At 43.1% G+C, this 283843-nt stretch overlaps 10 protein-coding genes, 1 long non-coding RNA gene and 1 other non-coding gene across 18 annotated transcripts; 7 read left to right on the forward strand and 5 right to left on the reverse strand.

Moving 5' to 3' along the window:
- Positions 1-1815: 1815 nt before the first annotated feature.
- Positions 1816-3097, forward strand: LOC123620340 (39S ribosomal protein L11, mitochondrial-like). The gene has a single exon (XM_045525498.1). It carries the CDS (start codon positions 2368-2370, stop codon positions 2944-2946), a length of 579 nt encoding a protein of 192 aa, XP_045381454.1. The 5' UTR covers positions 1816-2367; the 3' UTR covers positions 2947-3097.
- Positions 3098-7719: 4622 nt separating this feature from the next.
- LOC123620338 (protein SLFN14) lies at positions 7720-19849 on the reverse strand. 2 transcript variants are annotated; one of them, XM_045525496.1, is made up of 7 exons: positions 19238-19849; positions 17813-17965; positions 17131-17209; positions 14474-15577; positions 13087-13215; positions 11511-12225; positions 7720-8823 (listed from the first exon to the last, which is right to left on the reverse strand). In XM_045525496.1, exons 4-7 carry the CDS (start codon positions 15531-15533, stop codon positions 7989-7991), a joined length of 2739 nt encoding a protein of 912 aa, XP_045381452.1. In that variant the 5' UTR covers positions 15534-15577; positions 17131-17209; positions 17813-17965; positions 19238-19849; the 3' UTR covers positions 7720-7988. The 2 variants fall into 2 exon arrangements, with proteins under 2 accessions (XP_045381452.1, XP_045381450.1); XM_045525494.1 differs by lacking the exon at positions 19238-19849 and having other exon boundaries at positions 17813-18497.
- A 3086-nt stretch (positions 19850-22935) lies between these two features.
- Positions 22936-26224, forward strand: LOC123620341. Its single transcript, XR_006728812.1, has 4 exons — positions 22936-23022; positions 23246-23373; positions 25844-25959; positions 26107-26224. It is a non-coding gene; the product is annotated as an uncharacterized LOC123620341 (long non-coding RNA).
- On the forward strand, positions 25893-25989 carry LOC123621397. Its single transcript, XR_006729125.1, has one exon. It is a non-coding gene; the product is annotated as a Z30 small nucleolar RNA (small nucleolar RNA).
- A 294-nt stretch (positions 26225-26518) lies between the features above and the next one.
- PEX12 (peroxisomal biogenesis factor 12) lies at positions 26519-30515 on the reverse strand. 2 transcript variants are annotated; one of them, XM_045525500.1, is made up of 4 exons: positions 29775-30515; positions 28896-29449; positions 27817-28069; positions 26519-27059 (listed from the first exon to the last, which is right to left on the reverse strand). In XM_045525500.1, exons 1-4 carry the CDS (start codon positions 29898-29900, stop codon positions 27045-27047), a joined length of 948 nt encoding a protein of 315 aa, XP_045381456.1. In that variant the 5' UTR covers positions 29901-30515; the 3' UTR covers positions 26519-27044. The 2 variants fall into 2 exon arrangements, with proteins under 2 accessions (XP_045381456.1, XP_045381455.1); XM_045525499.1 differs by lacking the exon at positions 26519-27059 and having other exon boundaries at positions 27668-28069; positions 29775-30514.
- A 6550-nt stretch (positions 30516-37065) lies between these two features.
- Positions 37066-152558, forward strand: AP2B1 (adaptor related protein complex 2 subunit beta 1). Of its 5 annotated transcripts, none has more exons than XM_045525501.1 (22): positions 37066-37400; positions 42537-42596; positions 47001-47106; positions 52435-52570; positions 54272-54517; positions 67518-67708; positions 69994-70215; positions 70742-70862; positions 70995-71090; positions 75493-75608; positions 77833-77998; positions 79148-79246; positions 86827-87086; positions 90323-90515; positions 101814-101855; positions 102692-102838; positions 104751-104896; positions 112950-113079; positions 134022-134106; positions 135528-135614; positions 143334-143488; positions 149786-152558. In XM_045525501.1, exons 2-22 carry the CDS (start codon positions 42560-42562, stop codon positions 149858-149860), a joined length of 2856 nt encoding a protein of 951 aa, XP_045381457.1. In that variant the 5' UTR covers positions 37066-37400; positions 42537-42559; the 3' UTR covers positions 149861-152558. The 5 variants fall into 5 exon arrangements, with proteins under 5 accessions (XP_045381457.1, XP_045381458.1, XP_045381461.1 ...); XM_045525502.1 differs by having other exon boundaries at positions 37066-37232; XM_045525503.1 differs by lacking the exon at positions 37066-37400 and adding an exon at positions 37595-37838.
- Positions 152559-157170: 4612 nt separating this feature from the next.
- On the forward strand, positions 157171-168046 carry RASL10B (RAS like family 10 member B). Its single transcript, XM_045525506.1, has 4 exons — positions 157171-157402; positions 160177-160539; positions 164977-165101; positions 165616-168046. Exons 2-4 carry the CDS (start codon positions 160324-160326, stop codon positions 165884-165886), a joined length of 612 nt encoding a protein of 203 aa, XP_045381462.1. The 5' UTR covers positions 157171-157402; positions 160177-160323; the 3' UTR covers positions 165887-168046.
- A 703-nt stretch (positions 168047-168749) lies between these two features.
- Positions 168750-176882, reverse strand: GAS2L2 (growth arrest specific 2 like 2). Its single transcript, XM_045525508.1, has 6 exons — positions 176087-176882; positions 174459-174700; positions 173198-173305; positions 171979-172075; positions 171158-171389; positions 168750-170607 (listed from the first exon to the last, which is right to left on the reverse strand). Exons 1-6 carry the CDS (start codon positions 176469-176471, stop codon positions 169044-169046), a joined length of 2628 nt encoding a protein of 875 aa, XP_045381464.1. The 5' UTR covers positions 176472-176882; the 3' UTR covers positions 168750-169043.
- Positions 176883-185573: 8691 nt separating this feature from the next.
- On the forward strand, positions 185574-187981 carry C15H17orf50 (chromosome 15 C17orf50 homolog). The gene is made up of 3 exons (XM_045526995.1): positions 185574-185586; positions 187321-187645; positions 187747-187981. Exons 1-3 carry the CDS (start codon positions 185574-185576, stop codon positions 187979-187981), a joined length of 573 nt encoding a protein of 190 aa, XP_045382951.1.
- Positions 187982-189224: 1243 nt separating this feature from the next.
- On the reverse strand, positions 189225-212134 carry MMP28 (matrix metallopeptidase 28). The gene is made up of 8 exons (XM_045525509.1): positions 211804-212134; positions 199854-199933; positions 199494-199681; positions 195148-195372; positions 193105-193350; positions 191586-191735; positions 191107-191274; positions 189225-190218 (listed from the first exon to the last, which is right to left on the reverse strand). The coding sequence occupies exons 1-8, from the start codon at positions 211912-211914 to the stop codon at positions 189824-189826; spliced, it is 1563 nt and encodes a 520-aa protein (XP_045381465.1). The 5' UTR covers positions 211915-212134; the 3' UTR covers positions 189225-189823.
- A 9962-nt stretch (positions 212135-222096) lies between these two features.
- TAF15 (TATA-box binding protein associated factor 15) lies at positions 222097-253163 on the forward strand. Its single transcript, XM_045525510.1, has 16 exons — positions 222097-222212; positions 229517-229556; positions 231519-231570; positions 231659-231743; positions 231827-231929; positions 235047-235240; positions 236242-236362; positions 243885-243919; positions 244535-244567; positions 246097-246206; positions 247301-247430; positions 249661-249753; positions 250606-250687; positions 250807-250895; positions 251001-251541; positions 252835-253163. The coding sequence occupies exons 1-16, from the start codon at positions 222206-222208 to the stop codon at positions 252872-252874; spliced, it is 1755 nt and encodes a 584-aa protein (XP_045381466.1). The 5' UTR covers positions 222097-222205; the 3' UTR covers positions 252875-253163.
- A 15334-nt stretch (positions 253164-268497) lies between these two features.
- On the reverse strand, positions 268498-281477 carry HEATR9 (HEAT repeat containing 9). The gene is made up of 15 exons (XM_045525511.1): positions 281435-281477; positions 279827-279876; positions 277874-278058; positions 277452-277578; positions 277185-277241; positions 276934-276990; positions 276124-276181; positions 275601-275731; positions 272031-272213; positions 271566-271658; positions 271341-271460; positions 270228-270301; positions 269722-269773; positions 269203-269289; positions 268498-268963 (listed from the first exon to the last, which is right to left on the reverse strand). Exons 1-15 carry the CDS (start codon positions 281475-281477, stop codon positions 268643-268645), a joined length of 1638 nt encoding a protein of 545 aa, XP_045381467.1. The 3' UTR covers positions 268498-268642.
- Between the last annotated feature and the right edge of the window lie 2366 nt (positions 281478-283843).

Here is a 283843-nt window from a genome sequence, read left to right on the forward strand (position 1 = left end):
GTAACTCACCCAAGGTCATCCAGCCAATTGAGAATAGGGTTGGAATTCAAGGCCAGGGTCCGTCTGACTTTCGAAATCAAGCTCTTAACACTGCCTTGTCCTACCTTACATGGGGCTGTCACATAATTCAAAGGGTGGCTGGAGGTTAAAAGATATATTTTGAACAATTTGCACCATGTCTCACACATAGTAAGCACTTAATACATGTTCGTTATAACCATATATATCAGAGGAGACAAGAGTGGGGCTGTAGAGGTATTTTGATGTATTAGCCATGGACTGGTGGGGTTTATTTGTCCTACCTGGCTGGCTAGGAAGGAAGTACCTGCTTCTCTCAATGTCCCTTCCTCTACCACGTGCCTCTTCGAAGCTGCACCACTGGGCAAAGACAGCCTTCCCTGGTTGAAGAAAGGTCAAAAGACTTTAACTGCAAAAAAAAAAAAAAAAAAAAAAAAGAGTTTAACTGCACTTGGCCTGAGATAATTCTGAAGTAGTAAACAATAATAGTAAACAATACTAAGCGAACGCACATAGTGGCCATGTCTTAATTTCTCATTCTTCACTTCCATTTTAAGTCGAGAATGAAAGAAGAAACAAAATTGAAAACTGATCCCATTTATGTTAAAATCATGTTTACCTTCTGTTAATTGAATATACTGAATGAGGGCAGCTTAAGGCCCTTCCTTCCTTTTGTGGGTGAGATAGATTCAGAGGGAAAACACTGTCGCTGGAATTTTCTAAATCCCCATTTCATTTGATAACCAGCAATATTTCCAAAGGATTTGAAAGGAAGGAAGGTGGAGACGCCATATTCTAAATCACTGGGAAATGCCTCCAAGGTTGCAATGGCAGAAGCTAAGATGTAGCAGCCCTAGAGGGGACCTGGCAGTTCAAGTCGGGAGGGACTGACCTTGGGTCAGGAATATCAGCAGATCCTGGTACTTTGCTTTGCAGGCCTAGAAATTCAGAGTCCCCCCAAATTATCAAGAGGCTCTGTGAGTACTGACAGACGCTAACTATAGGAAACAGCACAGTCTAGTCGGCTGTTTTCACTTAAAGTGGAGGCTAATACTTTCTAGAGACGAGAGCTGATAGCAGACGTGAATGTTTTTGTTTACTCTGGATACTCTGAGATACTCTGGAGAGTATTTTCAGAGTATTTATAAATTCTCAGAGTTGGGACTACCAGATCAAGAATTCTATTTATATGATATATTTAACAAGCTTGGGCACTTAATAGATATGCCACTTTGAGAAAGTTCAATTGTCTATGCCTCAGTTTTATCATTTATCATCTTTTTTTATTATTTAATTTATTGTTATTTTTTTTAGAGACAGGCTCTCACTGTGTAATTACAGTGATGATAGCTCACTGTAATTCCTGGGCTAAAGCAGTCCTTGTGCCTCAGCCTCCTGACTAGCTAGGACTACAAGCAAGCATCCTACACCTGGCTAATTTTTTAAATTTTTTGCAGAGATGGGGTCTCACTACATTGCCTAGGCTGGTCTCAAACTCCTGGCCCCAAGGGATTATCCCCCCTCAGCCTTCCAAAGCTCTGGGATTACAGGTGTGAGCCATTGGGCTTGGCCTGTCTTATTATCTATAAAGTGGAGTTAATGTGTATATATTTCATAGAGTTGTGAGAATGTGTGCAAAGCATTTAGCAAATAGTAGTTGGTTGTATTAATAGTAAGATCTCAACAAATAGTAAATATGGTTATTATAAATTTTGTACCTATTTCAAATTGAAGCTTCTTGAAAATAATTTTATGTTCAGCCTGCCCAAAACCTTGGGGAAACTGAGGCAGCTCAGCTTCATAGAAGATCTATAATAGTTTACCTTTACACCTTCTTCTCTTCTCTTAAATGGGTTTCTCCATATCAGAGTTTCTCGTCACAAAAAGTCCTGTTCATGGTCAATGGTATCTTTTTTCCCCTCTCAGTTAGTACCCTACATCAGTTTCAAGTAGTCAGAGTTTTTTTCTATATAATGTCAAGATTACATAGTTCATGTTCCCATCCATAATTCTCCAAGTTAAGTTCATCCTCTGAGATTCTGGGTTAAGGCAATGAGCCCTGGTTTTACTCTCCATGCTCCCTTGCAGAGGCACCTGTTTGTGAGATATCAATGCCTCTTTTTTGTCATCAGAACCTGTTGTCAGCATTTTGTTCTCTTAGTTAACACAACAAATCTGTATGTTGTCAAGTACAGTGATGGGGGCTTTCTGTGCACTTCTCATCAGAACTAACATGAGTAAGTGGATTCTTTCATCCAGACTACCCTTTTGAACCAGTATTCCTGTCTCTGGGGATTTATAAATATGCCAGGGCTGTCCTGAGTTGAACTAAGCCCGAAGCCCCGCATCATGTCGAAGCTAAGCCAGGCCACTCGGGCCCTCAGGAAGCCCGAGCCTGGCGGCGTGATCCGGGCCATCGTGAGGGCAGGCCAGGCCATGTCTGGGCCCCCACTGGGTCCCATCCTGGGTCAGCGAGGTGTTTCCATCAACCAGTTCTGCAAAGAGTTCAACGAGAAGACGAAGGACATCAAAGAAGGCATTCCTCTGCCTACCAAGATTTTTGGGAAGCCTGACAGGACATTTGAAATCAAGATTGGACAACCCACTGTTTCTTATTTCCTGAAGGCAGCTACTGGGATTGAGAAAGGGGCCCGGGAGGCAGGGAAAGAGGTGGCAGTCCTGGTGACCGTGAAGCATGTGTATGAAATTGCCCGCATCAAAGCTCAGGATGACGACTTCGCCCTGCAGGACGTACCCCTGTCCTCTGTTGTCCGCTCCATCATCGGCTCTGCCCACTCCCTGGGCATTTGCTTGGTGAAGGACCTCAGTGCAGAAGAGCTGGCAGCCTTCCAGAGGGAGCGAGCCATGTTCCTGGCTGCTCGGAAAGAGGCAGACTTGGCAGCCCAGGCAGAGGCTTCCAAGAAGTGACCCTCTGCCCCCCATTCCAAGCTTTTGAAGGAAACCACTGGGCAGGGGGCCAGTTGGGAAGGCTCTGCCAAAGGGAGGAAGGGAGGTCACACCAACCTGATTGTTATTTTCTTGACTTTAAATGATATATTTTTACACATATGGCTGTATCAAGGAATCAAGCCTGAATAAACATCCTTTGTCATCCCCCTCAAAAATATATGCCAGAAAAACAAAAGGTTGTATGCCTAAGTATGTGCCTGGCTTAATTTTATGAGTGTAAAATTGCTAGTGACACAAATCATAAGGGAATGATTGGGGAAATTTTGTAGGATCTGGCTAAGTTGTTGTGCAAACATTAAAAATGATTTGAAGACTATGCTACAACATGGGGAAATGTCTGCATTAGTCAGCTACAACTATGAATCAAACAACCTTCACATCTCAATCATAAAATAACGAGCATTTATTTCTCATTCATACATTTTCAGGTCAGCGAGGTTTTGGTCAATCTAGTTTGGATTGATTGAACTTGGTTCCAGGCCATGGATTGAGTTCAAGTTGGCTTCACATGTTTCTCATTCCTCCATGACTGGTGGTCCATCCAGGGCATATTCTTCGTATGAGAATAGCAGAAACCCAAGAGAGCAAACTAATGCTGAAAGCATATGTACAGCCTCTGTGCACATCACAACTACATCAAAGGAGTGGGAAAATACCTCTAGCTCTAATGTTAGGAAGTCCAAAGAATATAGGTATAGGGAGGGATGAAGTACTGGGAACAGTAATACAATTTACAACAATGCCTCACAAAAAAGTTAAATAGAAGAAGAACACAGATAGGATATAAAGCTGACCACAAAAATTGCCTATTGGGTATAATGTACATTATTTGGGTGGTGGATACACTAAAAGCTCAGACTTCACCACTATACAGTACATACATGTAATGAAACTCAACTCTTGGCCCTTAAATCTAATGAAATAAAAATATAATTAAGGCTGAGAGTGGTGGCTCATGCCTGTAGTCCTAGCACTCTGGGAGGCTGAGGTGGGAGGAAACTTTGAGGTCAGGAGTTCGAGACCAGCCTGAGCAAGAGTGACCCTGTGTCTACAAAAACAGAAAAAATTATCCAGGTGTGGTAGAGCAGGCCTATAGTCCCAGCTACTCTGGAGACTGAGGCAGGAGAATCGCTTGAGCCCAGGAGTTTGAGGTTGCTGTGAGCTATGATGATGCCACTGTACTCTAGCCTGGGCCACAGAGGGAGACTCTGTCTCAAAAATATAATAATAATGGTAATTTTTTAAAAAGTTGATTGGACAACTCAATCGTAACTATGTAAAATATTTTTCATATCAATGAAGAATAGAAATAAATAAGCAAAAATGAAAAAATGTTATGTCTAGATGACAAGATGATTTAAGAACTTTTCATTTTGCCTTTCTCCATTTCTCCAACTTACATGATAATATTAATATTACCCTTCTTTTTAAAAGTAAATTTAGTAGCTTCTCACAGCAGGCAACTCTGTTAATTTATTTCATTAAATTAATTGTTTTTCCCATCACATCAAGACTCTGAAAAAAATTTGGAATTCTAAGTACAACCAAGTTAGTAAACTATTCTTAATCCCCACCAGTTCCTAATCTCAAATACAAATCTAATGAACTGTGATCATAGATCTTTAATTTTGCCTGTTGCCTACAATCAATTTAGTTCCCTTTATTCTCTTATTCTTTGGTATCGCAGTGTTGAAGATTATTCTCCACATTGGCCTCTTTGAAGGCTCTCCTATTATTCATTTTATTGACTTTCTAGAAGCATTGTCCCTAGGAGATTCCAATTTTCTACAACCTTCAAGTACAGTTCAACAAATATTCACTGAATACCTGTCATGTGTGAGGCACTGTGCTAGTTGCTTCAGGGGAAATAAATATGTATAAGTGACCATCGTAATAGGAAGAGAAATGTATACACAGTTTTTGAGGACAGAAAGAACAGACTAGGAGAAGGGTCCAGTGGTTCTCAACCCTGATGGCATATTAGAATCATCCAGACAACTTTTAATAAATGCTGATGCCCAAGCCTGTGCCCAGAGATGGGGATCACATTGGTCTGGTGTCTGGCCTGATCACTGACCATTTTTGAAGCTCCCAGGTGATTATGATGAGAAGCCGGGGTTGAGAATCACCAAGTTACAACTTCTGCTCTAACTCTGATTGAGCTGTTTGATGGAGAACTGACAGACTCTCAAATTCAATATTTAAAACAATCCTTTTACAAATCAGTTATTTTATAAAAAATTATAGACCAGGCATGGTGGCTCATGCCTGTAATCCTAGCACTTTGGGAGGCTGAGGCGGGAGGATCACTTGAGCCCAGGAGTTTGAGGTTGCAGTGAGCTCTGTTGCCAGCTTAGGCAACAGAGTGAGACCATGTCATGAAAGAAAGAAAGAAAGAAAGAAATGAAGGAAGGAAGGAAGGGAGGGAGGGAAGGAAGGAAGGAACGAAGGAAGGAAGGAGAAAAGAAAGAAAGAGAAATTCTATAATGCATGCATATAGTTTAAAAAGTCAAAGAGCATTGAGGCTTATGACTAAAATATAGCAGTTCCTTGTCCTACCCTCTCTATACCCCCAATCCCCACCCACTTTTGACTATTTTTATAGAATTCGCACATCTTCCTATATCAGAATGTTAATGCACTGGTATCTTTTGCAAAGCCAATTAATTGCTGAACTTCATTTTTTTCTACCCCCTAAAAAAGTACCCAAAAGTCCCCAGGAAAAGGTAAAACAGAGGAAGTGTCAAGTAATTAGAGCAGTGGGAGGCAGGGGTGGTAGCTGGCCACTGGGTTCTGACTGGCCCCTCTGGTGAGCCTGAGCAGTTCAGAAGGCAGCTTCTGCAAGCCTGCCTGCTCTCCCACCTCTTGGAAGGCTGAGGGGCTTTATCTGAAATTACAGCCAAAACACTAAGCCAGGCATTGTGGGTCACACCAGTAATCCTATCACTATGGGAGGCTGAGGTGGGAGGATCCCTCGAGCTGAGGAGTTTGAGGTTACAGTGAGCTATGATGACACTCTAGCCTGGGAGACAGAGTGAGACCCTCTCTCTAAAAAAAAAAAAAAAAAATCCACATGTTCTCCTGGATTCAAGTCTTCCCAATCAAGTTCTCCTAAACTTTTCTAGAAGTTAAAAACAGTCTGGAAATAGGAATATTCCCAAAGCAATTTAAAAATCCTTACAAAGGCAAGATTGTATTGACAAGCACAGCCATTTTGGGAGTTGACTAGAGAGAAGAAACTTTGATCTTATTTCTAATATATGTCACATACATTGGAAAGGAGATGGGATACGGAGACATTGCATGGATTCTGCTAGGGCAACAACTACTTCTCTGGCACAGTTTAGAAAGAGTTTGGTGCTATCATCAATATATTTTTTTAAAGTCATAGAATGGCCAGCAGAGACTAAGTTTAACTTAGGGGAGTGGTGAAAGTTTAATTGAGGAGGTGGGCATTTGAACAAGGACTTGATTGATGAGTAAAGATCTCAAAGGCAGAGAGGACAGAAAGCTAAAAAAATGGCATAGGCACAGGCCAGGAGCCAGGGATGTGTGTAGGTGGCATAGGTGTTAAAGTGGCCACCCAGTCTCCCCATAAACTCTGAGAGTTGGACTATAAAATTAATACCAAGTCATAATGGAAGAGATCAGGGATGTGCAAAGGCCCCTTAAAGACAAACTACTTTCCAGGCCAGTAGCAGAGTGTAAGGAGTATCTAGCCTAGTTGAGTGTACTCACATATGTAAAAAATGAATGTGAACAACATATATACATGTTGCAGGGAACGAGTGGAATGTTGGTGGCCAACCTGGAAACTTCAGAAACTAGGAGAGAGACCGGGCACAGTGGCTCATGCCTGTAATCCTAGCACTCTGGGAGGCCCAGGTGGGAGGATCTCTTGAGCTCAGGAGTTCGAGACCAGCCTGGGCAAGAGCAAAACACCGGGGTATGACGGAGCGAGACTCTGTCTCAAAAAAACAAAAATATAAACAACAACAAAAATTCACCTGAGGCAGAGAATATTGAACAACTAGTCATCCTTAGCATTCAAAATTTGCCCTAGCTTGTAAAACGTGACCTGTCTAGTCCTTTTGATAGAAATATCTTCATTTTAAAAATGATTGCAACCTTATTTTATAGATATAGATATTATAATAGTCTAATATAGCCTGAAGCTGTCTAAAATTTGAATCAGATTACCAGCTTCCCTTACTGCAAGGCTAAGCTCATCTAATTTGGCTTCCTATGTTACTGCTGAATGCACTGCTTAGCAAAAGCACCTGACCCACTTGTTACAGTCCTCTCTGTAAATTAACAGAGTGGCATTTTCACATATGCATTGGTTCTTTGTGAGCTTGGTTGGCATAAAGCATCCTCAGGAGACTGATCTACACTTGGTGCAAAGAGTTCTGGACCTGTGAAGCTCAAGACCCACAGCCAGCATGAGGTGCCAGTTAAGCTGCTGCCCTTGAGACACCCAGTCAAAGTAACTAGTCTGTAGGGCACACTGCCAGCACCCCAAAACAGGCCAGTGAGGCTGGAATGCATTGGAAACCCTGGGAGATGGAGGTATAATAAAGGATGTGGTTAGGAAAGTAAATCAGGTGCACCATGGAAAGGTTTGAAAATTGGTTTGGTTTGAAGGCTGTGGGGACTCACTGGAGGTACATTAGCAGGGGATTTCATAAAATCAGTTCTCTATTTGAGGAGGATCTCTCTGGTTGACAGGATGACAGCTGGATTGAGCTAGGAAAGCTGGAGTCCAGGGACCAGTTAGAAGCCTGTTGTAATTGTCAGGGAGGAGGCAGAGAGGACTAGGAAAAGGACAGTGGCACTGCAAATAGAGTGGAAGCATCAGCCCCAAGAGACATTTCCGTGGCTCCAGGCCATACTGATGTGCCTTGATTTCCTTACTTGTAACATTAAAAAAGAGTGGCTGCCACCCATCTGGGTGTATGGACTCTGCTCTGCCTGGCTTCCTGCCTTATTTGTAATAATTTTCAGAAGGCTGTCCTCCTTTCATAAAGCAGGTAGAGGTGTTTAATGGCTCTCGAGGCAAAGCAGAGCTTAGGAAATTCCTCTGACTGGGCACATTCTGGACTAATCCCAAACACGATATTCCTCTCCAGGCCTGAAAACTGCTGAATACTGTCTAGAATGATGTGACTGCCCCAAACACCAGGGGCCTGGCTGAACACCACCTCTGGTGCTCCTTGGGTCTCAATTAATTCCATTGCTTTCAGCAGTGCAAGCTTATAGCGTCCTCTGTCCTCCCCTCTCCTGCATAGAATTGCTATATCTTTGGGCAGATAGCCACCCTGGAACAGGCTGTGACATCTTTCTGCCACATAATTCGCTATTTGTTCTGTTGTCAGGTTAGTCTTTGTCTCACACACCCCAGGCAGAGCCTGGGCACACATTGCTTCCTCATAGGCAACTTCCCTGAACAACGCCAGTGTGTCTGGGGACATGTTGGAGGGAGGATTTTCTTTGATTCTCTTCATTTCTTCTTTCATGAGCTTTGCTATCTCCAGAGAACAATGGATCCCATTGGTGATTGTTTTTCGAGGAAACTGAGCAGATGGAGGGGGAAGACCACTGACATCTGCGTGATGGACTTGGAAAGGATCCAGAAAAATCCAGAGAACCCCACGGTGAAGGTTTTCACTTCCAGCCCCTCTCACCTTTGGATGGGTGATGTTCTTAGCCTTCATGTACCAGTCACCATATTTACTGCAGAAATTCTCAGTCTCATCCATCACTATGTGTTTAATCTTTAGAAACTCCCCTTGCATGAAGGTTTTCCGGGTCACAGCTTGGCAGGTGGTTTGTTGGCTGTGAGGATGAAAGTGAGAACAGGGTTTCAGGCATATTAACAGAAGGAATACCAGCATCCATTACTCTCTGGATTGGAATCAGAGGCTAATTCTCATCTGCAGGCTGATTCATTGATTCAAAAGTGTTGTGAATACCACAAAACTGACCTACTTACAAGTTACCTACTTACAAGACAGAATGCATAAGTCTACACCCTTCTCTTTGGGGTTATCTAGTTAAATCTGCATGTTGAAACTTTTTAAATGAAACCAGGTAGGAGATTTTATTATTTCTATTAATAGCACATTTCTGTTGCTTGACAATCCTTGAAGACAAGCTCTTTACATCCTAAAGGAAATCTCAAAAGTAACTTACACTTTTAATGGCTCTTGAGGCAAAGCAGAGGAAAGGAAACCTCAAAAGCATGTTACACTTTATTACTATTTTTACCTTTTGTCCTTTTTTAGAGCTGGAGAACAGTCACCAAGAGACATATCATAATTTTTATATAAAAAAGAGGTATAGGATAATTCAAATTCCTCTAAATCAAATTCTATTTCCCCACTTATATGTAGTATAAAACCTAAAGCTTCTTTAGGTTAGGTTTTGGTAGGGGAAACATTAAGAAGTTGCTGAGTTCCATGACATGTCAAGTAGGGAAAAAAATCTATAGGGCTATGTTTCTCTGGAACTACTACATTTATGTAGCACATTTTCCTAATAACATGTTTCAGCATGTATGTATTCAGTTTCTTTTTCTTGTTTTTAGAGACAGGGTCTCACTATGTTGCCCAGGGTGGTCTCAAACTCATGGCCTCAGGAGATCTTGCCACCTCGGCATCTCAAAGTGCTGGGATTATAGGCATGAGCCACCATGCCTGGGCATATATTCTTTTCTTAACAAATTTGGTTGTTTCTTGCCTCCTCTAATTTGGATCCAAGTAATTCCTAAAGATGCCCTGATTTTACGTATGTCGTTTCTGGGACTTTACTTGAATCATAACTATTTATGTTCTTCTCTTCCAGTTTGGACTGTGTGACTCTTGAAGACAAGCACTGGTTCTTAGCCATCTTTGTGTCCCCCTCACATTAGGAGTTCAGTGGATATTTGTTGAATGAGTCTTTTGGCTGGGATATTTTTTAAACTTAGCTGTAAAGCTGAATAAAGAATGTAGTCCTTAGCACAGGCCATAGGATCCTTCATAATCTGGCATCTGCCTCCTTTCCAACGTCACCAGCTGCTTGCACCCTCAGTCCCTCGCTGCTGCAGTCAGACCTACCATTCTGGTCTAGTGTCTCCATGGCTTTGGACTTGCTATGCCCTTTGGCTAGACAGCCCTCCTCATTTTATCGACTTCTCCTACTGATTTATTAGGAGTGTGCCCGAGGGTCTCCTTCACTGGGGAGTATTTACCGACCAATCTCCATTCTAAGTTAAAATAAGTGTATCTTTATTATTATGCTAATTATACAACATACTTTTTTATGGCAAGGTCTTCAATATGTTTTCTCCACTAACACTAAATGTAGCACAGTGTCTAGCTAGCACATAAACGGTGCTCAATACGATTCCTTGAAAGCCATATAAAGGACATGAGAAACCAAGAAGGGGGGAGGAAGGGTGGGTGTCAGGATAAAAATTTACCTATTGGGTACAATGAACACTATTCTGGTGATAGGCACACCAAAAGCCCTGATTTAAGCATTATACAAAATATCCGTGTCACAAAACACTTATACCCCCTTAATTAATATTTTGAAATAATTTTTTTAAAACTGTAAACAAATATTCATTGAACAAGTAAACTAAACCAAAACCAAAATGATTTTGCCCTCATTTGCTGCATTATATAATGACCAATTTATTTTACTAAATTGAAAGCTAGAGATTTAAATCAGAAGCAAATTTGCATATTTTCTAAAATTACTGATGCAGAACAAGTCAAAAAATGAAAACATTTTATAAACAAAATCAGATTGTATTTAAATTCAAGTTCCTGCTAAGTACGATGTCTAATTCACAGAAATATGCTATGACTGTAAGTATCATGCAAAAAGTATATTTAAAGCAAAATAGGTTCATTTCTACTTTTCTTAAATTTAAGGCCACAGATTATGAAAAAAAAATGTTTCTAGTTCTATAAATTTAAAGTTATGGCCAGGTGCAGTGGCTGATGTCTGTAATCCCAGCACTTTGAGAGGCTGACGCAGGAGGATTGCTTGAGTCCAGGAGTTTAAGACCAGCCTGGGCAACAGACTCTGTCTCTATAAAAAATTTAAAAATTAGCTAGGCATGGTGGTGTGTGCCTGTAGTCCCAGCTACTCAGGAGGCTGAGGTGGGAGGATCACTTGAGCCCAGGAGTTCGATATTACAGTAAGCTATGATTGCACCACTGCACTCTAGTGTGGTGCAGAGTGAGACTCTGTTCCTAAAAAAAAAAAAAAAAAAAAAAAAAAATTAAAATTAAAAAAATTAAGTTATGCATACTTGGCTTATTTATAATGAGATGTTTAAACTTAAACATTATATATTTTCTTTTGTAGTTCGACTCCTTGATGATTTGGAAATGTGTATATAGTTTGGGCTCTTGCACTTATGCACTAAGGCATTGGAAAAACTTAAACTAAAAACACAAATTACTTTTATGACACAGTTGCAAAGACTGACTAAATTGTTTTGTGTGTTTAGTTGATAAAACTCTTACATCACGAAATCCTTTAGGGAGTCACTTTCACAAACATAGAGGATTTCTTTTGGTTTGCAGTGGAACAAATCTTTAATTTTATCCATGACTTTTATGGCTAGGGCTGTCTTCCTGGTCCCTGGAAAGCAGTGGATGAACAATTCCCGCATCTCCTGGAGGCTCTCAGAAAGCAACTCGCTCTGCTCTGCTATGAGCAAGTTGAAAAATACACAGCCCAGCTGGTCACTCAGAAGAGATCTGGAGCACAGGGAGACCACCACAAGGGCCTGCAACAAGTCTTCCATTTCATCCTCATCAGCAAGCCTGTAGGACTGGGGGTAGTGCACAGGGATCTCACCAGGTCTGCACTGTGCGCTGGTCAGGTGTATCAGTTTTGGAATGATGCACACTTTTCCTTTGTAACCACCAAGAGTTTGCAGTTTCTGCTTTAACTGATGAGCAGTGTTTCGGGCATATTCAAGTCCTCCAAGCCAACTGGGGTCTATCAAGATTGTATAGAGAACCAGGGGGCTGTTAACTGCTATTAGGAGAGCATCGCACAGGATATTCTGTTCTTCCCTTAAGCCAACATCACCAGCCCAGCTTCTAGAAAATATCACAATCCCCTGAGAACAAGGATGTATCTGTGTCTTCATTAATTCCTCCAGTCCTTCATGATCTGAGAATAGCTTCTTACAGAGGGACTCTGGTTTAAACTGTACCTCTTCCTGTGTCACTGAAAATTCAAGGAATAGAAGTTACCAACACTTACAAAAGTATATGGTAAGTATTCCTGCAACATTGCAGGAAGAAATTATTCTGGCCATGGAACTATGGGTTTCCTTGTTTGCAAAGAGAGCACTCCCTCTTCACGGTCCTGGACTACAATCAGAGATTCCCATTTCTGGCAGCTGTAGTACAGGAGAAAGCTAGCAGGGAGGGGTCTTCACAGAATAGCCTTCTGGCACCCTTGCCCCAACCCCAGATGGCCTACTACTGCTAGGAAGGCAATCCTTCCTGTTAGGGGTTTTCTGTGAACCCGGTGCTTTCGGGAAACTAAGGGCTTTCCTTTAAAACAGTGGTCCTTAACTAGCAGGAATCCCCCCACTCCTCCACACTCCTGGGGACATTTGGCAATGTCTGGAGAATTTTTGATTGTCACTACTGGAAGGTTGCTACTGGCATCTAGTGGGTAGAAACCAAGAGTGCTGCTAAACATCCTACAATTCACAGGGGACTCCCCCCCCCAACAGAATTATCTGACCCAAATGTCAATAGCACCAAGGTTGAGAAAACCCACTGTAGAAGGAGTTCAGGTGACCCAATGGCTCCTTCTGCATCGAAAACTCAGCACTCTAAAATTTGGAGAACTAAAGCCATATGTGACTGGAAGCTCAAAAGCACACAAAAATATAGTGCAGATCCAATGACTATGAAACAAGATTCAGACACGTATATTATTTCAGGACTATTATGTCTGCTAAGTTCTACATTTGACCTTCTCTAAAGAGAAAGACTTGAACTAATTGCTACCAATACCTCCCCACTTAATTTTAGAAAATAAATAGTCCCCTCAGCTGAAATCAAGAGGAAATACCTGGAAATAAATGTTGTTGCAGAGCCTCCTTAAATTCCAGGACTTTTATGAGATATCCTGGGCTTCTTGGTGCAGATGGAGCTGCTGAAATCAGTTGAGAGCTGTCGTGTGTGGACAAACTGGAAGGAGCTAAACAATTACATGGAAAGTTGTTTTAGACAAAAAATAAAAAGTAAAAGAACACTGTCGTTGCTCTTCCTACCTGTGTATGCAAGGTGTCTGAGCTGCCGTGACACTTACTATGCCTCAAACAGTTCACATATGTCAGGAGAGGAAGTCTGGGAACTCCTGCAGGGGTCATGGGTGCATATTCTAAGTCACTGTGTGACTCAGCTTGGGCAAGTCATTTCACCTCTCTCTCATGCAAGAATGAGGTAATGGTCTCTATTCCAGGCTATCTCTAAGAAAAAAATGGCATCATCCAAGGTTAAGCTCAGTGTTTTATTTATATATATATATATTGTTATAGTTGTTGTTTAAGTCCCCATCCAAGGTTAGCTGGAATCAAAAGTGGCAGGATCTCTAGTCTGGTGGGGGGAGAGGGAAAGGAAGAGAGAGGAGAGAAGTGAACTCTAACAAATTTAGGGCAAGGAAAGAATGATCCAATAAAATTCTCTAATCTCTCAAGTCTTGACCCAGGCTTCTTTTATCAAATTTGGACCATAATGACCATGAAGGCAAGCTGATACGCTTAGTTCAGTCAGTATGTCCTTTGTGGATTCATTAGGAATCACCAAGGCTGATTCCAAGCAAAACTGCAAGGGAAATGAAAACACCAGACGGCTTCCTCCCTGCCCCAACATCTCCTTTTGCATCATTTTCTCCCCACTAGGTGGCGCCCAAAGCCAAGTCGTTTGGGTATTAGCTCCTAACGTTTGTCAACAGTTTCTCTTGAAACAATTAGTGGAGAGTCATTCTTAAACAATGTTTCTCTGAAATATCTTTTTTTTTTTTTTTTTGGTAGACAGAGTCTCACTCTGCTGCCTGGGCTAGAGTACACTGCAACCTGAAATTCCTGGGCTCACATGATCCTCCTGCCTTAGCCTCCCAAGTAGCTAAGCTAATTTTTCTTATTTTTTTGTAGAGACAGGGAGCAGGGGGTGGTCCTTGCCATTGCCCAGGCTGGTCTCCAACTCCTGGCCTCAAGCAATCCTCCCGCCTTGGCCTCTCAAAATAAGACTGAAATCCAAACATTTCTTGTCCTCAAAGAGTTTCTATGCTGAGTGGTCAGAAGTAAAGATATTAGAAAAGAACCCTGTAATGGGAGAACATTTGTAGGAAAAACCAAATTTCTACTGTTTAACTAAATATATGACTGAATACCCACAAAAGGCAGAGAAAGGGGCTCCTTCCTGCTGACTGGGTAAGGACGTCACTGCCTCCTTACCTGACTGAATATCCAGCATCATGACCACCCACTGCTCAGCTGTCAGCCTTGTGACAGAATTATCTTTCATGATCCAGGAATCTGGGGCCTGTGCGAACACTACACAACAGAAGGGCTCCACTTGAACCACACAGACATAACCATACAGGACATCTTTCTGGTACACATTCAAGATTTTGGTAGTGAAATTCACCTTTGGCTTCTTACGGCAGAAATGGAAAGTAGGCAATTTTTCTATGCAGTTTTCTATTTCTTTTTTTAATAAGTCAGGGTTCACTTTTTCCCCCTTACATCCAAACACTTCTTTGCTCTTATCATCCACCCCGATAATTAGGTACCCCCCTTGAGTGTTGGCAAATGCGGAAATATAATGAGGCAGCATTTCTTTAATCCGAGGTACAACCTTTTTGGTGGTGAACCTTTTAAACTCAACGTGTGTTGACTCAGTAAAGTTGAGTTTCTCCTTATACGTGAGTTTGTCTCTTTTAAAAAATTCTGAAGCAGACATCTTTATATCTTCCTCTTCCTGAATGTATTTGTGGAGAACTTGCCAACGCTGCAGCTCCTTCACCCTTGGCCTTCCTCTTTGGCCTCTAGACTCCTTCTCTCTGAGAAGCTCCAGTGCACCAGTGGCACTCAAGTTGATGGCAGAAGTGACATCTCTCTGATATATATTGGAGCGCACGCTGCAAATCCTTAGTGGGAGGCTGAAAACATCTGGTCTCCATGACTTCACAAAAATCAGGAGACTGTGCCCCTGCTGCATGTAGTCAAGGTATTTCTGTGAACCTGAAGGAAGGAGCTTTTGAAAAGAAGTTTCCAAATCCTGTCCCAGCCCATGACATCGGTAACTATAGGTTTTATCTTCGATCTCTGCTTTGATCACACCCCCTCCAGAGTTTAACAGTGCACATATAGCCTGGATGATTTTGGAGTTCTCAGATCTTTTCAAGTAGCTATTGGTCATCTTCTTCCTGTTTTCTTCTCCAAAAGTGACTCTGCCCACTTCTACTATAATCTCAGGATATGGCATTTCTGTATCAGTCTTGGGACTCTCCATCTCAGCAGCCCCTCTGTGCTCCAAACAGTAACAGAAAGGAGTTCCTATAATCAGAACAGAAATGTTGTTTCTACATTAACAAGAATTCCAGAGATTACAATATTATGTTTTCTTCAAAGCTATAAATTACTGGAGATATATTTTAACATTGGAAATCACTTTTGATAGTACTGTTTTCTAACCACTTTGGCAAATATCCTTAGCGTTTCCAGAATGAACAGACATAGGCGAATGCTTAATATTTTCCCATAATGGAAAAATTGCAAAGCTGAATTTTTCAGCCATTTTCCATTTAAGATTCTGAAATTCCAACATTGAAGCCAGGTGTGAGGGGTCACTCCTATAATCCCAGGACTCTGGGAGGCTGAGGCAGGAGAATTGCTTGAGCCCAGGAGTTGGAGATCAGACTCAGCAACATAGCAAGACCCTGTCTCTACAAAAATTAGAAAATCAGGCCAAGCATGGTGGCTCACATCTGTAATTCTAGCACTTTAGGAGGCCACGATGGGAGGATCACTTGAGGTAAGGAGTTCAAGACCAGTCTGGGCAACAGTGAGATCCCATATCTACAAAAAATAAAAAATTATCCAGGTGTGGTGGCATGTGCCTGTAGTCCCAGCTACTTGGGAGGGTGAGGTGGGATCATGTGAGCTCAGGAGTTTGAGGTTGCAGTGAGTTATGATGATGCCACTGCATTCTAGCCTGAGCAGCAGAGTAAGACCCTATCTCATAAAAAGAAAATTAAAAAATTAGCCAGGCATGGTAGTGCATGCCTGCAGTCCTAGCTACCCTGGAGGCTGAGGTGGAAGGATCGCTTGAGCCTAGGAATTCAAGTTTACAGGGAGCTATGATCATGCCACTGCACTCTAGTCTGGGTGACAGAGTGAGACCCTCTCTCTAAAAAAGAAAAAAGAAAAAAACAAAGCAAAACACTAACATTGGGCCCAGATATAAAGGGCATGGGTTGGCAAAGGAGCCAAGGTACGTTATTAGAGAATATGCAGAAGGCAGAAGATGCGCCTATTCATAATGCAAAGGGGAAAGTAAGGAAGGTACTAGACAACTAAGGAAGTATAGTTTTGTAGTATATGTCCTGTAGAAGATCTTGCTTAAAAACAAATGTAAATTTTGGTATTTTTATGTGCTATTTTAGACATTTTGAAAAGTTTCATTCTACTCCTGAAAGAATGTCAATTGATATGAAATTCATAAATCTTTTTTAATCTTCTCATGTTCTTCTAAATTTTAAAAGTACATTTTTTTATAAACAGTGTGATGTGGAAGCAGGAGTTTTCCTTCTCTCCTAATAGTTCTACCCTGTGCTGTGGGAACCTCTAAGACTTGGAAAAGAACGTGAGCTTTTGAGGCATAGTCATCAAACTATGGTCAACCCTTCTTTTGCTTCATAGATGAGAGAATAGCCTCTTAAACTGAAATTAGAGCTCTGAAGCAAATAATTCAGAAAGGATTCCCTTACCTTTGTTTAATTGCATAACAAAATATTTACTAACTCGAACCAAAATTCTTCCTCTAGAAGAGAACCCACCTCTTCTCTGTTTTGCAAAGCAAGAGCCCTGTAGGTGTTTCATATACTCACCAAGAGGGAAAAAGCAGGCATCCAGCAGGACATGCACACTCCTCTGACAATAGTTTGTTCTTGGTTGTCTTCTCACTTCCTGCAGGAAAACAAGAATTGTTTTTCAGTATATGAGCTGCTTCTAGAGGTTCATGTAAGTGTGGTATTTTATGGGAATTTTCTCATAACATTCTATTTATATCAGAGAATCACAGAAGTGTTGGAAGGGACTTTAAAGATGTTCCAGCCCAACAATCTGAATCTTAAATCGCCTCTATAATATTCCCAACTCCCCCCAAATTGCTATCTGAACCTCCAGTGATGAGCAACTCAGTATCTCTCAAGTTGTCCTTTTTATTTTCTGACAGCTCTGTTAGAAATGGCTTCCTTACTTTCAGCTGCAATTTGTCTCCTTGTAACTTCCACTCATGGGACCCACAGAACAAATCTAATTGATTTTGGACTAGCAGACCCTGTGGTCTCACTGATATTACTCGAGTGCTGATAACAACTATGCTAAATACAATATTTTCTGAGATTCTAGCTCTAGAAGAACCTCCTTTTCACACTTCCCAGAAGGTTTTACTCATTTTTCTTTACAAGTTTTTCCTTAAATACTATTTTACAAGCCCTTCATGCTCTCAGACATAAACTGTCCCTAAAATGAGATGGATGAGATTTTTTAAAAGAATTTTTTTTTTACCTATGCTCTTGTGTTTCCTCTTGCTGCTTCAGTTCCACATCTGGCTCTAGTCTGAGTGTCTGTCTTCTGTCACAGCTCCTGTTGCCCTTTGATATCGCCCTGGGAGGAGCAGGAACTCTGCCAGACTCCCCCAGTCTTCATAACATTGACCCACTGAGGAAGACTGATAAGGACTCAAGAAGTGCCTATGACAGTGCAGATTAGCAGGCCAGGGTCTGAACTCAGGGAGTGAATGAGCTAGGAATGGGAAAATACAGGGGTTTTCAAGTGAGAGGCCTAAGTTAAACTTAGCACTGCTAAGGGACGGAGCATCATTTCCATATATCATGCATGCACCTTCTGCCCTGGTTAATTGTTGGCAAAGCTCTATGTTTATTTTAAATTTGGAAGTCTGGTACATATTCATTGTGAACAATATTAACCTATTTCATTACCTTCCAAATGAGTTGTTATATTATGTTTTTATTCTTTTTCCTACTTTTCCTTTGTGAGGGACATAAGACCCAGACTAGAAAAATGCTGATAGAGTAGGAGCTGGCTATCCCTGGGTGGGAGGATTACAGAAGATAGTTCATTTAATTTATTTTTCTTCCCTCTTTTTAAACTGTCCTGTATTTCTAAAAATGCTTTACAATACGCATGAATCACTTTTATGATTAAAAACAATTAAATGGTAAAAAAATAAACAAGGGTCAGTTATCTGATGCTGACTAAACTGGGTCAATCTTCTTATAGTAGGCTAAATAATGGCCACTTATTACTATTATTATTATCATGGAACCCATAAATGTTACTTTATAAGGAAAGGGATCTTAGTAGATGTGATTAAGAATCTTAAATTGGGGAGATTGGGATTATCCTGGATTATCCAGTGGGCCTAAATCCAATCACAGTGTTCTCTTAAGAGAGACACAGAGAGAGATTTGATATACACAAAACAGGGGGCAATGTGATCATAGAGGCAAAGATTGGAGTGATGCAGCCACAAGCAAAGGAATGCCAGCAGCCTCCAGAAGAGACAAGGAACAGATTCTCCCCTGGAACTTCTGGAGAGAGTATGGTCCTGCAGACATTTTGATTTTGACCCAATGAAACTGATATTGAACTACAAGCTGTAAAAGAACTATAAAAGTTTTAAATTTTAAACTGCTGTTTTAAGCCATCAAGTTTGTGGCAATTTGTTAAGGCAGCCACAGAAAACTAATATACTTCTCTCCCTCTAAATCAAACCAGCAAAAGACTCTGTTGCTACTTCCATCTCTTTATGATGTAATGACATCCTTGACTATATCTCTGAGCATCCCTATTTTTGTTGCTGTTGCTGTTCACTTAAGCTACTGGCCCCGTGACATCCTGCTTTGTTGGCATTACTGTTGTACATGTTTGCCCAAATGGAGTTTCCAGGATAGGAGGCAGAAAGGATACTATGATGTATAATCAGCACAGCTACACAATAAGCTCCAAAGGCCTGGATCAACTTTGACTTTAACCCTTTTTCATTTGTGTCATTTCTGAATCCAGTCCCACTTTTAGTCCTCCTATGTAGCTTAACTCTCAGCCTCACTTCAATTTGAAATCCCTCTCCTATGACTTACTTTGAGAAGGATAAAAATGACCACCATTTACTGGAAATGTGCTTCCTGGATGCAAGGGACCATGCTGGGAGCTCTACACACTACATGAAAACTGAGATTACATGGCCAGTAAGTAGAAAAGGGAAAATTCAAAACCAGGTCTGTCTAATTCAAAGGTTCCTATCCTTTCACTGCCTTTTTAGTTTGGGATTCTGGATTGCTTGAGAGCCTTCAAAATCAGAAGTCTCCCTAATTACCTCCCTTTTTCTTCCCAGTAAACATGAACAACATAATTTGGGCAGGAGAACTAGGAATGAAATTGCTGTTCCCTTCTTATTCTTCTGGGGGACCAAATCAGGAGAAGGGGGGTAGAAATAACGTGGAAGATGAGCAATGGTGGTTTCTTTTCCTTCTTTAAAACTCCTTAGTTAAGTCTCCTAGATATGAATAGTTAGGTTGTCAAGCCAGAGAGGACCTCACATCTTGGCTTTGACATCTATCTCTAAAGCAAATGTTCTGAATACAAAACAGCTTGAAATCAGTAGCTTGGACAGTGCTTTCTCCTATATCTTAGGAAAGTTATATGACCATACTGCGGATGACTGGCTAAGAATCAGAACCCCTGATTTATTTAAGATGTGTTCATTCACTAAGCATTTTGGTTTATGAGCAGTGGTAGTTATGTATAGCCTGCATGTCCACCGGACACAAACGGTCAAATACAAGCTGAAGGGGAAAGGTTGGTCTCAACCCTCATGTGCCTCCATCTCACGCAGAAATGATTCAAAGAGTATAAATAGAATAGTGACCAAGAGCAACAGTCCTGGTTCCACCATACTGCCACTACCCTACCTCTGGGTAAGTTTCCTCTCTTTCATTCAATCAGCTATTTTGGAGTTCCTCGGGTGTTCAAATCCTAGCTGTGCCACATTCTAGCTATGAGACCTTGCTTAAGCTACCCTAAGCCTCAATCCCTTCTCTGCAAATTGGAGACAATACTAGTGCCTTCTCCACAGAGCACTTGTCAGAATGATGTGAGATAATATGCATAACGTGTTTAACATGGTACCTGGCATATAATGTCAGCTTTTCATTCAACAATCAGTTATTGAGCACTTACTATGTTCCAAACATGGTGCTATGCTCTGGGACTACACATCAAAATAAAAGCTGCCATTTAGTGACTTCCTTCCTTGAACCAACTATGCAATTTTTCACTCTCTCATATAATCCTCATAACAACTTGCAAGACATACATTATTTTCATCACCTTGTAAATGAAGAAACTGAGTTCAGTGAGGTAAAGCTCAAGGTTACACATCTAGTAAGTAGCAGAGCTGGGCTCTGATCATTGGTCTATCTGAGTCTAAAGCCCATCTACCCTCTGCTACACAGCCTTACTATTAGCTAGAAGAATAAGACACATGTTCCATTCACAATCTAAAGAGGGAAAAGATTTATAAAACAGCTCATAAAAGCACAACATACATAATAACATCAATTGAGCACTCTATATATTAGGCATTGTTCTCATTTACTTCATCTTTTAACAAACTGCTCTATCAGGTAGATGTTATCATTATTCCCTTTTTACAGATGGGGATATTGGGGGAGAGTTTAAGTTGCTTGCCAATATAGTCCATGTGCATGACCACTACTACACTCCAGTGCCACTCTGGAGAGTTTGCAACGTATGAGCAGCGTGCTCTAGGTGTTCTGAGGAATGGCAATAATTATGTTTGTGAGAATCAGAAAAAGATGTCCTAAATGAGATGATATGTGAGCTGGAACTTGTAAGTAACAATGCACCAAGTTGAGAAAGGGAGATGGGGGGGAGATAAAACAGGTAGAGGAAATAATGCATGCAAAGGCATATTCTCCTTACTGTCTAAACTCCCCTATCCTTAAAGCACAAGGGAGGTCTTTCAGTAGGTCTGGTACAGAAGATTCTCCATTTTATTTCTTCATGTCCTTTCACCCATCCCTATTTGACACATCCTCATACACCTTTCCTATGCCATCTATTTCCATTCCTACAGTCTAATTTAGGCTCTTATTAGCTCTCACCAGAACCATTACAATAGCTTCCTCCGTTTTCACTCTCTGCACCCGTCCAAGTTAAATACAGTTCGAGACTGAGTTTTCTAAAGTACAGCTCTGATCACCTAACTTCCTGGCCTCTGAAATCTTCAATTCTTCCACTTTTTCCAGAGTATCCTGAACTACGCAGCCAACCAGCTATTATTCTGAACAAAGCCTTGACCTATCTTTCCATTCTCCTACCACCAGCTTTCTTTAACACTGGCCCTCTAACTTTGGTGCGAAATCATAATCATCCCTAGGGCCGGGCGTGGTGGCTCACGCCTATAATCCTAGCATTCCGGGAGGCCAAGGCGGGTGGATCGCCCGAGATCAGGAGTTCGAGACCAACCTGAGCAAGAGCAGGACCCCATCTCTACTAAAAATAGAAAGAAATTATCTGGCCAACTAAAAATAGATACAGAAAAAATTAGCCGGGCATGGTGGCACATGCCTGTAGTCCCAGCTACTGGGGAGGCTGAGGCAGTAGGATCACTTCAGCCCAGGAGTTTGAGGTTGCTGTGAGCTAGGCTGACGCCAGGGCACTCACTCTAGCCCAGGCAACAGAGCGAGATTCTGTCTCAAAAACAAAACAAAACAAAACAAAACACCATCCCTGGGACTCTTATTTAAAAGATAATGTTTGGGCTCCAACACCAAAGTATCTGATTCAGCCGTCTGGGTTATGGCCCAGGCATTTTGGGGAGTTTCATTGTTTGCTTTTTATGTTGGGGGACATCTGTACAGTTAACTGGTTCCTCCAGGTGTTTCTAACTCAGACGCACCAACTGCATCAACTTTACCTAATTTTAGCAAACTCCCCTATGCTTTCTCAGCTAATTCGGGAATTTAAATTATCCCTTCTACCAGAATCTCCGAATTTTCAAATCGCACACATCCTTCAAGCCCCAGATGAAATGCCACCTCTCCCAGGAAGCCTCTCCTGCTCGCCTCCGCACTTCTTTGATATTTAGGGGCGCTTTTCTTGTGGTATCTTTTGCTTATTTAGGAAACATCCAAGCGCAGGGCCAGCCAATGAGTTCTCTCCCCCCGGAAAGGGAGGGACAGCCTTCGTCTGTCTGTCCGCCCCAGTCCCCAACCCCCAGGCCGGCACCCGAGACAAGCGCAGCGAATGCTGTGGGATGGCACTGTGGCATCGCCGTCGGAATCCACGGTTGCTCCCGCAAGCCCGGGGCGCACGCACGCCGCGATCCCGCCTCAGACGCCCTGTCCCAGCTGTGAAGCTAGGCACCGGCAAAACCACTCTGCTTAACAGTCGCGCCGAGGTCCGAGGCTGGGAATTGTGCTGGGGGAAGGAAAAAAAGAAAAAAGAAAGAAAAGAATTGTTCACAATACGGGAAGCGACTAAGCTAACTCTCAGGACAGAGTCCGTGACGCAAAGGAGCGACGCGGCGCTAAGGTTACGTCCGCCGTTCCGCCCCCCGCAGCCCACGTGACCCGAAGGCCGCCGTGGGATTGGTTGTCTGGCGAGTGAGGCGCTGGGCTGTAGGCCCCGGGCGGGCCAGCGAGGCAGGGGAGTGAGGGACGCGGGAACAGGTATGGCCCGGCAGCGAAAGCCGCAGAGCTGGGCTGCCTTCATCCTTCGCGGGCCTCGTGAGGGAGTCCAGGGCGTAGGAGTTTTAGGAGTTCAGAAAGGGGGTGCAGACTCCTGCCCGGCTGTTTGGTTTGTGCCCTGGCTACGGCCTTAGTCGTGTTTCCCTGCAAGGGCGACTTTAGTTTGTACCTTATCATTATCATCATCATTACTTTTATTTTTGAGGGTCTACTGTGTGTAAGCTTCGGTTGTTCTGCACAGGGAGCTGTGCAGAGCGCCATGCGGTAGAGGCTGGGGGAATGAGGACTTGGAGATGCTTGAGGTATGGTCTTTACCTACGTGAAATGTTGGAGGTAAGTCGGCTTTATAAATTATGCTGGGTTCGTAGGGAGGGTCGCTCACTGATTGAATAAAACTCATTTATTGAACCACATTCTGTGTACCAGGCACCATTGTGAGTGCCATGGCTACAAAGGCCAGTAAAACCCAGTTCTGGTTCTTTAGGAACTCAGTGTGATTGGGCCAGTGGGAGAGAAAACGTGAACTGGTGAGTAGTTAGCGTGTGATGCGTGCTGTGGTGTAAGAAAGTGCTGTGGGAGTCAGAGGGGCGGGGATGCTTGAAAGAGTTAGGGAGTCTTAACAGAGAAGGTGACATTTGAGTAAAGTTTTAAAAGTATAGTTAGGCTTTCCACCTATTGAAAGGGGTGGGGAAGTCACTCCAGTTGAGCTAAGTGTACTGAGGCAGAGAACTAGAAAATTGTACCTGCTGTGTATGGCTGGAGCACATGGCGGGGTTTGCCCAAGGGCCACGATAAAGCTGATAGGTAGAGGGAAGACTTTTAAAGATCTTGAATTCCATTTTAGGTTGTCTGTCTGGATCTTCAAATACAAAGTGAAATAGGTTCCACAAAACAGGCATAACATGCTTCCATAATTCAGAGGAAGGTCAGATATTTGGATTGATGGAGAAAATCAGGCAAAAGGTGGCATTTTGGAGGGTCACAAACTGGAGAGGTAGGATTTTGAAGTACAAGGGTTTCTACAGAAGGGAGAAGGGCTTTCTGGATGGAGGGCACAAGGTCAAATACAGCAGGTTTGAGTACTAAAGAATAGTCTGGCTTGGTTAGACTGTAAGGTACATGTTAGGGTTATGGTGTTTGTGAAGGATAAATTTAGATTAGTTTTGAAATATCTCGATTGCTAAGCAAACTAGTTTGGACTTTATTTCCTGGACCGTGGAGATCAATTGAATGCTTTTGAGTAATGACATAATCACACTACCATATATTGAGGTTAGTATGTGAGTAATATTCAGAGTATATAGGATGGGAGGGAAACAGGAGGCAGGAGAGCCAGTGAGACAGCAGTATTGTCTGGTGGAAGGAACGTGGGCTTTAAAGTCAAGCACTCATTGGTTAAGAGCTTGGCTCTGCTCACAAATTTCATGATTTTAGACAGAGTTATCTAAATTATTAAGCTCTCTCAGCGTGTTTCCTTACTTCTAATGTGTACCTATTTCACCTGTAGAGGATGACAAGCTAAAGGGTCAAGCATAGCCCTTGTATGACAGGCACTCCATAAGTTAATTTCCCTGTCTGAATGGTGAACACAGACCAACATGTCAGATTTTAACTATGGAGTATCAGTCTATTGACCTTTATAGGTGGCTGAAGGAAGTATATGGTGGCTCCAGAATTGTTATCTAGATACTGACAATGTCATATGGAAAGTCTGAAGGGGGTGACTTTGTGATCCTGGCACTTTTCCATGTCAGCGGTGATATACCACAAGGAGGTGTCATTTGGAGTAAATGAAATGCAGTCAGCTTTCTCATTTAGAAATTGATTATCCAGGTTGTGAATTACCCAGGCTTTGCCTTGCTTTCTTTATCTTGCCCATGGCGTCCCTCGTTAGTAATATAAAGGTAAGAGCCTGAAAAAAAATGAAATTCAACCTTTTATTTAGCCGTTAGTGGAAAAATGTAAATCTGGTAATCAGATCTCAGTTTTCGGCCGGGAGCGGTGGCTCAAACTTATAATCCTAGCACTCTGGGAGGCCAAGGCGGGAGGATCATTTGAGGTCAGGAGTTTGAGACTAGCCTGAGCAAGAGTGAGACCCCGTTTCCACTAAAAAAAAAATAGAAAAAAAATTAGCCAGGCATGGTGATGCATTACTGTAGTACCAGCTACTGGGGAGGCTGAGGCAGGATTGCTTGAGCCCAGTGGTTTTAGGTTGCTGGGAGCTAGGCTGATGCCACGGCACTGTAGCCTGGGCAACAAAGCGAGACTCTGTCTCAAAAAAAACAAACAAAACAAAACAGATCTCAGTTCTCTTTCTAGCTCTGCTGTTAATTTGCTGTGGACCTTTAGCAAATAGCCTCTTTAGGTTCTTGGACTCTTAAGAATAATAAAATTTTAAGAAAATCTTAATAAAAATTTTATGACCGTTCTTTTTATCTTTTTTGGCAGCAGAATTGTAAATTGTGTATTAAATGAACTAAAGTTTATAAAGAAATTTAGTAGGAAATCTTTCCTAAAGCTTTTGCTTTAGAACTAGGCTATAAGTCTCTTCATGAATATGCTTGAGACTTTATTATGCATGGTGTTTGGGTTCATTAGAAAAAAAATATTTTTGAATGCAGATGCTTCCCCAGTCTCCTCTGCACTTCAAAAACAAACCAAAGTACCCCTCACAAACAAAACTTGTTTGTTTTCATTTTTGTATAGCACAGTTGCTTAAAGGAAAGCATAATGGAAAATGAAATATTAATTGAAAAACCATGGTTGAAACTTATCTAAAAAGAAGACTTTATTTTTTTCATAGGTAAGCCTAAGTTTTCTTGGATGTGAAAATAGGGCGCTGGACTGCAATGATGCGATGATGAGTGAAGTAGAGTCTGACCTGGTATTGCCTTTGCTTCAGTGTTGGCTTTGACCAGGGTATGATCCCTTAATCTTCTCTCTGAGCTGATTCTGGTTGTGGTTTTTCCACACAGGTCTGTTGTACCCTATTTGGATACTGGTTTTATTATGTATAAGTTTCTTTTATATTCCTTTGAATTACTGATACTTTCATGTTTTCCTTAGGTTGAGGTGAAAAATCTGGCTTTGAAATCTTCGTGGAGGACCACATCATTTCAATCCTGAATCTGGTTCAGTTCTCTTATTGACTTATTACTGTATTAAAAATGCTTTGCTTAATTAACTATGGTATTTGTTTTGGTAAAACCTTTGTGGTTTAACAAAAATTATTAAAATATCCATTATACTTATGGTATATAAAAATTTTAGTATTTTAAAATCCATAGGATATTCCATTATAAAATTTAGCTTTCACATCTTTATGCTATCAGAGAATGTGCTTTGGATTGCTAAAATGAGTTAAAGTATTAGAAAACACCTATCTCAGCAGAGGTACTTACAAATTATTGTCATCCTTCCTTCTAGTAATGATGTTTTTTTTTCCTTAAGCCCATGTTTTTACCAGCCTGCCATTTTAAACACCCCAAGTAATCTTTAAGTTTCCATATAATCATAACAACATGGAACAGTTCTTTGCCAGAAACATTTATTCTTAAAATTTACTTAAATGTTTCATAGAAACTTTAGTAATAACCAGAATAATTCATGACAGCTTAGCAAACTCTTAAGAAGCAGAAAGAGCTTATTAAAAGATCCTTTCTTTACAGTTAGTTTTACTTCATCTCTTCATTGCTTGTTAGCTTTGCTTTCACACTGGAATTTTCAGACTACTCTCTCTCTATATATAAACATTTGAGCCCTATTCTCTTTTAACAAATTTCCCAAGAAAGATATGTATGGCTCATAAGGAAATCTTTAAAAGTTAGTAAATTTGTCTCCTGGAATCAGGATCCTCTTCCCTGACAGTGGGCTGACCCTCTCTCTCTAGTTGGATCCTGGGGCCAATTCCCAGAATGACCAGGGTTGCATCTCAATCTCTTCAGCACTTCCGTCCTCAAGCCCAGAGTTCATCCCTGCTCTGCAGATGTCATCCAAATATAGTCTCAGGAATAAACCATCTGTGGAGAAGTGGGAAAAAAGTTGATAGTCTACTGCAGATGTCACTTAACAAATGGGTCACAGTATATGGAAGGAGCTGGATTTTTTTCCTAATGTGTTTCTAAGCATTTCTATAAACAGCAGGTCCATTGTTTCATATTGTTTGCAAACTAATAAAAATCTCCACCTCGCAGGCAGATAAATGCTTTCTTTTCTAAAGAGAAGGTCTGCTCCCCCCTCACCACCTACTTTATTTTTTTATGAAGTCAAACCCTGGTTTTTCCTGAGAGCTATTCTATACCTCTTACTCTTTAAGTAAAGGGATAGGCAAAGCTTCCATACTAATTATCCTGTTTTATCTACTTCGTTTACACTGGCCCTCACATCTTCTGCCAATACTGATTCTCCTACTTCAACCAGCTTGGTCAACTATAAGTAGGGTTCTAGAGAGCAGACTAAAAGGTTAAGATCAAATGGGTATATCCTTTTAAAGAAATCCATAAAGCTGTTTAAAGTTCGTACAGTTATGAATTGAGGCTGAGAAGTATCAGTGATATGAACCATGCTGAAAACCAGCCCTGTGGTCTTACAGTGCAATACTTTTGTTGTGAGATAAGATGCTAGTCCCTTTCAGTTCTCAGGGGAGTACAGTTTAATCAGATGTTGTACTTCTGTTGGATAACCTGTGATGGGACAAGCTTGGTGACTCCTCACATAATTAAATACACAGCGATAACAAAACACATAACCAGAGGTGGCAAGAACAGTATCATTCACCCGGGTTTTACGGCACAGCGGGCACACAGTCTTCATTTTGGGTAACAGGGGAGAATCGGAGTTGTAGTCTAGGTGTACAGGTGGTGGTGGAGTAGGCAGGGCAGTCAGTGATTTGATGGTTTCCTGGTTTTCAGATGAGTACCACCAGTCAAGGAACTGCAGGAAGAATACACCCACAGAAAGGCCAGTAGAAAGAGATAAGGCAACGCCCCCCACAGCTTTCTTCAGAGCTGACTTTATCTTCTCATTAACACTGTTGGGAGAAGAGAACAAGTAGGCAAAGAGAGAAACTGTTTTAGGTATAATCAGAGAACGGCTAATATAAATGCAATTTACACTTTTCATCAGAATCACTGATTTGTGAGATTGAAAAGTTGCTAGATTGGCACTGTCTCCTTAGGGATCTATTCTAAATGATTCCCTCTTTCTGACTTACAGTATTTTAGTAGTATAGGAGTTAAGCTTTGTTTTTAATGACAAACAATTAAGGTTTTGAGAAAGAAATTGGTAGAAAATTTGATTATATAGACTTTTAAAATAATGAAGGATAGTGCACCTAGAAAAATAACCCCAACTCACTTAACAAAAAATAACTTAGCAGTATTGAGGAATATATATTTAAACTTGTAGGAGAACACAAATACAAACTAGAAGCACTAACAGCATCATGATTAAGAGCACAGTCTTTAGAATTATACTGATCTGGCTTGAATGTCAGCTCTGACACCTTTTAGCTGTGTGGCCTTGGCAAGGTGCTTAGCTGTTAGGGCTCAGTTTCCCCAACTGTAAAATGGAGCTAATACATTTGCCTCATTGGGTTGTGATGAGGAGTGAAATAATGTACATAAAGCAAACACCTATCACAGGACCTGGGACATAGCAAGTGTGCACTAAAACATATCTAGTATGAGGAGGAAGCTTTCCAGGATGACAGTGGTGTTTTATGGGCACAAGGAATAACTTTCCTATTACTTTATGAAATACCACAAAGTAGACTAAGGGAGATGAGTTTCATAAAATTGGGATAAGATTTTAGGATTTATTAATGAAAGATTTTTTTTGAAATGCTAAGGTCTTACCTCCTGGCTGGATGCTGCACTATGCTGGCTTCAGCTGGTTTGTGCTCCAGAGCTTGTATATCTTGAACTGTCAGTCGACCCAGCCTTACTCCAGCCAGCCTCAGCAGTGGTGAGTGGTGCTGAGCTTTTCCTAGGATGTACTGAAGCTGTTGTATAAGAAACCAGCCTTCCCAGGCCATGTTAACAAATGGGTAGGCTGCCAGGAAGGCTCTGTAAAATCGTTTCCAGTGGGAAGAAGGGGGATGAATAGAATATTCATCTTCCTCTCTCAGGCTAGAAACCAGCTTCTCCAGCTTCACTTTCAGATAGGGAAGAAGAACCAGGAACACGATTGATTTCCAAAGCTGCTTCTTTGGGAGACCAGCACTGGCCAATTTCTGGAACTTGTGAGTGTCCCCCATTACAATTCGCTTTAAGCCATAAAAGTTTTCAGAAAATGAGGCACTGGTTTTAGACAGATAATGCTGCTGGAGCAGAAGGTCTAACAGAGTAAAGATTTCATCAAACCACCTCCAAAAGAAGCCATAGTGGGAAGGATTTGATTCTGCAAGAACCTAAAGCAAAATAAATCAATAAATGAAATTCATTCCATTACACAACTAGTATACCTTGTATTTCCATTCCCTTTTTCCCTCTAAATTGTACACACTTTCAGCTTAAATAAGTCACTTCTTTTGGAGTCTCCCCTAACCTCCCTGAAGCAGTGGGTATTCAGTACAGGGCTCTACACAGAACAAAGACTCAATAATAGTTGAGACGTGGGATATGAATTATATGCAAATTTGTTATTTCAAACATTAAGCTACCAAAGAAACACAAATTACTGGTTTGGTTTTTATCCAGTCTTCCCTAAAACCTTTCAGAGAATTAATACCTTACCTTGACCACATGCTGAAGAGCAGGTCTCACTGCTGTCATTAAACTGTCCTGTGCTACCACCTCAAAGATAGATGGCTGGTCGTCGGCCACCGAAGCAGTTGTGATGTGAGCCCCATGCTCAGCCATAGTTTCCTGTGTGTCCTGGCTTTCACTTTGCCCACAAACTCCCTAGTAAGCATAAACTTTTTTTTTTTTTGTATCAAATTGGTGCTCAGTCTTAAAGATAATCTTCCATGATACCCGAAACTCCAAACTTGAGATTTTACAGGCGAAACTGAACTGGGGAAAAACCTCGTCTGGAGGCGAAGAGGAGAGGGGGTCTCAAATGAGGAGGCTGAGAACGAAGTTAACTCGAACGTGGGTGGAAGTGGTATGTGGGGAGGGGGTGACTTGTCAAATGCCGCACCTCACGGGGCAGCGCGTGACTGTGGCGGACAGGTATGGGCGAAGGAGAGCTGTCCTCTCGAGCTACAGTCCTGGAGCTGCGAACCAGGGACCCTCAATCATGAGGGCTCAAAGGCCATACGGCTCTGAGGAATCAGAGGTGCCCGTGCGGGCTCGGGACGCGAGGACCGGCTCTAGCTGTCGGCTGTAAGTACCGCCACCCGCGCCCGTCCTTGCTCGCTGACCCCGGGCGAGGCGCAAAGGACCCACGACGCCACGTTTGAAGCGAGGTCTCCGCTTTATGACAGAACCCGCACCCGGAAATAGAAGCCACGGGGACCTCGGGGGCGGCTGGCGGAAGAAAGGCGCTCTATCCCCGAATGCAGCCGGAAACCGGAACGAGAGAACTCTATGACCCCACCCAAACTTCCGCTTCCGTCCCCGCTAAAATTAAAGAGGGTGCTTGGCGGGCTGGTGTTGGCTGTCAGTTCTCCGGTTTGTTTTACTTTTGGTGGTTGGGTCTGCATCGCACCCTGGGTGGAAAGCCACAGTTCTGATGCTCTCTGTACAGAGGTCTTTTTGACAGGTGTTTGGGGCGGGTACAGGCGTCGCTTCCGAGGCCTGTGTGCCCGCGGGCGATCAAGCCAGGGGCGGAGGGAGAAAGCGTGGAAAGTTCTTTTTTGTACCCGTGCAGTGGTGATGGTGGTTAATATATGTTCGGCCGCCTTCCGGAAAGGGGTTGCGACATAGCAGGAGAACCTTAGATAGATAGAACCTTAGCTTTATTGCTGCCAATTATAAAGAAAGATGATCAGAAAGAGAACGTTTCCTCCTTGTTCCTCAGAATTAGGTACGGTTACTTTTCATCCAGGGTGGTAGCTTAACTTTTCCAGGTTTTGGTTACATTCAGTCATAATTCCAGGCACGTGCTATACTAAATGAAAATAGTCCTCGCCCTCGTACACAGTAGGATTTGTCACATTAGTGGTATGAATATAGTGCTAAAGCGGAGGGATGCTGATGAATTCTAACTAGCATGAACTGGGGAGGCTTGACAAATAAGTGCCTTTCATTCAGTTTTTAATACCAAAACTAATGTAATTGACCTTACGGCTTGTAAAGTGCTTTTACATCGTATACAGCTTTGCCTTGTTTGAATTGCTGATACAAGTTCATTGAATTTGGATGAGAGTGCAACCTCCTCTCGCCCCCGCCCCAGAAATAGCTAGAAATAGAAGGTATCATTCACCGCCCTAGAATACCTTGTGCTATAAAGATAATTGGTTTGCATAACGAGAACCCTCAAAAACAAGGTTTGGGTTAGTTGTTTTGTTTCAATAGGAGAGAAGTCTTGTAAGTTGATCTTATTTATAGTTCTAAAACGTGTTTTTTACTCTAGAAAAATACTTGTCAGAGAATGTCATATTGATACAAGATTTTTACCTTATAGAGTTTTAAGGACTGGAGATAATGTATCCATATAAATAACTTGGTACATGTTAGGTGCTCATTCAATGGTAGCTATTATATACAAGCTTTTCTTAAGCGGATAGCAAAAACACAAAGTTGAGAAATAGCATCAGTTAAAACAAGCGGGAAATTAGTTAAATATTGTTAGGGTTCTTTGGTTACAAGAAATAGAAACAAACAGGCTAACTTAAGCTAAAAAGTAATTTATCAGAAGTATATGGAGTAGCTCACAAAATAAGTAAAGCCAGCCCTGAAAGAACAGGAACTACATATTCCTATTGGGTCTCTCTAGCAAGAATTAGGGAAGGGTATCATTCAGACAACATTGCTGCAATGAAGGAACTTCAACCGATATCTACTTATCACTACTCATGATTCAAATTCCAACTGACCTATCTTGGTTCAAGTTCCCTCTCTATTCTGTATTTCACTTTTAGACAGAGGAGGGCAGGGCATCGTGATTAATAGGAGGAGATTCCAAAAATAAACTGAAGTTATTACATAAAGATTAGTCAAAAATAACAAATGTCAACTATTACAGTCAACAAATAATAAAAACCACATCGCAAATCCCACCCTCGAGTTTAGATTAATAGAGGATATTAATAAAGAGATGACACATAAAAAGTACATTTCTGTTAAAAGGTATTAAGAGCCATCAGATTAATATGACTTTAGATGAAGAAATAACTAACAGCTGGGAAAAATAAGGTAGTTCAAACTCGCTGAAACAGAAAGCAAATATATTGGCCTATGGAACCAAACAATTGGAAGAATTGCATTTCTAACCTCATATTTTACTTCAGCTTCTCTCTGCCAGTTGCCTTATGATACAGTGATGTAACCTGGTAGCTACTGTACTCCATGTTGTAACACATGTCCACTAAAAAAGTTTTGTGGATTAGGTGGACCTCAAAAGATGAATACATTTGGAGCAAGTTGCAGTGGTGAAGGACCTTCCAGGCAAGAACAGCTTAGAATATGAGGAGGAATTATAAAGCTTGTTTTAACCTTAGAGCAACAGAAAAGAAAAGTGGAGAGTATGTTGAAAGTAGATTTTGGTGGACTGTGGAGGATCTTAAATGCTACTTTTAGAACTTGCCTGTGGCCATTCATTTATTCAATAAATATTGAGTACCTTCTGTATGCTAGGCATTATGCTAGATACTGGGTGTAAAGTAGTAAAAACAGACGTGGTACCTGCCCTCATGCAATTTGCAATCTAGTTATGGAGAAAGACAATAAAGCTAAGAAATATATAATTTACAAGTTGAATAAGAGGGCTGGGATGGGGATGGCAATGGTGGCTGGGAGGGCAGAATCTTGTAGACTTGATTATCAGGAATGCCCTTCTGAGGAAATAATAAACTGAGACCTAAATTATGAGGAGCCAGACATATGAGGAGTTGAGGAAAAGAATATTAGACAGGAACAGCAGTATTTGTGAAGGCCCTAAGGTGGGAAAGAGCTTGGTGTGTTTGGGGGCTATTATAGCAAGCAAAGGGTGAAATGATGAGTGCCAAAAAGGCATAAAGTCCTGTTAGGTCAACAGGGGCTGCACTATGCAAGGGACTTAGGCCATGGGGAGGAGCCTGGATTTTAGTCCAAGTGCAATGGGAAGCAAATGAAGAATTTATACACCAGAGACATGATCAAATTTATATCTACCTATCTATATATACATATAATATTTAGTGACAGGGTCTCCCTCTGTTGCCCAGGCTGGAGTGCAGTGGCACAATCATAGCTCATGTAGCCTCCAACTCCTGGGTTCAAGAGACCCTCCCACCTGAGCCTCCCAAGTAGCTGGGATTACAGGTGTAAGCTATCATGCTGGGCTATATTTTTAAAAGATGACCCTCTGATGATTTTGTGGGCATACAGTATTTACTTTGTATATCAAGCTTTACATTTATGATTTATGCACTTTTTTTGAATGTATGTTACACTTCAAAAAAAGTTAAAAACCTGGCTGCTGTATGGAGAATAGTTGAGAGAAGAATTAGAAGCTTCTAGGAGTCCAGGCAAGAGGTGATGGTGGTTTGGACTCATGAGGTAGAATAGAGGGAATTGAATGGATTTAAGATATATTTTGAAGGTAGAATTGATAACTTGGAGATTAATTGGATGTGGCAGTTGAGGGAGAGAGAGAAATCAAGAATAACCTCTAGGTTTCTGCCTTGAGTGGTTCACTGCAATTTACTGAAATTATCACAATTATAGCAAATATTTACATAGTCCATACTATGTGCCAGGCATAGTTCTAAGTGCTTTACATATAATAATTCATGTCACTGTTCAATATTATAACGGTTTTATGATTGGATATTGCTACTTCCCATATTTTATAGATGAGAAAACCAATGAAAGAAACAACAGAGATGGGGGAAACTGAGGAAAGAAGAGGTTTTGAACATGGTAGGCAATGAGAAGCCATTGAAAGTTTTTGAATAGGGGAGAGTTATGAATCAAATTTCTTAAAGATTTTCTGGTGACATCTTCTTTATGAAATCCACCTCTCTCTTCTGGGAGTTGTACCTGGCACCAGGTTTTTCTAATGTCCTCTATCTCATGATTTAATTTTGGTGGGCCATAAATATATATTAATAATTACCCATCAGTATGGTTATCAATTTGGTGATGAAATTTGGGGAATAGGTCAAGGCTAGAGATAGAGATTTTGGAGTGGTATGTATGGAAGATAAACCTCTGTTATTGCTAAACGGTTAGTGTAGAGAAAATGTGTGAGTATAGAACTAAACTTAAAAACAAATCCTTGCCACTCTTTTCCTCAAATACCACCCTCTATCTCTTCTCTCTTCAGTGATACTTTCTTATGAGTTATCTGTAACTCCTGTTTTTGTTTCCTCACTTCCAATCCATCCTCAAACATCACAGGATGGCTTTTGCCTTCATATGTCTACTGATGCTCTCAGCAATGACATCAAACACCTCCATGTTGCTAAATCCTGTAGACACTTTTCAGCCTTTCATTTTCCCCTCTATAGCAACTGATACTGTTGACCACTTATTCATACATTTATTTATTTAACATATATTAATGGGGGGCTAGGACTCAGGTATACAAGAATGAACAGATTGGTATAGTCCCTACTTTCATGGAACTTTGAAAACATCCTAAAATATCATAGTATCCTGCTTTTTCTTCCATCTCTCTGACTATTCCTTCTCAGTCCTCTTTGCATTCTTGGCTTCTTCTATTTCTGCCCCAAGCTTTCTCACTCTCCACATTCTTCATGAGTAATGTTCACTCCCACAGATTAAATTATCATGTGCATGCTGCTAGTTCACAAATCTAACACAATTCCAGATCATTCCTTATCTTCAGACACATACAGTCAAACACCTTTTGGACAGACATCTATACTGAAATCCATCATATATAAAAATAAACTCACCACCTCCCTAACTTTCCCCGAACGTGTGCCATTTCTTATATTTTCCTATTTTCAATGACTGGTACCCTGATTCCTCTTTTGCCCAAGCCTAAAACATGGGCATTATCAGTTCTAGTGTTAGACTTCCTGGGTTCAAATCTTAATTCCACCATTAACTTTCCTGTATCTCTGTAAAATAGAGAAAGTAATAGTACCTACCTGGTTATCAGGTTGTGAGGATTTAAAAATATAATAATGGCAAAGTACTTAGCAAAATAACTTACATAGAATAAATGTTCAGTAAATATTAACTAGATTGGTTAAGCCACCATTATCCCGTGGCTGGAGTATTTCAATGACTTCCTGAGTGGTCTCCCATTAGACTATGAGACCTTGGTGATAGGGACCAGGTTTTATTTAGAGCTTGGCCTCTAGTACAATTCCTGGCACATAGTAGCCCTCAATAAATATCTGTGAATTAATAGTGGAGGTAAAGGAGCCAGAAAGAAGATGGGTAGAAGTACCTCGGTGGTACACAGTCCCAAAAATTCAAAAAAGGAGAGATCAGGCAATACTTTGACACAGAACTGGAGGAGCATGTGATCTGAAACTTTTGGATTGATGGTGTATTTTAAAAATAGCATTTATTTATATTTTTCTTAAAATACATATGTTTCTTAGAGAAAGACTTGGAAAATACCAAAAATATAAGGAGCATGATAACATTGTAATCTACCACCCAGATAGAACCACTCTAATAGGTATAGATACTCCTCTGGATTTAGAATTTTATATCTTGTTGGGGTTTCCCCCTTAACATCATCTATATCATAACAGCATTTTTCTATATCATTATGTATTTTTCAAAAATATGATTTGAAAGGCATTTTCTAATCATAGAAATAAATACATGTTCACTGTAGAACATTTGAAAAGTACAGAAAAGTATTGGGAAGAAAATTAAAACTCTCACCATCTAGCAATAACTATTTTAACATTTTGCTAAATATTCTTGCCGTTTTTCTATACATATGTAGTCATACTGTATACTATATTGTTTTGAATCCTTTTTATACTTAACATTTTATCATAAATTTTGTTTCATAAAATATTCTTCTACAACATTATGCAGCTACCTGATTTACCATAAAGCTTTACATTCTCTCTAGTTTTACAACTAGGTTTCCAATTTCTCCTATTTTAATAATAGAAGAAATAATAATACGTGAATATATGAAATTTTTACATACTTCCGATTACTTAAGCATGAAGCTTTAAAATACATATACACTTTCCGACTCCCAGAGTTGATGGGCAAATATGTGAGAAAAAAAAAAAATTCATCCCTTTGCTTTCCTTCCTTCCTCACACACTCAAATAAACCTTAGGGACAGTTAGTTTCATTGACAGCGTTTCATTTGCCCTCATCAACCCTGTTCTCCAGTCCCAGATTCTGGAATCTAGGTCTTAATTTTCTTCCGAAAGAAACTTACTTTTGTGTAAGCACACCTGTTACATCCTAGGGGCTTTACCTACTTTATGCCGTTTAAGCTTCGCGTGCCACAGAGAAATATATCATTGTCTTCATTTCACAGATAAGAAGACTAAGTTTGAGGAGACGTTAAGCAACTTCCCTGTCACATTCAGGGCACACTTTCGAACTCAGATCTGATGTCATCTCAACCTCTTTTCCTTGCACCACTCTCCTCTAGCTCCACTGCCAGCGTATAAAGTCCTGGATTGGATCATCATTGTCCGCTTCTTAGCCTGCCGGGGAAATTAGCTGAGGTGTTTTTATTTTTTTTAAGGAATAGAACATTTCACCCTATGTTTAAGTTTTCCAGAGAATTCTTGTGCGAGGAAACAAATCCAGAGAATGTCAGCTTGTTTAACATATCCCTTGGGATAGCCACTGAACATCCTCTGAGGCCCAGGTCTTTAGGCCTTGCCGGGGCCAAGCGAAATTTTTCCGTCTCCAAGGCGACAAAGATCACCTCCTTTCTGGTTCTCCCGCGCGCTCCGATGACGTCGCACGGCGAGGTTTTTCTGACGTCAGAGTTTCCTGCCCACCATCTTTGTCCCTGGCAAAGTGGGTTTTGCGCAGTGGCTTAGACCTAGAGAAAGAATCGTGACGGGCAGGAAACCATTACAACACCACCCGGGCTGTGCTCTCCGGCTGCCGCCGCCACCCCCGCCCTTGCCTCCGGTGAGTTCAAGGCGGCTGACTTTGGGGTGTGTCCCTAATTGATGGGGGAGGAGGAGAGGGAAGGGGAACCCCACGCTGGGTCCGAGACCGGCAAAGGAAAGGAAATCCTAAGAGCGTGACCGTTGAGGATGGAGGGAGCCGTCGGGTGTGACCGTTGTGAAGAAAAGGGTTGGAGAAAGGGTCCTCAAGGGGTGGCTGTGGTGGGGTGGGGGAATTCTCGGGTGTGGCAGCAGGTAGTTGGGGGCATGGCAGGGGTGGGGGGGAAGACGTGTTTCGAAGTTGGGGGTTTGGGAGAGCCAGAGGCCAGGGGTGTGGCCGGTAGAGGCTGGAGGCCGTGAGGAGAACCTTCGTTCCCTCTCGGCGCCGTTCTTTGAGAGATTGGGACGTGTCCAGCAAGCGAAAGGGAAGAGGGATTCCCCCAAAGGTTTGCTTATTGATGGGCAAACCTCGCCTGTCTCCCGTAACTTGAGGTTAAGAGACACCTCTTCCCCACCTCGTAATGGAGGGACGTATACCTAGAGTCTTGACCACTTGGGGGAAGAAGAGGAATTCCTGACGCTAGGAAGGGAAGAGAAAACTCCAGAATTGACCTGATGTGAGAGAGGGGTAAGCAAATGCTGGTAAACCTTAGCCTGGAATTTTTTTCTGGGATTAGCAGGAACGGTCTGGTTTGGGAGAGGCTGTAGATAAGCTAGAAAGAAGTAAAGAAACTGGAACTTGCTGTTATTTCCGTGTTCTTTGAATGCAAAGAATTTATTCAAACTGCTTGTTTTCAGAGCAGTCTTCTATTTGGGGGGCAGGTTTTTATTGCACTCACTTGACAGCTTCATTATGAAGCAGAATGCTTCATTACACTTTTGACTTTTGAAAAGAAAAATGTTCTTAAAGTGCCCAACACTGTTATCATAAACGTTGTGGTTTTTAAAAAAGTAAATAAAACGCAGTAACCTTAGGAAGGCAGAATGACTAAGAAAGAAGGTGGTCTCAATGAGGAACAATTTAAATTATTAATTACTTTCCTTGTATACTTCTATTGCTTAGCCTCAGGGTACACTTACAAAGTAATAATAGAAAGCAGCAGATGAAGGAGATGCAGCTGTACAAGAAAACGTGTAACACATTCCAATGATGACTAAGCCTGGTGGTAAGGTGAGAAGTATTTGCAGGTATCTTAACAGTTGAAGCTCCCAAGGAAGCAGAAAGAATAGTGTGTTCTGCAGACAGCTTCACTAAAAGTAGGATGGTAAAATTAATATAAATCCAAAATTCTGACTTTGTATTAAGAGACTCAAAGAAGACCAGTTCTTTCATCCTTTTTTTCTCTTAAAAGAACCATATTTTAGAATATTAAGTGTTAGGCACAGGTTTGAACCAAGCTGAACAAGGAACACATTCGATAGGACACTTCCTCCTTTCTCGTTTCCTTCTCTCTGTCCAGGCTTAAGTTTTCCAGAGTTTATTGGTATTTCAGTTAAAGATTGGATGTAAAACTTTTGAGCTTCTTTTTTCTGTATAAAATTAACAAATTACTTTGTAGTCTGTTGTATTTAAATAGAAATCACAGGTAATTTTTAGCTTTTAAGTGTCTCATAATTTCTTATGAACTAAATGATACCTGAAGGTGCTATTGTCTTTGTATTATTATTGAATATTTGATTAGAAATGAACTTAGCACTTCTCACCCTTCTAATAAAAGGTTGCTGGAATTACCTTTCTGCTTTATAATTTGATTAACTTTGGCCAATTTTTCACTATGAGCACTGCACTGTGTAAAGCCCAACTTTGTGAAAAGAAGGGCTTTGTGACCTCACCAACCCTAATTTATCTGCCATTTCTCAGTGAGCCATTTGAAATTAAGACCCTATTAAATTTTTTTCTGGCCTTATTCTACTGAGCTATTAATCTTATTTAGCTGCTCAGTTTCTCTTTTGGGGAACTGGAGAGAGGGAGGAACAGGAGAGGAGGGACTTTCACAACCTATATTTGGTAGAAACTAGGTTATGTTAAATCTGGATATATAATCCTGTGCAGGGAGGCCCTCTCTGAGATGTGGTGACATCACACACTGGTCTAGGACAAGTAAGAGTGATTATGTGCTTTGACTGTGGCAGCTTTGTTGTTTAACAATGTCCCTAGGCCATACCATAAATCCTCAGAACAGCCAGTGACTTGTCTGGTTTGATCTGGTAGAAAGGTAGTGTGAGTTCAGATGCCATCATGGCTTTGCTTGCTTCTGGTGCTCTCCTGAAGCACCCTTTTTTTTTTTTTTTCCCCTAGGAGGAGACTGATTTTTGAGGCACTTCGGCAAATACTGGATTTTTTTTCTTGAGCTCCATCTTGTCTACTTTTTATGTGGCTTCTAATGCAAACGTCAGTTTTTGCCATCCTGTCTGTATTTTGGAGAATCTATCTATGTCCTTATCTGGCATGTGATTAAGTGTATCTCATTAAAAAATGTAATTTTTTGAGGTGAAATTCACATAAAAGTAACCACTTTAAAGTGAACAGTTCAGTGGTATTTAGTACATTCACAGTGTTGTGTAACCACTACCTCTTCTCATTTGTTTTTGTTTAGACTGTTTTCATTTTTCTCGGAGTTTATTTTGACTTAAGGCAGGAACCGACTTGGTGTAATATTTCTCTGCCAATATGGATAGGGATTATTTCATTACTATTTGTTTACAACAGTGAAGAGAGTGGTATGTTTATCCCTTCTCTTTAGAGCAGGGATTCTTAGTAATAATTTAGGATTTATGTCATGGGCTTCTAAAGATACTTGACTCTCCTCTCTTCCCTGAAATTTTTTAGGTGGGTACATTATTCTCCAGTTAAGAACACTTAATGCTCAAAATGAACAGGACAGAAGTATACTCTTTGACATTGAAATTTGTTAGGGGAGATAATGAAATATGTGAGTTGCTAATAAAAGCATGATTTAAGGCTAGGCTAATTAACATTTAGCAGAATGTGGTAAAAATTTCTGTGAAGAATTTAATGTGTTTGTATATGCACGAGAGCTTTAGAAAACAGAACAATTTTTGTGCACTTTTTTGAAGAAACTGGATGAACATTTCCAAGGAGTTTTTTTCTAAATCTTAAACAAGTTTTAAATTTTGATGCTCCTAGAGGGCTTAGAATGGCATAGTAGCATCCTAGACAGCCCCTAATGGATTTGAGCTATAACCTTCATCTCAGGCTCTAGTAATCATTTCTGTATACTGATTTTTCTGTTTGTATTTGTAAATTTATAGATAACTTCAGATTTATTCCAGATCTTTAATGTGAAGGAGTCTTTTCTTCGTTTGCCCACTTCATATTTAGTTTACATTGTGAATGGACTAAATGATTATAACATTCTTTGAATTTCTGCTAGAAAGGCATTATGAAAACATTGCATAAGGCAAGCCTCTGTTATAGATTCATTTTTAACTGTAACAAATATGAAAACAGAAATCTTCATATTCTGTAATGATATTTGTGAATTCTACCTCCTTTTAACAAGATAATTCAGTAAAATTCTGGTGCAACATAAAGAACTATTATATTAGGATGAAGACTATAAATAGTAATTAGCTGGTTGGAAAGATAGCAAATGGGTCTCATTTCCATTAAATTGTAGAAGTGGCACATTTTAGAGATCAGATTTGAACCAGAGTTTTTTTCATTACTTTATGTTTATCTGGCTTTTTTTCTGTTTCTTTAATTACATTGATTTGTTTGGTGCTTAATTCTTTTCTCCTAAATCCACATTTACTATTGTTTGCCAAATGTGTTATCACTTGTGCTATATTGACCTGCTGGTAATGAGCAGGTGCTAGGGTGTCTAGTCCTGAAGTTGGTAATAAGTAATGTTAATGATGGTGGAAGGAATAAGATACTTATTTTTGAGTGTAGAAGGAATATTTCAATATATTTAAAGAAATATACTTGGACAAAGTCCTAGAATTTCTCAAATCAAAAAACATTGTTTCGTTATTTTGTGAGAAATATGACCAGTCCAGCTGTGCAGTTTTTGCTTTGCTAGTGGAGCCATGTGTCACCTGGATTAATTCTCCTGGGAATTGGGACAGAGGAGCTGAGGCTGGATCCACATTCTTTTAAGTTCTAACACCAGTTCTGATTCTCCATTGTACTCAGTGTGACTGAGTACACAAATATCTCAGTCTTTTGCCTTGTTTTTGACTGTAAACTGATTATCTATTCTTTGGGAATACTGTTGGACTAGATGTAGATTGTTAGAAATAAGAAAGCCACAATTTAAAAAAAAATCATGTGTACGGCATGTTTTGCCTCTCTAGATGTTTGTTGTGAAAGAATATTGTCCTACTAATTTAGACTTTTTTTTTTCTGAAAGAGACTCCTTTTTACTGAAAGTCCCTGGTAATGCTGTGTACCTTGGCAAAATTCTTTTCTCTTTTGACCTTACACTGCTTCAGAGTACATGGTTTGGAGTAACTCCAGCTTGAGGCAAGGAAGTAACCAGATTTTCCTGAGTTGAAAGTAATGGGGAGATTTTTCAAAACAAACTTATCTTAAATGTTTGCATGACTAATTGAAGATTTTTTTAAAAAAGGTCTAGCTTTAACTCTTGAAGGCTTTGAGGAGATAATTGTGGACAAAATCACAAAGTCATAATAGGTTCAAATTAGTACCTGATTACATTTGGCCTTTAGATTTTGTACCTATTAGCTCCTTGAGGCAGGAGCTAATTTTTAAGAATTCACATTCTTAATTTTCTTGGCATCCCTTGAATCAACAATGGTGGTGGTAAGGAAGAAGATACTCATTTTTGAGTGCAGAAATTCTTAAATATAAGTGTTCTCAAAATTAACTGGGCTGGACATGGTAGCATGCACCTATAGTACCAGCTGTAAGCCGAGGCAGGAAGATGGCTTGAGCCCAGGAGTTTGAGGCTAAGGTGAGCTATGATTGTGCCACTGCTCCCCTGCCTGGGTGACAGAGCGAGACCTTGTCTCTAAAAAAAAAAAAAACCAAAATTAGGTCAACCATGGTGACTGATGGCTGTAATCCCAGTGCTTTGGGAGTCCCTAGTAGGACAATCACTTGAGGCCAGGAGTTCAGTATCAGCCTGGGCAACATAGTGAGACCCTCTCATCTCCACAAAAAGTAAAACCGAAAATAAATTAGCCAGACATAGTGGCACATGCATATAGTCCTAGCTTGGGAGGTGAGGCAGGAGGATCACTTGAGCCCAGGAGTTCCAGCCTGGATAATAGCAAGACCCTGTTTCTTCTTCTTATTTTTTTTTTAATTGGATGCCTTGCTGCATTTTCTCTTCTGTAGGTGCACATTAAAGATCCACAATCATGACTGACTCCAAGTACTTCACAACCAATAAAAAAGGTAAGTATGAGAACCTGATCAATGAAATTTTTCAAAAGTTGTAGTATAAGATTGTCTCAAGTAGAGTGTTCTTGACCTCTTCCTTTAGACGTTCATGTTGTGGACAATCTCATTGGAAATCTACTTCTGCAGATAAATGTATTTGAGTAAGGTATTAACATAGGTTTTAAAAGATGGAACTGTGATGTACATCATTTTGACTTGAAGGTTTTGTCTTAGTGAAAGAAAGGGATTCCTTTTGGTTGTTTGAAATCAACACTAATCCATTGACAATTGATAGATCTGAGGAGGGCAAAAGATCTACCTTGTTCTTTGTCTAGGTGTGTATATAAAACAGGAAACCTCTTGAGTCAGTAATACGATTTTTAGGTCATACACTGAATTTACTTAAATAGCCTCATCATCTTTGTAATCAGTAGTATAGTGCTTGGTTTTACATACGAATGCAAATGCGGGCCTGGGAACTAAGGATTCTTCTCGGTAAAGTCCAACCTCCCATCTTTTGTAAAATTGTTCCTAAATAAAGTAGCTCATTCCTAGAGGTGTGGATGGCCCTTCCATCAAAGATCAACTAACTTCTCAGTCTATTGTGCCTGCAGCTGAGCCTGCTTTATTTGTTTCTCAGGATCAGAATTCTGTGCTTTTGTATTTAGCAGTGTTTACATTTACCAAAGAATTCTGGACATGACACAAACTACCATTCCTCTTTTCCTCTTGTTCACCAATAATTTGGCTTCTCAAAAGTACCTTTTCTCTTCTCTTCCAGTGGCTGAAATAAGACAACTTCTCTGGCCCAGAATTTGTCTGTCTTGTTTCTCTTGTAATGGTTGCTGGCCTGATTGTTGAACACTCTGCAGAGTGCTTTTTGTCTCCATTTATTCAGTAAATATTTATTAAGTGTCTGCTATGCACGGGTCACGTTTTCTTAACACTCTAACTCTGGTGGAGTTTCTGATTAAATATGCCAATTTCCTCCAAGTCAGAATAGGTGCAGAGTATGCCTACTATCCAGATCTCGGTTTCTAAGTACCATTTCCCACTAAAAAGAACCAGGACTCTTTGAGGAAATGACTGATTTCAGGACAGGGTCAAGGGAAAGTACAAGATGAACATGAACATCTTATGCCAGAAAGTAAGAAAGTGCTCAAAAAATGTTGGGGGTATGTCAAGGAGAACATAGCTTGAAGGGGCTTCCACTGGCCAAATTTGGGATAATTTGAACAACAGAAAAGTGATCATAGTGATAGATTATAAGCTATTGAATAATAAATGTGTGTGTACATACATACAATCATAGTAATAATTTAGGCAGGAGTCATCAGTGAATGCTAAAGCTAGTACATGAAAGTTTGATGAGGAACAGAATACATATTCTCAAAATATCTTTTCACAAACTACTAATTACAGAGGAAAAAATATTTACAGTGTCAAAATCTGGCATTTACCACATTAACCAAGTATTCAGTGTTAATATCACCAATAGTGGGACAAACTAACATCATTTGCTTCTTGATGTGATCTATTGAGAAGAACATAGAATTGCTTATGAGCTAGCCTGTCAAAAGTGCATAACCTCAATGTAATCATGAGGGAGCACCAATGACAAATTGAGGGCATTCTGTAAAATAACCATCCTGTATTTAAAAAAAAAAAGTCATTGTGAAAGATAAGGGAATTGTTTCAGATTAAAGGAGACTAAAGAGACATGACAGTAAACATGATGCATATTCCTGAACTGCATTCTGACCAGAGGTGGGAGTGGGGTGGAATCCAGTTGCTGTAAAGGACATTATTAAGACCTTTGAATCAGGCCTATAGATTAGATAATGATGAATCAATGTTAAATTTCTTGATTTTAATCATTGTATTATGTTTATATAAGAGAATTTCCTTGTTCTTAGAAAATATACACTGATGTATTTATTTGGGGCTGCAGAGGTGTGATATCTTTAAATGGTACAGGAAAAAAATGTAAATATGTAGAGAGAATGCAAATGTGACAAAATGTTAACAGTTGGGGAATCTTGGAAGTTTAAGATTGAAATTATTTCAAAATAAAAATTAAAATAAGTAGGAAGGCATACTGTGGTGGCCTGAAGTGGGGAAGGAGCACCGGTATTTCCTGAAAGCTCAAGCAGTCTGCCCTGTTCTATCATTGGAGCTAGGTATAGGTGAACAAGTTCTTTTACTTTCATACAAAAGATTCCATAGTGAGGTGCTTGATTATGTCAACTACTAGATGGTGGCTTTCAACCTGGGCTACACATTGCAATTGCCTGCAGAACTTTAAAACAATAGCGATGCCTGGGTCTCAACCCCAGATATCCTGATTTTAGTGGTCCTGGGTATGGTCTGGGTGTGGGGTTTTTAAAACTCCCCAGATTATTTTAACGTGTAGCCAAGAAAGAGAACCATTGCTTGCTACTGGCAGTACTTGGTAGATTTGATTAGGGGAAGGAGGAGGGAAAAAATATAAGAATTTAATAAAGCTGTAGTATACATGAGATACTTTGCTTCTCTTAGTACCTGTCTTGGGGCCCACCCAAATTCTTCCTGCCTATTTTTATTACTTACACTTCACAAAAGCCATTAGCCCATTGTCATTCATTCCCAGCTTTTTCTGATTTTCTTATTGTTTGTAAACGTATTTGTTTCTTATTCTGTTAACATTTTGTGTGCTTTGATGACCAATGTATTTTGACATAAAGGGATACAATTTAAAAACTCACCTAACTCTTCAAACTTTCTCTTGTGAGGGGTCCAGGTGATCTTTTTTTATCCGTTTATTAATGTTTGAGACTTACAGATTGAATCACTGCGGATAAATGCCACATTTTAAAAACTTTGGATAGACTGTGTTCTTTTTGCTTCCTGCAACGCCCACTAGAACTGCCACTGAAACATATTCTTTAAGTTTATGCTTTTAGAATTGGAATAATTTCAGTTACATCCTGCTTTGATTCTGCAACAGCTGCTGCTATTCACAATTCAGACTTTGAAACCCTGCTGCTTGTCCTTTACTGTTCCCAGAAGTGAATGATGGGAACCCTAAGAGCTGTATTTGGCAGCCATAGGGCTTGGTGAAGAAGCAAATGACTCTTTAAAGTGCCCAGCTTTTCTGGCTGTGCTGTTCGGCAGCTATCGATTAAATAGTGATTTTGTAACAATTTTTTGCCTTATTGGCAATGGATATTGATGAAGCAACTTTTTTAGTGCTTTACTGCTATGTGTGTTGTCAGTTTTATCCTTCCCATTTAGGGGCTTCAGTCAGATGACACAGCATTCTGTCCCCACTATTTCTATAGTATATTGATGAATGAAGTCTGGTTAAAAGGGACATCAAGAACAGTCTTGAAGGTGGAGGAAAATGAGGCAATATTGTAGGTGAGTTTGAGGGTATAGATGAAAGGTTGATGTGGGAGTAGGTAACCTCTTTTTCATGGACTTAGTGGTGTGGGGTTTTTTACCTTTGTTTTTAAACAAGGTAAGCATTGTTATCTTCTTTTTTACTTTGACTTTAGCATCTCAAAGGTAGATGAGCCTGAAGCCTTAAAATAGTGGTTACAGTCCCTTGCATTTCACAGTGCAGGGCCTACGCAGTCATTCAAGATTATGCCTTCAGAAATGACTGTGCTTTGTACCATTGTTGAAGCTTCAAGATTATTCTTATTAGATTGATTGAATAGGATGGGGCTTTAAGGCCATTAACTTATTAAAGTACTGATTAGAGCAGTTATTCTCAGCCCTAGTTGTACATGAAAATCACTTGGGGGAGCTCTCCTTGACATGCTATTTATTTGGTCCAGAATGGGGCCTAAGCATTGTTATTTTTAAATACTTCCCAGGTGATACTAGTGTGTGGCCAAGGTTGAGAACCTTTGGATTCAAGAGTTAGCAGACACCGTGCTAAGCCCAGCTTTGTCACTAACTTTCTCTGTCACCTTTGAGCCTCGTTTCTTTTAACTGTAAAGTCGAGAGTGGGTAAATGAGATGATATGTTGAGTCTCTTCTGGTTGGAAACACTGATTTCTAATCCTCTCCTTGCTTCCATTTATATTCCTCTCAGGACCTTAAAATTCTGATGAGAGATCATCCTTCTATTCTTCTCTCCTCATTGTAGTTAGATATCAGATTTGCTTTTCCCCACTCTTATGGTTCCTAAAGATCTGGATTACACCTTCCTCTGTGACCATAACTTAAAAGGTTTTAAAAATTTACTGGTGGTATCCTTATTAGTGGGTCAGTTAATATTCTAGGGCTTTGAATTTTACGTATTGTGTAATTTTTTAATAATCTTATTTCATTCATTGCCCTGCTGTCCTGTTACTAGTTGTTACATAGTGCGGTATTCTGCTCTAGTTCTCTGATCCTGGGACCTCACCAGTTTGTTCTCATCTCTTGTAGGAGAAATCTTTGAATTAAAAGCTGAACTCAACAATGAAAAGAAAGAAAAGAGGAAGGAGGCTGTGAAGAAAGTGATTGCTGCTATGACTGTAGGGAAGGATGTTAGGTAAGGATAATTACTCCTGCCATTGGTTACTTTTGAGAGCCATACCCCATTTTATGGTCTTTACTGCTTTTCCTATAAAACTGTTATAATCATAGAATCTCTGATGGGTTTGTCCCACTGAAATCATCAGGAAGTGCAGTTGCTTTTATATTACCTCTCTGACTTAAGTGATGGGTTTGTTTTGTTTTATTTTATTTTGTTTTTTAAAAGAGTGAAACGAGTTCGGTTTTATTGCTTTCAGATCTAGCATAAAACCTCCTGAGAGCTGACATAGTTACAAATCTTTGGGCTAAGGGAGTTTTAGAAGATGATAAAAAATATACCAAGAAGCAGAAGCTCATGTATTTTATAATTGTCTCAAGCCGGTGCCCTCAACTTTACATTCAGTTGCCAAATTCAAGATGAAAATTAATGTTAACAAAATCCATTTGGTCTTATTTTTTGTTTTTCTATAATTGAGTTAGACCATTTGAAAATAAGTAAGGATTGGCATGAATCAAGGCAGTGGTGCCAACCATAACATTAGTCATTGTATTCTTCACCACCATGTACTGACAAGAGAAAAAAGGGCAGTTTCACTTATGAATGTCATGAGTGTCCTTCATGAACCATTAAACATTTACTTTCTTAAAACTGGAACCTTGAATACAGGTCTTTTTAATATTCTGTGTGATGAAATAGAAGTTACACATAAAGCTCTTCTGCCGCATAGCAAAGTGAGATGGTTGACTTGAGAGAAAATTCTTGTGCGGATGTTTGAATTGCAAACACCATTTTTATGTGAAAGAATCATTGACAGATAAACTATATTTAATCAGACTTCAGTATTCAGCAGACATTTTGTCAAAAATGAACAAAGTGAACCTGTCACTTCAAGAGAAAAAAATTTGACAGTAGATACATTTCAAGTTTTAAAGTAAAAATTAGAATTTTAGAAAACTTGTATCTCCCAGCATAAGCTTGACAGCTTACTAATACTTACAGACTTTTCTGATAAGATTGGTGGTGAAATTAGTGAATGTGATTATTTGCTGTTTTATAATGAAATGGGTCAACATAAGTTAGTGAACCAAAATTGTCCAGATAACCAGTGCATATGTATATCACAAAATTTATGCATGGGTAAAAGATCTATTCACAATGCATGATACAAATAGATTTTAACGCAATCAAGTACAAAAAGTTACTGATAGAGTTTTAGATTCCACATAACAAATAACTTTTAAGAAACTACCATTTGTGGACTGAAAAAGAAAGAGAAAACTCACTGTCTACTTTTAGTGTAGTATCAAGAGTATCCAGTTATAAGAAAAAGTTATTAAAATATTCCTCCATTTTCCAAGTTATATATGTGTATAAAGCTGGATTTTCTTTCTTTTTTTTTTTTTTTTTTTTTTTGAGACAGAGTCTCGCTCTGTTGCCTGGGCTGGAGTGAGTGCCATGGTGTCAGCCTAGCTCACAGCAACCTCAAACTCCTGGGCTCAAGCAATCCTTTTGCCTCAGCCTCCTGAGTAGCTGGGACTACAAGCATGCGCCACCATGCCCGGCTAATTTTTTCCTATATATATTTTTAGTTGGCCAGATAATTTCTTTTATTTTTAGTAGAGACGGGGCCTTGCTCTTACTCAGGCTGGTCTCGAACTCCTCAGTTCAAACAGTCCACCCACCTCGACCTCCCAGAGTGCCAGGATTACAGGCGTGAGCCACTATGCCTGGCCATAAAGCTGGATTTTCTTCTTACACTTCAGCCAAAATGATGTTCTACAACAGGTTGAATATGGGAGCATATATGAGAATCCAGCTATCTTTGTTTAAACTAGATACTAAAGAAATTTGCAAAAATATAAAACAATGCCGTCTTCTTATAAAAATGTAGTAAATTTTCACTTTAAAATATGAAATGGATTTATTACTTTTATCTTAAATGGATTAATATTTTTAAAATTTCTCAGCTTTGGTTTTTTTTTTTTTTTTTTTGAGACAGACGCTCACTCTGTCACCCAGGCTAGAGTGCAGTGGCATCTCATCATAGCTCACTGCAACTTCAAACTCCTGGGCTCAGGCAATCCTCCTGCCTTAGCCTCCCAAAGTAGCTGGGACTACAGGTGTGAGCCACCACACCTGGCTAATTTTTTCTATTTTTTGTAGAGACAGGGTCTCACTCTTGCTCAGGCTGGTCTTGAACTCCTGGCCTCAAGCAATCCTCCCACCTCAGCCTCCCAGAATGCTAGAGTTGCAGGTATGAGCCACCATACCTGGCCAGAATTTCTCAGTTTTAATTCCTGTTATGGTAAAATATCAGTAGGTATAACCAACATAAATGAAAACTCCCTGGGATCTCAATAATTTTTAAGAGTACAAATGGATCCTGAGACCAAAGGAGTGAGAAATGCTCCCATAATCAAACAGGGAGCCCAGATAGAAATGTTAGCATCAGAAATTACTCTTTTGGCCGGGTGGTGGCTCATATAATCATAACACTCTGGGAGGCCGAGGCGGGAGGATTGCTTGAGCTCAGGAGTTTGAGACCAGCCTGAGCAAGAGCGAGACCCCGTCTCTACTATAAATAGAAAGAAATTAGCCAAACAGCTAAAAATAGAAAAAATTAGCCGGGCACCGTGGCACGTGCCTGTAGTCCCAGCTACCCGGGAGGCTGAGGCAGGAGGATCGCTTAAGCCCAGGAGTTTGAGGTTGCAGTGAGCTAGGCTGACTCCATGACACTCTAGCCCAGGCAGCAGAGTGAGACTCTGTCTCAAAAAAAAAAAGAAATTACTCTGTTGTTTTCAGGTGAGTTTTTGTTACTGTTGTTTTTTTTGTTTGGTTCTTAAATTGCTGTTCTGTGACCACCTATCTCAGGGATTGGCAAACTATTTCTATAAAGGGCAAAGTCGTAAATACTTTTGGCTTAGCAGACAAAGAGGCAAAATTGAGTCTATTATATAGCTACTCATATAGCAAGAGAGAAAACAAATTTCCTCAAAATTTTTTATTCATGAAATACAAAATACAATAATAATTAAGTACAATCTTTTGTACTACATGTCTACTAATGAGAAGAGTGGATTTTTTTTTGGAGGAGAAGAATAATATTTTGCTTAATTGGGGTTCATGGTATTATCATCAAATCAGTTGTAAATGTTCATCTCTAAAAACTGCTTTTAGCTTATAGCTTGTACAAAATTCTGGCAGGGGGCTTGATTTACCCACAGGTAATAATTTGCCTGTTAATGATCTATCTAGTCACTGAAGGGCTGTTTTTGCCAAGGAATAAATCTAGGTTGAGAGCATCAGTACAAATGAACTGGTAAAAGTTGACATAGTTCTTTTCAGGGGCTGTTGTGTTTTTGCCAAGCTTATTTCTATATCCTACAGAAAAGTTAAAACTCTTGATTTTCCTTTTGTATGTTTGGTAAAGTATTGCTTGTTAATCTGCTAATTGCTGATAATTTATTATGTGCCTAGCACTATACCACTTATCATGATTCAAACAAAAGTATAATAGATGTTTATTAGCCTTCATGGCACTTACTGTCTAGTTGATGAGACTCAAAACTTGAAAAATTAGGGAAAAATAAAATACAGTTATGTAATTGGGTATTAAAGTGTATATGTTAAAGGCAGTAAGAATTCTACCAAAAAGAGATCCATGCAAATAGGAATAGTTGAAGAACTCTTCTTGGAGGGTGAGCTGTGCCTAGAAAGATAGCGCAAAGAAATAGAATAGAAATTAGCTATTTGGAGGTTATTGTATTTCAGTCTTCCCTGCAAGTAACCTCAAGTTCAGTGCTATCTAGTAGAAATGCAGTGCATGCCACATGTATAATTTTTAATTTTCTGGTAACCATATTAAAAAAGTAAAAAGAAACAGATGAAACTAATTTTAGTAATAAATTTTTTAACCCAATATCCAAAATATTATCATTTCAGCATATAATCAATATAAACATTATTAATGAGATATTTTACATTGCATTTTTCATACTAAGTCTTCAAAATCTAATGTGTGTTTTGCATTTACATCATATCTCAGGACAGATTAGCCACATTACAAGTGCTAAGTAGCCACATATGACTAGTGGCCTTCGTATTGGAAAGTTCAGGTTTTTAGTTTTATAGGTTGGAACTTAACAGTTTTTACCTCTAGAATGGTGGCTATAAAGTCTTGATCTTGTGCAGGTTGTTTAGAATTAAATTATTTAGGATCTTAAATTTACCATTGGTTATTATTTCACATTTACTGTTGTTTTGCATGTGAACTATTCTCCTATTCTCATTTTTGGAGAGTGTTTATTAAATATCTACCTGTTCATGAAACTACACTAGGTACCATACATACAAATTAAACAAATAGTTTGGCTCCTAGGACAGAGTCATTGGTTCATTAGAGATGTGGTAGATTCTTTGACTTTGCAGTCCAGCTTCCTTTTTGTAAATAATTTCTGCTTCTCTGTGCTCTTTTTGTGTGTGTGTGGGACCCATACCTTGTGACAAGTTGTTTTAGTCATTCTCTTACTTTTCTGTAGAAATATACTGACATTTATTTCTCCTGTCTTCTATGCCAGTAGTAACATGTTTAGAAGCATTAAAAATTTATAAGGTACTTTGATAAAGCCTTAGGGAGATTAATTGCTAACTTCCCATAAAATTTTAGTTAACCTGTATTTTAAAAATACAGCTTGCAGTTTAGAATCTGACAAGCCCAACCCTTCCAAGCTAATGGTGCTACTTTGTGACTGGAAACATAAATGTCTTTCTTGTGGTTTATAGGAGAATGGTAAATCATGAAACGACTAGAACTTGGGAAAGGTATAAACTCCTTTTATATTTGATTACTTTCAAATTTTCATTTATCTGAATGTGTAATGTTAAATCTATTGAATTTAGTGTGGTAAAGGTAGTGATTTTTTAAAAAGATTGCTAAAGATATACATTAAAATATTTTAGGTGAAATGGTATGATGCCTAGGATTTATTTAAAAATAATCCAGAGCAACTGCATGGGGTGGAGACAGGGATGCAGCAATGGGTTGAGGATTTATATGAAATAAGATTGGGCATGTATGGATATTTGTGTGATGCTTACATTGGGTCAATTATACTGCACTCTGTTTGAAATTTTTCCTAATACAAAGTGTTTTAAAGAACTAGAGACCTTTTTGGGACCAGTACTGCAATTTCTTTAGTAATTCATTTCCCTGATAATAATGATCCATGTGGGGACATTCGTCCTTGCATCAAATCACTCTGTTAAGGCCATTTCATGTTCTGTCCAACAGTTTGACACCAGCATCTGCTTAATTTCCTTTTCTCTTTTCCCCTCTCTTCTCAGTTCTCTCTTTCCAGATGTGGTGAACTGTATGCAGACTGACAACCTGGAACTAAAGAAGCTTGTGTATCTCTACCTGATGAACTATGCCAAGAGTCAGCCAGACATGGCCATCATGGCTGTCAACAGCTTTGTGAAGGTAACTTTTCCCAAAGACTCAAGACTTCAAATAACCTTTTCAGTTAGTGTCTGTATTGCAAGTAAGCAACCTCTGTTCTAAAGGAAGACATCCAGGGAAGTATTGGCAATGACTAGGAATGTTCATGTGTTAAGGATTCTGCATGTCAGTGCATATCATCCAGAGAAATTCGAACCATATGGTGAGCCTTCTGTTAACAGGGCTTGGTGCATCCTTGCCAGGTGGGTAGAAACCTCAGAAGCTAGGTAAAATCTCACTGTTTTACCTTCCAAGGTTGACAAAGGTTGTCCATATCGTTGTAATATCAGTAACCTTCAGACTTTACCTATTTTGACTTTGTAGAAATTATGCTTATGAATCAAAAGTAGTGGAAACTGCAGGAGGTACTACTTTTATTATTTAATAGGTCTTGCGACATTTGATTAAATTTTTTTATTATGGAAAATTTTAAACATATTCAAGTAGAGGGAATAGTATAATAAATTCCTAAGTATTCATCTTGCAATTTTAACAGTACTGACACACGGCCACTCTTGTGTAAGTTATACTCCCCATGCATACTTTTCCTGACTCCCACACTCTGTCCTGCTGGATAATTTTGAAGCAAATCCTAAACATCATATAATTTCATCCTTATGTTTCTCAGGATAAGATATATCCTATTTAAACATAACCACAATACCATTGTCACATCTTTAAAAGTTGACAATTAAAAAGTTTCTTTAATAATATTGAATGTCCAGCCAGATTTTTCCTATCCTTAGATTTGATAAACATAATAATGGAGTTGTTCCCGTTAATTTTTTTTTACTTTTTTTTTTTTTTTCTGTCTGGAACTTAGTCTATGTTAAAAAAAAATCAGATAGCAGTTTCTAAAATTAGCTTCTGTTTAAAATGTTTTGGAAAATAACCAATATGCTTTCTTTTCATGGACTTTTTGTTCTTTTCCTTTGTTTAGCTATATTATACAGAGTCAGAATATAACAATTCATCCTACGTATCTGCTAGTTCATAGATGGAATATATCATTGAAAAGAATTTAGTTTACATTTTTTGAAACTTAGAGCTGTGCATAGATTTATATGGTTTTAAGAAATTTTTTTAAATGTAGGGCAGTTTAAAAGAGTGTTCCTTCTCAGTGCTCTATTTGTACTGTATCTGGAAGCAAAGGAGAATATATGCTAGTCAGGAGCTCAGAGGGCCCTCTCTGCTGCTTAGCTCCAGGTACTCAAGTCAGGCCCGAACCAGCTCCTGTGCTCTCCTTTGTTTTCTTTGCTGTAGGCCCCAGAAATCTAGCCCCTTTTCTCTCTCCTTGGTACTTACAACACAGTCTTTCCAATTCCTCATATTTTTCTGTGCCAGAATATTAGTGCGAAGGCCTTTTCTGTTTTAGGGCATGTCCACTGATGGCTATGGGGATGGTCATACCAACTCACTAGGATTCTGCCTGGCCCTTGAATGAATCCTACTGAACCTTTCCCCACTGTATATATAAAGCAGTTAAATGAATTCCTAACCTAACTTTTAAATAGGCAACTAAGATTTGTATTTAGGAGAGGAATAACATGGGATATTGGATCTGATGTAGAATGTAACTGGAAGCTTAAATGATGGAAGTATTCTTTTGTGGCTTTTGTAAACTGGACTGTTTACGTTTAGTCACTATGTATACTTACAGTTGTTGATGATTGTTTCCTGTAGGACTGTGAAGATCCTAATCCTTTGATTCGGGCCTTGGCAGTCAGAACCATGGGATGCATCCGGGTGGACAAAATTACAGAATATCTCTGTGAGCCCCTCCGCAAGTGCTTGAAGGATGAAGACCCCTATGTTCGGAAAACAGCAGCAGTCTGTGTGGCAAAACTCCATGATATCAATGCCCAAATGGTAGAAGATCAGGGATTTCTGGATTCTCTACGGGATCTCATAGCAGATTCAAATCCAATGGTAATAAGCTTCTGCTTTTATAAAGAGAGTGGTATTTAAAATGGGTACCTTGTCAAAGCATATTTAACACAAACCTGGTCTTTGGGACATTGAGCTACAGGGTAGCTGTGGGAAACATGACTTTCTGTGTTGCACAGATTGTATATCTCATACCCTAGGTGTTTTTGAGGTGAGTACCAAGTACTTGAAATAGAAGGATCTTAAAGCAAACCTTTGTATTGTACCTACCCCTGTATTTGCTCATTAAAAAACCCAGTACTTTCATCATTGTCTTCAGGAGGTTTTATCTTAAATTTTTATATGTATATATTATTTGTTTTAATCTTATTTCTTCAGATGTTTGTGGTATTTTCTGGTGATGTGGCAATAGAATCTGAATCAAGGTGATCTTTATTGCTTAATTATTGTAATGCATTTTTGTTTTTACAGAATTCTAGGACAAGATTCTTTTTAGCCAACTTGATTATGTTGTAAGTGTTTAGCAGCCAGAACATAGCTTAACACCTTAAAGTTTTGGGATCTTTTATTTCCCTTACTGTCTTTTTAACTCTGCTTATATAATGAAGCGGGTCAAGTCCCAAGTGATACATTGACTCTGCTAGTAACTGAAACTCATTTGAATTGAGTGTTAATTGAGTACCTTTGATTGGTAAGTACTGTTACCAAGAAGATGGAGGAATATAGCTGCTTTCTTTAAAGTGCTTCCTTTTTTGTCCAATGCAGTATTTATCTGAAGGTGAGTAATACTAAGAGTTAATCAGGGTATAACCTCTGAATATTGTTGAACTTTTTCAAATATAGAGTTGGAATTTGCCTGAAAATAGATACTGTCTCTCACTTGCAAATTACCTGCTCAGATCTCTGCTTTGACATCTTGTTTGGTTCATCTTATTTTATGCGTAGCCTGGGCTTCTGTTTATTATCCTTTAAAATTAGTATTAAGGCCAAAGGATGAAGCAAGTCACATTTTTTAAGGTACTTATAGTACTATCATCAGGAATCTTTCAGCTACCTCCTGGGCATAGGAGTGGGATTGAAAGTGCAGGTGCTTAAACCCTGACTTCTGACAAGGTATCACCATCAGTATTAGAAGATTCTACCTTGCCCTTTTTTCCCCAGGTAATACCATGTGGCAACTTTTTTTTATTCCATAAAGAAATAAGTTTATAAGGCAATAGTGTCTGTTATAAAATGCTTAGCTGACACCAACTTGTGTTGTTGGCATTGCCTTTGATTCACTCTGTTGTTTTGAGCACTATCTTTATAGTTCTCTACCTGAGGACAATAGAGGAGATGAAAAATGTTTGGGCTAGAAGTGCCAACCAGATGAGCAGAATATCATGTGCCCTGTGGAAAATTATTAAATGTTCAGTGGTGCTAAGAATGTGGAATGGATCTAGGTGAAAATGAGTTCTAACTCATGGGCAACTTCAGTTTGAGGGGGAAAAAGTCATCTCTACGCTAATATAAATTCAATGCAGAACCTGTAAAATTAGATGGTCCTTATCTGACTAATGGAGGGTTTAAGCAATAAAGGCATTTTGTGTGTGTGTTCCAGTAGTACTTAGAGATCTTTTTCCAGATCAATTGAGAAGAATAGAAAGATTCTGGAACAAGCTAGTTTGTCTGATTTATTCAGGGAAGAGGGCTGATTTTCATTCAGTCCATAGTACTCAAGTATTATATGTATGCTGTTTATTTAATTATGTTTTTTGTTATGGGGATCTTCAAACACTCATAATTAGAGGGAATAAATTAATTTAACAAATAAATGAATCCACTTATTATCAGATTTGATAATTATCACTGCATGCCAGTTTTGTTTTACTTATTTTCTTTCCCTACCCCCTAGCTTTATGTAATTTGAATAGACCACACATGAATATTAAGATATATTAAATTTTATTTGAATTTAATATATCATAATATTATAGTAAACTGTATAATGCTCTAAATTCTTAACCTCTTTTACTATAACAAATCAAGAGGTTGATTTGGGGAGATTTCTACAAGTATCTTTGAAGAGACTTTTAGAGAACATTTAAGGCTACCTAGTAGATTTTTGAGAAACTGTTTTAGGAATGCCTCTTGTTTTCTTGTCTCTTTATTGCAGATTTTCACAGAGCAGGGTATCAGCATTAGATCAAATTGTTGGACCTACTGCCCTCTTAATACTGCCTTCTATATCGTTGACAGACTCAGTAGCAGAACTTTTCTCTGATACTGTCCAATTTATTGCTAGAGAGGTCGTCAGAGAGTAAAATTTAAGGAGGCACTCACTGTCAGGTCCTGGCTCTGTATCTGTACAAGCCTGAGAACAGGGTGCCTCCTTAAATTTTAAGTCTGGAGTGCCTCACTTGACTTACTCTTACCTTGGCCTTGTTACACATACTCCCACTCAAACCACTGGACTTAAGAGGTGGCCAACACACGTAGACACGTGCCTACTTTTTATCTTGAATCCATACTTTCCATCTCAACTGTATGCCCTACTTTTTACCTTAAAGTATCACAACTATAGTTAGAACACTCCTTTTATCAGTGGGGGTCCAATGCTGCTGATGGCTCAAACATCTCAGAAGTTCCTAAGGCTTATGATGGAAAAGAGAATTTTAAATTTAAGGGCCTTCTATGCCATGCACAATGGTTGATGCTTTATGTATAATGCTTTGCTTAGTTCTCAGATCTGCCTTGTGAAGTAGAAGTTATTCCACATTACAGTTCAGGAACTGGGCACTCAGACTAAAGAACTCTTTATATAAAGTCGTGTAGCCAGTAGTAATGTAGCCAGGATTCTAACCTAGTTCTGAGTCCCCAAACCCATTACTGGTCACTACCTCATGGGTGAATGTATAGAATAGAATTTAAATGTGTTACATGTGCACACACACATCTAGAACTGTTTCATTTTCCCAAAATGCTTACAATTTTGAACACATAACGACCTTTATCTGAAAACTGTTTTATTATGGAAATCTTCTCAATCTTACTCCAGTGATAGATGTGAGTCCTTATTTTACTGCTCTTGAGGGCTGACTTTGTTCCGCTTTTTGAGTCTGCCCCACATGGTGGCAGCACTGCACCACCAAATATTAGACTGTCCTACAAAGGAAATGGATACTTCCAGGGATTCTGCTGTATTAGTTTACTTACAGCTTACTGCAAAAGAGCATGCTACATTTGAAAGCAACAGAACATCTGCAGAGATGACTTTGGAATCTCCTAATATGAGAGTAAAATGTTGATTGAGAGCCAACAGGGTTATGTTGACCTCCAGTCTGGTTCCTGGTGGCAGTGTGCATTGCTGCAAGTAAATTAATAGAACTTAATTACCTGCCTTTTGCGGGGGGAATCACATACACCTCATTTTACAGCAGTTGTTTTACTGTTTATACTTGAAGATGACTTTCAGTGAAATACTAGTTGAGAAGGAAAGATTATGTTCATGTTCCTTAACTTACCTGAGTCTGTTTTCTTTTCTGGAAAATGAGGGCTACTATCTTAGAGACTTGTTTGCATTATTAATTGAGCTTTTATATGAAAAGTGCCTATTAAAGTACCTGGCATATGGTCAGTCATAAATGAGGGCTGCTATGGTAATTATAAAGTAGGCATTAGGCAAAGATTAACATTATTGAATAAGGAATCCTTGTAGAGCCACAAGAAATTAGCTTCTGTAATTTCTTCACAAATATCAGAGTTTTAGAAATGCCATCTCACAAGTATACATTTGCAAGAAAACTGCACATTTTTTTGTGTGGGCCTTGCTTTATTGCGATGTGCACTTTTGATTGATAGTATTCTCCAACTTTTCACCCATACATTAGGATTTTCCCTTCTTTCTATGTTTTCTCATCTTGCTTTCAGAGGTATTTTTGGGTATTTCGACTTCAGTGAACATGTTTATGTTAGAATCTGCCATGCCAGAGACTCTCTTGACAGCCCCACCACGTGAGCTTTGCTTTTTGTTTTTGAGCTCAGTTTTCCTAAGTCCCTTGGCTTAGTGCCTGTTCCCCTTGATTTTCATCTTCCAGGTCTTCTGTCACTCTACAGATGCCTGTGAGAATACTCCTCTTCCATTGTTCTGTCCTTTCTGCAAAAGTACAAACTATTGAATTAGTAAAAAATATATTTTCTTATTTGTTGGGGATTCTTCTGCACAAGCAGCATACTCATAATAGCCTCAATTTAGGCTCACTATAGTCTTTAGCAATGGTTCTAGATAAACTACCAGCTTCTTTTAATTTGAACTTTTGCTGAAAACCACTTAATGAAAAATAACATTTTTCTTCTCAGAAGGGAGTGAATATGTTGACTGTGTGCTAGCCAGGATGTAGACAGCATGAAATTACGATGGTGGTTCTCAACCAGGGGTAATTTTGCTCCTCAGAGGGATATTTGGCAATGTCTAGAAACACTTTTGATTGTCATACCTGATGGGAGGGTGCTATTAGCATCTGGTGGGTAGAGTCTAGGGATGCTTTAAACATCTTTCAGTGCACAGGGCAGCTCTCCACAACAAACAGTTATCTGGCCTAAATGTCAGTAATGCCAAGATTGTGAAACTGGGTTATGGAACTAGCATACAGGCTTCAGGGCCAGAGCAGCCCATTCTGTACGAAGGCTACTGTTTGAGTCCTGACGTGGCTGCTTACTAGAAATGTGGCCTTGAGCAAGTTATTTAGAATGAGCTTCAGTTTCCTCATTTATAAAATGGAGGTAATAATACCTATTTTACTGGATTATTTTGAAGACGAAAGAATGATGTATTTAAAAATTTAAATTGTACCTGACATATGCCAAACATTTAATAAATTGCAACTGTGCTTGAGGAACAGACCTAACATGCACTTTCTGCTTGTTATAATTTTTATTTAGGCATTAGGAAGTTTACCTGTGGTTTGGTTGTCGATCTGACAAGATAAATACTGGAAAAAGTCAAGGCTATCTAGATTGCTTTCTAAACTCAAGGAGGATTTTTTTTTTTAGAATATATTTGGTATTCATGCAGGCTGTGCTAAATTGTCTTTTAGGTTGGGCGTGGTGGCTCATGCCTGTAATTTCAGCACTTAGGGAGGCCGAGGCAGGAGGATCGCTTGAGGCCAGGAGTTCAAGAGCAGCCTGAACTGCTCGCCATAGCGAGACCCCATCTGTACAAAAAAAATTTTTTAAATTGGCCAGGCATGATGGCATGCACCTATTAGTCCCAGCTATGATTGCGTGAACCTAGGAGTTTGAGTTTGCAGTAAGCTGTGACTGTGCCACCATACCCCAGCCTGGGTGACAGAGCAAGACCCTGTCTCAAATAAATAAATAAATAGACAGATAGATAGCCTATTAAAGGATAGATAGATTAGATAGATAGACAGGTAGACTATCTGTCTATCAAAGGAAGGCCCAGGCTGGGAGCAGTGGCTCACACCTGTAATCCCAGCACTTCGGGAGGCTGAAGCAGGAGGATCAATTGAGAGCATCTGGGGAACATAATGAGACCCTGTTTCTTTGAGCCCTGTCTCTTAAAAAAAAAAAAAAAACCAAAAAACTTAATGACCTCACTTAATTTTTAGTATTTTAGTTATGGGATATGTGTTATCCCTAAATATATATTAGTAAGTAACAGTTATAAAATTAAAATATGATATACATATGTATATAAAATTAAAATATTATATACATAAGTGAAATTAGAAATGTATAATGCTCTTTATACCATATGTCCATGAAGGAGTTATGGAGCTGGTAGAATTTTAGGCGTGTATGAGAGTTTCAGTATGTGGTAGGCGCTTGAAAAAAGTAACATAGGAGGTAATAAGTCCAGTCTGTGTCTTAGTTCCCCAAGTGACTAATGTTATATTTGGTACTAAAAGAGGAGCTTCTGTTAATTTCTGAAGGATTGGAGTACTGAATAAGTGGACTGCTTTGATATGAGGCCAACTGCCCGACTCCTAAATTTCCTGCAAGTTGATCTGACTGTTTTTTTTTGTCTCTTCTTAAGGAGAATGCAAACACTTGTTTTCCTTTATAATACACTTCGTAGAAATCATTTTCAGTGTATTCTCACTTTTTTATAATTGTTTTTATTTTATCATATTATTACCAACTTAGGTTTTTTTTTAATGATTGATTGATTGACAGGATCTCTCACTCTGTCACCTGGGCTGGAGTGCAGTGGCATCATCATAGCTCACTGCAACCTCAAACTTCTGGGCTCAAGCGATCCTCCAGCCTCAGCCTCCTGAGTAGCTGGGACTACAGGCACACACCACCATGCCCAGCTAATTTTTGTATTTTTTTGTAGAGACAAGGTCTTGCTGTGTTGCTCAGGCTGGTCTTGAACTCCTGGCCTCAAGCAAGCCTCCTACCTTGGCCTCTCAAAATGCTAGGATTACAGGCATCAGCCACCATGCCCAGCCAAAAAAAAGAAAAAAAAAAAAACAAACCCAAAACTCATTTTTTAAGGGAATAATTTTAAATTTAAAAAGTTACAAAGACATACAGAAAGTTTCCATATACCCTTCACTCAGTTTCACTTAATGTTAACATCTTTTGTAACCATGGTCCATTTGTCAAAACTAAGAAATTAACACTGATAGGTTACTATTAACCAAAGTACAGAATTTCACTATTTTAACACTAATATCCTTTTGCTATTCCAGGGTTTAATCCAGAACAGAAATTTCATTTAGTCACTGCCTTTTGTAAAGAAGTAACCTATTCTGTACAAAGGTATCTCAAAAACAGAAAAGTGCTTTAAACCATGAAATGGTATTTTTCTTTCAGTCACTGTGGTATAGTGATTAAAACTCAGGTTCTGTAACCAGACAGACTTGGGTTTGTATCCTGGTACTGCAGTTTCTTAACTGTGTGGTCTCCCTAAACTTTAGTAACCTTATCTACAAGATGGAGATTGCAAATAGTGTTTATAGTATAGGGTTGTTGTGAACATAAAAGGACAGAGGGTTTGCCGAGCGCTTACTACTTAACCTTGTATAGAGTAAGCCCTTAATAATAACAGACATGGCCGGGCCTGGTGGCTCACACCTGTAATCCTAGCACTCTGGGAGGCCGAAGTAGGTGGATCCTTTGGGCTCAGGAGTTCCAAGACCAGCCTGAGCAAGAGTGAGACCCCGTCTCTACTAAAAATAGAAAGAAATTAGCTGGGCAACAAAAAATATATAGAAAAAATTAGCTGGGTATGGCGGTGCATGCCTGTAGTCCCAGCTACTTGTGGAAGACTGAGGCAGAACAATTGCTTGAGTCCAGGAGTTTGAGGTTGCTGTGAGGTAGGTTGATGCCATGGCACTCTAGCCCGGGCAACAGAGTAAGAAAAAATAATAAAATAAATAAATAAATAAATAAAAATAATAACAGACATGTATTCTATATTCAGAATATGTGCATTTTTGTCAAACCATCTTTTAAGGCATTTGCTATGCTTTGGATATTTGACCCCTCCAAATCTCATGTTGAAATTTGATCCCCAGTGGGGATCAAATTGGAGGTGGGGTGTAATGGGAGGTGTTTAGGTCATGGGGATGGATCCCTCATGAATGGTTTGGTGCCTGTTATGATAATGAGTGAGTTCTTGCTCTTAGTGCCCAGGAGAGCTGGTTGTTTGAAAAGAGTCTGGCACCTCCCTCCTCTGTCTGCCTTCCTCTCTTGCCATGTGATCTCTGCTCACCAGCTCCCCCTTGGCTTTGCCCTGAGTGGAAGCTGCCCAAGGCTTTCACCAGATGCCCAGTATTTCAGTCTGCAGAACCATGAACCAAATAAATGTCTTTTCTTCATAAATTACCCAGCCTTAAGTATTCCTTTATAGCAACACAAATGGACGAAGACACTACTTAAATAATGAACTTTATTATTTGTAAATCTTACTTGTTGCCATATAATCAAACTTTCTTGTCATAATGAGAGTGTTGGGTCAACTAGGTAATTTTAGCCGTGATTGCAAGGAAGACGATGAGGAAAAACTGGCATACTATGGAATGCAGTGTCCATTGCCATTCTGGACAACATTTTGGATTAAAATATAAGCTCTAAGTTTAATTGGTTTGAGAGGGGAAAAAATTTAACTGGTAATACATAGTCATTGTCTCCTTGAGGAGATGGTAATGACTGAAATGCTTAGAACAAATATATGTTGCCCTGTGTTTCATATGTCATTTGAAGCAGCTCCATAAAGGAGATGGCAATGTTCCAAGCCATTGCTGATTTCTAAGGGAATAAAAATATGTAAACCACCTGGGTATTTCCTCATAATAGTTTTTGTCAGTTATTCTACTGCTTTCACTTTAGTTAAATCTTCAGGGACAGCAGCCAAAAGAATTGTAAATTGAGTAGAAAAACTGAAGCATAAATCTGTTTAGAGTGTGTGACCTTGAAGGTCATTGCTGGAATCCAGAGTCCTCCAAACAGTAATTTAGGTAATAAGAGGAAGTAACTGTATTGGAAAGTGATAAGTTTCTTGGGTTCTGAGGCTATAAAAATAAGTCAAATTAGAGTGCAGGATGGAAGTCATTATAAGGGACAAGGAAATGTATGAGAGATTTCTCATTAGTGAACCTCTCTCTGAAATTCCAATTCCAGCGTATGTCTAGATTTCCTTCTAGAGTCCTTTTTATACAAGATCATTTTTATTCTAACCATACTCACCGCTCTAGCTCATGCTCTTTGTTAAAAATAGGGTCAAATTTATGTCCTCAGAATTGTCTCATATAAGATAAGTATAGTTTATAAATCAGATTTAATAGCTGGGTAGTAAATCTTGCCTCTTTAAGTGCTGTCAGGATATGATTATTTCTGAAACATAAAGTAGAAGAATACATTTTTCTCCTTGTATAAATCTGCATGTCACTTTTCCCTGGAAATAATGTTTTGGTTATATTATCCTCCCCGACTCTGATTCTTCTCTACCTTTCCCTGAGTTGAAATTCACAAGTCTTGAGACTTGTATAAATGCTGGAGACAGAGTGGATTAGTACTCAGACACTGGAATCAGACACAGACTTTGAATTCAGATTCAAGCACTATCCCTTTCTAGTTGTGTTGACCCTAAGCAAGTCACTGAACTTCTCTAAGCCTGTTTCCTTATCTGTAATAGGTGGATTTTAATAGCAACTGCCTCAGAGTCATTATGAGAATTAATGGCACATAGTAAGTGTTAAATAAAGTTTAGCTATCTTTTATCTCTTTGTGCAACTTACTCTATTAAGTATAATGTAAAGTAAGTCAAAATACAAATTGTTTACCAGAAAAAAAAAAATTCAGCAGACTAAGGGTCCATAGGAACTACCAAATCGAAGAGAAATCTGTAATTCAGGCAGAGAAAGATATATCTAGGATTGAGTGTGATTTTACATATATTTACATATGCTTTTGTATATATGTTTATGCTTAGTATCTGTGTCTTATAAAGTATACATATTGAATTAGGTCTATGGAGGGTGAGGGGTGGGGAATATTTAGTTACAATCTTGCAAAAAACAGAATTTACTATAATTGGAAGGCAAGATGAACAGAAGAATTTTCTGGTTTTCTTTTTCCAAATGCTGTGGATGTGTTCCTTTGTAACCTAGATGCCAACTTTTTATAAATCAACTTATGTACTGAGGAAGCTCACTTAAGAAACCGTATTTATAAATTCATTTTTAAAGCAAAACTTTCTTTAGAAAACTTCCCTCCCCCAGAAACTCTGATTTTTCTGAGGTAATAGTCAAAAAGCCATTGTTCTCTTTGTGGCAGTGTTCCCTCAGAGAAATGTCAGTTTTCTAAGAGAGAAAATGTTACACATAGTTGTCTTAACAGTTCAAAATCAAAGTAATGGTTCAAATGAAAGAAGCATACTTTTGTTTCAATACACAGATAAGTCAAGCCAGTTTCTGCAAGGGTTGGATTTGTTCTTTCGTGATGTTGTATTGTTTGGAGAAGGCTCTCTGGGAAGAGGAAGTGAGTCTTAAGTTTCAATCTATTATTTTTAAAGTTTATTTTTAAAAATAGAGAATATAAGTACATAGTACAAAATTCCAAAGAAACAATATAAACATTGACAAGTGAGTCATCTTGTATACCCTAGGCACTCAGTTGCTGTCTTGACGTCAGTTTGTTTCTTTGTCTACTTTAGATTCAGTGTGACTGGTTTATTTTAAGTTTTCATTAAAGAGTGAGAAAAACGTGGCATACTGATCAGGAAAACTCAAGCACTCCCTCATGGGCCTGCCTCATTATGTTTCTAAAAATATAATAGTCTGAATGTGAAGATAAGGAGATGAAAGTGGAGAGAAAGAATGGAAGGAACTTCAAGGAGTTTTAGAGGAACAGTAGTAGAGTTTTGGCACTAGAGGCTGAGACAGCGTCTCCTCTGGTCAGTCACTGAGATAGTGACTGTTTGGCAATGATCTCTTTTTTCCACATGCAGGCTTTGCTAAACATAATCCTCTAATTTGATCTTTCCAGATCTTTCAATTAGACTCTATTTCTTTTCTTGTTTTAATGTGATGATAAGTGGAAATTGCTTATTAAACACCAGAACATTTACTTCATTAGCTGTGTTAAACACTTGGTTTAATTTCCAATTGCCTATGATAACAGAGGAATTCTAATTGCTCATTCTGTTTAGCGTCCTGTTCTCTTCCTCCCCATTGCTGTTTTTAATTCCCCCATTCTCCACATTTTCTGTTACCAGACTTTATATTTAACCTATTTTAAAAAAAACATGAGAAGGGTTTGACTGGCAGAAGTGGTAAATTATGGTAAGAGGTTTATTTTAGACAACTGGTAACCAAGACTGGGCATGTGTTGGCAGCAATAGGTCAAACAGCCATTTGGCCTGCCAGTATGACATACTGATCCTTTAGACAATCATAAGGTCAATAAAGTGTATTGTGCGTGGGAAATAAAATATCTTCCCTACATATGAAGCACATAAAGGGGATTATTATTTCGCTCTTCATGTCTTTTAGTTTTCACTAAATCTCATGCTTGATGATGTAGTTAGTAAACAAAAATTAGAAAAAACCTCATACCTTTTGCCATCCAGTAGGTGGGCTAGATAACTCTTCCTGATTTATCTTAAGAACAATAAAATATTATATCTGTAATTGTATTCACCAAGTGAGTCTTTCATTTTTCATTTTTGAATCTTTGTTCTCATCACCAAATTATAGCTTTAAGATGATTCTATTTGTGGCATTATTATCCTTTACATAATAAGGAGTGTTGTCTTAAGTGTATCATTTGTTAAATCATATTTGCTAGACACTTATTTTCTAGGTAAGATTATATGCTGGGATAATCGAAGACTACCGAGATAATGTGGGTACTAAAATCAATAGCTAAATGTTTCTTCTCTTGCTAACAAAAGCATATCACACAACTCCTAGTTTCTCAAGCTTTTAGCAGGGGACTTAAGTAAGAACTAACTATGGGTTGACATTTTTGAGAATCTTTTTGATATATTTAATTGCTGAAGCTGCTGTCTCCTATCGTGTCTCATTTATTTTATATTCAGCCTCACTTTGGTAATTTTTAGTAACAACTGGGAGCCTCACTGCAAAAGATGGTTTTAACTCACTTATATAGGGCTGTAGTGTATAGTATCTTATGTGTGCTTTTGAATATTTTTGCGTTTTTCTTTCTTTTTTTTTTTTTTATTGAGATAGAGTCTCACTCTGTTGCCCTGGCTACAGTGCACTGGCATCGTCATAGCTCACAGCAACCTCAGACTCCTGGGCTCAAGTGATTCTCCTGCCTCAGCCTCCCAAGTAACTGGGACTACAGGCACGCGCCACCACACTCAGCTAATTTTTCTATTATTTGTAGATACAGGGTCTCACTGTTGCTCAGGCTGGTCTTGAACTCCTGGCCTCAAGCAGTCCTCCTGCTTTAGCCTCCCATAGTGTTAGCATTACAGGCGTGAGCCACTGTGCCATTTTTGAAGTTTTTAAATGACTTTGTATGTTCATTGGTTATAGATTTGTTAGTTATAGTGGCAATAATCTGTAATTTTGATAAAGAGTGTTGACTTTTCTTCTGGCAACTAAGTAGATTCCCAGATCTGTGAGTCAGGATACAAGTGTACTTTCTTGTGTAAGGTAGCAATTTTTCACTTATCATACTGTTTGAAAGAACGATACATTTGAAATACTATATTTTGTTGAATATTTAATGCCACTGATTGTAAGATGCATTATTATTTTTTTGTGTTACTAGGAAAGAAAATGCTTCCTATTAAACTGAGAGGCCATTGATTATAAAATGCATCCAAATTTCAGAGATGTGAATGTGAAAAACTCTGTAACTTACACTTAATGGATTATGATATTAATAATATAACCAACCCTTAAATTTGCATAAGGCTTTATAGAAAGCCCTTATACATATGTCATCTGATTTTATCCTCAAACTAAAACTAACCTGTGAGGTAGACTAAATTATCCCCAGTTTTCAGATGAGGAAACTGAACTTTATAGGGATTATATGTTCTCTTAGCTATGTATGCTAGTGAACTAGGCCCCTGTATTCTCACTCTGAGACTTGTGGTATGACTGACCGTGTCACCTCGCCTACCCCCATATATACACCACTGCAAACCTCTATAAAATTATTTTGCCTATATTTTTCTCTGTTGCCTAATATACATATTTCATATGTGTACTTCACTGTTTTTCATATGCTGTTCATATGTCTTGATTTTTATTGATGATTTTGAATACTGTTAAAATGGTTAATGTATGTTTTAATATTAAATCATGTGTGACTCTACTAATATATGAATTATTTTAATTCTGGGTTGCCTGACCACTAGGAAGCTATATCTACTGTCATTGGTGGTTTAATATATGTTTTGAAAGCAATTTATCTGTTTCTATCTGACTAGGTAAAATGTTCAGGAATGGTTATGGGTTGACATCTGTGAAGTGATCCAGGGAAGGTTGATTAAGTGTGTGTCTATTGTTGTACTTTTCTTGGTGAATCAAGGTCATATTTGCTTCTTTCCCAGGTGGTGGCTAATGCTGTAGCAGCATTATCTGAAATCAGTGAGTCTCACCCAAACAGCAACTTACTTGATCTGAACCCACAGAACATTAATAAGCTGCTGACAGCCTTGAATGAGTGCACTGAATGGGGCCAGATTTTCATCCTGGACTGCCTTTCTAATTACAACCCTAAAGATGACCGGGAGGCCCAGAGGTCAGTCTGCTTTCCTCGAAAGTATCTGAGAGTCTTGCCTGATTCAATAAATTCTAGAATCTGCCGTTAGAGTAAATCTCTTATGCTGAAGTAGGTCAGTGGCTTGTGGGGTAGATATTGCTATCTCCAAGGTATTTTCCTCATTGAATTTAGGAACATTTAGGTGGTGGAGTAAACCATGTAAAAAATAGCTCTAAGAAATACGTGTTTTTCATTTCTTATTTGAATAGTACAGTTACTTCTGCTAAAATCTTTCTTGCACATTTCCCATACAGCAGTGCCTGGCTATCTCGCAAACAAAGGATATCGAAGTCTCTTTGTAGTGACAAACTTTTCATTCTGTTAGATACTTAGTAAGTGGTTTCGTATTAGTCATTGAGCTGAGCTATACCTATAATTGAATACTAGAGAAAGTATGGTAAAGTCAGCAAAATATATGTTGCTTCCCATTAGATATAGAAATCATGTCAGTCTGAGTTTGGAAAAGATTTTGGAAGGCTGCCTAGATTGTTTTCCTCAGCCCTTTACCACCTTGGCATTGCAAATTTTCTTTGACTATCAGAAATTGACTACTACATTTCATCTGCATATACACACATTTTAGTTTACAAAGGTGAAATTATCCCTAATTTTTATTGAGCATTTTGTGTATATAGGCACTATACTAGGCAAAGTACTTCTGAAGAAATGTTGGCTCTTCATTAAATTTGGAATATTTTAATTATGGTAGATAAGAACCTTCCTTGCCTGGCTGAAGCTGATTTCCAAGCTACTAGAATGTAAGTGTTCTTCACTTGTCTGGGAAATTGTTCCCTCTAGACTGAACTAAAGGTCACCCTGGTAATTTCTTTCCATCATTGAAAGTACAAATATATTCTGGAAAGAACTTTACTGAGAATTTTATTTTCCATTGGTCATTGACATCAAACTAATTCATTCATTCACTCAGCAAATATTTATTAAGCACATGCTGTGTGCCAGGCACTGTTGTAGGCCCTGGAGATACAGCAATGGACCGACAAAAATCATGGCCCTCATGGAGCACTTATTCTGAGGGATGTGGGTAGGAGTATATATAATATATAATTTGTTAGATGTGATAAGTGCTGACAAAAAAGATAAAGTAGGGGAGAGATCTAAGAAATGCTGGGCATTTGGGGGTGAGGGGTTGTATTTTTTTAAAAGGTTGGCCAGGAGCCTAAACAACATAGTGAGATCCTGTCTTTGTAGAAAAAAAAAAAATTAGCCAAGCATGGTGGCATGTGCCTGTAGTCCCAGCTATTTGGGAGATTGAGACAGGAGGATCACTTGAGCCTGGGAGTGTGAGGTTACAGTGAGCTGTGATCATGCTACTGCACTCCAGCCTAGGTAACAGAGTGAGACCCTGTCTCTAAAAAAAATAAAAATAAGAAATATATAAAATACAAAAAGGATGGCCAGGGAAGGCCTTACCGAGAAAGTAGTATTTGTATAAAGACCTGAAGGAGGTCAGGAGTCAGCTTAAGTGAATGTAAGAGCAAGAAAGAGAAACGTAGCCTACTTATCCTGTATCCTTAACTTAATATAGTAAACTAACTATACATATTGCCTAAGAATACTCAAAATTAGGTTAATTTCTAACGAATGATCAACAGATAATTATCCAAGATTTCATGAAGCATATAAGTATAGGTGGCAGGAGCTAGAAGGGGAAGAAGTTGGGAGAATATTGCAATGGTGTTCTGCTGTTTTCAGGAACAAACCAACCAAACCCTTTCAGAGATTCACTTATTATCCTGAAGGCAGGGGGTTTGAAGTATTTTCCCTGCTAACCCACCTCCTCCTCTATCTTCCAATGAAACCTTTAGTTACAGCTGAGTTGATATCTGTCAGTATGAAATAATTCTCAGAATGCTTAATTTGACTTCCTGTAGGTTGAGTAGAAATGGGCTGTGAGGCAGGGAGACCTAACATAATATGGGGAGAAAAAGAGGACTGTAAAACAAAAAGGTAAATGGTGTGAGCTCAAGTGTTTGGGGGTATTACTAGTTTGTTCCAGTTTGAACATGCCTTACTGGTGGTTTCCTAAAGTCTTCTGATGTCCCTTGCTTTGTCTGTAGTTTGCTGGGAATGAGGCTTCTGCAGTGGTGGATCCCAATTTTACCTAAGCATGGAGCTTTGACTTTTCTAACTGACTCTTTAATTTCTTGATACTTGGGCCATGGGACTCTGACACATTACCTTATAGAATGGATTGAGCAAAGAAATTATAATTCAAGATGTTAATTTTCCTTTTCTGCCCTTAGCATCTGTGAGCGGGTAACTCCCCGGCTATCCCATGCCAACTCAGCAGTGGTGCTTTCAGCAGTAAAAGTCCTAATGAAATTTCTGGAGTTGTTACCCAAGGACTCTGACTACTACAATATGCTGCTGAAGAAGTTAGCCCCTCCTCTTGTCACTTTGCTGTCTGGGGAACCAGAAGTGCAATATGTCGCCCTAAGGAACATCAACCTAATTGTCCAGAAAAGGTTAGGAAATAGTGCATTGGTGATTAAAGTGTTTGTAATTTTGAATTAAGCTTAATAATATCAATGTCAAATAGGCCGGTGTTAATCTCTTTTTAATGAACAAAAATGAAAATGTTATATGGCAGAACAACTTGCCCAGGATCAGGAGGCTAACAGTTGATATTAGAGTGTTCCTATAATATTAATAAATACCTGGTGTTCTCTACAATCCAGTTTGTTTTCTGAAGGTTCTCTTTCTGTTATACTGTTTGGTGGCTGCTTGATATGGTTTAGGCTATAGTTTAGAGCCAGATTGTTGTTGTGTTCTAGCAGTTCTTTGGGGCAGTGTGTACCCTGATGCTTAAAAAGGACGAAAATAGTCTGCCAAATGGAACTGATAAGAATAGAGAGGTATAGAGGAAGTTTGTATATTTTTTTTTCCCTGGGGGGAGTGGGAGGAGGGCAGAGATTAGATATTAATACAGATTCAAAAGGATATATCAGTATATGCCTTCACCTTCCTTTCTTGTGTTTCTGTGTACCACAGGCCTGAAATCTTGAAGCAGGAAATTAAAGTCTTCTTTGTGAAGTACAATGATCCCATCTATGTTAAACTAGAGAAGTTGGACATCATGATTCGTTTGGCTTCTCAGGCCAACATTGCTCAGGTCAGACCTTAAGTAGACTCAAGTTTATGATGATTTGAATTTTAATTACAGTCTGGGCTTCAGAGGAAGCTAGGCCATGAGATTGCTATTTGAGAATCCTTAATGATTATCCACTTTCTGGATTTTTAACAGGTTCTCGCAGAATTGAAGGAGTATGCCACAGAGGTGGATGTTGACTTTGTTCGCAAAGCTGTGCGGGCCATTGGACGATGTGCCATCAAGGTGGAGGCAAGTGTCTGATGGTCATTGTGATCAGAGGATCCTGAATGTTTTCTTCACTTTTTCTTTAAAGTACATTTTTAACGTTTATCAAAATAATAAAGCACACAGTTAAAATATTAAAGAATTTTTGATGAAAAGCAGTGTCTGTGGTCCCTCCCTCCCCTACCTAGACCCTCTTTCCAGAGGGAATCATTTTTAACTCTATTTTTACTCATTGCTTTGTTTACAGTTGGCCCTCCATATCTGTGGGTTGCACATCCATGGATTCAACTACCTGTAGATGAAAAATATTCAGAGAATTGGGAAGGAGGAAGTATATGGGAGAATGTGCCTAGGTTTTATGCAAATATGACACCATTTTATGTAAAGGACTTGAGCATCCATGGATTTTAGTATCCACAGGGGGGCTCTGGAACCAATCCTTCATGGATACCAAGAGATGACTGTACTTCCATTTCTCTAAATAATGTTCTTATGCTATTATTTATTGATTTACCAATTACAGACTTTTTGTATTAACTTTCTGCTATAAGAAGCTTAGTTCATATAGCCACCATTCCCTTTTCTCTCTCCTGTTTTCCAGTGTAGTTACATCATGAGGTTTTTTTGTTTCTATATCAGTTATCTTGGTAAATTGAAATAATGCCTTTGTTTCTTATTCTGTCACCTATAGACTTGTAAAACTTATGCATATTATGACTATGTAAATATGTGGGGCCAATACAATACAAATGATTGTATTTTCTTTCTTATAAAGCCTTTTGTTTTTTCTGGAGTTTCTTTAATTGCCTTTTTTTCCTTACATTGTATGTCTTCATTTCATCCCTGTCTTCTTCCAGCTCCTTAAGCATAATATCAAATCTGTAAACCACCTCTTGTCCTAGATTCTTCTTTTTCGCAGTCTCTGTCCTTTGTTGCTCCTGTCTGGTGATTGCTTTCTTGGTCTCTGCACATTGTTCCAGACAGCCACCCTTCGTGGCAGTTTCTTATTATTGGTACTTTTTTCATAGCATTCCTTTTTTTGTGGTTGCAAGAGCTTCTTGAATCTCTGAGGATATGAATTATTAATTAGTTTTTTGTTTTATGCCCTTTGAATTTAATTATTTGAGGTATTTTATGTTGATGGTTGCATATCTATACATATAATCTTTTAATTGCAATATATACCCTACCTACAGTAAAATGCAGCTCATTTATATTTAAGAATGAGGTAATAAAGGTTGACTAGGACTTCCGTATACATAGGCAGAGCTGTTGCCTAGCAGTTTTCTGCTTTAGGGCAGGAGGTTCGCCTTTACTCTGAAGGCCTCTTGAAGAGCCTCTCTGATCTTAGAGGGCATATCGGTTTCTAGCTTGTCTACCCCAACCAAGCGCAGTTTGATCTGTGCTCCCTATCACTCACATCACTGCCTGAGCTCCCAGTAGTGGAATTGCTGGATCAAATGGTAGGTCTAGTTTTAGTACTTTGAGGAATCTCCATACTGTTTTCCATAGAGGTTGTACTAATTTACATTCCCACCGAACACCATATAAGCATTCCCTTTTCACCACATCTATCAGTTTTTGACTTTTTAATGCCATTCTGACAGGGTTAAGGTGGGTATCTCATTGTGGTTTTAATTTTCATTTCCCTGATGATTAGTGATGTTGAGCATTTTTTCACATGTTTCTTGGCCATTTGTCTATCTTGTTTTGAAAAAAAATCTGGTCATGTCTTTTGCCCACTTTTTAATGGGGTTATTTGTTTTTTTCTTGCTGGTTTGAGTTCCTTGTAGATTCTGGAGTCCTTTTTCGGATGTATAATTTGCGAATATTTTCTCCTATTTTGTAGGTTGTTTGTTTACTCTGATTATTTCTTTTGCTGTGCAGAAACTTTTTAGTTTAAGTCCCATTTATTTATTTTTTTGTTATATTTGCTTTTGCGATCTTAGTCATAAATTTGTTGCCTGTATCAATTTCCTAAGTTTTCTTCTAGAATTTTTATGGTTTCAGGTCTTACATTTTAAGTCTTTAATCTATTTTGCATTAATTTTTATATATGATGAGAGAGAGTGATCCAGTTTCATTCTTCTGCATGTGGCTATCCAATTTTCCCAGCACCATTCATTGAATGGGGCATCCTTTCCCCAGTGTAAGTTTTTGTCTGCTTTGTCGAAGATCAGTTGGTTATAGGTACATAGTTTTATTTCTGGGTTCTCTATGCTGTTTCATTGATCTGTGTATCTTTTTTTATACCAGTGTCATTGCTGTTTTGGTTACTATAGGCTGCTTGTAGCATAATTTGAAGTCGGGTAATGTGATACCTCCAGGTTTGTTCTTTTGGGTTAGGATTGCTTTGACTATTCAGGCTCTTTTTTTCTTCCATATGAACTTTAGAATTGTTTTTTCTAATTCTATAAAAAGTGACATTGGTGTTTTGATGGGAATTGCATTGAATCCGTAAATCACTTTGGGCAATGTGGACATTTTAGCAATGTTGATTCTTCCAATCCATGAGCATGGGATGTTTTCCCATTTGTTTGTGTCATTTACAATTTCTTTCATCAGTGTTTTGTAGTTCTCCTTGTAGAGATCTTTCATCTCCTTGGCTAAGTATATTCCTATGGTTTTGTTTTTGTTTTTTGCAGCTATTGTAAATGGTATTGAGTTCTTGATTTGATTCTCAGCTTGGCTGTTATTAGTGTTTAGAAATGCTACTGATTTGTGTACATTAATTTTGAAACCTGAAGCTCTACTAAATTTATCAATTCTAGGAGTCTTCTGGTAGAGTCTTTAGGGTTTTCTAGATATAAGATTATATCATTGACAAACGGGTAGTTTGACCTCTTTCCTGATTTGGATGCCCTTTATTTCTTTTTCTTGCCTGATTGCTCTAGCTAGGACTTCCAGTGCTATGTTAAATAGAAGAGGTGAAAGTGGGCAACCTTGTCTTGCTCCAGTTCTTATGGGGAATGCCTTCAACTTTTACCTCATTCACTATGTTGTTGGCTGTAGGTTTGTCATATATGGCTTTTATTATTTTGAAGTATATTCCTTCTCTGCTTAGTTCATTGAGGGTTTTTATCATGAAGCTTGCTGAATATATATGTTTTTTAAGACAGAGTCTTGTGCTGTTACCCCAGCTATTGTGCAGTGGCGTCATCATAACTCACTGCAACCTCAAACTCCTGGGGCCAAGTGATGCTCCTGCCTCAGCCTCCTGAGTAGCTGGGACTATAGGCATGTGCCACCATGCCTGGCTAATTTTTCTGTTTTTTGTAGAGATGGGGTGTTGCTCTTGCTCAGGCTGATCTTGAACTCCTGAGGTCAAGCAGTCCTCCTGCCTCTGCCGCCCAGAGTGCTAGGATTACAGGCATGAGCCATTGCACCTGACCTGGGTTTTATCAAATGCTTTTTTGCATTTATTGACAGAATCATACAGTTTTTGTTTTCAATTCTGTTTATGTAGCGAATCACATTGATTGATTTGTATGTGTTGAACCATCCTTGCATCCCTTGGATGAAACCCTCTTGATAGTGGTGAATTATCTTTTTGCTGTGCTGTTGGATTTGGTTTGCTGGCATTTTGTTGAAGATTTTTACATCTGTGTTCATGAAGGATATTGGTCTGTGGTTTTCTTTTTTGTTATGTTCTTTCCTGGCTTTGGTGTCAAAGTGATCCTGGCTTTGTAGAATGAGTTAGGGAGGATTCCCTTCTCAATGTTATGGAACAGTTTCACTAGGGTAGGTGCCACTTTTTCTTTGCAGGTCTGGTAGAATTCAGCTGTGAATCTTTCTGGTCCTGGGTTTTTTTTGTTGGGAGTTATTTTTATTACTGAACCAATCTCACTACTCCATAATGGTGTGTTCAGGATTTCTATTTCTTTCTGATTCAAGCTTGGGAGGTTGTGTGTGTCCAAAAATATATTCATTTCCTCTAGATTTTTCTAGTTTTTATGCATAGAGGTGTTCGTGGTAGTCTTGGATGATCTTTTGTATTTCTGTGGTATCCAGTTGTAATGTCTCCTTTTTCATTTCTGATTGAGCTTGTTTTGAATCCTCTCTCTTTTCTTCTTGGTTAATCTAGGTAGTAAGACTTCCTACTTTCACTTATTCCTTAATTCTTATTCTTTTCTCCTATGTTGGTTTATTGTTTTTTTTTTTTTTCATTTCTATTCTCCTGGCTATCTACTCTTTTCATTTGAACTGACTCATTTGTCAACATATTTTATAATGAGTAAAATTTGTGATATATCTAGAACTTCTGTATATTTATATCGGATAGCCTAGCTTCTAGTATACCTTGGTGAAATTAAGTGCCTGATCATTTAGCTTAGTTGATGTACCTGTATGTTTCAAGATTTTTATGTTGGGGTAATATGATTGGATAGATCATCTGACTTCTCATTTTTTATGTTCCTCTTTCTAGCAATCTGCAGAGCGCTGTGTAAGCACATTGCTTGATCTAATCCAGACCAAAGTAAATTATGTTGTCCAAGAGGCAATTGTTGTCATCAGGGACATCTTCCGCAAATACCCCAACAAGTATGTCCAAATACTTCTGCCTCTCTTCCTCACATCATTTAGGAAATGTTTAAGTAAGGTACTTTGAAATTGACTAGATAAGAATTATTCTTTTAAATGTGAATAATAGAATACTGTATTAAAAATCAGAAACATAAAGTGGTTAGCACAGGGATTAAAGCCTGAGTTTTCAATCTGCTTTCTTTCTCTTAGAAGAATTGAAGCTCTGCTTAAATATGCTTTGTCTATTGGCATGTATTAAAGTTAGCATAACCAGATTCTTTGATGGCAATTACCATTAAACAGGATTCCTATATATTCCAGGTTGTCTGGGTATAATCTCAGTTTATGCCTGTTATCCAAACATAATTAATGATTGTATGCCTTTTTCTCAGAAATGTCTCAGTTTGGATGGTAAAATCATACCCTGCCATGAAAACCAGGAACATAGTGGGTGTGCTGTTCACTTTGCATGTTACCTACTGTGTTGGGGAAAATTACAGAACACATAACAAATTATCAATCTTAGGTCTTTTCTGAATTGTTAAAGCTGCTGTTGTACAGATATGCAAAATCTATATTTTCACTCTACAAATTTTCTAGGTTTAGGCCTCTTAGTTTATGAAGCAAAAATAATTTTTTAGGTTTGATTTTGAAAATAAGTATTAAGGAATCTGCAAGTGAAGTAAGAGCTGGTCTTGTAAGCATCCTAAATCTCATTTTGCCTTACAGTCGTAGAGATGTCTTATGCCAAAGCTTCTGATTAATCTTTAAAGATAGTGTTAAATGAAGCAACTTATAGTAAGTTAGCTTAGTGGTAGGCTCAAGAATTAGTAGAAATATTTTGGCAAGGTAGTGGTTTATTAAGCATTGTATATATTTTTTTTAAATTTTAGAAACAGTATTTTAGGAAATATACTTTTACCACTCTCCCAGGAAAGAGGAGGGTTGGGTTTCTAAACTTCTTGTTTTTTAATTAATTATTATTATTATTTTTTAAAGAGATGGAGTCTCACTGTGTTGCCCAGGCTATACTCCAGCTACTGGGCTCAAGTGATCCACTTGCCTCAGCCTCCCAAGTAGCTGGAAATACAGGTGCATGCTGCTGCACCTAGTTTTTAAACTTCTTGATTAAAAATGGAGACATGTATCTTAATATTATTGGCAGGGAAATGCGTCCATTTCTGGTTTATGTTAATAAGGGGTTATGACAGTTTACTTGTAAGAAAACAATCAAGAGCCCGGTTTATTCACTGGAAGTACGGGAGATTCTTAAGTATACTATTCAGTTGTCCACATCTAATTTATTTTACAGTGCCATTCTGATGTTTAAAACTATATCACACAAGGAGATGGATTCAACATAGAAAATATGAGAGAGCTATAGATCTGTAAAAGCAAGTATTTGAATTGTTTCTTTGGAGAAACAAGTCATTAGCGAGGGTATCTTGAAAAGAGAGAACACAAAGAATATCTCTTTTATAAAAATGAGAGATAGGTGGATTGAGGGACAATTACCATTTCTAGTCTGGACACTGTTGTCTAATTTCTTTTGCTTAAAAATAAATTGAAATTTCTGTTCTTCTCTACCAGGCAAAATGAAATAATAGGAAAATTCTCTGATCTACTCATAAGAAAGATTGTTAACTTTGATTCAAATGGTACAAAAGCAATTTATATAACCATATGTTTGTACCTCCGTAATATTCTGAAATTAAAAAAAAAGTAAAATCACTCAAAAATTTTTTTTAGAAAAAGAAATACAAGGTAGTGGTATTATCTTACACAATGGGTTAATTTTTCCTTGTAAAAAGAACATCTTATGAGTTTTTATAAAGGTTTATGTTCTAGTTATTAAAACATAATTGCAGGGAAATTTAAAACATTTGTAATCTTTCATAAACTGGGCAATGTGGCTCATGCCTGTAGTCTCAGCTACTTGAGAGGCTGAAGTGGGAGGATCACTTCAGCCCAGGAGTTTGAAGTTGCAGTGTGCTAAGTTTGCGCCACTACACTCTAGCCTGGGCAACAGAGCAAGACCCTGCCTCTTAAAAAAATTTTTTTAAAGACATTTTATGAGTCTTCTGACTTAAAACCTATACATTCTCTAGACTAAAATAGAGTATAGTTTATAGTTTGGCAGTTTGGTGTAGGTTCCCTTGTTTGTGGTTTTGCCTTTAGCCTCACTATTAAATACTGTTCTTAGTTTTGCCTTCAGTAACCATAGTCCATTTTTTAATATCAGGTATGAAAGCATCATTGCCACTCTATGTGAGAACTTAGACTCGCTGGATGAGCCAGATGCTCGAGCAGCTATGATTTGGATTGTGGGAGAATATGCTGAAAGAATTGACAATGCAGATGAGTTACTAGAGAGCTTTCTAGAAGGTTTTCACGATGAAAGCACCCAGGTAAGTTCTAATCTATCCCATTAATCCTAGATCTCTCTGGGAAGATTTGAGAAAAAGTAAAAATTTCTTCTGGGTCTGTGTATGTATTTCTATATTGTGTGTTCATTTTTTTCCCAAAAGGGATGAACCTTTTCAGTTGTCCTGATTTCTAGTGTATCAAACCTGTGTAACTTAGACCAGTGGTTCTCAAACTTTAATGAGCATTAGAAATACCTGGAGGGCTCGTTACACAAGTTGCTGGACCTCACCCTTCAGAGTATCTGACTCAGTTTGGTCTGAGATGGGCCTAACTATGTGCATTTCTTAAAAGGTTCAGAATGCTGCTGCTGCTCCAGAGCCACACTTTGGCAACCACTGGCTTAGAGCAGTAGTTATCACTTTTTATTTTCTGTCGGATAAGGATGATTACACAGTTTTGTTAGTAATGGCAGGGGCTCATGACAGCAGAGATTTTCACCTGGGGCTGCGGTGGGGTTAGAAGAGATTTTCTGTGGATGATTAAACTCCTTCCCATCTTCCGTCCATCACTCCTACCAGAATTAAAGCCATGGTTCCAGAGACGCAGATAAATTATTAAGCCTTTTTCCCCTGGTGTTTGTACTCATGGCAAGTAGAAGTTCATGTTTATGATCCACCATAGTAATTTTAATAGACCTAATACAAGGAATATATACAAGCCAGTAGCTTTGTGGTTTAGCAGCCTACTCTTAATTGACTGTGTTCTGACATAATTCTACTGTCTTGATTCTTGCCCCATGTGACAGATGATTCCATAATTCCCCCAAAATTCTTTTAGTAGAAGTAAATAATAAAAGACTTGGTCAGGAACCGGTTTTATCACCATCTATGTGTTAATATGTACCTTAAGAAATACAGATAATTATCTGTCCCAGAAACAATCAATTTTTGGTGCCAAAAATACATTTTGAGGATAGGAGGCTAGTGAGCTTTCAATTGAATACCTCTGTGTTTCAGATGAATGCTTTTGACTGCTGTTGTTGATATTGGCTGAGTTTTAACCTTTTGTCTTTTAACCAATATCAGAAAAGCCCCATAATAATTCATAGTTGGGGAAACACCACTTTGGAGATGATGGCAGGGAATAATGCCAATGCCATTCTTTCACTTTATCAAATTATGTTTGTTTAGGTGCAGCTCACTCTGCTTACTGCCATAGTGAAGCTGTTTCTCAAGAAACCATCAGAAACACAGGAGCTGGTCCAGCAGGTGTTGAGTTTGGCAACACAGGTAAGAAATCTGGGAAAAATGAGAGGTTGGTTTGTCTTTTTTTGTTTTGTTTTGTTTTGGAAGGGAGAGAGTTTAACTGAAAGCGTTACAGCCTTTAGATCCTGTTAAAATATTAAAACAATGCCTAACATGTTTCCCTGAACTGTAGCTGGTTGTATGGCTTTTAAATGATTTGGCTGACTCCAGTTTTCATGATGATTCATGAAAATTTAACATAGACTCTTAAGTGTTAATTAAGGACATACTTATGTGAGAATGACATTGATAGTAGTACCTCCTTCTGGGTGACTTCATTCCAGCTTTCAAATAAAAGTACCATGTGGAGATGGTAGATGCCTCAACAAAGTTTCATGTGTTGTTCTACCTTCTAGAGTGATTGCCTTTCTCTTGGAGATTATTTTATTTACTTTTAAATTTTTATTTATTTATTTTTTGAGATAGGGTCTCACTCTATTGCCCAGGGTAGAGGGCAGTGGTGTTGTCATAGCTCACTGCAACTTCAAACACCGAGGCTCAAGCAAGCCTGCTTCAGTCTCCTGAAAGCTGGAACCACAGGCCTGCGCCACCACGCCCAGCTAATTTTTCTATGTTTTGTAGAGACAGAGTCTTGCTGTATTGCTCAGGCTGGTCTGGAACTCCTGACCTCAAGCAGTCCTTCCACCTTGACCTCCCAAAGTGCCAAGATTACAGGCCTGAGCCACCGTGCCTGGCCTCTTGGAGATAATTTTAAAGTGCTTAAATTATTTGATATTTTTGGCCCTCCTTGGAATCATTTGATATTTTTGGTCAGAAGAAAAGAGGTTTAGATGGATTCTGAATTCAGGAATGTGGTGACTCACTTTAAAGATAGGTTCGTCATTTTAGATCTACAGAAATCGAAGTAATTACTTTTTCTAATGTAACTGTATAATGATTATCAGTCTGTCATGATTTAGGCCAGAACAAGCTAGATTTAACAGGCTATGAGAGTTAAGATTGTATCTGTACGTGGAATCTGATTCAGATATTCAATTTATCATTTTTCTCTCTTCATCTCTCTTTAATGGTATATTATCAAAATTTAAAACCATTTCATAGAATTTTGTCTAGTTTTAAGCTGTCATTTTTTCTATTTTTACATCTTTTAAAAATTTATAAGAACTTTTTGAAGTATTTTTTTAAAAACTTTCTTAAGCATCTTCCTTTGCTTGAATCAAAGCAATTTCCATAAGCATCAGTGGTTATTTATTTATTTGTTGGAGAAGGGGTCTTGCTCTGTTGCCCAGGCTGGAGTTCAGTGGTGTGCTCATAGCTCACTGCAGCCTCAAACTCCTGGGCTCAAGCAGTCATGCCCAGCTAATTTTTTTTTTTTCTTTTTTGTAGAGATAGGGTCTTGATTTGTTACCCAGGCTGGTCTCAAACTCCTGGCCTCAAGCAGTCCTCCTGCTTCACCCTCCCAGAGTGCTAGGATTACAGGCATGAACCACTACACCCAGCTGGTTATTTGATATTATTTGTATTGAGCATTCTAGACTTCTTGTGTCTAGATCCTTGATTAACCCATTTGTATCTCTGTTAAGATGAATTCAAAACAATTTTTTCTTTTTTTTTTCTCTTTGCACTGTTTCATTTTTTAATTTTAAACTTTAAGTGATCACATAGAAGGACAGATTGGAGCAATTCACATTCTGTCAAAATAATTTCTAAAGAGAATTTTGGCCTTGCTTCCTCTCTGCTTACTTGTAAATATTCAAGCAAGTGTCTTTGGTAGTTTCCATTGTTTTCACAAGTTCTAAACCCTATCTCCATTGCCCATGTGTTTGTATTTAATAGGCAGCACAGTTCAGCTGTGTTTTGGGTTCTTGTCAGAGTGCAAACCCAATCTCATCACCTCTCAGTATTTATCAAAATTTGACTGAGATTAAAGTGTTTAGGGAGAATTGCTTACAGGGTACAAGGTAGCACTGTTCTTACAGATCATCTGAAATTCACCTCTGAATCAAGCCATATTGATAGAGACCAGAGTACCTAAACAGGGTCTTTTTTTTTTTTTTTGAGACAGAGTCTCACTTTGTTGCCCGGGCTAGAGTGAGTGCCGTGGCATCAGCCTAGCTCACAGCAACCTCAAACTCCTGGGCTTAAGCAATCCTACTGCCTCAGCCTCCCAAGTAGCTGGGACTACAGGCATGCGCCACCATGCCCGGCTAATTTTTTCTATATATATTTTTAGTTGTCCAGATAATTTTTATTTCTATTTTTAGTAGAGACGGGGTCTTACTCAGGCTGGTCTCGAACTCCTGACCTCAAGCGATCCACCTGCCTCAGCCTCCCAGAGGGCTAGGATTACAGGCGTGAGCCACCACGCCCGGCCTAAACCCGGCCTAAACCTTGCCCCCTAAAGGAATTGCTTTTACTCAGTTACACTGACACCATCAGCCTGTAGTAAAGGTCGTCATGAGAAACTATCTTATTTGAATCTGTTGTCAGTTTGTTATCAAAGTTGTTTATTCCATTAGGTATTTTCTTCTTTATGAGACCCTGTCAGACTACTAACAAGCTTTGAATTTTCCTGTGTATTATTGTGTAGTTTATTTACTTTTGAATGTCTTACTTGGTCAGATACCTTTTTCATATTGGTGGTTTAAAAGCTTAGAATCAAATTTAAGGATCTCCTATGGAAAGTGTGTAGGTCATTGTGGCATTCATCATTCTGCCTCTAGTTTTTGGGGGTTTTTTTTGTTTTTTGTTTTTTTAAGAGAAGTGTCTTGCTTTGTCACCCGTGCTGGAGTACAATGGCATCATTGTAGCTCACTGCAACCTTGAACTCCTGGGCTTAAATGATCCTCCCACTTTAGCTCTCTGAGTATCTGGGACTACAGGCGTGAGCCACCTCGCCCAACTAATTTTTGTGTTTTATTTGTTTTTGTAGAGATAGGGTCTCGCTATGTTGACCAGGCTGGTCTCCAACTCCTGGCCTCAAGTAGTCCTCCCACCTTGGCCTCCCAAAGTGCTGAGATTACAGGCGTGAGCTGCTAGCTCTAGTTTTAATTCTTGCTTTCTAGCCTTAGATGCATTTTCATAGGCTTTGCTAAATCTTTTTCTAGAATAGAACAGGGTATTAACTCCCTTAATCTCAGTAAAGGTTGGTATTGTTATAGTTCCTGTTTTATAGATGAGGAAACTCAAAGACACAGAGAGGTCCAATTAGTATGGGGCAGAGCTAGGGCTCAAACCCAGGTAGTCTGGCTCCAGGGTCCATGTTCTTATCCACCATGCTATGCTGCTTGTCTAGTTTAAAAGTTAAAATGACTTGGAGAATACACATTCCCTGTCTGAAGCACTATTGTGCATACCTCAGTATGTATATATGTTTTTCCTAGTTTTAGGATCTTTGTGGATAATTATTTCATATTTGGCTATAAATAATTAATAAGCAATTTCTCTAGGCTTGCCTTTTCTGTTTTATTAAACCTCGTTAAGGTCTGAGGAGTTATAAAAGAATGAGCACACTTATGTAAGTCTTTTCCTCTGGAAGTTTTCTCTTTTTTTCCTCAAGTCTGTGAAATAAGAACCTAGTATTTATACCTGGTGAGGACCAATTTAAGTTAAGGGCATTGTGGTCCACCAAATTCTGTAAATTTGAATTGAGTTGTGAGGTTCTGTTTCTGCCATTTCCATTGATTAAGGACACAGTTGAGCAAATTTCTCTTTCACAATGCTTTTGTTTTCTCTTGAGTTAATTAATACTATTCTTTACCTGTGCTTAGAATTAAGTGAAGTGTATGTGAAATTTTAGTGCTTTCAATTTTAAATAAAATGGTAGTACAATTACAGATATCATTAGTTAGGGGGAAAAAACCCAACCCTTGAATTCAAGGCTTCATTTCAAAGATTTGTCTTTTTTGTCGTGATAGTTTCTTACCAATGTAAAGTAATTAGTAAAAAATACACACAGAAGTGTCTAAACTTTAGTAATTATCCTTTGTAGTACATGGAAGAGAAGTCTTCATCTTGGTTTTTCTACCCAGGAACTAGGGACCACCATCATCAAAATGACCTGGGCTACTTGTTAAAAATACTAATTCTTAGGCTCTATTTCTGACATAATGAAACAGAATCTTTGTTATTATTGCCCTTGGATTCTGCACTTTCTTTTTCTTCTTCTTCTTCTTTCTTTTAGAGTTGAGGTTTTGCTCTGTTGCCTAGGCAGAAGTACAGTGGCATGAACATAGCTCACTGCAGCCTCAAATTCCTGGGCTGAAGTGATCCTCCCACCTCAGCCTCCCGAGTAGTAGCTGGAACTACAGGCATGTGCCACCATGCCTGGCTAATTTTTTTTATTTGTAGAGATGTGGTCTCACTCTTGCTCTAGCTGGCCTCAAACTCCTGGCCTCAAGCAATCCTCCAGCCTCCCAGGGTACTGGAATTACAGGCATGAGCCACCGAGCCCAGCTAGGTTCTGCACTTTCAGTGGCTTTCCTGGTGTGTTAAAAATGGTGATGCATGTTATAGTTTAAGAATTACTGTTTTAAAGCTTGCCTGGAAAGGATTGTTTTGGAAGCCCCTCCCCTGAGGAGGGCCTGTGGGGCTAGCAGTACAGTAGATCCAAAACCAAACTTTTTGTGTCACCAAACATTTAATGGCAACTTAAGATGATAAAAAGGTTCTGGTCTTGACTGGGCCTGACTTCTTATGGCTCTATGTGAATAGTGAGGCAGTGAAGGCCAGCTTACAGTAGGCCCGACAAATCCTCCTTCATAACAATAGGGTTTGAGCATTAGGAGACCCATCCCTACTCTTTCTGTCTTGGGAAATTTGCATTCATTTCTCATAAGACTATATTTTTTAAGTCAGTGTCTATTTAGATTTACAGTGTGCATACCTTTTGATCCAGTCACTATCTTTAGCAGTTTACCCTATTGCAGCATTTTGAATTTGTGGGGAACTCTCAAACTTTTTTCACAGACATATATAATTTTGTGAACTCCTATAGGAATTTTCCTTTTTGGTTATTTGGTTAAGTATTTGCTTTATATGAGAGAAATAATTTTAAGTAAAAAGTATTTTTAATGAGTATATTATTATATCACGTAGTATAAAGTTTAATACCTTTAATAATATTACTAGTTCATAAAGACATACTGAAATTTCTGAGTTAATAAGACAAATGCAGTGTTTATTTTAATCATGTAATAAAAAGTAATTTGTCTACAAATTCTAAATGACATGTGCTTTGGGGACTGAATATATAGGTTAAAATTTTAAACTTTTAATTTGTGTATCAAAAAATGTGGGGGAGGGGTGTTGTTTTCCTGACCTAATATTTTGAGAAACTTGTATTCTGCTCTTTTAAAAAATCAAATTGTTTTTGTTTTATAATGTTCAAACTTTGTTTTCAAATGAAGATCTAAGTGAGGAGGTTTAGGCTGTTATTTATAAACACTTAAGAACAAATTATTTCTTATCCCCCACAAATCAAAACAGAATCAACTAAATTGTATATGATTATTACTGTTTTTTAACCCAGGCATTTCAAATAGTAGAGACATTTTGCTATGATATCTATCTATCTATCTCCTTATATATGTAATAAGAAGGATAGTGCAACCTATGAATGTGATAAAGATTATCTTTAAGTTTTCCATTTTAATGCTGTTAATTTGCTGTATTGCAGGGTTCATTATGCTTTTAGTCTTTAACCAGCAATCCATTATGAGTGCAAATTAAACAATGTAAGAAAACTAAGAAAACTCATTTAAAACTATGTAGTCAAAACCATCAGGATGACTGCTAATATTGAGCTGAATGATAAGCACCTTAAGTGGCTAAATCATGAACCAATTCATCTGTTCACTTAGAAACTCATGTAGAAGCCCCCCAATTATCCTAATTTAAATTAAAAAATTTCTTTTTGTTTTAATCAGGGCAGGATCTCATTCTGTTGCCCAGGCTAGAGTGTAGTGGTGTCATCATAGCTCATTGCAACCTCAAACTCCTGGACTCAAGCAGTCCTCCTGCCTCAGCTTCCCCAGTGGGATTACAGGTGCACACCACAGCACCTGGCTAATTTTTTTATTTTCTGCAGAGTTGGAGTCTCACTATGTTTACTCAGGCTGAGAAAATATTTTTGATTGTGTATGAATTTTAAATAACATAAATTGAAACAGAAACTTATTGTTGCCTTACTAAGATGCCATTAGAACAACTTGTGCATAAGTAAATGCTATTATATAGACATACTCTAAGAGGTACCAGGATATTTATCACCACTTTGTAATGATCACAAAAATAATAAATAGAAGGTAGGAAGGCAGGGTGAAAGAGGCAACAATCTAAATGTTCATCAGTGGGGGCTAGTATTAAATAAAGGCATTACAGTGGAAAACTGCAGCTATGTGTGTCAATATAGAAAGCCATATCATATGAGACTGGTTTCGTATAAAATAAATGTATGCGTGTTGGAGGGGTATTTGGACAGATAAATACCACACTGTTACTTATGGCTATTTGGGGGATGGGGAGTTGAGATGGGGAAGAGTTGGCTAATAGGCAGAGATTTCTTTTTAAATTACACGCTTAAAAATTGTGATGTGGTGTTGGTAATAATTTTTTTTTTTAGCCGTGAGCATCTATAAAATTATTTAAAAACCACCACGACAAAAAACAAGACCACTAAATTCAAGTGTCACCCCTTTTGGAAGCACTTAGTTATGTGCTCTCTTTAATAGCTTTTGCTTATTTAGATAATAGTACCTCTCATTCTATATTGGAATAGTTAATATTCTGTGAGCTCCTTAAAGCTCGGCACTATGTGTTGTTATCTCTTTATTTCCAGGGCCTAGTCATTGTCTCTATAGGAGAAGAAAGAAAGTATGGGTGAAATATATATGAGAGATAGCATCTTATGAATAATCTCACTAATATTTATAGCAGATTTTAAAAATATGATTTTTATGCCCCAAGGCTATCTCAACCAGTTAACTTTTGCCAGATGAAACTTTATTTTCCTTTTCCTAACTTTACTTTGAATTTGAGTCTTAGGAGCAACCCATCTCAATTTATATTTAAATTCCTTGAAACATTAGACATCATAGAATTATGACCATAAAAACTATATTGAGGCCGGGCACAGTGGCTCACGCCTGTAATCCTAGCACTCTGGGAGGCCGAGGTGGGTGGATTGCTCGAGGTCAGGAGTTCGAGACCAGCCTGAGCAAGAGCAAGACCCCGTCTCTACTAAAAAATAGAAACAAATTATCTGGACAACTAAAAATACATATAGAAAAAAAAAAATTAGCCGGGCATGGTGGCGCATGCCTGTAGTCCCAGCTACTCGGGAGGCTGAGGCAGTAGGATCGCTTAAGCCCAGGAGATTGAGGTTGCTGTGAGCAAAGCTGACGCCACGGCACTCACTCTAGCCTGGGCAACAGAGCGAGACATTGTCTCAAAAAAAAACCATACTGAGTCTAAATGAAATACCTTCTTAATAGCCTATCTGCATGAATCACTATAGCATTGGCTTGATAATAAATCCAGCAGTTTGGATTTCTGTGTAGAGAACTGTTCCATTTAAACCTTTCTTGCTTTTGCCTTTTCATTAGGATTCTGATAATCCTGACCTTCGAGACCGGGGCTATATTTATTGGCGCCTTCTCTCAACTGACCCTGTCACGGCCAAAGAAGTAGTCTTGTCTGAGAAGCCACTGATCTCTGAGGAGACAGACCTTATTGAGCCAACTCTGCTGGATGAGCTAATCTGCCACATTGGTTCTTTGGCCTCTGTGTACCATAAGCCGCCCAATGCTTTTGTAGAAGGAAGTCATGGAATCCATCGCAAACACTTGCCAATTCATCATGGAAGGTAAGCAGGCGTGAACTAGGTTTGACTCTTTGTTTAGAGTTGGTCTTCTTCATGCTTTTATAGCCTGGAAAAGAACTTGCTGTGCGTTTTACAAACCTACTTACTATTAATACTGTATTTTCCTGAGAGCTCCATCTGAATACACATACAAAGGCTGAAAGGCTCCTCTGTATTCCAATCTAGCAATATAATTTTTAGAAAATTTCGGTGAATAAGACCTTCTAAATTGATAAAGTCTGAAAGGTGCTTAAGTTTCCAGTAGAGGAGGCTAGAAAATTCTCAGAATTGAAAACTTGGGAAAAAGCCTATATGTACGTTTAGCTGTCTTTATGCTTTACCGTAGCTCTGGTTGAGGCTTATGGATAAAGTTAGCAGTTACTAACTTCTCTTATTCTGTAAAGCTATTAATGAAATAATATTTACAGGATTATTTTATAAAAACAGCCTAAATTCTGTATGGACAAAGTTTTTACCCAATTATATTGATCATATCAGTAAGGAAGTGGTTATAAACAGGCTCTCAGATAACATGGAGCTCTTGCTTTGTAGCTATCTTAAAATTTTAATTAGGGAGAAATACTCTAATAAAACTCCTAAAATGGGTATTTGAGAGTCTTTCAAAATCTGATTCCTTCATCGAGCATAATAAACCTTAAAGTCTAAGCAGAATTTGCCCTCAGAGTAGTTAGAATAGTTGGGCTTCAATTGTACCATTATTTAATGTGTATTATTGTTTGTGTGGTTCGTGAGTGGCCAGAGTGTAGGATTTATTGCTTTACAAATTGGTGTAGTCAGTATTTTGGGCTCTATTTAAACAGACTGTGGGCATAACCAAACAGAAAGGAAAGGGCAGCACCCAAGAAAATGATTACTAATCTTTTGTAGCCTTTAATTGAATTTTTGGTTTTAGGGCAGGTACTGTGATTTTAACCCAAAAGAGGTATGGTTTCATAAGGATTAGGCCTTATAATAAGTTAGGGTGTTTCTTCTTGTAGGCAAGCATGTTCAACATTTTGTAGATACAACTATTTAACTTCTAAGAATTTCTCTCATGCTTTGCTTCAAGTTTTGATATAGATATGGATTTTCTGTTGTAACTTGCCTCTGTAACCATCTTTATGTACCATTTAATCTAGCCTTTTCTCCTGATAACTTTTGTTCCTCAAATGAGAGGGAAAAAATGAAACAAATCAATAAACAGAAACAACCCTTTCTTAAACACAAGAAAAGAAACAGCATTTAAACAAAAAGAAACACAGTCTCTTAACATAAGATCTTTACCTGAGTAATAACCTTTAATTTGTTAACCTCACAATTCCTTATGTGGTTCCTTTTTGGATAACCTCCTTTAGTCCATCTGTACATGTTTTGTGTTTTTAAAGGGAAGTACAAATATAGGGAAAATCCCGTTTGAGACAAATAGGAATGATACATTGCTGCAAATGGCATGTCTATAATTGTATTGACATTGCCTAGCTCTCTTCTGCAGCATAAGGTTAAGTGATATGAAATGAACACTTTAAAACCTTATTCTGCCTCTTCTAGAGATTTAAAAATTCTTACTTCACTAGGTCTTTTAAAATCACTTGGGAAAGAGAGAAGTGCTTTTTACTTGGGTATTACTGTGCTCGTACTTGTCAGCTGCTCTATGGGTGTGAGGTGGTAAACAATTGTCTAATTTGGTAAATCTCAACCTTTTAAAAATATTGCTTTGATGACCATTATGTAGTTATTTCCCATGAGTTCACAATGGGAAATGCTTTCATATTTCTTGTATTTTCTGTTTCGGAAGAATTTACCCTAATGATATATCATGTTCTTAACTTGTAGAATCTACAGGATCATTTACTTCTATTCATCTAACTCACTTTATCTTCTCATAAGAAAAATACATGCATTGATACCTATTCTATCTTCTGTTTAGACATACTGATGAATCCATGTGTTCTGTCACATTTTCTAAATGGCATATGTCATAAGATACCTTCTCCCATGTCTCTTATGACATTCTTAATTCTAATGTTCTTAATTTTAATGAAGTTCAATTTATCAATTTTTTTCTTTCATGGTTAGTGCCTTTTGTTGAAACTGTTATCTACTCCAAAGTTGTAAAGATGCTATTCTAGGTTTTCAACTAGGTTTTACCCTTCACATTTATGTCTGATTTTCTCAATTTTTCTTTATGTTGTGAGGTATAGGGGTCAAGGTTCATTTTTTTCCCATACAGCTAGCATCTAGTTGACCCAGCACCACTTATGGAAAAGATCATCATTGCTCCTGCCAGTCCTTTTAATATCTTTTGGAACTCACCACTTTGTTTTTGTTTTTACAGCTTATTGGGCTTTTATTATTACATATATATAGTTGATGATAGTTAGCAGTTTACATTACTCTTAGCTGATCTTCATGTCCATTCTCCCAATTTCAGTCCATTATACACACAGCTGCTAGAATAATGGTCCTCTAATGTTATTTTTAGTTTTTGTTCTTTGTTCAAGAAATAAGTGATTCTGTATTTCCTAGCATATCAAAAATTAGCTCTCCAGACTGAGGTTCAAAGTTCCTCTTCCCTGATCCTCTCTTTCCCCAAATCGTACCATTCACAATCTCTATTCTTGCCAGTATAACTTTTTTGCTACCCCTAAAGTCAAATTATTCATTTCTGTGCCTTTGCAGAAGCTATCCCCCCTCTTTGGAGGTCTCATAAGACCATTCTGAGAAGCTCTTAGAATCAGCACCTCCGGTTTTGTTTTCCTTCTCTCCCATACCCTGTTAGTATGCAGATGCACAATACTTGCTTCTACTGTTACAGAGTAAACTTGCTTTTCAGTCATTTTATAAATGCTGATCTTTTTTGTTAGTGCATAAGTTATTTGAGGGTAGGAATCGCATAAGTTATTTGAGGGTAGGAATTGTATATTTCCCCTTATGGTTTCTACAGAGAACCATGGAATGCTCCTTACAGTGTTGCCTCATAGATACTCAATTAAAATTGACTGACTGATGAGGTTACGTAATATAATTTGTTTTCGTTTTAACAACTGTGTTTTGATGAGAACAAGAATTGCTATGATCTCTTCATGAACATGCACAAATGGTTATAAAATAAGAGGATTTTTTCCTCTTGTGTTTTATATTCATAGTTATATGTTTGACATCCATTTGTTGCCTTATTGTTATATCATAGGTGAAACTGACTTTTGTCTTTTCTCTTCTTTGTGTCCATGTGACAACAGCACTGATGCAGGTGACAGCCCTGTTGGTACCACTACTGCAACCAACCTGGAACAGCCTCAGGTTATCCCCTCTCAAGGTGACCTTCTTGGGGATCTTTTAAACCTTGACCTCGGTCCCCCAGTCAATGTGCCACAGGTATCCTCCATGCAGATGGGAGCAGTGGATCTCTTGGGAGGAGGACTAGATAGTCTGGTAAGTATCTTTCCGCCCCTTTCCTTTTGGTTTATTTTTAGTTCTTCGTATGCTGGAGAACTTTAAATTATTCAGCTTTGTAGAACTAGACCTTTCCTTGATTTTGAGCAGTAATGTCCTTTCATAAAGGACAGGATTATTTGTCTTTAGAAAGTTAATTGTAATACTGTTGATCATCGGTAATAGGGTATATCTGCAAGCATATGGGATTATTTTATTTTCTTACCTCTAAATAGAGCTTTTGATATTTAACCAGTCTATTGTTTAGCAACCTTAGTGTTTATTATCCTTTCCAGAGTTCATTATTGCTGCTGCTCCTTAACTCTGGATACCCCCTCCAATTCTCTTTTTGACCTGAACAGCATTAAAGAGGTCTTGTACAGATCATCCTATTTTGAAGCTTTCAGCCTTTGCCTTTTTAAATTTTATTGACTTATGCCCTAATTCTGAAAGGTTTTGAGGCAGCCATTTGAGCCATTTTTGTACAAAATGTACCTTTGTTACAGTTGGACTGTTTGATTGGTTCTTTTTTCCCCTTCCTCCTCACCTGTTCTACCCTGTTATACTTCCAATTTAATTAGCTTCCAGGATTCTAACACTAAAAGGCTCCAAAGTCCAGAATATCTGTGATATGTGCCAGCAGTGGGAACCAAGATTATTTTTTGTTGCTGTACAAGATAAATGAAAAATATTAAGGATGACCATCAATCTGTGGAGAGAAGGCCAGAAATAACAGGTCTCATCACATGACTCCCTGCAAACTAGGTACTTGACTGTGATGGAATTAGAGGCTCTTTGAGCTAGACACTTGCAAATGAGATGTTTGTCAACCTGATAACTATAAAGGTGCTCAAGAATGACTTACATCCCAACATCACTGGAAGGCAGATATCATAGATATAAAACTATATGTCCTCACAGATGATACAAACAAAACAACCTTGCTTTCTACTTCATATACTTTATGAACAGTAGTGTGTCTGGGGTTTATGCCAGCCAGTGCAGGTACATTTACCTTTTTGCTGGCAGAGAGTCTAAGGAAATAAGGTTGCAGTCATATGTGGGTTGTACATTTTACTAATAGAAAGTCACTGCTTTGAGAACCTATACATTGACCAAGCTGTGGACTCCAGCTTATATTGACACAAGTGAGCATTCCTATTGTCTTTCTTGGGAATATAAGCAAATACTTTACATATTCGTATCTTTAATGAATGGGGTTTACTGATTGTATAAGCAGAATAGCTTCCTCATATGATCATTCTGCATTGCTGTATAGCCTCCTTATTGACTCCCGAGACTGACAAATGAATATTTAAATATCCACAGAGGCTCCCAAAAGTCCCTTATAAAATTAAAATAGCTCTTCTTATTCTATTGACACATCAACCACAAGTTAAATATTGCAGCTGTCTCAAGTTTATGCCATAACAACCCTACTTACTGCTTTCCCTGGTGGCTTACTACATGGTAGACTCATTGAACCTAAGAGTGAAAAAGAAGCTAAATTTGAGGGATGGAGGGGAGAAAGAGGCCCTGCATTTTGATGTTGACAGGCCCAGAATTCTACACTCTTGTTTCTTGATCCACTTTAGCATAGAAACAAAAAGATGTTATTTACACTTGAATTTGTTAGCTTTTGCCGACCGCAAAACCAGTGAATTTTGTCTTTATGTTTTACATGGGTATCCAGTCATCTATTAGAATTCTGACAAGTTTTGCTTCAGATAGAAAAGTTGTTAGAACTTGCTTGGATTATATTTAATAGTAGCCAAAGTCACACATGGACCTTTTCCCTTTTTCTTTTTCTGTGAAGGATATTGATTTTTTGGGAGAGGAAGTAAGTTGTTTTTCTAGTTGTATTTCTAAATATTATACAGGCTTTGCTAGGTAGGCCCAATCATGTTGTTGTATAATTCTAAATTTTAGCTTTTCCTTACTTTGGGATTTAAAATGATATCCTTGGTGTTATAACCCCCAGAAAGTGTTTACAGTACAGTTTTCTTCAGTTTATTCTGAGACATAAATAATCCCAGAAATCAAAATGAGAAGGAATAAAAGCCCTTATTTTTGCTTTGGATCTATATGTGGTTAAATATATATTCACTCAGAGAACCAAGATTCCTTTTACGAGAACATGACAAGGAAGACCTAAATCTGGCTGTGTAGAAGATGAGTTTCTAAGGCAGCAATGGGCTATGCCACTTTTAAAGTGCTGTCATTGTTAAATTATCTAATTTAAGGAGGAAAATAATCCTCAGTGTTGTCACTTAATCTATATAGATAGTGCCATTTCTTGAATGCATCCTTGTCTTAAAGTAGCACTTCTCACAACAAACTATAATATGCATGTGAATCTCCTAGAGATCTTGTACAAGAGATATTGATTTAGTTGGTCTGGGGTGGGACCTGGGAGTCTGCGTTTCTAACAGGCTCCCAGGTGATGCTGAAGCTACTGGTCCATGGGACCACATTTTGCATAGTAAGGACTTAGAATATCTGTGACCATTGTGAACCACTTCAGTTTGGTCTTTCAAGCATAGCTGCCTAGCTACTCAGATGCCTTTTTGTCTTGACTTCAGTAGTAGTAAACACAATCCTGGAAGGAGGGTTCCTCCACTACCTCACATTAGTTGAGGGAGGGCAAGAAACTTGTGAAATTATTTTGTTAAAGCTCTTTCTTTTGCCCTCTAGGAAGAATAGTGTTGCTAGGAATGGTAGAATTTGACCCAAACACCTATTCAAAATATGGCCAGTGTTAGAATTGTGTGGTTGTTTGGCAACAGCATTTAGGTTAGTTTAGTGATCCTTTCAGAAAGGCTGTCAACCAGGCCTCTAGACTGCAGGGTTTCTAAGAGAACCTCACCCATAGAGGTCAGTGGTGTGCTGCTAATGAAATATTGCCTGGCAGCTACTAACCTCTATGGTTCTCAACTCTAGCTGCAAAATTGGTCCCATATTAGTACCATTAAAAAAGTACTGTCAGTACTTGGGTCCAAGAGCAGTTAAACAAAACTTCTGGGAGGCAGGACCTAGACCTATTTTTAAAATGTTACCCAGGTTACATTAATTTTGCAGCTGGGGTTGAGAACATTGAGCCAAATGAAATTCTAGATGGAGTTAAGAAGAGATGTTAAAAGCTGATCTCTAAGCCAAGACAGTAACTTCCACAAAAGAATTATATTCTGGAGAGCCTCTTTGGCCCCTCCTACAAAAACAGACATCTCTGACTTTACCTTTATTCTTCCCAACTCAGGATATTTTTTTCATTGTGATTTTCTGTCAGGTGATCCACCCTGTCAGAAGTTAGCTGCCAGATGAATTTGACCAATTTAGATGTAGTTGCTCAGTCCTGGGATCTTTTTTTACCCTTGCTTACTTTCCATAATTGGATACTGAAAATTGAGGACATTTTATATTTTGGACTGTCTAACCATTTTCTGTTCCTCTGACTTAAAACTTGATAGTCATCAGAAGATGTTTTTATTCTTTTTTCATAGCCTGGTGTTTCTGCCGTATTAGATCTTGTGCTATTTCATCTTTTTTTATCACACTTGTGAACTTTTGAGATTTAGTGAATTGTGACCTTTTTCTAAAGCCATCGTATTCTGGAAATTTTTATCAATTTATTATTATTATTTGCCATAACATACCTGAAGGCTTCAGCCTTCTTCCCTCAATAATGGTGACTTGTAATATCTGTGATTCTTAAAGAGGAGTGGGGTGGGGCTCTTGCTGTGCCTCCCAGATGATTGATTCTTGTATGCTTTTTAAAGGAGGCAGTTACCTTTGGAAATCATTGATTTAGACAGAGATTTAAAGATGGAATGCCTCTTCATCACAGGGCTTGAATCAAGTGGATTTCCTGTCTCTTTTTATTCGCCTTATTGGAACATACCGGTCCTTATTTTTTGCTTGCCCTTCAGCATATTCTCTTTTACTTGTACTCTACAGATAGTTTCTTCTGTCTGTTAGAATAAACTTGACTGTTGCCTTGATGTGGAGTGAATTCAAGTAATGTAACTTATGTGTTTAATGTGTTCTACATGTAGAACATGATAGTATACTATTTAGGTATAAGCTTGCAATAGTAGTTATTTGGACTTTTTTTGTTTCTTTCAGAAGCCCTATATGTTGCAGAGGGGGCAGAGGGGTTTGGTTTCTTTTTATGCCTCTGACGCTTTACTAAGGTTCTAGGTAGTGTAATTTTTCTCACAGTGCAAATCCTTCTGGTTTGGTATAATGTGGGAGGTGACCTGATGCCCATGTGTATAACTAAGTCTTGCATACGTGTTAGGTGCTCACGAGTCTGACATCTGTGAGGATCGCTGAAGTAGTAATTGAATCTCAATTACTTGTTGCCTTTACTTCTAGTAAAGAAGTGGCCTTGTCTGTCAGCAGAGGCCTTGGCTAAATTACAGCCTTCCGTTCATGCAAGATGCTGTGCATTATTCTTTTGGATAAATGGTGTTATTGTGTATCAAAAATGGAAAGGAAGCATTATCCAGAGTGCCCTTTTCCTATACTGATGAAGGATTTCATACTGGAGAAATGTCCTCTGTGTGCCCAGCTGGAGTGGAGTAGAATATAGGAGAAACTGCCTTTTGCTGGCTCCCAGTGTATGATTTTCAAAACCTCCCGCTCTGTTTCTTGCAGGTTTTTATCTTCCAGATATTTTAGTCATGAGCTATTTATTATAGTTTTGAGTTTTCTTAGCCTACAGGAAGTGCATCATATATACTAGTTTTGCATCTTCATATTTCTTACTTCGGAGGAGCTTCACAGTGATTTAAGAGCTTAGTTTTTAGAGTTTGCATTGTGTGAAGAGATCTAAGTTGTTGCCCAATTTTGCCCAGTAAATTTTTCAGCATAGCTTCTGTAACCACTATTTTTTTTATCAATGCATAGGTTTAGTCAAGGCTGGACTCAGGCAGTTTTGGGAATAATTAAATAATTTTTGAGTGCCAATTTCTGTGCTAGAACCTTTATAATTAGATGTGGGTGGGGGAGGGGATGGGTATAGACATACATAATGAGTGCAATGAACACTGTCTAGGGGATGGACACGTTTGAAGCTCTGACTCAGGGGAGCGGGGGAGCAAGGGCAATATATGTGTAACCTAAACATTTGTACCCCCACAATATGCTGAAATAAGAATAAAAAAAAATTTTCACATAGAAAAAAAAAACTCACCAAGATAGTTGATATTGGGCTCCATTTTACAGAAAACTGAAGGTCACATAACAATTAGTCACAGAGTTGGGATTTAAACCTAGGACTTCAAAACTTCAAAGGTTATACACTTTCCACTATCCTGTGATTCCTCCAGTTTGTTATTGTCACCTTCTAGAATAGAGCCCAGTTTCACCTAACTTTGGCCCTTCTCAAACTGGGGTACACAGGAGAGTACAAGGTGCATTTGAAGCTGCAAGATAAACATGACTCATTGTCTTGCAGTGTCAGTCTTACTTGATGGTAAGTAATGTAAACACAGAATAAACACCAGTGTGTTATGGCCTAGAATGTAAAATTGCACCACTGTTTAAGACAGAACACATGGCTTGCTTGCCCTGGGCCTCTCCATGCTGTACTTCCCAGGTGCCCTATGTGTATGAGCTGGGGCTACTATGTCCCTAGGAGGCACATGAAAGTTTGAGAAGAACTGTAGAAGTGTATTCATTCATGAAAAGAGAGACTGAGTAAGTTCATGCACCTTTCTTCCAGTAAAAGGAGCAAAGATTATTCATCTTATTCTCCTTTAAGTAGAGCCTAAAATCTTATCTTCCCATCTGTTTGGCCGTGAGCTATGATAAAGCACTCGTACATTCTGGGCAATTAAATGATGTGTAGGCATTCTTCTCCTGAAAATTTGCTATCAAAACCACTCAAATAATAGTTGTCCTCTCTAGAAAGGGTTTTGGCCTGGGTGTGTGGGAGGGGGTTCATTTTTTTTCCCCCAGTTGGTTCTATTCATACGTGTTGGGAATGTTGATGCAGATACTGTGCTCTAGGCCAGTTGGTAAACAGTTTTGTCAGGCTTCTGTCTTTTTGGTGAGAATTTTCTCCAATAAAGTGATTGATTTCAAAATTGCCCCCTGAGAAATATTGCCAGTAGCCCTACTTATATGATTAGTAGAACATTTATTCATTCAATAAGTAAATATTTCAGTGCTTATGTATGTCAGGCTGTATTCTACGTGTTAGGCATATAGTTGTGAATGAAACAGAGTTCTTATAAGCTTACATTCTAGTGGGAAAAGACAAATGATAAATATGAATATAATGAGGTAGCAAATGCTGTGAAGGAAAGTGAGGCAAGATGCAGAGGTTCTCCTGTGGATGTTCACTGTGTTCAACATTGACTGTTGACTTGTCTGACCTGAGAGACCCATGGTGGCCATTCTAAGGCCTTTTTGTCCCACATCAGGAAGTATTCTGTTACATCCTCCTACTTTTTGCTGATGGAAGCCTTTTTTCCCTTCAAGTTAAGGAATCTTCCGATGGTTTTTTTTTTTTCCAACTCATTTATGCTATTCCATATCAAGTCTATGCTCAGCCATCAGTTTAATAGCTTTTGCATGGTTACAGAGTCTTTTGCCAATTTGATTAGTTACATTTTATGATGTCTTTTTTGAATAGCTTTTTGAAGATCAAATTAAAGTTTGCAGCTTAGCTGAAAACTATATTTTTACCTCTAAGATACTGTGTGCCTTCTATAATTTAAACCCTGATTGAAAAAAAACACAGATTGATGTTTTTGACACCAGTAGGATTTTAACAACAGTAAGTTGTATTGTTTGTGATGGAAATCATTGTGTACCAGTTTTGCATCATTCTATTGACTCCCAAATAACAAAGCTATTGGTAAGCTATATGACTTGGAACATTCCTTAGATTCCCTTCAATTCAATTAGTTCTGGAAAGCATTAAATAAAAGAAATGATAGCTCTAGACAAGAGCATAGAGATTATGATCTGTACCTCCAATTAAGAGAATGTCTTCAGATATCTAGACAGCTCCATAGTTTTAGAAGCAAATAGATGTACTTTGGACTGATCAGACATACTATAAAGGGGCTAACCCAGATCAGTCATTGTGATAATTTGTGTGATTTTTTTTTTTTTGGTCTGCTCAGTGGTTATCTCAGTTGATATTTCTTTATAAAAAATTGTTTTTCTTTTCTTTCTTGAAGTCAGGCAGACTTGTTCCCTTACAGAACCTCCGTCTTGAGTTCTCTTTCTGTATTTCTGCTATTACAGCATATTGCCATTGGGTGAGAATGTTTCCTTTTGGTATCTGTAGCTGAAGTAGAGCCTATATATAGCCTCAGCTCTGGAACTTTTGGCTCTACCTGCTCTGCTGCAGAGCTCATGCTAAAACCCGTTTAGCCTATAAGTTACAATAAGTCACCACAAAAATCACTGCTTTCCATCCAGTTACTGAATTAATAATGCATTAAACAACACTTTATTGTGTCATTCACCATAAACTGAGTCCCAGTCAGCATTACTTCAGACATAGTAAAGTGTCCACTCTTTGGCCATAGCCAAATATTAGTATTATTTTCAGTGCCATTTAATACTACAGCTACTGTGGTTGGGGACTACTATGATTGGAAACTGTGGGAACTCTACCACTATCAGAAAATTTGGACTTGGATATTAGCTATAGCCCTTTAAGAAAATTCTGCTCAATTTTCAGCATTTGAAATAATTCTTTTCCAGAAATTGGAACTTTTCCTCTATCCTCCTGTATCCTGATTTAGTTGGCCTATAGTTGACATTATTTTCTTCATGGAGAAAATGGCAGCCTCAGTAAGGCAATCCTGGGAACAATGGGAAGTGGACACCTCCAAGAGACACTTAAAACACAGTGTCTGGACACCTAAGATTAGGATGTAATCTAATCTTACATCCTATTCCTTTTCACTCCTGACTCCCACCAACTCCCTGGATAACAGATATCACTCTGAATTTTACAAGTCCTAGGTTGATTGATTTTGTACTCTGATAAGTATGGGCTTGGAGTTTTTCCAAACAGATGAACCTGACTCCCAAAAATGCTAGCAGCAGAACTGAAATGGTTAATGTCTAGTACAGGCTGATATACAACAACTTTCCTGGGTATTTGTTTAGCTTTCCAGCCTTCCTCCCTCCCTTCCTTCTCTCCCTCCTTCCCACCTGATTAATATCTGCCTTATCCTGCTTGTCACTTGTAGATAGGAGAAGCCACTAACTGGGTAATTGGCTTCCATCCTTGCTGACATCTCCCTATTAGTCACTCACACCCATCATCGTGCTGTCACCTTGCCCTGTTTTCAGAGAAGAGGATCACCTCCTTTGGAATCTTTTTCAGTTAAGAGGAAAGATGCTGAATAAAGTCTGAATAAGCAATAGTCTTGCTAGTTAGAAAACACACAGTATTGAAATTGTCCTTTCCCTTTGCTTTCTGGACATAACACAGTTAGGTGAACACTTATATCATTGCTAAGATAGTATTCACACAATATTCAAAGATGAAAAGAATGAAATCTAAGAAAATAAGGGGTATACATGAGCTTCATTTCCTTTGGTCTAAGCACCACCAGTGAGTATCTTTTCTCAATGCTTTTTATTGAATTTAGCATATTTGGTAAAACTGCTGTTTCCTTTCCAATGTGTTTTTACTTGTCTTCCATTGAGTGCCAACCAGGTCCATTAGGAATTCTGTCTCTTTTAAGCTGGGATTGTAAGCCTGGCCAGAAGGGAGGAAATGGTTAGGAGAAGGGGTAAGCCCAACAGAAAGTGATAAAACCACATCAAAGTATCAGGATAAATTAGGTGTTTTGTAGAGCCCCTTCCATGGCTTTTGTATTTAGCCTTTCCTTTCCTTGGTTAGAAAGGGTTTTTCTCTCTGTTCAAATTCTTTTTATTCAGAAGTAAGCTCCAAAGTCATTTCTGCACAGATAAATCTTGTCTGACTCCAACATAATTCATTCTCTGACTCAATGTTTTCAACCTTGTCTGTACATTAGAATCAATTAGGGGAGCTTTTCAAAATTGTGATGCCCAGCCTATACCTCAGAACAATTAAATTGCTATCTCTTGGGGTGAGACTCAGGTATCAGTATATTTTAAAACACTCCTCCCCATTGATTGATTACATTAGGTATCCAAGGTTGAAATCATAGTTACTGGAACATAATTGAAATAGTTATTTGTCTTAGAAAGTTTAGGATTAGTCTAAGAAACCTCTAGGTTCTTATGAAGGGAAAATTGAAGAACCTCCTATAATCAAACTGTTGTTTGCAAACTTGTTTCACATGAGTATTTTTTTTTTTTTTAACATATCTACACTGGTCTCCAGTCTAATTAGAGCACTCATTCTTCTTGATCAGGCTTTCATTCCTGCTTTCTCAGCCTTTGTTCATGCTATCTGAGAAATGAGCTTGCCCCATTTTTGCTTTTTATATTTTTTCCCATTATAATCCCACACTACCACCTCCTTGAAGCTTCTCTTTATTATCTTTTAGCCAAAAGGAGATTCTTCCCTTCAGAACTTCCCTTTTTTGCTTTAGTATATTCTGTATGTTTTGCATTCATGTTTGATTTCTCCTGCCAGTTTGCAAAGCCTGATTCTTATTTATCTATATAGTCTCCTCATTATTTGGCATCTTTACGTCTCCTGTAATGCCTTGCATTCAGTAAATGTTATATAAGTGTTTGTTTGAATAAAAGGAATTTCATGCTTTTCAGATGTCATGCTGCAGATGTGTGCCATTATAAAACCAGAGAGAAAGCAGATGTGTAATCTTTTCTATTTGCTTTTACACTTTTCCAGTTATTCAAATTCTTGGTTGGGATGACCTTTTTATTTAAGTATGTGATTTTCATCCCATGTCCAGTCATTAGTCTTCAAGAAACTGATTCTGAAAATGTTGGCTCTGTGGTTTGGAGTGCCTTGTAGTTTGTGCAGAGCATGTTTGCTGATGCCAGTTATGAAGCACCTGCCAGGGTTATTTTCTGTCATGTTTAAGTAGACTTTTGTGGTATTTTTGAATATTTAAGATTGATTTTTAAATTTTAGAAATGCCGTTTTATATACTACTATCTGTTCATTGAGAAGATAAATAAATCCTTTCTCAAATCCTAAAGATGTAGTATAATTTTGTCTTTTAACACAACTACAGCAATCTCCAAGTTTTTATAGACAACAAAGGAAAGTGATTTTAGAGCAGACATGGCATTTGATGATTCAGGGAGGTGTTTTAGATGCATAGTGAGAACTAGGGAAGAAGAAAATGTGGAACTGTAGGCCAATAAAAGTAATTTTTGCTTTTTAAACAGTGCCATTAGTTGTGTTTATATGTGTTTGACATTTCTTACATGCTAGCTGTTTTCAACTTCAGCTCTTCTTTAATGTTTTTGTCATGGAAGACTGACTTCAGGGTGAATTATATCTCCAAGTTTTTATAGACAATAAAGGAAAGTGTTTTTAGAGCAGACATAGCATTTGATGATTCAAGCAGGGTCTTAGGACCCTGAGAAAAAAAGCAGGACTAAGACCATGTGGAATTATTTTCCTATCAACTAGCTAATTCATTTAGTCAGATTCTCTAATGCTTAGCATCCTTTTAAATGATCTACTCCAAATAAATCACAGTATTTCTCCTTAGTGATAATGCTGTGAGAGAGATTCGAAGCATTGCATGCCTCCCTACTTCCTCCCCAGGTAGGATATGTTTCTATCCCAGCTGTTTTCTTTCTTAGGAATGTTCTAAACTCTAAAAATCACTTTTGCTTCACCTGTAATTTTTGAAGCTTAAAATTGCAGTTCATGCTAGTTTGGTTCCCACCTTTCAGTAGGGCAGCAGGCTTTGTAGGTCAAGGTACGTTTTAGTTTTTCTTTGCCTTTGCCTCCCCCCCCCCATTAAATTTCTTTTAAAGAAAAAATAAAATATATTGAAAACATTGCTGCTTGGGGATAGAGCTTCTTAGAATATGCAAACTCTTTAAATCTTGTTTGGGTTTGTGCCTGTGTAACCCAGTGGAAAGATTGAATCTGGAACATCCCAGAGATGTCCCAGCTCCATCTTCTTTCCAAGTTTTCTCAAAACCCATACACCATCACTGCTACCACTTGGTTCCCCTTATACACATTTCTTTGCAATCTAGAATTTCTTTAGGCTTTGAGAGACAACTTGAATGGCATGTATTTCCAGCAACTTGGTAGAACAATTTACAGGTTCTATATGGGCATCTAGTACTTAGCTAAATGAACTCTACCTCTCTCTCCTCTCTCTTCTTTCTCTCTTTCAGCTTGGCAGTGACCTTGGCGGGGGCATTGGAGGAAGTCCGGCAGTAAGTGCCATCCATTTTTTTCACCATGGGAAGCGCTGCCCCCTGTTTGATGCCTTTCCTATGTACACATTATCAGACCAGCCACTGCTGCTATCTAGAACTGTACACCAAAACCTCTATTACAGTATATGAGGAGTAGAAAATAGTATAGGGTTACTTGGAATCTTTGGGGTCATGCACCACATGTGGTGTTAGGGACATCTTTAGGGATTAGTACTCTGGAGCCTATAGAGATCTTTGTCTTTCTGACATTAAAAAGCTAAAGGACATGGAACCTCCCATCCTGACTAGAGAATGCTCTTATTCCTGCTGTCATCTAGAAAGAACTTAAGAGAGTCAGGTGGACTCAGAGTGAGACTCTCCTCATAAACGAGTTAGTTTGGGGGGTGTGAATATCCATCTCCCTAGGAGAGCTTCCTATTAGCTATTAATGCCTAAATGGGGAAATAAGACTTTGCTGAACTGGAGTGGAAATGGAACTGCTATTTAAGTTGGATGCCTCTCCCTCTTTCTATAGAAACAAACGCCCCCCCTTTGTTAGGGTATCTATAGGCCTTTTGCACAGAATCATGGAAGCTAAAATTGGAAACAAACACACAAAATCTTGGATTACTGTGTTCCTATATCCTACTGAGTACTCTCTCTTGAGTGTATGTATCTTATCAGTAATGAAAAAATAACTGTGCTGATTAAAAAAGAAAGAATATACCATTCAACTCCTAAGAATCTAATTATGGTGTTTTCTTATTGATTTATCAATAGCACTAAAATATATAGCAACATTTTAAGGACTATTAATCTGCTCTTCCTGATCTCTCCGCCTCCTCCCCCCACAGGTGGGACAATCCTTCATCCCATCATCAGTGCCTGCAACCTTTGCTCCTTCACCTACTCCTGCTGTGGTCAGCAGTGGTCTGAATGACCTGTTTGAACTGTCCACAGGGATAGGCATGGCTCCTGGTGGATATGTGGCTCCTAAGGCTGTAAGTAAAGAGTTAGCATAGCAATACTTTCTTTCCTAATGGACAGGACCCAAATCTTTTCACTTCTAACATTTGTATTACTTCCACTGGTAATATATCCAAGGTTTGGGCCCTTGTTCTGGAGGATTTAAGAGGTAGAGGAAAGGTGGTTTCAAACTTAGCAATAGGAAGCATCAATAGCATCCTTGTTAGACATTTTTATAATTAGACTTAAAATTGGAAATATTAAGTATTTGAGTTTTGTTTTCATGTTTAGAAATATTCTCATTTGTCAACATTGAAGTTAATTTACTAAAAATCTGGTATACAGTACACCTGTATTCCAGAAAAAATACAGTAAAGAGAAGTAACATTTTCACTTCATTCCTTCCATTCCCCTTTCCCCATAGGTATTACATATGGACTCTAGAGTGCCTTTGCTCAAATTTTGTTTTTATGGATTGTATTGTACCTTTAGAGTTCTGACTTAGATTTGTGTCACTGAGGCTCTTCTTGTCTCAGCCTTGCTTGATATCACTCAGATTGAAATTTCGGAGGAGAAACTCACTGTTAAGGAAGTTCATTTAAGCCTTTGGGAAAAGTGCCATCCAGGATAGGCTAGTCTTCATATAACCTTGCCTTTCTGAGGACCAACATTCCTGGTTGCTTCCAGAATTCTCTGCCTGCTGATCCAACAACTTATAGGGGATCTCTGCTATAGAAATGTAGACCAGTTGTCCATTCTAGGAGTCATAACTGTGTGCATACAGTCATTGCATAGAATAACCAAAAATATGATTCAAAACTGAGCCATAGTGTTTTGGCACAACTCAATAGCTTTGTTATAAGGTTTACTATGTTGAATATTATCCTCGCAGAGTTTTAATTATTACTTAAAAGATTATCTGATGTACTCATTTACTAACATAAAAGTAATACATACAAATTTAAATAATATATGAATATAAGCTGGAAAATTATTTCTCCCTGTCCCTACTTCCTCATATATAGCCACTGTTAACTTTCTCATATGTCCTTTCAAAAGAAAAAGGAAAGATCATGCATATACCTATAATTATTCATCTGTTGGTGGACATTTAGGTTACTCCCTAGTCCTTGCCCCACTCTTTTAGTGTGGCTGAGTATATTATCATGATTATTTACCACCCACAGACTCTTTGGTATTCTGTCTTAGGTGGTCATAACAGTTCATGAATTTCCTGATTCCCCCCCTCCCACTGGTATAGGCCAGGAGTATCAAAGGTTCTGGGACCAGGAGTGGGTAATGAATTAGATAGAGAAAATAGGCATTCACAATATTTAAGCAACATATGAATATTTACTATTTACCAGAAATTATAGCAGGAGATAAAAATATACATTAAACATGGTCCATGCCCTTAAGGCGATTACTGATAATAGCTTTGGATGATAATGATGAAAAAGTCTTCAAAGATAACAAGCATGCTGTTTTCATTAGTGGATTCAGTTTCTTCTCTTTAAACGTTCTACCAAAACTAACAGAAAAACATATTATACTCATTGGGATTTCTCTTTTCTGTGTGTGTGTGTGTGTGTGTGTGTGTGTGTGTATGTATGTGTGTATACACACACGTGTGCATATATATGTATACACACACACATATACATCTGGTAGCAGTATTGAAAAGCAGCAAAATGACCAAATTGAACAGAAGATGGAGAAGCAGCCAAGGTTGCCTGTAGACTGTTTTTTGGTTCTTAAATAATTGAGGATGATCTCAGAATTCAAAAAGACTTTATCCAGAGCCTTTTGCATTAACTTGACATTTATAGCATAAAAATCACCATAATTGCCTAAAGTGAAACCTTAATTTCATCTTTATTTGTTAAAAAATAAATAGCATTGAGATAAATCTTATCTGGTTCTACTGAGATTTATATTGTGTTTCAGGTCTGGCTACCTGCAGTAAAGGCTAAAGGCTTAGAGATTTCAGGAACATTTACTCACCGCCAAGGACACATCTATATGGAAATGAACTTCACCAACAAAGCTCTGCAGCATATGACAGACTTTGCAATCCAGTTTAACAAGAATAGGTAAGAAATCTGAGTCCCAGCTTGATGTTGAGACAACAATGTACTTATATGCAACAAGAGAATGTTCCATTTTAACAATGCATAAAAACTGAAATGTTGGCAGATGGTGGATGTAGAGTGAGCTGCGGCTTTTGCAAGTATATTCATTTGTCAGCTTCAACCCTGGAGGCACTAGGGAATTTTGTTGGGAAACTCATCCATATGAAATGAAGAAACCAGAACTTATTTACTGTTGTCTTAAAGGGTTCTAGGACTAGAATGTTTTTAATAAAACAATTAAACTTTTAATTGAAATCTGTTCATTCAACAAATAACAGGTTAGCATCTATGTGCCAGACATTTCTAGGTACTTGGGCGAGAGTAGTGAACCAAAGAAAGCCCCTGACTAAAGTTCACATTTGTTGGGAAAAATATTTTTTTCTTTTTTTTTTTTTTGTTTCTTCCTCTCACCTCCCCTCTTGCTGGGAAAAATTAATGTACTTTGGTTGGTGTCAGAAATACTGGAAGACAAGTCAGTATGGTATACATGTTAACTAAATAATCATAAGCTGACAATCTGCTTTTAGCAATGAATTCTCTGCCTTAGTAAGGAAGAGAACATAAAGAAGTGAATGTTAATGTCTTATACTTCTGAAACATCAGTGATTTTTATTGAATTTTATGGTTCAGGAACTGGCTGTTGGCCTTTAATAGCAGGTCCATTCATTTATAAATACAAGATATTCAGCCTTGCTTATAACAAAGTAGTAATTGGACCCTTAAAGCAGATTTAAAAAAATTTGTCAATGACAGTTTGCCTCAGTGGCTGTGATTTATTTCTCATTATTCATAAATACTTTTGTACCCTGGATTTGAGAGTTGATGTGTTAGAAATCATGTAAGTACCCAGAAAGTCTGTTTCTCCTTCTTCAAGACCAGTTATATTTCTAGCCACTTTCGGGGAGCTGGCCCTGTTAAAGGCCAAGACTTTTAATAAAGGGATTTGTTCTGTGAAGTTTGGATTCAGTCAAGGGGCTGCACTTGGGGATCTGGAGGGTCACATGTGGCCTTGAGGCTGCAGCATGCCCACCCCTGGAAGGCTGTTGGGTAAATAGGTAGGTAGGTAGGCAGATAGACTGATAGATGAGATGAGATAGGTAGATTAGATAGATAAGCCGAACCTGTTGGGGGAATCTGTTGTAATAAAGGAAATCTACAGTCTCTACATCATTCATCTCTATTTGTCTTTGCTACTTTTTTTTTTTTTTTTGAGACAGAGTCTTGCTCTCTCATCCTGGCTAGAGTGCAATGTGGTGTTATCATAGCTCACTGCAACCTCAAACTCCTGGGCTCCAGTGAGCCTCCTGCGTAGCTGGGACTATAGGCACATGCCACTGCGCCTGGCTAATTTTTCTATTTTAGTAGAGACAGGGTCTCACTGTTGCTCAGGCTGTGCTTTTTTTAAAAAAAAAAGTCATTCTGATATTTGGTGATACTTAGTAAGGTTTATATATTTGTTCTGATGATCAAGCCTATTACTTTATAAAACAACCTTAGTCCCTGCTTTCTATAGTCTATTGATTTCCTACTATGAGTAACTTGTATCTTCTTCCCCTCCCCTCATTACCTAATATTAGTAATACTTTCTGTTTTGGGGTTTACTTTTATACTCTTAAGTATGCTTCTACTTAACTCTTAAGTAAGTAAACTTCTACTATTACTTTATTTGTCATCATTGACCACCCCTCCATTATGACAGATGAGGCCGAGAACTTCCACTTTTCATCTCTTGCCCCTTCCCATTTTTATAAATTGTACCATTCCTACAGTTGATTGTTTCACCTTTGTTCCCATCTTTGTTTGTCCTGGAATTGTACTCATTGCCAGTTCTTTGCACTGTCATTTCTTGGATGTCTTCTAGCAGGTTCCCCAAAAAGGGCTCATGTGAACAGTATTCCTTGAATTTTGTTATATTGTCAGAACTGTGAACTTTATGCTTGAAAATTCTTGACTTGAGCTTTTATTTTGTTACAATGTCTTTTTGTCATTGAATGTTCCTAAAGAAAAGACAGTTACCAGCTTGATTTTCCCATAGAAATGATTTGATTATTTTGTTTGGCTGCCCAAAGTATTAAAGTTCAATAATTTTACTAGGATATTCTTAATGTTGACCAATCTTGGTTAGTTTTTCCTGGAATAAGATGTGCTGTTTAGGCCGGGAGCGGTGGCTCACGCCTGTAATCCTAGCACTCTTGGGAGGCCGAGGCAGGTGGATCGTTTGAGCTCAGGTGTTCGAGACCAGCCTGAGCAAGAGCAAGACCCTGTCTCTACTGAAAATAGGAAGAAATTAACCAGACAACTAAAAATATATAGAGAAAAAATTAGCCGGGCATGGTGGCGCATGCCTGTAGTCCCAGCTACTTGGGAGGCTGAGGCAGGAGGATTGCTTGAGCCCAGGAGTTGGAGGTTGCTGTGAGCTAGGCTGACGCCACGGCACTCTAGCCCAGGCAACAGAGTGAGGCTCTGTCTAAAAAAAAAAAAAAAAGATGTGCTGTTTCAATATGTACTTTGAAGTATTGAATTTCAGGAAAGTTTCAGGGTTTATATGTTTAAACTTTGGTTCTATTCCATTGTTTTGATTTTCTTCCTTGGAGTTTCCAGTTATGCATTGATTGGCTCTCCTTTGTCTACTTCTATATGTACTATTTTTCTCTCTAATCTTTTTTAAAAGATATATTGCAATTGGGAGATAAGTGTTTTAAGTTTCTTATAACCTATGGTTTCCTACTCTCTCTTCTCCTCCCCCTACCCCCTGCCGGAGGCCCCCTCACCTTGAAATTTATCTGTGGAAGAAATTAGATCTTTTACCTGTGGAGTTTCCCAAAATCTTTTTTTTTCTTGTTCTTTTTTTTTTCTTTGAGACAGAGTCTCACTTCTTTGCCCTGAGTGGAGTGCCATGGCATCAGCCCCACTCACGGCAACCTCAAACTCCTGGGCTCAAGTGATCCTCCTGCCTCATCTTCCCATGTAGCTTGAACTACAGGTGCAGGCCACCATGCCCAGTTAATTTTTTGTTTCTATTTTTAGTTGACCGCCTAATTTTTTTCTATTTTTAGTAGAGACAGGATCTTGATCTTGCTCAGGCTCGTCTCGAACTCCTGAGCTCAAGCGATCCTCTCGCCTTGGCCTTCCAGAGTGCTAGGATTACAGACATGAGCCATTGTGCCCAGCAAGTTTCCCAAAATCTTGATTTTGCTAATGGCATCTGTAAATTGGAGGTGAATCTGTATAGACTTAATTAGATTTAAACTTGATCTTCTGGAAAAATATTTCATAGTTGGTGGGGATCTCAAATCCTGTTTCTCTTATACTAATATTTGCTTTTTCTTGTTTCTATTCTCTATGTCTCTTACTGTGTTTACTATGATGTCTAGTCCCTTCTTTGTCACTATACTTGCGCCTTTTCTATAATTTTTTATAAATGAAATCACATGGAATCTTATATCTAGTTTCTTTCACTTAACATACTGCTTGTGAGATGCATGTATCAGTAGTCTGTTTCCAATTTATTGTTACATAGTATTCCATTGATGAATATACTATAATTGACTTGTTCACCAGTTGTTAGAATCTGGGGTTGTTTCCAGTTTTACCTTTATGACTAAAGTGTCTATGAACATTCATGTATAAATCTTTATGTGCATGTACATATTTGATTTTCATAGGTAAATAGGAATGACATTGCTGGCTCATATGGTTAAGTGCAAGAGTTGTAGGTGTTTCACATCCTCGCCAATTTTAGGCATTCTTGTGGGGATGTAGTAGTGTTTCATTTTAGTTTACATTTCCCTAATGTTGAGGATTTTTTCCATAAGTGTATTGGCCATTCTTACATCCTTTGCTGAAGTATCTGCCCAAATCTTTACCTTTTTTTTTGCTTTTCGATTGTCTTGAGTTGTAAAAGTTCTTTATATATTCTGAATATAAGTCCTTTGTTGGATATATGTGTTGCACATTGTTTTCCCAGTCTGTGGCTTGCCTTTATTTTTCTTAGTAGTGTCTTTCAAAAAACAAATTTTTAATAAAGTCCAATTTATCAGTTTTTTTCTTTTTATGGCTTATACTTTTTGTGTTCTAAGAAATCTGCCTAACCCACAGGTAAAAAGTTTTTTTTCTATGTTTAATATGAGTGTTATAGTTATAGCTCCTACGTTAGTTTTATAATCCCTTTGGGGATAGTTTTTAAATATGATATGAAGAGTCAAGGTAAATTTTTTTCCATGGTAGGTCTTAAAATCAGACAGTGTAAGTCTTCCAACTTTGCTCTTTTTTCCCCCCAAAAAAATTGGTTTTGGCTATTCTAAGTCCTTTGCATTACCTGCATATTTTAGAATCAACTTTCCAGTTTCTATGAAAAAGTCTGCTAAGATTTTTATTGGGATTGCAGCAAATATATAGATTAATTTGGGGGAAAATTGACATCTAAACAACATTGAATCTTCTAATCCATTGGCATGGTATAATTTTATTTAGGTCTTTAATTTCTCTCCACAGTGTTTTATAATTCTTCACGTACAAATCTTGCACATCTTTTGTTAGACTTAAGTATTTCATATTTTTGATGTTATGGTAAATAATATTTATTTTCAGTTTGATTGTTGCTAGTATGTAGAAATAGAATTGATTTTTTTTGTATATTGAACTTGTATCCTGCAACGTTGTTAAACTCACTTTTTCCTTCTAGTAGCCTTTTTGTACATTCCTTATGATTTTCTGTATAGATAAATCATGTCATTTATGAATAGAGAGTTTTATCTTTTCCTATTCATTCTCATGCCTTTTATTTCTTTTTCTTGGCTGATTGTACTAACTAGGACCAGTAAATGTTGAGTTGGAAGTGCTAAGAAAAATTCTAATTCTTTGGAGAAAAGCATTCAGTCTGTCACCATTAAGTGGGATGTTAGCTATAGGTTTTTCATGGAGGTTGAGGAAGTTTCCTTCTGTTCCTGGTTTGCAGTTTTATTATGAGTGGGTATTAAATTTTGTCAGATGCTTCTTCATGTATTGAGAGGATTATGTGAGGTTTTCTTTCAGTCTATTAATATGATGGATTATGTCAATTGATTTTTCAAATACTAAACCCACCTTGCATTCCTGGGATAAATCCTACTTGGTCAGTACATATTAATATTATCTTTTTATGTATTACTGGATTTGATTGGCTAAAATTTTGTTGAGTATTTTTACATCTATGTTCATGATATATAGTCGCCATTTCTGACATGATTTACTTTTATTATTATTTCTTTCCTGACTTCCGTTCCTCTTTTCTTGTTACCCTACCTTCACCTCACATTATCTGGTCATCTCTTCCCCAGGGGCTTTCTTTACTGTTGCGTGTTCTTCATTGGTAGCTACAATTGCTTCACTAGGTTTTGATTTTTTTTCCTCCCTCATGTACAAATGTTTCATAATTTCATTTATTTTAATGGAGAGTTATTTTCAAGTATGCTTTGTTTGTCATTAAGGAAGTTGTACTGCCTTCTTTTTACTTTTTGGTAATAGTGCCTTGAATAGTTGCTGTGTTTATACCACTTTGATGCTCATATTTGAATAAGTTGGAATCTGCAGGGCTAGCTATTAGCAGGAGAGTCCCATAGAAGAGGAAGATAGGCCAGGGTAATTTTTTAGTTTTTGCTACTCAAGATCTCTTCCTTTTTTGCTATGGTGTAATCACAAACTCCTTTGCCTCTCAGAACCTAACTTGACTCAAGAGGGCTTTTTATTCCAGTCCTGTGCACTTCAAATTTCTTAACTGGTCTCTTCCTCTAAGCCCTGTCTTGTAAAGAGTTTATTTCTTCTTTAGACGGTGATGCTTTTTGAGCTCTCTCACTTCCAGGGCCCCTGTGGGGACTTTCTACCTTTTTTTTCTTTTAACCTTGCCCATATGTTGCTCCCTGTTTGATCTTAGTCCTACCCACGGCAGTCAGAATGGGGCTGTGTTCTGAGAATGGATATTTACTGTCAGTCTCTGAGACCTACTGCTGCTAGTTTCCTCTGGACTCCCTGTGCCTCCGTACTGCACCACCAGAGCATCGCTTACCAGTTCTGTGGGTTTTCTCTGACTTGTAGTTTTGCAGAAGGTGAAATTGTAGGTTTATGGGGACTTTTCCCCCTTCTTTGTTCCCTCTATATTGTTTCCAAGAAGAGCAGTTGGAAGGTTTGGAACTATATTTCTGCCATGTTTCTATCCCAATATTGACTTCAAGGCAGTTTTGCTGACTCTGAGAGCAAGATCAAAATGGGCCAAGCACGGTGGCTCACACCTGTAATCCTAGCACTCTGGGAGGCTGAGGCGAGAGGATCGCTTGAACTCAGGAGTTCAGTCCACCCTGAGCAAGAGTGAGACCCTATCTCTACCAAAAATAGAAAAAATAAGCCAGGCGGGGTGGTGCATGCTTATAGTCCCGGCTACTCAGGAGGCTGAGGTGGGAGGGTTGCTTGAGCCCAGGAGTTTGAGTTTGCTGTGAGCTAGGCTGATGCCACTGCATTTTAGCCTGGGTGATAGAGCAAGACTTTATCTCAAAAAAAAAAAAAAAAGAGCAAAATGTTTTTTTGACTTATGAGTTTTTACCCCTAAATGAGTGATGTGAATTCTCAGGATCATTTCATTATTACATTTTGGTACCGTAAGGTGTAGTTTATCTAGGAAAAGGAAAATATTTCTTTAGCCATCTGACTCTTGAAAGAGATACTATCTATGTAAACTCTTTAGCTATTTTATAAGTATCATAGTCCCATCTTCCTTCTTGAGGCTTTTTAGAACATAAATATAAATTTGTATCATTTTGTTTGTTATACTTCTAGGCCCACTTTTCTCTTTCTACTCCATACTTACAAAGTTTTATTCTTATGTTTTTCATACCATCTACCGTCTTTCTCATGTTTTTTTTTTTTATATTACTTTAGACCTGGGCTGAGTTCTTTTTTTTTTTTTTTTTTAATCTCTTTACCATCCTTGTATTATTATTAAAGAGGCTTTTTCTTGAGAAGTCAAACTGGTGGGTGCTCATTGCCTGCCATAGGCTTAGAAAGTGGCCATGTTTGGGTCTGCAACTTATTCTAGTTTTTTGGAATGTATAAGCCCGTCAATTTTGCTTTATTTAGACTTGCTCTTTCCTGGTGATTAATTGCATCCTATATAAGTGAACAAAAGAAAGAAAGAAAGAAAATGAGAGTTACCAGTAAATAATCCTCTGGACTTGATCAGGCAGGTTTATTAAGCTAGTGAAATAATAAGAATTTATTGTACTTTTCTCTTTCTGGAGAAAAGTAGAAATTCTTTCTGGAGTGGAAATTCTTAAATCTCCTTTCTACCAAAGATTAAGGAAAGATTTATTTAAAAAAAGATACTCATCAAACCTGTCCCTCAAGTAACATTAGAAAGAGAATAAACTTTCAGAATTATAACACTACAAAGCAATTCTTTTTTTGTTTTATTTGAGACAGAGTCTCGCTTCGTTGCCCAGGCTAGAATGAGTGCCGTGGCCTCAGCCTAGCTCACAGCAACCTCAAACTCCTGGGCTTGAGCGATCCTCCTGCCTCAGCCTCCCAAGTAGCTGGGACTACAGGCATGCGCCACCATGCCCGGCTAATTTTTTTCTATATATAATTTTAGTTGGCCAGATAATTTCTTTCTGTTTTTAGTAGAGACAGGGTCTTGCTCTTGCTCAGGCTAGGCTCGAACTCCTGACCTTGAGCCATCCACCCGCCTTGGCCTCCCAGAGTGCTAGGATTACAGGCGTGAGCCACTGTGCCTGGCCGACAAAGCAATTCTGTATTTAGGAAAGTTTTCTCTTTCCTCAAATCCGTGTAATGGAAAACAGAGATTATATGATATAACCAATATTATGGCAAGTTGGAATTGAACACCTTGGTTCCTGCTATTCTTTCCACTTAGTTGCATTATAATTTTTGTTTTCTTCAAATGGAGTAAAAATCCATTCAGATCCAACAGTGTGGCTAAATCCTGCCTCTTGGTTAACCTCTATGATTTATTTGTCCTCTCTCCTAGCTTTGGTGTCATCCCCAGCACTCCTCTGGCCATCCATACACCACTGATGCCAAACCAGAGCATTGATGTCTCCCTGCCTCTCAACACTTTGGGCCCTGTCATGAAGATGGAACCTCTGAATAACCTGCAGGTCAGAGTTTTACCTCACTTCGGTGGTACAGGTTGATATCTTGCCAATTTTTCACTTGTAAAACAGCACTTCTTTCTTCTTTATGTTAGAGTGGGTCATGGAATAGGGTTTGAAATAAGTCTTTGTGGAGAAGAATTTTATTTTGTTTTGTTTTTAAGAAGAACAAAAGTCATGTGTTGCCATAGAAAGATGTTCTTTTACTCAAACATTCAGAAACTTTTTCTTAACTTCTTATTTACAATCTTTTTCTTTATGACTTTTATAGCAAAATTTGAATGTCATTTGTATAAGAATAGATTTCAGAGGAGATTTATGTGGAGATTATCTTTGAATGCTCTGCACCAAAAGTAGCTAGGCTATTTGGATTTAAATGCCTCCCTCTGTTAGCACATATCTATGATAAGTGTAGCAGCATCTTAGAGGAACTGAGAACAACTTTATCTGGTCTATAAGAGCCTCTTGATCTTGAAAATGTTGAATCTTTTAGAGTGTGTGGGTACCAGCTTAGAGTTTCTTTCGGTTTTCCTCTTGAATTTTCCTTTGAAATATAACCCTTCTGGAGTTCAGGCAACATGAAGGCAGAGTAGTAAGGCTCATAAGGCGAAGCCGTAGCAACCCTGAAGGGCTTTAGTCAGATACAAGCTCTTGAGATTATGATTTTAATGCTCACAAGGACAGGGTTGGTAGCCTTGGGCCAACCTGAGATGGGGAAATGTAACTGATCCCTGCATAAAGGAGAGACCCTGGAAGGACAGCTCCCTCTATGAAAGGGAAAGGGGAATTAGAAAAATGTTTTCACCATCCCCCAAAAGTGACAAAGTTTCTCTCTGGGCAGAGTTCTAGGTGGCCTCTTGTGAGAAATTCAAGGGCCAGTGTATGCCATACATAAGTTATATAGTCTACTTTTATGTGAGTTGTGTAGGTGTAGTAATCTCCAAATCAATAGGTTAATGTAAAATTGGTCCAGGACTGGTGAAACCTAGGATCCTGGCAGAAGCAAATGCAAACCAGCCCTTCAGCAACAGTTCTAAAATTTAGGGCCATCAGGACTCCCAACTGAAAAGAAAATCTCTACTGAAAGTAATGTCACAATTTAACGAAGGCGGGACAGAGAGAAAGAGGGAAGGGGATGCACTGTGAAGGACATAGCAAAAAGGAGGATTGGTACTTCCCCCACCCTAACCAAGAACTTAGGATGATTGAGCAGTCTGAATGAGAGTATGATGTGTTTTTAAAATGATGAAAGAAAAATACCAACCTTCCACTTTCCAGTCGAGACAGTTGGAGTCCCATTGCTCATTCTTCTAGAAATACCATTGTGGGGTACTAATACTGATGGTGAGGCATCAAGCATAAAATACCTTGGAGTGAAAACTAAATTGTTCTTCAGTAGTTTAAATACCAACATACCAGGACTGTTTGCCAGTTCACTGACTACCTTGTTGCCACAGTGGTTGACTGCCTCTTTTTTCAGCAGAGGGAGTAACGATTTAGAGTGGAGATGAGTGAGTCACAATATAACTTGGCTCAGACTAGAAGAATAAAACAGGGATTACTATGCAGATGGAATTGGCTGTTACTATGATGAGAGTAATGTGTTAAGGGGCTTTTCCAGCATAGGATCCTGAAGTAACTAACCCTAATCAACATCTGTTCCCCTTTCATCAAAATCTAACCTCCCATTGGCCACAAAGCCTCAAGCCTAATATTTGAGGACATCAGCATGCACGCAACAATGCTTTACTTCAGAAGTAGAAAAGGGAATTTGGGTCACAGAAACCAGGACAAATTTTCTGTTCTTAAAATGAAAAGAATCAGTAAATGAATGAATGTCAGTTTGCTTTCCTATTTGTACTTCCACTTCACTAAATCCCAAATAGGAACCCTCATAAGAGAAGTTGTATCTTAGTCCAACCCCCTCCCTCAAAAGTATTGATGTGGTATTAGGACTAGTAAGTTTTAATTTTCACAACCCTGATGTTATAAGAAGCAAGCTTAAAATTTTTTCATCTATAGTCAACTACTGATTCTCCAAGTTTTCCCCATGGATTCTCTTCTGGATGTCATAATTGTGGCTATTTTCTCATTATTTGGCATTTCCCATTGAAGAAAATAAGCCAAAATTTGAAAAGGGAGAAACTTTTTCCCCCTTTGAGCAGCTCTATTTAGTGTCTGCTTGTGGGAGTTGAAACTAATGGCTAGTTTAGGATGGGTGGGTTACTTTAGATTTCCATTTCCATTCTGCCCTTGACCCCATATGAACAAGAGGAAATCAAAACATAACTCCAACAAGGTTAGACCTTGTAGATACAGATAAAGCCAGGTAAAGATTGAGCTAGCATTTAAACATGTTTTGTGTAATGTTTAGATTCTAGAGCTCATGTAGGAAAACTAGTATTTTTTCTAGTACTCCAGGCTGTAAAATCAGGAAAGAAAAAATGTTTGGAGGTCGAGGAATTGAAATTTTGAATGCTGTATGGGTTTTAGCTATTTTGGCTAATTTGCTATCAATGTGTAGAACAAATAAACCCAGCTACCAGAACTGTAACGTAACATTTGTTATAAAAACTTTTCACATTAAACTATTTATTGGCTTATAGTCTCTTTGAAATGCTATTTAAAGGTTAAAAAGACACCTTAAAAGCCTTCTTAAAATATAAAATACATTATGCCTCAGAGACAGGAATTAATAAATACCTAGTAGAGATTTGAACCTAGAAGAATTTTTCTACTGTACTAATGTGAGTTGTAAAAGCCTTTGTGAATCAACTTATAAATATTATACAAAGTAAAAGCATTCAGCTTCTTCCCATTGGGAACCTCTTGAGTTTATTTATATCATATAATTATACTCCTAAAAAAGAGAATTGATTCTATTTAAATAAAACAAAAACCTTAATAAATGTCTAAATTTTCTCTGAGTGAGTTTTCTCTAACTCTGATGTCCTTATTTTTTCATGTCATCAGTGTTAGTTGCTTAGAAACATTTTCCCAACATACTACTTCAAACTTGAAACCTGGCAAGCGACCACTTTTTCAAGTCAGTGTCTACAAGAAGACAATGAAATTATGATACAACATGTGTTCTTCCCTAGGGCGATGCTGAAGGTCTTTGCATAGAGATGCTGAAGAGTTCTCACAGCTGCTTGGCTTTCGTTTTCAAGGGGCTGTAAACTCTTATGACAACATTGATAGCATCATTCTTCAAGCTTTGATTTTTATCAGGGTTATAAAGGCATCAACTAATTCTACAGTTCTAAGAAAAACCCGGTCCCTATCCTTTTTTCCCTGACATGGCCCCCAAGTTCTCTTTCTACAGAGGCAATTTCTTTCACTTCTTTTAGTGGATTCTTTTGATAATTACCTCTCTAATTACCATGCTCATATTGAGACTTCTGGATTTTTCCTTCTCAGGTATTCCTCTATATCTCCCCCACTCACTGCCATCATCTGCGTATATGCTTCCCATATTCTCATTTTCCTAATAGAGCTGTCTTAGAATTTGTTTAAATCAGTGTTCAGTATTTGCATTATTATGACTTCAAAGCTGAGCTATAAAGTGTGATTTTCTTCCTCCGTAAAATAATTGGAGTTAATACACAAAAACTTATACATGAATTACCATAGCAACATTATTCGTAATAGAAAGTAAAATCAACTCAAATGTCCATCAGCTGAATAAATAAGTAAAATATGGTATATCTATATTATTTTGCAATAAAAAGAAATTAAGTACTAATACATGTTAGAAAATGAGTGATCCTTGAAATCAATGAAAGAAGCCAGTCACAAAAATCCACATATCACTTGGCAAATCTATACAGACAGAAAGTAGATTGGCAGTAGTTGCTTAGACTTGAGGATAAGATGGGGACAATGAGGAGTGTTTGCTAATGAGTATGGAGTCCTCTTAGGGGTGATGAAAATATTCTACAATTAAATGGTGATGATAGTTATACAACTGTTTGAATATAGTAAAAATTATCGAATTGTACATAGTAGGTGAATTTTTTTTTTTTTTGAGACAGAGTCTCACTTTGTTGCCCAGGCTAGAGTGCCGTGGCCTCAGCCTAGCTCACAGCAACCTCAAACTCCTGGGCTCAAGCGATCCTCTTGCCTCAGCCTCACGAGTAGCGGGGACTACAGGCATGCGCCACCATGCCCAGCTAATTTTTTGTATGTATTTTTAGTTGTCCGGCTAATTTCTTTCTAATTTTTAGTAGAGACGGGGGTCTCACTCTTGCTCAGGCTGGTCTTGAACTCCTGACCTCGAGCGATCCTCCTGCCTTGGCCTCCCAGAGTGCTAGGATTATAGGCGTGAGCCACCGCGCCTGGCCCAAGTGGGTGAATTTTATGGTATGTGAATTATATCTCAATAAAGCTGTTAAAAAAAAACAAAAATAATCAGAATTAATACCTATCTATTTTTGTCTGTGTTCTTAACTGTAATTCAATCCCAAATTCTGTCAAGATCAGGCCCTTCAAAATGTTTTATCAGTTTCCCTTTCGTGAAATCTCTTCTGGAGTCTTTTGACCTGTTCCAGTCTCAATTGATTTTCTTGAACTCCCGGAACATAGCTGTTAACATGGGACCTCACGTCATCGTAACCTTGGGATTCATTCGCTTCATCTCTCATAAGAGATGGGTCTCCTATTTATTTGCCTTTTCTTGGTTTACTTCCTCTTGTGATGAAACACATCTTCCAGTGGCTTCCTTAGAATAAGTCTATAGAAAACAAAGTTTTTGAGACTTCACATGTTTTTAAATGTCTCCTTTATTCCCTCTTCGTACTTGGTTTGATGGTTTCTGTTTACAACTGTAGGTTAGGAATTACTTTCCTCAGTCTGAAGCCATTCTGATTTTTTTTGTTTGTTTTTGTTTTTGTTTTTTTGGTTTTTTGGGTGTTTTTGAGACAGGGTCTTGCTCTGTCACCCAGGCTAGAGCACAGTGGCATCATCATAGCTCACTGCGGCCTCCAACTTCTGGGCTCAAGTGATCCTCCTGCCTCAGCCTCCTGAGTAGCTAGTACTACAGGAGGACACCACTACACCCAGCTAATTTTTCTAGTTTTTAGAGAGACGGGGTCTCGCTCTTGCTCAGGCTGGTCTCAAACTCCTGGGCTCAAGCGGTCCTCTCACCTCAGCCTCCCAGCGTGCTAGTATTACAGGTGTGAGCCACCACACCTGGCCATTCTGATTCTTGATTCTTCTCTGTGCCCTGTTCTTTCTCAATGAAAACATGTACAGTCCTTGCATTACCCCAGTGTTCTGAAATTTCGCAGTGATGTGCCTCAGTTTGAATCTCTTTTTACCCATCATGCTGCGTATTCATTGGGTTTTTTCAAACTGGAAACTTACATCCTTCAATTCTGGGAATTTTTCTTTAAGTTCTTTGCTGGTGCTCTCCCTTTTATTTTCTCCGTTTCTCTTATTAGAAATCTTGCTATGTGGATGTTGATTCTCCTGGACCAATCCTTTTCTTTTTCCCTCCTATTTTCATTCTCTCTCTCTTTTTGTTCCACTTTCCAAGAACTTTATTTTTATGGAAAATTACTGACATTACAGAAGTAAACATAATAGTATAACGACTCCCTGTGTACCCATCATCCAGTTTTGATAATGATCAATACATGGTTAATATCATTTCCTTTGTACCCCTTTCCATAGTCCTACTCCATATTATTTTGAATCAAATCCCAGACATTTATATTACTTAATCTGTAAATATTAAGTATGTATCTTTAAAACAGAAGGATATGCTTATTGTCTCTCAGGAAAAGTAACCAGTAGGAGTGTCTCAAGCAGGCCTTAGAAGCAGCACTGGAGTTGTCTGGCCAGGGAATTCTGTGTGTTCTGGCTGAGCATGTCCCTTTAGTCCTGTGGATTCCCCTCTCTCTGGGCTGCGGGAGGCCAGAGGAGGGTAAGAGTATCAGAACCCTCACCATCAGGCCCAGGACAGGAGCTCCAGTCCCTCATCACTGAGGATAGCTAGAATCCTTCTCAATATTTGCATGTCTTTCTCCTTGGGGTGGCTTGATTATCTGAAAAATTATTTTCGAGTCTCCTGTCTGGAATGTAAGGCTTACTGCCAGCCTCCTGGGAGCTAAGTTGGGAAAGAAGGCTGGAGAGTCTTAGCATTCAGTGTGCATAAATTCACTTACTTTACCACCCCTCAGCCGTGTCTGGGTTTCCCGTCTAAGTGCCATGTATTTTATCCTCTCTAAAAAAATCAATCTTCAGTTTTATACGGGGCCGGGGGGCCAAGAGCTGTCTAGCAGTATAGAATTGGGTGGGGATTGAGGATTCTTTTTTTTTTTTTTTGAGACAGAGTCTCACTTTATTGCCCAGGCTAGAGTGAGTGCCGTGGTGTCAGCCTAGCTCACAGCAACCTCAAACTCCTGGGCTTAAGCTATCCTACTGCCTCAGCGTCCCGAGTAGCTGGGACTACGGGCAGGCGCCACCATGCCCGGCTAATTTTTTCTATATATATTTTGAGTTGTCCAGATAATTTATTTCTATTTTTAGTAGAGGCGGGGTCTCACTCAGGCTGGTCTCGAACTCCTGACCTCCAGCGATCCACCCGCCTCAGCCTCCCAGAGGGCTAGGATTACAGGCGTGAGCCACCGTGCCCAGCCAAGGATTCTTAATGGCATCTTAATCCTCTCTCTTAACACCCTCCTTCCCTCCCCTCTATACAGTTCCAGAGGTAGTCCTAAACCTTTGAAATTCTGTGGTGTTATTGCTAATCCATCTTTTTTCCAGCTACCAAGATTTTACTGCTGTTGTATCTTTTTCCTTCCTGTGTTTATGAGTTTATACTTTAAAAATTTTTTATTTTCCTTTAATTATGGCAGAATTTCTTCCAGGAGAAAGGAAATTTAAATGTGATTTTTTTCAACGTACTATGTCTGCCTGGAGGTCTGATAGTACCCTCTTAAAAATTCTTCTTTCCTTCCTTCTGTACAACTTTATAATTAGGAAACTTAGAGGTGAATCTATGGATAAAGAATTGGCCTTTTCCTATATGTGGTTTTTGTAATCCATCTCTTTATTGCTTTCAAATCTCACCTAAACATCATACAGGTGAGGCATGATATTAATTAGGCAAAAGAAATAGACATAGTGTCTCTTTTTTTTTTTTCTCTCTTTGAATGTCTCATCTGAAACAAGGCAGTATTCATTAGTTCTATTCATTTAACCTTTGAATGATGAGGGCAGAAAGTGCTGAAGACACTAGTTGCAAAGGACACACTCTTATAATCCTGTTTATTCATGTCTTTAAGATCATTGTCAGCCAAATTTTGCTAGTGTATGGCCCTGAAAAAATTCTGTCCCTTGGTACTCCTACATTGCTGTCACAGCCTATGAGACAGTCAGTTGCAGATGGTGCCTGTCCCTGATATTTCATGTCTTGCATATGTCCGTTCACACTCAGAAAACCCACAGCTGTAGCTATTGTACCAGAAAAACTGGTAAATGCTTCCAAACGGAAGACCTTTTCAGCAGCTTCCATCAAATGAAGCAAACCAGCTTGGCATTTGCTGGCTTTTCTTGACTGTTGTGCAAGCCAAACAAGTTCACTGTTAAAGCCTTCTTTGGTCTTCTAACATCTGCAGTTCAGGCCTGTGCATTCTGGTTGATTGCTTTTGTGGGGACCACAAGGCTGCTTGAATAGACTTGAAGTGGTGGATCTTAAGGGAACTATACAGAGATTCCTAGGTCAGACAAATAGATCCAATGCTGCAAATAACCCCTGTAAGACCTAAAAATATTCCACCTAAAATATTCCATAGCGGTATATAGCTAATGCAGTCTTAATTATGAAAGATTAAAACATTTTGCTACCAAAGAAAAGAAAATAGAAAATCACTTTCTATGACTACTACTTCAAGTTTAATGTATTTTTCATGTCACATCAGGACTATAAACATATCCTTTAATCTCATCTGAGAAATTCAATATCTTATGTGCTAGATATTCCTTTTCTACTAGGTTGCCCTTACTGAGGATACTCCTTATCTTTTTTGTAAAATAATCAAGATTCTACTGAGAAATATCTTTTGTCTTTTTATAGCCAGCACTCAACCACTGGTTGCTGGACACTCTTTTAGGAATATGTCTATTAATAGCAAGTGCCCAGCTTGAGTGGCCACACAGAAGCAGTGGACAAGAATTCTGCATTCTGATAAGCAGAGGTGGTATGATGGATCAGAAATCTGCTCTCAAAGGCAGGAGATAGTTCCTGAAATTCAGAATTCAATTCTCAAAACATCCAAGCTTGGGTCACATTACCCAAGTAAGTAACAGAAGCCATACTGAGATCCTAAGCAAAGGATAATGAATTACATGAAATAGTTCTAATATAGTAATAAAAGTGATTTGTGGACTTTCATTTATTTATTAAATTCACAGCCATCTTTTTATCATGATTTTAAATTAGGAGTTGATGATGGAAAATGGAGTAAGTTTTGTGTTTCTAGTTTGGTAATTGACTGGAAATAGATTTAACCTTGTGGTCTTTATGCATTAGTGGACTTTGAATTCTGAATACAAAGTAGGCACTTCTTTGTAGTCCATATGTTCTCATTATGGCTGATAATCTTTACTCAAAGCCTTAAGGTAGGCCGGGCACGGTGGCTCACGCCTGTAATCCTAACACTCTGGGAGGCCGAGGCAGGCGGATTATTTGAGCTCAGGAGTTCGAGACCAGCAAGAGCTAGACCCTGTCTCTACTAAAAATAGAAAGAAATTATTTGGACAGCTAAAAATATATATAGAAAAATTAGCCGGGCATGGTGGTGCATGCCTGTAGTCCCAGCTACTCGGGAGGCTGAGGCAGTTGGATTGCTTGAGCCCAGGAATTTGAGGTTGCTGTGAGCTAGGCTGATGCCATGGCACTCTAGCCCAGGCAACAAAGTGAGACTCTGTCTCAAAAAAAAAAAAAAAAAAAGCCTTAAGGTACATTGTAGGTTGGAATTAATAGAAGTCACTGAGTTCTGTTAATTTCCTGAATTGGATTGAATTTGAGAGACATATCCTGCTCTCGTTCATATTTACTCTCTTATATTTTGCTATAGCATCATGTTTAGTGAGATAGAGAAAGAATTTACATCATTCAATCCTTCACAATTATGTAGGGGTTATGCACAGGATTTATAGTATTAAGATCCATACATCTTGAAAGCTTCAGAGAAGCTTTGAGGCATATGAGCATGTACACATAAAGAATGTAAAACCTAATAGTTGGAAGGGATGACCTTTAATATTGTCTGTTTCAAGCACTATTTCTGATGGAATTTACCCTACATGAGCAGTGACTGCAATCTCAGTGTTTACATAAATAGACCCGTGATTTACTACCCTAAAATGGCTCATTCCATTTTCATAAAACTCTGTCAGGAAGTTATTTATTTGAAATAAAATATATCTTTCTTTAGATTCTATCTGTAGATCCTAGTTCTACATTTTGGGATTTTACAAAACAAGTTTCTTTTTGAATCAAGGCACATAGGGCCTGAAAAATCAATCAGTTGGGCCTATAATGAAAACATGCTCAGTCTCAATTCATTTTCCCTTTTATTTTACTTCGGGAACGTCTAAGTTTATGGAAAGACATTTATATAGATGTCAGTTTTGTTGTTCTAGTTTTAAAAGAAACGCGAGTTAGAAGTAGGGACACTGGTAAATGTAGTTAGAATCAGTTATAGTTTAGAGACTAAAGGAAAATATTATCTAATCACTTTCTAAAAGTGTGTGAATAAATGATGGTCCTTGGTTTGGTAGCAGCCTTCCTTTCCAGGAACTGTTGAAAGAGTTGGAGGGCAAGTACTGAGAATATGAAAGCACAAAACTTCTCAGTTCCATAGTTCACACTTGCTCCTGACAAACATTTCTGTCCTTTCCATTAATAGTATGACCCGCTTCCCCAGTGGAACTACCCAGAGATGACATCCATGCTCAGTGGCCTGCCCATCTGTCCAGCCATCTTGACACACACATGTCCTCCTTTTGTCCACGTACGGTTGGATAGTACCCTGGGCAGTACATAGGCATAGCTGTGAACTCATTTGATTTCTAAGTTGCATCTAACTAATCTGAGACGATATTCTTAATATCCAGAACCTAGATTTGATTCTAGGTCAGTGTTACCCAGGAATTGAAAAACCAGTAATGTTCATTCACTGCTGTCATTGCCAGTTGCTGAGTTCTGTTCTGTTGAGTTTCTACTAGGTCTTCTATGCATGTAGACTGGAGTGTTGAATATCTAATCACTTTAACTGATAGTCTTGCCTTCACCATTTTGTGATTCAGTACAGTATATATTAAATGTATTTTTAAAGTTTAACAATAAGCTCTACACAGCAAACAACAGCTCATGAGTCATCTGTCACCTCCAGTCCTCCCACCCCACCTCCAGACAATTAACGTAAATAGTAGTAGTCTAAGGTGCAACCAAGGGCACATCAGCCAGTACATGTAGCTGCCATTAAAGGAGAAAAGAGATGCATTTTTAGATGCCTTTAGATGCATTTTTTTGTGAGATTTATTTTGTTTTGGGGTTTTTTTTCTCTGCTAAAATAGGTCTCACAGAACCTGTTTAAGGTAAGATTTTAGGGTTTGGGGAGCTTATCTGTGAGGCAGGCTGAGAGGCTTATGAAATTTCTGGCTATTTCTGGCAACTGAAACTGTAGTTGTAGGCTGCTAGAAGATGGGATAATTAGGGACTTGTAATAAAGGTTTCTGAAGAGTAAAGGGTTGGTCAGTATAGTGTCACAGGTGGATTATATATTGGCAGAAAGCAGTCACGTACACATTTGCTGTAAGTTCCTGATTTGTTTCGTCTAACGCATAAAACTTTTTTAGAATGAGGAAGCTACCCTGGAGCAGGAACAAATGAAATGTATCTTAGCATTATTTTCCCTTAACCCTGGGTTATTTGTGAGGCCATTGACATAGGTATGGTCCTATCAGACTCGTGAAAGTTCTTAATTATTGTTATACCGCTATACTCAGGCTTGCATTGCCAATCTGGAAGAACTTGCGTTAAAAGTTTTCTAAACAGAAAAGCCAAAATCCTAACAATGGTGTACAAGACCTAATATGATCTAACTCTGCCTTGTCCCTCCCTCCTTACCTCATCTGCTACTCCTCCCCTTCTCTGTAGCCACGCTGGCCTCCTCACTGATCCTGGAGTAGGTATGCTGCCACGTCAGGGCCGTTTTCCTTGTCTAGAATGTGCCTTCCCCCAAACTCCATAGCAGCATGGCTTCCTTCTTTCCTTCATGTCTTGCTAAAATTATACCTTTTTTAAAGAGTAGATTGATAGTTAACAGGGGCTGGGAAGGATGTGTGTGTTTGGGGTGGGGGATGAAGAGAGGTTGGTTAATGGGTAGGTGCAAACATACAGTTTAGAGGGAATAAGTTCTGATGTTTGATAGCACAGTAGAGTGACTATAGTTAGCAACAGTGTTTTGTATATTTCAAAATAGCTAGAAGAGAAGATTTGAAATATTCCCAACAAAGAAATGATAAATGCTCGAGGTGATGGATATCCTAAATACCCTGACTTGATCATCACACATTCTGTGCACATATGAAAATATCACATGTATTGCATAAATATGTACAAATATTATGTATCAATAAAAAAGTTTTTAAAATAGTGCCTCTTTATTGAGGCCTCCTCATTCCACTCCCAGTACTCCCAATCCTCCTTACCCTTATTTTTTCCTCATAGTACTTATTACGTTTTAAATACTATTTAGTTTACTTATTATCACTTCCTGCTCCTCTCCCACTAGAACACAAACTCCAAAAAGGCAGCAGTTTTTGTCTGTGTTTTCCCCCCTCCGCACTGATATACATCCCATTGCCTGGAACAATGCCTGGCACACAAGTCTTTTTATTGTTGAATGAGCCTTTAGGCTTTCATTTAAGGAAGTGTTAACCAACATCAGATTCATCTAGTTCTTGAATCAAAGTCAGCAAGGCCATCTCCTCATCTTAGCAAGCAGAGTATCCCTAAACACCGCTGCCTGTTTCTCAGTGACCTTGCAGTCTATCCTCTGACTCTGATTTAATACTCTTTAACTGGATTGGTCTGGTCCCAGTCCAAGCTGAATCTGAGAACTGCTGTCATAAATTTACTTTCTAGGAAGTAGGCAGAGCAAATATTAGAAGTTATTGCTTCCTGTGCTCTGTTCATCTATGTTAGAAAAGGCAAGATCACAGCACATTAATGGACCCTATTTCCAAGATTGGAGATGACTAGGAAAATGTGCTAACATTTTGGGAAGTTTTTCTATTGCTAATATAGGTCTGTGTGCTTTTTTAAAACAAATTGCCATCATGAAACTATTAAACTATTATCCTAAGAGCCTAAGACTATTTTGGTTAATACTCCTAGAGTAAAAGTGGAAGCTGAAGGTCAGAGTAAATGAGGAAGTTCAAGGATGCTCTATAAGTATCTTGGAGCCTCAGGGAAAATCAGAATAATTCGGATGCCTGACAGGAAATAGAGTTGAGCAAGCCCCTTGAAAGAAGCCTGTCTTTCATAATCCTGATAGAGACAAAGCAGCAAGGAGGCAAACTTGAAAAGGAAGGACTAAAAAAGGTTGTCTTTTGCCAATGGATATTTATTATGTCTCATTGCTCAATTCTTTGCTTTAAGAAAGTAATTTTTTTCAAATACTCAAAACAATCTAACTTTTGCCTTTAAAGAAAAAAAAGTTCAAAAAAAAAGGTAATGGTCTAGCACCTCCCAATTCCAGGTTTTTAAAGTTTACTTTGGTAGGAATGGATGTGATTGTTTATAAATTAAGAGAAAAGGAGTAAAAAGGTTGAGACCCCTAAGCTGAAATTCACTTTGGGAATGAGCTGACACCCAGCTGCACTGGAAGATTGTGTTGGCACTTTGAGGGTGTGATTTCAGCCTGACCTGCCGCAGTTAGGTGGCTTCAGTGATGGCTACCCACAGGCTGCTTTTTCTGCCCTTCACAGAAGTAGTCTTTCATGAAAATGGTGACCTAGCCACCCTTTTTCCAAATGGCTTTGAAGGAAGGGGGAATTCTCTTTTAAAGCAGTAATTGAGAATGTAGTTTAAATTGCAAAAGAGTTCCAGAATTTTATTCCAGTAGTTCTAACCCTGCTGTGCTTTGGACTTCTCCCAGTGGACAGCCCTGAAGTTCATCATTCTGATTTACTCCTGCGCAAATCAGGATTTTGACCGTTTAACCCAAAAGTCTTTTAAACCAATGTCTATCCATACCATTTTACAATCTTAATCTTCTCTTTAGAGATTAAATTGCCTACATTCTAATTCATGGTCTAAATTATTTGAGAGTTTTTGGAGATTAAGTAGATCTCATGGTGGCAGAATGGGGAGGACTACAAGAGGAGTCATAGTATTTCAGTTTCAATATCTTAGTTTCTGTTCACCTCCTTTCAAACCAAACTTACTGGGAGAGATAGGCTGTTAGGATCACATTGCCTTTTTAAAGCCCTATAATTATATGTGCTACTAGAGGATTTATAATTTTAGAAATCATCTGGGGGCTCTCTTCAAAGCTTTCCTTTCTGGTTCTAAGAGCCATTTAAATATGGAAACTTTAAATGCTGAAGTACATGTTGTTGCCCTTAGGGACATAGAACCACTGCTTTTATCAGAAGGATAAAATTTATTCTATAAAGGGTTCCACTGTCTACACACTCTTAACAGTGAACAATGTCCTAACATCTCCTGAGAATAAACAAGTATGGCTTTTGCTTAGGATGAACAACAGGTTGGTACTTTTTGAGGGATGGATGCTCAGCTATCATGTAATCCATCTGATCTATTGGGTAGACTGAGAAAGACTATAGGAAGAGGGTTCTTGTTTGAATCTTACCCTTGGAAGTGAACTAAAGATGCTATTCAGGTTAAAATTTAATTAGCACTGGAAGGAAAGTAATATGACATTTTCTGTGGTGGGCTTCATGACTATTTCTGCTATCTTTTTACTGTAGTCAGATATTGTCCAATATTGTAGGTAGACCTTTCTGTTTTGTCAGAGTATCTCTGAGAATTCCTTGATAATTTATTGGTCAGTAGGGTTTGAAATTAGATTTAAAGTTAAGATGGTAGATGTTTTTTAGCATTGACTAGCAGAGCTACAGGTTGATTTAACTCTAGCAGCTAGCAGAAAGGGCCACTTCTGCTCAAGTCTCAAATGACACATATCAGACAGTTGGAGTTGTGTCATTAAAAACCTGTCACTCAGAGACATTCCGCTAGAATCTGTCAACTCGGTTGTGTGGTGCTTAAAACACATTTGAGTCATCATTCCTCAGAGAACTGGAGATGATTGACGTCACTGGCTGGTCCTAGCTTGGACCAGCCTACAAATAATCTTTCCAAAAGCTAAATGGAGAGAAGGAATAAAAGAAAAAAACATTCTTCAGAGACTTGGAAAGGTCACAAGTGACGTCATGGAAGAGTAGATGATATAATCTCGAGCCCTGTACTGCTTGACTTGGTTTTTCTTATGGCAGTGCCTCCTGTGGTCACCTGCGGTGAGAGGTGTGGTAAGAGGCCTTATTTGCCAGAGTTCAGACTGAATTCATCTTGTACCTTTTTATAGTACTTTTGAGTATGCTGGAACACGGTTAGAATATTAATTTAGCCTGTTCGCCTCCAGCTGTGCCACCATAAAGAGGTTGCAGCTCCTGCAGCAGGCTTCCTACACTCTGGAAAGGAACTAATTGCTGGTTACAGGCTGAAGCTGACAGGCTGCTCTTTCCCCAGCAGCCACTGAAAGTAACTTTTAAAAATCATTATTATTATTAAGCCTTTGTAGCCTGCTTTTGTGTTTTCAAAGTGCCTTATAATCATTTCTGTTTGCTCTTTCTGTTGATGTCCCTGAGAAGCAAGTTAATATTGTTATGGCCACAAGTTGCACGTGACATACTAGAGAAAGAGAGGATTAGGTAATGTGCTTCTTGGTACCATCTGTGATCTGCTCTGGGCATCCTCAAGGCAGAAGCTGAGGTGTGCGTTCTGTTCTTTCACTCGTTGAACCATTTCCTCACTGCTTGCTTTTAATTTGGTGTGTGAGTATTGTGGCTTTAATACTTTTTTGACTGCAACTTACAGTAAGATGTATTTTACATAGTGTGTGCACATACACACTACATACATAAAACTGAACAGTTGCAGGAAACATTACTTACTCTTCATCAGATGTACTATGATACTTTCTGTTCTACGTTTTTATGCCAGTTTCAACCCACTCAATCAATTTTAAGAACTACCAGTTGGTCATGATCCACCATGCTAGGGGTGCTTGAAGGTAAGCAATACACAATGCACATTTTCCTGTAGCATCAGTTTTACTCAAAGGTAAAGGGAGAAGCACATTTTTGTGTTACAACACATGTGGATGCATTATGGAATTTATCATGGAACTTAAAGAGATCTTGTTCTTATGGCAGGCTACTTTGTATTGTACCCTATCCTGACCTTCCCCCACCTCCTCTCCAGTGTGTGTCCATACTTTATTCTTCTGCTAAGGGAAGTACACTAGAAAAACTTGAGAAGTACTATCATTTTGGAGTCTGTTAGTTCATATCTTGTCTAAACTGAAATGGGGTCAGAAACTTTGAGTAATATATTTTACAGTCATTATTCAGCACCTACTCTGTGCAGCCACTATTCTAGAAACTGAGAATGCTGTGGCAAACAGAAGACTAAAATCCCTTCCTTCGTGGAATTTGTGCTCTGCCAGAGTTGGGGTATGTAGCATGGGGACAGGCAATAAACCAACAAATAAGTAAAATAAATAGTATGTCAGATGGTAGGGAGGGTGATGGAAAAAAATAAAACAAGGATTGGGATATGGAGTCCTGGGGTTGGAGGTTAGGTGGTGCGATTTTATTAATGCATTAGTCATGGAAGACCTAACTGAGAAGATAGTGTTTGATTAAAGCAAAGACTTAAAGGAGACAGGGAATGGGTCACATGGATTTCTGGAGGAAGAGCATTTGAGACAGGAGAGACAGCAAATGCAGAAGACCCTGAAATGGGAGCGTGCTTGGTTATATACAAGGAATAAGGGCCAGGTCCTATGGCTGGAGTAGAGCTAGCGAGGGAGGGAGTATTAGCACGCGACATCAGAGAGGTAATGGGATCAGATTATAGGCAGTTGTCACTTTGGTGTTTATTCTGAGTGTGATGGGAAGTCATTGGAGGTTTGAACAGAGAAATATTTATGAGCTGACCTATATTTTAAGATCCGTGTGGCTGCTCTGTTGAGAATAGACTGGGGAAGCTAGGTGTTGTAAAGAGAGACATGGGGGGGATGGGAGGGAGACAAATGCAGAAGCAGGGAGACTGTTAAAAGGCTTTGCAGAATTCCATTTACTGAGTTTGGAAAGACAGCAGGAGAATTCTATTTGGGGATGGGGAGGGAAGGTCAAGAGTTTAGCTTTGGACATGTTCCTTTTCAGATATCTATTAGTTATCTATATGAAGGTATTAAGTAGGCAGTTAGATTTATATGTGATCATTGATTTCTCATAGACAAGCTAGGTGTGATGTTAAAGCTCTTGGAAAATAGTTCTCCATCTTGCTTGGATTGCATCTTCCTATTCTGTACCTGTTGGGATAGTGAATTTTAAAATAAAAAACAAGAAACTCCCCTTTCTCTTTTCCTCTCTCTCTCCCTCTCTCCAATAGCAATCAGTATCATGCCTTTTAAGACTGATTCAGTTCCATCTAATAAGAGTAGTCAACATCAGGATTGGAATTGGAATTGGCTTCTTACTGTCTTTTTCCCTTCATTCTCTTTAACACCCAAAGAATGATTTGCGTATCATTCTTTGGAAATCATTGAAGAATCCAGCATTCTTAGGGTTGTGATCCACTATCTATATTATTCTTCCTTAACGTGTAGATATTCCATGATTTGAAACCAAAAGAACCCACACATAATCCCATCTCCCCCATCCCTGCCTCATTGAGAATCAGTGCGCCTAATGAGAGATGTTATTGATGGGATTATGCTATGCATATGAATGATGTAGAGGTAAAAAAAAAAAAGGTTGAGAAACCAGTGTTTCGTTTTATTTGCTCAACATCTTTCCCTTAATTTCATGCAATAAATATTTATTGAGTCAGGCAGTATGCTAGTAAAGATGAGAGACAGCCTCTGCACTCAAGGAGCTCCTTGTATTGCAGATGAGCCAGATGTAAACAGCTTTTTTGTGCTGTGGTAGAAGTGTATGCATTGGGTACTGTGGGGAAGAGTTAGAGCTTTCTGAGAAATTTCAAGCTTGAACTGAACCTTAAGGTTAAATATAGGTATTTTCCAGACAGTCAAAGCTTAAAGAGAAGAATATATTAAGTGGAAAGAACAACATGTAAAAAAGGAACAGAGCTGTGAATTGCATTGGTTCGGGAACAAGAAGTAATAATTCTGATGGTGGTTGAAGTTAAGGAAATAGGCTGGAGAGGTAGGCAGGAGTCAGATCCAAGAGGGCCATATATTCTTGAAATGAACACACTTCTAGCCATGAGTAAAAATTTGAGAGCTGCAAAATACAGAATTTGAGAAGCTAATGAAAAAGAGATGAAATGCTTCCTCCATCGGGTACCCTGTGTAGGAGATAATTTGCCAAGCACAGTAGCAAAAAGAACCATTAAGCTAACAATTTGCCAATAAGCCTTTTTAAAAATCTCGTCTGATCTCTTTTTAGCATAACAGTATTACTGCACTTGAGCATGTGTAAAATTTCAGATAAGTCTAATGTGGTTATCCTTAATTATGAAAAATTCTAAGTTAAAAGGTAAAACAGGAGATGGTGAAAGCAGAGGGAATTTTTCTTTGTTGAACAAACACTTGTTATAGTACTTATTGTGAGTCAGGCACAGTTCTCTGTGCTTTGCAAATATTAACTCATTATTCTCATAACAACCCATGAATTGAGTACTGTTGTAATTTCCATTTTACAGACAGGAAACTGTCAGAATTAGAATTTAAAATCAGGTGTTCTAACTCCCAAGTCCATGCTCTGAACTGCTGCTTCTGGTGTGGGTGTCCCAGCTTCTCAGAGAATTATTCTGGAGCAGAAGTCTCAGGGTAGTCCTCAGAGTGTCCCAAAACTCCTGAAATTGTATGTTCAAAAAATTGCACGTACATTTTTTAGCAAGAGAATTGATGGCTTTCATCTGTTTGTCAAAAGGGACTACAGGGCAGAACAGTTTAGTACCACTGATCTAGAGGAGTGTTTCATGTCCTTTCCATTGGTAAAGAGCTCCTGTTGGCATAATGAGTCCCCCAGAAGAACGAGATATTTACAAGCCCAATGAGACTTCTTAGATAACATCCTTCTAAATTAATTGCTTATCTGGCTGATCTTCCTGGGAACTTTTTCCCAAATAGCCCAGGTCCCAGATTTAAAGATTATAATTCTTTTATGTTGGGGAGGGTGAGGGGGACTGGAGTCTGTTTTGAACTCCTGAGCTCAAGGGATCCTCCTGCCTCAGCCTCCCAAATACTTGGGATATAGGTGCATGCCACCACACCCGGCTTATTTTTTTATTTTTTGTAGAGACAGGGTCTCACTATTGCCCTGGCTATTCTTGAACTACTGGCCTCAAGTGATCCTCCCACCTCAGCCTCCCAGAGTGCTGGGATTATAGATGTGAGCCACCACAACTAGCCCTGATATAAGTCTTTGGTTAAGAACTACTAATATTATCCTCCATAGGACAAGGATTCTATTTTCTGTATCTTTCCTTATATCTCAAGTGCTTGAGATGTAATAAACATTAATGTTTGGATGAGTAGCACATTGTGGGATATCACTGCTTTATATTCAAAGATGAGGGTGGGCACAGTGGCTCACACCTGGAATTCTAGCAGTTTGGAAGGCCAAGGCAGGAGGATCACTTGAGGCCAGGAATTCAAGACCAGCCTGGGCAATATAGTGAGACCCTGTCTCTACAAAAGATTTTTTTTTTTTTTTTTAATTAGCCGGGCATGGTGGAACATGCCTGTAGTCCCAGCTACTTGGAGGCTGAGGCAGGAGGATCACTTGAGCCCAGGAATTCAAGGCTACAGTGAGCTGCGATTGCACTATTGCACTCTAGCACTGTAGCCTGGGCAACAGAGTGGGACTCTGTCTGTTAAACACACACACACACACACACACACACACACACACACACACACAGATGATATTAATAGTATTAATAATAATAATCACATTTCACATTGAGACCTTTATGTGACCTACCACTAGCTTATATCCATCACCCCAGTTTTCACTCCTAAATGTCCTTACAGAGCCTGACACTGTCTCAAGATCTTGGTGCCCTTTTTTGACGTAAGAGTTCTCCTTCTCTCTAATTCATCTGCAGAGGAATCAGAAAATACCTCTTTCCCAGAAGCCCATAACTGACATGAATCTTTGAAAGTAGTGCTCTAGTACATCTTAATATCTTAAGTCCATTTTTCTAGCATTAGTTACTCTGCTTAAATTCACGAGACTCAAGTTTTTTGAGAATCCTGCTATGTCAGCATTTTGGGCATCAGGGTATGTGATATAGGTCAGAAACTCGTAGGCTTCATATTTGACAGGTTAAAAGCAAGTAATTGGATGGGATCTCCTGGGAGAGAGAACAGAAAGACTGTGTCAGGTAGACATAACCAAACAATCATGGAGGAGAAAATAAAGGTATTATTTAAAGTCAGGAAGATAAGTTGATAATAAATGTAAAAAGACTAGAAGTGCTTCAGAAAGAGGATATTTGGAGCTCATAGCCAGAGTTTTGATGAAAGCGTAAGTAGGCTATCAAAGTGTAGACATTTGCCATAAAAGTCAGGGAGGAAGAATAGTGGTTCTAGACAAGCACTTTTTTTTCTTTTATCTTTTTAGAGCAGAAAGAGAAAGAAATAGGTATAGTTACTGATCATAGAACTTGCCCAGAGAAATGTTTTCCTGCAGTGCCAAGAGCATAGATAGGAAAGGCACTAGTGACAGAAACCAGTGGGAGGTGGTAGTTTAGAGCACTTCTCCTCCTACTCTCTCTCCTTACAGTATATGGGTCTTGGAATCTGCGGCAGTGGAATCTGCCTATTCCTGAATGTATACACCAATCAGTGTTGCCCTGAATGAAAGTACTTATTGTAGCTTTTTAAAAAACAGCGTGCTCTGAATTAAACAGACCATGGTACGGTCACAGTGTACAAGTTGTATTATGAGAAGAAAACTCATTTCTTTGCTTACTTAAAGGTTTTTCATTCTTACAGTCATCAGGTTTACCAGTGTTTGACCCAACAAGCTTTTTCCAACCATAGGATCTAGGAAATAAGGTTTTATAAAAAGAAACAACTTTAAAACTTTAAAAGGAAGGTAAGAGGCAGTCTGTCAGTAGTTACTGTGAGGAAAAAAAAAATTTAAGGTTCAGAGTCAGTCAAGTTTGAGTTTGAATCCTAATTCTTCTGTGTACTAGCTATGTGACCCTGGATATTAATGCTTAGTCTTTCTCAACCTCAGTTGACCTTATCCGTAAAAAGAGAGAGAGGAATAATAACTACTTTGTTTGGGATAGTTATAATGAGAATTAGAATAATATCATTAGTGGGTACTTAGTAAGTGGTAGCAGCTACTGTTAATCATAAAAACAAAAAAATAACTCAATAGATTACTCTGGGCACAGAAGTTGTGCCTTGAAGACAGACCTTCTGGAGAGAGGTAGAATTGCAGGTTGTTACATTTGTATGACAGTGGAGTAAGGAAGAGTGTGCTTTGCAGTATATGGGTTGGTATGTCTTCATTTGGGGAGGCCTGCACTGACTGGAAGAGGAAGGAATTAAGGACCTATATTTCTAGACATGTAACTGTTCTAACTCCTTCCTGGCTTCCCATGATGCCCTCATTTTCCCTTGTTGCTTTCCTGGCAGGTGGCTGTAAAAAACAATATTGATGTCTTCTACTTCAGCTGCCTCATCCCACTCAATGTACTTTTTGTAGAAGATGGCAAAATGGGTAAGTACATCCCGTCCTGTCCTTCTGCCCAATATACCTTTGCCCTTCCTCTGAATGTCAGCAGAGCATACCCCTAGAAGTACAGGTTATTTTGAAGTTAAAAAAATGGGGTAAGGCAAAGGAAAAGAAATCATTTTATCAAAAAGACACTTGTTCTTGAATGTTTATCACAGGACTATTTACAGTTAATTGCAAAGATAGGAAATCAACCTAAGTGCCCATCAACACATGAGTGGTAAAGAAAAATGTGTGTGTGTGTGTCATGGAGTACGACTCAGCCATAAAAAAGAATGAAGTAATGTCATTTGCAGCCACTTGGATGGAACTGGAGACCATTATCCTAAGTGAAGTACCTCAGGAATGGAATAACAAACACCGCGTGTTCTTGCTAATAAGTGGGAGCTAAATGATGGGTACACATGGGCATAAGAAGACATAAAGGACATCGGAAACGAAGAAGCAGGAAGGTGGGGGGAGGGGAGAGATTGAAACTTAACTATTGGGTTACTGTCCTGGTGGCAGGCACACTGAAAGCCCTGACTTCAGCATTATAGAGTATATCCCTGTAACAAAAACTTTGTACTCCCTTAATATTTTGGGGAAAAAAAGAAAGGCAAAGGATATTCTAAAGTTCTTCGTAATTGCTCATTATTCATTCACCTGAGTCATGATTGTTCTTGCTCTGCCATTGATCTCTAAATCATAATGCCCATTATCTGAATAATCCAGTCACCCCAGGATATAGAAGAAGAGGTTTGGGGGCAGGTAGATGTGGATTTGAACCTAGCTGTGCCATTAATCTTTGTGTGTCCGCAGGCAGGGTGCTTTCTGAGTTTCGGTTTCCAAGTTTACAAAGTGTGAATAGTTTTTATAATGACTTAATGAGATAATACATGTAAATGTAGCCCTTTACTAAGTTTATACTGCCTCGTGGTAAGAATTCAGGGATTAGTAATAAACCATCAGTACTCCCCATGTGGCTATTGACATTTCACTCTTCCCTTACTTGTGAAATCACCATCTAATAAAATTGGCTTATATTGGCACATATGAAATTGTGTTTACACTTAATTGATTTGAATTTCACAATAGCTCTTTGGGTAGCCAGGACAGATGTAATTATATGTGAAGAAATTAAGGCTCAAAAAACTTATCCAGAGTCACCCAAAAGGAAAACAGAGGAGCCAAAACAAAATCCTAGATGTAAACTCTTTTCTAAGGTATCTTAGTGCTACTGGTGAGGGATTAATTGACCCTGGAGTAAAGCACTTCCGCATAGCTAAGAATTGGCTCCAGTCCCAGGCTGCTGCTAGCTGTACTGCAAGAGCCAGCATGCTAAAGGAGAAGTGGTGCAAAGCACCAGAAATCGGAATACTGACAGATTGTGCACATCCGTCCTTCCTCTCTGTTTCCCCATACAGAGCGCCAGGTCTTCCTTGCAACATGGAAGGATATTCCCAATGAAAATGAACTTCAGTTTCAGATTAAAGAATGTCATTTAAATGCTGGTAAGTAATAATTCTAAATCTCATTTTCATCTAAGTAAATCAAGTTAGATATTTGAAATTTTTATCTTTCCTTTCATTACCTCTTTTTTCCGTATCTACCATGTTTCTAGTGGTTATGTGGTAGATTATTACTTTTGGAAACTTCAGTTTAAAAACTTGGTGTTTGTTTTGGCTTGGTTTGGTTTTGTTGTTCTTGTTGTTGTTTTGTTTTTTTTTTTTGAGACAGAGCCTCTGTTGCCTGGGCTGGAGTGCCATGGTGTCAGCCTAGCTCACAGCAGCCTCAAACTCCTGGGCTCAAGCGATCCTCCTGCCTCAGCCTCCCGAGTAGCTGGGACTACAGGCATGTGCCACCATGCCTGGCTAACTTTTTCTATATATTTTTAGTTGTCCAGCTAATTTCTTTCTATTTTTTTTAGTAGAGACGGGGTCTCGCTGTTGCTCAGGCTGGTCTCGAACTCCTGAGCTCAAACGATCCACCTGCCTCAGCCTCCCAGAGTGCTAGGATTACAGGAGTGAGCCACCGCACCTGGTTTTGGTTTTTTGAGACAGACTCTTGCTCTGTTGCCCCAGCAAGAGTGCAATGGCATCATCATAGCACACTGCAACCTCAAACTCCTGGCTTCAAATGATCCTCCTGCCTCAGCCTCTGGAATAGCTGGGACTACAGGTACATGCCACCACGCCCGGCTAATTTTTCTATTAGTTGTAGAGACAGGGTCTCGCTGTTGCTCAGGCTGGTCTCAAACTCCTGACCTCAAGCAATCCTCCCACCTCGGCCTCCCAAAGTGCTAGGATTACAGGTGTGAGCCACCACGCCTAGCCAAAAACTTGATATGTTTTGATGTAGATGCTTTATTACTTAAAAGCTAACAGATTGGGCTGGACACAGTGGCTCACGCCTGTAATCCCAGCACTCTGGGAGGCCGAGGCGGGTGGATTGTTTGAGCTCAGGAGTTCAAGACCAGCCTGAGCAATAGCGAGACCCCGTCTCTGCTAAAAAATAGAAAGAAATTAGCTGGACAACTAAAAATATATAGAAAAAATTAGCCGGGCATGGTGGCGCATGCCGGTAGTCCCAGCTACTTGGGAGGCTGAGGCAGAAGGATTGCTTGAGCCAAGGAGTTTGAGGTTGCTGTGAGCTAGGCTGATGCCACAGTACTCTAGTCAGGGTGACAGAGCGGGACTCTGCCTCAAAAAAAAAAAAAGCTAACAGATTTAAGAAACAGACTAGAGTTGATCTATCTACCCAATTCTTCAGTAGTTGAAGATGTATTAGTCACGTTACTTAAACATCCTAAGTATCTGAGCTGGGTGTGGGGACTCATGCCTGTAATCCTAGCACTTTGGGAGACCAAGGTAGGAGGATCACTTGAGGCCAGGAGTTTGAGACCAGCCTGGGCAACAGAGCAAGACTGTTTCTCTACAAAACACTTTTAAAAATAGCCAGGTGTGGTGGTGTGCATTAATAGTCTCAGGAGGCTGGCTCAGGAGGATCACTTGAGCCCAGGAGTTCGAGACTGCAATGAGCTATGATCAGGCCACTGCACTCCAGCCAGGTGACAGAGCAAGACCCTGTCTCTTTAAAAAAAAAAAAAAAAATCCCAAGTGTCAAATAACTGAAGCGACACTTGGGAATACACATTCTCCTAAAAAGTGAAAGGACTATTTCTTCTTTTAGATCAATCTTTGATACTGGAGGGAGGGTAGCTTTCTTTCTGTAATTCTGTATTTATAGTCCTGTGTTTATAATTAAATAATGATCACAGTGGGTTAAAGCCTAGTTGATGACCTTTTTCTTCACTGCCTCTGTCAGCTTTATTATGATGATTCTAACCTCTTTAACCACCATTTAAAAGCCTCAGACCCTTTTGTAGTTAATTTTATTACTATAATGGAACATAAAAGGGATATCCCAAGAGGAGAAGCAGGAGCAGCTATCAGTCCCATAGGGCTTTGGTTTCCCTGAAGTATTCCTTAGGAGCAGAAGAAGCTCTAAGCTATTCAGTCCTGCCTTTTTTTCTAGTCAGAATCAGTTTCTCTTTCGCTGTCTCTCTCTGTTAATATAAGGCTTTATAAGTTTAAGTGCAAGTGAGCCTTGGTGCCTCCATACATTGGTGTTTCTCATAAGGGGTTTTTAGCACATGGCCATCCTCCCATTGCAGCTGGAGCCTCGCTTTGAGGGAAAGAGGTAATATGTCACTACAGAAAAGGGGGAAAAAAACCACTGCCGCCTCATTCCAACTTTTCATTTTTAATTTTAGTTTTATATGTATTGTAATGATCTTCTATGTTCAGATGAATCTTTTCTTACAAGGCTTTTGAAACCCAGCAGGATAGTGATCAGCTTCTTCCTGTGATACCTCTTTTAAATGTGATGATTCTATAGGCTCTTTCTGAGACATTCAGGAGGCTGAAATCCTGCTTGAACCCTCAGAAATAAAAGACAGACAGACTGGCATCTTTGCACATAGAAAAACTTCAGAGAGGCCTTTGCCTCTGATAGTGACTGTCTAACGTCTCTTGAGCCCTTGGGGAGTTGTTTGAGGGAGAGTCTTCTATAATTTCCATCATAATAAGTAGATAGTTGATTCTCCTTATTGTGTGCCATACTCTAAGTAGATGATACTGTCACCTGTCCCTCTCATTGAGGCTCAGTGGTTAGTTACCGGAACTGGTAACTCAGTGAGTACAGGAGGTTGGGCAGCTTTCCACAGTATAAGCTGTTCTTCAGCAAGCCTTCAGGTGCCGAATCCACAGTGGCTGGTGGTAAGAACCAGAGTAGATCCTGTTAGAGAAGCAGCCTCTATACCCAGCTTGGAAGAGACCAGCCCCCTGGTTATAGTCACCTTCATGGTAGTTAATCCAGTGGCAACATTTCAAATAATATGTTCCTGAGAACACTTGCCCACTCGGAAAAAAAAGGGGGGGTTCTGTAGTCAATTAAAGTTGAAATATACAACATATGATATGCCTGTCTTAGAAGTCACCATTGCACATTAGGACACCAAAAGCTCTGAGAAGTCCTACATTGAAGAATCCCATTTAACTCAGTGTTAATGGAATTTATTTGACCATAGAATTTAAAATCACAAAATACTTATTATTAACATCCTGTGGACCACCAACGTTCCTTGAACGTCATCTGGGAAACTCTGGCCTATAGAGAGCAAGAGATAGACCAGAGTAATTGGAAAGCAGGTTTGGTTTCAGATGTGTCTAGTATGAAAGGGACATGCTTTTTCATAAAAGAAAGTGGAAGTTTGGGTGACAAAGGACTTTAGTCTGACCTGCCAAAATAAAGAAAGAAAAGATCCCCCTGCTTCCAGATTGGAGTTTTGAACTCTCATTGCACCTTGGTGTATGTTTGTGATCTTGCCAAATAGGAAATGTCTGGCCTTTCTCCCAGTGGGGCTGTGTCCTCTGATGTAGTTTCTCAGAGCAAATTCAGTTTTGATCAATTCTGCCATGGCCTCATGCCAGTCCCTCCTGTCTTAGGTGCTCCAAATAGAAATGAATCAGATTTCTAATGACAGACCGCTCTGTGGCTGCATAGCACATGGAACATAGGGAAAAACAGCCACTTCATTTTCTTCAGGAGCCCAAGGTCATCATTTTCCCACACTAAATCACTGCTACTCCTGCGAGACTATTTCCTGCAACTAACCCTTTCCAGTTCTTCCTTTGACTTCACCTCGAGGTCTGGAGTGCCCTGGCCTTTACATTTCTTTCCAGTCTTGAGAACTGTATTAACACGACTGCTTCCAGGTTTAGTGCCTTCTGATTCAACACTCTGGGTCTAGCTGAGAGCTAAAAATACCATTCTTTCCAGCTGATCTGCCCTAATCACAATAGCACCAACACTTTAAATAGCTTCTCTGTGCTAGCATAGACATTTGACAGATGGAGTCAGCACTCTGAAGGCTTCGGGAAGTCACGGGCTTAAAGGACTTACCAGCCTAGCATTGAGCTTTTACTTTTGCACTTTAATCTCTTTCTAGAGAAGAAAGAAGAAACTCTCTTCCCAAATCTTAATAATTAATCAGATCTTAATAGAAAAGTATATAGGATGGTGTGCTTATGGTGCCACTAGTTGTACAAGAACTAGCAAATGTTAGAAAGGTACTAATGGGTTTTCTAGCACTGATCATTTCTGTGGGCATCAAGAGATCTGTATGAATCGTTTTGCATCTTACCATTACAGCATTTGGGGTTAGTATATGTCTGGGACTACTAACTTAAGTAGATAAGTAGTAGTTGCATCTCCAGTCATATCCAGAAAGGAATCTTTGCTCCAAGCAATTCTGTAAAATGTATTGTTAGTTGTTTATTATATTCTGAAAAGCTCAGATACACGATGTATCTATTTTCACCAGTTAGATACTGTAGTGAAAGACGAAAATGTCTGGTGGCATGGGGACTAGGCGAGGGTGAGTTCTATTTCTTTGTTTTGTTGTGACTCTCCCTGTCCTTTGGAACATTTCAGAAATGGAAACTCTTTCCCAGCCAACACCTAACTATAGTTTGTTTGCTCAAATGGTAAAAAGTGTTCTTTTCAGCAGTCATTTGGTTTTGAACTTACTAATGAATACCACAACAGGGCTCCCACATGCATATTTTCCCATTTCCACTCTCTAACATGAGTACCTTCTCCAAAAAGTGTTTTTTTCAGCAGTCATTTGGTTTTGAACTTACTAATGAATACCACAACAGGGCTCCCACATGCATATTCTCCCATTTCCACTGTCTAACATGAGTACCTTCTCCACCATTATTGCTGCCAGATGAGGTGTGACCTTAGCTTAACATAGAAAGATGAAGGAAGGAAAATCATGCCCATACTTTCTAAGAGTTCTGGCTCTAGACCCAAAAAGCCAAATTTATAGAAGAATACAGATAAACCAGAAGAAATCACATCTTGAAGCAAGTTATAACAGCATTTGATTTTTTTTTTTTTTTTTAAACTCTCTGCTCTGGGGAGATCTCAGTGTCTTACGCCTCAGGTGATATCATCACCACAAACTGAAACAATTAAAATCACCTTCTCATTCTCAAAGTCAGGCAACTGCAGGATTCTGTTGTGTTTCCCAGTTCAGATGTGTTTTAAAAAACAAAGAACTGTGATGTCTTGTCAAGAATTCTGTTCTAGTCTGTCTGGGGAGCTTCCTTATGTCTGGCTCCCATGGTCATTTTTAATCAGTACGTTTAGCAGAGTCTGATTACTCTGCAATCTATAAATCCTCAAACTTAATCCAATTATCTAAAATGTATAAAAACTGATTCGCACATACTAATGTTATAGAACACTCCCTCTATTCAGTCTTCTGGTAAAAGTCACAGTACAGCCATTCAGTAGGAGCAGAGCCAGGTTCCTGGCCAAGATGCTTCCAGATGTATTAAAGTTACATACATTCAACTAGCTTATTCTTCCTGGCTGTTTGCCATGTTTTCTAATTCTGGAATGGGAGAGAGAGAGAGTGTGTGTGTGTCTGTGTGTGTGTCTGTGTGTGTGTTAGTGTTAGCCTGTCATCTCCTACATAGCTGGTGAAATAATCATGAGAAGTCTATAGGAATCTGGGCTTTGCTATATTTATAGTCTAGACCATGTTTGTACCTATGCAACAAGGTGGCTCTTCAAGAAAGGTTCCTTATTGTGTGTTTTGTTTTCCTGGGAAATGGACAAGAGCCTTGAAAGTTGGGAATGGCTTTTACAACTTAAAGCAAGCCCCTATAAAGGCAGTCCTGTCAAAAGGCATTAGCCAAACTCCAGCTGGTGATGTTGCGTAGCAACCCAGTCAGAGCTGCAAGAGCCCTTCACTGTGGGAACCAAGGTGACAGTCAGAACTGCCTGACTCCCCACAAGGTGATTAAAAAGCATATTGAGGCCCCTCATTCAGCAGTGTCGCATATAACTACCCTGAGATACATGTTTTGGCTCCTCAAGTAGAGCCATTTGTTAAGTTTCTATTCTGCTTGGTGTTAATGAAAACTTTGGAAACAAAAAGGGGAAAATTAAGTAATAACCAAGTATAGTAAAAATGTTTCACGAAGTGGGGGCCTTAGTGCCTCCTCCCCGAGCTGTCATTGATTTGAATGTGGAAGAAAGACATCAGGACAAGAACTACCTACCTCTAAAAGTAGCTCACATATAGGCCGGGCACAGTGGCTCACGCCTGTAATCTTAGCACTTGGGAGGCCGAGGCGGGTGGATTGTTTGAGTTCAGGGGTTCGAGACCAGCCTGAGCAAGAGCGAGACCCCCGTCTCTACTAAAAACAGAAAGAGATTATCTGGACAACTAAAAATATATATAGAAAAAATTAGTCGGGCATGGTGGTGCATGCCTGTAGTCCCAGCTACTCGGGAGGCTGAGGCAGAAGGATTGCTTAAGCCCAGGAGTTTGAGGTTGCTGTGAGCTAGGCTGACACCACGGCACTCTAGCCCAGGCAACAGAGTGAGACTCTGTCTCAAAAAAAAAAAAAAAAAGTAGCTCACATCTAAGTGGATGGGTTTTAATGTCTATGCCATTATGTAAATATTGGCATCTCCAACATCTCTTGGAGGCTTATTCAACAGATATTAATCCCAGGTACGTGTTGTGTCCCAGATACTGTGGGAAGCACAGTGATGAAAACCTCCAGGATCCCCATGCTCAGAGAGTTTACCATTTAGGAGGGTAGAGAGACCATCCATCATAGCAACCTTTTCCTAAAGAGCACAATAGAATATGACAGATTTTTATGTGGGGAGAATTTAGTTCCTGAAGTAGGCGTGAGTAGTTTGAATTCTCATTAGAAATGAATATAATAGTCAACAAAGCAGCAGTGTTTATCATCTCTATTCTTAAAGTTTCTCTGATGCCGCAACATCTCACAAAGAGGGAAAATTGATCTTTAATTCCGGAACATCATGTCTTTTTGATGCTGTAGTCACAAGGAAGAGCCGAAACACCAACCTGTTCTTACTCTGAGTTGCTGACTAGGAAGGCTTCCATCATGACCAGCAACTGGGATTTCGGGGCCTAGCACAGTCACTTTTGTACAACTTCAGTCTTTTCTGAAAGTCTTTGGTTGAAGCAGTTTGTTTCATTATTATTTTGGAGGAGCGTTTCCCTAAAGGCTTCAGAAATCATTTGCCTGCTTTTATTTAAAAAATCTTAAACATCTAGGTTAATAAATTTGACTTGCAGTTGACTTCTGCAACTCTGTGCCCTTTTCTGATCCTGACAGTTGAGGCTGAAGTGGCTCACAGTGAAGTAGTAGTGACCTGGGAAGTATTGCTATGGATGTGATGATCATCAGTCTGTGCGTCCCCATTGATCTGGGACCAGCATTCCAGAAGTGAATACCAACACAACAGTCACTGTGGCACACTATTTCTGTCTTTGTCCTCTTTAGAGCTTTTTTAGCTATCTAGCACATGCTGAGATTACCAGCTCCTTAGGCCCACCTATTTCATAATCTGCACAGGTAACTCTTACACTAATGCATAGTTGTACCTTAATCTGTTTTCTGTCCTGAAATCTGATAGGCAGGCACTTCATGAGCTTGTTCCTCACCTTATGCTATTTTTTTGTGGGAGAAGGGCTTTCTGAAAGGTATACATGTGCACATGGCGGTACTTATCAGGGAACTTGAGCACATGTGGCTCATAAGGATGTCAGAAGAGAGTATGCACTTGTTTGAGATTTTAACTCAAGTTGGATTTTGAATCTGTATTTCTAGACACTGTTTCCAGCAAGTTGCAAAACAACAATGTTTATACTATTGCCAAGAGGAATGTGGAAGGGCAGGACATGCTGTACCAATCTCTGAAGCTCACTAATGGCATTTGGATTTTGGCTGAGCTACGTATCCAGCCAGGAAACCCCAATTATACGGTAAGGCCCTTCTCACAATGGGTAAGATGGATTAGAGGAGGGAGGTAAGAGCCCTTTCCTTTTTTCTTAGCACCCTGGAAATACCTGGAGGGAGGTCCTTCAGACCTGAGATATGCGAAACAAACAGTCCATGAAGAAGTCCCCACTTACCTCTGGGGAAGACCTGCTGTCTGCAGTGCCTGCCCGATCCCACAGTCACGGTGCCTCTGGCAGCAGTGATTTCTTCAAATCCATCCCTCCCCCTGGAACATATAAAATTGCTAACAAAACTTGGCAACTTCATCCTCAATATCAGTTAATATTTATCTACCATACCTGTGCATGTGGTACTATGACAAGCTACTGAGAGGATTGTTTACATAGCTAATTTCAAGAAGACCTTTCCTGCTTTTGGTGTTTGTGACCTAAGGATATCATAAACACATGAGCCCTTTTTTTTAGCAGCATTGTATGAAGTGGAATGTTTGTTGTGAAAGGTAAGGCAAAATGGAACACACCTTTGGCAGCCTGTAAGGGGACTTTAGTTTGGAAAACTTTTTTCAGTGTGACACTGAACTGCTGTAAAACTTTTGGCTATACTTTACAGGGCAGAAGCAGTTGCTTTGTTAAACAGTGAAGATTGAGACCTGAGCACAGGGCATTTGTTTGCTGGTGGAAAATGTGGTTGCCTGATAGGGTGCTGCTTTGTCACCTGCATTTTGAAAAGCAAAAGAAAAGCCCTTGGGATGGGGTTTTTATAGGCTGTTTGATTCTGAGGAAGCTGAGTAGTCAGTAGATTAAGGGAGCCTTTTAGCCATTTAGCTGAAAAAAGCCTATGACCCCATTCCTTAATTTTGACAGCTAAGTCTGTTTTCACTAGCATATATCAAGGGAGTAGTACCACCCAGAACTGAAAATTCTTGGTGTTTTCCTCACTAGTTCTCTCACCTGAAGTAAGTTGGAATAGCATGTGTGTGCGTGAGTCCTATCAAGTTAAATGCCCGAGCATTTGTGAGCTGGGGAACTTCAGGCTCCTCCCTCTTTCCTCCTCTTCCACCAATCTTTTGTCTTTTTTGAGGGGAGAGTTACCTACCCTGTTAATTATCTTGAGTTCCCCAAGAAAGGAAAACCCCTCTGTGCTGTTCCTGGAGGGACAGGTTTTCACTATAAAATCAAGGTCTTGCAGAAAGAGTCTATGTAGCCACGCACACTGGTATGTGCCTGGTAATCCCAGCTACTTGGGAGGCTGAAGCAGGAGGATTGCTTGAGCCCAGGAGTTTCAGAACAGCCTGGGCAGCATAGCAAGACCCCATTTCAATTTTATTTTTAAAAAGGGGAAAAAACAACTCCATTTACTTCCCTAGAAATTTGCTAGAAGTTTATATATATGTGTGTGTTTGTATTTACCATCCATTATTTTATTGTATACATTCTTCCATGCCAGCTAGGTTAAAGAAGCGTGATTTACCCCCAGGTTGCAGATAAGGAAACCATGGCTAAGAATGATTAGTGACTTGTTCAAAACCACATAATTTGTCGGTAGGTGAGTTGTGTTTAGAACTCACGTATTTCTTGACACTTCCTACACCGTATTATTTATTTTGAGAAAGGCCTTTTAATATCACTATCTTACACATAGTTTGTAAAAATGTTTTACAACATTTTATTTTGAAATTATTGAAGACTTACAAGTTTTTAAAGTGGAACATAGAGTTCCTATGTATCTTTCACCCAGTTTGCCCCATTAATACAGTTTCAAAACTAGGAAATAGGTATTGGTACAATACAATCAACTAAACTATAGACCTTACTCAGATTTCACCAGTTTTTACATTCCTTTTTTTGTTTTTGATTGGTTGGTGTGTAGTACTGTGAAATCTTATCACATGTATTGTTTTTTATAACCACTACCACAGTGTGGACACACTGTTGCATCACCACAAAAAAAAAAAAAGTCCCTCTTGCTATCCCTTTATCCCTATAAAGTTAGACTCCCACCCTAGCCCTAACCTCAGGCAGCTACTTTAATTATGGCATTTAGAATGTTATATAAATTAAATTCATATACTATATAACCTTTTGAGATTGTTTTTTGTGCTCAGCATAATACCCTTGACATCCTTCCAAGTTGTTACATGTATCCATAGTTTGTTCTTTTTATGACCAAATATAATAGTACACGGTATACATGTACTACTGTTTCTCCATTCACCCTTTAGAGGGCATATCCCTAGTCTCCCATGGTTTTTTAAAAAAATTTATTTTGAGGTAATTGTAGGTTCACATGCAGTTATAAGAAATTATACAGTGAGCTCTTCCCACAGGCAGCCTGAGGTGATCTCTAAAAATGATCTTTATTCACTTGACCCAGAAAGCCCCACAAAATCATGTAAATCAATGGGTTCAAATCTCCATGTTCTCTTTAAGAACACCCATGGAACTGCCCGAGCTATCAAAGATATGCATATCCAAAAGCCACCAAGTATCTGGAAGATACCACTGTATAGAAGCAGGGTGTACTATTGCTTTCAAACATATTGCAGTGGTGGAGTTGGTAGGTGTGCCCAAGCTAAACAGTGGGGCTGAACACAGGGTCTGTGTCCCAAAAAGAGGGCTGAATTGTTGCTGCACATGCTTAAAAATGCAGAGAGCAATGCTGAACCTAAGGGTTTGGATGTAGATTCTCTGGTCATTGGGCACTTCCAGGTGGACAAAGCCCCAAGATGTGGTACCATACTTACAGAGCTCATAGTCGGATTAACCCATAAGTGAACTACCCTGCCACATTGAGTTGATCCTTTTACTAAAAAGAATAAACTCTCCTAAGAAGAGAAGGTTGCATAGAAGAAAAAGACATCTTAGAAGAAACTGAAGAAGTAAGAATTTATGGCCTGGGAATGAATTCAGCATAAAATAAATGCAAATAAAGGTTAAAAAAAAAAAGAATACAATGAGAGCCTGTCCTTATGGTATCCTTTTTAGCAATACCCACCTTCCTTCCTCCCCCATATTTTTAAATGGTCAATTTGTTCATACTTCCTTGCCCCCTTTCCTAGTCTCCATCCATCTGGTGACTAGGTTCCCTCTGCCCACAGTACCACCTAAATCTGCCATCACAGCACTGACGTAGGTGTCTAATCCATTCCCCTAAGTGGCACTACAGACTCTAAAATCATTCTGATCCGTTCCCTTCCTTCCATCACCCTAAATGCTAATCTGATTGATCTGCTCTCAGCTAGGTATTAAGGAGGAAAGACATCTGGTTGAGCCAATGCTGATGCATGAAGATCTGGTTGTCCCCTAGTCTCCTAAAAGACATTGATAGAGCACTTCCCTCAACCCCAGTCCTTACCATATTTCATTAAGAAGCTGTGTTTGTCCTATAAGGGTGAGGCCCCATCTCTGTAAGTAGGTAAGTCTCACCTGAAAAGATAACTTGTCCCAGGTGAAGAAGCATATGTTCCAGACTATACATCAGAAGTGGATGTGTAAGCCCTTAGCTTTGGTTAGGCAGGACTGGTGACTCTTCTGCCCTTGGTGGGTCTAGATTCTGCCCTTGGTGGGTCTAGATGGGCAGCATTCCTGAGTGGTTGATATTAAAGATACGTCACATAAGCAGGTTAGCAGTTCAAAAGTTAAGACCCAGGGCAGGCCTCTTTTCCCCTAGGAGCCATAAAAAACTTGACCCTTTGTTGAAGGCTGGGATGGAGGTGGGAATGGAGGGCTGGGAATATTAGAGTCTAGAGAAAGGGAAAGGTTCTCCCAAAGAGCAGCTGTAATGCTCAGGGTCTAAGTCTGCTCAGTCCATGACTCCTCACCCAATGCCAACCTTGGCAGTTTGGATTTTTGTTGAGGAAGGCAACATTTCCTTACTAGTCATGAACAAAAAATGAGGCCAGGTACAGTGTCTCTCACAGTAACTGCAGCATTTTGGGAAGCTGAGGCTGGAGGATCACTTGAGCCCAGGAGTTCAAGCCTGTAGTGAGCTGTAAGCTGTTATCCTGCCACTGAACTCCAGCCTGGATGACAGAGCCAGACTCTATCTCAAGGGGGGAAAAAAAAAAAGGCGGGGGATGGTGGCTCATGCCTGTAATCCTAGCACTCTGGGAGGCCGAGGTGGGAGGATTACTTGAGGTCAGGAGTTTGTGACCAGCCTGAGCAAGAGCAAGACTCTGTTTCTACCAAAAATAGAAAAAAATTAGCCAGGCCTGGTGGTGAACACCTGTAGTCCCAGCTACTCGGGAGGCTGAGGCAGGAGGATTGGTTGAGCTCAGACGATTGAGGTTGCTGTGAGCCACGATGATGCTACTGCACTCTAGCCTGGGGCAACAGAGCAAGACTCTCTCTCAAAAAAAACCAAAAAAACAAAAAAACTTACAGCTGGAAGAACTTCAAGTATTGTTACAAAGATGTGAAAACATACGGGACAGTATTTTAGGGGAGAGGAACTGTACCCCTCTTTAGTCTGAGAGAGTTGACTCCCTTAAGCTGTTGTTCCTCGTTTTAGCTTCCTCTCCTCCTCCTCCTCTTTTGAACCCACATAGTCTCCCACTAGCATTTTCCACAGCATTGGCGGGGGAGAAGGCTGTCGAGGAGGAGGAGGTACGGTACAAGAATTGCTTCTATAGGGAGTTTGAAAGTCAGGGAAATGCCTAAAGCTGCAACTTGGACCAAAGTAGGAAGCTGTTTCTATGTATGTTTGTATTCTAAAATTAGTTGATTGGTTTTTTTTGTTTTTTGTTTTGTTTTTTTACATTTATCGGAATTGTCTTCCTGGCTAATATCAAGCAGCAGTTTTAGAAATGCCTGAGAGACTGAATACTAAAGCTGCAAATAAATAGAGTATCTTTTGGTAGTCTTTTGTTTGATAGGTTTTTGCTTTTTGCATTTTTAAATTTAACTGTAACTTCTAGGATGTTAGTTTTTCAGGAAACTTGGGGTTGAATTCTTGATCTTTTTCCCAAAGATATTCTCATGTTTTGTTAAATTGTCCATGGTCTCAAGAGAATAAAGAGGTAGTCTAAAATCTCATGGTGATACATTGTTTAAGACAGCTTTTGTTATCTGCCTTAATAAACAAGAGCAGTGATGTCAGTAATACAAAAAAATTTTCTGGTTCTAGAATGTATTGTGTGTGCTTAAAGTATTGTTAATAATACTTTCCTAATCTAATACAACTCAGCAGTCCAAATCTGGATTTAAATATCCTTACTGACTCACAAAGTGAAATTCTCAATATTCAACATTGAGGTCTTTTTAATATTGATGTTTAATTTGGTAATTGTTAGACTAAAAGAAGAGGTGATGGTAGAGGAGTAGAGTGGTATCAGAAATATCTGATTTGCCTGTCTGAAGAGGCAGAAAAATAACAGATTAACTATTGACATGAATTGTGGTTGGGTTGTACTAAATAAATGTCTTTTTGCCTTAGTTCTTGTCTTCCCTCCTTAAGGGTATATACTCTCCTCATGATACAGAAAGCACTAGTACCTTGGATCCACCTAGCTTACGTTTTTGTTTTACTTGGTTGTACATCCTCCTGAAATTGGGACTGAGATATAACCATCCTGGTCAGATTGAAACTGAGGCAGGCAGCTGAAATGACCATCCCCGAGTTAAGGGTTTTGGCCCTCGCCTCTCGTTTGGTAACAATTCCCATAACTCTTAGCAAAGCATTAGAGCAGCTGTTCCATCTACAGTCAGAGGCTTTGATATTTTTAGTGTGGATTATTTCCTAATCTCATAGACTCACATAGAATGTAGGTAGAAACAGCACAACTTGACATTGATTAAATTGAAATTCTAAAACCCACAGTAGGCCGGGCGCGGTGGCTCACGCCTGTAATCCTAGCACTCTGGGAGGCCGAGGCAGGTGGATCGCTCGAGGTCAGGAGTTCGAGACCAGCCTGAGCAAGAGTGAGACCCCGTCTCTACCAAAAATAGAAAGAAATGATTTGGACAGCTAAAAGTCTATATAGAAAAAATTAGCCGGGCATGGTGGCGCATGCCTGTAGTCCCAGCTACTCAGGAGGCTGAGGCAGGAGGATCGCGTAAGCCCAGGAGTTTGAGGTTGCTGTGAGCTAGGCTGACGCCACGGCACTCACTCTAGCCCGGGCAACACAGCGAGACTCTGTCTCAAAAAAAAAAAAAAAAAAAAAAACCCACAGTACCTATTAACATGACCTCTTTGTTTGGCTACTCCAGTGACAGAAGCTCCTCTCCCATGTGTCAGAAGTTTTCTTGAACTGAGTGCTTGGATACCTTTAGAATTAATGCCAACCTCTTTGCTAACCTTCCATCTCCTTTTCCTCCTAACAGCTGTCACTGAAGTGTAGAGCTCCTGAAGTCTCTCAGTACATCTATCAGGTCTACGACAGCATTTTGAAAAACTAATAGACTGGTCCAGTACCCTCCAGTCACCCTGTGATCGGTGCAAGCCAAGAACTCTTAACTGGAAGAAATTGCATTGCTGTATAGAATACGAACCGAAACACACTGAGGCCACCCACCAAGGTAGTGACTAGTCTAACCTGTGCTAACATTAGGGCACAACCTGTTGGATAGTTTTAGCTTCCTGTGAACATTTGTAACCACTGCTTCAATCACCTCCCACCTCTTGCCACCCGTTGCTGCTATCTGTCCTTACTTGTGGGCTTCTCCATGCTATGCCAATGACTGGCTTTTTCTACACCCTCTTTTGAGTGTAGTTTGATATTTTGTAATCGAGAGCTCATTTCAAGAGCAGAAAAAGACAACAAATATTAAAGCAAGGAAAAGTGTCACTGAAACATAAACTGCACTTTATTGTTTTATATTTTTGTACATATGAGAAATTGAGGGAGTAGTGTAACCAGTAAAAAGTGTTAAAACAACGGACTGTCATTAACCACATAGTCCTGGAGAAAGAGATGCAGTTACCTGCCCTACCCTTTTATGGGTTCTTTTATCTGTGGCAACCTTGTCCCTGGTCGTTTGGATTTTCCCTTTTTTTCCTCTCTCTGCAAACTCCTTGTCCTTGGCCAAGCCTTCGTGCTACCCCCCATTCCATATCATCATCTCATTTGCTCGCTCTGCAGTTGGGCACAGGGATCTTCCTTGAACGACATTTCAGGGTGCAGGAAGCACAGGGCCTGTCAGCACCACAGCTGAGAGAAGTTACAACTTACTACATTCCTTTCCCCCACACCAACCCATTCATAACACTGATGAAGGAATTTGGGTAGAGATGGGAAACAGGAACCAAAATGCCATCCATCCCCTCACCCCCTTCCCTGTGTTTCTTAGGTCCAATTCAGATCTAGAGTCATAGAGTTTTAGAATTGAAACAGAGTAGTAACTGACCCTGTTTTTCTGCGAAGGAGAAAGATAAAAGGCAAGGAAGTCATTGCCCGTCCTGTCAGCTGTTAGGCAGCGGAGCTAGACTGAGTCTCCCCAGTCCCTGCACTGGGGCTTTCACTGCAGGGCTGTCTCTCACTGGTTTTCCCTCCATGCCTTCTCCTGCCTCTTCTGTGCCTGCTTTGCAGCTCTTCTCATCTCCATACTGATTTGGGCACCCCAGTCATTGGCATCAGGTGGCAGCAGAGTATCTTTTCAATTACTTGAAGGGAAATGGAGATGCCAGAATGAAGGAGTAGCTGATGTTTCCCAGTGCTTCTGGAGCCACCGTTCTTAAGGCCAGCAGGGTGGGTGCAGAGATGAAGTGAGCTTAGAGATGTCGAAAATTCTCTTTATCCCTTCAGCTCTCTGATCTGCTCTTTATTCATGTTACTTAGACTTCAAGGCAAATTAAGAACATCCCAGAGGGTCAAGCAGTTCTTGTCATCTCTGAAAAGACTGGGGGATGTGAAATCCCCACCCTCCTCCCCAACACATTGGATATGATTTTTCAAAGAACGCTTTGTGCCCCAAACACCAAGCTGTTTAGCAGTGTGCACCCTGTTTGATCTGTGGGTACTTGTTGCATCACCCGGCATGCAGTATACAGGGGTCCATGACTAAGACCGCTCTTCTCAAATGTCCCTGCTCAAATCAGAGGCCTCATGTTGGACTCAGATCGAACTCACTGGACTCAGAGAAGGAATTGTGGAAAACAAGAGCAAAACCTACTCCCCAGCCCTGTCTGAAGTGACCCTGCTTCATACCAGTTGCAAAGCTTGGGGAGAGTGGGTCCCCCAGAGCTGTTCCTTAAACCTTGAGAATGTCCAAGAGAAGAAATACTGGGGTGGGGGAAGGAAATATGCCCCTTGCTCACCGCCTGTCAGACGCGTGGGCTATAGGAAATAGCACAGGACTGTGCGTTGGAGGTGGACAGTTTGGTGATGTGTGGAGTGGAAAAGCAGGTTGATAAAGTTCCCTTGTTGGGGCTCATTCATGGAGTTAGTTGTATACAAGCAGTGAAGAAGGTTCACACTACAAATAATGTGTTCTCGTCTCAAAGCAAACTAGTTCCAGCAGGAAGAGAATGTCAGGGCAAGCATACAACACAATTTTGCACCAGGATATGTCCCTCAACCCCTGAAACTAGGCTTCTCTCAGCCTCCCCACCAGTGGTGGATAACAGCTACTGTTCTCAGCTGACCTGTCTGAGCCAATCCATGAACTCTTCGCTCCGTGGGGAGACTGCCTCCCATCACACCCCTGAGCAGGGGGAGGGAAGGGTTCCATTCACAGAAAAGGCCCTCTCTCCTGAAGCGGCAGGACCCATTGCCTCCACCACAGCTTCCCTTTTGGCCCATTCCAAGCTTGGCCACATTGGGGGAGCAGGGTGGAGGTTGCCCTGTATCCCCCTCTCCTCTACCTGAGTGCATCTTTGTACATCAGCTGGCATCATACCAAGGGCAAGGGAAGCAAACACCCAGAACTCTTGCTGGTCAGAGATCCCCTGAGTGTCTGTCCTCACCCAAGCCAGTTCCATGTGTCTGTGTTGTGAAGCGTGGGACTCTGGAGAGACATGGGGAGGGGGGAGGGGTAAATGTTGCCCTAAGAATGCTTCTCATTCTTCTGTTGTTGTTGGGATCTGTTCTTGGGGAGGGTGGGGGCTGGGGGAAGCTTGACCTTGTGTCTTCGTCAATAAACTCTCATTTACACAAAATGAAGTTTGTGGTATGTACTTTGTTCCCAGAATTGACACTCTACAGCTGGCCAGGGGAAGGACACAGCATTAATAATCACTCTATTAAAACTTTTCTGTTTGACTGCCCTAGCCCTCCCAGGGATTCAGCCAGATGAAATTAAGATTGACTCGAGGAAGAATCATGTATCTCGTGGAGGCTCCTGTTGACTAAGCCCCAACCACAGGCATCTCTCTGCAGGCAGGGGAGCGCTCAGAGGAGCCAATCCATCTTCCCTGGCAGGTCCCCTGCAGGGGGCCCAGGCAGATGGTCTCAGGGGCACTAGCAGCAGCTTTTTTCTGATCTGTGGGTCAGCAGCCAGCCAGCAGGTGTCTCATCAGTTTCCCATTACCCAGGACATCTCACTCATCTCTCAATTTACAAAAGCCTCTCAGACCTGGGCTCAGAACCTGCATAGTCCCAACCAGACAGAAGTAAAGCTTCCCAAGGAGTTCAAGTCTAGTGACCTGCATTTGGATTGCAGGGGCACGTGACCCAGGTGTTGTCAGGACAGAGGGCCCTGCCCCTGCACTCTGAGGAGCTGACAGCTGCTGAAATCTGCCCCAGCCTGGAGTATGAGAAAGAGGCTTGACTGAGGGACCCAATACCAAGAGTCCCTGAACTTCTCTCCCCACTAGAGTGTAGGTAAAACGCTGTGCACGGTGCTCAGAAACAGTAGCTGCCTTCTGCAGCTAGGAACTTTGTGGTCGTCTCCATGTTGCCAGGCTACAGTTAGCCCAAGCTGTAACAGGAATTACGTTTGGGGAGGAGTGGGGCCAGGGTCAAAGATACGCAGAGGGGCCTAACTGAGATCTAACGGGGGTCACCACTTAGAGTGTTGTCGGTTTGGGCAAAGCAAGTGCCTAGGTAGAGGCTCTTAACTGTTAGGTGCACGTTAATATTACCTGGAGAGCTTTCACAAAAAGACTGATGGTTCTATTCAATCAGTCTGAGATGGGACCTGGGGGAATCTGCGTTTTTAAAAACTCCCCAGGCATGTCTAATATGCAGCCAGGGTAAAAAATTACTGCCAGAGAGAGAGGCTCACACCTTTTCACCCACTTCCTCTTCTAAAGTAATACTCTTGTTCTGTGGTAGTTGAAAAATGGTTAAAGCACTTCCATGCGCATGATACCTGCTTATTCCCCTTGCCTGTCTTGTGAATTTAATATCCCCACATCTAACTCTCTGTGTCCTTCCTGCTACACTACAGCTTCCTCCTTTGCCACTGCAGACTTCTATAATAGGCCACATCCTGCTCTCAGCCACAGCCAGCCCTTTTGCACCCCCAGGATACCAGTACATTCAGGCCACACTGCCCCAGACTTTCCCCTGAGGTTGCACTGTCCTCCTCTGCCCCTAAGAGAGGCCACTAGGAAGTTCTGAGATCTCAGGTACGTTGTTTCTGAGGTCGGAAAACAGCTGAGGACTCCCAGGTTTGGGCCTTCCTACTCCCACTTCCTGCATTAATGCTTTTTCTGATTTTGCTTGGACCCAGATTTCTTTTCCTTGCCACCCCCAGCTCCAGGAGGCAAGAGCCTGTTTATTTTAATACCTGGTATGGCACTTGAAAAAGATCACACCTCCCCCGTTGTTACCCATTTCTATCTCCTGAACACTAATCCTAGAATCCCGACCAGCCCCCAGACATGTTATTAGCAACAAGGATGTTTCTTGAAAAGTTTCCGAGTTGGCTCCAAACTTGCCATCTCAGTTTCTCATTTAGCTTTTGCCCTGCCGTGCTTGATGCTGCCAACAAGGGGAAGGCTAATTTGGGGGTTGGTTAGACCCAGATTCTCAGTTGGAGAAGTGGTTTTCAAGGGCTTAATTTCCAGGAGCATCGTTTCGAGCTGAGACTGGGATCATTTCTTCTTTGGGCAGGGCCCCAGCACTCTGGGGCTGAGAGAACTCCACTCACCCCACTTCTCCAACTGTGTAGGTGTTAGCGGGTGATGCTCAAGTCTAGCCTCTGGCTTTCCCTCCCTCGTTTCATTCACTCTCCATGCACTGTCAGAGATGCCAGGTCTGGCCAAACAGCCTCTGAAAGCTCAGCGGGGACAGAGGTAGTCCTACTTCACGTCTGGGCTTCAGCTACTGCAGGTGGGCTCGTGAGTTTGCGCCCCTGGGACCTCTGCTGGCAGCTCAGCCGTCAGGCCTCCTCAGCGCCCCTAGACCCGCCTGAGGCTCAAGGTCAAGACAGACCCATGGACAGAACCTCTCCAACCTTTCCACAAAGGTAATCCTAGTGACAGAGGAACGTGAACAGGCCCCTAAGAGTGTGTGTTCTTAGCCCAAAGTGACTCTCAGCAAACCAAAATGACTTAACTATTTTAAATTCAAGCAAATTTTCCACTTTATGTAGATACTATGGCTGTTAGTTTTTTTAAATAAAAATAATGCTTTGGGTGACCTACCACTGAAGGCCAGTACAAAGTCCCGTCATTAGCCCTTGGCTCTGTGTTCGCTAGTGTAACTGAAAAGCTTCTGCCTGGTCCCAAGGTGTGAGTGTGACCATTGCACGATTTCTTATTTCTAGCCCACGTTGGGCTGAAATGGAACCAGAGTGGAGGGCCACAGCCAGGGGGAGTGGACACACAGCCTGGGATCCTTGGGCAGGGTAAGGATTAAAGATGTTCAGATATGGTGGGGGTTAAATACTGCCCTAGATGATTTAATCACAGTAAGAGGCTGTTGGTGACCCCATGCAATCCCGAAGGGCCAGTTAAAATCTGATTTCTTTCCCCCAAAAGTGGTGCTCCAGGAGGCCAAATCCTTCCCAGCCCTGTACTTGCTTTCAGCTGCTGCCTTGGCCCTTCTCATACCCCCATTGCAGCCCTCTGGGCCCACCTAGAATAAATGGAACTGCTTCCCAGAGTGGAGTTCAACCTCCTCTAGGACGGCCATGTGTCCGTAAAAAAGACAAAAATAAATGCAGGCCACACAGAGACTTACTATAGTCCAGGCGTTGCCTTAAGGACTTTACACACCTAGGCTCATTAATGCCCTGTCAACAATAGTGGAGGACAGCTAATTATGTCTCCATTTGATAAATAAGGAAATTGAAGAGTTCAAGTTATTTGCCTTCAGTCACAATAGTAAGTGACAGAGCCAGGATTTAAATCCAGATCTGTGTGATTCTAAAGCCCAGGTTCACACCCACCATGCTTCCTGTCTGGAAGGAGAGGGAGGGGAGATACTGGGAAGGAGCCCAAAATGCAGACCCTGAAGGAAGCAGGAAACCTGGGTTCCGGGAGGGAGCAGGAGCCGACGGTAGTAGAAAGCTTCAGTGGAGGATGCAGGGTCCCAGGGGCAAAAACACTTGGGATATCTCTCAGAGCTCCCTGCTCCTCCTCCCTCCCACTCTGAAGGCTCTAAAATGCACCCGGACCAGGTGCTGCTCTGCTTCAAAACCCTTCGATGCCTTCCCATCCAGCCCAGGGCTGGATCCAAACTCCCTAGCCTGGCAGTCAGGGCTTTTGTGACCTCACCGTAGTCAACCTCTTGGCCTCTCCTCTCGCCATGTTCCCAGCCTCAAGAGCTCTCTTGGACTCGCTTCTCAATGCTCTGTCATTGCTCCCTACTTCTGCCTACAATCCTGTAATCTCCCTGCACTCAGCCTCCATCTACTTACTTCTTTCAAGGTTGCTTCCTTGAAAGTTGCCTCTTCTGAAGCCTTTGCTGATCCTCTAGTGAGCTGACCCACTTCCTCTGCCCTTCCCCAGCGCCTTGACTTTGCACAAAGCATGTTTTAGCGCTGTCTGCCTTTGGTCTCACATTGGACTGTGAGCCTCCTGCCAAGCTCGTCAGTGGCTGCCCAGCTAGTGATTCTCAGTCTTTGTATTCCACATTTTGCTTTGAAGTAAGACAAGCTACTCAGCCTCTCTCGGCCTCAGCTATCTCATCTGTAAAATGGGGGAAATAGAATCTATCTCTTAGAATTGTGAGGATTAAATTTGAGGATGCAGGCAAAGCTCATAACACGCTTTCTGGCACAATCAACGTTAGCTATTGATGATGAAGTGACAATGATGATGATTGTTTTAGAATAAATACATGGGTGATTTTGCCTGCAATTCTGGCAAATGCTGGTAACTCCCAGTCTGGAGAGGAGAGGAGAACAGCAGTTTTAGGGGAACGGAGGTCATGCCTTGGCAGGGAATGAGCTTTGCTTTGCACTAGCCGAGTCTGTCTTTCTCTGCTGCAGTGAGGGGCGAGAGTGACCACCCTTTGCTCAGTCCTCGCGGGGTGTGGGGGAGGAGCAGAGCCTGGATGACTCCAGCTCGCAGCGTGGGGCACACGGGGTCCGCCTGCAGGGTAACTGCCAGACTGCCGGGCGGAGGTCAGAGGGCAGGCCTGGCAGGGGGGCAGGTGAGGCCAGGAGTCGGAATGAAGCAAAGGCCTTGAGGGCCTTCCCAGTGCCTCTCTCCGGCTCCCCCAGGTTAGATACACATCCTCGAAGGGGGAGTCTGGAGGGGCGTTGAAGGTCGAGGCGAGGGACTGGGGGAGAATTCGTCCAGGGCTGTCCAAGCGAACATGTCAGGCTCAGGGACCCAGCGGAATGCCAGCCCGCCCCGTCCCCGTCCTCCCTCGGCGGCGCGAGCGGGCGGCGCGCTCCGGAGGGAGAGCTGGGGCTGGAGGCGCTACCCCCTCGGCGGCCCGCACCTGCCCCCCCGCGCCGCCCCGAGCCCGCCCCGACCGGGCCGCCGGGGGCGCCCCCACCTCTCTCCCCCCGGGCGGGGGAGCCGGGGGGCAGCGCCGGAGCCCGGGGGGAGCCCAGCCCCGCCGGCCGGCCGGCCAGGGCAGGGGGCGGCTAGGACGGCCCCGGGTAAGCGGCGGGCGGGGGGACGGCGGGCAGGGGGTGCGGGGGGGCACGGCCGGGGCGAGGGTCGTCCGGGGCGAGGAGGGAGGAGGGGTCGGCGGGCAGGCGGGGAAGCGGCGCGGGGCGGCCACGTGAGAGCTGGAGCTGGGGGCGGGGGTGCCCGCAAGGTGTTGGAGGCGGAGAGCGAGCCGGGCTCCTGCATCCCCCCAAACTCCCACCAGTCGGGTCAGGGGGAGCCCAGCATCTTGCGTCGCCCCCCAGCCCACCCCCACGCGAACGTGGTTGGAACACACAGCTGGCGGACGTGTGACCCGGCCCTTGGGATCCGCGAAGCCCCCGCCCTCAGTCAGGGGCAGGGACCCAGGTGTGCAGGCAGAGGGAAGGGGACAGAACCAGGCTTTGGCCCCTGTGTGTGTCCCCGGTCTCTTGCCGGTGCTGTCTGCAGACTCACTGCAGAGCGCAGGCCTTGGGGAGGGAGCACTCGGGGGCCTGGGCCCTGTTTCTTGGGACACCCCCTTCCATCCCACCCAGCCAGGGTGTTGGATTAATATATGCTGAGCCCCAGGACCTCTGCCTGGGAAGGAGGGGCACGGATCACCTCTGAGGTGGGGACGGGGCCACACTTAGGCCTGGTAAGTTCCAGGAGGCTGGCCCCAGCCTAGGGGCCTCTCTCGCACCCCCTCCCTGGCTCCTGGGCCGTGCCCCGCTTTCATTTCCCTGCTACTCCCCAGGAAGGGCTGGTTTCTAGGTAGGAAGTGTGGTGTCGGGGAGAATCTGTAGGTAGGTCCATCCTGGAAACCTCTGAGTTGCCACACCCAGAGAGAGGCCAGGACTCTTGCGTTCCTTGCCCTCTCTTCCTCCCCAGGACTGCCCCCTCCCCACCTGCTTGTGCTGGTTATGTAATTAACCCAGCTGAGTCTCTCTGCCAAGCTGGCAGTGACCAGGGCTGCCTGAGGGGCCTACATGGGGAGGAGGGATTGATACTTCTAGTCTGGAGCCCATGTGAGTGTAGAAGCACCTGTTGGAAAAAGGACACTGCATGGCGCGGAAGGAGATCCTGATCCTTAGTCTTAGCTGATAACTCAACTGGCTATGAGCTCTTCACTAAGTCTTTGGGGTTTTTTGTTTTTTTTTTAACCATCAATAAAATGAGGAGAAGAATCTCTTACATACACACTACATGTATGTGAGCCCAGACAACAATGGATGGTGATCCGGCCTGGGATTGCTAGCAGGTCCATTGCTATGTGGAAAACCTTAGATGGATGAAAGACCCCTGTACATAATAATGGCCACCGTTCATTGACTACCTCCTCTGTGCCAGGCAGTGAGCTGAACGTGCACGACCTCATAAGACCCTATGAAGTCTTGCCTCTAGGTGACTGGCAGAGCTGGGAATCCAACCTTGGTGGTTCTCACTTCAAATCCTGCGCTTTATTTGCTTTGCTGTATGTACACATACTCTATGCATTGAGTTCGCTGAACCAGGACAGCCACAGGGGACATTCAGCTGTGGACTGTGCATATGTGGAGGGCACACGCATCCGCTGAAGCAGGATGCACACACACACTAAAAGCATGGCCCTGTCGGAATCCAGCAAACCCACCTGCCCTGGACCTATTTAGCAAGTGCTGGTATCACCCTCCTGGGAATCCAGACAGGAGGTCTCAGGCATCTACCAGCCTCCCTGGTCACCATCCCCAGCAGAAGGAGAAAGTTTCTCTCCTTTTCCTGGCTAAGAGATTTACTTTGATTATCTCAGAAATAGGGGCTATTGGCCCTGTTTTACATATGTGCAGAGCTTGGCCCAGCGTGGGCAGATGATTTGCCCACTGACCCACAGCTAGGACACGTCAGAGTTGGGGTTTATAGCCCAGCTCTAAAGTCATTGAAACTGAGCAAGCAAGGACCTAATGAATCCATTCCAAGGTCCAATCCCCTAGCACCCCCTTCCTGGCACCTGGTGTGTGCCAGGCCCTCTGAGCTCCAAGGGATCCTGTCACATTCACAGTTAGGATCACTACATTTGAAAGTTGGAAGTGCTGTGACATTGTAGAAAGGAGTAGCTGCCATTCCCAGCTGTGTGACTTGGGGCATACTTCTCACTCCTTCTGAGCCTTCTCTCTAAAGTGGGGAATAACACTACGCATCCCTTAGGGATATTGTATTGCTCAGGGATAACCACAGGACATGCCACCGGAGTAAGTGGTCGACAGCATTGTGCTCCAGAGCCGGAGAGGCCATCTAATGCAGGGTTCTGGATTGGAGGCGTTTGGAAATAGGGGAGCAGTTTGGGTCATTATTGTGACTGGAGGCTGCTGCTGGCAGTTACCTCCTGGGAACTGTGGAAGGAAAATGCCCTGCAATGTGTGGGCGGTCCTGCACAATAAAGAATTATCCCCCTACAGAGTTCCAGGAATGCCTCCCCTGAGGTGGTGAGACTGAGACAGAGGAGTTGCTCTCTTGTCTGGGCTCTGTGGGAAAGCCAGGATTTGAACCCAAGTCCAGTGCTGTCTGCACTCTACTCTACAGCCTGCCTTGATTGGGGAGTTGGACCTGGAGAAAAGTCAGGTCATGATATAAGTCAAGAAAGATAGATTCCCACTAGTAGGACAGTAGGAAAAAATGGAGCAGTTTTGGATCGGTGGAGAGAGGGGTTCTAGGGGAGGGAAGGCATTCCAAGTGGCAGGAACACCTTCAGCAAAGTCCCATAGGTGGAAAAGTGCAGGACGTGTCTGGGGAGGAGCCAGTACACTAAGCCCACCTCTTGTCCCCACAGTCCAGGTGCAGGCCGCAGAGGGCCCAGGGCAAACAGAGGCAACAATGGTTGGTCCCGACGGTGGCTGAGCCCCCAGCCCCTGGAATATGCAGCCCGGGGGAGCCCCAGGCAGCGGCAAGGACGCGGTGGCGGAGTGGGGCGGAAGGCATGGTCTCCACCTACCGGGTGGCCGTGCTGGGGGCGCGAGGCGTGGGCAAGAGTGCCATCGTGCGCCAGTTCTTGTACAACGAGTTCAGCGAGGTCTGTGTGCCCACCACCGCCCGCCGCCTCTACCTGCCTGCTGTAGTCATGAACGGCCACGTGCACGACCTCCAGATCCTCGACTTCCCACCCATCAGCGCCTTCCCTGTCAACACGCTGCAGGTAGGAGGGCCCTCAGGGGCAGTGGGCACTGGGGAAATGGAGGGGTGGGGGAGGAGGAGCTGGCCCTGCCGCTGAGTTTGAGAGCTCTGCATCTTGGGCCACTCTGCTTAGAGCTGTTCCAAGAATCCACTCATTTGTGTGCTAGTTTATTCAACAAATATTTGAAGACCGTTTAATGTGTGCCAGGCCCTGCGGTGGGCACTGGGGCAGAATGGTGAGCAAAACACAATGGGAATTTGCTTTCAGGGAACTCACAGTCTGGTGAGAAAAGACTAACAGGCAGTTACTATGTAGTGTGACAGGTAAGTGCTGTGATTGGGGGAGACCCGGGGAGCTGGGCAGACCCAGTGTGTCCGGGTGGGGACGGGGCTCACAGAAGCTGATGTCTCGACTAAGAAGGTTTTAGGCAGGAAAGGGACCGTAGAGAGGAGGACAGGGAACACTAGCTGCCTGCTGATTTTCTGGGCTTTGCCTACCATGGCCTCAGACACACACCCCATGTCATCTGTAGCAGGGAAAGCAGCAGAATAGGCCAGGACCTGGGAAGGTGTGTTCTCAAAGACTCTGGAAACCCCAGTCTGGTCTCCTGCCCAAGGTCTTCTTCTCTTAGGTGATGCTCTGTCCCCTGACCTCAGGACATACCTGCTGGACACCCTTCTGCCAGGTTTGGGTTTAAATGTCCCCAGATTCCTCGTTTATGGTATTTCTTCCCTTCCCAGCAGAGGGAAGCTGAGCTCTAAGACATGTTCGCTCACTGAAGGAAGCCTCTGAGCAGAGCAGAGGTCTGCGGGGAAGAAAAGGCACAGCGGTAGAGACCCAGAAGGCAGGGGACAGGGCTTGGCCAAATGTAATTAAGAAAATACAGCAATTTCTCAGACTAAGACTGGGGCTGGTGAGGAGCTCAGCACACAGCACTGTCTCAGCGACACCAGGCAGAAGGGCCTTGGCCCAACCTGCCAGAAACACTTGTTGCTCCCATCCCCAGTGTCTGGAGTCAGCACAGACAAATGCCTGCTCCACGCATCTGCCCCAGAACCAGTGAGGCTGAGCCAGTCTAGTTCTCCTTTGAAGGCGACTTTACTGGTAGCCTGAGTAGACACTCAAATTCTTTCTCGAAGCCTGCACACTGAACTTTATCTTTTCATGTAAGTTGTATATTTATTTTTAACTTAATTTAATTTTGGAATAAGTAAGATACAATTTAAAAGTCCAGACTTTGGCCTAGAGAAATCTTCGTCTCATCCTTTGCCTCCTTCTCCCTGGCTCCTGCCCCCTGTCTCTGTAAGCATTCTTGTTGGTTTTTTTTTTTTTTTTTTTTTTTTTTTTTTTTTTTTGAGACAGAGTCTCACTTTGTTACCCGGGCTAGAGTGAGTGCCGTGGCATCAGCCTAGCTCACAGCAACCTCAAACTCCTGGGCTTAAGCGATCCTCCTGCCTCAGCCTCCCGAGTAGCTGGGACTACAGGCATGAGCCACCATGCCCGGCTAATTTTTTTGTATATATATTTTTAGTTGGCCAGATAATTTCTTTCTATTTTTAGTAGAGACGAGGTCTCACTCTTGCTCAGGCTGGTCTCGAACTCCTGACCTCGAGCGATCCACTCGCCTCGGCCTCCCAGAGCTAGGATTACAGGCGTGAGCCACCGCGCCCGGCCTCTTGTTGGTTTTTGATCCATACTTCCAGTGTTTCTTTACTCAAATAAGAAAATGTAGGCTGGGTGCAGTGGCTCAGGCCTGTAATCCCAGCACTTTAGGAGGCTAAGCCAGGAGGATCAATCACTTGAGGCTAGGAATTTGAGACCAGCCTAAACAACATAGCATGACCTCATCTCAACAAAAATTTTTTGATAAAAATTAGCCAGGCGTGATTGTGCACACCTGTAGTCCCAGCTACTTGGGAGGCTGAGGCTGGAGGATCCCTTGAGCCCAGGAATTCCAGCTGACAGTGAGCTGTGATCAGACCACTGCACTCCAGCCTGGGCAACAGAGTGAGATCCTATCTAAAAATAAACAAAAAATAAAATGTATTCTCATTCCATGCCCCCTTCTTACATAAAAACAACAACAACAACAAAAAAAAAACCCACAAAAACTGCACGGTTCTATACCTTGGTGGGTTTTTGTTTGTTTTTTACTTAATATCATAACCTGGAGATTTTTCCATGTTAGTGTCTAGAGGACTTCCTCCTTTTTTCATGGCTACACTGTACTCCATTGAAGAGATGTACCAGGGAGTCCTTTCTCCTTGGACAAGTGGGTGGTTTCCAGTCTTGGGCTGTTTCAAACAATGTCACAATGAATAGCCTTGTACATAAGTGACTTTGTACAGAGCTAGGTATATCAGTGGGGTCGATTCCTGGAAATAGCATTGCTGGATCAAAGGGTAAATGCAACTGGAGTTTGGAAGGCGCTCCCAGTTCCCCTCTGTAGAAGCTGCATTTGCCTAGCTCCTGCAAGCGGTGTACACGAGAGCCCGTTTCCCTAAAGCCACACCATCAGAGTGTATTTTCAAACTTTTGGATTTTTGACAATCTGAGGGATGAGCTAGATATTCTCAGTGTAGTCTTTATTTGCATCTCTGATTATGAGTGAAGTTGAGCATCTCTTCATATGTTTAAGGGCCTCTGTGTTTGTTTTTCTGAGAACTGTTAATTTCCTTTGCCCATTTTTCTATTGGGCTGTTGGCCTTTTTCTTCCTGATTGGCCCTGAGTTTTGGAGTAAAGGGACAAGCCAGCCAATCAAGAGCCTTCCTCCTCTCCTTTTTAAGAGCCCCCAGAGAGGAGTGGGTGGGAAGGAGCCTGGAGGTCCCCTCAGGGAGGCAGAATGTTGGGGGAGAGGTGAGACTGTCCCCCTCAAAGTCTGGCAGCTGTGCCCTCTCCCCAGCAGAGAGCTTGAAGGGCAGGAACCTCTCACCCCTCTCACTTCTCACTGATCTCCACTTGTCTTGTGTGATGGGGAAGGAGTCACATACACATGCAGGTCCCAGGCTCCTAGAGGTCACCGTGTCCAGCAGAATGCAGTCTTCCCCGGCCTAAGAAACTAGTTCATGGTTTCCTATGGCTTTAGATTTGTCCTCAGCATCCTTCCCCTGCACTGAAAACTAAAACCTCAGCACAAAGAAAAGATGCCACATCATCTCCATGGGGAAATCCACTGCAGCATCTTCTAAGCCTTTGAGTTGGGAAGTGCTGCTCTGAAGTTAGACTTAACTGCGCTACTGTGACCAAAGTCTTTTCTCTTTTATTCCTGCTTTGAAGTGGAGAACCAACTGTAGTCCTCCTTTGTGCCCGGTTCCTGCCCCACTCACCCCATAAGCTGGGACAGGAGACATGCCTCTGCCTCCTTCTAGTGTTTTGCCTGAGTCCTCAAGGGAGAAGACCCTAGGTCCCTTTGCCCTACCTCTGTCCCCTCAACTTTATGGACCCCCTTCTTTCCACACACTGGCTGCCTGAAACTGCTCTTGCAGCTGCATCTGCTGGCAGGTTAACTAGCTAATTAATCTGTTAGGGAACCTTCTCATTAGAGCATTCAGCCTATTCATCTTGAGCTGCAGCCCCTCCCTGAGAAGTTGCCACAAACATTATGGAAGTTCCATCTCCCTGGAGCTCCCCTGGGGCCCTCCTCTACCTCAGCCTGTCCCACATCCAGTCTCAATTCTTTCTCCTCAGGACTTCTATTTCTCAACCCTGAAGGCAGAGTGGAGCATACAGAAGGGGCACATTGGGTGGCAAACTAAGGGCAGCATCGGAGGCAGGAGTTGCATTGATCCCAGCTTAGGCCAGGTGGTATTCAGGACCATGGAGAGCTCACCAGCCTAGATAGTGCCATTAAGGAGCCTCTGCTAAAAGGTAACAGTGCTAGGCACTGAGAGGAGAGAAGGGAGTATGTAAAAATGAGGAAGGCCTGGCTCTGGCCCTGTCAGGAGCTCACAGCAGTGGGGAACGAGGTGGAACAGCTCTAACGAAGGCATAAACAAGGGATTGTTAGAACACAGGAAATGAAGGGAGCAGTTTCCTGCTTGCATGAAGGGTGGGAAATCAGGAAGGCTTCTTGGAAGGGAAGCATTTGAGCTGAGCCTTGGAAGACAGAGAAGTTTTCAACAGGTCCAACAACTAGCTCAGGAATGGGCTCTTAGAGGCACTTAATAAATGTACTTGTTGAACAAAGGACTGGGTGGGTGGATGGTTGGATGAGAGGCAGATGTACGCAAGACGGTGCAGTGGCCCTGAAGGACACTGCTGCATCCTGGCTTGAGAATGGGGAAGCTGCAGCACTGAGCTCCTCCCTTCTCCCTGGGCGTGGGTGATGGGTGGGTATGGAAGGCCTCAATTGCACTGGCAGGTGAGAGCACTGTCAGCCTGGCAGAAGGTGGCTGGACGCTAGGGGAGCCCTCATGACTGCTCTGACCCTGGTGCTGGCTTGGGGGGTCGGTTTGCAGGAGTGGGCAGACGCCTGCTGCAGGGGACTCCGGAGCGTCCATGCCTACATCCTGGTCTACGACATCTGCTGCTTTGACAGCTTTGAGTACGTCAAGACCATCCGCCAGCAGATCCTGGAGACGAGGTGAGGGGCAGCAACCCAGTCCATTGCCACCTCTGTGGATACCCCAATGCCAGCCAGTCCCCAAGAAAAGCGGACACTAGGGGGATAGAGATGAAGCTTCTGTGCTCTCAGATTCCCACACTCAAACCTGCACACACTCACCCACATCTTGCTGTCCCCATTTCTGTCTACTGATTTTGGGACCCTGACTGTGGGGTGTTTAGACTAGTGCTGTGGTTAAAAGCTTGGACTCCGGGGGAACGAGACTGCCAGGGCCACTCAGCTGCATGACCTTAGGCCAGTTAACAATTAAGCCTGTTTCCTCATCTGTGAAATGGGCATAATAATAGTATCCCCCTTTTGGATCAGTTGTGCTGATCAGAGACTTTAACTTAACCTCGAGGGCTTAGAGCTGGGCCTGGAACAGAACATATGGTGGTGATAGTACTGACCAGGCACAGCCTGCCCCTCGGGCGGTCCAGCAGTTGTGAGACTGGCACTGGCAGAGTTCTGAGATTCCTGCCTCGCCCCGCAGGGTGATCGGCACCTCGGAGACGCCCATCATCATCGTGGGCAACAAGCGGGACCTGCAGCGCGGACGCGTGATCCCGCGCTGGAACGTGTCGCACCTGGTGCGCAAGACCTGGAAGTGCGGCTACGTGGAGTGCTCGGCCAAGTACAACTGGCACATCCTGCTGCTCTTCAGCGAGCTGCTCAAGAGCGTCGGCTGCGCGCGTTGCAAGCACGTGCACGCCGCCCTGCGCTTCCAGGGCGCGCTGCGCCGCAACCGCTGCGCCGTCATGTGACGCCCCTGCACCCGGCGCGGGCCGGCTGTGTGGGGCCGGCTTCCCGGGGAGCGGGCAGGGTAGAACCGTGGTGGCCCGGGCCTCAGGCGCCCCGCAGCCGCGCACCTCCCGGTGAGGGGCGGGGCGCGAGAGGGACCCCCTCGTAACTGCTCAGCCCCCCGCCTGTTCGCGCTCCTGGGACAGCGGCCTTGCGCTGCCGTCAGTGCAGGGCCCGGCCGGCCCGGAAGGGCGCCACGGCCTTTGGGGATTGCGGGTGCGCGTGTGACACGGAGGGTGGGGGTGCGGAGGCGCTGCCTTGGCCGGGCCCCCACCTGCCTTCTCCGGAGTGTGTCTGTCTTTGCCCGGTGTCTTCCCTTCCTGTGTCCGTCTGCCCCAGCGTCTCTCGGTCCTGGCCTGTGTTACCCGCCCTCCAGGCCCCCTGCCGGCCCCCAGCTCCGCTCACAGGGCTCTCATTTCGTCCATCCCCTTGTCGCAGGTCCTGGCAGCTGCTTTGTGAGGCCAGGCCTTCTGACCGTCAGCATCACCGGCACAGGGCAGAGTCGCGGGTGGCCCGGGGACCACAATCAAGGGGTCCGGGGGTCGCAGTCCCAGATCCGTCATGGGGAGAAAGCTGAGCTCTCTCGCTCCCGGGGAGACCTCCCCACCCAGCAGCCCCCAGAGACACAACAACCTACCTTCCAGCCTTAACTCGATGGTCCGTCCCTGCCAGGTGCCCCTCACTCTCTTCCTGACCCCAAAGCCAGATCACCCCCTGGGTTAAAATATTGTTTGTTTGTTTTTTTTACAAGACTATGGAGAAGGAATCCCCCAAAGGCCAGATTCTTTTCCACGATGCCAGGTTCCAGTTCTCTATTCCCTCCTGCATCTCGTCTGCCAGACTGGGGGATGTTGAGTCCTGGGGGCTGGTGGTGGGCAGGGTGGTGCCCAGCAGGGGGTCGGACTGTGCCAGGGAAGATTCTGTCTCCCTGTCCCACCCTAATCTGACTACCCCAGACTCTGCCTGCCTCAGATACCAGAATTCCCTGATTAATCTGGGGAGGAGCAGAGCCAGGAAAAGAATTGTGGAGACCCCTGTGCTTGGGGGAGATAAGCCTGCACCCCCACCCATAGATGGAGGCCCTCAGGATCTGACACCCCCTTGTCCCAACACAGTTGGCCCTATGCCCTAACTCACTCCGCCCCATTTTCTCCGGCTGCCTGGCCGGGTTTCTACCTCTCGTCACCGGAGCTGATCACTGTCAGTTTTGTACCGATTTAGAAATAATAATAATGAAGATTCTAGGAATGGCCTGAGGGATTGCTGGGGGACTTGGAGGGAGGAAGAAGTGGTGCCCCCTGGCCAAAGAAAGTTCTCCTTGAGGCTGAGCCCTCAGCCCTGGTCCGGTGGAAGGATATCAAGGTCCCTTGTTAGGAGGGACAGATAGGACAACTCAGGCTTAGCCACCTTAGCCAGGGCTGCAGCACATGGACCAGGAAGTCAGGTAGTCCAGAGTGGGGATGGACAGGAGTCTAGGGGAACAGTCGTGGGTGGGGGATTCATCATCGCCATCCAGTGTGGGAGGGAATCTGTGGTTCTCTCTGCTGCTTCCCCAGCCGATTCCCACTCCTCCCACCCCCTGGGGGTAGCACAGCCCTGCAGCAACCGCCCTGACCTTGGGCAGTCCAGTGTTCTTGGGTTCTAGTCCCTGCTGTGCTTCATGACTTTGGGCAAGTGACCTGCCCTCTCCGAGCCTCCCTCTGAAACAGAGGAGGTGGCTCCCCTTCCCCACACTTCGTAGTGGCTGGGAGGGTAAAGAAGAGGGCCTGCCCCTTTTGTCTCCACCCTGTCCCCTGGTTCGCCAAGGGGGCGGGGTGAGGGATGGCAGCATCTCACATGCCCCATCACCCCCAACTCTGGGGCACCTGAGGTGGGGGTGGGGGACCCAGTGCCCCCATGGGAGCCATTGGAATGTGTCACCTGACAGGCCCCCTCCCCCCTTCTGCTTCACCCCAGGTCTTGGCTGTCAGGTCCCTCCACCCCCATTCTGAGTCTCTGTCCTTCCCTTCTCCCCCCACCCCCCAGGGTTTCCCACCACAGGGTCTGGAAGTGTGTGTGACGCCCATTGAGCTGTTATCGGAAGTCAGATTAAAAATCAGGGAGTGTTTTCCCTTGTTTCTGTACCAAGGTGTTAGCTCCATTCCTCATGGTGGGAGGGGTGGGGTCCCTGCAGGGCCTCCCTGCTGAGCTCCATGTAGAAGGGAGGGGAAGGTGATGACATGGCCCCTGTCCCAAAGCCCAGGTTAACCAGGACATCAAAGGGGAAGAGTTGGGGACTTATCTCCTTTCCACCTAACCCAAACCCTCCAGCTAATTAAAACCATCCAGAAGGGAAGTGTAACTTCTCCCCTGCCACTGGCTCTGGAAAATTTCAACCCCAGCTTCTGCTTCTCCCTCCCGCTCAGGTCTGAGCCTTTGTGGCCTCTCAGTGTAACTTCTTGGATGTAAGTGTGTTAGCAATGCTCTCTGCCATCCCTCTCCACCCTGCATGATCTAACTTCCCGACCCCCAGAGCAAAGCTTTCAAGTCCTGGGCAAGGGTGGCTTGCAGGAGCCCGTGTGTTGGGGTGTGTGTGGGGGGGGGGGGGGGGGGGAGTGTGTGGCCTTGTCCCTGTCCATGGTGCTGACCCACCAGCCACTTCCAGGAAAGATGGGCTGTCTAGCGAGGTTGGCTGAGCCTCAAGAGAGGCCAACGGTCTCAGCCCCATTCCCTCCCACTTGTCCCCATTCCCTGTCCCCTCCAGTGGAATGACATTTGAAAGCTACTCCTTTCTGCACCACCACAGTCCTAGAGTGAGAGACTCAAGAAGCTGGGGTGTCAAGGACAGACCCACATGTGTTTAATAACTTACAGGACTTGCAGAAATGAGGGGCATGGCTAGAGACCAGAGGCCAGGAGTTTGGGGAGCTGTTCTGGGGAGGGGCCCCACCGCCCCTGGCCTTCCTCTGGAGTGGGAGTGGGAACAATGGGTTGCTCCTTTGCTCAAATGAACAGATTGAGGCTGTATTTACCCTCTGCCGGCCTCCTGGCCCAGGCCCTGTCTTGTGGGCCTGCAGCAGTGAATCCAGTGGAAACGTGGGCGCCCTTTTTGCTGCGCTCATCTGCAGCACCCTCAGGCCCTTAGACCCAGGACTCCTCCTCGGGTGGGAGCAGGGCTCCGCCAAGCTGCTGCAGCCCCAGGCCCCCCAGAGGCTGTGGGCCACTCTCCAGTGGGGCGGCTGGCTCTTTCTTCTCCTTTTGTTCCTCCCTCTTCTCACCTGCTGACACTCCAGCCACTGGAGAAGCCTCCCCTCCCTTGCTGCCCCGCCCAGCCCTCAAGAGCTTGCCCCTGGGGGGTGCCCTGGCTGGACCCAGGCAGAGGTGGGCCAGTGGCTTGGGGATTCGCGAAGGCCGCTTCTCAGGCCTGTGGTCTCTCCGGGGCCGGATCCTGGGCCTCAGCTTCAGCTTGTAGATGGATGGGACCCTCTGGGGTTTCCGGAGTGTTCTCTTGCCCTTGCCCAGACATGCCTTGGCTTTGTCAGAACTGGGGTTCAAGGGCAAAGGTGCGGGGCCTGGCGGGCTGGCAGACACAGTAGGGCCTGAGCAGTCCTGCCCTCCTTGAGGTGGGACCTTCCTTGCGCTGGTGCCCTTGGCACTCAGGCTCTTGGCACTTGCCTCTGTCCTTGGCCCATGCTCTCTGGCTCCCAGCTTCCCTTTTGGGCTCCCTGGGCCCGCGGTGCCAGCTGGCTTAGGGCAGCATGTCGGGGCTGCCTTCCAGGCTTCTAGGTCCACTTTAAAGAGGGGTGGGAGGCCCTGGGCCAGTTCTTGGATGACTCTGTCGTAAGCACTCCCAGGCTCAGGCCACCGCCCACCCAGGCTGGGAACGTAGACTCCACTTCGAGGAATGACCCCAGACCCTCTGCCCTGGGGACAGGCACCCCCCACCTCTAGCAGCTTCATCTTGGCCAAAGTCTCCTCTTCAAGGCTGTGGTGGATGGCTTGCTCCCTGGTGCTGCCCAGGGGCAGGGGAGTGTACCTTCCCTCCCGCTCCCATGGGCCCAGGCCCCAGGGCTCTCCGGCCTCTGCTGTGTCCTGGATGTCCGGCTTCTGGTCCCTGTGCCTCACTTCCACAGAGCAGTCCTCATGTCTGGATCCAGCCAGGTCCCCAGTGGTGCTTAATGGGATGGGGCCTCTCCCAAGTTCTGTCCTGGGACTTTCACGTGCAGCACCTGGAAAGCTGCTTCCTGGTGTGGGGGGGCGGGCAGGTGGCAGCCGGGTGGGGATCTTGGTGAGCCCTTTAACAGGGCATGGAGAACACACAGGTGCTGGCTCCCTGAGCTGGGAGGAAGCACCCTTGGCCTCATCCCAGAGTGGCAGCCTGAGGCCCAGGGGCTTGGCGAGGCTAGAGGAACGAGGCGGGGGACATGGTCCCTGTGCTGATGTTCCCCTGGTGGTGGCCTCAGGGGCTCGGAGTCTTTGGGGAGTCGGAGTCCCAGCCGTGATTTCCTGGCTGTCTTTTTCCTCATGAACCCAAGATGTGGGAGTCCTTCCCCTGGGGAGTTCAGGGGGGTCTCTGTCCTCCCTCTTCCTGGAGGAGGTACGCCGTGGGTCTTGGCCCCCGCGGGTGTATGAGGATCGGGTGCTGGGTGGGCTGTGCCCAGCTGGCGGCTGCCTCCGCGATGGGGTGAGAGACCTCTCCTGGCACCTGAAAGGGAGAATCACAAGACTGGAAAGGGGGACTCATGAGGCCGGCAGGGTGGGCTAGTGCAGTCCCCTGGCTCTGGGGAGAGATGGTCTTTCCCTAGGGAGATGCTAAGGCGGCCAGACTTCATGCTGAATGAAACACGTGGCGGCCACTGTTCCAGTCTATTCTCCCTTGTTCCCTGCGTAGCAGATGGAAGGAAGCCTGGTCCGGGCCTGGGGTCAGAGCTTTCGAGGGGTGATCCCAGACCAGAGGTCTGGCAACCAGGGGTCACTAGCAGCTTCATCTTGGTGGGGGTTGGGGGATAAGGCAGAGAACCTTTGGTAAGTCTGTTCCCCGTCTGGGCCTCAGCTTCCTCATCTGTGAAATGGGAAGGATGTGAAGGGACCAGATGAGCCCAAAGTTCCTGGTGCTTTTTCAGTTCAGAACACCTGAAGTCTTGTTGGGGTAAGGGCACTGCTGGGGACCTGCTGTCTTTATCTTGGAATGAGGTGGCCCCTGAGAATGTGGACTCCAAAGGAAAAATCGGCCTTTCCCTGAGAACCCCCCATACCTGAGAACCCCCAGCCCTGCTCCCCGCTCACTGCGGGGTCTGGGTGAGGAGGCGGTGGGGGGCCTCAGCTTTCGGCCTGAAGAAGTATATGTCTTCCAGTCCACGGGGGGCAGTGGGCTCTGGGAGCGGCTGATGGTCATCGTAGGCTGGGGCTGCGAGGGGCCGTCCTGCACCCTCACTTCGTGCTGCACCAGTGGGGCGGGGGGCTTCAGGAGGCTGCCCGGCTTGTGTGCTGCCAACACCGTCCCCCAGGAAAAGGAGAGGAGGGAAGGGTTCAATTCCTGCACATGGGGTCCATTGTTTCCCACCCCTGGCCGTCCCTTGCCTCTTGTCCCACATTAAAAACAGTGGGACCTACAGTGGCAGCACCAGAGTTTCCTTATAGGGGGCATTTAGGGGACTCCTGGTCAGAGGCCCAGCTGTGGGGCTTGTTTAAAGCTGCACTTGTGTGGCAGGTCCACAACTGTTAATAATATGCTTATTTGGGGTGGCTTGACGTGCTGATGGAGATTTCGGAAGCACCTTCCGAGTCGTGCTTGTTGCCACCACTGTGGGCCCCAGAGCCAGACCTAAGCTCCGCGGGGAGGCACCCTGACCAAGTACTGGTCTGCGTGTGTTGCGCACCATCTCGTGGCTCACATTAGTACTGCGCCGTGACTGTCCAGCTACGGTGTCTTCCGCCCTCCAGCCACCCCGCCCCTCCCCGTACCCGTCTTAGCCCTGGAGATCAGACCTGCCTCCCACCTCTGCTTCCGGCCTCCCGGCCAAGAGCTACCCCTCTCCAACCAGCCCCACAGAAAGAGGACTCTCAGGGGACTCACAGAGGGACGTGCACCGGCAGGGGTCATGTTTGTCCAGATAATGGCCCAGCGTGTCCCAGCCGCCCCCCACACGTACCATCACGTGGTTCCGGAGGATCTGAGGGGGCAACCGGGTGAGGTTGAGGGCGGAGGGCGTCCCCTCTTCCTGGACCAGCCTGCAGGCTTCCAGCACACACTCGGGGATACTCCCGTCCACGAACTCATGCACACGCAGATACTCCCTTGTACACGTGTGTGGCTGGGAGCGTGTATATTTTTGCAGCCTGAGTCTCCTCCATGACTGGCATTGGATAACACATGTTGTCAAGGGTGGGGGGCCAGGCTGGCAAACTGAAAGTTGCCCCACAACTGCACCAGGGCTCTTAAAGGACAGGCACCGTGTAACCCAGAGCACTCCTTTCTGTCCCTTCGCTGGAAAGGGTTTTGCACCTGCACATCCTTGTACCTGAAATGGGGACCTAATGCTGCTGGCTTGGCCACCATGATATGTGTGAATGAGCCCATGGGAGTCCCAGCCCCACTCCACTCTGGGGCAAGTCGCATAGAGTCTCCAAGCTTCAATTTCCTGTTGAAATGAGGGGCCACCATTCCTTGCCCCTACCTACTCCACAAGGCAATTGCCTCAAGGTCCAGGTGAGGACCCAGGGAGCTGGCTCAGGTGTGGCCTGTGCTCAAGGAAAGGGCTTGGCCATGCCTGGAGCTGCCAGCCACCCCCTCGGGTACAGGTGCTGGTGAGGCACAGCCAGGTATTGGGGCACATTTCAGACCTGTACTACTACTCACTGCAGAATGTACCCAGCCAGACATGCAAAGCGGAGGAGACTGTGGGATCCATGGGGCTGGGGCCATGCACTGAACACAGACTTGGGCTTCTCAGGCCCCTTGCTCTGACCAAGCCAGCAAGCAGGTGGAGTGGAAAAGTGGGGGTGCCCTTCTCCATACCCCACTTCTGCCTGGGGACACCCTCTAGACTAGGCTAAATTGGAGGTGATGGAGGGTGGTGGTTCTGGCTGCCATGACTGGAAGAGGGAATAGACTTGCCAGCTTTGCCAGAATATCTTGGAATTCTCCCAGGGAGAGAAGGAGAGCTCTAAAGCCTGATGGCTTGGGGTGAATGGTGACTTCCTGTCATTGTCCTCAGGCCTGGGCAAGGTCCCATGGAAAGAAATGCTACTCTGCTGAGGATGCTGGGAGCCCCTCAACCCCCAGCCAGACTTACCCGGATGAAGATGAGGGTGTTGGAGTCCCCCACTCGGTACTTCCCCTCAGACACCTTGACCATGGAGAACTGCACTGGGCACGTGCAGTGGCTCAGGAGGCTCTGCACCTGTGGGACATGGCAGTGAGATAAGCCCTCTCCTCTGCCCAGGTGCCCAAGGTTCCCCCCTATCCTGGGTCAAACTAAATGGGGGGCCTGCCTGTCCCCAGAGGCACCCCAGGGTTTCTGCAGAGATCAAACTAGGGGCCAAGAAGCAAGTAGAAAGTAGAGAAGATTGTAAGTGACAGAGAGAACGAGACCTGGAGTGGCCACCTATGGACCTACGGACCAGCATCCCTAGTGAGGGTGGTCAGCTGATGGGGGCGGTGGAGTGCAGTGGTTAAGAAACTCCCCCTGAGCTCCATTTTCCCCAGTGGTAAAAATGGGGTTAGTGAGAGTGAACTGCTATGAAGCGCCCCCTCTGTTCAGACGCTGTCCCAAGCACTTTGTATGTGCTGGCTCCTTAACACTCATGGCACTCATAGAAGGCGGGTGCTGTTACTGCCCACGTGCTGCAGATGAGGAAGCTGGGCATGGAGAGCTTGAATAATTTGCCCAAAGTCACACAGCCACGAAGTAGTGGCTAAGACTTTAACCAGGGTGTCGCAGAGGGTGCCAGAGTCTGTGTTTTGGAAAACCGTCCCACCGGGGTTAAACGAGGCAGGTGTAGCGTGCTGGCTTGGTAATAAAGCTTCATAAGTGGCACAGCCATTACTGCATGTGGTTAGGGGCTGGGCGCAGCGGCTCACACCTGCGGCTCATGCCTGTAATCCCAGCACTCTGGGAGGGTGAGGCGGGAGGATCGCTTGAGCTCAGGAGTTCGAGACCAGCCTGAGCAAGAGCCAGACCCCTTCTATATTAAAAATAGAAAAAAATCATCTGGGCTTGGTGGCCAGCACCTGTAGTCCCAGCTCCTTAGGAGGCTGAGGCAGGAGGATCGCTTGAGCCCAGGAGTTTGAGGTTGCTGTGAGCTAGGCTGACGCCACAGCATTCTAGCCTGGGCAACAGAGCAAGACTCTGTTTCAAAGAAAAAAGAAAGAAAAAGTATAAGAAACTACCTGTGGTTAGGGTGGAGGCTCAGAGTGGAAGGCGACTTGCTCAAAGCCACACAGTGCGTTAGTGTCACGGTGGGGACAGGAACTCAAGCGCAGGGTGGCTGGAGCGGGATGGAGAGAGGAGGGCGGGGAGGAAGGGGCCTCGAGGGTGTGTCCGGAGCCCTCACCATCTGGTCCAGGTTGCGGAAGTGGCAGGGCTGGCGCGTGGGGGGCGCGGGCGGCTGGGGGTCGGGCGGGGGCAGGGCCAGCTCCCGCCGCAGCTCGTGGTCGATCTCCTCCTCCAGCTGCACCAGGGTGGGCGCCGCGACGCCGAAGCGCCAGGCCCGGCGGCCCAGCTCCAGCAGGCACAGCACCACGTTCTTCACGTTCTTGCGCAGCACCAAGTCCTCCGTCTCGAACATCAGCACCTCTGCGGGGGTGGGGGGCACATGAGCCCCTGCGGACCTCCCAGGGGCAGGGGAGGGGCGAAGCCCCGGGAGTCATCCGGATGGGGGTGGCAGACGTGGGGGGTGGTTTGGGTCTCAGGATCCTGGGGTCCCGTCTGTCAGCCTCTAGGAGGGGTCTGGGCAGAATTGCTCAGATGCTGGGTGCAGACCCGGCGGCCATGGCACGGGAGTGGCTGGGGGTGGGGACAAGTGAAGGGTTAAGTCCCCCCTCCCCTCTCCCCACTCAGCTTTTTGCTGGGATGGGACCAGGAGCAGGAAGCAGTTTGTTCCACTTCCCACCCATGCCTCTCACCTGAGACATCCACCAGGTACCTCGAACCCAATCCCCCAGCCCAGGTCTAACCAGGCAGGGTTGAGTGCAGGCTCTGGAGCCAACCACTAATGTTGGAGTCCTGACTCCCACCACCAGCTGCATGATCTTGAGCTGGTCCCTGAGCCTCAGTTCCTCCTCTGTAAAATGGGGATGCAGTCTATTTCATGGAGTTGTTGTGAGGACTGGGTGAGCTGATGACAGTGTCTGGCACACGTAGGTGCTCCATGAAACACTAGCTTGTGTTCGCCCTCCTGTCCTGCTCCCACTGCTGTGCCACCAGCCAGTAGCCCAGGCCCAACCCTTCCCCAGTCTCTCCCCCACCACCTTTGGCCTGGAGGGTGGCGCAACATCTAGCCTCATCCCACTCCTGGGTCTGAGGCCAGCGAGATGAGGGATCCTGACATGTCACTCCCAAGTCCTACAAGCCCCAGCATGACGAGGCCCCTCCCTCCTCCCTGCTCTCTCCTCACTACCCCTGGCTTCTCCCAGTCATCTAAACACAGTACCTGCTCTGTGCCTTTGTCCTGGTCCTCCTGCTTAGAATTCTCTTCCCCCAAAACTTCTATTTATTCCTCAAGACTCAGCCAAATCTCCTTCCCTTATGCAGCCTCTCTCGGCTCCCACTTCCACCTCATGGGGTCGCTGTCTCCTCCCCTGGGGGCGCTACACCTCTGCTTTGAGCATTTATCACAGTGGGCTGTAATTTACAGATCTCCTCATCTGTCTCTCTTGCTAGACCATGAATTCCTTGAGCACTGGGTTTCATTCCTTTCAGTTCTTAGTGCCCGGCACAGTGCTCAACACAGAAGAGGTACTCGATATATGTTTGTTGAATGAATCATCAACAAACATTTATCAATCATCAACACATTTATTTATTGAGGATTTACTGTGAGATGGGGAAAATGAGGCACGAAGTGAGGTGAGCTGGCCCAAGGCGAATCTGCAAGGAGGACCCAGGCTGGGCCCTCCCAGAGGGGATGGATGCCCTGAAAGATAAGGGGTCTGGGATGGGGTGAGGGTTCAGGGCAGTTACCTTGGATGCCCATCTCCTTGCGACACCACTGGATGAAGTTGGAGACATTGTCCCTGGCCTGGAAGGTACCTGGCTGGGCGGCCCCGTTGCAGCAAACGCCAGCCCGGGGCATGGGAATCCTCTGGGCTCGGGCAGGTGCCTCAGCCAGGAAGGCCAGGGCAGCCTCGGTGACGGCGTTGGCATGCCGGCACAGCACCAGGCCCGTCTCCAGCACCTGCAGGAAGCTGGCCGCGTCGATGTCCAGCCCGTAGAGATCCCGAAGCCACTCAGCCAGGTCTTCCTTCATGGCCTCCAGGTACTGCTCGCTGGACTTGAAGGGCCGGATGCTGCACACAGGGGGCCCCGGGGTCCCAGGCCTCCTCCTGTGCCCCCCAGGCTGGGTCATGGCTAGACTCTCAGCAGGGGATGAGGTGGGCACCTCCTCTCGCCCACTGCTGCCTCTTTGCTCCTGCCACCTGCTGGGTCTCCGCCCGGTTCTCCCTGATTCAGAGGTTCCCCTTCCACCCTCCGAGAGCCCAGGACGTCCAGCTCTGCTACTTGCCGCTGGCTTCAGCCGCCGGGCCAGGCCTGGCCCCTACTCCCCCACATTCCTCACTCCCTGCCAGAACTTCCCCTGCTTGGTGGCCGTTTAGCGACCTCACTCCGCAGCTGCCCCGTCTGCTCAGGGTTCACCACCTCCCAGGGTTGGGTGGAGGTGAGGTCATTCCTCTCTTCCCCAGGGCTGGACAGGTCAAGCTGGCCGCCTCCCACCCTCCACCGCCCTGGAGCCTGGCGTGGCTGTCGGCCTCCCTGCTCTGCTTTCCCCTCCTCTCCTTGGAGACAGCGGCTGCTACAAACACTCCTTGTTAACCCTTCCCGGCAGGCAAGCACTGCCCTGCCGAGCAAGGGCCAATACTTTCACATATATTATTCCTTTATCCTCACTGGGCAGACCAGGTGGGGGCTTCAGGGGAATGCGGGGGGGGGGGAGCAGGAGGCGCCATGCCCCTTGGTATTTAGTGAGCATGGGAGGGTGAGGATGAAAGAGACTCAGCAATAGAGTCCAAAGACATGAGTTTAGCCCTAAATCCCCATGTGACCATTAGATACTACCTAGCCTCTCTGTGCCTTAGTTTCTCAACTGTAGAATGGGAATAATAGTCTATCTCTCTGTAGAGTTGTGAGGAATAAAGGAATAACATCTGTGAAAGTATCAGACCATCAGAACACAGGCACGGGTCTGGGTCGGTCTGGCTCTCAGTGATTCTCCTGGCAGGTGTCTAGCACCACGCCCCTCTCTTTCTCTGGAGAACTTGCTCCATCCCCCACGCTAACCGTGCAGTAGATCATAGTGCCTCATCCCCATGGGCACAGCAATGCATTCATTCAACAAATACTTCTTGAGCACCTACTATGTGCCAGGTACTATCGTAGGCTTGAGGATACAGCAATAAACAAAAAAACCCAGGTCCCTGACCTCATGGAGGCTACTTACATGTTACTGGGTGACAGACGACAGATGAACAAATAAATCTATAGCAAGTCAGATGGTGATAAATTCCAGGGAGAAAAACAAAAGAGTCAAGGAAACGAGGGTGTGCGTGGAATTTTCTACGAGGTGGTCAGGGAAGGTCCCAAGGACGAGGGGATATTACAGCAGGGACCTGACAGAAGTGAGGAAGTGAGCTCTGAAGCTACGTAGGGGAACAGTGCTCTGGCACAGGGAACAGCCAGTGCAAGAGCTCAGAGGCACGAGCATGCATGGCTTATTCTAAGAATCACAAAGAGAGGTGGGGCAAGAGGCAGGGAGGAAATGGGGTCCCATATCACACAGGGCCTTGTAGGTGGCTCTACAGACTTTGGCATTTTCTCTGAGTGAGATGAAAAGTGCACTGGAGTGTTTGGGACAGAGCAGGGACATGCTCTAATTCAGGCTGCTGCGTGGGGGAAGGACTGCAGGGTCGAGGGTGAGATCAGGGGGACAGTTAAGCCATTGCAGTCACAGGGAAGAGCAATGGTGTCTTAGACCAGGTGGTGCTGATGGAGGTGAGGACAAGTGGTCACAGTCTGTATAACTCTCGAAGAGTTAATAGGATTGGTCCAATTGGGGTTTCTCATCCTGGCACTATGAACATTTGGGCCAGATAATCCTTTATTGTGGGCAGCTGTCCTGTGCACTGCAGGGTGTTTAGCAGCATCCCTGGCCTCTGCCCACCAAGTGCCAATTGTACCCCCATTATAACAACCAGAAATGTCTCCAGGCATTTGGCGATGTCCTCTGGGGACAATGTCCCTGGGAGGCAAAATCCTCTCTCCCCTCCACAGAGAGCCATCGATCTAGGAGGTGAGCATGTGATTCAGCTAGTCCAAACAGGCCATCCCTGGGCTTTCTGAATTGGAGCTATAGGGACAGGCTGTTTTGTCAATCAGATGGTGAGGATTCTGGGGATGTGGGTCTGGGGCCATGTTCCCATCACACAGAGAAAGTCCTTCTGCAGCAGGTGAGAATGAAGCTGGCACACAGAGCACAGAGATGGGAGGAGAGAGGACCCTGAGGATGCTGGAACCCTTGGTTCTGCTGTCTTTAGGCCAGCCACACCTCTGCCTCTATTAGTTAGGGCCAGGCTAAGCTGCTGTATATAACAAAAAGACCACCTAAAACATGGCTCACACAAGGGAAAGGTTTATTTCTCTCTCTCAGAGACAGGCAGATGATCCAAAGTAGGCAGGTGGCTCTGCCCATGAAGTTGTCCAGGGACTCGGGTTCTTTCTATCTTATTGCTCCCTTGGGCTGTTGTAGTTGCCTCCATGGTCAATGCTGGCTTCCCAGAACTTTGTCCTCTCCCATGTTGCAGGAAGGGGGAGCCGAGAAGGTGAGATCAACCTGCTTCCTTTTTAATGATACAATGTTGAAGTTGCAAACATCACTTCCACTCATATCTAGTCATTTGGCCACACCTAGCTGCAAGGGAAGCTGAACATGTGCATTCCAGACGGTGGTTATGTGCCCTGTGAATGTCCAGTGATGGTTCTTTCACTAAAAGGAAGAAAGGGAGAATGGAGACAGGGGACAGGTAATAGACCAACCACACTGCCCTTCTCAGACTTTGCTTTATAGGGCCACATACTGTCCGTATTACATATTTTTCTTTGTTTTTGGTTTTCTTTTTTACAACCCTTTAAAAATATAGGAACCCTTCTTAGCTCAAGGGTCATACAAAAATAGGGTGTGTGCAGATTTGGCCTGTTGTTTGCTAACCCTTGGATTACATGAATCAATAAATTCTTTTTTGGTCTTTTTCAGTTAAACACAAATTTTATTTTTTGACCAGTCTGGATAGGAGAGGAATTTAAATATACATGTTAAATGAAAGAGAACTGTGATAGGCATCCTGTTAACTCTGAAGGAGAATTGGATAGAGATGCACTCATTCCATTTGGAAAATTTAATGAAATGAATAGAATTTGAGCTGGGCTTTGAATAAGAAATGAAAAATTGTGTGTTCACACTTTTACTAGGTCAGAGAACACCTTAATTAATAGGAAGACACAGATGGAGCAGTGACAGAGGAAGGGTACACCCACTCTTTTATTCTAAAGCTAGTTTGAGTTGGTTTGCTGTCAATTATAGCCAAAATGAATTTGGAAGAAAAAAGTACAGTGAAAAAAGTGGATTTCTTCTCTCCCCCTGCCTGTGCAGATCCTGCCTGTAACCTATAAAAGGCTTAGATTGTGCAGCATAGAGTCTGAGTCCTTGTGCTTGCTTGGCAGTTCCCCACCTGGAAGGAGCCTGGTTTCACCTTGGGAAGCTCAGCAGGCCCCACTCTTGTTGGCCAGGTCATGGGCACGTGAGCTGAGCTCACCCAATCAGACCCACCCACCTGGGGCCATGACATGGAGCCGGTGGTACCCAGAAGCAGTAAGGAATTCATTATGGGGCCAGCCCTGGCAACATTCATACCTACTTCCCAGAACCATAGAGACAGGAGTCAGGAGTTCAATGTTTCATGATCCATGTTCTGTGGTAGAATTTTAGCTGTGGTGCTGGGTCCCCAGGTCACCTTCATCCTGCCTGTTTGGGGAGCCTAGTTCTCCTACCTTCCTGGTGATCCTGTGGGCAATCCAATAACTTTTCAGAGCATTCCTTTTCTGCTCAATTTAGCCAGGGTTGTTTTCCTGTTGATGACAACTAAGACCCCTACTGATGTGCACACACATCCTTCGGGGCTGGGGAGACTGAACTTGTTCCTTGTGCCCTCCACCCAGGGCTCATGACCCTTCTCCTTTCAGCTCTTACCGCTCTCCTGCTAGGAGTACCACTTGGAAAGGTGACTCTAGCACTGGGGGTTTGGAACAGTAGCCAAGTTGGGAAGGGGAATAGCAAGCTACTTGTTTCTTCTCCCAGCCCAGTCGGGGCAGTGAGAGTGAGGCTGTAGCAAGCAAGATCTTAAACTTACGTAGCCTCAGTTTTCATGTGTCCTCATCCATAAAATGGGTACAATAACCATAGTCTCGATGCCTTTAGAAGATAATTGAAAGAAACTAATGAAAAGTGCTTTGGAAATTAAAAGAAAAAGATATCTGAGTTTATACAGTAGCAACTCAGAGCTGACTGTTGAATGCACAGTAGCAAGAGTGCGCTTTGGAGTCAGGCACGATAAGATAGGCCTGGATTTGAAATTTGATTTTACACCTTAGAAACTGAGATTTTGGTAAGTCACATCTCATTTCTTTTTTTTTTTTTTTTTTTGAGACAGAGTCTCGCTGTGTTGCCCGGGCTAGAGTGAGTGCCGTGGCGTCAGCCTAGCTCACAGCAACCTCAAACTCCTGGGCTTAAGCGATCCTACTGCCTCAGCCTCCCGAGTAGCTGGGACTACAGGCATGCGCCACCATGCCTGGCTAATTTTTTCTGTATATATATTTTAGTTGGCCAGATAATTTCTTTCTATTTTTAGTAGAGACAGGGTCTCGCTCAGGCTGGTCTCGAACTCCTGACCTCGAGCAATCCACCCGCCTCGGCCTCCCAGAGTGCTAGGATTACAGGCGTGAGCCACCGCGCCCGGCCTCACATCTCATTTCAAAGTTTCAGTTTGCTTAACTGTAAAATGTGGGTCATCATCCCACAGAACTGCTATAAGGAATCAAGGATAGAATCATGCTCAGTGCCTTTGTACATAGTAGGTGCTTTTGAAAGACATTGTGGGTCCTATACCTGTCACCTATTGCTGCATAATAAATTACTCCAAAACTTAGCAACTTAAACCAGTAGTAAACACACAGTTATCTCAGTTTCAATGGGTCAGGAATTCAGGCGCAGTTTAGCTGGGTGGTTCCAGCTGAGTCTTCCATGGGGTGGCAGTCAAGATATCAGTGAGGTCTGCAGTCATCTGAAGGCTTCGCTGGGTTTCCAAGATGGCTTACTGACATGGCCGGCAAGTTGGTCCGGCTGTGGGCAGGAGGCCTCAGCTCCTTACTACACAGACCTCTCCACAGGGTTGACTGAGCATCCTCATGACATCCTCTGGCTTTTCCCCCAGAGTGAGTGATCAAAGAGAGCACAAGACAGAAGCCATAACATCTTTCATCACCTAGCCTCAAAAGTCACACATCATTATTTCTACAATATCCTGTTGGTTACCCAGATCTGCCATATTTCACGTGGGTGCATGAGTACCAGGAAACAAGGATCACTGAGAGACATCTTGGAGGCCGGCTCCCCCATACAGAAGAGCCATTTCTTTTTCCTTCTTGCTAACGGAATCCTGGTTTTGTTCAAGTAACGGGTAGTGGTTCCTTGAAATTAGGGAATGCGGGCCCAACCCCAGAGGGAGAACCATGATAGGTCTAAGTCAATCATAGCAGAGTTAAAATCAAAGCTTCTGCCAAGACTTCAAGACACCATAGATGCAACAAGCCAGAAAAGGAATAAAGACCATATGTAGAATTTATCTAGGAATTATCCTTGATTCTCAGACTTCTCTCCCACCTAGAGTAAATGAAGATTTGGGTGATTACAGATTTGGAGAGGATTAGTAAAGATTTATTTAGAGAATGTTACAGCTGTGCTGTTTGTCTTGTGGTAGGCCGAATAATGGACTCAAAAGATAGCCACTTCCTGATCCCCAGAACCTGTGACTGTCACCTTATATGGCAAAAGGGGTTTTGAAGATACAATTAAGGATCTTGAGATGCGGAGATTATCCAGGTTGTCAGAACGGGCCCTAACTCTAATCACAACTGTGAGGCAGAGGGGGATGTGACTACAGAAATAAGGGATATGACACCCAAAGCAGAGATTAGAGTGATGGGGCCACAAGCCAGAAATGCCAGCAGTCTTTAGAAGCTGGAAGAAGCAAGGGACAGATTCTTTTCTGGAATCTCCAGAAAGAACCAGCCCTGCTGATACCTTGGTTTTAGCCCCACAGGACTCATTCCTGACTTCTGACCTGCAGAACTACAAAAGAATAGCTGTGTTGTTATGAGCCACTAAGTTTGTGATAATTTGTTATGGCAGCAATAGGAAACTAGTACATGTCACCATCTCTCCTCTCTTCCCCCACCCCAACAAGGGGAGAAGCAGCAGTATGGCTTTGATGGAACCACTCAAAGAACTGGAGACATGTCCCCTGTGATTAAGGGGGCTCGGTGGACTGAAGTCTGACATGGAAAATCAAATGTGAAACACAGGCCGGTTAACTGCTCCACAGCAGGGACAAAGGAGAACAGCTATACTGAAATCAATGGGTCCTCTCACAGTTTGAGCAGGGAATGTGGGAGTGTTTCCTGTGGACCACTCGTCAGGGGGAAGATGGAGAGAGACTGTCTAAGATCTTTTTCAGTGGGGCCTCCTAGAAGATGAACAGGCCTCAGTGGAGGGGAAGCTGGAAGTGGACCATCCTGCATCCTGAGGATTGCAGAGGAAAAAGCAACCCCAGAATTCAGTGTATCCTGGATCCAAGGAACTGCCTGGATTGGGGCAAGGAAAGACCAGTGTTTGGGGAGCTGAGGAGGAAGGAGAGGCAGGGAACGAGGGTAGAGGGACCATATCTTCTGTCCCCCACACCATCCTATTTGCATGCCACTGGCCACAGCAGGCCACAGCAGGGCGGGGGAAGGAAAGATGTAGCATATATCAATTTTCAGTGACCACAGGGTTTTCTGTTTCCTGAGAGTGCCCAGAACAGGTCATAGGGCCTGCCTGAGTTATCCTCCAGGGACAAGGGAAACCCTTGAGCAGGTTTAAAAGGACTGTAGGAGACAAAACTGAAATTGTTTTATAACTATATTCCATGAGTCCTACTTGATCAAAGGTACCCATTACAACCAACTAGTCTAGGCCAATCTTGGCAACCCCCTTTTTGCCATTGGTTGGTGTATGAATGGGTTTGTGCCCTAGTTCTGGCCAATGAGATTCAAAGAGAAGTCTATCGGAGAGCTTCTGAGAAGTCTCTGCCATGCATCCCCTTTCTTCCTGCTCTAGTCATAGTTGCATGAGGCTACAATGTTTGGAGCTGCAGCAGCCATTTTGTAACCAAAAGGAGACAAGGAAGGCAGAGAGGAAAGATGAGAATAGCAAGGGCCCTTAATAACCCCATCAAGACACTGAACAAATCCTGGAGCCCCTTAACATCAGACTTATTCAGTAAGCTAATATATTTTATAAAGTTTGAGCCATTATTAGTCAGGCATTCTGATATTTGACCAGCCAATTACATCTTAATTGACATGATGCTCAAAGTTTAAGAGGCTCTATGCCTTTTCTCTATACAAATGTAAGATGTTGTTACAGATATTCCCAACTGAGTAGCACTTACATACTCTCTTATTGGATATTTTTTCTTTTTAAAAAAAGTCATTTAGAGATGGGGTCTCGCTGTGTTGCCCATGCTAGAGTGGAGTGGTTAGTCATAGACACAATCACAGCACACTGCAGCATTGAACTCCTGGCCCCAAGCAATCCTCCTGCCTCAGCCTCCCCAGTACTAAAGGTTTGCACCACCAAGCCTGGCTTGGATATTTTTTCTTATAAATTATATTTATTGCTCAACTAAAATTAATATTGCATCTCTGTGTTATACCTGGATATTAGAAGTTAATGAGCTATTTATACTATTCATTTCAAAAGTTAAAGTTTAATATAAAAAATTATAGCTTTACTTTTGCTGACCTCATCTTGTCCTCTAGATATGATTTCTATGAATGGTGGAAAATTTTTTTTGTATAGTGAACAACCTTGGAAGTTAGAGATTGTGTCTCTTCCCAGAGCAAAGAGCGGGTTTGCTTACTGCTCATTATAAAAGACTCAGATTCCCTAAGCTCAGAGTTTCTCTTGTCATGCAAACCACTGCAGGTATCCATTGGCACTCATTCATGTCACATTCACGGAACACCGAGGCAAGGGGAGTTGACACAAATATGCTGATGTTTCTATGCCACGCGTAATGAAGTCCTTTGTCTCCGACCCAGGAGTCTCATGTTTTCTGGCAGCACCCATGAAACGACAGCAGGTTCACTTGGTAGCCTACAAGTAGGGTAACATTTCACAGTTCTTGACAGGTTGCCCTCATGTGATTAGGAGATTCCTGGGGGGCTGGGTCTGCTCTCTTTGTTCTCTGTCCCACTAACTTGCCTCCACCAAACTGGAAGATGCCTAAAGGAAGAGACCCCATTGCCCTCCACTCTCAGACTTGGATGGAGGATCATATCATCTTCCCCTCTCAGACTGGGATCTCCTTGAGGTCAGCAACACATCCCATCAGACTAAGGGCTTTCCAGCGCTGGGCCTGTGTCCAGTGCCCATCTGCACGCTCGTGTCTCTGCCAACAAATCCCACTCTAGTACCAGGAAAGGAAGGGGTTTTCCTGAAGCTCCATGATTTTATTGCCCCCCACCCCCACTCACACACACATGTACAATATCCAGGAGCTACACCTGCCTCTTGCCTGACCCCTGCTTCCTGCTGGACTTGGCACCATTCCCTTTTGTTCATTGGAGCTAAGGCAATGAGCTGAAAATAGGAGGGTGGGGATTATGGGGTAAGGAAGGATAGGGATAGAACAGAAGACATACGGTATAATGATACAACTAAACACAGTGCTTTGAGTGCTTTCTGTGGGCTAGGGAATGTCTGGTACTATACCACTATCTTTCACCTACAGATGAAGAGACTGAAGGCCAGAGAAGTAACATGTTGAAGGTCAGATAACTTTATATTTATGTGGTAGAGCTGAGATTTGAACCCAGTCTACTGGGGGCCAAAGCCTCCCTCTGCTCCCCTTTAACATCTTTCCAGGAGGGAACTAGAAGACACCAGGGTTTCCAGTGCTTCTGGAGGCCCTGGAAAAGGAAGCCATTCCTGGGCAGAGCCCTGTGGGCAGGTGAGGTTCTAGCCCCACCCCTTGTGATCCAATAGAGGCCCCAGAGCCCAGACCAAGTTCTATGGGTTCAGGGGGCCCCCTCACATCCCAGTCCCTGATCAGGGGGAGCAGGCAGCACAGCCTTGGTGAGAATGGATAAGCACGGTGAGTGGGGCTGGGGGCGGGGTGGAGGACAGGGCCTCTTGACCCTAGCTTGGACGAACAGCCTATCACCATGCAGTCAAGCCTTCTCTCAGTTACCCACCCATGTAGCTACAGCCCTCTCCCTCGTCTCCACCTACTCCTGCTCAGACCTCTGTCTTCTCTGTCCTGGACTGTAATGACTCCTAAGTAGGGCTCCCTCTGTCTTGTCAGAGGGAACATCCTAAAACACAGCTCTGAACATGTCGCTCCATCAGAATGTTCAGTAGCTCCCCAGTGCTAAGGGACAAAGTCCAAACTCCATAGTTCAGCACTCAAAGTCCCTTTTCCTCCTCCCACTCCTGCTGAAATGTCCCGGGAACCCCTTTCTAGCTATGTACTAGGCCTGGCCTTTCACAACCAGAAGGTTCCTTATTGTGTTTGCCTAAATAAAAGTGCAATGGACGCTGATTCTCCATCCTGAGCAATGCTAGGAACCAGATTCTTTGAAACTTCTCTTTAAAGGTTTCAAATGTTCTGGATCAAATTCAGAGGCATCTCTATTGCCCACCTCATCACCTACCCGAGAGGGCTGTGAAGATTAAGGGACACGAAGTATAAAGAGAGTTGGGCACGGTGATTGCATGCAGTTGGTGCTCAAACTACACGGGCTAGGATGCCAATTACTATCGTTCTGTTTTGCTCTCAACCTCTTTAAACAGGATGGACAGGGACCAATAGAAAACTTTCTTGACGTTTCCAGAGCAAACTCCACGTGTTGTGTCTTCCCTGCCCTCCTCCCTCCTCTTTCCATTACAAATCTAGCTATTCCGATGGGGCAGACAGCAGGGCACGTGGAGCCGGGTGCTGAATGGGTGGCGGACAGCTCCCAAAGGAGGCCAGCTTAGTTTCCATGTCAGCCCAGGAACTTTCTGCCAGAGCTACTGCATGGAGTTGTGGAGTCTGTGTCCTGAACAAAGGCACCAGCAAGAGGGGACAGTGGTGGCTGAAATCCACCTGGCACTTGGGGTCAAGCCTGGATGGCGGAAGAGGCTCTTCTTCCTAATTGGTTCACCCCAAAGGCAGCCTTTTCCCAATTGGTCTGCGGATAAACGGGCCTTTTTCTACTTAGCCGCCCATAAGGGGCATCTTTTCTAATCACACGGAGGCGCTGCACGCCCACCCGCCACTAGTGACGCTGGGCTTCCTTAAGGCAAGACCCACTTCGAGGAAGGAAATTCCATTCAGAAAATAAAATACCCTAACAACCATCTATTAAAATGACCATCCGTTCAATTAATGTTTATTGACAGTCTACACCGAGACCGGGTACCTGGCCTAGAGCCAGCTGGAAGGAAGGTGGGGACGACCCATCATTCCCTCGGGGTTGGCCGTCCTCCTCTACCTTTTGTCGACTGCTTCCCGCTCGCCAAGCCCGGGGCTGGGCGATGTACACAGACACGATCTGGTGTCAGCCTCACGATCCCTGGGATAGGCACCACTTTCCCCCACGTTGGAGATGAGGGAATGAGGCTTGACAGGAGCGAGGTGACGTGCCCGAATCCTCAGCCGGGCAGCGCAGAAGCCCGGGAGGGAGATCGGGAGCAGCCGGCCAGCCCCCCCTGCACTCTCGGAGCCCCTCACGGAGTCCCGCTGGCCCGGTGCGTCTCGCACACGCCGTCCTTCAGGCACCTGCCTTTTTGAGGGGTCGGGCTGTGGGGGACAGCAGGACCGCCCTGACCTCCTGCCTGCCCGCAGGTGTGAAGGCCCCCTTGTGGAAGAAGGACCTGGAGGAGCCCGGGGCCAGGGAGGCGGAGCAGGAGGAAGCGGAGGAGGAGGCGGAGGACGAGGACGAGGACGAGGACGAGGAGAGGCCGCCGCAGGAGAGCGCGGCGGGGGACCCGGAGCTGGGCGCGGAGGCGGAGGGGGGCGAGGGCCGCGAGCCGCGCCGCGTGAGCTACTGCCCGCTGCGCCAGGAGCCCAGCACCCAGCAGGTGGCGCTGCTGCGCCGCGCGGACAGCGGCTTCTGGGGCTGGCTCAGCCCGTTCGCGCTGCTGGGCGGCCTGGGGGCGCCGGCCGACAGGTGAACGCGCGCCCCCGGGCCGGGACGCGACGGGCCGGGCGCCGGCGCCGCAGGGAGGAGGGACGGCACCGGAGACTGAGCGCTCGGGTCCCCGCCCGCAGGAAGCGGAGCCTCCCGGAGGAGCCGTGCGTGCTGGAGACGCGGCGGCGACCGCCGCGCACAGGGTGCTGTGCGCGCTGCGAGATCCTTTTTTGCAAGAAATGCGGGACCCTGCACAGCCACCCGGCCTACGTGGCGCACTGCGTTCTGGATCACCCGGATCTGGGTAAGGCGGGGGCCGCTGGGGGCTCCTGGGGGCCCCCACTCTCAGCCTCTGTGCCCTCCATCCTCGCCTGACCCCGGACTCCCTGACACGGGCCCTCTCCGGCACAGTCCACGGAACTGCCCCGTCTCGGAGCCGCCAGCCGGAGAGCCCCCTTCAGACAACAAGGCCCACTGTCGATGATGCGGGGTTCCCACCTGCCATCTGGCGGCCCCCCAGTGCAGAGCCCAGCATAACCTAGGGCCCCGCGGCTCTAACAGCGCCCGCTGCGGGCTCCCGCCCCAGGCAGAACCAGCACCGGCCCGGAACTGACTCGTTCTCCCCACCCCCGGCCTCACCTTCCTCTCTTGGGTACTTCAGGTCCTTCTGGCCCCGTGGGCAGGGGCATCGCCTAGAGAAAATGACCTCGGGGTTCCCTCATCCCTCTAAGAAACTTGCTCCCTTTCCCTGAAATCATTCAATTAAGCCTCTAATCAGTGTCAGTGCCTTGAAGTGGCGGCAAGGTGGCTTCAAGTGGGGGTGATGAAGATGGGACCCTCCTGGGGTTCAAGCCAGAGGGAAAAGGGCAGGCAGGGGGCCTTCTCCCTCGTCTCCCCAGAACCGTAGGAGCACTCGCATCCAAGGGCAGTCGAAGGCCATTCTCCCCACTGCACAGAGAAGAAAATGAAGGCGTGGGCCCAGGAATGCCCCTGAGGAACTGAGGGCTGAGCCCTTGCCATTCTCCCGTCCCCGGGAAGCCCTGGCTTGCTGAGGTCACTGTGTCTGCAGATGAGGCATTGGCAGGTGTGGAGGGAAGGGGTGGGGTGGGGGTGGGACTGGAGAACCAGATGCTGAAATAAATGCTGGGACTGGCTGAGGCAGAAGAGGCGGCGGCTGGGGAGCTGCTTCCTTCTCCAGGAATCCCAGCTATTCTTGGCCAGACAGCAGGAGCTTCGGGGAATGCTGCGTGTGTGGCCTGGTGAGTGGGGCCATTGTGAGCACAAGGCCTCCCGCAACCTGCAGGGCCGGCAGTTGTGGAGGCTGCATGCCCAGCGCCGGCAGCATTGCCCCCCGCCCCCCGCAGCACTGCCCACCCCCAGGGAAGCCCCCGGACCTCCCCCTGCTGCAGGTCGTTCTCCATCTGGCCTGGGGGGCCGGGGGGGGGGAGGCAAGGACATTTTGCTTTTTGAGGAGTGGCACGCCCCCTCTCTACACCACAACCCCACACGCCCAGCTGGCTGGCCCTGGCTTGGGTGGAAGAGCATGGCCCTGGCCTCTCCCACATCCGTGCCCACCTACTCTTGTTGGAAAGGATGGAAGGACTGTTCCAAGGAAGGCTGCTTCCCGCCACTAGGCCACCAGCTGGAGGTGCCTCTTTATTCCAGCCCCAGACAAAAAGCCAGGGCCCAGCAGGCCTGCATCAGTCTCCCCCCTGCTGAGTCCTGACCCCACAAAGGGTCTCTGAGGTTGCAGACCCCATGCCCTCACCCCCATCCAAGCTTCCTCATTAAATATGACACAGGGTTCCAAGAACAGAGTCAGAAGGCCCTGCATAGAGGGGGACAGTCTTGCAAAATAGTCTCCAACCTCTCTGTCGAGTTTTGCATCCCTCTGGTTGGATCCAGTGCTGTGCTGTTGCCTCTTGAATACACTGTACCTTTAGCAGAAGAAACAAAATCCCCAAGGCTTGGGGAGGAAAGAAGTCCTTGGAGGAAAGGGCTGAGGGGTCCGGGGCCCTTTTTTGCTTCTCCTGGAGTGGATCCCACCCTCACCTCTATGTGGTGGGGATCAAAGACAGATGAAGTTCCTAGTGGAAGCTTTGCTGCCCGGTCTTCTGCAGGGAGGCTCAGAGGCTTCCAAGACAGGTTCTGCCCCTGGGGCAGGGGAAACCAGTTGGCTCTGAGGGCACCAACAGTTCATCAGGTGGGGAAGTGCCTTTAGAACAGGGCACCCCCTGAGTTGGCATGCCAGCAGCCCATCCAGGGCAGCTCAGTGGCCCAGCGGCCTGAGGTGGTCACCCGCAGTTTGGTCTGGTCAAGGTGCCAGTAGCGGTCATCTCTGAAGAAGATGATGGAGCCATCAGGCCTTGGCAAGGCACCGCTGACCTCCTCGGGGACACCCCCCCAGTCCTGCAGACTGCGAGGGTAGTAGGGCTCCACCTGCAGTCCCCCTCGGGCCAGCACGTAGTAGTGGGGACCCTTGAAGAGGATGAGGCGGCGCAGAGGAGGGAAGAAGAGGGCCGCGTCGGGATGGCGGGGCAGGCCCCCTGCCCGGCACAGCTGTGGGAAACCCCACACCGGCTTGGGGCCCCGGAACCTCCAGCATCGGCTCCCTGTGGGGCATTGGGAGAGCCAGGGTGAGCTAGAGGCGCTCACCCCCTGGCCCTCCACCCCACCCCTGCCCCCCATGCCTCCTCTCCTCCTCCAGTTGGAATCCACAGTTGTTTGTGTTCATGACTTTCAAAATGGATTATACTATTAATTATAAACAGTAGGAAGGTCGCAGGGGAGGGACTGTTATGGTCTAGACTTCCAGCAGGTGTCAACAGAGGGCAGATTGCACTGAAAGAGCCTATCCCAGGCTGGGGACAGGGCCCTCTCCCTGGGTGAGCTTTCTTCATTACCATCACTACCACTAATTCCATGAGGACAGGGATTTTGTTTTGTTCACTGCTGTGTCCCCAACACCACCTACCGTGTCTAGTGCACAGAAGGCACTCAATATTGGTTGAACGAATGAACAAATGAATACTGCTTCCTGAAGTATTGCCATGTATCTAGTAATATAGTGCCCACTCTTCAGTCATTATTCTCTTTTAATCCTCCTTCCCCAACAAACCTGAAGTGTTATTTTTTCCCATACAAGAAATGCTCTCTCCAAAAGTTAAGTGACATGCCCCATCTCACACAGCCAGGATTGCAAGGAAGATCTGGCTCTTTTCTGCTGAATTGCAGAGCTTAAGAGCAGTCCTCTGATCCCTCTAGACTCTTCTCTGAAACTCTCCCAGGGATGACCTTGACACCTGCTGCTCCCCGCTTCATCATTGAAAGGTGTCTTCTGGTAGAGTCTTCCCTGAGGTCACAGGTTTGAATTGCAGTAGAGACTCCACCATGGACTCGCTCACGGTGTGAGACTCCTTCCCTCTCTTCCTCTTTTGAGGTTGGGCAGGACGCATCCCCTCTCTAGGCCTCAATTTTCCCAGCTTCCCCAGGGCTGGTACCTTTGAAGAAGTAGAAATCTCCATCCTCCAGTGACACTGCGGCCGCCTCAATGTTGGGGGGCAGCCCGACCCACCTCTCCTGTAGTGGGTGAGGCTCCGAGACGTTGCCATCGGCTGCCACCTCCCAGAAGTAGCTCCCTTTAAAAATGTACAGTCGCTGTTGCCCGTCTGCCCAGAGACAAGAGAGAGTTCAGGAATGACTGTCAGCCTCCTGCCAGCTTTGCAGGGAAGGTGCTATCCTAGAACCCTGGTTCCTAAACTGGCAAGCATAGGACATGGCATGCACAGTTAGGGTAGAGGGGATAGTAGGCAGGACAAAGCAGTGTTTTGCTCGGTGTGGGCTTGCTACCTTGCAGCGTGTTTGTGGCTTGGATTTCTGGATTTTATAATCCATCCCCCGACTTTATAGTCCAGCTCTGGAGATCCCGGGAGATGTAGGGAGGAAGGGAAGAAGCAAAGCATAGGTGGGACCATCTTACCTACAGTGATGGCATCGAAGGAAGAGTGGCAGTATTTAGGGCCCCGGGTTTCAGGGCGCCTGCCCTGGGGGCTGTGGGGGTCCCAGGCCTCAAAGTCAGTGAACAGCTTTCCTGGGAGCTGGATGGCCACCGAGCGCCCAAGAGGCTTCCCTTTATGGGGAAGGGGAGAAGGGACAGAACATATGGTGGGGGGTAAGTTGTGCACTCAAGACATCCCCTTGGTTCTTTTCACGACTATCTAACATGAGCGGCAGGGAAGGCGCGTGGGAGTGGGGGGCTAAGAGTTGTCCCTTGTTGTTGGTGTTAACCATGGAACTAAACTCAGGAATCTTCTCCCCTACCCAACATCCTGAGGAAGAGGGACTACAGAGGTGAAATAGGAGTGGGGGGACCAGGCAAGGGCTTGGAACTAAGAAGGCCAGGGGGTCCTCTTCCCTGAGTCCTGGGCAACACAGGTGGCATGAGGGCAGAGTTCAGGAACCCAGGTTGTGATAACTACAGCAATTATAATAATTATTATATATCACTGTCCTTCACTTATGAGAGGAGTGGGGAGAGTCCAACAAGCTTAGAATTTGGCACCAGCTCCCAAATCCCAGTCTGCAACTTCCTAGCTGTGTGACCTTGGGCAAGTTACCTAACCTCTCTGAGCCCCATTCTCTTGATCTGCGGACAAAGAGACGTACTTCATGGGTGTGTTGTGAGTATATTAAGTGCCTGGCCCCTGGTAGATATTCATGAGACAGCAGCCTTCACTAGAACATTGTATAGGTTTCTCAGGCTGCAAAGCACATACACACCCACTAGAAAAACAGCTCTGTGAGGTAGGCAGGGCCTCAATTACTACCCCTTTCCACAATAAGTAAAACTGAGGGCCCTCCGAGGGAAAATACTTTGCTTAAGACCAACTACTAATCAGGGATGGAAGGTGACTTGAACCTAGGCCTGCGGGCTCTGCCCATGGCACTCTGAGGGAGACAGCCTGGCTGAGGCAGGTACCAGGACAGTGGCACTGGCCTATTCCTCTGGCCTGGTCTGGCCTGGGGGAGAAGATCTCGTCTGAGTCCAGCACCAGGCAAGAGGCACGGGCTTGGGGGCAGGGGCACCAGTGTCACCTTGAGGGAAAGGTTAGGGAAGATCTAGTGGGGCTGGGGGCAGGAACGAGGACTTTGGGCTTCGCCATGGGGGAAGAGGTGCGCCCGAGGATGGGGTCCGAGTGACGGGGCCGGGGTATGATGTGAGGGGAGCTGCCACGGCAGGGGGCTGGGCAGGAATCCAGTAACTGGATCGCGAGTGGGGGTGTCTGTGCACAGGAATCGGTTGGGATTAATGGAGAAGTGGGGGCCGCAGACTGGGCGGAGCAGCAGCCCGACGTTTTGAGATTTGAGGGGAGCCCGGGGCTCTAGGCTTGGGCGGGGCCGGCGACAGGGAGGCCGGATCCCTGCGCCTGGGACGGGAGACCCTATCTGATGGGAGTGCGGCGTCCGGGGACGGGCGGCGCGCAGGGCTGGGGGCTCACCATACAGGCTCTGCACGGCCAGCACGTCGTCCCAGCTGAGCAGCGCGTCGCGGCCCAGCCGCTTGTAGTAGGGCGCCATGAGCGCGCGCGGCGCCGGCGAGTGCGGGAGGCCGAGCGTGTGGCCGATCTCGTGCGCCAGCACCACGAACAGGTTGCGCCCGCGACGGCGGCTCAGGGACCAGCGCTCGTCGCGGTCGAAGTGCGCTTCGCCGCGGCGGGGCAGGAAGGCGTGCGCCAGGGCGCCCCCTGCAGGCGGCGCAGAGGGTCAGGGGAGCCACGGCCCGCGACGCCCCCAAGTACCCAGGGCCCAGCGCAAATGCCTGTGGGCTGTGTGTGACTCTTTTCCGCTGCATAATTTCCCTCCTAGTTAAGTCTGGCAGAAAGAAGCTGAAGTGTGCAGAAGTGAGCAGATGAGTAGGCGACGGGGCGTGAATGCACAGAGTGGGGCCAAGCTGCCTGGGTTCCAATCCTATTTTACCATTTACTAGCTGTGTGACTTTGGGCAGGTAGCTTAACCTCTCTGTGTCTTAGCTTCTTCTTGATTTGAACATGGCAATGATGATAATGAGCTTTTCCTTCCACGGGTGTTCTGAAGAATAAATCTGTGTATGTGTATTTACATCTATTACAAATAACGCTTAGAACAGTGCCTTACAAATGCTACATAAGAATTGTTTTCAAAAAAATCTAGGAATAGGTATAGTGGTCACCCCTAGAAGTGGGCATGATGGGACCTTCTCTTCTGTTTCTTGATCTGGATGCTGGGATATGTTCAGTGTACGACAGTTCATCAAACTGTAAACTTACGATATGGTGCACTTTTATGTATGTATATTTTCTTTAATAAAAGTGTATATTCTTATGTTCTTGCTCTCCTCTGCCGGGGCTCCTCTGCGGGCCTCTACCTTGCTGCTTGTAATCGTGTGAACAGAGGGAGCTGGGCGGGATCAGTGGTTCTCAAGCTTTTAGTGTGCCCCAGATGGAGCTTACTGGATATGCAGTTTCCAGGGCCCCACCCTTCACAGCTCATTTCCCTAGGGCCAGGTGACTGCGACAGAGGGGTCAGCAAACTGCACAGTAATAATGTTGGCCTGGAAGCTTGTTGAAGGTTCCTCCAGCTTTGCCTTCTTGGAGCCCAGGCCAGCGGGGACTGACAAAGGTCGGGGGAGGCTGGCATTTAGGGAGAGCCCCCCGGGGCATGGAGAGTCAGCCGTGTTAGGAGGAACACTTGTGCCTCGAGCTGTTTTCTGCACTGTCCATTCCCTTCAGCTCTCTCTGGGAGACAGATGGGTAGGTATCAGAGGGGAGAAGACCTGACCTCAAAAAGACAAAGCATCTGTCCCAAATCAGAGAGCTGCTGGAGGAGCCTAATGTCCTGACACCCAGCACAGTGCTGTCTTAGCTACCAGGCTCTGCCTAGGTCCGGATGTAACCATCTCATATAGATATCATGGGCGAAGTGAGTTACATGTAAGCACGTCTGTGTGCTACGTGTGGATTCTTGCAAAGCTTAGATTCTCCCGGTCCTAACTCAGGGCCTGGAAGTGGACTGTGCTGTAGACGGGCTTGCAGGAGGGTGCCAGGGAGGTGGGGCCCACATTCCCAGCCACACAAGGGCATCAGTCCCCACCCTTGAAGGGGCTAATCATTAGGAGAGAGAAAATGAGCAAATAGCCCATATTCAGGTTCTGAAGGCCAGCATTGGGCAGCTGGGAACAGAGCAGTTTAAATTGCAGCCAGAAGCCTCAGGTTGGGGACAGACAGAACTGCCTGTGGTGTGGGTATATGAAGCACCTCTGTGGCTGTCAGGGGTAGGTGCTTCTTGCCCTGTGGCAGTGACTGTGGTAGTTGCTGGGGGGGGGGGGGGCACCTAACAGGGCGGGGACCACATTCCCATTTTATGACGAGGAGACCAGGGGTTCTTTGCAGGGGATGTGGCTTGACCAAGGCCACAGGGAGAGTGAACGCCTCACCACCACCCCAAACTGTCTCTCCTAGTTGGGGTCCCCTCCTGCCATGTGGAGAGAGGCTTTGTGTCAGCACCTGGGCCATCGAAGGCGTTGCTCAGCCCATCGTTGTGGTCCCCTTGGAAGAAGGTGAGGCGGATGTCAGCAGGGCCAGTGGCTGGGGCCTCCCAGAACTCCAGCGCCGAGACGTTGCTCCACAGCTGGAAGGCGGCACGCACGGCCCCCCGGACCGCTGGCTCGGGAAGGCTCTCAGGCCAGTTCACCAGGCGGTAGGACAGGTGCTGCTTGTACCATTTGTTGCCTGTCACCCAGAAAGGCCAAGCCAGTCACACCTGCTGCAGAGCCTGAGTGTGGTCCCCACGGACCCCGTGTGATGGGGAGGTAGGTCCTCCCCAAGGGAGCCCCTGATGTGATGGGAAGACACAGCCTTTGCCGTGGGCAGCCCCCCACCTGACTGGGCAGATACTGCCCTGCTGGGGAGAGCCCTCAGACAGAGAGGACCCTCCTTACTCCAGAGAGTCCCCAGTGCAGTGCCTGGGGCTGGGGAGGTCCCAGCCTGCTGGAGGGGATGCAGCCTCCGCCCAGGAAAAGCCCCCAACCTGAAGGAGTCTGTCTGAACCTGGTCTGGGGTCTCCTCCTCCCCGCAGCCTGGGCTGAGCCTGCAAACAGCTCTGTGCCTCCTGCTGCCGGCAAATCCCAGCCCCTGCCTACAGCGTCATGGCAGAGGAGAGGTGGGGCCACAGAGGCCACAGCTGTGACCGCCCCATGCCATGTCTCACACCCTCCTGCCACCTCCCGGAGGCTTCACGCTGCCCTTTCCAGTGTCTTGGGCCTGCCCCTGGCCAACAGCCACAAGACCCGTTTATGTGCAGTCCTTTCCTGCCCCCTTGCTTTCCTCCTCGCTTCCTCAGGGACTCCGGAGAGCTCTGAGGTGAAAAAAATAAGAACAAAGGGTGTGTTTTGTCACTGACTGAGAGAAATTTTTCCTTCTCTGCTTAGTTAAGGGTTTCTCTCCCTTTGCCCCAAACTGCAATTCCTCCCTGAGGGCTGAGACTCTGGCCTCTTGCCACAGCCCCGGGTCAGCTGAGTCTGGGTCCATCTGCAGTTCAACACGCACCCAGGAGCGGGGTGGCTAGGAGGTCCAGATCGCAGGGTTCTCACAGGCTATTTCTGAGCCCAGCAAACTCAGGGGCGGAGACTGTGACCTCGAGTGGAGGGCTTCTAGGTGCAGGGTAGCTAGGACCCAGGGGAAGGGAGTAGCCGACGTCTAACCCTGCTCCCTTTCCATTACCCCAGAGGTGGGCAGGCACATTTGCTCCTCTCCAGGCTGATAAATCCACCTGAGCATTGCTCCTTTGGGTCCAAGCAGGAGCTGAGACTCTCCAGATGGAAGGGAGGGTCTTAGCAGGGGAGCTGGACTCCCTGCCCCTCCCCACCCACAGACGTGGGGGCGGGGTATGTCCCTTCTCCCATCCCTGAGCCAAGCTCCATTCAAGGCAATGCTGCCTCCCTGGGCCTGTTTGGCCTGGCAGCCACCCAACCGCTGCCTCCCGGCCAGTGACCAACCCTCAGGGAGGGGAGAGGGAATGATTCTAAGGAAGGGAGGAGGCACAGAAGGGGGAGGGAGGGGCTGGGGTCCAGAGGTGAGGAGGGTTCTTCATGTACCAATAACATTGCTGCCAGCCACACAGTTTGTTGTCACCGGCACCAGACCGGCTGGCACTGGGCTCTTTCACACCCTGCTGTGGGTGACGGACTCCCAGGCTCCCTCTGTCCCCTCACAAACCTTTAATCCTTGAGCATAGTGTGACATGGCCCCTTCTGCCTCTTAGCAGCTAGGGGACCCCTCACTCCACAGGAGAGCAGGAGGGTGGGCAATTTTCTCATTCTACATAGCCAGTGAAGGTGCCAGGTCTCAGAATAAAAATCCTCTGTGAAACTCTGTGTGTGTGTGTGTGTGTGTGTGTGTGTGTGTTTGGGGGAAGGATAGAGAGGACGACTAGGAATAAGAATTGAGAGAAAATGACTGTTTTCCTTGGGAGGGGTGCAGGGAAGGGGGATGGCGGTGTGCCTGCCAGGAGGGAAGGAACTGGCCGGGGGCCAGCAGCTGGAGCCCTCTCCCTGTCTTGCTCCAGACTTGCTCCCCTGGAGAAGGCTGGCCCCTTCGGGCCCCATCCCAAACTCCTGCCCAGGCAGGGCTGGTTTTCCTGGTGATTCTCAGGTACCAGTATCACCTGGCACCGCACCCTCTTCCCCTTGCTCCAAGATCCAAAGATGAAGAGGGAAGAAAAAGGAGTGAGAAGGACCCTGGAGTTCTGACTTCCAGCAGGCCACTGATACTGTGGGAAGAACATGGGTTGGAATCCCGGTACCTCCACTTACAAACTTACACAACAAATTATAGAATCTCTCGAAGCCTCATCAGTTTCCTCACTTGCAAAATGCAGTTGATAAAACTTACCTTGCGGTAAGGTGTGAGGCTCAAATGAGATAGCAACGTGAGGCTGCCGGGCATGTAGTGGGTGCTCAGAAAATATCCGTTCCCTTCTCCTTCCTTTGCCACCCGCCGTGCCCCCCACACCCACCGCTCTGTGAAGGGAAAGGAGGGATTAAAAATTAGACCTGCGGGCACAGAGAGGAGCAGTTCTCTGAAATGAAGTTGCCAGATAAGGTTTCAAACAGCTTTTAAAAATTATTTGCTGTTCATCTGCAATTCAAATTTAGCTGGGCCTCTTGTATGTTATCTAGCAACCAAGTAACACTAACCTCTGCCTAAAAGGGATGCTACAAATTGTATGGTGACAAACAGACTCCATTAGGCCCACGGGAAGGTGAGATGCAGCCCGAAGGAAGCATCCCGGAGTTCAGGTCCCAAGTGCAGTTGCCAAGACTGTTTCTGGGGCTGGCTCCACCTCCTCTGTGTCCTCACAACGAGCCCCTTCTACTTGGTAATCGGGGACCATCTCTGTTTTACAGCACGAAAGGGCCTGTGTCTTGGATGAGGGAATGGAGCCTCAGCAAGCAAAGTGACATGGCCCAGGTGACACAGCTGAGACTTGAACCCAGGGCTTCTGGCTGTAGGGATGCTGCTCTCTCTGTTTCACCAGCACCTCCTGAGCTCACACCTCTCCTCTCTTCTACTTCACTCCTCCCCTTTGTTGCCCAGAAACACAGGGGGACACAGAACATGTGGAGACCAGGGACATCTTGACCCCAGAGCTGGGATCCCATTCCTGACTCCTTGCTTTACCAGGAATGTCAACTGGCAGTACTGGGGACTCAGAGTGACTAGATGTGTACACAAAGTGGAATTGGATTGGCAAACACCAAGGGGAACTGCCCACAATTCCCTTATGGATTAGCTGGGAAATGAAAACAAACTTCTGTCCTGTTTATAATGAGTATTATCGGTAAAAGTAGTTAACACAAATTAAAAGTGGCAACGACCCAAAGTGCTTACAGTAAAATTAATTATAGATGCAAACCTGACTGGAAAACCCTATCTTGCTAGCAATCTTGCAAACCATAAAAATTGATCAGAGAAAATTAGACTTAGTAAAAGCAATCATGTTGCTAAAATTACATAGAGTAAAACGTGTTATTTGTGAAAAATTGACAGAAGCATCAAATCTTTATAAACCTTAGATCTGTACCATTTAACCCTGAAATATTGGATTTGGCAAGAAGAGGAGGAGGAGAAAGAGGAAGAAACAAAACAAAGCTACAGAAGGAAGACCATGACAGCAGAAGTTGCAGTGTGCAAAATGCGCGATGATGAAATGTTCAGAACAGGCAAATCCGTGCAGGACAGAAAGCATATTAGTGGCTGCCAGGGGTCAGGGAGGAGAGAATGGGAAGTGACTGTAATGAGTATGGGGTTTCTTTTGGGGGTGATTAAATGTTCTAGAATTAGATTGTGGTAATGGTTGCACAATTCTGTGAATATTCTAAAAACCACTGAATCGCATACTTTAAATGGGTAAATTGTATGATACGTAAAATATGTCTCAATAAAGCTGTTGAAAATGTGCTTGGGACAAAATAAAACTGATCGATGGAACACATCTTTGTTGAATAACTGTTACGAGAAAGAACTGATTCTGATGAAAATAACTTCGGTAAAATATCAACTGTTCTGCATTAAAAATTGATCAAGGAATTAAGTGGGCTTCACAGGGTTTGCTCTGGAAAACACTTGTACGCTGAATGAAAATTCATTAACATGGGTATCATTCTGATTTAAATGTCTGTATTTACAATCATGGTTCTCAATTCAAGAGGTCCTATTCACCCACTCCTCCCCTGCCCTGGGGAAGAGAGGTTCCTGACAAAGCCCAGTCCTGGCTGACCCATTTTTCTAGCCATGGGTTTTAGGACGTTGGGGAATCTCACTCAGCCTAGCTGGATTTGAACAGTGCTCACCTTGCTTTGCAAAGCGTTTCTTACGCCTCATTTTGGCCCGGCGTCCAGCAAACAGGGCACTGATCCTCTCAGTCCAGGCCACATGACTGTCAGTGTCTGCAACCCCACAGCGGGGACGAGTCATCTGGCGCAGGGTGGCGCGGTCCAGCACACCGCTGACAGGTAGCTGGGACACCCACTGAAACTCCCTGTCAGGAGGAATTGAGATAAAGGACCACAAAGGGAGCGTGCGTGGTAGGGGTGAGGGCAGGGAGGCTGGCCTCCCTGGGGCTTGGTTGGCCAGCCTTCCAGGCGGAGGGAGGAAATGGTTGGAGCTTTGCCACCCCCGCTCTCCCAGGCCTCCACCTCTCTCCATCCTACCTGATGGCATTGCTGAATCGAGTGGAGGTGGGAGCTTTGGGGCCCTGTTCACTGAGGTATCCATACTTCTCCAGGAATGCCTGGGGGAGAGAGGACTGTCAGCTTTTCCTGCCATGCAGCATCCTTTGCCCTCCTTTGGTCTCCAAGGCCCATGGCACATACATTTTGCCCAACCTCCCCCTCTTGTCTCAAGAGGATCCATAAACTATAGCAGAAAGAATCCTGGGATTAAAGTCAAAAGGACCTGGGCCGGGCGCAGTGGCTCACGCCTGTAATCCTAGCACTCTGGGAGGCCGAGGCGGGAGGATTGTTTGAGCTCAGGAGTTCAAGACCAGCCTGAGCAAGAGTGACACCCTGTCTCTACTAAAAAATAGAAAGAAATTATCTGGATAACTAAAAATATATAGAAAAAATTAGCCAGGCATGGTGGCACATGCCTGTAGTCCCAGCTACTTGGGAGGCTGAGGCAGAAGGATTGCTTAAGCCCAGGAGTTTGAGGTTGTTGTGAGCGAGTCTGACACCACAGCACTCTAGCCCGGGCAACAGAACAAGACTCTGTCTCCAAAAAAAAAAGGACCTGGACTCAAATCCAGGCCACCACTGACTAGCTGGATGATCTCAGGCAAGTCACTCAATATTTCTGAACTTTAGCTTCATTATCTCTAAAACTGGGCCAGCAGTACCTACCCTGCATATCTCGTGGCACTGTTAGAAATCTAGCCAGGCCTGCTGGACAGTACAGCTGCAGGCTGTAAAGTCAGGCCCACCTAGGTTTAAATTTCAGCTAGCAAGATATATCTTCTTCTTCTTCTTTTTTTTTTTTTTTTTTTTTGAGACAGAGTCTTGCTCTATTGCCCAGGTGAGTGCTGTGGCATCAGTCTAGCTCATAGCAACCTCAAACTCCTGGGCTCAAGCAATCCTCCTGCCTCAGCCTCCCGAGTAGCTGGGACTACAGGTGCGTACCACCATGCCCGGCTAATTTCTCTATTTTTAGTAAAGATGGTGTCTCGCTCTTGCTCAGGCTGATCTTGACTGCCTGACCTCAAACAATCCACCCGCCTTGGTCTCCCAGAGTGCTAGGATTACACGTGTGAGCCACCCTGCCCAGCCAAGATACTTCCTTAAACTACAGTTTTCTCAATTGTAAAATGGCTTAATACTAGTATTTACCTTACAGGGTTTGTGTGTGTATGTGTGTGTGTAAGGACTAATCGTAATAGTGCTTAAAAAGCACTTAACACAGTGCCTGTCACATAGCAGGGACTCCATACACAGTAGCCATTATATGTTATACGCATATACACTATTCATAGGCATCAAATTTATTCCTGAAACAACTAAGCTCCTAGACTATCTTCTGGTATTGATTAGGAGCTGATCAGATGCTGGCTCTGCTATGCCTTGGTTGGGAATTATCTGACTTTTTCCTAAACAATCCTCCTCCCTCAAAATGCAGATATATTTAAGTCCCTATGAACAATATACTTACCATCAATCTTATAATTGGTATGAACAACTTGACTCTCTAAAGATGTATTTTAGAATTAGAAATAAAGATGTGTTTAGAATTAGAAACTTGCAACTTCCTTCTTTCATTCATTCATTCGTTGGTTCATACAATGTACTGGGTACCCTGCTAGGTGCAGTGGTAAATGAGACTTACCTAAAGGAGATTATTATATACTAGTGGACAGAGACAGACAATAAAAACAGAGGTAACAAGCAAATAAAGGAGATAAATTGGTGCGGTGTAGAAAAGAAACCAAGTGATATAATTGAGAATAATTTAGGAAAACTTTACATCAGGAGGCCCGGGAAGGACTCTCCAAGAAGCTGATATTTGATCTGAGTCCTAAAGAATGAGAAGCTAGCCATGCAATGGGGTGGGAAAGGGCATTCCAGGCAGGGGGAACAGCAAATGCAAGAGCCCTGAGCTAGGAGTGAGGCTGACGTGTTTAAGGAACAGTAGGAAGGCTGGGGCACAGGGTGAAGTGTGAAGAAGCAGCGCATGCGATGGAGTCAGAGAGAGAGAGGCAAGGCTGGCAGCTGGGGTAAGAAGTGCAGGCTTATTTTAATCTTGCTGATGGATTAATTGTAGGGAATGAGAGAAAGGAATCTAGGATAGCTCCTAAGTGTTTGGCTTGGAAGGTTGTACCATTTACTGTACGAGAAAACCCAACGGAGGAACAGATGGGGGCCAGTGGGAATAGGAGTAACATGGTGATGTCCAAGTGGCACTGGCTGTATCATCCTAGAGCTCAGAGAAGCAGCCAGAATCTTTCAGCATGTAGATAATGTAAAGCCGTGGACCTGGATGACATCATCTGGGGAAATTATTGTAATTAGAGAACATCCCACAGTCCAAATGCCTTTGACTCCTGGCCTGCCCTTGCACACCTGGAAGCTGCTCTCCCAGTGACCAAGTTCTTTGAGGCCAGTGGAGAGAAGTGTGTGGCTCAGTTTCCTCACCTATCACCAGTCCTGCCCTTGGGGGAGAGGATGCACTTGGCTCCGTGCTTGCCCTTCTCACTGATAAAGTCATATAAATGTCACCTTGAATAAAAAAAGAATGTCACCTCAGCTACTTAATTCTTATACAGACATACACAGTCTCTTACTTTTAGCCCTCCTACACAGAAATAATTTTCTGCATTCCTTGTCCTCTTACCCCCACTTTTCTTTGTTGTATTTCTTTCTTCTTTTTTTTTTGAGACAGTCTCACTCTGTCATCTGGGCTAGCGTGCCATGACATCAGCCTAGCTCACAGCAACCTGAAAGTCCTGGGCTCAAGCAATCCTCCTGCCTCAGCCTCCTGAGGCAGGGACTAGCTGGGACTACAGGTACGTGCCACCAACCCTGGCTAATTTTTTCTATTTTTAGTAGAGATGGGGTCTCGCTCTTGCTCAGGCTGGTCTTGAACTCCTGAGCTCAAGTGATCCTCCTGCCTTGGCCTCCCAGAGTGCTAGGATTATAGGCATGAGCCACCACGCCCAGCCTCTTCGTTGTATTTCTTAACTCAAAATTATTCCAATCATAGCTCCTACCTCAGGGAAAAGGCACAAGTCAGGAATGAAACTAGACACGAGGAGCCAGGATCAGCAAGCTCTGAAGTCTTTGCAAGCACCCAGCCCCCTCTTTGTGGATTTTACCTACATGTGTCTTCAGCGACTTCTGCATCCTCTTCTCAGTAAAGTCACTTTTCATAAGGAACACTCATTCTAGACAACAGAAGCCTTTCCAAGTTCACTGTATTGTTTTTCTGCATTAATTTATTAGCATTTCAGCACCATCGTTTTCTTTTTTTCCCTTTGCAAATGCACACTATTTTTGGATGCATAACAGATTAAAGGGGTTCTAATGGCTTAATCTGGAAAACTATTAACTGCTCAAAATAGTGCAGCATCATGGAATAGCCACTCCGCTTGGGATTGAGAATCTGTTCCCAACCCTGACTATGCTGGGTGGCTGGGGACCAATTACTCAACCTCTCTGAGCTTCCATTTCTTTACCTACAATATGAGAATAAGATTAACTTCACAGGATTCTCAGGGTTGTTAATAAATAAAGCCACGCACATCTAGCATAGTGCCTGGTACATAGAAAATGCTCAATAAACAGTCGATCTAGTTGATTTACCTTCGATAAAAAATTAACAACAGACTTTTGAAATGCAACCCATCTGTAAAATGGGAACTGCTTTGAACAAGGCAGTGACATCTCTGTTCTCAATTTAGGTGCTTCTATCTCGGCCTTGCCTCACCTCCACGAGGTGCCTCCTCCCTTTCCCCTGATAAGGATGGACAGAGGGCTTTCTAAAGGTAGCCAAGGAATTAACGTCTCTTTAGAGGCAATTTTGCTGGACAAGAGACTTGGGAGAGACGAGGTTGCAGGTCAGCATGGCTGGCACTCCCTCGTGCCTCTTTCCACAAACCCGCCCAACCCTTATCAGGGAGTTATCAGGGAGTTGGCTGGAGTTCTGGAACTATGAAGCCCTGCACAGAGCAGGAGGGAGGGGAAATCGGCTGGCGGAGTCTCCTGTTTCCTGGCTGGCCTGCTGTGCCTGGTGCTCTGGCAGGCAAGGCGAGTGCAGGGCAGAATGAGGGGTGGGAGCCTTTCTCAGGGGTCCCTCAGAGGGGAAGTCCTGGGCCTTTCTTCTTGACTCAGCTCTGGGACTCTGGAGTTTGCAAGGCGGAGCTGAATTCCTAGCAAGCAGAATGAGCACGTGCCCAGAACACCAGCCAAGCAGAGCCACAAAAAGAGTGAGAAAAAGAAGGAACTTGACGTTTTATATTTCCGTAAAAGCACTTAGGTATTATAATAGGGATTATCAGGATTTGTGGACTCCCTTATACTTATTTTACGCTTACTATGCGTATATTCAAACAATTTTAAATTACATACAGAAAGGGGTCCCTTAACGCTGTCAGTGCTGAGTGCTCTAAAGTTCTGTTCAGCGGGTCCACATCTCTGGGTGAGGAGGTGGCAGGGTTGAGACGCCCTCTCCTCACTGAGCTGTCCCTAATCTCTTCTGTGAGTCCATTTGCCATGCCTCAGTTTCCCCCTGCAAAGGTACGAGAAATGCCCCACTCTGCATGGGAGAAAGAGCAGAGGTGTGCAGTGAGGGTGGAGGGGTGGCAGCCTGGCAAAGGGATCCCAGGAGAAGATGCAGGACTGGGAAGCACAGCTCCAGTTCTCACCCCAGCTGGACCACTAACCCCCAAATGGAGTCATTTCCGTTCTAGGCTTCCATTTTCCTGGGGCCTTGTCCAGTGTTCTCTGAGCTCCACCTGGGGTCCTCCCTGACCCACTTCACAGAAGCCGCGCCCAGCCTGCTCTTCCCTGCCTTGAAGTTCAGGCACCAGGTTTTCTCTCTTCCCCGTCCTGCACCCATCCTCTCTCCTGGGGAGCCCAAGGCTTGAGCTGAGTGGAGAGGAAGCTGGAGGACTGTGCCCCTTAGGTGACTCACCCCACTCTGGCCTAAAATCTTGTGCCAACATGCCTCACCCACTTGGTTAGGGCTGGGGCCACTTTTCTGGGAAGTCACCTCTGAAAGTCCTTGGGAGTGGCTGTGGTGTCTGGGTAAAATGAAAATGGTTCTCCCCGGACCCAGCCAGCCATGTGGATCACAGCCCCGTGCAGGGGTTCTAGTCCTGCATGGGTCCTGACTTGCCCTGGGAGGGTGTGTAGAGCCCGGCCCATTTGAGTGCCCGAGGGAAGGGAAAATATTGGCCATTTCTGAGAAGAGCAAGACTAGTGACGTGGTGTAGCAAAATGAATCTGAGACCTGAGTCAAGATCTCTGAGTCACTGGACTAGCAGGGCAAGAGGACTGAACCGAGAGCCTTGAGTTTTATTTCTGGTGCTGCTGCTAACCTCGTGTCCTTGGGCAAGACTGTGCTTCTCTGGGCCTCGGTTTCCTTTTCTGTTAAATGAGGAGACTGGATTAGAGCTCTAATATATATCCCAGCTCTATTTATTATTCTAGTCCTGTTTCTGCAACTGACTAGCTGTGTATACTACGACAAAGTTACTTAACCTCTCTGTGCCCCAAAGTATAAAACGGGGGAAAGAATACTGGCTTACTTTTCTCATAGGAGCATCACGAAAATCCAATAAGAAGATGCTTTGGGAAAGCTTTTTGACAGTTGTCCCATTTAAAATGTTATTTTTACCTCTATAGTCACAGAGGTTTATTGCTGGAATGGACCTTTGGTAGTTGAGTCCAGGACTCGCCTTCCTAGACATCCTCCACATCGAAGAATTTCAGCAGCAGAAACAAAACCAAGAATTAAAAAATTGCAAAATGGCAAAGTCTTGCAGAGACCATGTTGCTTTACCTGTGAAATAGTCCATCTCATATTATGTTTCACTGTGAGTTTAGTCTTTCCATAGTGACTCTGTGAGATTTGTGCTTATTCAAGTACCTCTTTAGCATTATTATGCAAGACAAGATGCAAGACATGATAGCTGGCATTCTGCCTCGACATGTTCTGTACATAAAAATATTTCCTGGTAATCAGGAGCACAATAAGCCCTTAACAATTGCAGAGCTTCTAAAGGTATTATACCTTCTTTGAACCTCACTATCACCTTGCAAGAATGTAGATAGGACAGGTGTTGTTATTCCCATTTTTGAAAATGAGGAAATTAAATCTCAGGAGAGTGCAGTGTTTTCCTCAAGTGTCTTAGTATGTGACAGAACCAATACTTCAATCTGAATCCTCTGACATCTACTCCAGGATGTTTTATTGCACATTTAAACAAGTGTCCCAGAGGCTTTAAAACTGCAGGAGCAGGGGCCAAGCTGCCGTCTCCACTGAAGAGCTGGCTCTAAACTACGAAAAAGGTAACTGAGTGTTTCTAGCTGGGTGTCTCCCGTCTTCTCCGCAGGAAGGTCCAGGGGCAGAGCAGAGGGAAGAAGTTGCTCAGACACTGGACTCTGGCTTTCACATAGAGGCTGGGATCACATCTACCATCCGACCCTAAACAGATCATCTGACAAGTGACAGGTATTCAACAGGACTGAGGCATATTCCTTTGCAAAGACAAACATCTGCTTCCAGAATGCTTTGCTTTCACCACCTGGCTCCTGGGGGCTACTGAAGGCCTCAGCGTGGTGGAATCAGCTCAGCTCCTCTCCCTTATTTTGGGCAAAGGCTTCCCCTTCCCTCCTGTCTGACTCCCCTTCTCCTCTCCTTCTTTCCCCGACCCTAGTCTTGTATTCACAAAGTCCTGTCTGGGTGTAACTGAGATAACCTCTTGCTGTAATTCCTGTTCCTTCTTTCATTTCTGTCCTTAAGGAAGGCAGAAGACATTAGTGGGCCAGTCTTCATCTGGACCCCATCTTGTACTCTTTTTCTAATGCCAAATAACCATATTGTATGGATTCATGGTTCTTACTAGGCCTGTGGCACTAAGTTTAGGGCACAAAATAATGCCCTGACCGAGGCTGGGTTTAGGGAGAAGTTGTCCATCTGTCTCTCCCTGCTATCTAGGTTCATGCTTCCATGACCCAGGTCTTGCTAGATTTTTTTTCATTTTCCAATTGGCCTGACAAATGCTTTTCCACCAACTTGTGGTCCTCTGGGATCCTTCAGATTCTCTTCTGCACTTCTATTCACTCTGTGCTCATGAGTCACTAAGCTGAGCTCTTGGGAATGGCTTCTACACCCAGACTTCTGGGGTTATGACTCACAAAAAGTCAAATGAACGGCTCTGGGGTATGAGAAACAGACACTGCATCTGCGGGTAGATAATCCACAGAAGCTCCAATGTCTCCCTGGAGAAACAGACTATCCAGCTCCTTGTTGTACTGGCACATTAGAAGTTACTGTGCAGATATGGATAGACCACCAAGTGGAAGCCACATGCTGGAACTGCTGCTTGGTTGTTGTAAAGAAGGTCCAAGCAAAGCAAATGGTAGATAGAACCCTTGAAAAGGTCTGTGTCACTCAAGCACAGGACAGGGCCTGTCTGGGAATGAGGAGGGGGCCAGGGCAATGATGTCATTTGCTAACTTTCAATCTTGCAACTCAGCAGTGGATGTTCTTCCTACTCACTAGTGTTGGGAGCAGCTCTAGTTTTGCTAAGTGGGCAAACAATGAACTTGTTCATAATGCAACTTGTAAGCAGTAAGTCTCCTCCCCCACAAAGCCTACTCTGGAAAGCCCTCAGCTTTATTATTTTGTGTGCACACAGCAAACAGAGAGCCATGCACACAGGGGACAGGGATACACACAGAGACATGGGAACACTGATACATCCAGACAGACAGACATGGACACACAGGCAGATGATATGTACACATGTACACACACACATAAGGGCACAGGCATATAAACACACTAATGACAAACAATGTTAGAATTAGAGAGAATTTCTGAAGTCATTTAAAAAATTTAGCCTCCGATTTTACAGAGGAGAAAAGTGCAGCCCAGAAAAGAAAAGGGACTAGCCTAATCACACAACCTGCTTTTATTATTTTTTTCCATCTATGCCCTTTTGGTTTAATAGGTTCTTTTTCTACCTTCTTAAAGTGAAAGCTTAGATCATTGACCTAAACCCTTTCTTCTTTACTACTATCAACATTTATTTATTTATTTATTTTTAATCTCTTTTTAGAGACAGGGTCTTGCTCTGTCGCCCAGGCTAGAGTGCAGTGGCATGATCATAGCTCACGGTAACCTCAAACTCCTGGGTTCAAGTGATCCTCCTGCCTCAGCCTCCCGAGTAGCTGGGACTAGAGGCACTAGATGTCTTATTGTTACAATTTCTAATTTAGTTCTGTTTTGGTAAAAGAACATAATCTGCAAGATTTCAATTTTTGTAATATATTGAGACTATTTTATGGCCCTGCATTATGGGCTATCTTGGTAAATGATTCACTTGCACTTGAAAAGAATGTGTACTCTGCAGTTCTCAAGTGTAGTTTTCTGTCAATATCAATTAAGTCAAGAAGGTTGACATTGTTGTTCAAGTATTTTAGCCTTCTATATCATTACTGATTTTTTTGGTCTACTTGTTCTATTGGGAGAGGGGTACTAAAATCTCCAACTATCCAGTTGCCAAAGACCACATATTATAATGATTTCATTTATATGGAATGTGCAGGATATGCAAATATATAAACACAGAAATTAGTCTACAGATCTTGTCAAGGCTTGATTTTCAGTTTTTTCATTTTTGTTTCTGTGACTCCCTTAATCTATCTGAGTGCATCCTTAACCTATCTTAGCCCACTTAGAGTTAAAGTTGTACCAATACTAGAGCACTTAACTTCCCACTTGACACATCCCATTTCCTACTTCACACCTGACATGTCAATTCACAGATGTGTAAGCATTATTGTTTTGCTTTAAGCAGTCAGTTGTCTTTTAAGGAAATTATGACAAGGGAAGAAGTATTTTATGTTTACCCACTTCCAAGCTTTGTTAGAGTAGGTCTTACTCTACTTCATGGTCCTTACTGCCAAACACGGCATCCTGGGGTTTCAGATGGATGCCCAGGTGTTAAAGAGTTTTTCCCATTTTGGCTGGCCCAGACTACCAACGTCTTCCAGAACTGCTCCACTTTTAGAACCTTTTTTCTGTTCTCAGTCACATAGCAGCTGTTCTCTGGTAAACCTTGCACAGTCTCGCCCTAGATGAGCCAGCACAGTTCTCAGTGAACCCCCATACAGACTTACGGGAACCCCCTTCAGTGTAGCTCCCTCCTCTGTGATATACCGCTCCACAGATTCCAGCTGCTTCAACACCCCTGAACTCTGACCTTTGCCACCTCAGATCAGCAGGACTGCTGTGCTCTGTGTGGGGTCTAGCCCCCTGCACTGCAGTCAGGGAATGTCCATGAGCAAACAGCTGGGGTAATCAGAGGGCTCACTTTGTGGGTTTCCCTTCTGTGGATGGTTGTATTTCCCTAAATGACCACAATGGTATCTCCCATTACCATGCTTTTCTTACAATGTGACTTCAACACTCCTTCCACCAATTGTGGAGTATGTGTTCCCTCTCCTTGAACCTGCGTAGGGGCTCGTGACTGTTCTAGCCAATGGAGTACAGCCACTCCAAGTGATGCTCTGCAAATTCCAAGTCTAAGTAATAAAAAGGACCCATCTCTCTCTCTCTCTCTCTCTCTCCCTCTCCTTTCTCTCTCTCTCTCTCTAAGAACACTTATCCTTGGGACCTAGTTGCCACGTTGTGAGGAAGCCCAAACTAGCCCACACAGAGAGACCACATGGATAGGCCCTGGGTAGAGAACTGAGGCCCCCAGCTGACAGCCAGCATCAACTGCTAGATATGCGAGTAAACAGCCTTCAGAGGATCCGGCCCCAGGCTCTGCACAGTGAAGACAAGCTGCCCTGATGTGTCCTATTTGAAATTTCAATCCACAATATCTGTGACCTTAATAAATGGTTGTTTTATTTTACTAAGCTTTGGGGTAATTTGTAATGTAGCCATAGTAACTGCAACATTGTCTCTTTGGAATCTGTTGTCCAATGCTGAAAATAGTTTCTTGCCTATTTTGTCCTATGTTATCGTTGTGGAGAACTAGTCTCCAAGCTAGGACTTTAAAGCTCTGTTCTCTTAAGATAATGATAAAGATAACAATAACATCAAAAACAACACTGAGAGCAACCTCCTTTTATAGACTACTTTCTATGTATTGGGCAACTAGGCACTGTGCTAAGCATTTTACATAGATGATCTCAATGAAACCACACAATCTTGTGAAATAGGCATTATTAATCCTCATTGTACAGAGAAGGAAACTGAGGTTCATAGAAGTTAGACGACTTATCCGTGGTTTGCATTCAGGTCTGTCTGGCACTGAAGCCCATGTAAGTAATCATACATAGAAAAACATATATACACAGACACAGACTCACACTCCAACTGCATACATACATATGTTTGTACATGCATAGACGTAAGAGACACATACATATCTTTTACACATTTCCATAATTTTTATGCTTTTAAATTATTTTTTGTTCTCTAAGTTAAAAATTCCCTTCCCTAAATTTATGTTAAATAGACTGAAAGAGATTCAATCTGCTTGAGATTAAGTTTCCCAAGCATACCCCAGGATGAAATTCTCTCCATCTGGGGCCACCACAGGCATGGGCAGCAAAGATACTGCCTCTGTTCCCTTGCCAAGGATTGCCTGGGACCTGAACTTGGGTGGGGGGAGGTGGGGTGGGACCCTTAACAAGACTTGGCTTGGTAGACAGAAGCCTTCTCCTGGGACTGCAAGGACTCTGTGCTTGATGTTGTAAGAGTCTAAATTCAGAGGAACAAAGTGATTCCCTGAATGTGCAAAAGCAGAGAGCACAGAGCAAGAGACGGTGCTTGGAAGGGGAGGAGCTGAAGGAGTTGGAGAGAGGATTCCTTTGTTGAAGCAGGGTCACTTCCAGATATTGCAGAGCAGTGAGGGGAGCTGGCTGATTCAGAGAGGCCTCTCCCCATTCTGTAGCTTCCCCAAATTCAGCTTGCTCCTTTTTGGGGAGGGGAGTAGGCAGGATACTGAGAAACTCTCAACTGGCAGTTTTAGGGCAAAAATGAAGCTCTTAGAAGAGCAGAGCCTTGGGCTCAATAATTTAAAACTTATCCATATCCCTTTTCCTTAAAATACTGGAGACTCCAGTACTATTCTTGAGAAGAGTTAAGAACACAAACAGAGATGCTTCTCTGGGGAAGAAAGAAATGATGCTATTGTGTTATTACGATCACCTTAATCTAGAAAATAGATGCTCCAAATCAATTCCCACCCCTACCTCACAAAGAGTTCCCCTTGTGCAACCTATAGCAAGCAGCGGGGTCCAAAGAAAGAAAATAAAACGGGAAATCTTTAAGGTTCACCTCCCCCTCTCTGCCCCTTTTTCTCAAGTTCAGTCCTGAAGCCCTATATATTAATAAAACTCCGTAGAAGCAACTTTTGAGAGTATACTATTCTTACTCATTTTACAGACGACGAAACTAGCCTGAACAGTTTAAATGGCTTGCTCGAGCCGGTCGGCGGCAGCCGGAGGCCGGGAGCCCGCGCGCTGTCCCGCATCTCGGCCGGCAGCGGCACCCACTCCACCACACCAGACTGGGGGCTTCCACATGGTTCGGGGCCATCCGACGAATCAACGTCAAGTCTCCCCAGTCCAGGTGGTGAGGGACAATGGCTCCGTGCCAAACTGGGGTATGGGGGTCCTCTCTCAGCTCTTGCCTTCTGTGCTTGTCGCTGTCGCCCGCCCCCGCCCATCAATGCGGACCCGCGTGCCCGTGTGTTTCCAGCCCTGGCACGGGGAGGACACTGCCCTGGCTCTTTGTACGCAAGTGTGAAGCAGACGGAGGACAGGGGGAGGGTAACGCAGATTGTCCGCTCGGAGGGGACGGCCCGGCGGCCCCACCGCGAACTTCTGGCGGGTCTCAAGCACCGCTCTCCGCCCGGGGCAGACCCCGTACCTCCGCCTCCTCGCGCCGCTCCCGGCCTCCACGCCCCGCGGGCCCCGCGTCCAGGCGGCCGCACAGCAGCAGCGGCAGGGCGCGCAGCAGCAGGACGGCGCGCGCGACCATCTCGCCGGCCCCCTGCCGCTGGGATCCGGGTGCGGGGAACCGCCGGCCGCCAGCCCTGCCGGGACCCCCGCGACGCGCCCGGTCTGCGCCGCCCCCGCGCGGACACAGACGGTCCCAGGGGCTCGCCCGCGGCCCCGCTCCTCCGCGGCGCTTCCCCGGGAGCCGGCCGGAGGTCGTCCAGCTCTGGCAGTGCTTGCCCGCGGGTCCGCCGGCTCGGGGACCGAGGGACGGAGGAAGGAAGGGCGGGAGGAGGGGGCGGGAGCCCGGCGCTCGGGCCCCACCCACCGGCTCCGCCGCTGGAACGCCCGGCGGTCCCGGAGCCTCTTCCGCTGGCTGTGCCGCCTCGCCCTGCGCCCGCCGCGCCCTGCCGACCGGTCTCTCGCCCGCCGCCTCCGGTTGATCCGGCTCTCTCCAGGGAGGGCGGGGGAAGAAAGGTCTTCTGGCAGTTGTGGCTACCGAAGACTTCAGTGAAGAGGGGTCCTGGCCTATCTGAGGGTCGCTGATTGCTTCGGTCAGGCGGGGAGCGAGGCCCTGCAGTGTGAGAGGAGCCCTGGGCTGGGGTCGGAAGAACCGGGTCTGAGTTCCAGATCTGCTTTTTTGGTGGCCCTGCGAATCCTGCCTCAGCCACCTGCAGGCTGTGTGATCTTGGGCCAGTCACTCATCCTCTCTGAACACACTATTCTCATCAGTAAATGAGGATAATAAGAATAGCGACATCATATGATTATTGAGAGTATTTAATGAAATAATAATGCGTGTAAGTAATTGAGCACAGTGCGTGGCATCATGCAGTGCGCACTTAATAAGTGGTGGGTTGCAGCCGTGTGACCATTGACAAAGGCTTTAACTACTTCAAGCTTCAGTTTCCTAATCAATAAAATGAAAACATATGATATTTTGTTCCCAGAGTTGTAAGAAGATGAAAAGACAAAATGAGTGTAAGGTGCCTAGCTTTATACATTGCATACAGTTGTTATAAGGATGGAATGAAAGCCCCGCACGGCGGCTCACGACTATAATCCCAGCACTTCAAGAGGCCGAGGCGGGAGGACCGCTTGAGGCCAGGAGTTCTAGACTAGCCTGGACAACATAGCGAGGCCCCCATCTCTACAACAAATAAAAAATAGCTGGCCATGGTAGTGCATGCCCAGGGAGGCTGAGGAGGGCGGATCCCTTGAGCTCAGGAGTTCAAGGCTGCAGTGAGCTATGATTGAGCCACTGCACTCCAGCCTGTGAAATAGAGCAAGACCCTGTCTCTAAAAACAGTTTTGAAAATAAAAAAATAAATAAAGGATGGAGTGAAACAGTTTACCTGACAATCTATGCTAAACTCGAACTGAACAAAAGCAAACTGTTTTCATTATCTGTCTTCTTGAGAGCAAGTTGCTGTCTTTCTTTTAGCCTCAACTCACTAGTACGTAAAATGCAAGTGAAACAATGATAACGACCTCTGGGCCTCTTCATGGTATTGGATGAGTTAATGTGTGTAAAAATAAATTGAAACATAAAGTGCTAAACAAAATAATACAGTGTTCTAACCCTAAGGCCCAGAGCCTCAGTAGTACACAATGTTTTTAGAAAACATTTGGAAAAAGACTCCACTGGGGTGGAGGAATTGGAAAAAGTTCTTTGAATAGACATTTTAGAAACAGGCATTCTTTTAGGGGAGACTAATTGGAAGCAGGTCCAGCTTACTTTCCAACCAACCAATGAAAGAAGGGTACCCATCCTGGGTGGACCAATTAAAAGCTGGTGCTCCTCTGGGCAGACCAATGAGAAAAAGGATGTACAGGCATATATATCATTGTGTCAGGGATCTGCTGGGTACATAGAGCTGAAGAAGGGTTTCCTTGCAGATCTATGGCCCCTCTCTGAGAGTGCTGTTGTGTGCATCTGTAAGAGGCGTCCCTGACTGAGTCAGTGCCCTAGAGATGGGGGACTTGAGGCCTGGGTCTTGCCCTCAGAGAGCTTCCAGTCTAGCTGGGCAGACCAGTAGGAAGGTTTTCAGTCAAGGACAGAACAGACTGTGAGCCAGGCATAGTGGCATGAGCCTGTAGTTCCAGGCAGGAGGATCACTTAAGTCCAGGAGGCTAGCTTGGGCAACATAACAAGACCCTGGTTCTCTAAAAGAGAAACAAAACAAACAAACAGGCTGTGACACGGCTGGTGGTTCAAGCAAAGTCCTGCAGTGGACCTTGGGAAGGGAGATTCTGAAGGGGAGGGAGACAGTGTTGCTAGATTTAGCAAATAAAAATGCAGGACCTGCAGTTAAACTTGAATTTTAGATTAATAATGAATAATTTTTAAAAATATAAGTGGACATTATTCAATATTTGGGACATATTATAAATTATTCATCATTAATCTGAAATTCAAGGTTAATTGGGTATCATCTATTTTATCTGGCAACCTGAGAGAAAGAGAGAGAGAGAGAGAAAGAAAGAGAGAAAGGAGAGAGAGAGTGTATGTATGTGAAGGATACAGGTATGAGATGACATGTGGTGGCTTTTCACAACAAGTGGCTTTTGATAGGTCAAATAGCCCTGCTTTGGGGTAGGGAGCCCCAAGGAGCCTTAGTTAGTAAGGACACTGTGGGCCAAGCTGGAGTCAGGCCTGGGTCTGCCAATTCTTTCTCTAGGCAGAATCTCTCCATCTCTTCTTCCCTTACATCCTAGAGGTTCTGTATTTCAGCAGCACTGGGAAGAGAGGGGAGGAGGGGAAGCCAAGGTCCTCTGGAGGACTGAACATTGGGAGGAGACAGGCTTGGCCACGTAGAAAGCTGATCCTGTCTTTCTCTGCATCCCAGGTTAGCCCTGGTCCCTGGACCCCTCAAACTAGTACCACTGCTGAATTTGAATGTTGACTTCCTCTGCTTTTCTTCGGTGTCCTTGGTTTGATTATTTTATACCATCCTCACCTCTTCCCAGTCCACCTCTGCTTGTGGTCACCTTGAGATGCCATACAGAGGTGGAAGTGTCTGCAAGAATTTATGCAGAACATGGCTGGGCATGGTGGCTCACACCTGTAATCCTAGCACTCTGGGAGGCTGAGGCGGGAGGATTGCTTGAGTTTGAGACCAGCCTGAGCAAGAGTGAGACCCCCCATCTCTACTACAAATAGAAAGAAATTAGCCAAAACAACTAAAAATAGAAAAAATTATCCGGGCGTGGTGGCACATACCTGTAGTCCCAGCTACCCGGGAGGCTGAGGCTGACGCACTCTAGTCCAGGCAACAGAGTGAGACTCTGTCTCAAAAAATAAAATAAAATAAAATAAAAAAATAAAAATAAAAAGAGAAAAAGTTAGCTGGGCATGGTGGCACATGCCTGTAGTCCCAGCTACTCGGGAGGCTGAGGCAGGATTGCTTGAGCCCAGGAGTTTGAAGTTGCTGTGAGCTATGAAGACACCATGGCACTCTAGCCCGGGCAACAGAGTGAGACTCTGTTTCAAAAAAAAAAAAAAAAAAAAAGAACGTATGATGCAGAACAAAGCTTCAGGCATGTCTTTGCTCAGGATGTCTCCATTTCCCAGGAAGCCAGCCTGGGTAGCAGAAGGCTCCAGTTCCCTTCTACCTCTGAAGTTTACTCATAAATCCCAGAGCACCAAATTCTGTGATCTTCTTCAAAGTCCAGGGCCCTGTGAAGTCCCACAACTAACTTGCTGTATGTTTTCACTTTCAAGGATACACCCTAAGCCAAATCACTTTGGATGAGGTGGGGAAGGAGGGTGGTTTGCTGTGTGTACCCTGGGGGATGGGAGGCGAGTCCAGGGAGGAAAGGAAAATGAGAAAGGCAAGGTAGTTTATTGGAAAGAGGCTCAGTTCATAGGGAGGGCATCTGGAGCGTGATTGGACAATGGATTTGGAGGAGGGATTCTCAAAGTCTGACCTAAGATTACCCACACGTACAAAACAATACTGTGGTGACAAGTCCCTGTGTTAATCCAGTACCATTATTTCTTTCTCTGGTGGAAGTGAATGTGGGGATGGGAAGGAGTAATTGGGACAAATGAAAATGATTAATACTTGAGAAGTTGACATGAGCCAAGTATGTGCTATGTGCTTTACATAAATCATGTCACTGAATCTTTGCAACTCCCTTATGAGAAAGCTACTATCATAAGCATCCTTATTTGAAAGATGAGAAAACTGAGACATAGAGAGATTATATCACTTGTCCAAGGTCACAGTTCTAGTAATGGAGCCAACAATTTAAACCTGGCTGATATAACTTCAGATCTTGGGCTCTTGAACATTACACAATCTTGCCTCAAGTCAAATTTATAAAATGTGAGTGAGTCTTGGGTTACCTGCACTGAATCACCTGGGGGCACTTGTTAAAAACTCAGATTCCTGAGCCCTACTCCAGACCTACTGAATCACTAAATTCTAAATACCAGTGTCCAAGAGGAAGCTAGCTCTATGTTTTCTAAGGTTCTAGGTCTCTCCTTTCTTTCCTCCCCAGCTTGGCTGAGCAGGTTCCTGACCCAGCTTGGCTGGTAGCCCTCTCCACACCTCCTCTTCAAAGAGAGCTGCTTCTCCTCCTTCTCTGTCTGTGCACTGGGGCTCGGCTCAGATCCACAGTGCCTCCCGCCCTCCCAGAGTGGACAGGACTCTGTGGAGCTCGTGCCAGGGCCTGGGCATGCTGCCTGCTCAGGGCAGTGTCTGGCGGCTGCCACTCCCCGGCCATTCCTCCTGCTCTGGCAGAAGGCAGCAGCAGGACCCCTTGAATCAGGCAGGATGTACGAACCTGGACAAGGCTACTCCGGGCCTCAGTTTCTCTCTTCATAATATGAAGAACAATCAACTTTGTCTCTGCCTCTTCCTCCTCCTCAGGAAGTGTGCAGAACACAAAGTAGATTTTATCAGAAAGAATTCTGGGGTCTGGAGAAAGGCACTTATAAAGAAACCAACCTCAAAAAACCATAGTAACAGGAATAATATGAGGAATCATGAGAACATGACATTAGTTTGGGAGAGCTGGCGAGGAGGCTGTCTCCAGAGTTGTGAGGACTCCAGCTGTGATCATTTGGATCCGTTATTTACCGTAGCCTTTGCGTTTTTAGCTGTGATTGGATTCCAGAAGCCCTGACTTTCTAGCAACCATCTCTGCCTCTGGAAGAGAAATTTCCTCTCTAGCACATGGGGATGTAGTCACAGCAGTCTGGGTTATGTAAGCATACCTACCTATCTACCTCCCTGTCCATATACACACATGCACGTGCTCATACAGGAGTGGAAAAAGCAAGAAATTTGGAGGAAGACAGACTCAGGTTTGAATCTTTTTTTTTTTTTTTTTTTTGAGACACAGGGTCTCACTATGTCGTTCAGGCTGGTCTCGCACTCCTGGCTTCAAGTGATCCCCCCACCTCGGCCTCCCAAAGTGCTGGGATTACAGGTGTGAGCCACCACGTCCAGCTGGGTTTGGATCTTGACTTTTCCACACTCTTTGTGACCTTTACAAGTCCACTAACCTCTCTGAGTTTCTGCCATTTTAAAATGGGAGGAAAATAATTCCTGCCTTTTCGATTACTCCATGTGTTACGGGGGAGCAAACTAAGAAACTGTTAAATTCTGCAAAGTGCTGGATATTGGGTACACAGACCCAAGCATGCACTCACGTATTCTGTGCACAGGTTTATACTAGAGCACGCTCACATCCAAATGATATACACAAGCCTGTCTCAGGGCAATCACAGGAGCATCTCCTATCTAGGCAATGCTCTCCGTCTCTGAGCAGCCCCATCTCCCCTAACTCTCATCATGGGTTAGCAGGGCATTAGCCTCTTCTGGTTTGTTTTTTACTCACACCAGGACCCAGGGGACTTGCAAGGAGCACAATAAAAGCCTGGCCAATCTGGCGCTGTGCCTCACTTCCTTTCCACATAAAGGCTGTCTAACCGCTAGGCATCTGGCCTGAGAGGCTGGGCCAGGACCTGCTCAGCATCTGCTGCTTTGCTTAAAAGACCTGCTAACAGGAAAGTGTCTGGTTCCTTTCCACCCCAAACAGGAAGCGCCTGCCACTGTCGGGAGACGGGGTAGCCCGGTCATTTACAAGGATCCTCCGCTTGTGGAACTGGAGCCTCAGTGTGGTCATGCTGGGAGGCCTGCTGTCTAGGAAGGCCGGAGGAGTAGAACTTGAGGGACACCTCCACTGGGGTGGGGGTGGGCTGGTGACAATGGCTTCACCCCGCCTGCCTGCGGCACTTGGCACAAAGCAGCTGTCATTCTTTCAACAAACATTCACCACACATTTATTTTGTGCCCCATGGGAATCACAGCAAAGTCCTAGATAAGCCCTTTGAGCTTGAGGAGTTCACAGACAAGACAGCAAGACAAGTCATGCTCTTATTTTTTTTTAAATTTATTTACTCATTCATTGAATATAATTTTTTTCTTTTTAAAAAAATGCCTACTCCTTCAGGCACTGTGCTAGGCACTGGAGGTTCAGAAAGGAATTATGCAACCCAACTAGAGATCAAATAGGCAAGGTATGCGAGCCTTGAATCATGTGCTACAACTGTGGGTTCCACAGGATTTCAAAAGGGGCAAAACTCATTGTGACAGATCTGGTTTTACTCTGGTCCATCCAGGTAATAACCTTTCCCTGATTCCTCTCTTGCCCCCTACAGTCTATTCTTTAAGCAGCAGCCCGAGTAATCCTGGTGAAACAGGTCAGATCATGTTGGGACTCTCTGCTCAAATGGCTCCCTCTAAAGGTTTCCCTCTCACTCTAATCTAAGTAAGTTCACAGTCTTCACAAAGTCCAGTGGCAGAAGGGTGGGAGAAGCCAAACAGGGGATGGAGGCAACTAAGAAATTATCAACAGCAAGATCACTCTACAAGCCACAGGTGGAGGGACAAAGGCAGGTTACTGGAGCCGAGGAGCCAGGGTCACCATGGAAGCTGGAGCTCTGAGACACCCCCTGAGGCAGACAGGGAGGAGGAGTGATAACTCACTCCTTTCTTCTCCCACCTAATTTCCCACCAGGTCACCCATTGGCCAGTTCTAGCTGGAAGCTACTGCCTGAGGGAGTTTCTGAAACTGAAACAAGGCAATCCTGCTCCTCCTGTGAGGACATGAGGAATGGATCAGGGGCAAATAGGCCCAGTACCAAGACCTTCCCAGATACAATCTGTTAAGCTGATGTGTAAAATGTACCTGCTGTTTTCCCTAAACATGCAGTTTGAGGCCAGGATAGTTGGATGTAGAGGGAGGAGGATCTTGCAGCAGGAAGAATGACTGGGTGACAATTAAAGCTTGTTGCAGATAATCATTCCCAGTGGAATCATTTCTAAGCAAAAGTCTGGAAGAGAGGAGGGCACAGGAGTCAATCTGTGAGTCAGTGTGTGGTGGAGAAGGCCCTGTTGGAAAGAAGCCCCTGAGCCATGCAGACCAAGGAGGAGTTCTCTCTTGCAAGTTTCGGAGGTCAGGGGACACTGTGAAAAGACAGTGAGCTTGGTCCAAAGGCCTGTGTGAACTTGTTAAAGAATTTCACCTTCCTGAGCTTCAGTGTCCTCATCTACAAAATGTGAATAACAGCAATACCTATCTTACAAGTCTGTCTAGAAGACTAAAAGAGATAATGGATATCAAAAACCAATGTCGGTTGATTAAATTCCTCAGAAGTTCCCCATTATTTTTAATTTAATGTCCAAATTCCTCCAAAAGGCACACAAGGCTCTTCAGGATGTGGCTTCTGCCTACTTCTTTCATACCATTTATCACAATTTCCCATCTCTGCAACTCCACACAACAGCCAGACTGAATCACTTGCAATTCCCAGAACTTTGTTTTCTCCCAGTCTTTGCAAATACAGCCCTTTCTGCCTGGAGCATGATGTTCCTGGTATAACCTTGCTGGCTAATTCCTGTTCTTTCTTCAAAACTCAGTTTAGGAGGCACCTCCTGCAGGAAGCCTTCCTTGATACCCTCCATCCTTCATGTGGGTGAGCCGCTCTTCTTTTGTGTTTTCAGAGCACCATCTGCATACTCCAATCCTAGCACATTCAGCAGCTGATTGAAATCCCAGGTTGGTACTGTCTTGTTATGAGACTGGAGTTCCTGGAGGGCAGGGGTCATCCTTCCTATTTCCCTACCTCCAGGGCCTTCCAGGGCCTGACACATAGTAGACCTCCAGACGTGGCAGTTGAGTGAAGAGTGAATGAATAAATGGTGGTACAAACTTAACGATCAATGATGAGCAACACTTTCTGTATTTCATTCTTAAAAAAGGACTTAAAAAGACCCACCCTCTAGCTTCCTCTACAGATCATCTAAGAGCCCTTTCTCCCTCTGTGACCTAATTCTCTCCTGCTATTGCACATGCCCATCTCCTCCTCTGGGTTGCTTTCCTCTATCTCTATATATACGTGAAACAGTTAAATGGCTCCTAGTCATAAAATAATTTTTATTACTTTTAGCCTTGCAGCCTTGCTTGTTTGAACCTGTCTAAAGGGTTCTGTGACCCTCTCTATCTAGAGTTGAGGGCACAATTACAGCTGGTATAATGAGGAGAGATGACCTCATGCCTTTATTCTGACCTGAAGGCATTAATTCTGAACTTATCTCTCTACCCCCATTACAACCTGCTCCTCCTCTTGTTCCCGATCACAGTGAATGACATCACCACCGGGCCACTTGTCTAAGCAGGAAACCCAGAATTCAACCCAGACTCCTCTCTCGTTCTCTGCTAGCCCCTCCCACCCAAAGTGATCACCAGCTCTTGTCCAGCCTACCCCTAAGGATCTCCGGAATCTCTTCACTTATATCCATCTCCACAGCTACTACTTAAGTCCAGGGCACTATGATCTTTCACCAGCATTATTGCATTGGCCACCTAATTGGTCTCCCTGCTTTTTTTTTTTTTTAAGTGTTGGAGTCTCACTGTGTTGCCCAGGCTGTAGTGCACGGAGTGTAGCCTTGAACTCCTGGGCTCAAGGAATCCTCCCGCCTCAGCCTCCTGAGTAGCTGGGACTACCTGCTTTTAAGCATCACTCATCTCCATGCAGTCCTCACTCCACGGCCAGAAAATACACATCTGATCTTACTGTTCTCCTTTATAATCCTCTGATCAGTGGTTCCCATTGCCCTCAAGATAAAGCACAAACTCTAATGTGCTTTTACAAGGCTCAAGCTATTGAGCCCCCTACTTTTCAGCACCATCTCCTACCACTCTCCCACGAGGATCAATATTCCAAACACACTGAATTACTTGTTCTACAACTGGTCTGGAAAGCACTTTTGCCCACTTTTTCACGTGCTCAACTTCTCATCACCTGGGGTTTAGCTCAAATGTCACGCTCTCCCGCAAATGTCCCTGCTGGCTCTCGGAGCTGTCCCAGCCCCTTTCCCTACCACAGAACCTAGGCCCCTCTAGGCTGTACAGCATGATGGTTAAACCCACAGGCAACGGCGTCAGGCTACCGGGCTTCAAATTCCACCTTGGCCGTTCACTGATCACCTAAGGCGAGCCAATTCTATCTTCTCATCTGCAACGTGGGGAAAAGATTTCATCAGTCGGTTGTGAGAATCAAACGAGATGATGTAAGGTGTCTGACAATCAAGAATTTGCGGTTACTATAGAGCTGAAAAGCAAAGCTCAAGGCCCCCGGCCCCGCCACATTCGTAGGGTCCGGTTCGTGTGTGATTTCATCTTCATGCACACTTTTGTTCCGGCACCTCCTTGTCTTCCACTCGGCAAGGCGGTTGCAACAAACCCGGAGGCGGTCAGGTACCAGAGCCGGTCACGACTTCGCGTCCCCGAGCTTTTCGACTCGGAACGCCCCCAGGTGGCTCAAGCTCCCTGCAGCGAAAGCAAGACCAGACTAGGACATACCATTCGAAATCTTAGGGAAAGAAAGACTTTTCAAAAACAAATAGTCCGTGTTTATAAAGCCCCTCCTCTTTCGCTTCCTAACCTCGAATCCTCTCAGACCCAGGAAAGTGAGGAGTAGGATTTGAAGCAGGACGGAGCGGATGGGCTCAGCTCCCTCCTCCGCCACAGCGTTGGCCTTGGTACTTTCTCCTCTCAGTTCCCTCTCAATGATGGTACCGTCCGCGGAGGGGCGACCACAGAGGGAGGCGCGTTGGGCGGCCGGAGCCGGCGCAGGATCACCCCTCCCGCCGTGGCGCTGTGGTGCCGCCCGCTGCCCGCTGATTGGCTGCCGGGGCCCCGCAGTCGGCCTCCGCTCGCCGCGCCGCCCTCCATACAGCTCCGGCCGCCGCGCCGCTTGGCTGGCGTATTCCTTGTTCTCGGCGGGCTCTGCGGGCTCCGCGCCGCGGCCGTTAGTCATGTCGGGTAGGTGACTCCTTCGGCGAGCAGCGGCAGCGGCGAGAAGGGCCTGGCGGGGTAGGGCCGTCTTCCCGCCCACCGGAGGGCCCCGAGGGAGAGTCTCCGGCCCTGAGGGAGGCTGGTGGGGGGGAGGCGGCCGCGGCCGCCGCCATGTTGGACCCGAGGCACGCACGCTCCCAACGCTCCCTGGCTGCAAACCGCGGCGGGAGCGCTTCGGGCCTCCTGTCTTTCGGCCCTGTCCTTGGCAGCCGAGGAGACTTGCCGCTCCCAGGGGAGGGTGCGCGTGAGTCGGGGGGCGGAGGCCGTCTACGCCATCCTGGGGGCGGGGGGAGCCGAGAGCAGAGCATCAGCCTGAGAGAGTCGGGGCTCCTGGTTCTCCGCTCCGCCTCAGATCTTTCAGCGAGGCCTCGGGCCCGTCGTCTCGTCGCCTCGTACCTCGCTTTCCCCATCTGTGAAGTGGAGCTGGGCCTTCCTGACTCACCCATTCATCAGGTGGGGGCCTTGACGCTCTGGGAGCCCTTTCACAGGACGTTGCCTGTCACGGAATCGCACTTACTGCCGTTCCCTCAGCGGTAACCACGCGGATTCGAGTCGGGGGCGTTTGCATACAATTCAGCTTCCTCGTCACTCTCCTGCCACTCGTCTCCCCCCTCCAGTTGTTTATCTTCCGAAAGAGCTTGGAAGTGAGCCTTGGCCGTTAGGGATACTCTCCCGTAGGCATATGCGGCATTTCCCGTAAAACACGCAGACCAAAAGCAAAGGCAGCCTTTCTTCCACGAAGCGGTTAAATTGGCAGAGGCTGCCCGTTGTGTGGAAGAGAAAAAGAGGCATAGGTCTCTTCAGGACAGCCCGTTTGGATCCTGCTAAACCAGAATAAAGAGTCAGGAACATGGGTGTTCTCTTGATTTAGCAGATCTAGCTGATCACACAAGGTCCTCTATTGTCCGGCTGCATCGCAGGCAGGAAAGGCCCAGGTATCTGTTTGCTAGAAACCATCGTGACAGGTGTCACTCTTCTGCTGGAAAAACATTTCCTGAAGCCGCATGGTTAGAGTGAAACATGCCTTCTGACAGTCTTACATTTTTATTAAGGGCAAACCTGTTAGTATTTAAAAAACAAAACCAAAAAAACCTATTAACCAGTCTTGCAGAAGGATAGAAATGTGTGACCAGAAGGAAGCAGCGGTCAGAGAAGATGACAGATGAGCTAGAAAGATTGGACATAAGAATGATACTTTCTTTAGATGAACGTTGATATTCAGGAGGCAGGATGTTGATTTTTTTGAGGGGGGGCCGACTACTTGATGTAAGGGGCTATAAACTACACTTGCTTCTTTCAGTTTCTGCTTAATCTTTGCTCAAATAGGGAGTAATTTCTTATTCCAAAGTAGACATTGGTACATCTTTTACTAGGTGCATGGTTTGGGATGAAGTGTCTGGTAAAGCTCCACAGAAGTACATAAAGGCACACCCTCAGGACAGTTTGTAATCTCGTGGGTTGAAAACAATTAAAATTGTGTCCTCATGGAGAAATGTACCAAGTTTCAATGAATACAATATTCATTAAAAACTTTTATCCTGTCTTAATTTTTAACATAATTGGTATTAAAAAAATGGGCCTATTTTTATAGGACTGGGTAGTTTTTGGGTGGGGAACCTGTGGCCTTGGGGCCACATGTGGTCTTCTCAATCCTTGAGTGTGGCCTTTTGACTGAATCCAAATTTTACAGAACAAATCCTTTTAATAAAGGGATTTGCTCTGTGAAGAATCTAAGAATTACCAAGACACCCCAATATTTGTCACTTTGTAGTTTGAGTTTTTTAATATCAAAATTGGCTTTCATGTGTGAAAAGGACTACTTAATATTTGTTTCTAAATTAACAAAGCTAGACTCTTAAGTTCTTAGTCTTGGTATACTATTTATAAATTTTGTAATGTGTATAAAAATAATACTTTTGACTTTGTATGAAAACAATGCTTTTGACTTGACTTGTTCTTTGAATGTTTAAGTTAATAAACTTAATAGATTAAACTCCCCCTAACCAACTAATGCCATTAATAATTTTAGTTAAGTCTTTTAAACATTCCTTCTACACTTGTAAATTTAATCTTTCAAATTGACTCAATTTGAATGTCTGACAGGGCAGACTTATAAACCTAATAAGTATAAGCACTTAAGTTATCAATCAATAAATAAAAATTGTAGATATTATAAGTCAGAGTCTGACATTCAAATACTGTTTACAAATGTGAATTAACTGACACCTTTCATATTAAAATCACAAGTATAATATCAGTTTACATATAAAAATTACAAAGTCACAATACTTCTCATTATGGCAGTATGGCAGACCAAGGGTTATTTGAAAATCCTGTGTCTACAAACACCAAAAAATGTAAAAACTTAAAGAGCAAACCCCCACTGCCAAAACTGAAGTAGAAACCAGCATGGTGGGCATAGTGGTAACTTAGGGGCTACCTGGAAAGGAGGGTGTAGCCTCATTTAGAGACTTGGGTTTTATTGCCCATGTAACGAAGGACAAGAGATGAAACTTGGAGATCATTAGAGTCAGGTAATGGGAACTGAAACTCATATATAAAAATCCTGGACTAACACATCGATTTAAAGGACTATACTTCATTGAAGGAATGACCTGGAACAAAAACCTTGCTACCAGGATAAGATAACAAGGGAGCCTGGACACTGAAAAAAAAAAAGTCTTTTCCTGAGAAATTGTAACCTGGGACCTGTGCTTAACACAATTTGGGTATTCATTTAGGCTCAAGGAAACCTTATGAGAAATTAACATAAAAATTGTTTCGGGGCTAGTAATACCCTTGGAATTCTGGTAAAAAATGAAAAATCTTTTCTGGAGGAAATTTACAGTTGAGATCACAAGGAATCTCAGAAGCCTAGCAAAAGATGAGTTCATAGTAAAAAAATATTGCAGAACTTTGGGAAATGAGAGTTAATGACAAATAGGCTTAGAGTCCCTAAAAGATAGTCTGAAAGAGCATTATAGGAAATTATTATTACCTAAAATTATTAAAATAATTAAAAACCTAAAAGGAGTCAGTCCTAAGACCAAGATGTTATGAAAAAAAGCCACATAGATTTGAAAAAGAACCAAGTATAACTTCTAGAATTGGAAAAAGTGGGTAAGTTTAACAGCAGACCTAGCTAAAGAAATATAGATATGATAGATTGAATAAGTAGATGTAGAAGGTAGATGTGATCTTACAGAATTCAGTTCAGAAGGATAAAGAGATGAAAATGAAAGACTAAGAAACATGGGAAATAGACTGGTACAGTGGCTCACGGCTGTAATCCCAGCACTCTGGGAGGCCGAGACAGGAAGATTGCTTGAGGCCAGGAGTTTGAGACCATCCTGAGCAAGAGTGAGACCCCGTCTCTACAAAAAATGGAAAAATTAGGCATTTGTGGTGTCACACACCTGTAGTCCCAGCTACTGGGGAGGCTGAGGCATGAAGATCACTTGAGCCCAGGAGTTGGAGGCTACAGTGAGCTATGACGCCACTGCACTCTAGCCCAGGCAACACCCTGTATCAAAAAAAAAGAAACATAGAAAATGAATTAAGAATTCCTTTCATACATCTAATAAGAATTTGAGAAGGAGAAAGTGGAGGAGAATCAATAGTTAAGAAGAGAGTTGAGGCCGGGTGTGGTGGCTCACATCTTTAATCCTAGTACTTTGGGAGGCCCAGGTGGGAGGATCACTTGCAGCCAGGAGTTTGAGACTAGCCTGGGCAAAATAGTGAGACCTTGACTCTACAAAGAAAAAGATAGTTGTGAATTTTCCATAATAGATAAACATTTTGAATCAAGAAGCACGGTTTTAAACCTGAGACATAATTTCATACCTAGACACACTGATGTGAAACTGCAGGTTATGAAACACCAATATCAAACAAAACCTACCAGAGAAAATAGGGAGCAATGGTAAGATTGATGATAACACTTAGAAGTTTCAAGAAGCTGGAGAATGATGAAATGATCCTGAGAGTTTAGAGGGAGAATAACCATTGACCTTGAATTTTCTATCCAAATAAACTATCATGTAAATATGTATTTGAAAAAGACTATCATTGTTAGTGCTAGAAGAACCAATAAAGGAAGTTAAGTCTAGAAGGGAGGAATGGGATGTAAAAAATGTAGAGGAAAGAAACATAGTAAATAAAAAAGCAAATATTAACTATAGAACACTGAAGATTAAAATAATTAGATTTAGAGATTGAAAAAGTGAGCAAAATAATAGGTGAAGGCTGTGATTATTATTAGAATATTAAGGTTCTTACAGTATTCACTGGAGGTTGAAGGTAATTTTGGACTTTGTCAGGATTGCATGTTAAAAATTGATAAAAATTATGCATGGTGACTTATTAATAGAACTTGAACGCAACTTCTAAAGCAGTAGGAGGAAAAAAGGGAGTAAAGAAAATCTTAATAGCAGGAAGGAGTTAAAAGGAAAAAAACCATAGTAAGTAGAAAGTTCCAATATAAAAGGGTGGAAATAAATAAGAACCTAATAGTAAAAGTAGTAAAACACAAGTTAAAAGACAAAGATTTTCACATTGGAAAAAAATGATCTAGGATGCTGTTCAGAAAGGATATACTGAAAAGATAAGAAAAGAAATGTTGAAAGTAAGATGGAAAAAGATTAGCCAAGCAACCAAACCAAAAAGTGATGGTTTAGTTATATTACCAATGAAAGTTTGGACTTTTTTAGTGCTAGTGTTCATGTAATGTTAAAAGGAAATTCACCAGGAAGATACATCTGTACTTCTATGTGCCTAACAATATAGTCTCAAAATATAGAAAACAAAAAATGGCAATTACTAGAAATTGACAAGTCTGTAGTCAAGTGGGAAGTTTTATAAGACATACCTCTGTAATTAGTAGATGAGGCAAACAGTATGAATGACGAAACAGTAAGAATAGACCAAACATTAATAAAGTATGAATGATACAACTGAGTGTAATAATGTTATAGATGTATAGAATTCACTCAAAATTTAGAAAATATATAAATCTTTTCTAGCACATGGGGATGTGTGCTAAAGGAGAAAGACAAAACAACAAATCCTAACAAATACCAAGAATGATACAGAAAATACGTTTTTTTGCTGTGATGTACTATTAGAAAAAACAAGAATCAAAACCCTATGCACTTGGAAATTTAAAAGCACTTTAAAATAATTCTTGGGTCTAGACACAAGGCTCAAGTGTCAAGTAATCATTGAACAATTTGAAATGCCTTAAATAACTTTAAACCAATTTTCTCTGATGAATATAAGACATCTGCACTTTACCATTCAAGTGTTTATCTAAGGGCAGGATTTACTGGTCGATATGCCTATTTCTGTATCTTCTTGGAGTAAACCAGCCAGCTAAAGAAGTCAGATTTCCAATTTCAGAGGGCTAAAGTGACTGGGTTAAGGTTTAAGGACCTTAATACTTACTAGATTTGAGATAGGGTCACATGACTTAGGTGCTGTATACTTCTATAGTTTTGCTCGCGCCTAAAGGAAATATGCTGGGATCTTACACTCTGTCACTGGGAGAGCCCACATTCATGCTTTGGGATATAGTTCAACCTAAAGCTTCATGTGTCCCGCTCATGTGCTTTTTTCCCCTCGTAACCCTTTTCAATCTCTCATTTGGGAGAATCTAATTTCCTTTGCCACTTCAGAAATACATATAATCTCTTTATGGTTGAATTAGATTGTGTATTCTTTTCCTATTTCTCTTATTTGGTTGTTAGCTACAACACTGGTCGTTTTATTATCGTGGGCCTGGCAGTGATGTATTGCTTTTTCATCTTCATTTTAGATAGCCTATATCCTTCTCCACATTTATACAATAAATAGTTTGTGTCAATATTTCACTTAATATTCTTTTTTTTTTTTTTTTTTTGAGACAGAGTCTCATTCTGTTGCCCAGGCTAGAGTGCTGTGGCGTCAGCCTGGCTCACAGCAACCTCAAACTCCTGGGCTCAAGCAATCCTACTGCCTCAGCCTCCCAAGTAGCTGGGACTACAGGCATGTGCCACTATGCTCGGCTAATTTTTTTGTATATATATTTTTAGCTGTCCAGATCATTTCTTTCTATTTTTAGCAGAGACGAGGGTCTTGCTCTTGCTCAGGCTGGTTTCGAACTCCTGACCTCGAGCTATCCTCCCACCTCGGCCTCCCAGAGTGCTAGGATTACAGGCGTGAGCCACCGCGCCCGGCCCACTTAATATTCTTACAAATAAGAATTTTAAAAAATCTTGTTCAGTCTGATAGCAAAAAAGTGTCAGATTTGATGTCACCCACGTGTACCACCAATGGCAGTATTTTTTCATATTGTAGGTTTATATAAATTGAAGGAAAAAACATTTCATTTGATTTTTGGTTGGTTTTAGAACTGTTTGATAATGATTTTGTTTTGGGTGAGGTGGGGCCTAATGGTCAGCAGTTTGAGACATAGAGCCATATTTTGCAGTTGCGAAGTGTTTCATATACAATTGCTCTTATTGATCACAAACTTAGGTCATTCATTTGATTCTGAGTAGAAGTCTAAGGATAGATAGAGCCTCTTCAACAATTATTTTTATGATATTTGGAAGTATTGAGAAAAGTTCATAGTTTAAATTCTTCTTCTTTTTAATTTTTTGACATGTGTTACTCACTTCATGCCTTCCTTGGTAGTTTTAATTGCTAAAATGGAGACTAAAAGATATTGCTGACTTGCTATACCAATTGGCTGAGTCCCTGACGGCTTGGTAAAGTCAGACTTTTAAACAACTGACAGAACTTTTAGCAACTTTCTGGAAATCCTTTTGTAGGTGCTGACGGCCACAGCAGTCCAACATAGAGGGATGTTGTATATGTTGGGGTGGTGAGACTATACAAGTAAATGTAATCCTGAGGATGTCAAGAGTGCATGTCTTTTCCCTTTTTGGACCTGATTAGTTTTAACAAATGTCTTTTTGTATATAAAGATAGTATAAGCTTGAGCTTTTGAGTGTTCAGAGGATGAATTTCCACTGTTTGTTTCACATTTGTTCACTTGGTTCTTAGGACCATCCACACACATTTGTAGAATAGTTGTTTTCAAATATGTAGTTGCTGTAAAAAGGAAGTACTATTTGTACAGATTTCTCCTTGCACAGTATTTATCTTCTAGCTTTCTTTCTCCAATTAATTTTTGACATTTTCTTACCCCATTTCATCTATATGAGCTAAAATCAGCCTTTGAACAAAGCATAATTTTAAATAAGATTTAAAATTCTTTTTATGTGTTCTAGATTCTGGAAGTTACGGTCAGTCTGGGGGTGAGCAGCAAAGGTAAAGTATACATACATTTTAACATGAAAAGGTAGAACTGAGGAAAAAAGCTTCTCTTTTGAGACTTGGTATCTGGATGTCTTAAGATAATTAGATATTGTCAAAAAGGCAAGTTGGCCTATGTATATAGGTACTTTAAAACATTTATTCCTTTTCTTTTTTCTTGTGTTTTTTATTTTATTTTTTAAGAGACAGGGTTTCCCTCTGTTGCCTAGCAGGCTGGAGTGCAGTGGCATGATCGTTATCTCACTGCAGCCTTGAACTTACTCCTGGACTCAAGCTACCCTCCCAACTCAGCCTCCCCAGTAGCTGGGATTATAAGCATGTGCCACCACCACACCTGGCTGATTTTTAAATTTTTTGTAGAGATGAGGTCTAGCTATGTTGACCAGGCTGGTCTTGAACCCCTGGTCTCAAGCGATCCTCCTGCCTCAGCGTCCCAAAGTGCTGGGGACCTATAACGGCCTGACCCATTGCACCCAGTTTTTTTTTTTTTTTTCCAATTTTTAGAGATGGGGTCTTTAGGCTGGAATACAGTGGCTATTCACAGGCACGATTTATAGTGCACTACAGATTCGAACTCCTGGGCTCAAGTGATCTTTCTGACACAGCCCCCCAAGTAGTGGGGACTATAGGCGCATGCTACCGTCTTGGGCTTCTTCATTTTCTTAAACATCTGTTTGCATCAGTAAATATTGATGCCTCCTAGAGATTAAAACAAATCTCCTAGATATTATAAAGTTATGTTTTCTTTAAGAAATTTCATAGAAGACACAAATATTAAGAGGATTTAAGCAGTTGAACTCTATAATAGTTTCTTAGAAAAAGCATTTCATTTTTTGATGGTATAATATAATGCAGATTTTTAAAAAGCATCCTAATAGAAATTTTTGGCATTTTTTAGAGTCCTTACCATTCTCACAATAAAAAGAAAGGTCTGTTTTTATGTGAATGTGTCTATGCAGTAGGAAATGCAGCCTTCAACTTAGAGCATAAAAGTTTTGCAGCACAGTGTGAGATATTGAGTAGCTTTTCAGGTATCTTCTGTCATCAAATTTTAAGCTTCCCCCAAACAAAACTGATTTGATTCTTTTATTCTTAGAAGATAGTGCTTACCTCCTAATAGGCATCTAGCAAATGTTTATTCAGTGAAATGTATTTTCAGAAGTTAAGGAATTCTGTTAGTACTTGATAGCTGTGAAATAATAAAAAGGGTTTTTTCGCAAATATTTTGTTTTCCTTTGGATGTAGAAAGCCATAGTATGTATTCAGAAAGTTTGCTTCTGAATTGTTAGAGCTTATATACTGTTATATACTTAGGTAAATTAAAGAAAATTTAAATCTTAGGAAGGTACATTAATTCATTGTCAGTCAACAAATATTTATTGAACTACATGTCAGGCTTTGCTGTGACACTGGGAATATGATAAAATTTCATTCTATGATAGGACTCTGGAGATATACGTGCCTTTAATTATGGAGGCATTTAAATTAGACTTTTAGTGCCACCCTGTGCCTCTTCTAAGAAGTTAAAGACATTTAACTAAGGCAAATGATAGGAAGAAATTACTCTGTCAAAATGTAGCTAAATTGATTAAAGTGCTAATTTAAGTCTTCAGATGTTTATTTCGGGTCTTGCCGTGTTGTTTTTGTTCCCCTCACCCCCTTGCATAATTCTCCTAGAATTTTCTAGCTCCAGTGAAGTTTTGTTGATTTGTGGGAGCTTGTCAAAGCAAAACTTTGTGTGTTTGACATTCAGTAGGTCTGGGAGTGATTTCATTTGTCTTAAATAGTCTTTGGTCATCACCTTTCAATTTATACTCTTAAGAGACAGGCAGATTGAAAATTTCTCAGAAACGAAGCTTATATTTGAATTGAAAGTTGAAAATCAAGGCAGGGTTCTTCATTTAAGCTTTTAAATTTTAGCACATTTCTTTCAAATATTACATTTTTCTTTTACAGTTATTCTTCCTATGGAAATCAAGGCAACCCAGGATATGGACAACCATCACAAGTAGGTTGAAATATCAATTGTGTTCTTCATAAGTAGTTATTTTTATCTTAAGTAGGTGGTGAAACTTGAATATTTACCTAAATTTCAGAGCTATTCTGGTTATGGGCAAACGACTGATTCCTCATATGGACAGAACTACAGCGGTTACTCCGGTTATGGACAGAGCCAGTCAGGTTGGACTAGTTTGTTAAATTTGCTGTTTTAGAGATTGAAAAATCAGAGCTTTCACTAATTGGTATACCCATCCAATCTTTAGGTTATTCACAGTCCTACAGTGGTTACGAGAATCAAAAGCAGAGCTCATATGGCCAGCAATCATATAATAACCAGGGACAACAAAACATGGAATCATCAGCAGGGTAAGGAAACAGTAAAGTACTGAGATGGTTATGGGCAGTGGAAATAACACTGGATATTATTAACCAGATTTCACTAACAGATTCTTAGCTTTAAACTTTTTTTTTTTTTAAGAAAAGTTTTAATGGAGTGTGGATTTCACAATTTTGTATTATGGAGAATGTGGAAATAGCATTGTCATTTGATTTGTCATTTGTAAAATGATTGTTTAGCTGTTTAATATACATGATTTAAATGTTAGGAAAATTTGTACCTCTGCTTTATACCTGAGATTAAAAAAAAACCTGACTATAGATTGAGGCTTCTCAATATTTACCTTTTTATTTCCATTTTATTTTTGAGCCATTTGAATGTGTTACCTTTACAGGGACAAAAATATTAATTTAAAAAAGTACCAACACTTATCCACATATATCAGATATCCTAAAATTTGTTTTGTTAATATAGGTAGATGAATATTTACCAACAAGTTTACAAAATTTTTTTGTTTTTGTTTTTTTGAGATAGGGTCTTGTTCTGTCTCCCAGACTAGAGTGCAGTGGTACGATATAGCTCACTGCAGCCTTGAACTCCTGGGCTCAAGCAATCCTCCTGCCTTAGCTTCATGAGTAGCCAGGCTTAGCTTCATGAGTAGCCAGGATTGCAGGCATGTGCCGCCACATCTGGCTAATTTTTTAAAATTTTTTTCTGGAGATGTAGTCTTGCTGTGTTACCCAGTCTGAAGCAATCCTCTTGCCTTGGCCTTCCAAAGCGCTGGGATTATAGGTGTGAGCCACCATGTCTGGCCTAAATTTGTAGGTTTTACAAGGTTTTTTAAAATTTTCAAATTTTAAGAGCCTGTACTTAATTTTTATTTTTTGTTATCTTTATTTTTTCCCACCTCATTTACAAAATTTATAATTATATTTTTTTGAGGCAGCGTTTCAGGAGAGTTTCAGTTGTGTTCCCCAGGCTGGTCTTGAACTCCTGGGCTCAAGCGGTCTTCTCACCTCACCCTCTGAGTAGCTGGGATTATAGGCATGTGCCACCATGCCTCACTTATACTTAATTTTTAATAATAGGAACCTTTTATTTTTTATTTAGTCATTTTTTTTTTTGAGACAGTCTTGCTTTGATGCCTGGGTTAGAGTGCAGTGGCATCATCATAGCTCACTGCAACCTCAAACTCCTGGGCTCCAGTGATTCTCCTGCCTCAGCCTCCTAAGTAGCTGGGACTATAGGCATGAGCCGCTATGCCCAGCTAAATTTTCTGTTTTTTGTAGAAATGGGTCTCGCTCTTGCTCTTGCTGAGGATGGTCTTGAACTCCTGGCTTCAAGCAATCCTCCCACCTTGGCCTCCCGTAGCCCGTAGTGCTAGGATTACAGGCATAAGCCACCAGGTCCAACCTCTTTTGTTGTGCTTTTGCATTCTCTAATGTAATTGATCCTCAGATACCTCTGTGAGATTGTTGTCAGTAATTATCCCTATTTTATAGACGTAAAGAAAAGTTAAAATTATCCAGCTTATCAGATTACACAGTTAAAGAATTAGGCAGAAACTAAGTTCTCTGTTGTTTTCTCTCTTCAGTAAAGGTAATTATTCTAAGTGAAATTTAATTAAATAAAAGCGTTGAGGAATGATTTTTGAGGTCACATTATCAGTCTTTTAGATATGAGAGTGCTGTGAAAAGTAGAAAGTAGAGTACAAATACAGGGACTAATATCCAGAAGGCATCCTACATTTGGGGGAGTATTTCTTCAAGCCCTGTTAGTTAACTTTAAGTTTAAGGAGAATCCTGTTATCAAGGATGTATTTTTGGAAGCATAACATAATGTAGACCAAAGAGATGTGTTAGGTTTGGTGTGGCAGCCATCTTAAAGTAAAGTGCTGGGGTTCAGATCATGATTGTGTTGTGCTTTTGGTAGGGAGTTGGGGAACCTACTGATCTTTATTAGATTGTTCTGATCCTCCGATACAGAATAAGATGTGACTATTAAGGTATGAGATCTTTTTTGTTCCCTTTTTTTTTTTAAAGTAAACCTATTAGAACTGAAATTCAATTAAGTATTGCATTTTAATATTTGCACCCTGAGAGCAGATAATTAATGCAGTCATATTGCTCAGAACATACTTAGAATTTTTGTTTCAAATTGTCAGAAATAAGAAAGCAGTCTTATTACTTGATAGATTTTTTTTTTTTGAGACAGAGTCTCGCTTTGTTGCCCAGGCTAGAGTGAGTGCCGTGGCGTCAGCCTAGCTCACGGCAACCTCAAACTCCTGGGCTTAAGCGATCCTACTGCCTCAGCCTCCCGAGTAGCTGGGACTACAGGCATGTGCCACCATGCCCGGCTAATTTTTTCTATATATATTTTAGTTGGCCAGATAATTTCTTTCTATTTTTTTAGTAGAGACGGGGTCTCGCTCTTGCTCAGGCTGGTCTCGAACTCCTGACCTTGAGCGATCCACCTGCCTCGGCCTCCCAGAGTGCTAGGATTACAGGCGTGAGCCACCGTGCCCAGCCGATAGATTTCTTTTCAGATAAAAAATAGCATTACAAAGCAAGTTCCTTCCTCTTATCAGACTTAAAATATGAGCGATATATTATTGTCTTCTAAAATTTACTATGATTGAAGATGTTTAGAAGAATATACAATAGGTTCTAAAGATAATTTTAAAAGAATAGTTCTACAAATACTTTAGGAGATGACGTTGTTAAAATTAAGTGATACAGAGCCTTTCAAAGTAACTATTAAAAGAACTCAACACTTGTGCCATGTTTGTTAAAAGAATCTGATATGTTGAACTTTGTAGCATCTTTTACCTTTTTTTTTGTTTTTTTAATTCAGGGAGGTAGTAAAAACCATAGTTATTTTTTGCTTTGCTACAGTTTTCAAAAGTGCATGTGATTTTTTTTCATAATGTGGCATGTCTTTAATGGTGGTGAAATTGTGTTTTGAAGGACATTCCATTGGTGATAAGAGGACTTTGCAGATAAAAGAGCTAAATAATTACCATGAGAAAGTAGTAGTAAATAAGGTTGAGGTCTAGCTGGTCACACCTCTTATATTATTCTCAGTCGACTTGATACAGTAAACATAATCCTCCTACGAAGTCTCTCAAGTTCTTGATTTCTGTTTAGCCAAGGTGGACGAGCGCCCTCCTATGACCAGTCAGACTATGGTCAGCAAGATTCGTATGACCAGCAGTCAGGCTATGATCAACATCAAGGCTCATATGATGAGCCATCAAATTATGATCAACAGCATGATTCCTATAATCAAAACCAGCAGTCCTATCATTCACAAAGGGAAAATTACAGCCACCACACACAAGGTAAGATATACTGGCTTCTATTATTTTTCTTTTTTCCTCTCACAGAATTATTTGTTTATTAAGTTTTGGATTAAAAGACTCACGCAGGATTTCACCTGTTTGTAAAACTTTGGGGTGACCCTGAACATATATTCTTTCTGATGGTCGTCCAAACTAGTTCCTTAGAATTCTGTTTCTGAACTTGTAGACTCTTAAATAGTCATATGACTTATTGAGGACTGGTTACATAAATTTTCTCTGTTGTCTCAGTGAACTCTGATCATTTGACAATATTGCTGGCACCACTTCTTTTGGTGATATTCGTGTGCTTGATTTGAGGAAATCATCCTATATTAGCCTTCTCTGATCTAATCTAGGAAGGGCCAGTCATTATTTCCTCTTGTTTTCCCATAGCACTTTGTATATACCACTGATATTTAGTAGTGTGTCCATGCTATGAAAATGAGTACTTCAAAGGCAAAGGTCCTGTCTTACTCATTTTTGTACTTTCAAGGCCTAGTATATGTCTTGATTTATAATAAGTGGTCAGTAAACATTTGTTAAATAATTGAATGAATGAATAAGTGAATGTGTAAAAGTGGAAGTTCATTCATTGAATATTTTCTCTCAGTTTGAAAATCCGATTATTCCCTGTCCATGCTTGATTTACACTTAAATATTTTTGAGGTGAAGAAAGTAATAACTTTTAAGATTAGGGTTCTGCTTTTCATCTAAGTAATGAGGGTTCTTGTACCTAGATTGTATTTTAACTTAAACTATTCTACATCACTGTTTTGCTCTCTGACTAGCAGAATGGAGTTTGACATAGATATTAATATAATTCTCAAACATATTTAATTCCAGATGATTTTATGATGATTTGCATTTGAATTCTGTGCACATGTGCCATTTTCCAAAGGATATAATGTGTGACCTAAAGAGCCATTTAAGATTATGTTATTTGAAGCCTTTGTCAGAAACGACAGTGCTTATTTATATATGTAATGTTTGCCTTTTTGTAGATGACCGTCGTGATGTGAGTAGGTATGGAGAAGATAATAGAGGATATGGCGGGTCACAGGGAGGAGGTAGAGGGCGTGGGGGATATGACAAGGATGGAAGAGGTCCTATGACAGGATCAAGGTAAGTACTTAGATATAGATGCATACATTTCTTTTTGTGTGTGTGTGGTGTTACTTAGCTGGTTCAATTCCATCGTGTAATTTAGTTAAGAGGCTTAAAAAAGGGATTATGTTGTGGAGAAAAGGGCAGAAATTCAAAATTTATTTTTATTCTTAAGATCTCCCATAAATTACCTTGGAATAGGCTATGTTAGTAGTTAGTTTATGTGGTGTATGTTAAAGATCCATGGAGAAACAACTGTGGTTGTGGTTAAGCCACTTCACTTTTTGCTACCAGAGCTAGAATCTAAACATCTTTAAAGAAGACTCTGGGAAATCCAAGTATTTGTATGTTAAAAAATAAAAGGTAAGTTAATTCTAGTTTGAGGGGCAGAAAGGCTGTTCCTTAATGTTGAATTCCCTTGGGATGGGAAAGTTTAGGAGGCAGCAGCAGAGTACAAAGATGGCATTGGCAAATAAGAGAAAGATTTAATATAACTAAACTATTTTGTCCCCCTCCTTAAATAAATAATTATTGAAACAATTAGTGTAACATCATATACCATTGTATATTTTATCTAGACTAAGCTGTGGTAAAGGAATGACTTTTTAATTCAGATTTTCTTTTCCCCATCACTAGTATTATCAAGTTTTGTTGTTTACTTACAGCATACATTATGAAGCTGGTTTTGAAATTACTTTTAGATATATCTGTAAGTTTAGCACTTTGGCCCTAAAACCAAGAATGAAAAAGTAATCGACATGTGTCCTCAGATGAGATTTGCAGGTTGCAAATCTGTGTGTAAACATAGTCTTAAAGATAATTTATATTCCTTGAGAATTGAAATTATCAGTGGCCCATTAGTGATATTTAATAATATATTAGTACCAGTTCACTCTTTTGCTCCTTAAGGACTAAGGTGACCTGAGAAACAAAAACAGTTGAATATAGGCTGTTAATTCCTTCAGGTGAGCCAACAATTTGAATTCACTGACTTGTATTTAGTGTATAGTGCTTTGGTATTATGGAAAAACTAAAGTCTAAACATATTTAACAAATTTTATAATACTTGGACAGTAAGTTTTTGATAGCCAAAGTCAGTTTACCAAGGTAAAACAAATATATTTTATGCCTCTTTATTTTCAAAGAGGGCAGTCTGCCATCATGTGGATATAAATGAACAATGTAAAGTGACGTGGTGCTTACTCTCTACCTAATAGCCTCCCTCCTACCTAAAACAGAATGTCAAATAAGATAACCAACAGGTATATTTAATTTTCTAATTTTCCAGTTAATAGGTTTTAGGTAATTGGCTGTCTTGACATGCTGTGTATTTTACAGTACATCATAAGTTTAATTTTCCTCATAAGGAAGTTATAATTATATCCTAATAGACTATCTATTAAACTATGACAGCATCTGACTGAGAATGGTGAAGTCCCACTTTTCAGGAGGAAGAGGGTAGGGTACAGTCTTTATATTTTCATCTGAGAGTGATGACTTATCTTACAACTAACTAGAGGGTTGAAAGGACCTTGAATGATCCTCCTGATGAAGAAGGAAAGGAGCACCCTAACCAATCCTGCCGGGGTCCATTTCTTGAGTAGATTTATAACCTCCTTGGCACTATATTTCAGTATAATTTGTGGCCCAGATAATGATTCATGAACTAAGTTTTTTATTAGAACCCCTTCATAGAAAATCTTATGCTGAAGCTCAATAGATAGTTGGTCAAAATGATGCTGATCTGGTTCAAGTGGGGGTAAGATTGGGTGAGGAAGGGGTCTGCAATCTTGTACTACCCCGTCAATAAATGGGATGTTCACAAAAGGCCTTTTTTAGAAACCTGTATGGATGGATGATTACTCTTAACATTTGGTTGGCAGATTTTTCATGTGAAATGCCAGATAGTAAATGTTTTAGGCTTTGCAGGTCACATGGTTTCTTTTATAACTATTTAACCCTGCCCTTGGAGTGCCAGAACAGCCATAAATAATATATAAATGAATAAATACGGTTGTATTCCAAAAAAACTTCATTTATGGATACTGAAATGGGAAGTTCATACCATTTTCATGTGTCACAACATCTTGTTCAAGATGTGCTTTTTAGCTTATTTGTTGGGGTAAAGAATTCTGAATTTGAATATAAATGCCCAGTTTTAAGACTTTTTTCACACTTGGTTTTGCGGTTAAGTACTGAAAATACCCAAACATTTTTCATTAGTCTTCATCAACACTCCCATTTGTGTTTCTAATCATCTTACTTAAAAATAACAAGGCTGAAAATGTTATCTTTTGGGGGCCGTTTGAAGAATATCTGGCATTAGTTGGGTTTATATTTAAAGAAGAGGTGTAGTTTGTGGGTAAGGGTTGGATGTGTGGTAAAGGATGGTACATTCTTAGGCTTATAGATTGTATGATTGCTTGGCAGGAGGAAGAATTCAGAGCGAAAGGCAGCTATCAGCTTTCCACATATGAAACGTGAAGATTATAGCGACTATAGGAAACTTAATCTTTTTCTTTGAAAAAGCAATCGTAGTAAAAAAGATTAAGTTTCTTTCTTCCTTTCTTTTTTTTTTTTAAGATTGAGTTTCTTATTGTGATCTACAATTGGCATTAACAATTGGATTAGAAGCTAAGGCCATAAATTCTTAGTGTTTTAATTTTACTGTTTTTTAATTTTAGTGTTGTGATTAATGCCTTGCAAAATTGTTAGAACTTAATAAGGAATTGTTTTTCATCATTAGTATGTCATCAAATTAAGTAGCTGTTTCAGACTTAAATGGGTCAAGCCTCAAATTATCCTGAATTTTGAGTGTCTTCTCCCTCTTACAAAAGTGTTTAATTAGCTTCTTTTTTTTTTTTTTTTTTGAGACAGAGTCTTACTCTGTTGCCTGGACTAGAGTGAGTGCCGTGGCGTCAGCCTCGCTCACAGCAACCTCAAACTCCTGGGCTTAAGCGATCCTACTGCCTCAGCCTCCCGAGTAGCTGGGACTACAGGCATGCGCCACCACGCCCGGCTAATTTTTTTCTATATATATTTTTAGTTGGCCAGATAATTTCTTTCTATTTTTTAGTAGAGACGGGGTCTCACTCTTGCTGAGGCTGGTCTCGAACTCCTGACCTCAAGCGATCCACCCGCCTCGGCCTCCCAGAGTGCTAGGATTACAGGCATGAGCCACCACGCCCGGCCAGCTTCTTTAAAAATGTACATTTATTCTGGTGACAGTCTAGAATAGCATTGCCCACTGGAAATATGATGTTGGTCGCAAATGTGAGCCATGTGTTTAATTTTAAATTCTCTAATAGCCACATTAAAAAGAAAACAACAGAAATAAATGGGTGAAATTAATTTTAATAGTATATTCTATTTAACCTAATATATCTAAAATATTTCATCGTTTAATCAACATAAAAGAATTTTTTTGCCACACCTCTTTAAAGCTAAAAGAATTCTTAATGAGATAATGTACATTCTTAGAAATCCATTTTGTGTTTTACATTTAGAGCACATCTCAATTTGGACTAGCTACATTTCAAGTGCTCAACAGCCCTGTGTAGCTAGTGGATATGGTGTTGGACAGTGCAGCCCTAGAATGACAGATCCTTGGCCTCCTGAGATGTTGATATTAATAAATGCTGAATCCAGAAAGCCTTTTTACCACACATATAAGACATGGCAGGAAATAAAATGTAAATACAGCTGTTATTGAGAATGATATTTAAATCCAGTGAGTCATTTACATTTGTAAAATTAGTGTTGGTCTTTTCCTCACACCCAAAAAATTGTATTCTGGATTTACTAGTATGAAAACTCAAATACAGCATGCGTTTTTAAACTAATCTTTTCAATTTTTAGCTTAGCCCCTTTTTCTCTCTGGTTATTGAATTTTCTAGGAATAAAGATTCCTGCATTGTACTTTTACTTCTGGGCAGTTTTGGTCCTTGAATAGATATGCTTAGATTTTTAAAAAATTAAAGATTGGAGTAGAGATTCTGTCAAAGAACTTTTTCTGTATTGAGAAGCACTTGAAATTGAGTCATTCTTCTTCTCTCCTAAATATGGAATGCTGTGACAGTGAAAGAACCCTCAGAGTGTACCCGAGGGTAGACTGCTTATTGTGGTTTTGAGCTTGGGAGAACTATATCCATATTTGAGTCAAGAATACGCAGCTAGTTTTCTTATGCAGGGGGTACTCAGCCAATAAAGTTGAGTATGCTTATCTCTGTTAAATATCTCTACTACTTCACCTTAAAATGTCCTTACTTCAGGAATTCTTTTTGTGTATATAGTTATCTGCTTTTTGGGGGAATGAAAACCAATTTGTTGGGGTAACATCTTGACTCAGATGTTCAAGTACCTTTGTATCTTAATTTGCCTTAGTATGTGGAAAAGGGACTTGTAACTTTATTGCAGGTTTGAAAGAAAGATTCTTAACCGCTGGCACATATTCTGTTACTGTCTAATAGTGAGTACTACTTGAAGTTAACTTACTATATTTAATGTAAATTTCCTAATGAAGGATTGTGCTGTAACTAATTTAGAATTTCCTAATAAGGAGAGAGAAAATGATTAAAATATTTGAACTTGAAAGAAAGCTTCACATAAAATTATAGATCATCTAGACCAGTGCTTCTCAGACTTCAATGTGCATATGAATTACTTGGGCAAGCTTATTAAAATGCAGATTCTGATTCAAGAGGTCTGGGGTGTGGCCTGAGATTCTGCTTTTCTATGAAGCTCCCATGCTATGCTTATGCTGCTATTCCATCACTGTTTGTAAGGGTGCAGATTCTTGTTTTGTAAAGGAAACTGGAGCCTGGGGAGAATTACTGACATGTCCACATTTTCAAGATTGATTAGTGATAGTTAAGACTATACCCTGAGTCTCTTGGTTCGAAGACTAGTTCTTTTTCCAGTATTCTGTGATATTTTCATATTTATGGCCATTGTATTGAAATCTTCAACTGCTTTATTTTCAAAGGAAATGCTTAGTAAAGATGACAAGTTAAAATATTTTATGGAGGAAAAGGAAGTTGTAAACCTATTCGTATGTCATTTGTTTTATATCCCTTCCTTTTTGCAGGTGTATGTCTTTTTTGTTGTTCAAAGTTATATTGCTGGCCAAAATGGAAGTTATAGGAACTAGCTATTATGTGAAATTGCATATTTTCCATCCATTGTGACCAAATAAACAATTTGGTACTGTGTTAAAATGACAACAAAGTAATTAAGAGGTATTCTTCTAGCAGTTACTCAACACAAGAACCCCCAATTTCCTTTTTCTTTTTTCTTTTTTTTTTTTTTTTTTTTGAGGCAGGGTCTCACTCTGTTGCCCAGGCTGGAGTGCAGTGGCATCATCATAGCTCACTGCAACCTCAAACTCCTGGACTCAAACAATCCTCCTGCCTCAGCCTCCTGAGTAGTTGGAACGGCCTGTATACGCCTTGCATGGCTAAATTTTTGTTTTTTGTAGAGATAGGGTCTCCATATTGCCCAGGCTGGTCTGGCCTGAAGCGATCCTCCCTCCTTGGCCAACCCAAAATGCCAGAATTACAGGCATGAGCCACCATGCCTGGCCAGTTTCCTATTTTAAAAGTCTTCTTTATCCTGGAGACTTTAACCTCCTGTTACAAGAATGTGAGCTTAATATTTTCACTAGTTCTTTTCTCTCTTCACTTTTTGGAGTTAAGAAACTTGAACTGGCCAGGTGCAGTGGCTCATGCTCATAATCCTAGCACTCTGGGAGGCCGAGGTGGGAGGATCGCTCAAGGTCAGGAGTTTGAGACCAGCCTGAGCAAGAATGAGACCCCGTCTCTACCAAAAATAGAAAGAAATTATGTGGACAACTAAAAATATATATATAAAAAATTAGCCGGGCATGGTGGCACATGCCTGTAGTCCCAGCTACTCGGGAGGCTGAGGCAGGAAGAGGAGGAGGATCGCTTGAGCCCAGGAGTTTGAGGTTGCTGTGAGCTAGGCTGACGCCACGGCACTCTATCCTGGGCAACAGAGTGAGACTCTGTCTCAAAAAAAAAAAAAAAAAAAAAAACTCGAACTGTCTCAGTTTCTAATAATAAGATTTTCAGCAGTTTAATCTCAAGAACTCTGTTGACCTCCCTTTCTTAAAGAGTTAAGCAGTGATACACATATCATTTAGAAGTATAGGAAGGGTTTGGGTACTGTTCTAAAGCAGTAGTCTTAGGAACTCAATAGCAAATTGTATGTATATGAAGGACCTGAGTTTCATATTGTCGGTATAGCCTTGAAATAGCTTTATTCCCCTGCTTAAACAGTTTTTCTGGAAATCATATAAAAATTAATAGCAAATTAAAATGCATGTATCTGTCTGTACCTAAACCAGTTGTAAGGGGAAATACTTTTACATCAAGGTGTAGTAGAATAGATTTATTAATAAGGGAGAATGCTTTCTCATTTAGAATAGTTTTTTTCAGGAGGCTCAGGGTAGGATAATTCCTAAAGCAGAGATTTTTAGGCAGTGAGAGATTTTAGTATATTGGATTAGCTTCTTGGGTTATTGTAGAATAAGATTATTAGTAGTAGAAGATCAGAGATCACCATCTGAAAACTTCGGGTATTTTTATTTCCATGTCAGCATATGAATGTTAGAGGATTATGTAATTTAGTCAAGAGAAACACACTTTTAGTGGATGAATATTTAAAGAGTTTCTTGATAAGAGAGACCCTCTTGGATTTCTTACATACAGTTATGCTCACAGGAACCATTGACTTACCTGGCAGTGGTAATTTGCTAGATAAAGTTGTAGTCTTGTGGGGAGCTACAATATTGGAAATGTTCCATTCTGTCTTTAATGTGTGCTGCTGATTGGTGTACCAGAGCATTTGGCAGCGTGAACCTCAGTAGCTCTGATGGGAAGAGATCTAGTGTATTATAGTGGGTATGGAGTAGGAGGGTAATTTTAAGTTAATGCTTTTTTTAGTCCTCATTTTATCAGATTTCTCAATGATTGAAATTTTAAGCCTACTCTTATTCAGGCTCACTTTTGTATATATTTGTATCTCACTTTTTTTATTCATCTCATAAAATCACTATTGGTATCACAGCAGAACCTTAATACTCAAGTTTTTACCCCTCCTTTTCTAACTATTAAAATCTTAACCTTGTTTTATATTCTTCTAGTCTTTTCTTTTTCTCATATTTTAAAAATATCCCTTTGGAAAGAATACTTGCTCTAGCTTAGCATTATTCATGCTGTGCCTCCAGCTTTAAGTTACATTTGAATAGTATCCCTTTGACTTGGGGTTGGGGAGACTTAAAAATAAGAGTATATTAGATATGTAGTAAGCTTGAAAAGGCATCTTGTGGAAATAGATCCTTGGGAAAACACTTAGACTGAAACAACATTTTGAAGTCTATGAAATGGAATTTACTGGAAAGTTAGAGGTGCTACTGTTTTCCTAGGCACTCTACTTGTGACAGTTAAGTGTAGATTGAGCCCAGGGCTCAGCACATTAGAGACTTAAGGAAGAAATCATTTCTTCAATTTTTCCTCTGCAGTGGTGGTGACCGCGGTGGCTTCAAAAATTTTGGTGGTAAGTGCTGAGTATCCCAAAATGTTTCAGTGGAAATGCTATATAAATCTAAAAGCCACCAATATACCGCAGACATAGTCAAAACCCTTTCTTACTCTGTCGAGGCTGGTGTGTGTTGTGTGCTTAAAAAAAAATAATGTACATATACACATATATATATATCAAAGTAAACATTAAAAGGCCAAAGTTGATCTCAGACAGTCCAATGGGCTTCTACACAGTGAATTTGCATGAAAGAGTCTGTGGTGACCAATGAATGAAACCTTCACTGGATTTTGACAATACATTTTTTATAAAGGTAGCTGACTTGGTGTTTTTAAATTATTAGGGTTTTCTAATCAGCCTTCACAACCAGAACCTAATAAAAGTGATCTAGCATAATGTCAAAGTGGCAGGTGCCGTGTAGGACAAGTTTAAGGAAATGTTGACATTCATCTTGATTTCTTAAACTTTTAATAAAACTTAATTTATATATTTACTTTGTAAATCTGTGATGGTTGACTGTCAAGGATTTTGCAAGTATTGACCTTTCGTGCCTTGGTTATTATTACTGTGCTTTTATGATTTCAAATGAGTTGCCTTAAATAGCTTTTTTTTTCTTTTCTTTTCCCTTAGGTCACAGGGATTTTGGACCCAGACCAGATGCTGGTAAGGTTTATGGCAGTTTATGACTTTGCAGTTAAGAAAATGTTAGTTTTTTTATTTTTTGAAGGGAAAAAGGTGTGTGTGTGGTGGGTTTTAGCACAGGAGGAAGATTTAATTGGATACTGCTGCCAGCACTGAAGAGCTTCATTTCTAAAGAAATGCCAGAAAGAAAAATTCAGGGGAATTGATAGGAAAGTTTGCTGGGGAAAATTGCTGTTTGTACTTTCCTGTACTCTACTTTTTCTTCCTTAAAGAAATAATTAAATTTTTACTGCTAATTAGCATTAATTATTTACTTATTGCAAATCAGATTTAATGAAATAATTAATACCATTGTGGAATTAAAAGTAGAAAAACTGTGCTTAAGAAAATTATACATTGGTTTGCTAGTCTGCTTAGTGAGCCTAAGAAACTTGAGTTCATACATGAGAGAATTGTCTTACTCTGGGTAGAGGTGACTAACTTTATGTGGCTTTTTATTTTTAAATGAAATTCAAGGCTACATATATGCTTGTGGAGCCTTTTGAAAGTTTTAATTTAGAGGTTAAAAATCTATTTGAGCCAAAAAATATTAATATATATTGAAATCAGAACTTTTGTTTTTGTTAAGATGCCAAAGTATTCTATATGGATGGCAATTTCTGAATTATCCCTTGATGGACTGAATTTTTATACATCTTTCTTACTTTGTTGTACTAATCCAAAAGTGTGCATGTAAGGTAAGGTGTGTGTACAAAGTGCTTCTACTCTCTGGTATATACAAAGCTTATTGCAATGAATGGGAAACCAGCAATTCTGCTTGGCTTGCTTGGTAGTCCAAAGTATCGAATTTGGGGAATTTTCTACAGTCTTTAAAATACTGATTAGCCATAAAGAATTAAAGTTCTCCAGTGGCCTGTGCTTGTAATCCCAGCGCTCTGGGAGCCCAAGGTCTGAGGATTGCTTGAGGCCAGGAGTTTGAGACCAGCCTGGGCAACATAGCGAGAACCTGTCTCTACAAAAAATTGAGAAAAAACTAACCCGGCATGGTGGCACATGCCTGTAGTCCCAGCTACTTGGGAGGCTGAAGCAGGAGGATCACTTGAGCCCCAGAGTTCGAGGCTGCAGTGAGCTGTTGATTGTACCACCGCACTCTAGCCTGGGTGACAGAGCATGGCCCTGTCTTTAAACAAAAAAAAAGTTCTCCAGAGAGAGGAATGTTAATTTAAACTAATTCTCTCCATCTCTTCATGAGCTCTAGTTCTGGAATCTGAAGAGTGAGATTTTTAAGATCTTCCTTAATTAGTCTATTATATGTATTTCACATAGTGTGGACTGGATCCATTTTACCTGAAGTTTAGTTGTAAGAATTGATCTGCTACCAAATAATTATTGTGAATACTTTGCATGTATGTAAGATTATTCTTATATTGGTCCTTCTTTCGTTTTGTTCATAGAAACAGTTGAATACTGGACAATAAATTATTGTTTTTGATTACTAGACAGGATGTAGTAAAACCAAGGAATATTAACCATAACTTTTTTTCTCTTAGATTCAGAATCTGATAATTCAGATAACAACACAATCTTTGTGCAAGGACTTGGGGAGGGTGTGTCTACAGATCAAGTGGGGGAGTTCTTTAAACAAATAGGAATTATCAAGGTGAGTAAACAGTATGGTTTTTAAAAAAATCTCATAATTATTAACGTATTCTGGTTAAGATACATAGACTACATAAAAAGCGTATACTTCAGTAAGACCTGTCTCGTAAAATCCTCTGATGCACATGTCTGTAGGCCTTTGCTAAATTTGCTAAATATATGAAGATTTTATTCCTTGCTTGTGTTTACCTTTCCACAGTCTACCTGTGCTTTAGCTTCAGTCCTAGGGCTCTAAAAGTAGTCTCTGCCTAACTCCTAAAATCGTGAGAAACAAAGGAGATTTTTGAGAACATTTTACAGACTCTGAAATCCCAATATGTGCATTTAATATCTATACTACATATAATGCATTATTTTATAATTGTTTATTGTTCACTTAAGTGTCTTGTGCACTGTTTATTTTATGTGTATATTTTTTATCTCTTCAACTAGAAAGCCACCTTTAGAGCAATGTTAAGTAGATAGTAACACTTACTTGAAATCAGTTTGCATTTGTCCTTGTTTTGGTATCTTTGGTATCCAAAGATACCATCACTCATTTTTTCTTTCTTGGGGAGTTATGATTTTTTAAAAAATTAATTACACATGAAATATATTAAAAATTCATACAGTTTTGATAAAAATTCTCCCTGTCTTCTACCCGTATCCCAGCCAAATCCCAGTGTACTCTTTAGTGGTAACCTGTTGGTTTACTTGGTGAACATCCTTCCTGACTTTTAAAAATGTTTTACAAGTTACATATTTACATGGAGCGTTATCTAAATTTTTTGTTATTTTTCTCTTATTTATATTTTTATGTTTTTTAACCTTTTTTTGGTCTGTGCTTACAATGAAACATTGTCTAATTTTTGTGGGTTTAAAGAAATTATACATAGATAAAACAGTATGCTATATCATTTTTATAGCTTGGTTTTCACTTACTGTAGCTTCGAGAGTTTTCCTTGTCTAAACCTATAGGTAACTTCATTTCTATATTAGGTGAATAGAATTTTATGGTATGGATGTGTGAATTCCTTTTAAATAAATAAATAATTATCTAAATGGTACATGATCACCTGTTCTTAAAACGCTAACACCAACCTGTTTTTCCCTCAGACAAACAAGAAGACTGGAAAACCAATGATAAATCTTTACACAGACAAGGACACAGGGAAGCCAAAAGGGGAGGCAACAGTGTCATTTGATGACCCTCCTTCAGCGAAGGCAGCTATTGACTGGTTTGATGGTAAGCCTCATTCGTATAGTTTTCAACATGAAGTTTGAGTAAATCTTTTCTAGTCTGGAAGTCAAAATATATTCTGGGAGACGGTGGTTATATTCATGTTTACTTTGCAGATTCTAGGAAGAATATAGGCCAGAGTTTTATGTACCTTTAGAAGTGACATGAGCTCTATCTTTTTTTGTTTATCCTATTTCTTCCATTATGAGTGTGTATGAGGCCACCCTGATATAGGTGTAGGGGTAGAGAGTTGGCCTGGTTGAATTTATATTCTTTTTAAATTTAGATTAATTTTCTTCAAATATAAACTTAATACATAGAAGAAATAGTAAGCCTTTTTTCCCATTGAAAAATAGGGAAATATGGAAAGTAAAAGAAGTAAATAAAATATCCATAGGCCTCTACTCAGAGATAGCCACTGATGATATTTTTGGTTAATTTTCCTTCCAGTCTTTTTAAATGTATTTTTAAAAGTTTATCATTCCAGCTACTCAGAAGGCTGAGGCAGGAGGATTGCTTGAGCCTAGGAGTTTAAAGCTGCAGTGAGCTATGACTGCGCCATTGTACTTCAGCCTGGGTGACAAAGCAAGACCCTGTCTCTGAAAAATAAATAAATAAAAATTTTAAAAAGTTTATCATGGTACTCCAAATATAGTTTTGTCTCATGTTTTCTTTATTTAATATTTTAACATAGTTATTTCCTCATGTTAATAAATTTATCATTTTTTTTTGTTGTACCCTAATTTAATACTAACTAACACTTACTGCATATTTACTATAGTTTATGAACTAGGCACAGTTGTAAGAGCTTTATACACGTTAACTCAATTTAATCTTAGTAGTAGCCCTAGGAGACATATGCCATGTTGTTCCCATTTTACATATAATGAAACTGAGGCACAGAGAAGCTAAGTAATTTCCAAGATCACAGAGTAAGTGGCAGAGGCAGGATTCAAACTCAGTCAGACTGGCTCTACTGTCTCCAAAGTATTTAACCATACTGGATTGACAGACACTTGTGGTCCCTTCCAGTTAAGTACCACGTCTTCCAAACATAATTGTATTTCTATACTTCTTCAAAGATGAGGTTGTGACACCCTGTCTGTCCCCACCTCCATATTCTTTACTTTTTTGCACTAATTTGTGAGGCCTCATCACCTTGCTCTTGAAGGCCAAGTCCATTCCTCCTCACTTTTCTGCTTCTTTCATAGTTTTTGTGAAGTACAAACCAATTTCTTTTGTTTATGGTATGTTTAGAAATTATTGTGTCTTTTGCCCACAAGACATATGAGCCTTTTAAATCTAACTCCGTAGTTCAGATTTTACCAGGTGTTATTACAGCTTTTGGAATACTGATCTATGAGTTACTTCCTATGGCAAAGAATTTGTACTTTGAGTATGTTTCCTTATACATCTGTTCTCTTATATAATATAAAGTAAAAAGATTAATTCCTGTACCTAAGTTCTTGGGCAGCAGAATACGTGTATGTGTGCATATATGTAAGTAATCATTTATACACACATTTTTAAAGACACTACTTGCACATGGTAAAATAATTTTAAATGATACCAAAGGTATATGATAAAATATGAGTTTCTTTTCCACCTTTGACCCTAGTGATCTTGTTTCTCCTTGTAAGCACAGTGGACAGTATGCATATATAAAATTATGTGTGGATGTGCAGGTACATGTGCACGCACGTGTACACACACACATTCCCTATGAAAAGCAGAATGATAGCATACTTCACATATTCTATAGTTTGCTTTTCTTCATGTAAAAATGTTAGATGTGAGTTTTTTGGTTTTTGTTTTCTTTATCATGGGCACAGATGGACATGTGCCCCAATTTCTTTTTAAAAATTTTTTTAGAGGTTGGGTCCCACTTTGTTGTCCAGGCTAGTCTTGAATCCCGGGCTCAAGTGATCCTTTTGCCTCAGCCTCCTGAGTAGCTGGGACTATAGGTGTGAGCCACTGTGCATAGCTTTTTTTTTTTTTTTTAAAGTTTAGTAAGAAGTAACTGTCTCCCCAATGGCAGATCTGCTCTATTCAGTAGCGTGCCATTGTTAGCACTGTTACCTCGCTTGACTCTTTGGAACACTAGTATGTTTGAATTTCTGTGAGGACATGTCAGTAATTCCTCTGAAACTAAAAATTTCCAAGATAGTTTTATTTTTTTGTTGGGAGGTAGAGTTGTGGAATAGCATTTCTTCAAAACCATTTTCTTTTTCCTTAGGAAAAGAATTCCATGGCAATATCATTAAAGTGTCCTTTGCTACCAGAAGACCTGAATTCATGAGAGGAGGTGGAAGTGGAGGTGGGCGGCGAGGTAAGATCCTTGCTGCACTCAGGCCTGGTTACTAGAGGGTTTGAATTTGAGTTCACGTTCTGTTCCCCTTTCCCTCCCTGGGTCTTTTTCCTTCTATCTTAAAATGAGAGGGGGTATTGAATAGGAAAAGAAAATAGTGGGAGATGGTTGTAGAAATCTCTCTGGAAAGTTACATAGCAGTTTGTTTTTCACTTGGGAAAGAGGAGGCAATTGTTTTAGTAATACCTAATGAAGTAGTTAATCAGACCAGTTTTTAAGCTCCCTGGTGCAGTTACTGTCAGCTTCTTTATTCTGTTGGGTCTGTTTTCTCAGATTTGGAATTTGTCTTCTCAACCTTTGTCACTGAAATTCTCAAACTAAGTAGGGTATTGGTTAAGCATCCCAAATTCAAAATCTGAAATGCTCCAGAATCCAAAAACTTTTTAGTGCTGACATGACACTCATAGGAAATGCTCATTGAAGCATTTTGGATTTTGGCTTTTCAGATTTGTGATGCTCAACCTGTAAGTATAATGCAGTTATTTCACAATCTGAAAAATCCAAAATCTGAAATACTTCCAGTCCCAAGCATTTTGGATAAGGGATATTCAACCTGTATTATAGAAAGTGGACTTGAAAGATTTTTAATAAATTATTTGCATTGTAATGTGTGCCTGGGGTCTGTTCTCATATTCCTACATTTAGCTAAGTAAAGGCCCAAATCAAGGAATTACAAAGTCCTGCTATAAGGGATTAATTTTCTGTGGGCTGCCCTAGGTATTGATGGGCACCTACTCTTAATTTCTTTCATCTAGTGCCTTTCCTTTGCTTTGTCTGCTGCTGATTTTTCTCCCTTGCCCCCCTTCCCCGCAGGCCGTGGAGGATATAGAGGCCGTGGAGGCTTTCAGGGGAGAGGTGGAGACCCCAAAAGTGGGGACTGGGTTTGCCCTAATCCGTAAGTATCCCATTTACTTTGGTGGGAGTAGGGATTGGCATTGGAGTTGGAGGGTGCAAGAAGGGGTTCTTAATTCGCTGGAAACTATATAGGAGCATTTTATTTTTATCCTTTCTCAGGTCATGTGGTAATATGAACTTTGCTCGAAGGAATTCCTGCAATCAGTGCAATGAGCCTAGACCAGAGGACTCTCGTCCCTCGGGAGGAGGTGGGTCAGCCCTTTAATAGCATCTGCACGGTGCTTACATTCTGACTGACATTAATGAGGCTTTCTGTTGTTCTGGTCTCACTGGTTTACCTTTCTACCTTGCAGATTTCCGGGGGAGAGGCTACGGCGGAGAGAGGGGCTACAGAGGTCGTGGGGGCAGAGGCGGAGACCGAGGCGGCTACGGCGGAGACAGAAGTGGGGGTGGCTATGGTGGAGACAGAAGTGGCGGTGGTGGCTACAGCGGAGATAGAAGTGGGGGCGGCTATGGTGGAGACAGAAGTGGGGGTGGCTATGGTGGAGACAGAGGAGGTGGCTATGGTGGGGACAGAGGCGGTGGCTATGGTGGAGACCGAGGAGGGGGCTATGGAGGAGATCGAGGAGGCGGCTATGGAGGAGACCGAGGTGGCTATGGTGGAGATCGAGGAGGTTATGGAGGAGACCGAGGAGGTTATGGAGGAGACCGAGGAGGTTATGGAGGAGATCGAAGTCGGGGGGGCTATGGAGGAGACCGTGGTGGTGGCGGTGGCTACGGTGGAGACCGAAGTGGAGGCTATGGAGGAGACAGGAGTGGTGGCGGCTATGGAGGAGACAGGAGTGGGGGCTATGGAGGAGACCGAGGTGGCTATGGAGGCAAAATGGGAGGAAGGTGAGTATTAGAATGCACTTGTTAACCTTTTTACCTCACTGCTCCTAGATTTTAGGGTTTGAGCCTTTTTGACCCATGTTCTTTTTTCCCAACTTTTTGGAACTTGAATTTCTTATTGGCAACTCTCTCAGGATGGAGAAGATCCATTTAGTTTCCTGCTTAGCAATTTCTAAAATTTATTTTATTTTGGAATTCTTTTTCATAAATCTTTATATTTGGGAGTGTGTGTATATTATTTTTTCTCATAGCTAAAGATAATTGAGATTGAGAGATAACTTGAAACTATGTAAATTGAGGGTTCAATCCAAGTGAGAGGAGAGCACACCTTTCATAGGGGTGCTCTTTTTCAAATCGTATGTGCTGCCCTGCAATTGTTTCTCTGGAAATTCTGGGAATATGTTTTCCAGATGAAGACCACTGATGGGAGTGTATTGTGCACATGAGTGGTGTGGAGGCAGAAAAAGTTGAAGACCAGTGATGTAAAATAACTTTAATTATTATGCTAAGTAAGGATCTGTATGCCAGAGGGCGGTATAGGGTAATGAGAATTAGTATAGAATGTGGTTAAGAGCGTGGAGTTGGAAAACAAACTGTGTTCAAATCCTGACTCCACCACTTACTAGATGTGTGACCTCAGGGAAGTTACTTAACCCTTAGGAGTGTCAGTACTCTTATCTGTAAAATGAGGCTGATAATACATCCTTTGTAAAGTTGCTTATAGTAATCACTATATTATTGTTAGCTATTAGTAATTATTAATAGCCTAATCACCATCTGTTGAACACTTCTTACTACGAGGCAAACACTGTAAAGTGTCTTTATATGCTGCAGTTCTAGTCCTTCTGTCAAACCCATGAGGTAGATGTATCTCCCATTTTAGAGTCAGAGTCATTTAGTAACTTTTCCAAGGTCATATAGTAAGTGGCAGATCCAGAATTCATCCATGAAAGTGTGAGTTTGCTCATTCCACTATGACACTCTTCTGTTGAGAGTGCTGGAGTTGGCATAGTCTCTCATCTGAATATTACAGTGATTTGGAGTCCTTAATTCTAGATGGAAAATTTTTAAGAAAGTTAATGATAGCAAAGCTTCTAGGAACTTTGTGAGTCTTAAAGCTAATAAATTAGACATTTATTAAGTACCTTCTAGGAATATAGAAATAAATTAGGCATGGTGTCATCCTTATAGAAATTGTCTAGCTGATGCCAATCACCAGAACCCTGAAGAAGTGTCTTTTGTTCCTCATTGGTAGAAAATTAGAATTTAGTCTGTCTCTCTATTTTTTATTCCTAGAAACGACTACAGAAATGATCAGCGCAACCGACCATATTGATGACTGTTGTGAATGTTCCTTTGTCTCTGACATGATCCATAGTGAAATTGCCAGAGTTTTGCCTGCTGCTTTCCTCGTGGCCTCCTCTTGGGTAGTGAAATTAAGTGACATTTGGATTTTTATTTGGGTGGGAGGGCTGGGACAGTTTTTCTTTTAGAAATGTCCACTGAAATTTCCCCCTTTAGTTTCCAACCTTCTCCCCAACCCCTGAAGCTAAATGCGTTGTAAAATATTGCCAAAATGAGAAGTGTTTTGTAATACTGCAATAAAGGCTGCTTGTTTTTGTGGACTTTTGTACATATTATTAGTGCATTGTTCTGTCACACTCAGGACATGGATCCCTCCCTCAGACTCCACCTGCACAACCTGTCACAGAGGGACCTCAGTCAATTTTCTGTTCTTTCCCCCTGGAAGCCAGGTATTCCTTGCTTCCTTTTATCTGCTGGAGGTCATCCGTCGGTGAAAGAGAAAGCCCAGGACAAGGCCGGTGGACCAGGCCCAGCCCCTCCCTGGATCTGTGGCCCTTTATGGAATTTGTCTACTTGGTCCTCTAAAAGTTGAAAACGTGTGTTTTTTTCCGTTATGGGAAACTTCCTTCACAGGCCTTTCTCTATTCCCAGCCAGGACACAGACTAACTGAAGGGTTGAGGGTGGCTGGTCAGGTGCCCTATTGCTGTCATGCCCACGTCCCCACGTGTACCCATCCTGCCCAGGCACCTGCCCTCAGGCTCAAGCTCAAGTGGAGTCTGAGGGAGGGATCCAGGAGCCCAGGGGTGGAAGGATCTGGACAGTGGGGGAGGGGCAGTGGTTCAGCCTCCTCTCACCACCCCTCCCCGCCCAGCAGCCCTTTGTGACAGGGAGGCCACAGTTCTGTGATGCAGGGCTGGGCCGTGGTCAGTAGGCCCAGAGGAGACTCCCAGCCTCAGGGGCTGGAGGGTAACAGTGCGATTCAGAAGATGGAGAATCATCTCTCCCCTCTGAAAAGCCTTAGTGACCCAGGGCTGAGCCCCAGCTGTGCTGCCTGGGTGGCAGATCTCGTGCTGGGCTTCCCCTGTGGACTGGGGCTCTTCCTCCTGTTACTCCCGGCCTCGGGGGTGACCCATCCTCACCACCCCATGGGCAGAAAAGAAGCATCAGTAAGGTGAGGACGCTGGGCCCACACCCAACAGAGAATGACTTTCTCTTTTCCTTTTTATTATGTCTACTTTTTCAAATTGTCTAGAGACTCCTGAGATGGAAGATGCTCTTAACCTCCCAGGCCCAGGTGGTGCAGGGAGGTGACAGGGGTGTGGGATTTCTATCCCAAGCTCTCAGGCCACATGTGCAGGTGTGCAGGCGGCATCATGGCAGATCAAACGCCAGGACTCAGGGCGCAGGACCAGGTGACAGGAGAGCTGAGGTCTGTGTGGGAGGAAGGCCCTAGGCCGCGGTGCAATAGTCATCAGTCCCCTTCCCATGGCTGGGGCCTCAGCCCGGCCTTTCCTCTGTGTCAGGTGACCTGAGGGCTGTGCTGAGCCCCCCAGAGCCTCCCATCAGAGACCGCCATGGCCTCTGGCCTCCTGGGGAAGCAGGCTCCTGCCTGACAGCTCAGCCCATAGGCCCGAGTCAGTGAGTTTCTGCAGCAGAGGAATGGTGACAAAAGACACCATGGTGGATCTCACATAGAAAATCCCTCCGTGCATGTCTGAACGAAGGATAACAAAAATACTTTTATCTACTTTAAAAATGACTAGAAGGAAAGAAAAGCAGACAGAGCTCCATCAGGTAGATGCAGATGGTCACATCCTCCACACACACTGAATGTCTGCAGCTCCTCTGGGGGCAGGTGGGTGAGGACTGTCCCAGCCCCTCAATGTTTCTTGTGTCTCAGCGTCCAGTGTTGATGACGGGGAGGCCCAGGAGCGGGAAGCAGAGCTGTGGTCTGCAAGGTAAGGCTGTGGTCCGGAGCCCCCGGGGGACTGAGCCTCACTGTTCCTGAGGGACGAGTCTCCCAGGAGGTCAGCTGCAGAGGCCTGAGCGGGCTCCTGGGAAGGCAGTCAGACCCGGATTCTTCTCAGCTCCTGTGCCGGGCATGACACCAGGTGGGCCGGGCATGGCTGCTGCCCACAGCGGGAAGGTGGGTGTGACCCATGACCACCTGTGTGTGCAAGTGGGGCCTCCAGGCCCAACTGTGGACAGCGGCTCAGCCTGCTTAAGGCTGGTCCCTCTTGAAGGTGATCCCCATCTTCTCCCAGGAGGGTGTGAGGACCCTGGGGGATGGATGTGGAGCATTGAGTACATGAGAAAGCGCTGCTGACTGCGCTTCTTTCTGTCACTGCCAGGGTCTTCTGGCCTGGACACTGATGCTTGGGCTGCAGGGTCTAATTCCCCACGGTCTGTCCTAGGGAGACACTCGCTCTCCTGTAAGATACCCAGGCCCCTCCCTTCCCCCCAACCAGGCTCCTGATTGCCAGCTTGTGGAGATGGCCCGAGGGAACTGGAGGGGACTATGGACCTGACTTCACTTCTGCAGAGGTGAGGGACTCTGCCCTTGTCTCCCTGTCCCCCTTCCTATGAGAGCCTGGGTTGGGACCCAGGGCCTGGGGCTGACCTGGGAGGGGGAGCTCACGGAGGGGAAAAGGGGTGTGAGTGGAGCCCTGGGGCCTGGGAGGGGCAGAGCTTTGTGAAGTCAGCAGGGCACAGTGGAGGGCGGTGCACACTGCCTGCACCCCTGGCCCTACCCACCCCTGCTGCAGCTTGTGCCTCCTGTCTCCTGCAGCCGCCTCAGGACGCTTCCTGACAAGGGGGGCTTTCATCAGCTCCCATATCCAGACTCCGCCAGGGAGGAGTGCAAGCCAGCACCTGCCGGAGCCCACCGGCCGCGTGGGGAGCTTGTGGAAGATGCTTCTCCCACCACCTCATCCACATGGGCTTCCCCAGCTCCCCTGGCCGAGCACCTTCCACCTCTGGGCTCCACCCTGTCATTAGAACTTCGAGGAGACCAGTGTGACTTGAAGACAGTCCCCTGGGCACTGTACCATGCAGCGAACCTCCAGGTTACTCATGTTTGGGGCCTCCCCTCTCGACCCTCTCAGGCCTTGAATGCATCATTTTGTTCCTCTCCCAGTGATGGGTTGTGGCCAAAGCCCTGTTATTCCCCACCTCGCACCACAGCAAAGAGCCTCTTCTCCACCACCCACCAGAGGCTTCGTTCTGGGGAGACCCCACGCACAGACAGATAAAAGGTGGTGACCCCACTTTCATCAACCCTGATGTCCAGGAACTCCTTGAGATGCCTCTCACCCAGAGAGCAGAACTGCAGCTGTGGAAGGAGGAAGAAAAGAAGGGGCCATTTCTGCAACACCTGGGCCCAGACTGCCCCTGGGGTTCTCTGGGGAGTATGTTCGAGTCAGTGGGCTGGGAGCCGGACACCGCGACTCCACACCCCTTCTGGAACCTGAGAGACAAACCAGAACAGCTGCCTGGTCCTCAGCGGCTCCCCCATCCTGCTTCGCTGTTCATTCAATGAAGTCCCTGAGGCTTTTCCACTGCAAACTCGAGCTGAAGCCTCTTCACAGCCTCCCAGGCCCAGCCCTGGCCCCAGCACATGGCCCAGTCCCAGCCTTTGACTGAAACCTTGTCCCAGCCCCAGCCCCACCTCTGGATGAGAAGACACCCAGGCCTGTCTCCCACCCCACCTCCCCAGACATCCCATCCTGCCCTGCACCCCAGAGTAAAGGGGATCTTACAGGAGGCTGGAGAACAACCTGCCCCATATCCCGGGAGAAGGCACAACTCCTCATCCCAGCTGGAAGTGAACATCTGGAATGGCCTTGCAGAAGCCACAGAGATGGAAGAGGATTTCACCCTCTCTGCTAAAAAGCGCTCAGGCAGCCTTCAGCCAACCCACTCCCGACCTTCCCCAGGACAGCAGGGCCTCCCCGGCCAGAAATCAGCCTCCACCTTCCTGGGGCTTTCATCAGCCCTGAGCAGCAGGAGCAGTAGGAGCGACATATTGAAACAAGTTTCATCCCAGACAAATGCCAGTGGGGCCCCCCTGCAGACCCGAAGTATCTGGGCAGCTGATAGAGTGTCAGGGTGAATTCCTAGGGAGGAGTCAGAGTTTGGCAGAAGATAAGCAGGGGGCCTCCCTGTCCTCCCAGCCTCCTGGGTGCGCAGGTGAAAGCAGCAAGGACATAACCACAGGTGGGGCCCAGACTGGGGCCCCCCCACATCGCTCTGGACGTCCTCTCCCGCAGATGAGGGGGCAGAGAGAAAACTAGTCAGGGTGAGGACTGATTTTTCTGTTGTCACCTTCTCTCCTGGACCTCTCCAAGGACGTTAGTTCTCCCAGGAAATTGTCAACCTCACCAATAGAGTCATCCCCAAACTCACTGATGGCCCAGGAGGGAAAAGCAGAGTGTGGAGCGGGCTGGGGCTGAGGCTTGAGATCTATGGGCTCCAGGGACTGGAGGTTTGAGCCCCACCTGTGCCTAACCCGGAACCTTACAGTGTGAGCTTCGAGCATCTGTTCAGTGCAGGGATCGAGGAAGAAAAGCTCCTGGGAGGTGTTCACACAGCATCTTAGCCCTCCGGGATGGCAGATTTGTGGGTTTTGTGTGGGTGTCAGCCTTGGGAACAGCACGGCTGGCAGGAAGCCAGGACCCGTGCACAGCCACAGGGACCACGCCCTTGGCCATGGTCCTCTGTCCAAATGAGGTTTCAGGGTTTTTTTCACATGCTGCTTCTTTGTGCCCCTGGGTAAGCAATGTCCTCATTTATAGCTCTGGGGTTTAATCCACTCACTATTTGCCGCCTCCTCCTCATCCTCTAGAACCTTCAGTGAGGTATTTCTTGATCCTGTGCATGGATCTTCCGAGTACCTCTCCAGATTTTAGGTCCCTGCTAGGTCTCTGTTTCCTTTCACCCTCATGGAGCCCTTCCCAGAGATTCTTTCCCACACAAACCCCACAAATCTGCCATCCTGGAGGGGTTGGAAATGCTGCGTGAACACCTCCCAGGAGCTTTTCTTCCTCAATCCGTGCAGTCAGGAGATGCTCGAAGCTCACACTGTAAGGTTTCGGGTGTGGCACTGTTGGGGCTGAAACCTCCAGTCCCTGGAGCCCGTAGATCTGAAGGCTCAGCCCTGTCCCCTTCCACACTCTGCTCTTCCCTCCTGGGCCATCAGTGAGTTTGGGGACGACTCTATAGGTGAGGTTGACAATTTCCTGGGAGAATGTCCTTGGAGAGGTCCAGGAGAGAAGGTGACAACAGAGAAGTCAGTCCTCACCCTGAATGGTTTTCTCTCTGTCCCCTCCTGTGTGAGAGAGGACGTCCAGAGATGGCTTCAGTCTGGGGACAACCGTGGGCACTGAGAGGCCCTTCCCACTGGACCGGAGGGCAGGTGGCCTTCTCAGCCCCTCACATGCTGCCTCAGGGACAGAACCTGCCCCAGTAGGGCTGTCCTGGGGACCAGGAGAGGCAGTGCAGAGCCAAGTCCAAGGGCAGCAATGGGCAAGAATGCGCCAGGGGAGGAGAAGGAGAGTGTGGCCTCAGGAGACCCCTGCAGTAGCGGAGCAGTCAGTGCTGGAGCTCAGCAGCTGTTCCTAAGCCAAAGGGCCCAGGAGACCATGGAGGCTGAGGAGGAGAAGCCCCTGTTTGGGAAATCACTTTGGGAGCAAGTATGGTCACGAACTACCAAGCCGTCAATGTGAGTCTGAGCTCAGGCTCTTTGGAGACCACTAAGAGCTCCCCACTCTCTAGAATTTCTCCCAGCCAGGATCCAGCAGAGCTACGCCTCAAAGCAAAGGTTGTGAGTAAGTTGGAGTTCAAAGTGGAGGTAGAGTCAGAGAAGCAGCTTCAGGGTCCTGCCACTGGTGTCCTCCTCCAAGACTGTGCCGTTGGCCTGCACTTTGGAGGCCGTCACACCAATGCGTTGCCCCCATAGACATATTGCCTTCTCAGGCCCCTCTGTCCTATTCCTTGAGTGCATCCACTAGGGAAATATCTTCCCAGGGGCTATGTGACCCCGCATGGAAGGGAGGGAGCAGCCAGGGGCTGCAGGAGCCCAGCAGCCCAAAATTCAAGGTGCCCTGGAAGAGTCAGAGGCAGAAGTGTGGCCCTACTGAGAAGACAGAGCCCTGGGGGAGGCCCAAACTAGCAGAGCAGGAACAAAGGTCTGCAGGACCAAGGACCTCCCAAGACAGTACGATGAGCTGTGCTGCCCGGGTAGGGGAATACTATTGTTTTCTGGCAGAAAACTTCCAGAAGAAAGCTGCTTCAGTAAAGGGAACACTTTCTGCCGTGCCTGAAGCCCAATAAAAGGCAAAAGGCAGGAAGATCCCCTGCAGAAGGTCAAGCCTGGATCAGCCCCAGCCCAGAGCCCAGGGCCAGCCCCAAGAAGAGTGTCTGTGCACAGCAGGGCTGCTCAGGTCCAGGCACGAGTTACACTAGTTGGACAGATCCTGGTGGAGAAATTGGGGTTTGGCAAGGACTTAGTCCCTTGGAGTTCAGTTGTCACAAGGAGGAAGTCCAGGCCCCGGTGTATGGGTGTTCCTGCTACCCCAGGGATCCCTCCCACACAGAGCAAAAGACAGTGATGCAAGATGTGACCTGCAGTCACTACACCAGCACCATGGGCCACATCCGTCCTACGAAGAGCAGGCGGGTCCCTAGCAGGGACAGCAGTTGGGCCTCCCCACTCAGGGAGCCTGTTTCCCCAGCCAGATGCTGCCAGCATGAGCTCAGGGTGGCAAGAGCCTCGGGCCACCTTCACTCTCACGCAACATGGTTGTCTGCTCAAGCAGACCATGCTGCTTGTGCCTTTCCTGGTGGGAAGTTTTCTCCAAGAGAAGGAACACTGGGATCATTCAGAGAAAACCTGTTTTGTCTCATGGTATCACATCCCCTGTGTGCTAATGGCTTCCTCCTACCAGGACATGTATTGTTTCCTAATATTCCTAATAGACGTGTTTTTCTCTCATTAGTGCTGGTGGCTTTTGTTTATGGGGTGCAGGGTGCAGGTAAGGGGCCAGTGTCACTCCCCGAGTGTGGGTCCTAGAAGGGACAGGCAGGGAGGAGCCTGACGGGGGCTTGCAGACCCACCCTGCCCAAGGGTCTCTCCCTGTACCTTGATTTCATAACCAGGTCATTACATAGAGTCTTCAGGACTGTCCAACCCAATGGAGACCCCACCCTGGGGTCTGGCTCACCTCTCTTTCCCGGGCTTTCCCTCTGCCGTGAATCTGTGCAGTGGGAGGGGATGGGTTTACAGAGGCTTCTTAGGGCTGAAATTCCCCTCGGGCTCTAGCAATATGGGAGCCAAACTGCCCCACATGCTCAAGTGGGCCTGGAAGTTCTCGGGGTGGGGCGCTGGCCCTCGGTTCAGAGGCAGGAGAGATCTGGCCCCCCGGATCACGTGGTGGGGAACAGACGACCCTACCCTAGGGTGCCATGGGAAACCACTTCCCTTTGGGTTAAAAATCTCTGAGGCTGGTCCACCCCTGCTCTTTCTGCCTTCCCACCAGCTAAACACTGCCTTTTGCGTTTTTTAAATCTTTTAGCAGAGTTTTCCTTGCCTAAATCCCTTCACTGAGCTCCTGTGCGAGGTGCATTCACTGCCTTTGTGGGGCCCAAACCACCCTGGTCGCCCCAGAAGGGGGCAGCACTGCAGCCTCAGGGCAGGAGCGGGTGTCCTTCCTCTGCCTGGCCCTGAGGCACCATCGCCCCATCGCTCCTCCTCCCCAGGCCTCCGCCTGCTCCCCAGGCCTCCCCTTCACAGTCACTGCTCCCTCTGACCCACGTGGTGGGAGGTGACTGGGGCCTGTGTTGTGACCCCCACTCAATGTTCTCATGTCCCCAGTTCCACCCCACTGGAAAACGGCACTCTTTCAGGAGGCGCATGCCCTGTTCTGCCCCTTCCCTGTCAATGTTTGAGCACAGGGCATCATGAAAAAGAGATGGCAGCCGAGAGGAAAGAGAAAAACTGAGAAACAGTCAAAAGGAAGGGGTGAATATAGATTTGATTAACTGAGAGACTACCATGCTTTGGTTAGTCACTCTTGTACCGTAAGCTCAATGAACTTAATGTTTGTTTCCCCCAAATTGATATGTTGAAACCCTAACCCCCAATATGATGGTATTAGAAGATGGGGACGTTGAGAGTTAATTAGGTCATGAAGGCGGCACCTTCATGAATGGGATTAGTGGCCTTATGAAAGTGACCTCAGAGAGCTTTCCCACTCTCTTTTCTAGCAAGTAAGAATTCAGTGAGATGTTAGTCTGCAACCTGGAAATGGGCCCTCACCAAAACCCTACCATGCCGGCACCCTGATCTTAGACTTTCAGCCTCCAAAACAATGAGAAATAAATTTCTGTTGTTTATACAACACCCAGTCTATGGTTCCTTGTAACAGCAGCACAAACGGTCTAAGACTTTAAGTACACTGGAAATGTGGAGTCTGTAAACGACAAACATTTGGCCAGCTCTCTGATAAGGCTGGAACGTCCAAGTACAAAAACATGAGGCTAACCTCTTCTGGAAGAAGTGGAGGAAGACGAGGAGTTAATAAAAGCTGGGGGCAGAGCGCCACCCTGTGGTGATGCCTGCTCCAAGTCTTCTCAGCAGTCCCTGGGGCCCGCGGGCATCACGCTTTGTCACAGACACAGGTTGCAGGACTACCCCTGGTCTGAAAGTCCTTACATTCTCTGTGTGTGTCCTCTGAGGGCTGAGGATGGTGTCCTCTCTCCCCACTGCTTGTATCCAAAGCCAGGACATTTGGGGACCAGAAAAAACCCTAATCCTTCCTCGTGTCTCTCCCTGCAGGTCCCAAGATACAAATGTGGAAAACACATCTCAGAAACAGTCTTGGTTTCCTGAAGTTCTTAAGATTCGATAGGCATATTAAACAATTTCAGAGTTCTGGCTCATATTCATTGGAGACTGGAAATGCACAGAGCCACCTTGAGATGTCCCCAGGTCACCCGATGTCCTCCAACATGCCTCTTCCTCTTGTGTCGTGTTAGGCACCAACTCCGGTGCCTCAGACCTCCCCACACTACCTTCTGATTCAAGTGCTTTGTGGATGACTCTGCAGCAAAAGTCAGCGACGGCAACTCACCTGTGCTGCCGTCCCCCTTTTACCTACTTTCCTCCATTCCAATTTTGATCATGAAGCTAAGCTTTCAGAGTTGACACTTTACTTAAATGTCAATTTCCCAAATTGAAAGTCTGCACAAATTGTTGAAACCAAAAGCCAATAAATACATTAAAGATGGTCATACTCTAGCCAGATGGTTAATTACATGGGGCATCCTTAGGAAAATGTTATTTCCAACACCTGTTGGACTAAAATTACAGGGAATGTTTATCTTGGGTGACACCTCCCACTCAAAGATTTTTCTATAGAGATTCCTAGGTCTCTGAAGCCTGGACAATGTACATCTCTGTTGTTATCTTCTCCGTAGTCCATTTTCCCCATTTTGCCAATTCTCTGACCTCTTCCTCCCCAAGCATACAGTTGATAACCAAGGATAAAGATACAAAGGCTCACAGGTGACCCTTGCATGATTCTAATTCAACTTGGGGAAAGCAAAGAATTGAGTTAGCTAGGCTTCTGATTGTGCCCCTACACCATGGAATTACCAATTTGGTTGATACTATTTACTAAATTAAATTCTTTTCACACTGAATTGAACAGCTCTAGCATCAACCAAGGCATGAACATTGTATTAGGAGTAGATCTTATCAGTAACTAGGATAGGTTCACTATAAGTTGTCAGGCCTTAGAATGGAACAGTCCCAGCTGTAAAATGTTTACCCCCAACTACTCACAACCATGGCCCTCTGTGATTGCTGAGTACATAAGCTTTTCAACAGCTGAACTGTTCCACTGGCTTATTTATTTCTGGTTTTCAGCTCCTTTTGCAGCAAGAGAAGGAAGAAAGTATTTTATCAATAATGGCCTCAACATCCCAAATTCTTCCTAAGACGAAAACAGTAATAATTAAAATGCAATCTCATTAATGTTAGTCTATTCGTGGACACAGGGATAAGCTCATTAGGGAATTAATGGCAACCCACAAAGAAATGAACCATGGATTCTTCTTTGCTAGGCCCCTGCGTTTTTGACCAGCCTTGCTGGGATTCCCTAGGTTCTAAATGAGCCACATCAGCCTCCCCAGAGATGTCCTGGAGGGCAGAAGCAGGTGGAGAACTACAATTAAAGCTCAAGGTAAGATGCAAACACCAAGACAGTTTCAGTTCAAAGTGCTTCCCCCCCCCACCAACCGCCCCAGGCAATTGCTCAGGTGGGAGTAATTGAGGATGGGGGAAACACATGACCGGTGCTAGACGCCAGCCTAAGACCAGGCTCAGACTCTGAGGATCTGCAGGGTGGGAGAGCATTGCCCATGCTCTTTTCAGCCATGTGCGAGGAGCCGCTGCATGGCTGCCATGTGAAGTGACCCAATGGCACACCTGGATGTGGGGCTTCCAAGCAGAAAACTGTCATGAGGACCGGACAGCCCTCCCTCCTTCAACCCCTCTCGGATCCCCAACGATACTTGACAGACTTATTTGGAAAGATGATTTCCCCTACCCTGTGTCCAGTGTCCTAAGACATCAAAGGACATGGCCTTACATGGGCATTTAGACAAGGTTTGGAGAGTAACACCTATAACCCACTGGCCTGGGAATTATGCTCGCCATTTAAATTGAGCCATGCACAGGCCATGAAACTAGCCTTTGCTCATGCAGGCGGTGTACACCCCAAAGCTGATTCAAGACCAAGAGGAAGCTGGGGCTGCAAAGTGACTTTTCACCTTCATTTTCAAAGAGAAAGGGAGCTGAGCGGCTCACGGGAACCCCACTCATCTCGGGCTGATAGAAGACCTCAAAGAGAAAGAACCACAGAGTTTGGAAAGGTATGTTCCCACCTTGCCTAGCTTCTGCTATTCATCTACCTCCCTCACGTCACGATCCCATGCATTCATCTGTTTCAAACTAAGGAAATGGCACTACTAACCTAGTGGGAGTCCTTGACTGATTGATTGAGGAAAGTTAATTTCATTGAAATATACTTGACCTCTAGAACCTGAACTGTTAGCAGCTTGATCCTTGGCTCCCAATAAAAAAATAAAGGGAGAGAGAATTCTGTAGTTGACTGGTTGCTAAGCAACCATGTCTGTCTGTCAACTGTGTCTGGGTGTCTTTGCTTGCATTTTGCTGCTGACTTTCACTCGATATATAATATATACCAGCAAGTTTAGCCTCCTGTAAATGCCCAGAAAATAAAAAATGGTAAAGCTTTTTCACTGAAATTATTCATGTGCTCAAAGCCTCTATCCGTATCACTGGCGTGACTGACAATGTTACACCAGCAAGCTTCCTGAATGAGTTCTTGTTCTGGTTCTGTACTCCTGGGCTTGCTTTCTTTAATAAAAGAAAAAGAGCTACAGTTTTATTTAGGCTTTCTATAGTCTGGCATTTTAGCTCCCCAGTACCAATAATTAAGATGTCACGTCTGTTCCAGGAACATTTATTCTCCTAGTTGCTGTCAACTTTCTAGAGAAACTACCTTTCACATGATTTTTTCTGCTCAAAAACTTTGATTTGCCTTTAGAACTAATCTGCAGGAGAGAATTTGAATGAGTTATTTTTCCATTCTGGGAGCTTTCAGGAACCCCAAATGGTGTACAATACCCTTAACACTGTTTCCCAAAGGGTATACCAAGAATCACTTATACCAAAATCAAAATTCAGGGATCAGGACTGGGAATCTGCATTTTATCAACCATCCTGCCTTCTTCCCCACCAGGTAATTTTGATACATGCTGAAGTTTGAGCACCACTGCCTGAAAGACCCTAAATGGTTTTATTTGCACAAATTAATGAATCTTGGGCAAATCTGCATTTTAAAATCAGAGATGGGAGTCTGGTCATCCTCTTGCTAGGGAAGGGTGGCATCCCACTAGATAGAAGCCATGGTGACACATGTAGGGCTTGGCTGTGGACCACATACACAGAAGGGGGAAGCTTGTTGGTGAATTGTGTTGGTGGTAAACCTCTTTCCCCCTTTCCTTTAACTAAAGAGTTTACCTTGACATTAAAGATTAGTACCCAAAAGGATACATAGTGGGTACAAATTTCCTAAGTTACAAACTCAAGGGTAAGAAAGTGTAACTTTTTCCCCTCTAACAGGATTTAATTTCTCTCTTAAATACCCCATTTCTTCCTGATGGACAAGAATGTGACCTTATTAATTCTAGGAAAACGTTGCCTACTTGACCTTTCCACTTGGATATAAAATAGGTACTTAAAACTTAACGTATACTGAAGAGAACTTTTGAGCTTCCCTTTCAATCATTTTCTTCCTAGTCTTCTTAACCTTTAGTAAATGCCTTCACTTGATCTTCAAATGATCAGATCATTTGAAAAATTTAGAACTTATCTTGATTTCTCCCATTCATTCTGTACCCACAGGTCCTTTTAAAATTCTACCTCCAAAATATATCTGAAACAATGTTTATATTTTTCAATATAATCCTGGTATAAGCTATAATCATCTCTTCTGGACAATTACAATAGCCTGTTCATACAGGTCCCCCTATACAATCTTGCCCCTCTAAAATCTATTGTTCACACAGCAACCAAATGATACTGTAAAGATGTAAATCAAACCATATGTGACGCCTCTTTAAAAACTTTCAAAGACTTTTTACATTGCATGGAGACTATAATCTAAATTCCTTACCCTTATTTACAAAGCTCTGTAGGATCTGACCTCTTTCTTACTTTCCAAATTCATTTTATAACATTTATCCATATTTAGTTTGTTTCAACCACATTGGTCATAATTCGGGATAGTGTCAAATATGCTTCCATTTCAGTATCTGCACATGCTTTTTGTGCAGGATTTGCTTCCTCGGATATTCACATGTATGACTCCTTTTTACTACAGCATTGGGTCAAATTCTTCCAGGTCTTCCCTGACCACCTTATCTAAAACACTGCCCCTCCCCAGTTACTCTCACATGTAATGTCTTCACAGTACTTACCATTACTTGAAATGATCTTTTTTATGGTTTTTAATTTTTCCTCTCCCATTAGAATGTAGGCTCCAGGAGAATAGGGAACCTTAACTATTCATGGTCCACACCATTGCCTAGGACAGTGTTGGGCACAGGGTAGGTAGGTACTCAGTAAATATTGACTAAATGAATGAGTATTACAGATACAGATTTGAGAGTCACCAACATATAAATGGGAATTGAAATAATGAGAGTGGATATAATTAAAATAAAACTGCCCAGAGCAGTGGTTCTCCATCCTAGCCATATACTAAAATTAGCTAGAAAGTTTTTTGAAATACAGGATGTCTAGACTCCACTCTGAATCTGTGAATGGGGTCTGGGCATATTTCAAAAGAGCCCCAGGTGATTGTAGTTTTAGGGGACAGTATTTAGAGAGAGAAGAGCCTAGAACAGAACCCTGAGAAGTTATGACATTTAAGAGATGATCAGAAGTTGACCCTGAAACACTGATAATGGTCAGAGAGGTGTGGTCAGCGGAACCCAAGAAAAACGTGGATTTTAGGACAGGAGAAGCTAATGGTGTTAAGTGCTCAAGCCAAGGTAAGTCACGTAAAGGACAGAAAGCATTACATTTAGCAATGTGGAGTTATAAATTATTTTAGTACAGGGTTTCTCCACCTTCATTACTGACATTTTGGGTTGGAGATGTACCCAGACATACTCTGGAGACAACCAGAAATATGGAGGAGGAGGGGTTGGAGATCTGTGGACAGGATTTTTCAGAAGTTGAGAACCTGAGTTATGTAGTTAATAAGGCCACATTTGTATCCATAAGCTGTTGGGGCACAGAAATTTGGGTCATGCCGCTCATGGACCCAAAGCTGCAGAATGGGCAAGACAGGAGGAACATCTTTCTTGTCTTTGGATCTTGGTGCCACAATATTAGAGGGGTCCCCAGGCAGTGCTGCTTATACTCCAGGATAGTGAAACCACTCTTTTGGTTTTTACTTACAGCTTTCTCTGAGGCAAAACCTGAGTCTAGAAGTGGTGGGACAGGTTGGGAGATAAATCTGAGTCACACCTTATACAGGTTGAATATGCCTTATCCAAAATGCTTGGGCCAGAAGTGTTTTAACTTTCAGATTTTTTCAGATTTTGGAATATTTACATTATACGTACCAGTTGAATATCCCTAATCCCTAATCCAAAAATCCAAAATCTTCCAATGTGCATTTTCAAGTGTTATTTGTTATATAACAAGTTTAGAATTTTGGAACATTTCAGATTTTGGATTTTCAGATTAAGGATGCTTAATCTCTGCTGAATTCAGAATTGTTTTGGACTACTCTAGAACTTGGGGCATGGGGAAGTGGAAGGGAGCATCCATTTAACTTTGACCTTTCTATGCTTTTTGGGAAGAAGCTGACCTCCCATTAGATCACTTCAGTAGGTTTGGGGAAGTAGAGTGGGAGGAGACAGTCTTTTTTGACCTCTAGTGGTCACAGGCTCACATGACAACACTGAAGAGAGGAAATGAGAGAAAAGTTTATTTTTGAGTGTTTATAATGCTAGGCACTGTTAAGCTTCACATTAGTCCTCATAGGAGCTCTCTGAAGTAATAGGCATTATTCTCTTCATTTTATAGGTGAGGAAACAGAATCAGAAATGTTAAGTAACTTGTCCAAAGTCAAAGATCAAATAAGTGATGAACTCTAGGATTAGATATCAGATTTGTCTGATTCCAAAGTATAGGCTTTTCCTTCTTTCTTTCTTTTTATTTATAGAGACAAGGTCTTGCTCTGTCACCCAGGCTGGAGTGCAATGGCACAGTCATGGCTCACTGCAGCCTCGAACTCCTGAGCTCAAGCCATCCTCCTGCCTCAGCTTCCCCAGTAGCTGGGACTACAGGCACATGCCACCCTGCCTGGCTAATTTTTTTATTTTTTGTATAGATGGGGTCTTGCTATGTTGCCCAGGCTGGTCTTGAACTCCTGGCCTCAAGTGATCCTCCTGCCTCAACCTCCCAAAGTGCTCACAGGTGTGAGCCACTGTGCCCAGCCTGGGCTTTTCCTTCTTGGTAGGGGTTGTAGTTGTTGGATTTGGTGTGGTAGGTCCTACTGGCAAAGCGAGACTGAAGCTTCAGTAGAAATAAGGGAGAAATTAAGGCAGTTTTATAGAGCAAATAGGGTCTCTCAAAGGAATGACCCTAAAGCAGGTAGAAAGCAGGTTACCTAGGGTGAAGAGGCAGCAGAGAGGATGGCTGGTTCTGATTAAAGCTTAATTGTTCTATCTCCTGACCACTGACAGGGAAGTTGGCGAGGCGCGGGGCAAGTTAGTAAGAGGAAATGGTCCAAGCTTTCCCACATTTTCTCCTAGTTCTCTGTCAGCAGCCCTTTCTAGGCAGAGACTCAACTCTCGCTTTGACATCAAATTCTGGGCACAGATAAGCGTTTGATTTAGGGGAGCAGGCTGGCTATCCAGAGAAGCTTTGGCTCTGTCCTTCTGTCTTTCCTCTGGTGAAAGAACATGTAGCTCAGTGGAAAGATCACCCAAGCAGGAGTGAGGAGACCTCTGATGAAGGGAACAGAAATGGCGGGAGTGATGCAGAGAGGTGTGGTAGGTAGAGTGACATTTGTTTATTCACAGAAGGTAAGTACAGATTATTTTCCCAGGGGAGCCTGAGAAGTGTCCTCAGGGAGGGAGTGGGGGTAGGCCCAGAGAGCTGGCTTATCTGGCAGTTTTAGTAAGGATCCGGAGCTATTCCCTGATCTTTGGCTGCCAGGGCCCTGTGATCTGTGGCCTGTGTTTTTGTGGCTTAGAGCAACAGGGCAGGAAAGCAGGCAGCTTTTTCTTTTGGTCCCCGTTGGTGATGGACTTGGCAATTAACAAGGGTTTCAGCTTTGCAAGTCGAAAGTCTTGGATGTCTAACTCTTCTGGGTTCTCAGGCTCCTTCCGGAACCTTGCAGGCTCCGCCTTTACTGTAGTCTTGGGTTCCTCACATACAAGGAAAACCTTGTTCTTCAGCTTGTTTTGGATCCAGGGATCAGTTGAGGCACAAAGGATTAACGTTTCTTGTAGCTGCGTGGAAACAAAGGCTGTAGGGCTGGCTCACTTCGGGCTTAGGCTGGGAGGAGAAGGGACACCCAAGGGAGTGGAAGCTCCAGCCACAGGCCTTTATGGCCCCAAGGAATGAGGTCAAGGGACCGTGTCTGAGGGCTCATTTCCCTCTGCTCCCGACAAAGAGCAAACGATGACACGGGTGGGGCAGGCCTGGAGAAGGGGTAGAGAAGAGGAGGAGGTGGGCAGGGATGCCTTACACACTTCTTCACAGCCTGGTTGTCTTCTGTATCTAGCATGTCCAGGAGCAAGTGGAACACGTGTGGGCTGCGGATCCCCAGGACACCCTGGCAAAGGCAGAGTGAGAAGGGCTAAGCCCCAGGAAGATGCCCTCTACTCTTTCCCATTCTAGTCCCTTTGTGAGACCCTGCAGCCTCAAGAGAGGGGGAGGTCTGGTTTCCCAGCTGAGATATCCCTCTCTGTGCCATTTGGGACCACTGCATGAGATTTCAGTGCCCGTTACTTGCCAGCAAGAATCAAGACAATTCTTACAGTATCTAAGTAACACCCCGCACACCTATCTCCTGTCCCTTAGCCCACCCACCCCCGATCCTGAAGGAAAGGCTACCTTAACTCTTGGTAGGGCTGGAATTCTAAAATAAACAACCTCCCCAAACTTTACAGCCCTTTCTTTCCCTCAGTGGCTCTGTTTGGTCACCCGCTCCCTGCACCATCAGCACCTTTCTGGAATCGGGTCAGAGAAGCAGAGGCCACCTTACCAAAGAGATGACTGCTTCCTTGCGTGCAGTGACATCTGGGTTCATCAGTTGCCTGTGTCGAAGGGAGGGAGCATGGTGTGGTTCAGTTAAGGGCAAGGGGAGTGGGAGCGAGGCTGGTTGCTTTTTGGGCCCAAGGTGAGTTGGGCATAATGCTGATAAGTAATGCTCGTTTCCTTATTTCCCTCTCTTGTTTCTCAGGTCAGGAGAGGGGCTGGGAGTGGGGAGAGACACCACTGTTTGCCAGGAGGCACTAAATGGTGATCAGAACTCATATCTATCCAGAACTTCACCTTTTAAAAGTTCTTTTCATGTATTAACTAGAGCTTTACAGCAACCTTGAGTGGTAGGTATTATTAGCCTCTTTTTACGATAAAAAACCCAGGGGTCAAAGAGTGACTTGGTCAAGGGCACAGGCAAGAGAGAGCTGAGAACCTCTCACTGACCCCTTGCCTCCCTTCCCACCGTCTAGGATTTGGCCCCGGCAGCTCCCAGCCCAGGCCACTCACGCCTCCACTAGCTTCATCATCATAGGCTTCATCTTGAGCTCTTCCACAGTCTCGACCACGGCCTGCCTCATAGCCTGCAGAGGGGTCAAAGTGGGACAACGGAGAGCGGGGACGCAGGGGTATACAGGGAAGGGCTTCACAGACCTTTTTAGACACTTGCTTTGCCCTACACAGAGTCCCTGCTTTGCGTCTCGTTGAGGAAGCAGACAGGTAAACAGGCGATTACGGCAGTGTGTAGGGTGCACAGAGGAGGGTCTCCTAACTCCGCCTTGGGTGGTGGAAAGATTTCTTGGAGGAAGTGAAGGCCCAGCTGAAACTTGGAGGGTGAGTGGGAGTTAATCAGGCAGGGGGTTGGGGGCAGGCAGATTTTAGGGGCAGAGGGGAGATGTGTGCAAAAGCCTGGAGGCAAGAGAACGTGCGGAGGAGTGAGGAGCTGAAAATAGTTGAGCTTCATGCGGTGCCCAGACGGACTCTTCAGAGTGCCTCTGTGTAATTACACTGTGACACAGCTAAGTCAGGACACCTTCGTCCTAAGCACAGCCGGGGTGTGGCTGGGGGGGAGCGATGACAGAGGAAGCTAGGGAGGGAGGCAATATAGCATCCCGAGGGCACTGGGAGCCAGTGAAAAGTTTTATGCAGAAGTAAGACAATCTCTTCTGCATTTTAGAAAAATGTCTTTAGAAATGCTGTGGGCAGTTTTATAATGAGCCATAATAAAGATAAAAGCAAGGGAACACAGAGGAAGGCAGGATTGATTCTGACTGGTGATTTAGAAAGCTTCCCATAGGAGGTGTCATGTGGACTGTTCTTGAAGGAACAATGTAGTATTTTAATGGGAAAGAGAGACGGGCTCCTTATCAGTGGGAGTGAATAGTATGAGGCCGTTTTTTACCTTACAGAAGAGGGAGGGATGACTTGGCATTTTAAGCTGAGACAACTGCCTGAGCAAAGGTGACGTGGCTTGAAACATGGACTGCGTTAGTTGCACAGGGGGCATGTTAGGGCGAATGTGATACTTTGGGGTGGTGAGGACCAAGCCAGGAAGAGGGCTCCAGAGAGGGGAAAGGAGGCAGGTTAGGACTGTCTGGGCTTGGGAGCTTTGGTCTCACTTACGACGAAGGGTTCATTGTGTATCTTCCTCCTGAGCAGGTCAAAGGTGAGCTCCTCTAGTCCCTGTGCCTGGATCTGTCCCAGCCCAATGGTCTTGAGCATCTGGGTGGCTTCAAAGCGGTCCTGAGGTCAGGGGTGGGGCAGGTGTGAGAGACGAACTCCCTTCTCCATTCCCCAGCCCTGTCGTAGCGCCGGGAAAGGAAGGGTCCGAGGCAGCCCGGAGCTTACGTCAAGGACACTGGAAGAACACAGCTGGTCTAGGGTGGCCCTGATGACCGCGGCTGAGTTCACATGCATCATCTTGACCAGCATCCTAAGTGCCTGGGAGGGGCGGGGTGGGGCAGAGGGTACAGGGCCTAGAAGCATCCGGATAGCTAGGTGGACGCGAGGGCTGAGCCTGGAACTGGTGAGTGACGTGCGGGGTTTTCTTTCTCCTGCCTCTTGAGTGAGAACACAAGTTTACACGTGTACGTATGTGCACATATGCAAATGAACACCCTTACCTATCAAATACACACAAACACATGTACGGTTATATGTCCACATGACCCCATACTCAGACATATTTATAAACACGCAGAGGACCCTGCAGTGCTCTACCACCGGGATGCTAGGATCCAGACCCCACTCAGTTCAGACTGGCCTCTGTTTGCTCAGTCCTCCCCAGGGAGCCCAGCCTCCTGTCCCTCACACCTTCATCCTCTGGGTCTTCAGCCCTTTGCACAGGAACTGCAGCAAGAACTCTTGGGCCATGTTGCTGCAGGGCTTCAGGAAACCCAAGCACAGGGCTGCCTCCAGGGCCATTTCATTCGATGACTTCTTTATCAACATCTGCAGCACAGGTACCAGCTTCTCTTCGTCCCCAACTTGAGTCCTCTACGAGGGAGACAGGAAGGGAAATGGGTTGGGATGGGGCTATGTTGTCAACCAGGCTTTGTGCTTTTTTTAATTTTAATTTTAATTTTTTAGAGACAGGGTTTTCCTCTGTCACCAGGCTGGAGTGTAATAGCATGATCTAAGCTCATTGCTTCCTTGAATTCCTGGACTCAGGCCAGCCTCCTGCCTCAGCCTCCCCAGTAGCTGGGACTACAGGCACACACCACTGTGCTAGGCTAATTTTTAAATTTTTTGTATAGATGGGGTCTCGCTATGTTGCCCAGGCTGGTCTCGAACTCCTGGCCTCAATTGATCCTCCCAGCTCAGCCTCCCAATGTGCTGGGATTGCAGGCATGATGAGCCACTGCTCCTGGCCAGGCTTTGTGCTTTACAAGAGGACAGTACTTCCAGACCATTCTCCTTCCGCCCTAAAATGAATCTCATGCCATCAGATTATTTCACCCACCCTGTCACCTACTCACTCCTAGGTCATATCTCCTCATTTCTCTATGAGTTTATCTCAGGAATGGATAAGTGCTACTCTCTTTAACACTTCTTAATGTCTTAATTCTTGGCATTAAGAAAATAATACGTGAAAGTGACTCAACACCTCTCCTCCAATAACCATGTCCTCCACTCTGCCTCAGCCACTAATCCCTCAGAGAGGTCATTACCCACAACTGCAACTTGTCCGTAATCTCCATTTCATGGATTCCACTCTCCGACTGTCACCTGTTTCTCCAGCTCACCTCCAATGCCAACAATTGTTGCTCCACAAAGGACTAACAATCTATTGAGCCTGCCACTGCTCCTCACCTCCTTCCCTCTTTACCCAGCATGAATTCCATGGTCCTGCTATAGCCACATCCCTGCCTCGCTCGAAAGTCCTTTACCCCTCTTGCTTCGTTGTGCTCCCTTGACAGAACTGCAACCCTAGTCAAACCCTACTCTCCACTTACTCTGTGCCTGCATTTCCTGGAGAGACACACAGTCATGATGACCGATCTTGCTGTAAATGCATAAACACAAACCTCACGTAAGCCCTTGATGCTGCCTGGTAATCATACTGTGTTTCCCTGGGCAATTCTCTTTCTCACTCTTCCTAATTCACACCCTTTCCTCTGGAAGCTCTAACACTTATTCCTCTTTCTTGCTCTCAGCTGATCACCTTGTTTTCTACTTCACTGAGAAAGTAAAAGCAACTAGAGAAGGTATTCCATAGACACCTGCCACCGCTGTATCCAACTTTCAACATCTGTACCCACCAAAATGGTTCCATTGAGTTAATCAATGATTCACAAATTGTTAAATCCATGTATCAATTCTCAGTCCTTATATTACTCGAGACAGTTGATTTCTCTCCTTTCCTGGATACACGTTCTTCGCTTGATTTTCAGAACACCACACTTTTGGTTGTCTTCTTACCTCATTGGCCACTTCTCAATATTGATTTATTCTTCCTCTTCTCCCTGACCTCCTAACATTGGGGTGTCCCAAAGCTCAGTGTTCTCATCTAGTTTAGTGACATTAAGTGCTATCTGCATACTAACAACTCCCAAATTTCTTTCTCTAGTTCAGACTTCTCTCATAAACTCCAAATTATATATCTAACCATTTACTTGCTATCTCCCTTGGAGTTCCAGTAGTTCTCAGACATAACTTGTCCAAAATTGGACTTCTTTTTTGTTATTTTTGTGGTTGTTTGTATTTGTTTTTAGTTTTGTATTTTATTTTTATATAAAAACTGGACTTCTGCTGTTACCCCCAAACCTGTTCCCCCTGCAGCTTTCTTGACCTTAGTTGATGACAACGTCATCTTTTCAGTTGCTAGGCCAAAAACCTTGGCTTCATTCTTATTTTCTCATTGTCTTTTACAACTCACATTCAACCTATCTGAATTTTCCTTTTAAAATATATCCAGAATTTAATCACTTCTTACTGACTGCATTGTGACTACTGTGGTCCAAGCCACCATGACCTCTCCCCAGGATTGTTTCAGTGGCCCCTAATCTGTCCCCCTGCTTCCACTTTTGTGCCCCCACTCCCAATCTTGTTGCAACACAGCAGTCAGAATGAACCCTTTGAAATATGAGGGTTAGATCGTGTTATAGCTCTGCTCAAAAGCCATGAATGGCTCCCTACTTCACTCAGCGTAAAAGCCCACGTACTTAAAATAGCCCTGAAGGCCACATATGATCTAGTCTCCTGTTAACTTCTTTAACCTGACCTTCATTTCCTGTTGCTCTCTCTGTTTCTACTCCACTTCAGCCACGCTGGCCTACTTGCTGTTTCTCGACCACCAAGCATGTTCCTGCCTTTGTGCTGGTCCTTCTGCCTGGATTGTCTTCGCTCAGATATCCATAAGGCTCACCCCCTCATCTTCTTTATGCCTTTGCTCAAATGCCCTTTCTAAATGAGGCCTTCCATATCTACTGCATTTAAAATGGCAACCCATCCCCATCCCACGTGGCACTCCTGACCACGCTCACCCTGCCACATAATTTCTCCCATTGTGTTTATCACTGCTAACATACTATATAATTTTCTAATTAAATTTATTGGTTACTGTGTGTTTCCACCAACTAAAATATAAGCTCTACAAGGGCAAGGATCTTTGTCTGTTTGGTTCACTGGTGTATGCAAGGGCCTAGGACAGTGCCTGGCACATGGTAGCTGGTGAATGTATATTTGTTGAATAAATGGATGAATTGTCTTTTACATGGAGCAGCGACGGGATCAGAGTAAGAGAACGTGAAAGGGGAAAAAACCGTGAGTAGTGTCAGAGGACTCTCTTGGGCCCTCTCCCCTCTAGACAGAGGTTTCACTCTAACAGGTTATTTTAGGGATAATAATGATGGTTATCATTTCAAGAGCACAGGCATTGTACTAGGTGCTTTACATACGTCATCTCATTTAATCTTCTCAGCAGTATTATAAGACAGTTACAGACGCTCCTTGACTTATGATGGCACTGTGTCCTGATAGACTCACTGTAAGTTGAAAATATTTTCAACTTATGATGGATAGGTTTATTGGGATGTAACCTCATGGTAAGCTGAGGAGTGTATTGAATGTGTATTGTTTTTGCACCATTGTAAAGTTGAAAAATCATAAGTCGAACCATTGTAAGTCAGGGACCATCTATACTGTCAACATTTTAAAGATGAACAAACTGGGGCTCTGAAAGTTGACTTTTCAGGGGTTGTCTGGCCAGTAAGTGGTCAAGCCATATGCTTCTATTCAACTCCAGAAGGAACTTCACAAGGACAATGTCATCCTCTGTCAGCACTGAGAACTAGGTTACCTTCTTCCTGACCCAACCCCCAGCCAAACTTATCAATTACCTTGTCCTGCTTTGCCCCAATTACAGACTATGTTCCCAATCACCTTATCTTTAGGGACAGCAGCCCAGGAGTTCAGAGCCATTCGTAGTCCCGCCAAAGTCTCCAACTTCTGACCCTCATTTTGTCCCTTCAATTTTTTGATGAAAGACTGGATCACATGCTTATCCAGGCACCCTGGACAGGGAGAGTCCTCAAGTCAGAGCAGAGCCTCAGATATTACTTCTCTCCGCAAGGACCCATTGAACGCTACTGTCCTACAAGACTTAAAGTTCCAAGCACTAGGTGCCAAGTTGTTGCCCATCCTCCCGGACACCAGAACAGCTGGCTGAGCATGAACACAATTCCAGGAGCTCTCCTTCTCCCTCCCTCCCTCCAGTCTCTTCTCCCTTTTCACCCCGTCTTACTCTCTGTGTTCAACGTGCCTAGGATAGTTCCCAGACCTTGCCAAATGCTAGGTTGGGTGTGTGCTCCCCTCCCTTTTGTCCTTACCCCCCAAAGGAGAAAGTGTCTGCACTTTCATTTTCTCATCTCCCCCAACTTCCCACCCAGGGAGAGGGCGTACTCACCTAGGATGGCCAGGGTTCGATAGGCCTCACACTTCACTTTCTCTGGACCAGTTTGGGCCTAATTTAAGATGTGGGTGGTAGAAACATACAGTAAGGTGATGGAATGTCAGAGATTTAGGGAGTGTCTCAGCTTAACTTTTCATTTGACAAAAGAGGAAACTGAGGCCTAGAAAGTGACCTGTGTATGCTCGAATACAGAATACAGGCAGGATGGTGCAGTGGAAGGAAAAAAAACTTGGGAGTTGGACATTTGTTCAAGCCTGTCTGGTATCTAGTAGCCACTTCTTACCTCACTGGCCACTTCTCAATATTGATTTATTCCTCCTCTTCTTGGATCAACTTGGTGTTGATTGAGTCCCTTGGCATCTCAGAGCTTCCATTTTCTCATTAGAAAAATACAGATACTAATACCTATTCCTAGTGTTGTTGTAAGATGTAAATGAGGTTATGGATAAGAAGGTGTGTTCCCAATGGAAAACTGACATATAAGCACGGAGTGTTTTCAGTTAAGTTGGAGAATGTACTTAGTTCCAGCTTTCAGGCTTTCCTGGCTTTTTTGTCCAATGATTTTCTCTTAGACCAGGAGGATCTTCAGATTTCCCCTTCCCCATCTTTTAGATCCAGCTGCTATTCCAAGAGGTCAAGGGCATGAGATGGGGGCATTCCACACACCGGTGGCTCTCTCCTTACTGGATCTGACCCATCATCCTGGCACCCTGGGGAGCCTTGTCTGTGCCCAGATGCCCACACTCTACACGTCTCAGACCCTGTTTCCTCCTTTCCTCAACTATACATGGCCCCCAGACTCACCACCTGCCGTAGTGCCTCCATGACAAACTTGTCGCTGATGCCCAAGTACCCCAGAGCCTGCAGGAAGAGGGGTAGAGCAGAGGGAGGAGACCTTGGACACCACCCCTAGGAGTTACCATCCTCTGGACACAGCTGGAGTTTGTACTTGGAATACCACCCCCACCCCATCATCCACCTCAAGCAGCTTTTAATGTTCCAGCTCTGCCAACTCCTAGGTGTCAGGACCGTCCTCTTCCTTGGCCACTTCTCACCTGTGCTGCATAGAACTGCTCATCCTCTCTGGGAGATTTCAGGCTTTTTGTGAGTTCCTGCCCATCCAAGGCAGCCAGTAGAAATGAAGAAATAGAAAAATATGGTTATAGAACTTCAAACTAGGAGCTCATCCAATCCAATCCCCTTTCCTTCCTCCCCTCCATTTTGCAGGCAGGGACCGAGGGGTGAAGGACGGTGTGAGCCCAAGGCAGGGGCACCCGCAGGGAGGGAGTCTTTCCATTCCCTCTTCCCACCACGGTCCTGACCTTTAATCTTTGCCACTTCAGGTGGTCCTCGGTAGGCTCTAAGGGCTTGGATCCCACCTGAGGTCTGGTAGTCAACTTGCTCATGGGTAGATGGAATGTTTTGATGTGGGTGCCCTCTTTGAGGTACCTGCGTGGGAAATTGCACAGGCGGTCTTTGTCCCCTTGCATCTTCCCTTCTTAGGGCGCAAGCCCACCTCTGCCACGGGGCCGCAGCCCAGCTCAGAGATGGGACCAGAGGAAGACAGATGAGGGCTCAGTGATAACCACCTGAGCCCATCCAAGCCACCCTTCTACCCCAGGGTCCTCTCAGGGACCTGTAGGCTGAAGTGCCCCATTCCCTGGCCTACCCCCCTTCCTTGTCCTTCCTCTCTTTCCTAGAAGATGTGGAGGGTGAGGAGAATAGGGAGGTGGGCAAAACACACCTAGGGTGATCTCTTATTTTCCGTGACAATATCTTCTGGGCATCCGGTTCCCCTTGCTGGCCATACAGGATGTGCCAGTGTGTGTACATTTCAGGCTTCTTCAAGTAGCAATAAGGGACCAAGTTTGGCTGGCCTGGGTGCTGCATCCAGGACTCCAGACTTGGGGGAAATTCTTCCTTTGGCACCTGGAGGGTATGAGTGGCAGAGCAGTCAGAAGGGTCCCCTAAGCCCTTACTTGTGGGGGTAGAGGGAGGAAGGGGTGAAGGGAGGGGAGGCAGAGTGAGACAGATGCACTTCAGCCTCTCGTCTGGGCTGGAGTCACAGCTGCTGCCTAATCCACTGCATGACTTGCACAAGTTACTTCATCCCACCAAGGTCTCAGTCTTCTTATCTGCAAAATGGAGCTAATAATTTTTGATCTGTTCCCCACCCAAGGTTGTTGTGAAGATCAAAAGAGATCCAGATTGTGAAGCCATTGGTGATCTCCAAATCAATCTGAGTACACAGTGTGGTTAGTTGAAGAGCTCAAAGTTCTTTGAAAGGGTCATTTGGACAGGGAGATGAAAAAGCAATGGGTGGGGGAGATGTGGAATAAAGGTGGGGGAAAGACAGGCTACTGTTCATTCAGATATTTAGGTACCTACTATGTGCCAAGCACTGTGCTAGGTGCTAGGGTTGCAGTTGTCATCCCTGCTCTCATGGAATTTAACAGCTTAGTTGGGAAAGGAGTCTTTCTTTCTCTCTGTCTCTGTCTCTCTTTCCTTTCTGAGATGGGGTCTTGCTCTGTCACCCAGGCTGGAGTGCAATGGCACAATCATAGCTCACTTCAGCCTGAACACCTGGTCTCGAGCAATCCTCTTGCCTCAGCCTCCTGAGTCTCTGGGATTACAGGCGGAAGCCACTGCATCTAGCTCCAACTTTCTTTAAATAATCCATCTCTCAAACAACTTTGAAACTGCAGTTCTGACTGCAGTGGGGTATTTTGGGTGGGTTAGGGGCTTTCTCTGAGGATTTAGCTGGGGGATTCATCCCTGTCTCTTCTCAAGCCTTTCTATCCTTACAACAGATCTCTCTGGGCAATAGGGAAAAGGAACCTCAGCCAGTGGTTCCCAACTTGGTGACTGAAATCATAATAAAGGTTCTCAAGTGATTGACAAGATTTCAGAAAATGGAGCATTGACTCATGGTAAGTAGGGTTGCCAGATTTAGCAAAGACAAAAACAAACAAACAAAAAACAGGACATCAAGTTAGATTTGGATTTCAGGTAGTGAATGAAATATTTGGGACTTTTTTTTTTTTTTTTTTTGAGACACAGTCTCACTCTGTCACCCCAGGTAGAATGTAACGGCATCATCATAGCTCACTGTAACCTCAAAATCCTGGGCTCAAGTGATCCTCCTGCCTCAGCCTCCCAAGTAGCTGGGACTACAGGCACATGCCACGATGCCCAGCTAATTTTTCTGTTTAGTAGAGACGGGGTGTTGCTCTTGTTCAGGCTGGTCTTGAGCTCCTGAGCTCAAGGAATCCTCCAGCCTTGGCCTCCTGGACTTCTAGCATTATAGGTGTGAGCCACCTCGCCTGGCCTGGGACATGTTTGTACTAAAAAAAAATTTGTTGTTTATCTGAAATTCAAATTTAATTGGGCATCCCATATTTTATCTGGCAACCGTAACGGTGAGGCCCCTGTGTTACTTCCATTTGCAGTCACTCCTTGCATAACCCAGTCTTTACAGACTTTGTCTCATAGCATCTCTACAAAGGGAGGTTGGGTCATGACAAAGGAATCTCCTGAGGCCCAGAGAAGGAAAGTGACTTGTCCAAGGTCACACAGAATTACTGGCAGCTCTGGGGTGAATGTCAGTGTTCTGTGAGCTGGCCTGAACAGGAAGGGACAATTTGCTCCCCTCCTACTTTGACACAGCTCTCAGGGTAGCAAAAGTTAGGGGTCTTACCTGGTAGCGGGACAAAGGCAGGTAAACAGGAGATGTAGCTTTTTTGAGTTCTGGCAAGAGGGGAAGAGTGTACGTGATACAAATGAGACAGCAGTTGCAATGGTGGGTTAAACAATCATTCGTTCAGCATTTAGTGAATGTTAGTACCAGATATTTCACCAGGTACCAGAGAGCTAAGGAAGGCATAATTCCTATCTTTGAGGGGCTCGTCATATTCTTGTTTCCTGCTACTCAAAACATGTTCCACGGAGCAGCAGCATTGCCATAGCCTGGGAACTTCTTCAAATGCAGAACCTCAGGTTCCACCTCTGACCTACTGAATCACAGTCTTAATTTTAGCAAATCCCTAAGCGGCTCCTTGGTACTTTGAAGTTTGAGAATCTCTGGTCTAGCAGGGTGTTCTCAGCCTTGGGAATATATTAGAGTTATTAGAGGGAACTTTTAACATGCGTAGGCCCTACATCAGACAAGAATTCAGTCAGATTCTGCGGGGATGGGGCCTAGGCATCTTGGAAACCTCCTCCGAAGATTCTAATGCTCCATGCAGGGTGAAAACCATTGGTCTCATTTGGGTTCTGTAGCCTGAGTGTACATTAGAATCACCTGGAGACCTTGTTTTTTTTTTCTTTTCTTTCTTTTTCTTTTTTTTTTAATGTAATTTTTTTTTTTTTTTGAGACAGAGTCTCGCTCTGTTGCCTGGGCTAGAGTGCCGTGGCCTCAGCCTAGCTCACAGCAACCTCAAACTCCTGGGCTCAAGCAATCCTCCTGCCTCAGCCTCCCGAGTAGCTGGGACTATAGGCATGTGCCACCATGCCTGGCTAATTTTTTATATATATATTTTTAGCTGTCCATATAATTTCTTTCTATTTTTAGTAGAGACAGGGTCTTGCTCTTGCTCAGGCTGGTCTCGAACTCTTGAGCTCAAACAATCCTCCCACCTCGGCCTCCCAGAGTGCTAGGACTACAGGCGTGAGCCACTGCGCCTGGCCTGGAGATCTTGTTAAAACAGATTTCTGAGACTCATCCCCACAGCATCTGATTCACTAGATCAGAGGAGGGGTCTGAGAATTTGCACTTCCAACAAGACGGTGCTGGTCCTGGGACCACATTTTGAGAAGCACTGGTCTAGCTGGTGAGACAGAATGATTCCTACTGATTCCTGGAGGGTAACGAGTGTGCAGCTAGATGGAGGCACAGTTGGTACAGAGGAGGGAAGCGTAACCTGGCTGTGAGGATCAGGGAACGCTTCCAGAGGAGACTGTACACAGTTGAGTCTTCAGTGCAAGTAGGAGTTAGCCAGACAGGTAAGGGGAAGAGCATCGGGCACATGGAATACCTTATGCAAAGACTTGGAGGTGTGAGAGTTGGGGTGGAGAGCAGGGTGCAGGTGTGGGAGCAGAAGCTGGGGAGACACACAGGTGTCCCATCTTAGGGGGCCCTGTAGGCCCTACTGAGGAGCTGGAGCCACCACAGTGTCCGGGAGCCTGCCCTATCCTTTCCCATGGATTTACTGAACTCACTGAGACCCTTGCTTGGGAGTGGGAACCTGGTAGCCTTTCCTTTTCAGGCCCTTGCCCCTGGCTCCGTTCCGGTTCATTACAGCCTCACCTTTGGTCCTGTTTGGATATTCCAGCCATGGGTATGAGAGCATCGACCTGGCGATGTCAAGGACATAGGCTGATTTTTCACAGGCCCTCTTCTTCCCCTCATGGGAGGGGCCTTGGGCAGCAAGATATACAGAGCTGTCGGGGGAGTGGGGGCCCAGCTGGAGGATAACCGTCTTCTGTGCCATGGGAGGGACTTGTGGGGTGTCGAGACTTCTGGAGGTAGAAGCTTCCAAGTGCTGAGCAACCAGATTGCTTTGGTAAATAGAACACACAAGTTCCATTCTTGAGCCCCAGCCTGTCTACTGGCGTGTGGACTTGAGCTAGTCACATTACCTCTCTGAGCTTCAGTTTCCTCATCTGAAAAGTGAGAAAGTCATGCCTGTCTGGCTACATAGAGGGGCTATGGTGAGGCATAAATTGGAAAAAAAAAATCCAAGCATTGGTGAACTGTCAAGCTCAAGTAGGTTCATGTTAGGATCAGGGTTTGCTCTTAGGATTGGTCATCAGGAAAATGATGGGACAGTCCCTTTATACACACACCTGGCAAGAGACTGAATTATCTGTGGTATAAGGAGCTGCCTTTCATACCTCCTACTTCTGCATGTGCTATTCCCTCTACCTGTCAGTCCTTTCCCTTCCTTTCCTTTTCTTTTTTTCTTTTTTTTTAGCGACAGGGTCTTGTTCTATTGCCCAGGCTGGAGTGCAATGGTGCAATCATAGCTTACTGCAGCCTTGAACTCCTGGGCTCAAGTGATCCTCCTGCCTCAGCCTCTTGAGTAGCTGGAACTACAGGCAAGTGCCACCATGCCCTGCTATTTTTTTTCATTTTTTGTAGAGATGGGGTCTTGCTCTTGCTCAGGCTGGTTTCAAACTCCTGGCCTCAAGTGATCCTCCTGCCTCGGCCTCCCAAAGTGCTGAGATTACAGGTGTGAGCCACCGTGCCCAGCCCCTTTCCCTTCCTTTTCTACCTGTTAAAATGTTCCTGAAATCTTTCAAAGTCTACCCAAATGTTATCTCATCTCTGAAGTCTCTCTTCTCCCCCAGGCTCCCTCCCTACCCCACAATGTGACCACTGCCTTTTGTACAATTTCTTCCCTGTGTTTGTCATATGTTTAATCCGCTCATAGATCTGTCTTCCTCACTGGACTGTGAGCTGCCTAAAGGTAAAGATTGTGCTTTGTGGCTTATTTCCTCCTCTATTTCACTCCCCCTCCACCCCCCACCCCCCTACTCCCCTACCCCCAGTGCCTGGCACACAGTAGGCAGCTCACTGTAGCAAGAAAGCATGGGTCACTAAGCCATTAAACCAGGAAACTGACATCATGTGCTCTGGTGTGATGCGCTGAGAAAGACATCATCCATGTGGTATTCCTACCAAAAAAGTTTAACTTGAATCTAATTGTGAGGAAATAGGCAAATCCGAATTAAGAAACATTCTACAAAAATCTGATCTGCACTTCTAAAAGATATCATTTTTTTAAAGACAAAAAAAGTATGTTAAAGGACACTAAACAGGCATGACAGCTAAATTCAATACTAAATTCAATACGTGTACTTAATTCGATCCTGGATTTGAAAAAAATAGCCATAAAGGACATTATCGGGACAACTGGGGGAATTTGATTATGTGCTGTATAGTGAGTCATTGTTAAGTTTTCTGCGTATGCTACTCATTGTGTGGTTATGTAGCATGACTTGTTACTAGGAGACACATACTGAAACTTTTAGGGCTGAAGTGATATCACACCTGCAACTTACTCTCAGAAAAAGAGTTCAGAAAAAAATTGTATGTACTGACCACACACACACACACACACACACACAGAGATAACACAAATGTGGTAAAATGTTAACACTTGAATCTAACTGAAGAGTATATGGGTGTATGCTTGCAAATTTCTGTAGGTTTGAAATTTTGCAAATTAAAGGTGGGGAAAAAAAGCACGGGCTTTGTCATTAGACCTGGTGGGTTTAAATCTTAATTATAAACCTTCTTCCCCCACTTTATTTTTCTTTGAGCTGCAAGACTTTGGGCAAATCATTTCCCTCTCTTGCCAAGGGTTTTCCTGATTACAGACAGGGCTAATAATAGCACCTACCCTGTGGGGTTATGAGGCTGAAAAAGGATGACGGATATGAGGGGCTGAGCCAATGCCTGGCTCGTAGTGAGCTGATAACTATAGCTGTGACTATACATATTATCAATGTGTATTCACATGAAGAGACACATAGAAGGGATGGTTGGAGTAGTCCCACCTTAAAAGTCCTTGTGTAGTCGTGGAAAATCACAAAATACCTCATTCTCCTTATTTGAAAGACTTGAGGCATTTGGAATTGCCATTAATTCCCATTATGGGGACCAGGGTGGTGGGTTCCACTGGAGATAAGGTCAAGGGTGGGCTCAGGTGGA

The sequence above is a fragment of the Lemur catta genome, chromosome 15, assembly GCF_020740605.2.
Source record: "Lemur catta isolate mLemCat1 chromosome 15, mLemCat1.pri, whole genome shotgun sequence".
Classification (NCBI taxonomy): Eukaryota; Metazoa; Chordata; class Mammalia; order Primates; family Lemuridae; genus Lemur; species Lemur catta.

Coding starts and splice junctions, on each gene's coding strand:
- LOC123620340 (XM_045525498.1), top strand. CDS start 2,368: ATGTCGAAGCTAAGCCAGGCCACTCGGGCCCTCAGGAAGCCCGAGCCT.
- LOC123620338 (XM_045525496.1), bottom strand. CDS start 15,533: ATGGAGAGTCCCAAGACTGATACAGAAATGCCATATCCTGAGATTATA. Junction 13,216..14,473: donor GATGCTGGATATTCAGTCAG/GTAAGGAGGCAG, acceptor GTAATTGTTTAG/CTCCTTCCAGTTTGTCCACA. Junction 12,226..13,086: donor GCAACAACATTTATTTCCAG/GTATTTCCTCTT, acceptor TTGAATTTTCAG/TGACACAGGAAGAGGTACAG.
- PEX12 (XM_045525499.1), bottom strand. CDS start 29,900: ATGGCTGAGCATGGGGCTCACATCACAACTGCTTCGGTGGCCGACGAC. Junction 29,450..29,774: donor CTCTTCAGCATGTGGTCAAG/GTAAGGTATTAA, acceptor ATTTTGCTTTAG/GTTCTTGCAGAATCAAATCC. Junction 28,070..28,895: donor GTGCAGCATCCAGCCAGGAG/GTAAGACCTTAG, acceptor TTCTCCCAACAG/TGTTAATGAGAAGATAAAGT.
- AP2B1 (XM_045525501.1), top strand. CDS start 42,560: ATGACTGACTCCAAGTACTTCACAACCAATAAAAAAG. Junction 71,091..75,492: donor GATGTGCCATCAAGGTGGAG/GCAAGTGTCTGA, acceptor TCCTCTTTCTAG/CAATCTGCAGAGCGCTGTGT. Junction 79,247..86,826: donor TGTTGAGTTTGGCAACACAG/GTAAGAAATCTG, acceptor CCTTTTCATTAG/GATTCTGATAATCCTGACCT.
- RASL10B (XM_045525506.1), top strand. CDS start 160,324: ATGGTCTCCACCTACCGGGTGGCCGTGCTGGGGGCGCGAGGCGTGGGC. Junction 160,540..164,976: donor TCCCTGTCAACACGCTGCAG/GTAGGAGGGCCC, acceptor GTCGGTTTGCAG/GAGTGGGCAGACGCCTGCTG. Junction 165,102..165,615: donor CAGCAGATCCTGGAGACGAG/GTGAGGGGCAGC, acceptor CTCGCCCCGCAG/GGTGATCGGCACCTCGGAGA.
- GAS2L2 (XM_045525508.1), bottom strand. CDS start 176,471: ATGACCCAGCCTGGGGGGCACAGGAGGAGGCCTGGGACCCCGGGGCCC. Junction 172,076..173,197: donor ACACCCTCATCTTCATCCGG/GTAAGTCTGGCT, acceptor TTGCCCCCTCAG/ATCCTCCGGAACCACGTGAT. Junction 170,608..171,157: donor GCAGGGCTGGGGGTTCTCAG/GTATGGGGGGTT, acceptor TCTCCCTTTCAG/GTGCCAGGAGAGGTCTCTCA.
- C15H17orf50 (XM_045526995.1), top strand. Junction 187,646..187,746: donor CTGGGGGCGCCGGCCGACAG/GTGAACGCGCGC, acceptor CCCCGCCCGCAG/GAAGCGGAGCCTCCCGGAGG.
- MMP28 (XM_045525509.1), bottom strand. CDS start 211,914: ATGGTCGCGCGCGCCGTCCTGCTGCTGCGCGCCCTGCCGCTGCTGCTG. Junction 199,934..211,803: donor AGCGGCGCGAGGAGGCGGAG/GTACGGGGTCTG, acceptor TCTCTCCCCCAG/GCATTCCTGGAGAAGTATGG. Junction 191,736..193,104: donor GGCCGTGCAGAGCCTGTATG/GTGAGCCCCCAG, acceptor TTCCCCATAAAG/GGAAGCCTCTTGGGCGCTCG.
- TAF15 (XM_045525510.1), top strand. Junction 250,688..250,806: donor GACTGGGTTTGCCCTAATCC/GTAAGTATCCCA, acceptor ATCCTTTCTCAG/GTCATGTGGTAATATGAACT. Junction 250,896..251,000: donor CTCTCGTCCCTCGGGAGGAG/GTGGGTCAGCCC, acceptor TCTACCTTGCAG/ATTTCCGGGGGAGAGGCTAC.
- HEATR9 (XM_045525511.1), bottom strand. CDS start 281,477: ATGCTCTCATACCCATGGCTGGAATATCCAAACAGGACCAAAG. Junction 275,732..276,123: donor TCGAACCCTGGCCATCCTAG/GTGAGTACGCCC, acceptor CTCCCTGTCCAG/GGTGCCTGGATAAGCATGTG. Junction 269,290..269,721: donor AGGAAGCAGTCATCTCTTTG/GTAAGGTGGCCT, acceptor TGCCTTTGCCAG/GGTGTCCTGGGGATCCGCAG.